Source organism: Lepisma saccharinum, chromosome 1 (genome assembly GCF_977018435.1).
Source record: "Lepisma saccharinum chromosome 1, izLepSacc3.1, whole genome shotgun sequence".
Taxonomy (NCBI): Eukaryota; Metazoa; Arthropoda; class Insecta; order Zygentoma; family Lepismatidae; genus Lepisma; species Lepisma saccharinum.
In genome coordinates, this window is record NC_139229.1 from 37,725,028 (window position 1) to 37,968,820 (window position 243,793).

General features: G+C 38.1%; 7 protein-coding genes across 8 annotated transcripts in view; 2 read left to right on the forward strand and 5 right to left on the reverse strand.

Annotated features, from left to right (window-relative positions):
- LOC145994646 (TOX high mobility group box family member 4-like) overlaps positions 1 to 70,806 on the reverse strand; it is an 855,605-nt gene extending 784,799 nt beyond the window's left edge. For both annotated transcript variants that reach the window (XM_083130798.1, XM_083130789.1), the window contains exon 1: positions 70,660 to 70,806. The gene's annotated coding sequence lies outside the window, so the exon portion shown is untranslated. The remainder of the gene's footprint in view (positions 1 to 70,659) is intronic.
- A 37,419-nt stretch (positions 70,807 to 108,225) lies between these two features.
- Positions 108,226 to 111,378, reverse strand: LOC145990093 (adenylate kinase 7-like). Its single transcript, XM_083125772.1, has one exon. It carries the CDS (start codon positions 111,328 to 111,330, stop codon positions 108,601 to 108,603), a length of 2,730 nt encoding a protein of 909 aa, XP_082981898.1. The 5' UTR covers positions 111,331 to 111,378; the 3' UTR covers positions 108,226 to 108,600.
- Positions 111,379 to 115,145: 3,767 nt separating this feature from the next.
- Positions 115,146 to 115,454, reverse strand: LOC146004485 (uncharacterized). Its single transcript, XM_083143384.1, has one exon. The coding sequence runs from the start codon at positions 115,452 to 115,454 to the stop codon at positions 115,146 to 115,148; it is 309 nt and encodes a 102-aa protein (XP_082999510.1).
- Positions 115,455 to 115,512: 58 nt separating this feature from the next.
- On the reverse strand, positions 115,513 to 118,446 carry LOC146004576 (uncharacterized). The gene has a single exon (XM_083143473.1). The coding sequence runs from the start codon at positions 118,444 to 118,446 to the stop codon at positions 115,513 to 115,515; it is 2,934 nt and encodes a 977-aa protein (XP_082999599.1).
- A 3,243-nt stretch (positions 118,447 to 121,689) lies between these two features.
- LOC146004643 (centrosomal protein of 76 kDa-like) lies at positions 121,690 to 177,185 on the reverse strand. Its single transcript, XM_083143584.1, has 11 exons — positions 177,023 to 177,185; positions 173,732 to 174,026; positions 153,031 to 153,255; positions 150,521 to 150,703; positions 148,629 to 148,875; positions 146,228 to 146,399; positions 140,738 to 140,888; positions 135,272 to 135,405; positions 132,115 to 132,318; positions 125,307 to 125,524; positions 121,690 to 121,828 (listed from the first exon to the last, which is right to left on the reverse strand). The coding sequence occupies exons 1-11, from the start codon at positions 177,083 to 177,085 to the stop codon at positions 121,690 to 121,692; spliced, it is 2,031 nt and encodes a 676-aa protein (XP_082999710.1). The 5' UTR covers positions 177,086 to 177,185.
- Positions 177,186 to 178,903: 1,718 nt separating this feature from the next.
- On the forward strand, positions 178,904 to 243,566 carry LOC146004716 (uncharacterized). The gene is made up of 12 exons (XM_083143711.1): positions 178,904 to 179,023; positions 180,362 to 180,524; positions 182,522 to 182,710; positions 183,388 to 183,538; positions 187,649 to 187,867; positions 189,220 to 189,606; positions 201,440 to 201,623; positions 213,255 to 213,439; positions 214,776 to 214,929; positions 215,796 to 215,941; positions 220,781 to 221,090; positions 243,276 to 243,566. The coding sequence occupies exons 1-12, from the start codon at positions 178,904 to 178,906 to the stop codon at positions 243,564 to 243,566; spliced, it is 2,499 nt and encodes an 832-aa protein (XP_082999837.1).
- On the forward strand, positions 231,656 to 235,802 carry LOC145979410 (uncharacterized). The gene is made up of 2 exons (XM_083112295.1): positions 231,656 to 231,927; positions 234,061 to 235,802. Exons 1-2 carry the CDS (start codon positions 231,795 to 231,797, stop codon positions 235,800 to 235,802), a joined length of 1,875 nt encoding a protein of 624 aa, XP_082968421.1. The 5' UTR covers positions 231,656 to 231,794.
- Positions 243,567 to 243,793: the final 227 nt, after the last annotated feature.

The window sequence follows — 243,793 nt, forward strand, 5'->3', positions numbered from 1 at the left end:
CCCCAGACGCACACGAGACAGAGGATAGGGCTCCACATATTCTCGGCCATTGCCACAGTGGACATTTTTGCTCCATAGAATTTATTATTTATTTTAATTTAATCTTACCATATTTTCACAATTGTATTTAATATGCTTCCACCGTTTTAGTGCAACAACAACATGACATCCATTTCAAACTAGCTATTTTTTTACTTCATTTGGGAGGAACTGCATAGCCTATCCATTAGGTGGACCGAAAGGTTACTGTAATGAATGCGAACGATAGACGGGAGGGGAGGGAAGGGTGTCTGAATACATTTTTCCATGGGAGTGAAACGTGGCAATCAGACATATTAGCCGATCTATTTTGATTTCCAGGGAGTTCAAGGCAGATAATACATAACAGCATACTCCGGTTAAGGTTCGCCATCATTATTATTGTACGTGCACGAACAAATAAATAAATAACGGTATTCTTTGTTTCAACAATAATAGGGCAAGTAATGCATATTAAGTTGATATGAGTCAGAAACATTTGTATTGTGAGAGCAGCGAGCAAAGCGACAACAATATTAATGTATTGCTGTACTAATACTTTCAAAGTAATAGGAGGCTCCCTTACAAAGGTTTGTATTGCGAGAGGAGTAAGCACAAGCAAATTTGCTGAATTTAAAGTACATTACTGATCTGCTATCATATCTACATTAAATACCGAGCTTCCAATCTATAGTAGCAATTACATCCACGGTTTTCTTAAAGTTACTTTCATCTACGCTGCGAGTTTTGAGTCAGGAAAAGTATGTGTGGGGGTGGGGAGAGGAGGTAGACGTGTGTCTGGCGGTTTGTGGCCAACCCTGGCCACCCCTTGGCGTTGTCACTGATATGAACACTACGCCACCCCTCCCAAATACACTTATCGCTCACCGAGAATACACATACTTAACATGCTATCATTACGCATCGTTCATGCACCAGCAAAGTAGCAAATACAGTTAAGAAGTGAAATTTTACATCACAAATTGCACAAGGAACGTTTCTCCAAAAGTAAATAAAATACCAGAGCATTTCATCCAAAATTATCCATCACTGGTTCGGAAGAAACAAGATAAAATAAAGGGACTTCGGTCCCGAGGTAACACCATTTGCGATGAGCGTCGTACCAGGCTGCACAGCATAATTCTCAGCAACACATTAGGCACATTACTCTTCACGCTGAAACTTTTCTTCCACACTTTAGTACTAGACCTTTCTCGACCTTAGTTGACTGATTGATTGGGTTGGTCTTTTAAGTCCACTTTATACACAGTAAGGTTAATCGGGACTGGACCTACAGTTTAAAGTAGGATCCGAACCACTATGTGCCTCCAGTGGGTATCGAACCCGGGACGTCTTGATTATAAGGCTACTTGGATTGGATTGATTTGGTGTTTTAAGTCCACTTTTTGCACAGTAAGGCAAATCTGGACTGGACCTACAGTTTAAAGTGGGATCCAAACCACTATGTGCCTCCACCGGATATCTAACCCGGGACCCCTTGATTACAAGGCGAGGACGCTACCACTGTGCCATTGTGAGGCCCTCTCGTCCTTAGTGATAGACAAAAATTCTTGACTACAAGAATAATTTCTTCTGGACTTTCTTGACCTACTTGTTGATTTCTTTACTTTTTCTTGATTTTCTTGACATTGTTGACTGGTAGACACCCTGTAAATACTCGGGAAAAGCCAGAGTGGTAAATGCAAGCCCCATAAAATGACCCCCAGTTGCCATTCTTTATAACATTGGGTTCTAAGTTAAGAAAATATCTCAAATTCTCCTTTCCATGTATTATGATATTAATGCATCATACTCGCTATTTTCAATCTGTTATTTACTGATTTCAATACGCAAATACATAATAACAAATATAATAGTAATAACACGACAAATTATCCCTACAAGTTTGAGCCACTGAAAGCATCCAGTTATTAATTTCCAGCCCCTCCCGAAAAAAAATCCTGCGTACGCCAGTGCTTACAGTACATTTAAACCATTCGTTGTTACAACATGGGGGTTTACCTCTCTCCCCTTCTAAACTACGCATTTTCGTCTCAAAGTTTGTTACTAATTTATATTCCAAGCAACATGCTAAACTTCGAATAAGAAAAAGTACTGTAGTTCCATTGCTTCACAAACGTCTGAAGTCCGTGTGTGTTTTTTTTTTAAATAATTTGCATTGTTTCTAAGTGATCAAAACAATATACAACATACATTGAAAATTATAATATAACATTTGTACAGGTTGATTATTTTTCCGCCTCAGTTACGATGTCATGAGTGTAGCAGGCTTCGACGCCAGAGGTTCTCTGTTACGTTGGAATCCTGGGGGGGGTATTGGATTTGTGTCTATTTAATGATGTTTTTCATCGCTTCGTCATTCATCCTCAGCTTGAGATTATCCCAGTCCTTTTTCGCTTGAAGCGGGCGACAAAGGCAGTGGAAGGACAGACGAGGTGTCTTTCGGGGGGAATGGTTGGCAAAGGGACAAGGTTACTGATGACAGTTTTATGAGGGTCGCGTCAGCCCCAGGTTTCGATTGCCGAAATACTATATACAACACCTTTGCTGTTTCCTGCGTGCGCTTGCTGTCATGGTCATCAATCATGAACCTGATTTCCTGCATTTGCAATATATCATAATATTATATAAAGAAAAAACAATTTGAAAGCTCATTCAGTACACAATTGAATCGTTTATTTAAGAAACCGCCTATCGACCACTTTTGGCCAAAACGACATTTTTACAGTTTCATTTAGCCCTTACCAAGATGCATCATTTGATGTAGAAACCGCTCATATAACCGTATCCGTAACGAAGGTAAGTGGCCTTGAAATATCCGTTTACTGCAGAAACCCCTCAGGCGCCGCAACATAGAGGGTTTCTACAGTAAAGATGTAACTCAGTTGGTACGAGTACCAACTGATTCAATCGGACGTTCCGTACAGTTGGCAATACTACGTACATTGTATCCAAGAACAAGTGTTCTCCTGTGGAGTGGTGTGTTTAGCATTGTCGTGAATTCAGTGGCGTGCCCAAGGGGAAGGGATGGTTGGTGGAGGTCATGCCCACCCCCTTTGGCCCAGCATTCAAGAATAAAATAACATCAAAAGCAGGAAAAGATGGCAAAATGAAGGCTGGCGACTAAACAAATGTATACGTAAACCCCTCCCCCTTTAGAAAATCCTGAGCATGCCACTGCGTGAATTGTTGCCTGACAAAGTTCATCTTCAGCTAAATTCACCAAAAGCCAAAAGGAAAGGTTCCCATAATCAGGAAGAAACTGGACGATATTCGTAAGTTGCTGGATTACACACGAGAATATGACAACTTCTACGACAACATTCTGCTGTGGAAAACAACACATGCTGAATGCTTCAACTTGGTCTAGGACAGTGGCGTAGCAGCCGCCCCCGCAAAAACCCCGCAACTGGGGGGGGGGGCGAGTTATAGGGGTCCCACTATGTTATCTCTCTGTCATCCTGAAATTTTATATAATCCCAGAAATTCAGCAGTTACTGTCGCTTATTTAAAAAATGGATTTACGAAACAGAAAGTTGGTTCCCAGTAACATATCATATGACGACGTCTGCGATAATAAGCAGAGGGGCCCGGGCAACTTGACATTATGGGTCTCTTCCGAAAATCAGAATTAAGGAAGATTCTCTCATCTCATACCTTTATACCTACGTGGTTTTCGTAATAGTAGTGTAGTGTAGTGTAGTGTATTACAGTTGTGAATCGAGTAGAAGGATTCAGTTGCTCAACCGGTTGATGTCTTATTGTTACACAATACCTAAACAAGCAAACTTGATAATTTATGACATTTTTATTACCAGTAATATTACGTGATATTTAAAATGTAACTTCCCACCAACTATTTTCAAGGCCCCCAAGCCTCAGTATGAGATTGAAATAAGATAAATTTCCCACATTGTCTACACCTATTACATTTTACTTCAAAGGGGCCCATAAACTCGGGATGTTGAGCCCTGGGGCAATTTTCCCTTTGCCCTTAGGTCCAGTAGCCCCAATTCCGTCACGCAGGGTATACAACGTATACAGTGCTCGAAGTGCTCCAATCCCTCCAATAGACATTTCATTGAGTGACAAATTTTCAGTGAATAAAGTCCAGTCGCTGTTTAATTTTCTATATCTCAAGACTTGAGTCCGTCTCTATTTCTTAGCATCAGATTGCAATTGACCCGAAGATATTAGGTCACCATTGACAATGTAGAGGTCCAGTTCAATCCCCGTAACTGAAATGATAAGTTTGCTTGAGTATATAACTCACTATTAGAATTAGAAGCGTAATGTGAAGGCTCTTACGTTGAATCTTGGCCTGGCATAGCCAGAGGATGTCTTTTTGGGTTGAAGGTGCATCCACCTCTAAGTCCAAAAAAGGAGTGTTTACTATCCTTTAAACAATTTACCCAAAAAGTATTTTTTTAAATATATGTGTATTATATGTAACCTACATTAAAGAAAAAAAGCTTCGAACAAAAAATACAAAGGATCACGAACAAAATAGTTGGCTATGTGAAGCCTCCACCCTCCATAAAAAAATAATCTTGGCCTTGCCACCGCGTTGAAGTAAGAGAAAATATTTCTAATTTCTTCATCCAGTTATTTATGAGAGATTTAGACAACCCTGATTTAGTTTCGACAAATTACTAAACTGATATATAGCCTAAGTTGATGTCGAAAAATTGGAAGGAAGGGTTAATTCATTTTACAACTTTGGAGGGGAGGGGGGGTGCTAACTATTGTGCGTCTGTCCCAGGCCCGTAGCTAGAACTGACCTCCAGGGGGGGCTTACGGGTATCAGGTGGGGCTTTGTGAACCAAGTCCATTTTTCAAAAGTTCAATAGTATTAAATGAAGGTAAATTATGTGTGTTGGGGGTCATTAAGTTAAATTAAAATATAAAATTTAGAAATATCATACGAATACTACAGTTTTTTTCTATATATCTTCTAAACATCTCTTGAAGTGCTAATGACTGCCACTGACACCATCCCTTAACACACTCTCCATACTATTTTTCATGATACAAATATTTTTATCATACATGTTAAAATGTACAATATCCACTTCAATCATAGTGCCTACCGTACATTCCACCCCCGCCCAAAGCAATAAAACTTGGGATCTGTTGACATTTGACGTAGATGCGGAAGGAATATGGATAATGACATCAAAGTCACAGATTTCTGTTAAACGAGAGGCTGCAACAGGGCCAGGGAAGGTACAGATAAAGAAGGCCTCCTATGAATGAACATTCTAAAGTCTTGAGAATCTTCTAAACACTTGCCGCTGCTTAGACTTCTGCTCATAAACAAGATGAACGAACGAAGTTGTGAACAAAATAATATATTTTGTCTAAATTTTCGCTCTTCACCTCAAATTAGAATACAAAATAGTTTTACCTAATGTCAAGGGACTGGCGGCAGTGCCAAGGGGGGCTACGGGCCTGGTCTGTCCCACTCTGGCATCATCTCGATGTTTATTTTTTTCCACTGAGGGGTCCCCAATATTTTACTTGCAGGGGGGGGCAGAGAACTGCGCTACGCCAGTGGTCTAGGAGAAAGATTAGGTACGTTAGATTACTACCTATTTTGTTCTCTGAAAATGTGAATTTTTTTAACTGATTACGTAGAAGATTTTTTTCTTTTGTTCCCCTTAAGTTTAGCTCAAATAATTTGAATAGCTAATGATTATTATAAAGAAAACAATACATTTGTGTTTTCAACCTTTTTCATTTTCTTCACGCTCATCTATTTCATGAATAAAATAAAGTTTTATTGTGATTCGTTGCGATTTTCTCCCTCCATAAACAAAAAATAATAATAAATGAGCATTATAAAATCGCGCTGATAATGGCGCAAAATAAATGTACAGAAGTGGTTCACAGAAAAAAAAACCTGTGAAATTGGAAAAATAATTATTCCCCCACTACTAAATATCGGAAACATTCAAAAACCATGTAAATGTGTTTGGACAATGGGACTTAATTTTGACCAATTTGTTTTACTGCGCTCAAATATTATGTGGGACAATAGCATTTTTTTTTCTCACAAACGATATTTGTGGAAATAGGGGGTTTCTGAAATAAACTATTCAATTTCTGTCTAGGAACATAAACAAGATTTATTAGTTCCTCTTGACAGTAGTGTATTTGAAGGAAGGGTGTCGGGATGGGATTTTTAGAGATACGTTTCTAGTGCGAACTAGTAAAGAAAACTTTTATGACTTTCTTAATTAGCAAACCAACTGCAAAATTACTCGGGATGTTTTTTTTTAAAAGGGAGATAAAATACAATGAAAAGTGTAAGGGAGGGTGACCTAAGAGAATTATAGCTGAATGAAAGTGAGAATGCATAAATGCATTATCTATTGTTCTTTGATGTCTGCAATGTGTCAGTTGTCAAAGGGAAATAGGAAAGAACATAACGTTTTTTAAAATTTGTTTAAGAGCCATTATTTTGAAATTCGAACCAAAAAGTTATATTTGGATAGTTGTATTTTTTGATCTCCGTGATTTTTTTTTTATATGTTGAAGTAAGTCATGAGAAATGAATTTTGTGCAATTTTCAGACACTGGAAAAATTTTCCCTACCCTGTAGAAAATGTCAAAGTTCAAGGTCAAACCCTCCACTATTCATGAAAAGTGAAACATGAGTACGTTTGGAGTGCTGTATCTTGGAAAGCAACAACACCCCGAACTTTTGTTTTGATATATTGTTAGTATAAGACTGCCTGTATACATTTAATTGTTTTGATGGGGTATTGTTGCTTTCCATTGTTATGCGGCAACAAAGAGGGTCCAAAATGCAGTTTTTGCCTGTTTTCGGCCCTTAATATCTTGGTTAAGTAACACTAACCCAAATTTTGCTTACTGGGCATGGAAGCTCACTATTAGGGCAAGCTACCTGATATAGCACATTACTTGGATATTGACGCTGTTAGCAGATATGAACACTCAAAAATTGCGAAATCGGCAACTTTAGAATTAGACTTATCTCAAAACAGCGGAAGGGTAGCAAAAACATGGTATGCCATCTTGTAGCTGAATACATGTACTAACACATGGAAATAAAAAAATCATTGGAGCCTCATCCCATTTTCGAGGAAAAAATATTCAAAATGTTAAGAAATATCAATGTAAATTATCACGCTTCCTCTCCTATCAGAAAGTGGAACGACCATTTCTCCTCTCTTTCTTTGTTCCAAATGGAACAGTCCATGTCTTGAAAAGTTGTGGGATAGCTTTATTTCTTTGATGGATAACGTAGTGGTAATGTCACCTCCTTGCCATCAAAGGGCGGGACCCTTTGCAAGGTGGAGGTACAAGTGGTTAGGATTCCACTTTAAACTTCAAATCCCCAGTCCCGATTAGCCACCTTGTGCATAAACTGGGTTTAAAGACAAAACTCTACATACAGTGGCGTACCAAGGGCATACGAAATGGGGGCACTTATACATTTTTACAATAGTCAGCCATTATTTCGCCACCTTTTCCTGCCTTTCACATTCTTTTTACTGGGCCAAAGGGGGATAATAATCTACTCCAGCCCCCATTTTTGGCACGCCACTATATATTTTTTTGGAATTCATGCGATGAGAGTATGTTTGTAAAAGATGCTGTATCATTATACCAAAGAGAAGAGAACTTTCTTGTAAAAGTCTGTACTTGTAACACCATACTGTGTGTGAGATTCCCAAAATAAACCAATATCAATTCAGGTAGGCATAAGAGCGGACTTCCTTGCGTAGTGGTTTTCAGAGCACGCTACGACGCCAGGGGTCCTGGGTTCGGATCCCTGTCTGGTGTTGATTGTTCTTTGTGAGTGTCCCTTCATCAATTTCATAAATCATCACTCATACTCACCGTCTTGATTAGCCAAAAGTGCCAGAATAGCGACGCAAATAACCTAGTATCAAGTAATCTCAAATAGGTCTAGGAAAAGCAGGTTTAGGTTATTTCCATCATCTTAATATTGTTTCTGCAAAAAAATCAATTTATTTTTGTCATAATCATGGCCATTGTTTCAAAGGAATTTAAAAATATCAGACACAATTTATATTTTCGGGTGCTTTACCTTGCAAGCATAATGGCGTACTCCAGATGCGCTTGGTTTTCTTTGGATTGTGGTGCTGTGACCAGTTTTTTTAAAGAAAAAATAACGTGTAAGTAGGGAGGAATCCAGAATTTTTCTAGCAACATGTTAATACAACCTCAACGACAACTGTTGCCTTTGCACACGGACATTAGATTTCAATTTAGAAACCATTTGTTTTCGTAAATCCGTTTCACTTCTTTTGAGTTTTGATTGAGTTGGTGTCTCAAGTCCACTTTATTCAAAGTAAGAATAATTGGGACTAGACCTACAGTTTATAGTGGGATCCGAACCACTATGAGCCTCCATCGGGTATCGAACACGAGACCCCTTGAATACAAGGCGACGACGCTACCACTGCGCTATCTTCCAAATAAAAGGCCAAGTAATCCCCAAGCTAGACAGAAATTAAGATGTAGGAGTTGTAATGGTCGGGTTGACCATTACTGGTTTTGTATTATTGTATTAATTAATTCCTGGCCAGCTACAAGGTGTAGGGTTAAGTAATATGTTTCCATGAGTGTACTTTTATGATATTATTGCATGTAAGTGCATATGCTTATTGGATTATGCTTTGCAGGATATTAGATTCCCCTGTTTTTTTAGCTTCCCGGTTTGGCAGGAGCTAGCTGTCTTTCAAAAGGCCGTTGCAGTGAAATTTTCCACTGCTACGGGGTTCACGTTCACTGACGTTTACCCCGACTATAAAAAAGAGCCAGTTGGGCTTTAGAAAATAAAAACAGTTTTTTACTACCTTCACAACGACGAAGACCCTTCGAAAGTCTTGTCCACTCAGGGTGGCTAGACTGAATGATTGAGAAGAAAATGTAATACTTGGCAAATGAACAGCTTCGAGAGTCTTAGTCCACTTATGGTAGCTAGACTGGTGACTGAAATTAATGTATCATTTGGCTAAGGAACATACTTCGAAAGTTTAGTCCACTTATGGTGGCTAAACTAATGATGGAAAATATATGTAGCATTTGGTAAGGCCAACCCCTGTTTGATATCCCCAAGATTCCCAATTAGCAAAAGATTTGCATTTGTACGATATTGACGAATCGCATAAGAATGCCTAGCGGGCTGAATGAGGATGCTGCGTAAGGAAACACAAGACTGGTCGGAACATCAAGTAAGTCGAGGGTAGGCCACAGAGATAGTTAGGCTAACTCTGTGTTAATGAAAGTATCAATGGTTAGGCCATAGGTACGCCTTTGCTTGAATTAAGGAACTTGGTTGATTATGTAAATGCACATACGGAAACACTTTGTAAATAATAGCAACGTATAATAAATCTATATAATCCTACTAGAAATGTTATGATTTGCTGAAGTAACTCCAAGAACTACAGTACTATCCATTTTTAACCAAATATTTTTTCACTTTCTGTGCATGTGTAACGAACCAGGGACTAAAAATATAAATGTTATGTGAAACCCCCCTATAGTAATTCCGGCGAAAATATAATCTGCTCGCTTGGTACCCAGGGTGAGGTGGAAGGAGAGATTGAAAGGATAATACAAGGGAAATAATCCCGAGGGCCGGAGTTAAACCAGGGATTGGGGGCCGAACTTTCACAGAGTCTAGTGGTGGTGTTTTAGCTGTGTGTTACATTTATCAATCTCCAAATTTTGTCTCTCTGGCTGTTGTAGTTCCTGAGATACTCACTTATGAGTGTCTCAAAAGATATGGTTGACACGGAGGGACACGATGGTTCTCGATGTTAATGTAGAACCTAACATTGTGACTTTTAAATTAAGGTTTATCGTGTTCGATCCCCGATGGAGGAACATTGCACAGTGGTTCAGACCTCGCTTTTAAATACAGATCCAATTATGGCGGTATCCAGGGGGAAGGGGACATTACATTTCTTCTAAAATAAATATAATGGCTAAAGTTTTAATATTAATTCAAAACTTATCACTCCTCATTTCATTCGTTGCCTCATTGACTTTTCAAATTTCTCCCCTAACGATCGAAAAGCAAGTAAATAAAATAGATTAAAATAGTCGCCATCTCGTACTATATGTTCTGCTGCAAGTGACCCAACAAAGGCCCTTAAAATCTCATGCCAGTCACGTTCCATCTTAAAAGAAGGCCCACCAAGTGGTTCACCAAGACTTACCATCTTTGTTCGTAGAGTGCTTACTCCAAGAAGGGAAAGTGTTAGAACTAAAAGCGAAGTACAATAAATGTGAAGAGAGTGACGGTTTTCACTTTCTGAAGGGGGAGATCTCTTCACTTTCTCTTGTTGCACCCCAGCCTTCTAACTCCACACGTGCCATTATGTAACCCCGTAACCATCTGAGGGATGTTTCTCTCATTGAAGCCAATTCTTAAAGGCAGGCTCCTCTTTATTATGTTTTTGCGAGTTTATGTGCAACACCCCTGTTGTTCCCCATCCCTCTGCATGCTTTCTCTGCCGACCCTTCTCTCTTAAATGTTTAAAACTTCATCACCCCCATCACAGCCTCATCAATTTTACCAGAAGGGTTGGACATTCTGGTTCTAAAGATCGGTAATTTATGACAGCTTTCCCCATCTTTGGTGAGTTTTCGAAAAATTACGTGATTGACCCCTAACGCATTTCGTTTCAGAGTCGCACCCTATTTTCCCCTTTTAGTATCACGCTTTTCACTGAAAACAATATAAGGCTGAAAGGTCTGTCTTCAGTGTCCCTACACTGACCAATAGCATGACTCTAAACTGCCCTAGAGTTTCTAAAGTTCTTGTCTGAATTTATTGAAACTGATCAGTATTTTCTCACACATTGGAGTGTTCAGAGGACGGAAGAATCCTACGTGCTGAAGGGTGAGTATTCTCTTGAACAACCACCACTGAAAATATTCATGTTTTTATATACTCCAGTGCATATGTTATTTGTTCCAAGTTGCTTAACGTTTATTGCTATTTTTATTTAGTCTTTTTTTTTCAATTCGCACGTTCAGAATATTTCCTTCTGATGTTTTTAAAGTATCGTGAAAGAGTTTTTGCAGACCAATATGAATATGCAAACGGAAATTGTGTCTTCGGTCGTGTTTCTGGTAAAATAGATGCCAAACTCTGACAACACGCAGGCCTGTAGCTGGAGTGATCTCTTGAGGAGTCGTTCACGGGTTACTGGTGAGTGGGGGTGAGCTTGTTTCAAACATGTAAAACATAATACTTTTACTTTCAATAGTTAAACAGAAATGAAACATGAACTGCAACTAGAGATTTTTTTTCCTTGTATTCATACATATAACCAAATTCTTCTATCAGAATTGTATTACTTTTGAGAAAAGTTGTTATGGTGGTTTCAAAAGCACTTTCATTGCGAGGAGAGCAAGTGAGAAGATTTTTACTTTTCTTTCTATTTTTTAAAATGGACAACAATATTAATTTTACCGGTAAGAGGGCTCGTTTTCATAGTAATAAGTATGAAGTTGATATGACTAATATACAAATCAACGTGGTGCTAGCGTATTGAGCAAGAACAAATTACTATTTTTCTCTTTTAAAAAAATCTATATTTTAAACTGAATTATTAGTTAAAATTTTGAAATTGAAGGGAATGCATTGTTCCTTCTCACTTGCTCCTAGTAAATGTTCTCGTTTGCGATATGAGAGATGCAAATTTATTATAGATCAATAAACTTATAAATTCTTTCTGATATGCATGTGAAGAAGTAGTATGCTAGGACATTGTGAAATACGATGAAAGGGGTCTCGGTCCAAGTTAGGCTAAGCCTACCTCGTCCCTGCCTAGCTACGGGTCTGACAACACGATATTAAAAAAAAAAAATTGTGTAGAAACCCCAGTAAGTGGGTGGCGAAAGACATATACTTTCATTTGGAATGGTTCCATATTCCGTACTGCTTTTCTACTATTTGCTACCTACCCTATAATACGTCGTTTTATTTTGAGAATATCTATACCAAAGGGTCAACACCGGTATTAATTTTCCCGCTTGGTGCTATCGTGCGATTGTAATACTCAGTTTTAACTCGGCATATGCGTGTGCTAGCAGTGCAACTATTTTACCAAAGCGCTTCATTTCAATTTGGACTTGATCTTTTTTTACGCCGATTTTCTTCCAATTTTGACTAATCGCGACGATGAAGATGAATGATTATCAGATGAACTGCATGAAGAGTCTGTAGTTTACGACTTTTGAGGCGAGTTTTGTCACAAATAGGCGTCCCCAAAGAGCCAGTTTCCACTTTCTAAGCAGGGGTGAGTTTTCTCACACTAGTCTAGGCTTTGCAATTATTCCTCTAGCAAATGTATGTGGTGAATATGCTTACCCTGGCTAAGGGAGTGTATTTACACCCTTTCATCTGCATACCGTGCAAATGCACACCCTAAGCTCGGGTGAGTATAACCACAACTCATTTCGCGGGCGGATAAATGCGATTCCCAAGTTCATGAATGAAAACTCACCTTTGTTTAGAACGAGGAAACTTGCCTTTTGTGGACGTCTATTTGTTAAAAAACCACAGTCACCCCTGTAAGGTGGATTTCCAGTGTTTTTTTATCAGTGTACTCAAAGCGCTCGGCTACCGGGACGTACTTCATTTCAATTAAATATCTGATACTACATATAATGTAATAATAATAATAATAATAATAATTAGAAATTCAAAAGAACGTGTGTCGTGATTGCAGGGGTTTGGTGTAGGGTGTGGTCAGTGAAAAAAGGTTGAGCACTACTTCATGAATATACTTCGGAATCAGAATCATGTGTACATTCTGTGTCGTAATAATACAACTGGGATGGTGTTTTAAATAATACCATGAACTTTGGAGAAAAAAGACCCCTTGCCACATCCTAAATACGTCCTTTGCAATGAAACCATTACTTTTATCTATTATTATTATAAACTTGGTGCATTTCTCTACTCGAAACAGCAGGCCACCGTGGCGGAATGGTTAGCACATCACGCTACGACGCCAGGGGTCCCGGGTTCAAATCCCGGCCTGGCCATGGATGTTTGCGAGTGTCCTCTGTGAGTGTCCATTCATGAATTTCATCATATCATCACTCATCCTCATCTTCGCAAATTAGCCAAAAGTGGCACTAAAGGCGAAGTAAAATAAAGCAAATCAATCAATCAATTAATCAATCAATCCACTCGAAACACCTGATGAGCTAATATCTGGCATAGATGTATTTTGTCAGATGTCAATGAAGGACAATTTTATTCATGAAATTTATGTTGTTTTATCTTTAACTTTATCGGATTTCGGTAATTTGATAAACCCTCTCATGTAACAATTTCATCATTCATCATCATCGTCGCGATTAAACAAAATAGTAGAATGGCTACGTAAAATAAGAAAAATAAATTACAAATAAATATATTTTCCTTCTGGCATGCACTACAATGTATTTTCTGATGATTGTAAAGTCTGATACACATCAGTACCAAATAAAATATTCATACAGTGCAAATGAATGGAATACAAGTAGAAAGGAAAATTTCTACTTTCGCTAATATTTCTAAGAAAGTCCCCATGTAATATTCTTGGAAAAGTCATACATATGTAGAAAGTAGGGATGGCCAAATCAGGATTTTTTTTAAAATCCGGGTAGTAAAAACGGAGAATCCGAATTCCGGATTTCGGAGGGAATCCGAATTTTGAATGGAATCCAGATTTCGAATTCGATCCATCCTGGCTCACGCTTATTTTAAATGTTTAAATAGTACGTAACTAAGTCTACTGAATATGTTTGCAGCTAATTCCAAACTGAGAATTTTTGGCTAACTGAAAAGCAATGAGATCAGTGTTGTTGCAGTAGTATTGTACAACAGTTTTTTGTTTCCGCCAAACATGCCCACATTGCTCAATGACTCCTTATCTGTCGTAGCAGTTGCACAAGGGCGATATTTTGATAGATTGCGAAAGTAATCGATGTCGTCCGTCACCTGTTGTAAAGCCTCTTAGCTATCATTCCTATCTCTCCTGTCGGATCACACTTTAAACTGTAGGTCTAGTCCCGATTGGCCTTACTGTGCATAAAGTGGACTTAAACCACCAACTCAATCAATCTATCTTTCCTGTGTGAATCTTGATATGGCCTCCCTACTTCTCTCATATATGTGCCCCTTCCCTGATGCCCTTCAATTGCTCAATTGAGGATGGATTGTGGTAAGATGAAGCAGACGATCACAAACACATATGGGCAGATCACACAACCACAAAAAAGCTCCATGTAGGATTGTACTGGCTGTGAGTCCAGACGCCATAGTCTCGTTAGTCTGCTAAATGCAGTCCAGGGTGAACTACGTGGAAGACATTCTGACATTGGATTGGTAGATTAGAGTATATTGTTAAATTCATGAGACAATTATTGAAAATATGGGTCGAAATCAGTTTCCCTCCAAAATTTGCTTTCTCTCTGTAATCCTTTATCCTTCCACAACCTGTCTTGCCTCCGGTATTCTTCTCGCTCTGATATCCGGATTCCCTTCGAAATCCGGATATTATATTTTCCAAATCCGGATTTCAAATTTTCCGGAATCCGGATTTTTTGGCCATCCCTAGAGAAAGGTGGCTGCTTGCAAGTACGATTAAAAGAGAGATACAATTTATTACATAAGATGAATTATATTAAATTAGATTATAATTAGAAACAGTATCATGTTATACATTCTGAGAAGGTTCAGTGAAACTACCTGGACAATTTTTTTTCTTGGATCAGAAATTCCATTTCTGGCATTGTTTCTAAAATGGAACCCAGACCCTCAGGAGTCTTTTAAAGTTGTAAGTTTGCTAACCGCAACACGGTTTACTTCAAAGAAGAAAACATGTGGTCTTCATTTAGAACAGATCCCTTCGCGATAGCCACATCCCTCCTTATCCGACCCTCTCCCTCCCCCCTGCGGTGCACCAGCTGCGGCAACATACATACACTCAGGTCCTCATATCGTTTGTTCCAGAATCTGCAGTTCGAGGACATCAATGTCCTCGCATCGTTGATAGAATTATGTGCGATGCGAGGACCTGTGCACACAAAACACAGGTGTACATTTGGTTATACAGATGACCTACAGTTAGAGGACCGTCCTCGTAATGTCTGTTACATGCCTGTAAGGAGAAAAGTTGTCATATCTTCGTTATGCTCATGTCCTCGCATGGTAGGGTAGACAAATCTCTGTGTGTGTGTGTGTGTGTGTGTGTGTGTGTGTGTGTGTGTGTGTGTGTGTGTGTGTGTGTGTGTGTGTGTGTGTGTGTGTGTGTGTGTACTATATTATATACATTCTGTCAAAAAAGTACCGGGAATCTGTAATTTAAAAGGCCCGCGCAAATGATTTTTTTTTAAAAAAAATCCGTAAGTTGGTAGCTCTGTACTTAATTACTATGCCAAACATGAGCGCGATCTGTCAACCAATTTGTTTACAGCAGCAGGTTGAATCAGTCCACTTCAAAAACACGGGATTACAATTGGTACAAAGTGTTCAAGTATGGCCGATAGATCGTCGAAGACATGCCTCGTTCTGGACGACCTTCGACCTCTTCAACCGATGAAAACATCGAAAAAGTTAAGGAAATTTGCTCGATAATCGCCATTCCAGCTTAAGAGAGATAGCTACTGACCTTAACATCTCTCACGAGTCTGTTCGTTCGATTTTGGTGGATATTTTGGGCATGAGACGCGTCGCCGCACGGCTTGTTCCAAAAGAGCTGAATTTTCTTCAAAAACAGTACCGTGAACAGGTCTCTTTAGACATGCTGGATCGCGCCAATTCTGATCCAACATTCATGGAACGCATCATAACTGGTGACGAGACATGGGTCTACGAGTTTGACATGCAAACAAGTCAACAGTCATCAGAATGGAGGACAAAAGACGAGCCGAAACCGAAAAAACCACGTCAAAGTCGCTCAAAAGTCAAGGTGATGCTCATTGTTTTCTTCGATATTCGTGGTTTGGTGCATCATGAATTCGTTCCAGAGGGACAGACGGTCAATAAAGAATACTATTTGGCCGTATTGAAGCGTTTGCGTGAGCAGATCCGTCAGAAACGGCCAGAATTGTGGAAGATCAATTCGTGGATTTTACATGATGATAATGCGCCATCGCATAGAGCGACAGTTGTGACCGAATTTAAGGCCAAAAACACAATAAATACCATCGAACAACCACCGTATTCACCAGATCTGGCCTCGTGTGGCTTCTTTATGTTTCCAAAACTAACATTGCCGCTCCAGGGTACCCCCGTTTTGACTCGATTGAAGCCATAAAGCAAAATTCGTGTAAGGAGCTGAAGGCCATACCGGAAAGCGCCTATAAAAAGTGTTTCAAAGACTGGAAAAAAGTAGGCAAATGGTGCCTACTTTGAAGGCGACAAAATAAATAGTGATGAATAAATGAAAATTGTGCGTTTTATTTAACAATTCCCGGTACTTTTTTGACAGAATATATATATATATATATGTATATTAGCAGGTAACAATATGTTATAAAAACATTCTTACTTTCCAAAGAAGCGCTCATGTGGGATGGCCAAACGGATCCGAAAAATCCGTCCGGATCCGAAAAATTTTAGGGTCCGGATCCCAAGGATCCGGAACCAACCGGATCCGGATTGCGGATCCGCCAGGATCCGGATCTGGCCATTCCTAAACAGTCCAGCTCCAACTAGGGCATTCCTACTGGGAATCCAGTCAATGTGATTCAGCCATTAGCAGGAGAGACTACTTAGCCTGCTAGGAACCCACCAGTTAGAACCCACTTTCATCATTTAGTTAAGACAATGGTAATTTACATTTACATTATTTTTGCTTTTTGTAGAAAAAAAGGATACAAAATGGCAATGTTTCTCCTAGGGTGGCTTTTTTTTAGTTGGTTTCAACCATATGAAATCAACAAGGTCCTCAACCTTTCATATTTTGATTCATTTGAAATTTGGCATTCTGGAAGGTTCAACTGAGATAGGAAAACATGCAAAGTTACAGATCCATATCTTTGGTATTTTCGACATTACAGTGTTGCAAGCTATGCGAGGTTGCTATTTTTTTCCAACATTTTGTTAGCTTTAAATTGCAATATGAGACGAACTAACTGTGGAGGGTTTATCCAATACTCTACAGCGCGATAAGGAACCCCTACCTGTTTCCCCAAACTTGCCCCTTAACTTCCAACTAAATACCGAACCGACAAACCCGTCCCTATTCGCCTCGCCAGTAGCATAGGTAGCTATGACAAGTGAGCCACCGCTGAATATTTTCCAAAATTTAAAGTATTAATTGCGAAATTTACACAACCTGCCAATCCCACCGAACCTTAACTTTTATCTATCATTACTATCTGGACACCCTATATATATATCTCACACGTGTGCAATTCCTTAAATATTCTTTAATTAACTTGTCAATACCAACGATTTTTTTGCAAATCACTCTAAAATTGATATTCTATGAAGATATCTGTATATTTCTAAAGAGGATAATTAATTATGATCAGTGTGAACCTGAATTCCCCCCCTCCTGGAAGAGAAGACAGTTATTAGCACACAAATTATTAAATCTCTTTACACTGATAAATTATTTAGGTGAATGTGTAACACCACGGTTTCGAAATGCACATTTATTAACAAAGCAAGTAATAAAAATAAAGATCACTTTCAGACATGATTTCCTTTGCAATAGGAAAATTAAACAAAATAAAAAAAAAATGGATAGCTTTCAAGTTTAACTAATTTATGAAAACATGTCTTCAAACAGCTTGTTTAACACATTAAAGCTGATAACAGCGGTGATAGATTCCACACTTCAACTATAGGTTACTCATGTTTTAGAAAAGGTCACATGACCTGGAGTGACAATCATAACAATTCACTTTTACAATTAACAAATATGAAATGTTAATTTTATTCTCATTGTAGGTCCATATTCATATCCCTTGCAAATATTATCGTTCAGCAAATTCCCGTAATCAAATTATTTTCAATATGACGAAGCCACATCCTTTGTTATTTTCCTAGGTTCGTGACTCAAGAAGTTCACATATAATGGCCATAACACAATGCATGCATGCTTCAATCACTGAAACGTTATGTTTCAAAGCTTCTTCAACAACCACGCAGTTGTCACTTCAATACTAGAAGAATTTTGTACTTACATTATTGTTCCGAATACAAACCATGTGACTCTGACAGCCGGCAGTGAATTTCACTTATCCTGCAATCTGATAATCCTTCGTCACGTTACATGATCATGTCCGTATTTCCCGAACTCTTGCGCTTAGGACTTGATATCAATAATAGCTTGTACTATCTTTACAAATCCGATATCCTTTGATTTTTCACCGCTCGTATTTACTTGCTACTTTCTCGTTCTCCATCTTTTTTTCGAGATCCTTCCCCCGCGTTCAAAAGTTCCAGTTCCGGTCAACACTTTCTTCTTCTTCTTTTATTTCTGAGAGATTTTATGCACACTTAATCTCTTTGAAGTCTATGACCATATTTCAATTTAAGCACCCATTAAAGACATAATCTTTCAATTAGTTACATAATTATCACTTTGCTGTACCAGTTATCGCGATGACCAAATATAAATAAAAAACAAATGAAGTAATCCGCCTTATTTTTACATACCAATACCCATCATCTATGCATCGAGAAACCGCAAAGCCCATCTATTGAGCAAAAAATCAAACTATTTGCGACAGCACTGCAGGCTACTGCCACCTAGTGAGTAAAAACTGTACTCATTCAAACAACACGTAAACTATTCACATCGAGTCATATGAAAATTACCTACACTTTTGACATGAATTATAAAATATTAAATACAGTCTGCATTTTAAATAGTGTTTATAACAATATTCGTTATAAATGGCGCCCAACAAGGGCAGAACCCATACAAAACACCTCACACAATATAAATGAACAGAGCACTCTAATTTAGAACAACGGCATATACGAAACATAATGATTAAGTTACCTAATATACACCAACATTACTCATTCTGCACAGTCTATTCATTTGAGATTTTCCCAGAGAGTGGGAATTCTCAGTTCACACTGGTCACTTCATCCATGCATACTCTGTGCATACTGACTCAGGAGTAGGACATCCATTTACAAGCTAGCCCGCTGTAAGGTTGCACCCACTTGACAAAGAGCCCGCCGCTGGTTTAACTATACTTGGCCCAAGTAACGGATATAAGTTCCTTTACTCCTAATCATTATCCTCTAGCATCCTTTTATTTATAATCTTCAGATTGGCACAAAGCCAATAAATTAGGCATAATCCTTCAACAATTGTCAAACCCAATTCAATAACCTATGCATTTCATCCACTAACTTATCAATACCCTTATTTCCATGAAAGGAACAATTTGTGTTCACTCCCGTACTCCCACAATTAGCAATCCAAGCACCCCTATTTGGAATAGTTTACCACCACATGTCGGCCCGCCGCAAAGTCAAACCTACTTGACAAATCGGTCCGCCGCTGGTTTAACTTCACTTGGCCATCTAACCAACAGGTCTAGTCTACAAAGGACACCTTATTACCTAGTGATCACCATTCCCAGAATTTCCTTGCTTGCACAGCTGTAAGAGACTAGACTCAATATCAGCAATTTCCTTTATACCCATATCCAAGACTTTATTTACCCAAAATTCTAATTTATCCTTAGTACAATTCCAAAGTTTGCAATTCTGTACAGAGTGATTATCTAATTTTTCCCCCGTCATGCAGTCAAGTAAGGTAACCGTGGAGTTACGCTTATTTTCAATGCATATATATGGACCCAAATAGAGATTACAATATTTCTTGATAACTTTATCCCCGAGGTTGCCAGGTGCAAAATTCTTAATGAAAACCAAACTTCCTTCTCTTATTTCCGGTCTATCGTTCCCTTTCTCGTTTGCTCGATTAAGCTTATTTCGTCTTCGAGACGAACTCAGCAGTTCCGCCATTAATAGTTTCGAATCCCAAGAGCAATTTCTCGAACGATCCATTAAAGATTGGAAGTCTATCAATGTGCTCGATACGTTCAGTCTTAATTCCGAAGGAGCAAAGCCCGTTTGACAGGACACAGAGTTATTCAACAAAAACAAAGCATGTTCAATACTTCGAGGCCATTTTGCATGATCGGATGAGCATAACACGCGCATGAGTCTGTTCAATTCGCTATGATAGCGCTCCACCAAGTTGGAAGAGGGGTGGTAGGTCGGCGTGTAAGTCACATGAACCCCCCACAATTTCATAGCATTTTGAAAATTCTTGGATTTAAACTGAGGTCCATTGTCAGTGACTACTTTTTTAGGAACCCCAAGATGGACAAAATAACACTTGATCATTTTATTCACAATTGTGTTGGCCGTGCTATTGACGATTGGATAAGCCACCAAATAACGTGAAGCCGCGTCTAATACAGTAAACAAGAACCTTTCCTTTTTTGGACCAGAAGCAAAAGGTCCTTGAAGGTCCAAAAACAAAGTATGTCCTGGTCTATCAATATGATGCGATTTCGCAACAAACTTGGACGGGTGCTTGTTAGGCTTGGTTCGTTCACACACTTCACAATTTTTAACATAATCTTTAACATTGCCCTTCATGTTCTTCCAGTAAAATATATTGTATATTAAAACTAGAGTTTTAGCGGCCCCAAAGTGACCTGAATTGTCATGGCAATGGATTAAGATTTTACCAATCAAACTCACTGGGATACAGATCCTCAATTTATCTTGATCGTGGAAATCCCGTATGTATAAAATTTCTTCCTCCAAAACGTAAATTCGATCCCACGATCTTGAACGAGGAGACTTAGACTGCAATTCACCAGACAAATGCGAAATAATCTCATTTAAACACAAGTCCTCCCTTTGAGATATTACCAGTTCCTCCTTTGAAACTATAGGCATTCCCATGACCAAGGCAGAAGAATGATTCACTCGAAACCGAGAATAGGAAACACATGGAAAACTACGGCTCAAGGTATCTGCTAGAATATTATCAGAACCTTTACAGTACTCTACTACGAATGAATATTCTTGAATCTGGATGAACCATCGAGTTAATCTCGCGTTCCAAGTGTGGGCTGTTTCAAGCCATGTAAGAGACTTGTGGTCAGTTACCACCACGAACTGCCTTCCCTTAAGAAATGACGAAAATTTTGAAATGGTGTATATAATAGCCAATACTTCTACTTCAGTAGAGGTATAAGATTTTTCATACTGCTTTAGTACTCTACTGACAAATCCTAAGGGTCTGACTACTCCTTCTTCCAATTGATAGCAATAACCCCCTATGCCTATTAACGAGGCGTCTGTTTGTATGTAAAACCTTTTCTCAAAATTAGGATAGTATATCGTTACTTCCCTTTTGACTATCTCCTTCAATTTTTCAAATGCCCTACTGGCTTGATCAATCCAAGTCCATTTCGACTTCTGCTTCAAAAGTTCATACAATGGATGGGCTATCAACGAATAATTTTGAATAAATTTACTAAGCCAATTAAAGCACCCAAGTACCCTTTGCAGTTGCTTTAAATTGTCAGGCTTAGGCAACTGTAGAATGCTTTCTACATAAGAAGAATCTTTGTGATATCCTTCGGTTGTAATAATGTGTCCCAAAAATTTCAACTCCTGTACTACAAATCTGCACTTATCAATTTTTAAAGTAAAACCTGCCTCCCTCAACCTTGTCAAGACCAATCTCACGTGATCGAGATGGGAATCAAAGTCCCGTGATTTAATAATAATATCATCCACATATATCACTGTAAAGTCTCTAAAAGAACCTAGAACCCTGTTCATTACATCGACAAAAACTGAGGTTCCGTTTACCGAACCAAAAACCACGCGTTTAAACTGGTAGAGGACCCCTTCAAACGAGAAAGCTGTGTACTTCCTACTGTCTGGATGCAAAGGCACTTGCCAGTATGCATTTCCAAGGTCGAGCGAAGTGAAATACTTACACCCTTGAAATGAGGACAACAACTCATTAATTTTTAATGGAGCAAGTTGCTTTAATTGGACATGTTGGTTGATCTTCTTTAAATCAACACACAGGCGGATAGCACCATTTGGCTTGGGCACGACTAGCAAGGGCGAATGGTATACCGAATCAGATAGTTCGATAACGTCCCATTCTAGCATCTGCAACAGCTGTTCCCTCACCTTCTCACGATAAGCATACGGAATGGGGTAATTTTTGCGAACCACTGGTTCGTCCGTATTCAACTCCATTCTATGTACGTACTCCTTACATAAGCCCGGTACTTCAGTAAACATACCCTCAAAATCCTGCAACATGTCGACAAACAATGAGCTGTTCACCTCGTTCAACGTTAGAGATTCTCTGACCGAGTCTCGAAATTCCACCACGTGTACCTCTGACTCGTGAGTCAAGCGAGTCACCCTACAAGTATTGAGTTCCTGAACATTATCAGTCGAATGTTCAAGAGGAGTAAATTTCAAGAATATCTTGCCATTAGGCGTGCTATAAAAGAACGCATTGGCATCAAAGTTCATTTCTCCCTGAATTTTATAAATTACATCTAGACCCAATAAAACTGGTACACTTAAATTTTTTACAACTACAAGCTGCACAAAAATCTCATACCCTCCTAAATTTAGCATCAATTTAGTTATACCCTCAACTGATTTGGATTTGCAGCCTGAATAATCCACTAACTTAATATTTGATCCTGACTCCAGTCGAGGTCTTGACACAATGGTAGACAACTCTTTCCAAGTATTGTACCCTAACAGACTTATTTCCGCGCCACTATCACACAAAGCCAACAATTCTTTGTTTAATATCTTAACTTTAATCAAAGCAGAACCCTTATGGTTATAGTCAACGTTAATCGGTACTAGAGAATTTTTGGAGTCTACGGATTCACTATCGCTAGAACTATTATACATATTTACAAAGTGAATAGCAGGTACTAACATCTCACTCTTCCCCCCTGCGCGCTGAGAAGAGATCCGTTGAGGTTTTCCGAATCCCTATACCCGATAGAACCTCCAGGCAGTTCTCCCTCTGCCTGAACTTCAACAGTTTTACAATGGGAAGAATCATTGAACTCTGCTTGAGCCAAATTATTCAACGCACCTATTTGCCTGAGGAAATCCATAACCAGAAGCATTCCATTGCGGTTCCAGTGTACCTTATCAACTCTTCTCTGAGAAGGATTACCGAGATATTCCTCAAACAACTCTCCACGTATTTGTCCTCCCTCTGTGAAGAACAAATGAGATATGTCAAAGACCTGAACCCTGTCACCTTCCTTAAGTGAAAGAATGAACTTATTTAGTTCGCTCCACCTCTTCCAAACATTGGAATCTCCAGTTCTCATTACCTTTGGAATGGGTGGTAGAGTGAGGAAAGTAATATGTTTGGTTCGATCCCTCAATAACCTTACAATCTCACGCAAATTACCTTTTATATCTTCTAACTGTTTAAATTTCAGAATATCATTGGTCCCAATCATTATTATTACAGAATCTGCTATACTATTACAACCCTTCAATCTTTCTTTCAACTGTTCACTCGTCTGTCCACTAATACACAAACCTACGTGTCTATTCCCCTCTTCATCAAAACAGATTCGATAACCCCCAAATTTTTGTGCTAGGCGAACAAACATACTATCACCGATGAACTGCTTGTTATCTAAGATAGGTTCCGCAGGTTGACCACCAGATTGCGCACCCCTGTTCACCTGAGAATTATCTACAATCACTCTGTTTATAGGAGGATTATCCATGCACGTACCCACATCACCCCCTACGACGTGAGTCCTGTCCCGTTTCCCTGAAAGGAAGATTCAGTGTTATCCATGGAACTAAAGGGACGTCTTTTAAATTTAGGACTCGTACGATCCTTTCTACCATTTACCTCCTGTGAATTCTTTTTGATCTGAGTATCTCCCTTAATTAAAGTATCTGATTCCTGAGAAACTGTTGAAACTTTGTTGATACCTACTTTATTTATTTTTGACTTTTGATAAGGTAACTGTTCCCTTTTAGGAGCTGTTTCTTTCAAAGATTCATAATTTTCGATGGCATGAATGGCATCCGTAAATGAAGATATGTCCGACATAACAAAATGCTCCTTGAGCTTATATGGTAACAAAGAACTCAATTGAGCTACAATATGTGTCTCCTCGGCATTTGGCTGTATGGATCTTAACAATCTAAAATTCTTTGAAAAGAACTGCAGGACGCCTACTTCGGATGACTTTACATAAGGTGAGTTTAGAATCTTTGACAGGCAAGAACTCCTCCACCTTGAACTTTCATAATGGGCAATGAACTCATCTCTAAAACTCTGATAGGATAAGAACACGGATTTCCTTTCTTTGTACCAAATCTTGGCACTGTCAACTAAAAGTTTAGGGACATACATGAGGTAACTATCTTTGCTTACATTATATAATTCTAACATCTCCTCAACACGCTCTAAGAACTCTGTAGGAGTAACGTCAGTAATAAGCCCATTGAACTTGGGGAATTTCAACAGATCTTGCGGTTTTACACTTGGATGAGTATCTCGGAAGGAGCCAGGATTATGCCTAACTTCGTAATTACCATTCTTCTCCTTCAGTTCCAACCCACCGTTTACACCCAATGCCCTCTCCTTACTGGACTTAATTTTCCTATGTCGGGACTTAAAAAAACTTTTCTTACGAGAACGGTCACTATTGGTGGAATCTGTGCTCATTCCTTCTTCCACATTGCACGAACTCAACCTGGGTTTGACTGTAAAGACCTCTATGTCTGAGTCCTCTGTGGACGTAGCTTTATGAGCCACAGCCTTTTCCTGAATTGACCCCATGACCCTATGAGAACCCCCGTCACCCTTAGAAACATATGCTTGGTGAAACGAATATTTATCATCCAACTTTGCCACTGTGACATTTAATTTGTCCAACGAATTCTCCAAAGCCCTAAGTGTGGAACTCACTTCTTTAGGTAAAGTGGAAATGGGAGGAGCAGACACACCATCAGGCGTGCCCTCCTTTGAATTCAAAGACTGGTCTTGACCCGGCCAAGAGAAAGGAGAAGTCTCTAATTTAATTGATTTCAACTTATCATTTCGAGTTTCTACTCCTTCTCGCGACAACAAATCAATCTCTACCAATTCCCGTTTCCTCTCATCTAAGCATTCCTTTATCCTTTCATCTATGTGATCCTTCAGATCTTCAATCTGTTCTAACCTTTTATTAACACCCTCCATTTCACTCTCTAATCTCGTGGAAAGCAACTCATACTTCCGTTCAACTGTTTCAGCCCTGCTCATGCATTCGACTCGATATTGCGATATGCAGAGACGCAGATCCTCAGTTTCAAACCTAAGGCTCGCGATGCCCTCTGTTGTTTCCTTTCTCATATCGGCAAGATCGGTACACGACTGTACCTGTGCTAAGCTAAGAGCTTCAAGTTTCTCATTTGATTCCTGTTTACTTTGCACCATGAGAGCAAAAAGTGTATCTAAGGTCACTGGTTCTTGTTCGGTACCCATTTTTACGCACTACTAAAAAATTCAGTTTTTTTTTTTTTTTTTTTTTTTTTTTTTTTTTTTTTTGAAAAGTTACAACTGTAGCCACTTAGCCACTAAGTCTCATAATCTTAATGAGACGAACTAACTGTGGAGGGTTTATCCAATACTCTACAGCGCGATAAGGAACCCCTACCTGTTTCCCCAAACTTGCCCCTTAACTTCCAACTAAATACCGAACCGACAAACCCGTCCCTATTCGCCTCGCCAGTAGCATAGGTAGCTATGACAAGTGAGCCACCGCTGAATATTTTCCAAAATTTAAAGTATTAATTGCGAAATTTACACAACCTGCCAATCCCACCGAACCTTAACTTTTATCTATCATTACTATCTGGACACCCTATATATATATCTCACACGTGTGCAATTCCTTAAATATTCTTTAATTAACTTGTCAATACCAACGATTTTTTTGCAAATCACTCTAAAATTGATATTCTATGAAGATATCTGTATATTTCTAAAGAGGATAATTAATTATGATCAGTGTGAACCTGAATTCCCCCCCTCCTGGAAGAGAAGACAGTTATTAGCACACAAATTATTAAATCTCTTTACACTGATAAATTATTTAGGTGAATGTGTAACACCACGGTTTCGAAATGCACATTTATTAACAAAGCAAGTAATAAAAATAAAGATCACTTTCAGACATGATTTCCTTTGCAATAGGAAAATTAAACAAAATAAAAAAAAAATGGATAGCTTTCAAGTTTAACTAATTTATGAAAACATGTCTTCAAACAGCTTGTTTAACACATTAAAGCTGATAACAGCGGTGATAGATTCCACACTTCAACTATAGGTTACTCATGTTTTAGAAAAGGTCACATGACCTGGAGTGACAATCATAACAATTCACTTTTACAATTAACAAATATGAAATGTTAATTTTATTCTCATTGTAGGTCCATATTCATATCCCTTGCAAATATTATCGTTCAGCAAATTCCCGTAATCAAATTATTTTCAATATGACGAAGCCACATCCTTTGTTATTTTCCTAGGTTCGTGACTCAAGAAGTTCACATATAATGGCCATAACACAATGCATGCATGCTTCAATCACTGAAACGTTATGTTTCAAAGCTTCTTCAACAACCACGCAGTTGTCACTTCAATACTAGAAGAATTTTGTACTTACATTATTGTTCCGAATACAAACCATGTGACTCTGACAGCCGGCAGTGAATTTCACTTATCCTGCAATCTGATAATCCTTCGTCACGTTACATGATCATGTCCGTATTTCCCGAACTCTTGCGCTTAGGACTTGATATCAATAATAGCTTGTACTATCTTTACAAATCCGATATCCTTTGATTCTTCACCGCTCGTATTTACTTGCTACTTTCTCGTTCTCCATCTTTTTTTCGAGATCCTTCCCCCGCGTTCAAAAGTTCCAGTTCCGGTCAACACTTTCTTCTTCTTCTTTTATTTCTGAGAGATTTTATGCACACTTAATCTCTTTGAAGTCTATGACCATATTTCAATTTAAGCACCCATTAAAGACATAATCTTTCAATTAGTTACATAATTATCACTTTGCTGTACCAGTTATCGCGATGACCAAATATAAATAAAAAACAAATGAAGTAATCCGCCTTATTTTTACATACCAATACCCATCATCTATGCATCGAGAAACCGCAAAGCCCATCTATTGAGCAAAAAATCAAACTATTTGCGACAGCACTGCAGGCTACTGCCACCTAGTGAGTAAAAACTGTACTCATTCAAACAACACGTAAACTATTCACATCGAGTCATATGAAAATTACCTACACTTTTGACATGAATTATAAAATATTAAATACAGTCTGCATTTTAAATAGTGTTTATAACAATATTCGTTATAAATATTTCGGCAATCAGGGAACCTATAGAAGTGATTCGGACGGCGTTGGAAAGGTTATGTCAGGGTAAAAAATACAATTGAAGGTGGTGTAAAGAAAACTTTGGTAACCATTTTCTCAAAAACGGATCTTTTCATATTTTTTTCAAAAAAATATATCAATGTCATACATACATTATTACTAAATAACTGTACAAAATTTTAAAATGGGACGTCAATGGGATCCGGAGTTATGTTAGATTTATGGTAGGGCAGAGTAGGTTAGGTAATACATGATAACATAATTTCATAGAAAATTCCTACTATTCAAAAGTAAAAGTCTAACAGAAATTAAATACAATATTGTTTGAATTAACGTACATGAATCTAATGTTATTCGCAGTTATTAAAAATACAGGGTGATTCAAAAGTCCGGTCCAATAGGTAACCCCGTTATTAGTGCATATAGCGAAAAATGGAGAGAGGGGAAAGTTGTTGGAAATAGGTGAGTTTCAATCTAAAATGCCTGAATTTTCAACGTATCGTGAACCGTTTAGGTTGTACACTGGTATGAACCTCATTGGTAGCCGAAAATGGCACATGCTTGGCCCTGAATACTGCATGGCATCGCAATACCATACAGTAGCCTACAGGATGAATTAAGAATTGATGACGATAATTACAGGCAAAATAAGCAAGTATTAAAAACGAGGACATGTGACGTTCCCTCCTTTCCCCACACCTCTAGAAACCGTTAAAAACTCACAAATAATAATCAGCAGTGGCAGCGAGGGGGTCAGTTGCCCCCCTTTTTGCCACTTTTGCTCCCGCACTATGCTAAACCTTACCTACCAAGGGAAATATACTGTTCTTGCCCCCCCCCCCCAAGTTTGGAACCCAATCGCCGCCACTGATAATCAGGCTCCAATACATAAGTACTTTACACTTTGCCACTGCGCGTGTCACACATTCACATTTTTAATACTTCAGTATAAACATTTGTTTAATTTACCTGTAATTATCGCAGGCGCGGTTGGCTGTATAGCGCAAATGTGCAGTGAACCCCCAGTAATATACAAAATAAACAATAACTGAGATGTTCATAAGCGTAGAGTGCCAAATTCTCTTAGTGAGAAGGAGAAACCGCGGGCCAGAGCCACTCAGCTCCCCTCTAGTTCCGTTTCGTGCAAAGAATCCGCTGAACCTCCGCAAGGAAACCCCTACCATGCATGCTAAAAGCATAGGACGGCTAGCAGAAGCTCGACGCGTACATATGGCGAAAATACAAGCGAAAATACATGCAGTCTGATACTGGAGGAAGGTCGTCTCGTCAAAACGGACATGCGCAGTTCGTAGGATCACCAGCGAGCTGGAGTGAACCGTGCTCTTCTCTCTTCCAGTGTTGCCCTGTGTGTTTCAATTTGAATTCATTTGGCATTCTCATTGTATTATTTATATTTTACAAGACTTATTAGATTAGTGAAGAGGGTGTAATATAAATGTAGAGGTGACCCCAAACGAAAGCTAGAAGTAAAGATTATGGGATAAATATAATAGAAAACAACTTGCCTACACATTCAGTTTTCTTCTTTAAGATGGAAACACTTCAGGTGGAAGGAGCCGAAAAGTCAGAAATAGCGCGAGGGCGAGGGGTCGCTTATCGGACAAGACAAACAACCTTTTGGTCTTCTTACATCAGACTAAATGCTATTGTTGACATGTTAGGCTTTTTAGGTTTAGTTGTCTTAGAATATATACACTGCAATTTTCGGGGCTTTGCCGTGCTTGACCAAAAATGTAGTATTTACACTTTATTCAAGCATAACCTAACAATTAAGGCATTTCGCACTTACGTCAGAAGACGATCAAAAAGTTGTTTGGGTTTTGTGCGATCAGTTATACGAGGGTCACTATTTATATTTTGAGCCTTGGCAACACTGATTGAAGTTAGGCGCGATTTGACGTTTGCACAGAATCGTCTGGCATTATTGACCATAACGTATTTCAAATGTTTTGTCACTAGCTTCATTTGTGTTGTTTATGTTGCCTTGTTACTATAATAAACAAGTCAGTGCAAATGATGGCATACGCAGATGATGTGGTTATAATAGCTAGAACAACAAGAGCACTGCGTGAAGCTGTAGCTAATCTCCTTACAGCAGCACAAAAAATGGGGCTTGCAGTAAATACTGCTAAAACAAAATACATGGAAATAACCAAGGTGCATACTAGTACTACACATTTTGAAGTTAACGGGCTCTCCTTTGAGAGAGTACAGGAATTTAAATATCTTGGAGTGTATATAACAGAAAAAGGAGATTCCCTGACAGAGATTCAACACAGAATAAGTATGGCAAATAGAAGTTACTTTGGACTTGGAAAACATATGAAGTCCCGGTATATCAGAAGGAAAACAAAAGTTAAGTTATATAAAACGTTAATAAGACCTATTTTAATGTATGGATGTGAATCATGGATTATAACTAAGAATGCTGAGACAATGATCGGAAGTTTTGAAAGGAAGATCCTGCGCAGGATCTATGGTCCTATATGTGAAAACGGATTTTGGAGAAGAAGATACAATAATGAACTATATCAACTCTACCAAGATATAGATATTGTGAAGGAAATTAAACTAATACGGTTAAGGTGGCTAGGACATATATACCGAATGCCAGATAACTCGATGTGCAAAAAGATAACGTTTATGCATATGGAGGGCAGGAGAAAAGTAGGAAGACCACCTTTAAGGTGGGTTGATTCGGTAGAAGAGGACCTAAGTATGCTGGGAGTTAGGAGTTGGAGAAGGAAGGCGCTGGATAGAGATGAATGGCGGAAGATTCTGAAGGAGGCCAAGGCCTGTGATGGGCTGTAGTGCCAGAAAAGAAGAAGAAGAATGTTGCCTTGGAGATTGCGCGACAAAAATAAAATGGAATTAAGTCGTGAACATTTACGTGCGATGATTTTTTACGATTTTCGACGTGGATTATCAAGACAAGAGTGCATCGATCAACTTACTTCCACATTTGGCGATGAAGCCCCATCCTTTGCCACTGTGAAACGCTGGTATAACGAATTTAATCGTGGCCGCCATTCGCTCACCGACGAGATTCGCGAAGGTCGTCCAAAATCAGTTGTTGTTCAAGAAAACAAAGATGCTGTGCAAAACCTAATACTGCAAGATCGGCATGTGACATACTGTGAGATTGAGGCAACCATAGGCATTAGTTCCACCAGCATATATAAAATATTACATGATCATTTAGCTGTGAGAAAGGTATGTTCTCGTTGGATCCCACACAATTTGACAAAAACTCAAAAAGACGCTCGCTCGCGTCAATTGGTGCAAACAAATGCTCAATAAATACAATCGTGGTGCTTCAAAAGACGTATATAAGATTGTAACAGGTGACGAATCATGGATATATGCATATGAGCCGGAACGTAAACAGCAGTCGACTGTATGGGTGTTTCAAGATGAACCCAATCCAACAAAAGTTGTTCGCGCTCGAAGCACATCGAAACAAATGGTCGCCTGTTTTTTCGGGAAAACTGGTCATGTGGCAACTGTGCCTTTAGAGGAACGTAGAACGGTCAACTCTTAATGGTACACAACAATTTGTTTGCCAGAGGTCTTCGGTCAAATACGGAAAACAAACAAACCCCGACGGATCATTCTTCATCAAGACAATGCCAGCTGTCACACATCTCGTCTAACAACAACAGTCAAAAAATCGAATTGATGGGTCATCCGCCGTACAGTCCTGATTTGGCACCCAATGACTTCTTCTTGTTCCCGAATGTCAAGAATAAATTGCGTGGACAACGATTTTCGTCGGCGGAAGACGCCGTTGATGCGTTCAAAAACCATATTATGGAGGTGTCTCAAGAAGATTGGAAAAACTGCTTTGACAAATGGTTCGAACGAATGCAAAAGTGTATTGACCATAAAGGAGAATACTTCGAAAAACAATAAAGCAGTTTTCAATGCCAAATTCCTGTTTTTTTTTTTCATTGTTAGGCTCAAAATATAAATAGTGACCCTCGTACTCTAGCGCGAGATGGTGTTCGAGGGGACGCGCGCGATTGACTTTGTTACGTGTCATTGTCTCCATACTTGTTAGTTCGTTTTGTGCGTGGCTGGTGATTGAAATGTACTTGGCGTGGTGATACGTTGAGTGGAGTGAGGTGGATTGTGTATTGGAAGGAGTGTAGTTGTTGCTGTGTGAGAAGTTAACATATTGCCTAGAATAGAATCGAATCGCTTTGATTTAGCGATATACTTTCGAATAGTTATATAAGAATTATCTTGTAATCAAGGGGTCTTGGGTTCATTTTAGCAGGCAGAGATTTGTATTTTTAACTGTAGGTTCAGGATCCAGTTCCAATAATATAGTCTATTTGACAGTGGTGGGACCAGAAAAGAGTTGGCAAAAGTGGAAGAGGCAAAAGTGAGGCGAGAAATTTTCTGAATTCTGAGATACCCCTAAATATAATACCATGCGAAAATCTTAAATTAAAATGATCGCCCCCCCCCCCTACACACACACTCCTTGGTGCTGTCACGGTTATCTGAACATAAAGACAATTAACTTTGTCAGTAATCTACCGGCCAAAATTTGATAATTTTCCCAGTACTATCTCTACGAACCAAAGCGTGTAGTGTCTCAAAAGGTTTAGATAAGTCCACTTTGCATAATTTTGGCGAACCCCCAAGAAAATTATGCACGAGCCGCGCTTGAATTATCGTCATCAATTCTTAATTTACCGGGACCCCTTGATGTCAACAAATGTTGGTAACCAGAACACTAGTTTGACTTTATTTTTGTTAATAACTTTAGTAAACATTTTTGGCTGCATGACTTGCTTGCTGCAAGATGCCGACTGTGGAGGAAATTGTACTCTGTGGCAGCATGCGTCATTTTGGCGCAACAGGGAAGACCAAGAAGATTCTGGGTTAGACTGCGGGCAAGAGCTAATTATACCGGTTGGTTTTTGTTCATAAATTGTGGATAAGTTTGGTCCCAAAGGACAGGCTTCTCACGGAACAATTCAACTAAATTCAGCAGTTGATCCTTTGACCACTCCATCTCACTCCATCTCACTCAAAAGATTTTCCATAATAAATAAATTACAAAACAAAACACACCTCGCACTCGCTGGCTGGCTGTCACTGGCGTGATGGTGGCGGGAGAGGAAGCGGGGGAAAATGTTGCTAACATCGAAAAGGTTCTGTTAACATGTGTTGGTAACGAATGTTGCTAACATTCTTTGATCTTTACCGACTTCTTGTAGATAACAAAATCTCTGTTCCCAACACGGGAAATCTGTTGCTAACATGAGATGTTGATAACAAATTCACAAGCGTTTTACGAAATGTTACTAACATTTGTTGGTAACATGTGTTAGCAACCCCGGTGTAAACGCTTTCTTTATAGTTCTAAACGTAGCAAAATTTGAGCTTCGTTGGCACCTAGCACTCTGTGTTTGGCATAATTAATGGTAAAATCCTCCATCATCTCAAAAACGGACGTCCCTACGAAACAGAGGAATTAAATTCTAATGAAGATATTTTGAGCAAATACAGGGTGTCTCAAAAGTAATTGCTCAAACTGACACATTTGAAAGTACACGATAATACAAGCCCGCTTTCGAGATAATCGCGAATGTATGATTGATTACAAGCCGTCACTGACTTCTGTGTTTGTAAACGTCGTCCTAGTTGGTAAAATACCAATAACACAGTATGAACAATCAGAAGATCTCATTGCTCTTATTGAACATTCTACTTACTTTAACAAGGAATACAACACTACTTTACTAGTACGTATGTTCTACGTTACAATTACTGTACACTCGGACTTGTTAAAGGAGGTGTTCAAAGTGTCGTCCTTCCATCTGGATGCAATACTCCTATGCGATTCCGCATTGAGTTTCGAATTCTTTCGAACACCCCCAGTTTTTCGGAATGGGTCACAAGCATGTACAATTCTCTATACTGATTGTATCCATCCTGTTTGATTACAACGCCACCTCTCGGAAATGTTCTGTTTGATTACAATGCCACCTCTCCGAAATGTTCTATTTTGTAAACAAAGAGCAAACCTCTGACCGCGCAAGGAGTAAAGCTCTCGGTGTTTACAAAATGCAATCAATGACGGCTTGTTACCACACATTCGCACACATTATTAGCATTTTACCTACTAGGACGACGTTTACAAACAATGAAGTCAGTGGCGCCTTGTAATCACACATTCGCGATTACCTCGAAAACTGCTCCTTTGGAAACCCATGTTTACTGAGACTTTTTTGCTTCTATTTTCGTGTACTTTCACCTGTATACACCCTGTATATATAAAAGGTAAAAAGGTAAAGTGCTCCCCTGTGCTTAGCACCACGCCATGAAGGCGTATAGGGGGTGTGGGAGTAACGCCCCACACTTTCTTGATCCGGTCGTGAGTGGGGGATATTTAAAATCTCCAGATCTTGATTGTACTTATCCAGCGAACTTGTTTCAAACAAAAGCAAGTATGCCGACCAAGGGACAAGCTTTTACAGGCCATGGTCCATCCTCTTGTTTTAATCTATTTGTTATCCTCCCCGATTTAACAAGTGAGGAACATTTTATAAAAGGAAATCGGTAGTAAGTTAGGGGTCACAAATAAAACAAACGAACGCAGTTACCAGTCGTCGAATTTTCTTCAACCTCTTTCAAGCACTTTACTGAACCCATTTTATTGAATGGTCGAAATTCCTAATGTTGCTTAACTATAATAAATAATCAATAACGCAATTCACAGCTCCAAAATAGCTACATAAATTGAACTTAAAACTACTACAGTCATCAGAAAATGATAATGATAAATTAATAATAATTGTATAATAATAATAATAATAATAGACCATATCATAATTTTATCGAATTTAGCGTAATCTAAGAGTTGAAACCACTATTTCTTATCAGGAAGTTGGTATTGGCAAAGGTGTTCTCAATCCACACATTGATTGATTTAGTGTTTTAAGTCCACTTTATGCACAGTAAGGCTAATTCGGACTGGACCTACAGTTTAAAGTGGGATCCGAACCACTATGTGCCTCCATCGGGTATCGAACCCGGGACCCCTTGATTACAAGGCAACGACCCTACCACTACTCCATCGGAGAGGTCCCTCAATCCACACATGACAGGCAGGAAGGGCCTGCTGCTAACATTACAAATGCAATGGCTAGTACGTACAAGGTACAAGCGATACGTGTGACTACGTAATTGAACGCATTTTCGAAAACTTTCCTTGGTCTGTTTAACGTACCTTCTTACATCCAAGAAAATCCATGAGTCGCTACTGAGGTACATACATACTCAGTGAGGGCCCTTAGGCTCCTGAAGACCAGGAACGAACGCATCAGCGTTAACCGTTGGATTGCAGACACTCATTATGCACCTCGGTTGTTCTGATTCGGTTTGTAATAGATCTACTGTATACTTTTCCCCCTCTTGTTTCATGTAAAAACCCTTCGCATTTGCTTTCAAAAAAAGAGTTTTCCTTTCTGCCTCATTTCCTGATATATCCCATTTCCTTCAATCTCTATATCACATTACATTCTGTAAATATCAAATTATGCAACATTTTTTTAGTACTGTACATTAAATCTGGAAATTCACATTAGTAATTAAAACTTCCCTTCTTTTCATATTTCAATAATTATGTACAGTAATTGATAGATTGGTAATTCAATATTCCTACAAGTTGCAAATGATTGAAAATAGTTTATGTTCCTCCGAGTAGCAACGTCAACGTCAGGGTCAAGGTCAGGGTCAAGGTCAGGGTCAATATGTGTGTGTGTGTGGGGGGGGGTGTGGGTGTGTGTTAATACGTTTGGCCTAGTTTTAAGTGTATCCAAAAAAATATCAAGAGAGGCATATTTTTGACAGGATTATGGACAACAATCTCACAGAAGTGCCTTTTATAAGTGTAGGCAAATCAATCTGAGGGGGGTCATACTTTCACGGGAAATTCCCGAGGGCATTTTTACAAAAATCTTGGATTAGACAGGGTTCCACACTTGAGCAAAAAGCTCATATGGGCATGTTGAGCTAGTTTTAAGTGTGGCCAAATCTGCCTGAGGGGGGTTCATACTTTCTCGAAATGGTTATATCATCAATTACACTACTGCAATTCGTCACTTTTTGATACTTTCACCAGTCAATATCAAGCGTACACTCCACACAGTAATAAGATTAAAAAGTTGTGTAGTCACGGACACTTTTGGGTTGGGTTGGGTTGGGTTGACTCTCCAATGGAATCGTTACAACACAGAGGTGTCCGTGACTGTAGTCCAGAACACAGTTTTTAGTGTGCTTTTACTAGCCGTGTGAATGTCAGTCTTTAAATATTACCGAATAACTTGTTATTTTTACACTATTTTTTTTACTGGTACTTCTGTTAAATTCGGCTCAAATACCAACGTCCACCTGTAGTATCCAAAAAGGTTATTTCACTTTTAACAATTTCTTGGAAATAAAATTTGCCCTATTTATAGAACCCCTGTTAGAACATTATGTTTGAGTTTTTAAGTCAGATTTACGCGCAGTGACGCTAATCGGGACTAGACTTAAGGTTTAAAATAGAATCAGAGCCACTGTGTGCCCACATAGGGTATCGAATCCCTTGATTACAAGGAGACACATTACCACTTAGCCATCGGGGAGGCCACGTGAACACGCTACAGACCTTATAATTTGGCATACACAGGCGATGTACAAGTAGTGGTACCAAATTATAGGGTAATCCCAGGCACCATCGATGTCATTAGTGCTGCAGAGGCAAAAGCTAAGAACAGAGCAAGCGAAGATCTGGGCAAGATATGGATATTTGCGTCTATCTGCATTGTTACAGACTAACAGGGTTGTGACGTCTGGACACAAAGCCAGTATATTCCTCTGTGGCGCCTGTGTTGTGTCCTGTACATGTGTGTTTCCGAGTGTCCTCTCAAAGTTCATATTACACTGATGAACAAATTCAAACTTTTTTTTGCTCCTTTGAACGAAAATAGGTGATTATTTATAATTCGACCCCGCTGAATCCAAATCTGAAAGTAGAAATGCTGTATCACCTATAGTTTTCCCTGGATTTTCATTTTTTGTTTTTAATAAAAATTTAATTCCCTTTGTAATAATACATCGAAATTTGAAATTATTTTTGTTTGTTTGCTCATGAAATAAGATTTAAATATTGAAGTGAATAACTATGAAATATAAAAAAATTAAAAAATATATATAGGACTGATTTTGACTGTTCAATGAAGAAATTTCATGCAAAAAAGAGGAAAAAACCATATCTTTACTCGCATTTTCAAAATTTCTTTCTTGAACTCTGCCGTTTGTAACTGCCACCAGAAACCTCTTCCTTGAGGTTCCAACTATAGTCTGCTAACATGTTCTGTACTGATTTTCCTTCATATCGTTTCTCCATGACAGAAATATCCTGGTGAAATCTCTCGCCGAATTCGTCACTAACCGCGCCCAAGTTAGGGGGGTAAGAGTCCAAATGCGAATGTAAAAAGTTGGATTTTCAAGGACATATTGCACCCCATGCTCTGATAACACTTCAACAAGTTCTTAACAAGTTCCTTGTAGTTGTCAGTTTTCACATTTCCAAGAAAATTACAGCATACTTGTCTGAAGGCTAACCATGCGCATTTCTCTTCTTCTGTTAGCAATTCCACAAAGTTGTCATCATGAATGATCTCACAGATTTGCGGCCCTATGCCTAACAGTATACCAATCATTTTGAGGTCTCCGCATATCTGCCAACCATATTTTTCATAATTTATCACTTTTAATATTGTATCCATACTTTCATATGTTTCCTTCATGGTGGAAGAATAGGCAAGGGGTACTGATGGGTATATATTCCCATTATGCAACAATACTACTTTTAAACTATTCTTAGATGAATCTTGTTTGGGTTGTGACTCCTTCCAAGATTTTGTGGAAGGCCTTCTACATCATTGCAGTAAGTTAACTCAGTACTAACAGAAAAAAAATGTGTCCGTGATTGTTGGCGTTTCCGATATGACACCTTAACACCATCTTGTAATAAATTCCACCCTCTGAGACGAGAACCTAATAATTCCGCTTGAATTTTAGAAAGGTTGAGGTCTCTGACTAGATCATTTAGTTCGGATTGGGAAATAAAGTGAGGTATATTTGGATCAGGAAAATTTGGATCGGTGTTTGAATATGAGGATCCAGGTTCGTCATCTGGAGAAGCACTGCTTGGTTCGGTTTCATCCACTGTCCATTCGTTAGGAGGCTTAGGAAGTGGTATAAAATCATGACACATAGGTTTCTTGGCTGAAGGAACATCAGGATAAAATATAGATTAAAAATTATAAATTTGATTTAGAACTATATCCTACTATGTTTGTTAAACAGAAGTAACAATCCGTAGTATGATCTTTCTGTTCTGTCCATATTACATGGTTTCCGAAGGGCATTGATTTGTGAGTGCCATTAAGCCAACCACGTAAAGTTCGCGAACAATTACAACAAATTTTACCTGGTGTCCCAGCTTTCTCCCTCCTCTACTTTACTTCCAAAATACAACTCATATGCTTTTTTCACTATAGGAGTGATAGTATTTCTCTGTGACTTCGGAGTAAATTCCCCGCAAACATAACAAAACAAGTTCGGGTTATTCACACATTTGCGTGACATGGAGAACTCATTGATTGACTTATAATATATTTCTTTAAAAAAAACAATTGTGAATGCTCTTATCGTTTTGTTAAAATACAACTTACACTTCACTTCACTATATAATATTACATTCACAATTTCACGAACATACACAAACATGAAATACGGCTACTTGCGAAGGCTACTCGCGAAGTTGTCGGAAAGGAAGTTAAGACTCGACTAACCCACAAAAGAACAAATTTTAACAGAGAAACAGGAAATTTCTCTACTGCTAGATGTTTCCTCCACTATATATTAAGTGCCAGTCATAAACACAAGGTCGCTGAAAAGTTCTTATCCATTTGCTAAGAACCAAACGTTAAGCCGTATGCGGAGCACGGTGCGGAGACCTGAAACCATAAAACTATAAAATATGGGTGTTCTGCAAAAAATTTAGGTGATACAGGAAAACGGATGCGATATTCGTTATCAGCACATCTGAATACATAAAGATCACTTAGTTTTATTTAAAGGAGTATTTCATTGTTTATCAGTGTTATCACCATTCATCCTCCTTAAAATAAATCATTCATTCCTTGTTTGAATTTTGTTATTTACCGTCGCTTGTGCCACTTTAGGCTAATCGCGACGGTGAGAATGAGTAATGACATGACGAAAATGGTGAAGGGACACTCGCAAAGAACACCCATGTCCAGGTCGGGATTCGAACCAGGGACCCCTGTATTCATTGTTTGTCTGTCCTGAATGAAAAAAGAAATGAAATTGGTATTAGGAAGTAAGTAAGCGAATGTCAGGAAAACTATCGTTGGTTTTTTGTTGTTTTTTTAAAAAAAAAAAAAGTTGATAAGAGCAAAGGCACGGTATGCCAGAGATCCGAGTTTGAGATCTAGTCGAGCCTGCACTTACCGCTTAAGAACTCCTCCATACTACGGAGACGGGCAAGTGGAGAAGTGGATATTTATTAAGTCTAGCGATTTCGATTCCCCGCAGATACAGACGGCTCTTCTTGCACATTCTTAACAAACATAACTCCAGGAACCACTCAACCTCTCAGATAAGGAGCCCCGTTAAACATGCACAGAATGTACCTAGGTAGTAAAATTTATCAGATTGCATCCAACAAGATAAAAGAGACATGCAACTCAGGAACACGAACAGAAGTCTTTATTTACAAGAGAAGTCGACTTTGGCATCATCAAAACCAAAGATTTCGTTACCGCAACAAACGCATTTCTTAGTTTCATGGCTTTAAAATGTTAGATCATCTTTCTATCATTTCTTTGGCCTGGCCAAGGCTCGTGTTCCAAATGGTTTAAATTTTCCAAACCACCTTAGCGAAATTATATTTTCATTCCGTATTATTTTATTGAGTTCTTCATTAGTTCGTATCCTCAGAGTACCATTACCTTTTTTCAAAGGTCCAGTCCATATATTCATCCCAAGGTTTTCCTTTCAAATATTAGTAGTTTTTGAGTGGCCAACGTGTACGAGTACGAATAGAGGCCTTATTATGGTATGTTAAAGTCTCGATCTATCTTATTTTGACGAATTTGATTTCGAATAAAGCTAAATTAGCGAAAAATGATATATTGCCCAAAATAATTCTCTCTGTTATACGTTTTTTATGGCCCCACCGACAGAAATAACAAAACTCTAACTAAATAAACTAACTACAAAAAAAATTCTGATTCGACTGGCTCCATTTCACCTACTTCTGCGGGCTGGACACAGGAAAATACTGAATGTGCTTTTTACTTGTGCCGAAATTAGTGAACAACACTGTGTGATACACCATTCAGTAAAGGATCAAGTACCACGTGCATTCAGCACGTAAAAAAGATGAGCAAAACCAAAGTCGAAAAAAGACTTCAAAGTCTATACTGGAATTCATATCCACTTCATAATCACAAACACAGATCTCAATTTCATCGTAAAAGATTCTTGAGCTCCTGCAACGAACATCTGTTCCGAAGTTGCGAACTGAACAGGTCCTGCCATCTGTTGGCAGCCGGGTGAACTATAACGATATGCACTTCCGAGGAGTAGGTCGGACGTATTCTGTCGATTTGTTTTAAGAATTCGTTCCATGTGCAAGAAGAAATCCCTCCACTCTCAATGTTTTAATAAATGCTAACATTTATCCATTAAATCCAGTATTCTTTATATTTTACGACATTTTCCCGCCTGTATGGCTAATCGCGACTAGATGAAATGACACAAAGACTGTTCAGGCCAGGAAACAGACCAGCGAATTTAGATGGCGAGATTAAAAATGGACCACTCAACCGGCTCGGCCACCAAGCCGGGCAAACCCATTAAATCGCGGGATAATGCTTTCCTAAATAAATTCGAATTTCCTACTTGAGACTTTCAAGCAGAGAAAAACATGGAGACGTTTCCGTACGTTCTTCGAGTAGTGATTCACAATTCGTTCTGTAATAAATGTCATTGCAGTAAGTTGAGAAGCGAACAAAATAAGTTTGGGTTTGCTGTCATATTTATTTTATTTCAAATGCAAATTTCTACAGCGTTGTTCGATACGTTCCAGTTTTTGTTATTGTCCATTGTGAATATATAGTGAGTGCATCAGTAGGCCTACTGGTATTATTCGTGTGAGTTTAGTTACGTCATGCGAAGACCTTTCGTTCTGAATAATATGCATGTGAATATACACACACATGCACGCACATTGTTCAGTTAAAAGCTGCTCAGACATTCAACTCTTCTTCCAAGAGGCTACAAAAACTGTTTGAGAAAAAGTTGTCATCACATTTACAATTACGCAGCTAAAGAACTTGGTACAAAATAATGTCTAAAATATAATGGAATTTTTTAAAGATGATAATTAGAGGTGGTTTATTTTCAAAACATCCTTAATCAAATTATACGCTCAGGTTTCAGTCCGAGTGTTGCTGTTAACCACCTGATCAAATTGTTTGATTTTACTTCGCTTTTCTGCCAATTTTGGCTAATCGTGAGAATGAGGATGAGTGATGATATGAAATTGATGAAGGCACACTCACAAAGAACACCCATGCCTGGATTCGAACCCGACACACCTGGCGTCGTAGCGCGCTATGCTAACCACTCCGTCACAGAGACCGGCAGCCTCTGAACGACGAGAAGGAAGAACAAACACAAAGACGGAACTCAAAGAAGAACATTCTGCAGTGAGATCGAACACTAAACATTATCGGCCACCGAAGCGGCCATAGTCCACTCGAAATGCCGTCTGACCCACTCGGGGGACCCGATTTCGATTATATATATATAAATATATTTATTCTCTATCTACTTGACATTAATTTCCTTGCCAGGCCAGTTGTTTTTCATACGAATTTTGGCCATATTAACTATACATAACTATAAGTTAGATAATCAATACGACTTTTTTACCTATAAATGTAATAATAATACAATTTAATTAATTACATATTTTAATTTAGTCCTCCTTCGTGACCGTGCGGCCTAAGTTGCTGTGCTTTGAATTCCGACTGCGGGACGGCATGGCTTCGAGTCCGCCTGGGTTCAGTCTCCGGGTTCTTGGCCTGTGTATAGGACCGGTGGCAACCCACCATCGTGAGGGAATTGGGGAGCTACGAGTGAGAAGCGTAACCTGGTCTGGGAAATCTCCTGTAAGGGCTGAGGGTTCGACGTGCTGACCCCACGTCACCCCATTACCGGTTGCAGATCTCCACACCTCTAGGTAGGTGTGTGGGAGGGAGAATGGCAGTCGGGAGATAGGCCAAGGTCCTTCCAGGGCTGTAGAGCCACGGGTTATTATTTATTTATTTTAATGTAAACACTTGGGGCATTTCAGCGTTACGTGTGTGACATTTCACACATGTAAGGTTCTAGACATGATATATTCATAATGTACTGATGTCGTAGAAACAATGTTCCCAATACAGTGCCGTCATTTGACGGTGAATGTCTCACGCACTAGGGTCTTCCGCCACCAGGAAACGCATGACTGCTCGGTACTCTTCCTTACTGGCCTTCATGATATGCCGGACGGCAAGTCCCTGCACGTCTGCACTTCACAAGGCTCACACTCGCACTGCTTCACACAAGCCTGCGACGCGACTCCCATCTACCGGGCGACAACGGAACCCCCTTCCAGTGGCAGGAGTTTCGTGGAGCGGCGGTATCTACACGTCGATATATGAGGTGGCCTGTTTTCCACTGACTGAACCTTTTATATTATTATTTCTTGTTCGGAGCCTCTTCCCACGGAAATATATTTTTCGATCCGTGCCTGCATACAAATACTGCTTATTAGTGCCCATGGAGCATATCGTTGCTCAAAATTGTTTGTTTCGAACCCCACCCGACTAGAAACTCACAGAGAAACGACATGACCCTGCAGTCCCTTCAGCACACACCGCAGGCAAGCAAACCGATCATCACTGAGAAGCACGTGAACCAGCTCGTAGGAGGAGGTTTTCTTCAAAAACGTTTCCAAAACAGAACTTGCTTTTACATCTGGTAATGAATTTAATTATTTTTCTCGCTTCGTAGATGGCAGCACTTCGCTCTGGGCCTTTGATCTATTGCAACGTAATCACAAAATCGATTACCGGCAAATGAATTTACCAACTGAAAATAAATTCAGTGTAGGAAAAACGTCTTTCCTTCAAGGGAAGAAAAACAAAAAAGCTTCGCGACTCTCGTCGAACAAAGGACTGATGGAACGCACGTCTTGATTACGTTTAATTTCATTATAAATCTTGCTAATTACTTTCCAAGAAAAGTGAACCAATCGAAAAGCTTAATTAACAAGCCAATTTATTTTAACAGGAAAGTTGTTATGTCAAAGCTTTTGTTGTGGCAGCGTTCACTTCAATTTTAGTTATACTGCCATTTCCATTGAAGTTGTGGAGGCATTTATACAGAAAACTTTTAAGAAAAGTCAAACAGGTGACTAAAAAGTTCCAACAATCTTGATAGACCAATACTTCACATAAGACAGTTGAAGTTAGGATCGCTGTTTGAATTTAGACAAACAGTCAATGATGCTGGTATAAGAAAATTAAAGGAAATTTAAAAACATCGTTAATTTGCGGAATACAGTAAACATCGTTCATTTTCAGAATACAATAATATTCGAATACTTCCGAGTAGTGTTGCCCACGGGACGAGACGGGACAGGCTTTTAAAAATTCGAGACGAGACGAGATTGATCATGTGTCCCGAGACAAACGAATATTTTCGAGACGAGACAGCATTTCACAGCATTTCCACGAGACGAGACAGGCCAAAGTCTCGTCTCGTGGGCAACACTACTTCCGAGAATTGATTGTAAAAAATAAGCACCAAGCTGTGCGCTCTATGGCAGCCCTTATCTCTAAGCTTGCGTATTTATGATAGTCGGGTCGGGAGGGGTCTATCGGTGAGTTGAATTTTTTTCTGTTACTTCCGATCATAATATATATTGCAACTCTACAGTTGTACGTCTAGCTTGCTTGCTTGCTTGATTTAGGTTATTTTACGTCGCTTCTATTCAAATTTTAGCTAATCGCAACGATGAGGATGAGTGATGATATAAAATTGGTTAACGTACACTCACAAAGAATACCTATACCCATACGGGGATTCGAATCCGGTACACCTGATGTCGTAGTTTCCTATACTAACCACTCCACCACGAGGTCGGCTGTACGTAGATCTAGCTGCAATACTAGGATAGCGTTTCTAGTCGGACAGCATTTCGGATCTTATTTTTTTAGAAATTTTCTGACCTGCCCCCCCCCCCCCCCCACACACACACACATACTGAAAAAATCTGAGTACGAGCCTGGTTGATTGTCAGTTGTTGTTGTTGTTTTTTTTTCAGATGAAGTTGTTTATTAATAGTTGGATTTGTGATTGATTGACTTTAATTTACTTCGATATTCTGCCACTTTTGGCTAATCGCGAACATGAGGATGACAGTGAGCGGACTGGGATTTGAACCTTGGACCCCTGGCGTTGTAGTATGGTGTGGTAACCACTCGGCCACGGAGGCCGGCTATTGGATTTGTAAGTTGACACTTTTAACAATATTTTGTGTCTAGATCTATGGTGGAAATTCATGTTCTGTTTTGGTAAGAAGATAACCTTGTGTTTATGTGAGGAACACAATGTAAACTGTGTTGCCACTTCAGAACAAAGTAATTGTGGACCATGAATTGATCGATTGGATATTTCAAACCTATGTTTGAAAAGAATATATTGGTACCAGGCAGGGACTTATTTCAATGATACACTCTTTAGAAGTTAGAGATCTAGATGTCGTCACTAACATACCAAATATCTCACAAACAGGAAAGCAAGTGATGTTCAAAATATGGTACTATTTGCTGTGGCACAATGAAGCCACAAATGTGTGTCTTGAGTGAAAACTGCAATTGAAACAAGTAGCATTAATTGTTCCTTCCTCTTATGCAGTGTATTTGCAAGTGTGCAAATAATGAAAACAAAACAGATGTCCACTGTGTTTAACACATGTAGTCACTGGCGTAAGCAGACGGGCGCTGATGGGGCTGCAGCCCCTCCCGAAATTTTGAAAAAAAAAATTCAAATGGAAACAATAAAGAACTCTTTAACAAATATTGTAATTCCATACTCCCCTTAAAATGACTTCAGATTACAATTCTTTGCCTTTTCACAACTTTTAAAACTAAGATTTAAAACGGCTCTTATGAAACGCAGCTATGGACTATTCACTTTTACCATTCCAGGCCCCTCCGAAACAAAATCCTAGTAGTAAAATATCCACAGACCTAGGTAAATACAGTTGTCACAAAAAATAGCACCCCTGCGTTTGTACTCTGCTGTGAATCATGTGAACTTTCGACCAGGAACGTATCCAACGGGGGTGGCTCAGGGGGCTCGAGTCAGCCCCCGAAAGTTTTCGGTTTACACTATATAAAATCAGTTCTTTTTTGTTTCTTGTGTGAGAAATAAAATAATGTGACGAAAATTTAAGGAGAGAAATCATTATCTAGGAAAGACAGATTGTTCTATAACCCCGTTATTGATAATAGCACGTATCCAAGGTGGGGATCAGGGGGTCGAGCCCCCCCCCCCCAGGAAATGTTTCAGTTTAGATAAATTAGGTTTTTGGCTTCTTCAATAATGTGACGATAATTTGAAGAGAGAAATCATTATCTAGGCAAGACAGAAAATGTTTTGTAACAATGTTCTTGCTAATAGCACGAATCCTAGGTGGGGATCAAGTGGGTCGAGGCTCCCACCCCCCCCCCTTCCCAGGTAAATGTTTCAGTTTACACTAGATAAATTAGGTTTTTGGCTTCTTGACAATAAGGCAAGAAATAATTATCGAGGCAAGGCGGAAAATATTCTATAACCCTCTTATTGATAATAGACCGTATCCAAGGTGGGAATCAGAGGGGTCGAGCCCCTCACAGAAATCTTCCAGTTTACACTAGAAAAAATTGTTGTTGTTTTTTTTTTGTTGTTTTTTTGCTTCTTGAATACTATGACGATGGAGAGAAATAATTATCGAGGCAAGCTGGAGAACGTTCCATAACCCTGTTATTGATAATAGCACGTATCCAAGGTGGGGATCAGGGGGTCGAGTCCCACACAGAAAATCTTTCAGTTTACACTAGATAAATTAGTTTTTTGGCTTCTTGAAAAATGTGACGATAATTTAAGGAGAGTAATTATCTACGCAAGACGGAGAATGTTCTACAACCTTTTTATTAATAATAGATATTGCACGTAAACTTTTCTTGCGCTTTCGTTGCTGTCGCAGCGAGCACGATCATTGTGTAAATATTTGTCATCATTTGGGAGCTGCACAACACAGCTAGTGCTAGTAGGACGATTCGTTGTTTTATTTATTCTCTGGAAAGCTCTAGAGGGAATGTTCTTGAATAGGATGTGGAGTTGAACTACTGGTAATATTAACGAAATGTATTATCTGCGGAACATTCTAGAATATAATGTAGATATAAATAACCGGCTTCAATTTCCTGGTTGATCAGTACAACAGAATCGGTTAGTAATTCGAAAATGAAGAGAACTAGTGACAGTGGCAAAGCGTGACATTTTTACGTAGTCATCGCAAGACTTGCAATACGGCAGGGTCAATCTTTCAGCCCTCCCCCCCCCCCCCTACATTGATAATGATGATAACAGTGTTCGTACATGACGTGTGAAGTAGAGATGGCTAAATCTATTCTTAAAAAAAAAAAAAAATTAAAAAAATGAAAAACTGTTAAACTTCTCTCCGAAATTCGGATTGCTTCCGAAATCCGGGTAGTAGAATTTTTGATTGGAGATTTTTAGATTTTCCGGAATCCTGATATTTTTGGCCATCCCTGGTGTGAAAGTAAGATATGTTAGGGAAAAGGTTATGTTTGAGTAAGTATGTCTATCACCTCGAGAACAAAAATCTTGATCAATCTTGTCATTTGTAAGCATAGTAAACACAAAATAGCAGGAAGTAATTCGTGTTTTGTAAACCAAGAACATATTTTCCCCCAAAAAATCGATATTTGAACCGCAGGATAAAAAAAAGTTAAAAGAAGAAATACTATGAAGAAAATAGAATGGATCCAGAACTGGTTTTTTTTTCAGTTCTTTCTAGCACTAACCGTGGGGAAATTTATGCTTTTGCTTACTTTTTTCTATGCACCATTACTTCCATCATGTATTCTGTGTAAGTTGCGTTGCGATGCTCTTCACTATGTTTTTTTTTCCTCTTAAAAAACAAGAGCGTTGCATGGTTTACAGTGCTGGACATTCTGAGAAGTTTCATCTTGATGTCACAGAAACCCTGCCGTGTTTGTAAACAAGGAGGCAGAAAAAAAAGGTATCTCATGACCAGACCTTCAAAAGCTGGGGAAAAGCGGTCGAAGGACCTTGCATTCGCAGACCTGCTGCGATGATGGCCCGCCTGATACCATTGCAGTCAACGGAAACGCAGCGGGGGGGGGGGGGGGTGTAGAACTGGGCTCTCCTTTCGATGCGCTAAACTTAGCGAATCTCTTGCGTATTTCTAGCTGTTTAATGGTGTTACTTGACTAATTTCGCTCAAATATGCGAATATTCTGATTTATTTTTCTTCTTCCCTAAAATATTTAAAAAGCAATATTATTATTATTTTGCTTTGTCATCGCCGCATCTCCCGATGACCGGACGCCTTGCCTCTGACTAGTGACACAATTTCCCATAAAGTACAGAAGTCTACTTCTGGTTCATAGTTGAAGACATTGGCGACTGTTGAACTCTCGGGAGCCTCAGTGTAGTGTTAGTTCGGGGCATGAGCCGAAGAGATCGAAGGTCTCTCTAAGTCAATATTTCAGCAGTACCGGATATTGGAACGGTTTATTAAAAAAAAAAAATAAGCTGCACAGATCAACTGTAAATCAAAGTTTTGAGTGATGATTTATTTGTGCCCGGGCAAAATTTGTGTATGCAGTCCGAGACTTCCATGGGATAAAAGGGACTTTTATTTAAGCCAACTGGGTTCGACAACACTCGAATACTTAACTACCACAAAGGGACAGCCGAAACTTTTATGAATGTCGAGAAGAGAAAGCAAGATGATGTTGCATATGTAGACATTTTAGGCGGAATTGTAGGATCTACCAGGACCCGAACCAGGGCTCTGGCATACCGTGCCATTGCTCTACTGGCATACCCAGGATTCTCGAAAGCAGAGGGGTTGTACGTATACTTTTTTCGGTAGTCAGTCCTCATATTGCCATCTTTTTCTGCCTTTGGCGTTTCTTTTTTTATGAATACTAGGCCAAAGGGGGTTATGAGACCCACCAACACTCCCTTGGGCACGCCACTGGAGATAAATGAGTAAGCATTTTATTATATAGGGAGACGAAACTTTAGATATGATGTGAACGGAAGGGTTTTCACTGTCCACTAATTATCTCGCGATCCAGCTGTGTTCGAGAAGACTTCCTTTGTTTTGGGCCGATATGTGAGAAGACTGCTGAAGCTGTGACAGAGACAATTTTGAAGACTTGCGAGTGCTTAGGCCGGAATATGAACAATTTGGTGGGTTTCGGCTTTGATAAGAGCTGCAGACATGGGAGGACAAGACACAGCAGTGTTCAGGCTCGAATCAGAGAGAAAAACTCAGAGAGCTGTCTGCGTCCACTTCGCAGCCCACAGTTTGAATCTCGCGCTGTCAAGTGGATTGTCCATCCATTGACCTAACGTAGTAAGACGTGCGTGTGTAATAGCTTCATAAAAACACTCAAAGACACCATAAATGTCTTTAAGTCTGATGAGAAGAAACGGAAAAATGCGTTCTAATAAAAATGGCAGCCTTAAACGGTGGCTACGATTTAGGGGACAGTTGCTCCCCATTTTTGTGCCTCCGCACTATGTGGTAGAAAGAAAGTGCTCATACACAGCGACCGCTGAAGAGTGTCACGTCTTGTGTCAAGGAACCATTTTGCAACGAGGCAACAATTGCTACAACTCGTCAATGGTGAGCCACATGCCTCAATTTCAGAACGTACACTGCAAAGGGAACTCCACACCATGGACATCTGGAGTAGAGTGCTCAGGAAGAGACCACTAATCGCAACCACACACAAAAAAATGCCTTCAATGTGTTAACACCGCAAAACCTGGACAGTAGATGACTGGAAACGGTTCATCTAGTCTGACGATTCCAGTTTCTGCCCAACATAGAATGCACCGCTGACTGTGTAAAAATAATAACATAAGAACTGTGTACAATGTGTGGTACTTGCAGGTGGTGGGTCAGTGATGTTCTGGGAGTGCTTCACATGCACAGAATTTCGTCCTTTGGTTGAAGTCACTATTCACTGAAAGCAGCACGGCTACATTCGACTTCTGGATGATCAGGTGTTGCCGTTTGTCCAACATCTCACCGATAATCCGACTGTGAACACACCATTTTTCCAGGATGACAACTGTTGTGGGCATAGGGCCAAAACTGTCAATGCATGATACGACGAGCACGCGGAGGAGATCTCCCATCTTCCCTGGCCAGCAAAGTCCCCAGATCTCAATCCTATTGAGAATCTGTGGGACCACTTGGAACAATTGGTCAAACAGAGAATACACATCCACAGGACCTCGCCGAACTAACTACATGACCAGTCGATGACTGAGTGGCTTGCACTTAATGTGACCCACATTCACAGACTTGTAGAGTCCATGCGATGTTGAATTTCTGCTGTCATTCGCTCCAAGGGAGGGTCAATCAAATATTAGCTACGATTTGCTTTCTGGGTCTAAATTTCTTGTCAGGTGTGCTTGTATCAATATTCTATTTGAAAGTTCACCTGTGCACCCACTGTTGTATTACAAAATAATACAATACACGTTACTTTTATTCATGTAGCGACGTTTAGTTCTGGCTCTTTAGAACTTTTTTAAGTGTACAGTGATTAGCCCTGCAAAAGAAAAATGAGTGTGTGAGAGAGAGAGAGAGTAAAAACAAATCTTGATGGTACAAGCTTGACAAAGTTCTGGGAAACAGAATGAAACATCACTCTAAGAATAAATCAAAACACTTAAGAAAAACAATTATTGTATTATTTTCCAACAGGAGTACATTGTGGAATGTCAATTCCTGAAGTTGTACCCACAAAAATATTCAGATTTCCAATGTCACCAGATGTTTAACTTTTTGCAATCCTTATGTGAATGTTCTGCTTGGATCATGATACTTCAATATCACATTACTGATAAGAAACGAAAGAGAGCCTATGGGAGCAGCTAGAAAAGAATGGGTATGAAAAGGAAGACAGTCTTGAAGTAAACAGAAGAAGGGAGATAAAGAAACAGGAGAGGGGAAAGAGAAAGAAAAAGAGAGGTGGTTTGGCATAAAGAGTATGGGGAAAGCCACAGAGAGGATAAGCAAAGTATTTAGAAAAGCGAGCATAAGGACATACAGAAAGGGAGGCCGCAGCATTTTAAGGATAGCGAACAAGAAGATGGAAGGAAACAGAGAAGAGGAAAGGAAGGGATTATCTATGAGGTTCTGTGCAAGGAATGTGATAGTGTGTACATAGGGAAAACAAAAAAGAGACTGAAAGACAGGTTGAAGCAACATAAGGATGATGTAAGACTAAAGAGAGAGAAAAATGCTATGTTCAAGCATACAAAAGAAACGGGGTACAACATAGAATGGGAGAAGGCTAGGAAGATAGGGAGGGAGAAGAGAGGAATAGTGAGGAAGTGGAAAGACCAAGGTAATAGAGAAAAAAGGAGAAGACATTATGAACTGGAATGGGGGACTGAAGATAAACAAAGAATGGAAAGGAGTGGAAAAGCTGAGAGAAAGGAAGGAGGAAAGAGGACAGAAAAATAAGGAAGAAAGAAAAGAGAAGAAGTTAAGAAGATAAGGAATTTGTCCAGAACCAGATGTGGAGGAATTGATAAGGCATAGACTCTCACCAGGTACCTGTCAATCACCAGTCAGGTAGTGTATTACCTGTCAGGAGACTCCACACTCAGGAATTCCTGACAGGAAATGTCTGAGATAAGGACTGGCAGCTTTAAGTTGTTTTGTGTATGGACACTGTACTGAAATTGTATATACAGGGTGGTGCAAAATTCCTTTTACAACGCGGAGGAGGTGAATGAAAATGTAAATGGAATTTTGTCGAATGACGCACCGTGTCAGAGCTAGAGGATGCCGAAATCGTGTGAAAATGGACTTCACACCTCCATATGCTGACAAATAGTACTCATAAAGAAGATGCGGCATGATATCCCCAAACAAAACACACCTGGGCTAGCGAATGATGCACAAATCGCGTGTCGAAAATGAATGCGGCAGGGATTCCCCACAAGAAGTGAGGGATTCCCGGGAATATGTCCGACATGGAACGCAGATATCGAATGGGGGTACAAAGGAAAATGACGGAGGTCACAGCACATGAAGAACATTTTGCCAGGAAGTGTCCGAAAAGCAGGCTGCAGAAGTGGATTCCCCAGAGAAGAGGCGAAATGTTCTTCATGTGCTGTGACCTCCGTCATTTCCCTTTGTACCCCCATTCGATACCTGCGTTCCATGTCGGACATATTCCCGGGAATCCCTCTTCTTGTGGGGAATCCCTGCCGCATTCATTTTCGACACGCGATTTGTGCATCATTCGCTAGCCCAGGTGTGTTTTCTTTGGGGATATCGTGCCGCATCTTCTCTATGAGTACTATTTGTCGGCATATGGAGGTGTGAAGTCCACTTTCACACGATTTCGGCATCCTCTAGCTCTGACACGGTGCGTCATTCGACAAAATTCCATTTACATTTTCGTCTTCATTTCACTTGGCGATTCACCTCCTCCGCGTTGTAAACGGAATTTTGCACCACCCTGTATAAGTATAAGATGATGGTTGTAGTAGCGTTGTCACCTTGTAATCAAGGGGTCCCGGGTTCGATACCCGCTGGAGGCACATAGTGGTTCGGACCCCACTTTAAACTGTAGGTCCAGACCTGATTAGCCTTACTGTGCATAAAGTAGACTTAAAACACCAACTCAAACCAATGATGGTTGTATGTTTACATCAATTTAGTGTGAATCCTTGTCTGAAGAAGACCCTGTGAGAGGGTGAAAACGTTACGTTTTTAGTGTATATTTTGTATACAATAAATTTTGCCTTGGTCAGCATTTGAATGTTTTAATAAGATGAGTGTACTGTATTTCTAAAATTCGTAGGCTACACACCACAAATTCATAAACTATTTCTCTCGGATATTCTCATGCTGTAAATCAATAATGGGTGTGTTTGGTAGCAACATTGTAATGTAGATTTATTTCAACCCCTGGAGACAATAAGCACTGTTTTCCAGCATTTGGGGATCCAAATCAGTGGCAACAATAACATGTATGCAGAACATATCTGTAAATAATCCCAAAACAAACTTTTTTTCTTTTTTTAAGGAAAAGGCATGCATGTACAGGCAGTGCTCGCACTAAGGTAATAAAATTTGGAATCATTTGACTCCCACAATGTAATATTTGTATGTTTAATTTTTAGGACTCAAAATTCCTGTAGCATGTAATCAAACAAAAAGATAGGGAAATTCAAATACATCATGTACTCATCATTAAAGCCCGGATTTCTATGTAATTGCATATTTTTTCCTTTATATGTACAAGCGTGGAATTAAAATATATTGACGAATTACGTCAGTAGAGATGTCACAGTGAAGTTTTATAGTACATATTTTTACATATTTTACCAAATGTTACATATTCCTAAGATATGAAATATTTTTTACATAAAACAGTCCTTAAGAGGAAAATCCAATGAACTTTTGGCTTACTAGTTAAAAAAGTATCTTCTCACTTCCCCTCCCCATTTCCAGGTCTAAAAAAATATAGTAACTTAAAAGTGCGATTTGCCTTCGTTGTACGTACATAGCAGTTCGTTGATTCGCCGCATCGTAACAATTACATCAAGATTCGACAGTGTTTCAGTTTCCAGTTTGTAACGTGGAGCGGCAAGCAACACACAGCGAACGAAGAGAACCAACAATGGAAGGCGGCAAGTACAACGCTGAGAGGCACTTACCTTTCATCCGTACATTGTTGTGATCGTTTTGATTTTTGCAGCCGGCGGCGACAAATCTTGAATGAAGTATTGTTAACTCAACCGTAGGATTTCGTATATATATATTTCGTCGCCTTTTCATTTTAACCATTCGAGTTTTAAAAAGGAGCTTGCCTCAGTATTTAAACAGTGTTTTAGCTGTAGAAAGCTGGAATGGCTCCGCCTACCTCCTCGTTATCTCAAAAGTTGCGATCTTGGATAGCAGTCGATGATGCATTTACTACGGATGGTAAAGTTATTTTTTGTCGAGTGTGCGATAAAAAAGTTGGGTGCACTATTAAGTCTCAATTAGATCAACATGTTCGCACTTCACTTCATGTGAAAAACAAACAACTACGGAGTGAAAAGAAGCAAGTTTTACTAACCCAGATGCAAGAGGATTCTTCATTCAGTGTGTTTTACAAGGAAATGTGCGAAGCAATGATTGCAGCAAACATCCCTTGGTATAAAATTCAAGTACCGAAGTTCCGGGATTTTCTGGAAAAATATTGTGGCCGTAAACTTCCTGACGAGTCAACCCTTCGAAAGCGATATCTTCCACATTCCTACAAAGAAACTTTAGAATCAATTAGGGCAGAAGTAGGCAGTTCCTATGTGTGGATTTCCATCGACGAAACAACTGATGCTTTGGGACGGTATGTAAGTAATTTCATTGTTGGAACGCTAATTGCTGATTCTCCATCTACACCACATCTCATTGCATGCAAAGTTCTAGAGTGTACTAATCATTCCACCATAGCACGATTTGTGAATGACAGTCTTAAATTGTTGTATCCGGATGGCGTACAAGAAGAGAGAGTTCTTCTCATGTTCACAGACAGTGCGTCATACATGTTAAAAGCTGCTACGGCACTTAAAGTGTTTTATCCTAACTTGATCCACTTTACTTGCTTGGCACATGCTCTCCAACGCATTGCTGAGGAGGTGAGAGGCAATTTCCCGGAAGTCAACCAACTTATTTCTTCCACGAAAAAGGTGTTTCTGAAGGCACCACAACGTGTGCATGTTTACAAGGAACAATTGCCAGGTGTACCACTTCCTCCGGAACCTATTCTTACTAGATGGGGCACTTGGATCCGGGCAAGTAAGTTTTACAACGAACATTTTGAAGAAGTGAAATCTGTGCTTGACTCATTTTCGGCGGACTCAGCTGTATCGGTACGCACTGCTCAAAATCTCTTCAAGGACACCAAACTTGCTTGCGATATGGCATACATAAACAGCAATTTTGGTTGGATTAATACAAGCATAAAAAAACTTGAAACTGTTGGGCTTCCTCTCCTGGAAGCCATGGATATATATATGAGGATGCAAGAAAGAAACTGTCTGCTGTTGGAGGAGATGTTGGAGAGAAAGCTCGAAGAAAATTTGACGCAGTGACTGAAAGAAACCCAGGTTACGTCAGCTTATTTACAGTGATCCGCATTCTCAATGGTGAAACAGTTAACCCTCCCAATGATATTTCTCCCGACCACATTCACCTCCTGAAGTACGCTCCGGTTACTTCTTGTGACGTGGAGAGAAGTTTCTCTGCGTACAAGAACATATTATCTGATCGGCGACAAACATTTACTTCTGAACATTTGGAAATGTACCTCGTAACATATTGTAAGTTAAATAATTAAATACAGTGCCTGCCCCAAGATCAAAGGTAACCTGAATTTTTGTAAGTGCTTTTTGAGTGAAAAATTTGGGCAACGAAAATTTACTACTGAACATTTTGAATGGTACCTGGTGACATTGTATATTAAATATTGAATATATTCAAATTGTGGTTAATATTTTTGCTCTATAAGAACATAAAAAAATACTTAATGTAAGCATTGTAATATTGTAACTTCAATTTTTGTAAGTCTTTTTGAAATAAACATATCCCTTTGTGAGGAAAAAATGTAACAAAAATAGGAAGTAACGTTTGGAATAAATATTTATAGTACATATTTCATTATGAATTTACATATTTCAGACATTTTATTACATATTTTAGGGGTTGATATTACATAAAAATCCGGGCTTTACTCATCATTACCTTCCTTTCATATCTTTATTTTTTTAATTTTTTTATGCACACTAAAAAGTAGGAAAATATTTTGTAGGCGTTTATTTTATTTGTTTCTATGCCTATTCTAGTTAGTACTATGAGCAATCAGCACATGATAGTCATGTTTCACTAAAAGTACACTAACAACACCATTCTTAAAGAGACTCTTCTTCGGATACTTATCTTTGGTACTGAATATTATGGTGATCAAAGCTGTAATCCTCATGCTCTGAATAGTCAGTTAATTAATATTTACATTATGTATGTTTACACAACCGACAAAAGAAGAAGCCAATGTCCAGTACCCCGCTGCAAGAAGGAAAGTAATTCTACCGAACTGACAATACAAAAATGGACACAGATTTAAGGCTGTCATTGCAACAGTACTTAAGCCCAACAGCTGAAACCATGGTACAGTTCTTCACAAGAGTAAAAAAAAAAAGAGATTGTGATATGAATTCCAGAGGAAGCTTCTTGTGTGTCCAATTCCAAAAAATGGGGTGTACATGGCGCTCTGTTTAGAGGTAGACAAATATAGGTTGCCCGGTCACCATGGTGACTGAAAATTTTCAAATTCAGTTAAAAAAAAATAATATTTTTTTGCAATATTTCGAGTTCTGGTAATTCCATACAAAAAGGGAAAAAATAAACAATATTTGAAAATACATCTAGTGAAATGTTATCGGTATGGGTAAATAGTATACTTTCTATAGTTGTTTAGCAACAGTGTAAAATTACCCAGCATTCCCTACTATCCAGATGGCAGCTATGATACAGGGTGACAATTAATGAACTATATGAAATAAAACGTAAATTAGTGACAAACCACGTAGTACACAAACTGTATTGCACATGTAAACGGCACTACAGACATTCGGATTTAGGTTATGACATGTTCGATATGTCTGCCATCTCTGGCGATGATGTGGGGCAGACAAACAGCAAAATTCTGCATAACCCGCTGAAGTGTCGAAACATCGATGCTGTTAATGACCTCCTGAATGGCAGGTTTCAGCTCGGCAATGGTTTTGGGGTTATTTCTGTACACCTTGTCCTTAACATAGCCCCACAAAAATGAGTCACATGTGTTCAGATCCAGGGAATATGGCGGCCAAGCGAGTCCCCTTCCAGTGGCCTCTGGGTACCCCAGAGCCAGAATGCGGTCCCCAAAATACTCCTGACCATGACATTTTCACTTGCAAATGGCCGACATCAACACGTTGCATGCGCATACGCATACGAATTCCCATCATGCCCTGTGACCAGCCACGCAGTTTGGACGTCATCACGCGAACCGTTCAGAAATTATGACGGTTTTATTTCATATAGTTCATCAATTGTCACCCTGTAAGTTCCCTGTAAAGTGAGTGCTGGTGTCCAAGAGAATTTCTTTATCAGGTAATGTTTTCTTCATTTAAATACATAATGATATTTAGTATTTAGGCTTTACCAAGTTAATTGATAGCTAACTTGCTTCAAAATTTAGTCATGTGCTAAATATAATATTTACTGGAAGTTATCTAATTTAGCAGGTCTTTGTACATAGACTAGCTTGTAACGTAAGTGACCAAAAAAGAGATAGTTTTTGTCCTGATAATAGCAATGAAAATATTTAGCTAAAAATTTATTATCTCTTAGTAGGCTGTGAGTGAGTGCTGAAAACAAATTAGCAGCTTACTGCAAGCAACTAATATCTAGTAACAGTAAGCAGAACTTGTGTAATGTAAGTGACCAGTACTTTTGCAACTTTAGTGACTTGTTTTACAAATTAATTGCTGTTTAAAATGATATAATGAGCCATCTACATTAATGTAATTAATATTACAAAAAATAAGGTCACAATTTACTTTAGTAGATTATCATGAAATTGTCTTGATAGAAGGTTCCTTTTATAAACATGAATGGGCCTCTGGAGTTGAATAAAGTAATGCTGTTGCCTCTGCTTCTGCTTCAGTATTAGTGCCGGTGTTTTTCAACCACTAAGGCTGTAAAAGGTCCATTGCACCAAGGGGTTGACGACTAATTTAAATGTAATTTTATATTTGACAGCAAGTCTATACATAATTGAACAATGATTATGCCATAGTTTATATATTAATATTTATTAAGAATGCATATTAATTTCCATATAAACTTTAAAGATCAGAAATGTATTTATGAGTGAAATTTTTGGGTTCAGGGCATCATCTTGTAAGAAATAAATTTACTGGGCTCTGGTCTCACAAACATTGAGAACCACTGCAACAAGCAGCCAAAATACACCACTAGTTGCTCTGTGACTAGGTTTAGCAGCCATTTATCCTAATTATACATGATGTCCTACAAAAACCTGCTAAATTAGATAACTTCCAATAAATATTATATTTAGCACATCACTAAATTTTGAAGCAAATTAGCTATCAATTAACTTTGTAAAGTCGAAATACTAAATAAATATCATTATGTATTCAAATGAAAAAACATTACCTGATAAAGAAATTCTCTTGAAAACCAGCAGTCACTTTACAGGCAACTTATCATAGCTGTCATCTGGAAAGTAGGGAATGCTGGGTAATTTTACACTGTTGCCACACAACTATAGAAAGTATACTATTTACCCATACAGATAACATTTCAATAGATGCATTTTCAAAAATTGTTTATTTTGTCTCTTTTTGTATGGAATTACCCTGGGGTAATTCCACAGTCACTTATGTTTGAGTTTTTTATTACTCACACACTAATACCCTCTTCCTAATTCGGCCTGATAACGTAAGTGACCATTTACTTTACTATAATGTAAGTGACTATTATTTTATTTTTTCTCTCTTTACACATGATTATTTTTAATACCTCAAAATGGTTTTCAGTTCCAAGACACTATATCTACGTTGACACAAATTGTAAAAACCGAACAGGAATAAAATTGCAAGTTTACTTTTTACATAAAGGGTGACTTGTGGGAAACGGACGGTTTGCGAGTGACTACTGGAAGGGAGGGAGCGCGGGGAGGGGCCATTTGGTTCGGTACAGCCTGCCCTTTCAGTTCCAATGGAACAGTGGACGATACAGAATCGCTTTATGGCAGTTTTGAGGAACATGTTCCCCGAATGCCTCATTTCTCACTTCAGTGACGTGCCGTGGCCCCCCAGGTCTGCGGACCTGTCCGGCTGTGACTTTTTCCTAAAGAGGTGCTTTAAAGAACGTGTCTATTGCCACACACGGGAGTTGCAAGCTGCCATTACCCACAAGGTTCTATTTGATTGACCACGAGCTGTTGGCCCACATCATGGCAGACTTCTGGCGAAGAATGGAACTTTGCATTCACGAAGATGGCCACCACCTGCGGGACATCATTTTCCATACATGACTATGTAATCTCAAATGGTAATTGTTGCCCTTACGTTTCTTACAAATAAACTCATTTTCTCTTGCGCAGCAACTGCATCCTCTTCATTTGATACACGTTCATTTCCTACAAGTCACCCTTTATTACTGTCACATTTTGTGTAACCTAAGTGACCATTTTATTTCATTTTTTTTTTCATTATACAATGAATAACATTGATCAAATTTGAGTGAGAAAGTTGAATTATAATTTGAATTAAGCTAACTTTTAACTGTGGTAAAAGTAGTAAATTATTGTGAAATCACATTTCAAATAATTTCTTCTCTGAATGAATCATAAGTGACCGTGGAATTACCCTTATGAAAATTTTCATTTCATCTTCATAAAAAAAAAAATGCTTGTACAGTATATGTTTCTGACGTGTATCATTAAATCAGAATAACAAACATGCCAGTATACATTCTTGCAGAGTTGCTAAATTTTGAAAACTGCGGCAATATGGTGGAGTCAGTCATATATTAAAGTGTATTGCACAGTTATTCATACAGTAGCCAGTAGACCAATGTACATAGGATTCTTTAGGAAAGTCACTCTGGCTCAAGAATGTTTACTAAGTCCAATCCTGTATTAATTATAATTAATAAATTAGGCATTTCAAGTTCACATTTCAAAATGGGTAGCTTTACCTTAGATGAATTCATGGCTTTCTTAATCCACATTAAAAAAAAATGCTCCTAAATTATTTTGTTTTGCCTACCCTTGTACATATAAAATAGTGGCAACTTTAATCTTTGCTTGTTTACATTGTGAAATGTAAAGTCTTTAAAACATTACCACATTCAAGAACTCACAAGGTTAGTGTCTTTTTTGTGCAGGATAAGCAAATTTGAATCCTAGGTCACAAGATTTTCTCCAGTTATGTTGTTCATCTTTTTTCAGCCGGACCCTGTGGCCGAGTGGTTAGCACATTGCGCTGCAACGCCAAGGGTCCCGGGTTTGAATCCCACTCGGGCTTGGTTGTTTGTGAATGTCCATTCATCAGTTTCATCATTTCATCACTCATCCCCATCTTCGCAAATTAGCCAAGAGGCAAAAAACGCGAAGTAAAATAAACTAAATCAATCAATCATCTTTTTTCAGGTATTCATGAATAGCTTAATCAAGATCTGAATAAAAATGCTGTATCGTTTTTAACATATGTGAGGAAATATAAAGCAATACACAATAATCATTAGCTAATTTGCCACAAAACTGTGACCTTCACAAATAAATCATCACAGCTGCACAAAAGGAAAGAGGGGCCTGGGACAACCTGGAAAATGAATGTCTGTTTGAAATTATATAGCTGTTTCACACAATAATTTGTTTTAATCATCACAAGGTACAAGGTGGCTGTTGAAACAGGATCGTTTTTTGATGCACATGGCATGGTTTTAGGGGGAAAATGACTTTCTTGCAGCAGGGTAGGCATTTTGCCCAGGTGGGTTTTTCAGGTTATGTTTATAAATATATATATTTTAAAAATGAAATACATTTTTCCCTGATAGTAATATATTGGAACATTCAATTTATATTGTTTTAGTTCACTGCATCAAAACTATTTAATATTTTCTGTTAACATAGTTAAGAATTGAATTAACATAACCCACACCGCAGCAGACCATTGAGGGCCCAGGCCTACCAACCAACTGCTGGCCGCACTCCCACCTGATCCTACTCTGAGGTGGGAGATCACCCAACCAGTTACAGGGTGACGTGTGGTCAGCACAACAAACCCCCAGTCGTCGTTGTAGGTTTTCATGACCGAGTTACGCTACTCATTCGTAGCTCCCCAATGGGCCTGGTTAAAGCAACCTGTTATAGGTGGCAGTAGCCCTGTTGTGTCCCCATGCTTTTGAGGGGCATTTGTTCTCCCATGTAAATAGTACATGGGGAATTTGATGCTGAACGTGCTGTTATTACCTTAAATTGCAAGTTTAATTTCATCTTAACCTCAGAAACTATGTCGGAACATGATAGATAAATAATCAGTGCTGTGAAACTAAGAATTTTAATAAGATGATTGTCAACAACATTAAAGATATCGGAACTCAAAAAAGCCTTAAAAACAGTACTTGTTAACGTCATTTGCAATTTTCACAATTTAAGTGCTTTATTGTTGTGAATGCGGTAAAGAATACAGTATAAAGTGGGAACTGAACCACTATGTGCCTCCACCAGTATGAAACTTACAGTTCCCATGGACAAAACATCAGTGGCCCCTATTTGGATCCCAACATACATATTGCTGTGTGGTTTTTACACACATGGAAATACATATGTAAAAATGGAAGGCCTACGTTCCCTTTTGCTCGGTAGCCCGGGAAGCCAACAGTTGTTTTCCCTCAACGACCTTCCTAGTTTGAAAAGTAAGAATAGGGCCTTGCCCCGGTTGTTGGGAGCGGGCCAGTTTGTCGGAGGTGTATATAATATACCGTGTCCCAACTTGTTGCAGGCTCTCAGATGCTCAGATTCAGTTACAGACAGTTGCTGGCTTTCAGAGACTCAGACGCAGGGCCAGATGGATTGGCATAGTTTGTTTTTTATAGTTACTCAGCGCCAGATGGATCCATAGAGATACACAGAGTGTGAGCGCCGTATGTATAGGGACCTCTGTGTGATAATATGCGGGGGTGGGTTAGTGCTATGCTAAATAGTGCGCTCGTATAGTGAAGTCCTGTTAAGTGCATTTCTCTGTTTTGTGTCAAAAAGCAACCGGGAGCAGTTGTTAATGGATTGGAAGGTAAATATGCATATACAGAGTAGGGAAGGTATGTAAAATAAATTGTGTACATAACAGAGATCCACCTGAGACGTTATTCTCTACAACAATATGCACTATATTGTTAAAAAATATATTTTACAAAGCATAAGAAATGCCCTAAAATATTTAAGTCTCTTTTCTTAACGTCCAAAAATGTAGGTTAGGCAGATATTTGAAAGTGGCATCCAAATTTATAGCTACCTCAGTATATGAAAAATCAATTTTTCATCTATCATCTTGGAATGCTTTCAACAAATGCAAATGCAAAATAAAATCATTCCCTGGGTGTACCTATTTGATAAATGAATATCAGCTTAAAAACTCTAAATTTCCTACAGATATCGTGGTCTCAAAATTAGTCACTTTCCCCCATCCTTCCTAAACCACACAGAATATTAGAGAGTCTTTATTAAAAACTTCAAGCTCAAGTAATGTCCTAACGTAGCTGAGAATTGGTTTTCTTATCTATGGAAATCTAACCTCAAATATTTGCATAACTTAAAGTTCTCGCAAGGCATGTTAAATCAGTCTGTCGTCCACCATCTTCAAACATGGTGACAATTTTTTCTCAAATACAATATGATACCAATCCCTTAAGTTATCTTGTAACGCTAAGAATTGCAACTCAAAAGCTTTACATTTATGGCAAAATGTATATTTGCGATTTTACCACCAGTCCTCTCCTAAACAATAATATATAATTTTAAAAATTTTACTGCAAAATTGCAGACCGACGAATTATCTACAGTGACTGAGTTTAGTTGCTTATACTCCAAAAATGCATTGTAGACAGCTTTGGGAAAAAAGAGAGCATGGTATAGAGCGTGCGTAAAACATGAGGAAAATCAGTTTTTCATTCACCATCTTGAAACACATTGTTCCATTTCAATCACATGTAATACAATTGCAGTCTGTCAAGTTTTTAAGGCTGCAGAAACATGTTATCATGGTCACTAAATAGATGACTTGTCTTTCTTTGTCCATCCACCCTACCCATGCTCCTGCTAAATTGTGCATTATGTTTCGATAATTTTATTGTGAATTTACAGTGCAGGTAATGTCACAATTCTCCTGAAAGTTTTATGCACAAAGCTCAAATTTGTAGTCTCTAAAAAGGTTTGAAAATGTCAAAATACGAAAGTATACATATGCATTGTATTTACTTGAGTACCTCACACCCCCTATTTTTAAGAAGAAAAAAAAAGAAATTGTGGTAGATTATGAGAGTGCTCAACTTCTTGGGTATCTGTAGTTCCGTTTCTAGGATCTTACAGATACGACGACGCATATATTAACAATAACAACTATTTATTACTGCCAAAACGGTAAGATACAAAATTGTACAAATTTCTATGACGTCTTCACCTCGAGACCGCCATTCTACCGGATACCCACAGACTATTCAATCCCGCGTAAAGTGAGCATAGTTGCCAGTCCGCAACATTCCCCCCTTTGCGAACATTACGCGCTAACAATAGTATTTCTACTTTTACACGTACACTAGCTAACACTAAATTATTTTACATGAATATGCCCTTACATATTTTCTCCATTTTTGATTTAGTCACATTTTTAGTTAGTATATCAGCTTCTAGATTTTCTGAATTTACATGTTGAAGATACACATTCCCATTTGCTACATCCAGTTTTACAAAATTGTATTTTCTATTTATATGTTTAGTTCTTGCCTTTACATTGTTACTTGAGATCCAATCAATTGCTGATTTGCTATCAGTTTTAACAATCACTGGTCTATTTACAAAATTTCCAACATCTAATTCTGATATTAAACTTATGACCCATTTTATATCACACAAACCTTCACATAATGCAATCAGTTCTGCCTCACAAGTAGACAAAGCAACCAAATTCTGTAATTTGCTTTTCCAGCTGATGACTGACTTTCCAACCTTGACAAGATAGCCAGTACGAGATTTTGCTTCTACTGTTGTACTCCAACTTGCATCCGTGCATAATTCAAGCTTACTACCTTCACTTGAAAAATTTAATGCATAATTGCACGTACCTTTCAAATATCTATATACTCTTTTTACTGCTGCTAGATGTATTTCCCTTGGATCTTTACTATACCTTGACAATTGACTCACACAAAAAGCTATATCTGGTCTTGACCCTACAGATAAATACATAAGTGAGCCTAACATTTGTAAGTACTTTGTTTTATCAACTGGTTTTGACTCTTCAAAATTATGCAAATCTTGGTTCAAATCACCTGGTGTTTTCACTGGATTACAATCATGAAGTTCATACTTCTTTAATATTTTTGAAATATAACCCTTTTGTGACAACTGATAAACTTCTTCAGTTACAATTATATCCATACCCAAAAATGAACTTAAGCTATTATTCTCTTGAATTACAAAATATTTCTGAATTATTTGCATTATCTTATCTATGCTTTCATTATTTGGACCTACTACCAAAAAATCATCAACATATACTCCTATGTACAAAAGTTCTTGTCCTGTCAGTTTATAGATACAAGGATCACTTTCCAATCTTTTGAAACCTATTTTGGTGAGAACTTCGTTCAGTTTCTCATTCCAACAAAGACCTGATTGTGGTAACCCATACAAACTTCTTTGTAATTTACAAACTTTGTTTTTATGCCTATCTTCCATGAACCCTTCTGGTTGTTCCATGTATATTTCCTCCCTTAAATTACCATATAAATATGCAGTTTTTACATCATAGAGTTTTACTTTCATTTTGTAATGTGCTCCCACAGTTAACAATACACGTACTGATTCCATTCTTATTACTGGTGAAAACGAACTCTCATAATCAAGGCCTTCTCTCTGTCCGCAACCAACTGCCACCAATCTTGCTTTTCTTTTGTATATTGTCCCATCCATGTTCTCCTTTGTACTAAATACCCATTTGCTTCTTACAACCTTCATGTACTCCTCTCTGGGAACTAATGTCCAAACATTATGTGATTCCAATGCTTGCATCTCTTCGTTCATTGCAATCTTCCAATTTTCACTGTACGCTGAACTCATAGCTTCATCGAAGGTTTGTGGTACGATATCTTGTGCAAAATTTGTTTGTTCTCTTGCTTTTATCCTCTCAGATCTTTTCACACCTAGACTTTTAAGTTGATCTTCATTTCTTTTCAAATTTTCTTTGTGTCTTGTTTTTAACACTTCGTTTGTTTCTCCTTTCTTCCGTCCACTTCTTTTGGTTCCACTGTCTTCTATGGTTAACTCATCTGTTTGTATTTCTTCTGGTAGATCTTCAGGTGTTAAGTCAAGAAATATGTCCGGTCCTCTTTCTTCTACCTTCGATTCATGCAAATGGACATTGCTGTTGTCATATTGCTTACTTTCCCTGTCTTCATCATGTTTATACTTCAAGTTGTTGAATTCTAGTTGCTCTTCCAAATTACAATTCATCAGTAAGCCTCCACACTTTCTTTCATCGAACACAACGCTTCTAGCTTCATGTATTTGTTTTGTTTTGGGGTTGTACAGCCTGTATGCTTTCCTTTTTCTGGAATACCCAACAAATATTTCCTTTTCTCCCTTTGGTTGAAATTTGCTTCTACACTTCTTCGGAATGTATCTGTATGCCACACATCCATATACTTTCATATGTTTTACTGTAGGCTTCCTTCCCGTCCATCTTTCCATTGTAGTTATTGTGCCACCATCCTTGGTAGGTATACAATTTTTGATGTACGCTGCCGTTGCAACCGCTTCAGCCCAAAATTCTATGGGTAACCTTGCATCAATTAACATTGTTCTTCCCATATCTAGTAGTGACCTGTTTGCCCTCTCTGCAATACCATTACTTTGTGGACTGTATGGAACAGTTAACTGGTGATCAATACCTTCTTTGTTAAACAACTCTTGAAATTTACTGTTAACAAACTCAGTACCATTGTCTGACCTTACACTTTTTATACAATTGTTAGCTTCCTTTTCATATTGGCTTTTAAATTTTACAAAGTAATCAAAAGCTTCATCTTTAGTTTTGAGAAAGTATACAAACACCCTTCTACTGTAAGTATCTACAATAACATACATGTATTTAGCACCCCCCAATGACTCTTTTTCTACAGGTCCACATAAATCCATGTGTATCAAATCTAGTGGTTTCTCACATACAACATTGCTTTGTTTAAAAGGAAGTTGTACAATTTTTCCTTTTGTACATGCATCACACAATTCTAATTTTTCTGAAGTTTGCTTAAAATCTAAATCTCTTACCATATCACTGTCCTTCATTTTATTTAAATATTTTTCATTCAAGTGACCTAATCTTCTGTGCCACATGTATTTTTCATTGTTTACATTAGTTTCCATACTTAAGCATGCATCCTTACAATGACTTACATCTGATCTTACATAAGTTTGTAACGTGTACATACGATTCTTTTCCTGTGCTTCTGCCACTAACATGCCATTTTTGTCAATTATCCTTGCACTATTTTTGGAAAACAACACTTCATTATCATGATTCACCAAACCTCTAACTGACAATAAATTCAAACGCAAATCAGGTACATATAATACATCATAAATACACACATCATGAAGTTTGCCATCATTTGTGACTGTTGATACCTTAATGTCACCTTGTACTTTGGCCTCCATCGATTTTCCTTCCTCCGCAAGTTGCACTTCACTTTGCACTTCTCTTCTATTTATCAGCCAGTCTTCTTTATTTGTCATGTGAGATGTACAACCAGAATCTATACACCATACCTGCACTTCTCTTCTGTCTTCCTGCATGTCGTATACACTGTAAGCAGCTTCCATGTTGTCTTCGCATGTGAATCCCGTCTGTTTCATTTTTTCCCTTCGCTGTTTTAGATGTAGATGCAGAGGTAGACGTAGAAGGTCTCCTAACCTGAGCTTTCCCACCTTCTTTATTGTGCCAACATTCTTTCGAAAAATGTCCTACTTTTCCACACGTCCAGCATCTTCGCACAGCTTCTTTATTCTTCCAATACTTCTTATCCCTTGCCTTGTATGCCTGTTCGGATTTTTCATTGTAGTCCATTTTATGCAACCTAACCTCTTCTTCTTTTAAGGTATCTTGCACTTCTTCAATTGTAGCACCCCTTTGTGCTCGTAATACTGCTGCGACGTTTTCATACTTTTGATGAACACCCCGTACAATATGATACACTACTTCTCGTGTCGTAATTGGTTGACCCAATGCAGCACTTTTTGACATTATGTTTCGTGCTCTCAAAACATATTCGTCAACACTTTCCTTCTCACCCATTTTTATATTCTTCATTTCCACACCTATATCTATTATTTTGTCCTGTGTGTTTCCCGTGTGAATGCGTTTAAGTTCATCCCACACTGTTTTTGCACATGTCTCGTTAATGAACAGTCCAGCCTGGTCGGGGGATAAAGTAACGACTATGACAAAAAAAGCTTCGTCATTTTTCTTTTCCCAAACAATTCTAGCTTTTTCTTCTGTTGGTTCATCATTCAATATTGCGTCCTTGTACAATCCCTTACTTCGCAGCACTGCACTTACCTTTAGTGCCCAGACATGATAGTTGCCATTGTTCAGTAATTCTATCTTACTCACGTCTGCCATTCTGCTAACCACGAGGCTGCTACCACTGTAGTTCCTTTTCTAGGATCTTACAGATACAACGACGCATATATTAACAATAACAACTATTTATTACTGCCAAAACGGTAAGATACAAAATTGTACAAATTTCTATGACGTCTTCACCTCGAGACCGCCATTCTACCGGATACCCACAGACTATTCAATCCCGCGTAAAGTGAGCATAGTTGCCAGTCCGCAACAGTATCGAGTTCCTAACCACAAATAACATTTATTCTACATGGGCAAGCAACCCATTATGTTCAATCAATGCACTGAACTGGAGGGAGGGAGAGATCACTGTCTCAGTGCAAGGCATTGGAAAGAAAACAGAACATTTGCACACATACTAAATTTTGAGAAATGATCATTTTAAAAGTGTTTGGTTTAATTATACCACAGTTAACTTTTTTCTACTTTCACGACATTTCAATAAAATGTACTCAAATCTCCTTTGTAATGATTTATACATGGAAAAATGTATTGTAAAAGTTGATCGTCATAGGTGAAACTATGTGGTTTGCCCACATACGGAAGTGACTGATATCTAAAGTGCTCCCACGTTTCAAAATTATAAGCTTTGTTCGTTCAATGTTTTATCTAAATATTTCAGACCTTCTTGATTTTTTTTGTTTTTTGGATATATGTTCGTATTATTTCTGTTAAAAGTCTATTTCTACCATGATTTGAGAAAGATAACCTGAAAAACCCACTGTGACTGTACCACTTTAATTATTTTGAGTATTATAAACTTGGCTAAGCCTTTATTTTGCAAGTTTTCTCAAACTGTTGACAATTCTAGAACCTGAAAATTATTTAAAGCAATAATTTACAACATTTTCTGAAAAAAAAACACTCTTTCAAGATGCGTGAGGAAAACTGGGCTGGGTCCACCCTGCTACAACATGCTCCATCGAGATATCTTTCACCACAATGCAATGCAATGCAATGCAATGCATGGTGACATGGTTAAGATCAAGTATGTCACATGATCGACTTTCATGATTCTGTATGGTAAGTGCTCACTGACTAAAAGTGCATAGTGATCCAAATTCATTCTAGAAGTGATTGACTTATTTGGTAGAGCCGACTCACCATTTTTTTTTATTTTGGGAATGTGTTGAGTCGCCTTCTACAAGTAAAGAAAGTGGTATGTGTTCATATATTTAGATTTGTGTTTAGTGTTTTATAAATGAAACGTACCTGCTTTTCCCAGAGTGTGCCTCCTCATGCCAAAATTCTGGCAGCTCCGATGTATGTGAATGCATATAATATGCATATATGACCCCCAAAAATATATATTATATTACTATATCTGTAGTCTAGGCCTATATGCTTCCCAGACAAATTTCACTACATTTTCAAATCTTACACAAGTAACACATTAAACATTTTCATGCATTCAGGCTGTCATACTACTCAAGGATTTTTTTCCCCATTCATTCCATACAGACACCACGAAGTACTTCATAATTCTATGAAATCAATTCATTGAGTGTTTTTATCCAATCTCTTGTCTAGAACCTTACATTTGAAATGTCACACACATAATGCTAGGATGCCCCCCCCCCCCCTCAACCGAATTGTACATCAATTCCATTAAGGAAGGCATACACAAGAATGTTTGCATGTGACAGCTGAATTGTTTAAGTTGGTACTTGGGGAAAAACCAGTATGGGATACACAAAAAGATAACACAAGTAATGTCACTGTTTGGACTCGAAAATAAGTTATTTATGTTGAAAAAAACAACTTGAAAATTACCTTACGCACTTCGCATGGACAAGATATTCTCCGTCGACAACCGACAGTAAATATCGTAGAAGCGTGAGAATGAATGTAGAAGTAAATCAGAACCTTAGTAGAATGCATTTAGGGACTATTGTAATGCTAAGGGAACCAAACCTAACCTAACCACGATAGCATATATTGAACAAAATATTAAGTGATCGCTAAAACTCCGCAGTATGTGTTAACAGACATAAATCGAAATCGAACCATGTCAAAATTGCATTCGTAGCATGATGAAATCGCAATAAAACAAAAGGGCCTTTGCTTCTGTATCAAAAAAATAGCCACCAATCCGCAATATTAAACAGCAATTGTGAGCACAGTTACGTTGTTTTTCAATAAAATTTCTGTCAAAATACAGTAGGTCACTGCTTTATCATGTTCCAGTAGAATTTTCTCTCTCCAACCCAAACAATACAATGACGACGATTAAGAGGCCAGTATAGTAGAAGCAAAAGTACAAGAAGACCAATTAACATGCTGGAAATTGTAGCCCATTGCTACTCTTCATGTGAAAAGTTCACAAATTAAAAATAAAAAATAAAGAATAGACACAAATTATAGTATTGAAGTACCACGATGCAAAGAAAGCAAAATCAACGGAAATATATCTTTCTACGTTCCAAATTATACATCCTATCACAGTATACAAGTACATTAAACATAAAATTCATTTTAATGCAGTACCCTTGACCCTCTGTAGCCCCTGGAGAATGTGAAATATTTTGCATGGTTTATGAAGATTTTGTTGTTCATGAAAGTTTTCAGTTGATTTTAGCTCTCAGAAATGTGTTCTTGTGAAGTAAAGTACGTCTGTTACCTTAGCGTGTTACTTTACCGTGTAGCAGAACAGCCCGAAGGCTTTGCGCAAGTGAATAGCACCCAAAACGACTTTCCACAACAGCAGCTATAATTTTACGTAGTTAGGTTAGGATGTTATGTTTGGTACTGATAGTTATTTTCGACGTGTTCTCTTGCTATTTTCGTGTGCATACAAACAGTTTTTACGGCATAATTGAAGATGACGGGAGTGTTCCCCGATTTGTTTGAAATTTTGTATACTTTCTACAGGCCTCCTGAAGACGAATCTGACATTACAATTTCCCGGTCACGTCTGTAACTTGAAAATTTCACGTGTTAGGTTAGGTTACGTTTGGCAAACATACTTCAAATAACACACGGAATATCCAAATTTCAAACAGTGACCAGGGCATCAGAACCTCTGATACTTTATCCGGAAAACTTATTTGGTTAGTACATTCTCTAGTAAATAAATCGGAGAACACTCCCATCACCTTCAATTGCTCCATTTGGTAACACTTTACTATACCGGAGATCGATTCCTTCAAATTTACAGGAGAAAGTACTTACGCAAATCATTTTCTGTAGCGTTGTTGGTGTTCGGGAATGTAGTTTTGATCCATTTTAATGGGAATGCATCTGGTTTTCTACGAAAATCTATTTCCGACGTGCTATTGCTGCTGCTGCCATTTGCTTTCTGCACGAGAGCACAATACGCTCTCGTATTGTCTGTGTATGTTAAATTGAACGAAATGAGTGCTAATGGAACCTAACCTAACAGGTCTACCCTAACCTAGTAGGCATACCTCGTCCCCGTGATGGTTCGTGGGGTTATCATGAATTTTTGGGCTAACGTCAATGGTTTTTGGGGCTACCCGTGGATGGTTTGTGGGAAATAAGAAACAACAGTAAGTACTCGTTAATATAAGAAATAGACATTATTTTCGTTAGAAATTCATTATTTCACCTAATGAAATGTTCCGCAATGCAGAATGGTAAGTTAGCAATGTAAAAAATTGCGAAATAAATCATTGATAGGCGTCTCCGGTATAGTAAAGTAGTACCCTCCGTTTTTACCAACAAAAAGCGGCGAAAAAACTCTGAAATTGCAGGTTGTAACTTACGTGGGCCATTTTTTGGCACCAAATATCTCAGTTATTTGTGCATTCCTAAAGCTGGAACCACCTTTACATTACGTAAAACATTGAAATCTGTCGATTAAAAGAAAATTCGACGTAATTCTCGAGGGGGTACAGTGGGTAAACGGTCCCTTTAATGCTTGCAAATAATAAAATTTAGTTAGCTTTCCACTCTGTAATAACGTGAAACTTTACTCAAAATAAATTCGAATATATGCTCTACTATATGCATAAAACGAAAGACACATATTTGGTGTCAAACAAGAAAAACGCAACATAAACGTTTTCACCTGCACTAACTTGTTCAGAATATTGTACGTACTGTACAACTGATTGTACCTTGCACTAAGTTATTGTTACCGGCTTCGTGCGTCTGCTAAATTACAATATCCAACTTACCTTGAAAACAGCGCAATAATGATCGTTAAATCAGTCTTTTAGTTAGTCTCTTGCTTCAAAGATTAAAGTCTCTCAAAATAACACTTCTTTATAACTTTGAAAACAATTGTCTTAACTATAACGCCACTTTGTGTATATTATTTCCCTCCTCGCAGTTATCCTGACCTCTAGTGGTAACATTTTGAATTAATGAACTGACATGCAAAATCCGCAAAAAGAGCGTAAGATGAACAGTATATCCAAATTTGTTTGAATTTAGTTATTTTACGTTATTTTTCTCGACAATTCAATGGAACTTATTAAATAACGAAAACAATGTTTGATATTTATCATATTCTCAAGTCCGAACAGAGGCGGATCCAGAAATTACTGTTGGGAGGGGCGAATTTCAGAGTCAGTTACCTCACCGAACCTACAACGATATCTGGAAACAATTAGCAATTAGATCGTCCCAACATGGAAGAAAATAGAAATGAACTTAACTCAGCAAATGCTATGTTGACTTTGGCTGACGTAGCGGAAAACCAGAATGACTGGGCAGATAGAAATGATCGAGAAGAAGTTGACATGATGGATCACAAAAGCAAACGTGTTCCCAAAAGGCAAAGAGAGAAAAATAATGAAGTAGGCCAGGAAAAAGTAGTTAAATCACCCACATCTGCTATACCTAACTTTACTTATTCTAGGGATCATTCGGGTCCATATATTGTTTTATTGGAAGGAGTGGATAAGAATATTGTCAAACTTAATGGGGGAAGTTTGGGAAATTTCTTTCGTAAAAACGAAATCCCAGTCGATCTAGTAGAGCAATGTGGACGAAACCGTGTGAGACTCACATTTTCTAGTGCACAAGCAGCCAACACTTTCGTTAAAGACCGAACATTACACACACAACTGGCCGTACTGGCCCGCGTATTCCAATCGCTAGTTCAAAGAGAGGGTTTAATTTTTGGCGTGGCCCTAGACTTAACAGAAACAGATATTCTGGAAGGAATTGATGCTGGCCCCATACAGGCAATAAGTGCCAAACGACAACAAAATAAAATTTGGAATTCTGATGCGAATTTCACACTCAGAGATTCCACTGTAGTGTGTGTCACTTTTCGCGGAAACAGACTTCCAGAAAAGATTACGAAATCAATGACTTACAGCATCGTATTAGACCTGTCTTGCAGTGAAAATGCTGTTACAGACTGTTTCATGGTGCAAATCAGTGCAAATCGAAAGCAAATTGCCCACAATGTGGATCCCCAAAGCATGGGGAATCTTGCAACAAACCACCCCAATGCATAAATTGCAAAGAACAGCACAATGCTCTAGATAAGAATTGTCCAGCTAGGAGGGAAGCTAATGCCATACATACTTGTATGGCAATAGAAAATATTTCTTACTTTGAGGCTAGCCACAAAATACGGGGTACATATGTAGCACCTCTCACAAAGGCGGGCGTATTACGATCACGACACGATCCACATACATACCCAACCTTACCTACCCTGGCAGCAGGTACCTCTTTTGGGGGACCACCGGCCTCTACAAGAAGAAACACTTATACAAACAATAAAGCTAACTCTGCCCAGGACTGTACACCTCTGGTGTACACCTTCACATGGAAGAAGACGTAAGAAGAAAAACAATAAGAAAACGTCTGACACCTCGGACTCTTCTACCAGTGCCTCAGATGATGATATTTCCCATCCCTCGCCCCCAATAGGATCCCGAGCCTTTCCTCCGCCTCGTAACACAGGAGCTGGTGCACTTGGGAGAATCCCACCCAAGAGTACACCAGAAAGTATCACGATTCGTACGGACGAGAAGGTTCAAGGTCAACAAGGCCTAACAGAGACTCGTTCCGATAACATTTTACCCCCTATGCGGACACATGGTGCCAGAGACACATTATCTCCCGAACAGCGATTAATATATCGTTCTATGGGCATCTGTAGTTAATACGAACAGGAAAAAATAATTAGAAGAATACAAGAACTTACGTCCCACCTCTTGTCTATTATATCGGGTCGTTAATACGCCCCGATATCTTTCACATTTATCCCTATCACCTCCCCTCCCCTATCCTAAAAACATGTCCTTGCCTGTTACTCTACAATGGAACGTGCGCAGCCTATCGGCACGTAAATCAACGGGGAGTTGCTGTATATGTCCATGAAAAAATACCCCATTGCATAATTAACATTCCCTCCCAATAATAAAAAAATACCAAGGTGAAAAAGCTGCCGCCCGAATTAAATATGCTCATTATTTATTGACGCTTATATCTATGTACCTTCCACCACACCCTCTTTCTCAGAATATCCCACTCTCAGCTTTGAACGAACTTTTTACAATCATTCCGGGCCCATATTTGATAACAGGAGATTTTAATGCACATAATCACATATGGGGTAACTCTCGGACGGATAGGCTGGGAACCACAATAGAAAATTGGGTCACCTTATTATTCTGAATGATGGTTCCCCAACACATTATCATGATAACGGATCCAGCCCGACGACTATAGACCTCACTTTAGTATCACCACATATATTCAATAACATCAATTGGTTTAATGACATAGATTTAAGAGGGAGTGATCATACCCCAATTTTCCTATCTTTACCGGCTAATTTATCGACTACAAGCACAACTGTACCTCCGGTTCGTCGCTGGAAACGCGATTCCATAAACTGGGAAAATTTCCTCACTTCTTTCCTCCGTTTATATTATAGTGATGATTCGGCTTCAGTACGGACCATTACATATACCCAATTCTTGCAAATGCTAACAATCGCACTCGATGACAGCGGAACGAGACAAAAGTTTTACTCTTTTGACCGTTTTCCAAAACTCTATTGGTGGAACCAAACCTGTGCCGCAATCAAAAAAAGAAAGAAAATATTACCAAAATTATACGCCAGATATCCTATGCCGGATACCTGGCGAGAACTAAAGAACGCCCAGGCGATAGCGGAAAAACATATATCAAAGCTAAACGTCAGGCATGGAAATCATATTGTCAGTCCCTTGACCTTAAAGTGCCAATTAGTATAATTTGGCGGAAATTCAATTCTCTCCGACATCCCCATCTTTCCCATCCACGTCCAATTGATTCTTCCTGCGAATCATATTTTATGGATCTTCTCCCCCCCCCCCCCCCATTCGTTCCTATGCCTTCCCCCTTTCATGACCGTGAACATACCGAACTTACTGATGACTTCCCAGCTATTTCAGTTAGGGCCGGTTTTTCAATGTTCAGTTAAGGTTCATGTTAGCCCGTAACTGGAAGTTAGTGAAAATTTCGGTTTTTCAATGTACAATTAGATCGTAACTGGAACTCTGACGGCGATTATCTTTACTGGTACTTCTTCTTGCAGTTACCAGCCTAACTGGAAGTTACGAAGCAACATGGATGTCTCGTGCAGTTATCGAAGTTCCACACTCGCAACTTCACTGCCAGATTAAACAAGATATGATTCATAAAACTTTTAAATTCGTACAGAAAAATACTTATTTTGTTTGGCAGAGCTTACCAACGTCAATGCAAATATGGAAATTAAGCAGCGTAGTTGCTAGAATTCGCTTGGCAAGGTTGTGTTAGAGAATTTGTGACCACGATATCCGGTCTACCAGGCGGGACAATCTCCAAACAGTAATGTGGTGTAGTGGTTAGCGGCACCACCTTTCGGAGCATGTTGTGTTTTGTAATACGAGTTCGAGTCCTGGTCGCGGGTATTTTTTTCTTGTCAATTATTTATTACGTGTGTTGCCTTCAATTCACGCTTTATTGTTGAATGATCTTCTCGGATAAATATTAGAGTATATTTTAAAATTATTTTTACTCGTACCTTCATATTTTTAGAAGTTTAGAAAGCTTGCTTACTATTAACATGTTGTTTTTTCGCTCAACAAACATGCATAGAGAGGTACAAAGCATGCAGTCAAATGTACAATATTTACATGTTAATAATAATAATAGTGTTTATATCAACAAACAGGTATTATTAATGTCTCGACTTTCAAGTTCTTCACTCTTCTTCAACAAGAAAGTATCTGCGCTTGCGCCTCATAACATCATTTCCCCCACGTGTAATTGGCCTTTATTAGAAGAAAACCAAATTTGTAGTGCTGTCTTTCGTTAACTTATTTCGTAAGCATACAAAATGGATACGCAGCCATTGTTCCTATCGTTTCACATGCAATAACGTGCTTTCGAGCGCGGCGTGCTTGTAGTTCTATATTTAAACGCCAGGCTGTGTGCCAGTCGACGCGGTTTGAATCTATACTAATGGATGGCGCGCAGATCGATTTCCTGTAATTTCCGTGCTTCAGAATTGCCAACACACTGTTTCGGAGAAGGCACCATGGTTTAGTTAACTGGCAGTTACTTTCACATTGAAAAACCCGGTGCTGGTTAAGACTGGCTGTTATCTCCAACTGGCAGTTAGTTAACAGAGAGATTAACAGGACATTGAAAAACTGGCCCTTAAAGAACTAAAAAATATCCTTGATAAAATCAAATCCACGGCACCTGGCTACGATGGTATTACCTATGAAATTCTAAAGCACTTACTAATTCAAGGGTTGAAAATTCTTGCTGCGATTTATAATTATGTATATCGCAGAGGAAAAATACCACGTGGCTGGACCCAACATATTAAGATACCTATTTTAAAACCAAACAAACCAATCATGCAAGCCTCTTCATATCGACCTATTCGCGATTAAAATTAACCGATATGCCATCTGCCGGGATTTTCAGGATGTACTCTAGGGCCAGTTTTTCAATGTCCTGTTAATCTTTCTGTTAACTAACTGCCAGTTGGAGATAACAGCCAGTCTTAACCAGCACCGGGTTTTTCAAAGTGAAAGTAACTGCCAGTTAACTAAACCATGGTGCCTTCTCCGAAACAGTGTGTTGGCAATTCGGAAGCATGGAAGTAGTGGGTCTTGTGCTATAACCAGGACAAGAAAGGAAGAGCTCCTCTCAAGCAGATTTACCTACACTTAAACCTAGCTCAACATGCCCATATGAGCTTTTTGCTCTAGTGTGGAACCCCCTCTAATCTAAGATTTTTGTAAAAATGCCCTCGGGAATTTCTCAGAAAGGAAGAGCTCTCCCCCAGCAGATTTGTTTACACTTAAACCTAGCTCAACATGAGCATTGCTCTAGTGTGGAACCCCCTCTAATCCAAGAATTTTGCTCAGAAAGGAAGAGCCTCTTGCCCATACTTACAAAAGTTGTATTAGCCAGATTTTTGTCTATAAACTTGTCAACACCAGAAATTAAGCCAATACATACACACCCATATACACACGTATTTACTTCCAATTTAAGTTCAATTGGACCTCAGCCTCAATCCAATATTAAAACAATGTAATATGCAGAGAACCTCTAGAATTGCTCCGTAACTCTCTCATTTCTTACATCATAAACATATGATTTTTCTCCTATGAGAATAACACTACATATGGTGTCATCAGGTAAAGCCTCATGGAATTCACAGATAATTTTAATATTTGTTCTGTCATTCACAACAACCTGTTTTCTTTTTGAAGTGTTAATTACAAACATGGGTCTCTGTACCTTGAATTCATCTGGTGTGTAATACATGTCAGTATTGCCAATTGTAGAAAACAGTAAACAAAATTTGCTTGTTTTAGAGATATTCCAAAAATATATAAGCAACAACAACAGGGGCCATCTATGAGCAAATGTCTAAACTCGGTGAACACTTGGGAACAAGCCAACCTTTTTCAATACTACATCATTTTTAACTCTCTCTGTTAGTAATAGGGAATGGTAGTAAGTATTAGACAAAGTACTTTGGAGCCGAATATGCCTTTCTTAAGACGTCGTATATTACTAAAATATCTTTAATTCACATATTTCTCATACCGCCGTATCTTGTTCTATTAGGTCTCTTCAAGAAAATTGCCAATTAGTGAAAATTAATTGAGCACAACAGGTGCTAATAGGGCAAGCATACAATGATATGGGGATATGTGAATTGTTGGTTTCTTCGATTCAGATAAATGGATCGAATTGAAACTGGGATATTTTGCATTTTCTTATACAAAATCTATTACATCTAGCTTATTTGTTGTAATCCACTCTTATTTAGGGTCGGGCCTATACCCGTCACAGCTTGTTATACAAAAATCAATACATAACACTCAGTGCTGGGTCAGTGCCTTCTGGGACATGCATGTTCGTGCAGCCATTTGTGCTAGGTCAGTGCCTCTGAAGGCCGCTGATTTCTTCTCAAGACCCGGTTCTCAACCGGCCTGGGAATCAATATATTGATTTGTTCTTTTGTATTCAGCAATTCCATTAGTAGTTTTATTGCCAATTGGAGGAGCAGTTCCTCAAATTCCCGCATGGCGCTGTGAGCATCGGATTGCTGTGAGCATTGGATCAATATATTAGTACCTCGGATTCCCGAGGTGTGGGTGTGTAGGGGTGGAGGCAGCCTTGATGGATTAGTTCCTGCGAGCGCCATGCCCTGGCGCTGCGGTATGGATTGCATGTACACCTAGCAGAAAAATAGGAGGCACGCACAGGAGAAAATACTCCAGCCATGCAGAGTCACCCACAAGTGGGGGATAGAACCTGAACAGGCTCCACCAAAGTATAGGAGACTTGAAGCATATAATTTGGCGGAATAACCCAAGTAAGGTCATAGAGACAATATACACTAATACAATAAAAGCCAAATTTTTGGCAGGGGGGCCAAAGTGGTTCCTAAATACAAAATAATTAATATCTCAAGAACTAATTGACATAGAGCTATGCAGTTTTTTTGTCTGCACTGAACCCAACTGATCCAGTATAGAGATTAGATTTAAAACCCAGGAAATTTTATATAAATACCAAAGCGAGAAATATTAACACACACACACACACACACACACACACACACACACACACACATACAGCACAGTGTTGAACCCAACTGATCCAGTATAAAGTTTTGAATTGAAACCCGGGAAATTGTATATAATAAACAACGGCAAAAATGCCAAAACAAAAATATTGCAATCAGTGCAATAAAAATATATTTAGCTCTAATTGGGCTAGACACCAAAAGATTTGTAACCCAGACAAATGCAGAGCTCCCACAAAAATTTGCCCCAAATGCCATAGAAAATATAACATGCAATACTTCACATATATACATAAAAATACTTGTTCTGCACAGTCATCAATATTGCCCCCACAACCATCCACATCTGGTCTGAAGAGGAAGCATGAAGCACCTGTTAATGCCAGAGCAGCAAAGCAGCCACGCTATGAACCTATCCATAGCAGTTTTAATGCTCAACTTAGGGATTACCGGTTTGTATCAGAGCCAAGATGTGGCATTGAGAATTTCTTGAACAGTGTAAATCCTGATCTGCAGGCAATTCTAAATGCACAAAATGGCTCTTATAAACTGTCCCTCAAATTGTATACACAATATAAGAAGCCAAACGGCACAAAATTTACACAGCCCCACATGACAGAAACTGTACCGGTATATTCAAATGCAAATTCAGACACAATAATAAGCAGTTTGATAGATCAATTGAACATTAAACACTCTGAATTTGCTGGAAAAGAGTCTGGATGGAGCCTATGTGGCTCTCCACACAGGTTATATGTTAATATTTCTGAATTCAGCCCATTACAAGGTTCTACATATTTGCCATTACCTATCAATATTAAAAACAGAAGAGCCGTGGTTAATATAGAAAATAATGATAATAAATGCTTTTTGTGGTGTATATTAGCTGCTTTGTTTCCAGTTTCAAGGAATCCTCAGAGAATAAGTTATTATAAACAACATGAACATGATTTTGACGATGCAATGGAGGGTTTAGAATATCCAATAACTGTTCAGAATATTGATAAATTTGAAAAAAAGGCCCGGGATATCAATGGCAAACAATTATCTATTAATGTATATATTTGTTCCACTGGCAATTGCTCCATAGATCCTCTCAGAATCAGTGATGATGATTCTGCTGTTCCGATTAAGCTGCTCTTAATTGAAGGGGATGGCACATATCATTACACTCTGATACATAATCTTGAAGCTTTAGTCAGAACACAACTAGATAAATCCAATAGAATATTCAGAATATGCGGAAGATGTTTAACTGTACCTGATGGTAGAAAAACAGTGAATGGGGTTTGTAAAGTGAGTGCAGAAATTGCCAAAAACAAATTAATTGAGCATCTGAAATACTGTGGCAATCATAAACCTGTTCATATGGTGATGCCAATGCCAAGTGAGAATTGCAAATTTAAAAAGTTTGAGGCCTTGTTGGAACACCCAGCATATATTGTCTGTGATTTTGAATCAAACCTCAAATCTCTTGCATTTTGTAGCCCAGATCCTGAAGAATCTTCAGTTACACCATATCAGCTACATGAACCTTCCAGCTTTTGTTATGTGGTTGTACAGGATGGTGTTGTTACCAAAGAATATTCATACATGGGGCCAGATGCCATCAAAATATTTGCACATAAAATAGAAAATGAGTGCCGTGACATAGCATCTAATATTTTATTAAAATCAAAACCCATGTTGCCTTTAACAGAGGATCAGATTGAAGATTTCAACAATGCAGAAAAATGCCCGGTATGTGATTCTGAATTTTCAGATACAAATATCAAGGTGAAACACCATTCTCATACAGATGGTCGATATAAACAGGTCCTGTGTAATAGCTGTAATATTAAGATCAAGAGACCAAGATTTGTCCCCATATTTTGCCATGGAGCATCCAATTATGATTTCCATCATCTAATCAGGTACGAGGGGTTTGAGAAGCAGAATTTAAATATTTTAGCTGAAAATGATGAGAAATATATATCTATTAGCAAAATAATTAAAGTTAATGGATTTTCTATTCAAATAAGATTTCTTGATTCTTACAGATTTTTACCTGATAGCCTGGATACACTGGCCACTCAATTACCTGATGATCAATTCAAAATCACACGTGCAGTGTTTCCAAATCAGGACCCGAAATTAATTAGGCGGAAGGGTGTATATCCATATGATTATGTTACAGATTTTTCTAAATTTGATGAGTGCTCCCTGCCACCACAAGAAGAGTTTTACAGCAAAATCAGAGGATCTGGAATCACTGATAAGGATTATCACCATGCCCAATTGACGTGGAACAATTTAAAATGCAAGAGATTTGGTGATTATCACATGGCATATTTGAAACTTGATGTGACCATCTCAGCAGATATAATACAGACATTCAGAAAATCTTGTATGCAAAATTATGGACTGGACCCAGTGTATTTTTTCAGTGCCCCGGGCCTAGCATGGGCTGCAATGTTTTTAAACACTAAAAAGCAATTGGATCTTATCCAAGATCAAGATATGTATCTGTTTATGGAGCAAGGTATAAGAGGGGGGATGGTGCAATGTTCTCAGAGATATGCCAGAGCAAATAACAAATATATTCCTGGTCATGATCCAGCACGGCCATCAAATTATATAGTGTATGTGGATGCAAACAGCCTCTATGGTCATGCCATGATGCAAAAACTGCCATATGCAGGGCTTGAGTGGGTCGAAGATTTCAATATTGAGGATCTTGAGGACTTTGATGACAGTGACTATGGCCTCTTCTTAGAGGTTGATCAGACAATTCCAGATGATTTACATAACAAATTTTCTGATCTGCCCCCAATTCCCGAGGTTCAGTGCTCACCTGGCTCTAAACAAAAGAACAAAGAATATGATTCTCCATTTACACCAGGAGGCAAAATATATATGCTGTCCCCTGCACAATTTTATTACCAGTTTTTTGTTGGGGGCACATTGAGACCAATCAAGATCAAATATTGGCTTCAACCACAGGCACACCACTACCCCACCTTATCAATAACAAATGCTAACAACAAAGTGAAAATCACCAGTGTAGAATTGGAGGATTTTACAGACCCCAATACATTGGAAACAGCCTATACTGAAGATGATGGCACTCTGGAATTTAAAATACAGATAGGGGACAAATTATATTTAGAAAATCCTGCAGTATCAGCTGCTGAACACCCTATAGTTGCAATATTCTTGTTTACATATTATGTCTAGACAAATTATTGTTGATGAATTACACAGACAAGCCAGACATAATTATAAGAGACTCCCAGTAGTCACAAAGGGCATAGATGATTTATGGCAAAGCGACTTGATTGAAATGGCAAGTGGGCAGTTGAAAAACTTAGACAAAATCAACAAGGGCTACAAGTATCTACTCACTGTAATAGACACATTTTCAAAATTTGCCTGGGCTGTGCCACTCAAATCCAAGACTGGAAAATGTGTTACAGAAGCCCTCAGGACAATCATCAATCAGAGTGGAAGATCCCCGCGCTATTTGCAAACGGATAATGGCAAAGAATTTTATAATTCAGTGTTTCAACAATTTATTAAAAGCCAGGCAATAAAACATTATTCGAGTTACAGTGACCTTAAAGCCTCAATTGTAGAGAGATTCAACAGAACCTTAAAAAATCTTATGTATAAACAATTTACCCTCCAAGGTAATTATAAATGGATTAATATTCTTCCAGAACTTCTACATAAATATAACAACTCGGTCCATTCCACAATCAACATGAAACCCTCTGAAGTAATGAGCTCATCTGATGAGCAAAAATTGATCAGCACTGTATATTATCCTAGATACCGGCCAACAACAAGAAAGGCCAGATACAAGATTGGGGATCAAGTAAGAATAAGCAAATATAAGCACTTATTCAAGAGAGGCTTTACAAGAAACTGGAGTACTGAATTATTTACAGTGGTTCAAGTTAAACCCGGGACCCTTAACACATATATAATAAAGGATCACCGAGGAGAAATTCTCAAAGGCAGGTTCTATGAACAAGAGCTCAGCAAAACTAAACAGCCTGACACATATCTCATAGAAAAAATCATCCGCAGAAAAGGCAACAAGTTACTTGTCAAATGGCTGGGTCATCCGGAAAACAGCTGGATCGATGCAAACAAAATAATAATATGAGTACTTGGGATGTTATAAAAAGGCTCCCAGAACCTGAACAACAAAATAAGAGAAATGGCAAATTGCTACCTGATAATATTAGGTGTCTTATTGTTGGGCCATCTGCTTGTGGTAAAACTACACTAATGGTTGATAATTTTTTATTGGCACCCAACTGGTTAGACTGGAAAAACAGGCACTTGTATGTTTTTTCTAAGAGCTTGGAACAATTAAAATATCAGCAGCTGATGAAGGTTTATGATGGATTGGATATTGCCACTTTTGAACCAGATGTTAAGCCACTTGATGAGTGTCTCGATAATTCTGTTGTTGTGTTTGATGACATTATATTGGATAATCAAAACAAGGTTAGAAATTTTTTTACACAGGGCTGGCACAAAAACATTGATTGCTTCTACCTGGCACAGACTTTTTCAAAAATACCGAAGCAACTGATCCGAGACAACAGCAATTTTATATGTGTATTTCATCAGGATCATACCAACCTCAAACACATACATGATGAATATGTAGGTGGGGACTTGAGCTACAATGATTTTTCCAAGTTTTGCAGCAAGTGCTGGAACCAGGACAGTTATGGGTTTGTCACAATTGATATGACAAGAACACCTAATAGTGGCAAATATAGAAATAAAATTAACAATTTTCTAGACGTAGAGACGTATATAAATAAACATGAAAAGGCCAATCATTGATGATCTTAAGTTAAGAGATTATCTTGTAAAAAGATTTAAGGGATGGAAATCAGAGAACCGAGGAATTTATGAAAAACACAAACAAACAGAACAGCCTGTAATTGATGCTATTAATAATTTAGGTAAAAATATCAAAACTGTTACAGAGCAAAATCAAAATTTGCTCACAGAGCTTGTACCTGTAGCTGCTAGGAACATATTAGATTATCCATTCACCCCACTTTCCAGTATTCATACACCTAGTCCTCCTCGAAGAATTGAGGCTAGTCAGGATCCTATTGAATTGGGTCTTCTTGCTCAAAAATATTTAACAACACCTAAAGACAATAAAGATGAGGTGTTTGGTTTATATGCTGACACAGAGCTTGATGGCAGCATCATTCATAGAATTGGCAATTTCAGAGTAACATTTATGGGAGATGATATAATTGTATATTCAGAATCTCGTCTCGGAGAAAAAGGTGCTTTTGTTAAGTACTCCGGCACACCTGGATTATGGGAACTGATGACGAGGAAAAGGCCTGGCAGCTATACAGATCAAGATTATGAGGATTACAAAGAAATATTAATAAAATCAGATGCTCTATACCAGAACAATGATCCCACACAAAAAAGAGTCAAGTCTAGCAGTGGGGCAAAATACAACAATTTAATCAAGCCCATATGGTCACAGATCAAGACTGGCAGTGGAATCAAACAATACAACAACCTGCCTAAAGAATTTGTGTGGGTTGATGATGTCAGGAAACTTGTAGATAGGCTATTGGTAATAGCTGGGGAGGAAAATGCTGGGAACAACAATTTTTACAATGAAAAGGTTGGAATTATGGACATGATAAGCACAAAATTGTCTAATTTTATAGTGAATGACCCTAAGGGGATTGGATATCTTATAAAAATTATTAATACTCTACCACCTAAATTTTGGAATATTTCTGAGGGTCGGGGCTTGGTTAATGACATTATAAACAAGCTGCCATTTGAACTACATATTCCAGGCTATCAATATTGTGGTCCCGGTACAAAATTGGATCATAGATTAAACAGAGGAGATCCTGGTGTTAATCCTTTAGATGCTGCTTGTAGAGACCATGACATAGCATACAACACACATTCTGATCTTGACAAGAGACATGTTGCAGACAAGAAATTAGAAGAGGCTGCATTTGGCAGATTTGTAAGCAAAGATGCTTCTTTGAGTGAAAAAATAGCAGCATTGGGAACCACCATAGCTATGAGCACCAAACAAAAACTGGGGTGGGGGTTGTAAAAATGTATATAATAAACCTACAATGAAGGCCAAGGGTGTTATGTATCAAGTACCTTATGCAGGTCTCAAATCTCTTAAAACTATTGACAGTCTTTTGACCAAAAAGCAGCGCAAGAAAAAAAATTCTTGTATTGCAAAGGGTCATGGTATGAAATTGTTGCTTAGCACCCCCCAATTAAAAAAATTACAGCAATCAAGAAAAAAATCACATGTGGGGGGATTCATATTTACCATCCCTGCCATCTTAGCTGCTCTCGGGGCTGTTGGGAGCTTGGCCGGGGGATCAGCTGCAATAGCAAAAACAGTAATAGATGCCAAGAAAAATAGGGCAGAATTAGATGAGCAGAAGCGCCATAACCTGGCAATGGAGAAACAAGGCAAAGGTATTAAAAGAGCCATGAATAAGTTTAAAAAAAACAAGAGCCGCTTACAAACCAAGATATTGAAGCTTTAATCAAGCCACTGGGTATCAAACATTTTAGAGGTGTGTACATGTCTGATTCTTTACCAGAACAACCACTCAACAAAGAGTGTGGCATTGTTAATTTGGATAAGTACAAAAATCAGGGCACTCACTGGATCTGTTATCTTAAATATTTAAACAATGAGGCATTTGTGTTTGATTCATTTGGAGGTGTTCCACCTGAAAATTTAATAAAATATCTAAAATCAGCTAATCTTTATTACAATAATGCCCGTGTTCAAAACTTCAAAGATGTTAATTGCGGACATTTGTGTTTATCTGTTCTTAGATATATGTCTCAAATAAATAAACCATCAATTGAAGATTTTCAAAAAGCCTTGTGGTATCTGAAACATCATGGGGGTATTCATCTCACCAGCCAAAATTCAATATTGAAACTCAAATTACATGATGACATTGTATATCCACAACAACTGCTATCATAGAGATTAACATTTAAATAAAAATACATACAATGGAAAATATTGAGAGTTATGAGCTACAATCATTCCCTCCAAACAGGAGGACATTTGCAAATTTAAATCAACCCAACACAGAAATTGAGGTTGATCTTGATGTAGGGGATGGCTTTATACACCCCCACAGAGCAGATCTATACATCAAATTTGATGTTGTAAAGCTCGATGGAACAGCTTATCCGGCAAATTCAAATATAAGACTTGTAGACAATTTTGTGCCGCATCTATTCTCTGAAATTGAGATCAGAAAGCATGGTGTTGTTATAAACAGAGTAGATTATCCGGGTATTACCTCCACAGCTTTGGCCACATTGAAATTATCCAAAACCGAGGCTTCATACTACAAAATAGGAGGATTTGAAGCTGGTGATAAGATATTATCTAAGAACCACACAGTGCTGTTCCCCATGCGCCTGTTGCCAGGATTCTTCTCGGATTACAAAGAAATTATGTGGAAGGGTGGGTTAAGAATCACATTTAGAAGAGCTGCAAATGATAATAATGCTTTGATGAGGTACAGTACAATAAACCCCACAGGAGAAGCTCTGCCCGATACCCTGCCAGATGCAGGCAAATGCATTATTCAGACTATGGAGCTAAGAATCCCTGTTGTTGAGTATGAAGCCAGTTATGGTCTTAAATACAAAGCTGATATAATAAAAAATCCGCAAATTCCTCTGCAATTTTATACATATCAATGTGTACAGAAGCCCGCATCTGGTACATATTATGAATTTGATGCTACAAATTCATTCTCCAGTATTCAATATGACATGCCTGATTTTGTGGTAGTACTATTTCAGACTGGGAGACACAATAATCAGGAAAAAAATTCAAGTAAATTTGATAACTGCAACATCAAGAACATATATCTTAAAAATGGCAGAAATGAGGTCTTTCCTAGAGAAAATTACAATTTAGACATGTCCAAGGATGACTTCCTCAAATTATATGAAGCTTTTTCGGCTTTCAAGAGGGTCACCACAGGCAATACTGACATGTACTACACACCAGATGAATTCAAGGCACAGAGACCCATGTTTGTAATCAATGCTTCAAAAAGAAAACAGGTTGTGGTGAATGACAGAACAAATATTAAAATTATCTGTGAATTCCATGAAGCATTACCTGATAACACCATATGTAGTGTTATTCTCATAGGAGAAAAATCATATGTTTATGATGTAAGAAATGAGAGAGTCACGGAGCAATTCTAGAGGGTCTCTGCATATTACATTGTTTTAATATTAGATTGAGGCTGGGGTCCAATTAAACTTAAATTGGAAGTAAATATGTGTGTATATGGGTGTGGGTGGGTGTGTTGTGGCCTAGTTTTAAGTGTGGCCAAAAAAAAATATCAAGAGGAGCATATTTTTAACAAGTTTATGGACAACAATCTCACAGAAGTGCCTTTTTGTAAGTATAGGCACATCAATCTGAGGGGGCTCTTCCTTTCTCATGGAATCCATGAGGGCTTTTTTACAAAAATCTTGGATTAGAGGGGGTTCCACACTAGAGCAAAAAGCTCATATGGGCATGTTGAGCTAGGTTTAAGTGTAGGTAAATCTGCTTGAGAGGAGCTCTTCCTTTCTTGAGTTTATAATAGCACAAGTACTACTACTCATGGAAATTACAGGAAATCGATCTGCGCGCCATCTGTTAGTATAGTTTCAAACCGCGTCGACTGGCACACAGCCTGGCGTTTGAATATAGAACTACAAGCACGCCGCGCTCGAAAGCACGTTATTGCATTGTGATACGATAGGAACAATAGCTGCGCATCCATTTTGTATGCTTACGAAATAAATGAACGAAAGACAGCACTACAAATTTGGTTTTCTTCTAATAAAGGCCAATTCCACGTGGGGGAAATGATGTTATGAGGCGCAAGCGCAGATACTTTCTTGTAGAAGAAGCGTGAAGAACTCGAAAGACGAGACATTAATAATAACGGTTTGTTGATATAAACACTATTATTATTATTATTAATATGTAAATATTGTACATCTGAGTGCATGCTTTGCACCTCTTTATGCATGTTGTTGAGCGAAAAAACATGATGTTAATAGTAAGCATGCTTTCTAAACTTTTAAAAATATGAAGGTACGAGTAAAAATAATTTTAAAATTTACTCTAATATTTATCCGAGAAGATCATTCAACAATAAAGCGTGAATTAAATGCAACACACGTAATAAATAATTGACAAAAAAAAACAACCTTTGACCAGGACTCGAACTCGTATTACAAAACACAACACGCTCCGAAAGGTGGTGCCGCTAACACGAGACTCTCACGGCAGCCTGGGCTCCCCCACCTCCTGCGCTAGCTTGCGGTGACGCATGCGCACGAAGGTTTTTTGTAGTGGACGGGCGAAGTTGAGCGTCGTTGTTTTTTGATTTGATTTGATTTAGTTTATTTTACTTCGCGTTTTGTGCCTCTTGGCTAATTTGCGAAGATGGGGATGAATTATGAAATGATGAAATTGATGAATTGACATTAACAAACAACCAAGCCCGACCGGGATTCGAACCCGGGACCCATCGCAGCGCGATGTGCTAACCACTCGTCCACAGGGTCGGGCTTGAGCGTCGTTGTGAACGTGGAACAAAACATATAACATTTTCATTCGCACGAAGGATTTTTGTTTTGGGGGTGGGCGGAGTAAGCGTCGTTTTGAACGTGGAACAAAGAATATAACGTTTCCACTTTACTTATCGGGAAAATATGCCCACTGTTGATGAAATCATGCACATAAAATCACACTTCATATTCTTACATTGTAATAACAAATTAAAACACGTACCTGTGAATGGTGCCGTATCATTCAATGTGGGGTCCAACTGTTCATAAGTAAACTTTCAAGTGAACCACTGCTTCCAACATACGGTTAAGTTGAAGTTGAAAGGTTTGTGATATTATCCTCACGATTTAAGAAAAATCTATATACACAAGTTCACTGTTTTCACTCTCGTATCTAGACAATTTTATAATTATTATTCGATGAAGATTTTTTTCGGAAAATGTGACCTGACCAGGATTCGAACCTCGGACCTTCGGTATTCCGTGCCGAATTATGTACAATGTCCCGGTATTTTATGATTAAAAATATATAGAGTATAAAACAGATGTCTATACAAGTTTACTAATTTTCATACTCGTATCTATAAAATGTTATTATAATCATGTACAATGTCCAGGTATTTTATGATAAAAAACATATAGAGAGTATAACACATTATTTACAATTTCACACACGTCTAGGCAGACGGTTTTTCTTTCAAAAAGATATGTTTCAGTGTTCTGTGCATACATTCCAGATTCATGTTTGTGTTGATTCCAGCATTTATTCTGTAACAGTAAGCCCAAATATTGCAGCACTTTGTGTAGTTTTGTTCGAAATAAAATGAAAAAACTTTCGTGGCTTCGTCCTCGGTAAGTTGTTGCACAAAAGTATCTAACATAAGCTCTCCAATTTTTGCTGGTAGTTGTATTAAGAAAATAACAAGTAATGTCGCTAGTCAAACTCTGTTAAGTTTGATTAACAATGTCCCCTTAGTAATGGATGAAAATCCTCTTAATCTGTTTGATTTTATATGGCATATAAACAGCATAATTGAAAAGGATATTTTTCCAGCAAGAGAAATACTTCTCTCTGCTTTACATAAGTTGCCATGTAAAATAAGTGACGTAATTTGGAAACTCATAGGTAGTGATCTATCTTGGTCTGCAATTGTTCAAAAAGTAATGGATAAATTCGTAACAACTTTAGGAAAAGAACTCATTGTTAATAAGTTCATATTTCGTATCCAAGACAAAAATGAAGATGTAGTAGAATTTTTTGAAAATCGATGGAGGGCTGCAGTTTTAGTAGATTTGGGGTGGCCTGAAGAAGAGCTTATTCAGTGCTTAATTGAAAGAATGCTCCCTAACTATTCTGAACATTTTATTTTGAATGGTGTCCCTTCGTGTGTGTGTGATCTAAAAGCTAGATTACAATTATTGCAGAAACATCAGAGAATCGTTAAAGATTTCAGATCAGTTACTTCAAGTGACAAATTACGTAACACAGTGGAAAGTAAACCAATTATTTGCAGACAATGTTATAAGGTAGGACATGTAATGAAAAGTTGCCCCTATAGACAGAATAGAACCTTCATGCCAGCATTTGCAAATTCTTCGAAAGAAAGTGATACCGTTGTTGCAGTGTTTGTCCCTATTGTTCTAGAAAATCAAACATTAAATGCTTGCATAGACACTGGCTGTACAGATTCAATTATCAGGAGAGATGTGATTCATAAACTAAATCTTAAGAGACAATTGAAGATCAATGAGTGCAATGATAAATTAAAAGTGGGGAACGGAACATACATATATTTTCACCAAAAAGTAACATTAAATGTGAAGTGCGATTATTTATCGTGGCCACAAACTTTTTATGTAAGTGACAATTTGCCTGTTGACTGTATACTGGGTGTGAAATTTCAAATAAAATCGAAAATGGCCATAAATATGCCGAAACAAGAAGTTAGTTTCAACAACGGCGGAGTGGTTTTGCCAATTAAATGGAACTGTTCAAGTTTTAATATTCAAGATGTATCTTTCCAGGAGAACTTTATTAATGCACCTGTGTCTTTACCCCCTGTTAACAATGGTAATCTACAACAAAGAAGATACAACCAGCATCAGCCAAAAACAAGTGGATTTTCAAGGAATGCTTCTCAATTCAATCAGGCAAGACGTGGTCAACAGCGTGCTCCACAGCAAACAAGAAGTGGACAAGTTCCAGGAAACCAATTCAGGAAACCCTTTACGTCAACTTCCAGTACTTCTGTTCCGGATGGATTTTGTGGAGTTATGAACGAGCTTTCGCAGGATTTTGAAGAAAAACTAGGTGAGCTTAAAAATCAATTTTCTGACGTTATTAGTGATTCTATTGGACACATTAAAGGTTTCGAATACCGTATTCAATTAACAGACAATATTCCAGTGAGAATGATGCCATATAATTTGGGTCCAAAGAAAGAAAAGGAAATGGAAGAAATTATTGATAATTTGTTAAAGCAAGGTGTTATTGAACCTACTAATTGAGCATATGCTTCTCCAGCATTTATTGTGTATGGAAAAAATGGATCTAAAAGAATGGTCATTGATTATAATAAGGTAAATGATCATATTTTATGGGATGGTTTTCCTCCAAATAACTTAGAAGACACCTTAAGTTTTTTGAGCAAGGGAAAAATTTATTCCGTTGTTGATATTAAATCTAGTTATCACCATATCTTACTTGCAGAAGAATCTCGAGACGTGACTAGTTTTGTAACAAAAACAGGCCATTTTAGGTATAAATTTCTGCCATTTGGTTTACGTGTAGGAAGTGCATGTCTAGCAAGAGCTATGGACATGGTCTTAGGAGATTTAAGGGGCACATTTCTTTCTTACTATTGTGATGACATTTTAATTGTATCAGATGATGAAGAATCTCATATAAATCATCTGAAGATATTGTTTGAAAGATTCAGAAATTATGGAATAACAATATCACCTCAAAAAATGCAATTGGGCCAGACAAAAATAAAATTCTTAGAGTTTGAGGTGAGTAATGGAAATCTATGTATGGATCCTTCGCGGATCGAAGCAATTAGAAATTTGCCAGCTCCCAAATCCTTGAGAGGATTAAATAAATTGTTAGGGTTTATAAATTATTTTTCAAGATTTATTCCTGACTTTCAGAAAATAATTTCACCATTAAATGATGTAAAATCTGTGAAACAAAAATTTTATTGGGGTTCTTTACAGCAAAATGCGCTCGATACAATTAAGTTAGCATTTGAAGAAAATGTAATATTGAAATTACCAGATATGGACAAGCCATTTATAGTTCAGGCGGATGGGTCTTTATCAGGCTATGGTTCTATTTTATTGCAAGAAGATGAGGATAGGAATTTAAGACCTGTGTTCTTCTATTCTAAGCGAATGAAAGAAGCTGATAAAAATAAAACCATATATCAGGTAGAATTGGAGTCTTTAATGTTAGCTTTAGATAGATTTGATCCTTATTTGAGATGCCAACCATTTCTATTGCAAATAGACAATGAGTGTTGCATGGATGATAAAAAGAGCATCCAAATACCCAAAATGTGCTAGATATTTAGAAAAACTATCTATGTACAAGTTTCAGATAGAGCATATACCTACCACAAGTAATAAGTTAGCAGATACTTTATCTAGAATGTTTGATGGTAAGGAGTTTAATACTGAAGAACTAGATGTAAGTGAATTAGATGGTATTAACTTGAGCATGTGGGCTCATCCCTTATTGTCAGTATCCATATCTGATGAACAACTAAAAGATAAAAAGCTAAAAGAAATCATTGATAAATTGAGAGCGAATGAAATAGTACAGCATTACAAATTAGTAAAGAATGTCTTGTTCTATAGAACTAAATCAAATACTATGCCATATAGAATTGTTGTTCCTGAACACTTGCGTAGATCTGTAATTACTTATTTTCATAGTAATGTTATACAAGGTGCTCACATGGGTTGGTTGAAGACACTAAAGAAAATACAAAAACATCTAACTTGGGTAAGGATGGCTAAAGATGTTAAAGATATGGTACAAGCCTGTGATGTTTGTCAACAAAGTAGAAGTAGAAATGTTGCAGTGGTAAATACATTGTCATCTGAAATTATTTCTGCTCCATGCCAAAAATATCATATTGATTGTGTCGGTCCACTGGTGCCATCAAAAGGATTTAAATTTATATTAGTTGTAGTCTGTGCATTTTCAAAATTTGTTATCTACGAACCATTAAAGATGTTGTCATCAAAAGTCATTGTACAGAAATTATATAATATATTCTTAATGTATGGATTTCCGAGTGAGATCACTTCTGATAATTCCTCATATTTTGTTTCGCAATTCTTTGAATCATTCTTGTTTAATTTGGGCATTAAACATACAACGATAAGTCCTTACAATAGTCAGGCAAATATGGCTGAAAAATATATATCTCACTTAAAGTATAGCTTGAGAGCATTGTTTGCTAAAGATCAAACCAAATGGGTAAATGCATTAAAAGAAATACAATATTCACATAATTCATGTATCAGTTATGCTACAAAATTTACACCTGCCCAACTTTTTCTTGGTAGAGATTTAAGCGATATGTTATGCATTAGATGGCAATTAAAAGATGAAAATGAAGTTATTTCTGACGATGAACAAAAAGGGAGGTTGTACCAGGCATTTCAAAACTTAAAGAAAGCTTGGAAAAAGAGGGAGGAACTTTATAAGAGGAAATTTAGTCCTGTAAATTTTGCTGTAGGTGACAAAGTAATGGTGCAAAACCAAGTTATATCAAAAAAAGTTGAGAATATAACACGTAAATTATCTTATAAATATACAGGGCCATATGAAATTGTGAAATTTTTAACTAATGTGTCCGTCTTAGTAAAACATTGCTCAGATCAAAATAAGTTTAAGAGAGTGCAGGTCTCGAAGATAAAGAAGTTTTATGAAATGCCTGTTACTCTTCCATCCAGTAATAATAGCAATAGCAATTCATTACCAGAGTAAGAGACCTAGAAAAATCAATTTGATTTCTTTTTTGTTTGTTTTCATGTCTGTTACAATGGGTACCCTGTGTTGTTTTTGTTACGTATATCAAAAAAATATATATTCTAATGTTGTTGAAATTGGAATTTTAAATGTTATGTACGTACGTATGAAGGTATTGTTTCTTGGTATTTTTGTATATTACAGGTTTCGTTTGGAATGAAAAAGATCGATCAAATGTCAACTATTAATTAATAAATGAACCTGAGGACCGAAAGTACCAGGACACAAATGATTTGTGGATTTGAATGTATGGTGTTTGTAAGTACCATATGTTTCTTTGCGGGCGATGAAATGCTTTTTATGTATATTTAAAGGGGGAGAGGGAATTTTGTAACTCTATTCCTCGCTCGCAAAGGAACATAAATTAGATTGTGTGCAATTCGATATTCATTTGTTTCCCTTGTTCGAAGAAGTAATACGTCACCAATCATGTGACTATGGAAAGGGAGGGCTCTCGCGTGGCTTGCGGAGCTCTCTCTCTCTCTCTCTCTTACTCTGGCAGCGGTAGGGGTTACCTGTCGTAGCTCTTACCTTGGACTGGTGGAATCGGTTAGCTGAGATTGTCATCTGTGTAATGGTGGTATAATTAATATATATATTTGTTTATTTTAAGAATTATAATACTTCATTTAGTTAATTAGTTTCATTTGTGCACTATTTAGTTATTCCATGTCTAATACTACCATTGCGCAGATGGTCATTTCAGATTGGCCGATACTTACTAGTCTTGTTCATTTGGTATCTAATTAGATTTAAGATTTCTCCATCCAAAATTGCTGACTAATATATTATATACGGAACAATAATATCGAATATTGAACACAATCTAAGTCCGGTACATCTATTTGGCCTTGTATGAAATGGGTTGGTTGTATCATTAATTTAAATTAATGTAAATCGGACATGTGTATATTATACTAAATTTTGTTGTTGAAAGATTTCTATTATTGACGTTACCGCTGTTATATATGACCAATTTCTAGTAGATATTTCATCAATAAATTGTTAAATTTACCTTTTAATTTTTGTACTTCCCACAAAGGCCTCTGAATTGGGCGAATAGTTCAACAATCAAGGTAGTCAAATTGTCAGCCATTAGTATATATAATTGTAGAGGGCTAATGACAGAATCCCAAATCTAAATTATATGTGAAAATACTAGGGTGGTGACATACTGAACTTAACAACTTAACAAATGCACATTAATTGCTAAATGAGGCATTTTCCTTGTGTTGCAGAGCAGGTTCAGCTTTTGCAGTATTGCAATGTTTTACACAGTTCGTTCAAAGCATTTTGAGAATATTGATGTTTTGTCAGAGGGACCACCCCCGAATAAATATCTGTGGATGTTTTACAGGTTTCATCGTATTTAAGAAGGTAATTTTTCCGGTGCAACTTTTCTCTGTACAACATGTCTTTTGCCACTCAAGCTGAAGAGCCGATTCATAGATGCAACGACCTTGGCAGAAAGAAACTCTGATTGGCACCATGTTGACAAAAGACTCAAGAAGTCCCGCAACCGACAGAGCTCGAAGCGCTCGGATCCCATGGTGACATACACTTTGGTTGAACACAAACGGATGCATTGGTAGGAAATGCAGTGATATTATGGGCCGTCCCTTTCTGGGAAGTCAGGGACCTTTTGAAAACTCACTTTCCCTTCATGCACACCAGGGGGCCTAAGCCAGGTCACCCCCTCCCACAAAATCTTCTCTTCGTCTGGCTCTGGTTATCGGCCGCGCCGAAACGCACTGCAGGTAGCTAGGACTTTCTGGGTTAATTACTTTATGGTTCAGCATGGACATAGGCTTTTCAAATTGCAAGAGAAAGAAATCTACTGTTTGTCACTTTTCTGGCGGGAGATGAATGACAAAGATGTTGCGGTTCCTTCAGGTTCCCACACTCAACCCTTGTGCTCATAAACCTGCAATGAAGGGAAAGGCCATAATAAGCCTTTGTAATGTATCCAGTTTATATCCTTCCTTGGTAACTTTCCACTCATTTTCAAGAAACATCTGCTTCTTTTTGCCCTACTGTGTTGATTGGTCGACAATTGATGACTGCCAACTAGTTCGAAGAACAGTTTGATCCTAGAAGTAGTTTCATAGTTAGCTTCTGTAAACGTGAGATTCCGGTAGGATCACGGAGTGCTTGAGATCTCATTTTCATGCATTGCGAGTGAAATTTCGATTGATTTGGGTCATTTTACTTTGCTCTTCTGCTACATTTGGCTAATTGCGAAGATGGGGATGAGTGATGATATGATTAAATTGATCAATGGACACAACAAACACCCATGCTCAGTCCGGAATTCGAACCCGGCACACCTGGCATCGTAGCACGATGTGATAACCACTCCACCAGGGGGTAGGCGAAGTGAAATTTCGAGTGTGAAGCTGCCAGCTCGTTTTCCTCTCGAAAAAATTAAGTAGGATCGATTGATCGACCAAATGTCCAACACATTGACTTTCTAAATTGGTGTCAGACTACCACACAGGCGACCGCGTTTGACTCCCAGGGCGGTTGATCTCACATGTGATGAAGAATAAGCCACATTTCAATTAAGGAAGGAAAGGAGGTATGTAGTCAACTTTATATAGTAGTGTACATGCTCTAGAAATAATACGTTTCAAAATTCTGCATATTTTGTGATTTTTCTTCATTTAGCTTCTACCAGGGTTGTCAAAGGTCCATCTACCCATAACTTCTATGGGTTTTATTGGGTTCCGTTGCAGGACCGGAACCTTTCTTCTCGCACAATTTAAATTCGGTCCTAGTAGTGTATTGTTCCATTAAAAAAAGGATACTGGTTCATATTTAAATTGATCCGGAAAATATTCCTGCGCCAAATTTTAATTGATCCTGGAAAAAAGGTTCTTGGACAGTGTTTAAATTCAGCCGCAAAACAAGGTTCCTGGACCGTATTTAAATTTTACCAAAAAAAGAGTTCCTGCACCGTATTTAAATTCATACGGAAAAAAGGTTCCTGAACCGAATTGAGGCCTAGAACCTATTTACACTTGCTGATTTTCTCTCCCGGATGTGAAATGAATTTATTTACAATACCTGGACCATTAACAACCCTGGGATTGTTAAGATTAGGGAACGCATACATTTGTTCTATAGGATTCCGTTATAGGACCGGAACCTTTTCTCTCGCACGATCTAAATACGTACCAAGTTGCGAATTGTTTCATTTCAATACGGAACTTTGACCCTATTTAAACTGATCCGGAAAAAAATGTTCCTTGACCGTATTTAAATTCTTCAGGAAATAAGGATCCTGGACCGAAATTAAATTCATCTAGAAAATAATTCATGGACCAAATTGAAAACGTTATAGATGAAGAGGTTCCTTATGGTCCAGAACCCATTTACGCTTGCTGATTTTCTCTCCTGGATGGGAATTGAATTTATTTAAAATTCCTGGACCTTTAGCAACTCTGGCCTCCACCCGCAAATGCAGGCGCTGTGGCTGCTGCTTAGTGCTTAGGCGGGAAAGTTGACTAGACATACAAATAAAATTAATCCAAAGTTATATAGCGAATAATAGTTACTTACATAATAATAGCATGAAATATGGAGAGCCAAATTACTTATCAAGCATTTTCTGTTATTTGCCTATCCTAGTGGGAACGAAAATCTTTTGCCCTTGCTGGTGAATTCTGTTCCTGCAAATTCAAGACGGTATTTCTAATTTTCATTTCTATTAGGGTCGACAACTCCGTGGTGGAGTGGTTAGCAGGTTACGCTACGAAGCAGAATGTCCCGTGTTCGAATCCCAGCCTGAGAATGTGTCTTCTTCGTGATGGTCCTTTCATCAAGTTAATCTTAACTCATTCTCATCTTCACGATTAGCCAGAAAGTGTCAGAAAAGTGAAGTAAAATAAACCAAGTCAATCAATCATTTCTATTTTGTTATTTTACGCCACTTTTCTACCTCTTGGGTTGAATGCGACGATGAGATTGAATGATGATCCGAAGGAATAGCGATGCGAGACATGATGCAACCACACCTCCTGTCCAAGGTCCGAACCTTGGACCTCTGGTTTCGTAGTGTGTCATGCTCATGCTTCTGGAGTGGAATCCTTTGAATGAAAAACTATAAAAGTAGGGTGAAAGAAAACAACATTGTACTGTGCAAAAAAGCCATGTTTAGGTCCTCTAATGAAAACTACAGTTATTCAGTAAAATTAATTTTGAAGGACAAAGCCTCGAAGTGTTTTTCCATTCGGTGACGAGTGGTCATCACATCGAGTCCCATCTAGTTTTGAGAGTGGAATTCGCTTACATATTGATTTCAACTAGCTTCTCAATTGTCCTCACGATGTTAGGCCATCACAGAAATTTTGGAGTTTCTACCAGTGATCGAACTTTGAAAGACTAGGGCGCAATAATTTGAGCGCACGAGAATTTTGGTTCTATTGCCATCACATATTCAGTTTTGCACGCGCAAAGAAGATTACTTTTAAGAAACTAGATGTGTGCATAAAATTTCATTTATATCATCATCATTCTCCAATGTGTACAGTACGACGCCACAAAAGACTCGTGCATGTCCCATAGAATAGTGGTTAAGGGTGTCGCCTTGCACTAAAGGCCGCCGGATTCGATTCTGGTATAAACAATATACATGGGATGCCTATCTTGAACTCATTACACAAACATTTCATTTTTGCAACGTTGTCATACTTGTACGTACACCTAATACCAGCACCCTTTTATATCTAAACCCACGGAAGAGGGTTTTCTCTACTTCTCAATTTTCTTCGAGCAAATTTACAAATCTAAGGAGTAAGGACTAATGACATTGTTCTTGGTGTCTCAAAAATCTGACATAAGATAAAATACATGGATTTTTAAAGACTGTCTAGATGCCATTAAGTTAATAAGTTCATTCTGCATTTAGATTCCTGATTCCTGAATAATGGCCATGGATTTCGCGAGTCTATATCCGTAATTTTGGGGGGCTAAGGAGAAAATAGTTCTCTTCCAACAACATTTTATATATATACTTATACTGTACATATACTTATGTAGGCCTATATGGTATATTAATAGTTTGTTAGTTTTTAATGGTTTGATAGAAAAAAATAAGTTTTGGGCCCCCCGAACTGATCAACCTAGCTACGTCCCTGCTGCAGAGCCAAGGCTGGATTGAACTACAACTGAGACCAGTTATAGTTCCTTGGTGTGATTCGTGATTTGGACAAACCTTGCTCCAAAGTACTAAGTTGGCAACAGTAGTACGTACAGCTGGGCTTCACTTCCACAGAGGAGCGGAGTTCTGTCGTCTGCTCAGCGTTCACCACACAAACGTCAAACTGACCCGAGAAAAGTGTGGATCTTCTTTTTCCCCTTCGCACCTCATTGCAAAGAAACGGAGACAGATGAAGAATTGACAATGGTCTACCACTATTCATTGGATTTTCGTGGTAACTGTCTCATGAGTGGTAGTTCTTTCTAGGAGTGTTTGTGGCTAAATCACTGGGCTGATTGCAAAACAAGAACGAAATGAACAAATATCTAGCTCGAAGACATGTTTTCTTTACCACCGAAAGGGGGGGGGGTGATAACGTCTAGCAGGCGTAATTGTCGTACTGATAGCCGGTAACACTGTTGAAAAAGTCACGCCACGCCACTGCTCGTGGGTCATTTTTAAAACACGTGGCTATGTTTTTTTACAGGTGGTTAACATATTTTTAAAAATGAATACTACATGGATGAAACCGTTTTGTTCCTCACTTAACACACTGCCAAATGTGCACATTGTTAATGTCAATATTTAGTTGGAATCACGATCAAATGTCTTATTAAAAAAATAATAGAAAATCATTATTCTTAGAAAATAAGTCTTCTTGGCATTATGCTTTAAACGTTTTATTTGTTTAAAACATGTTTTTTTCGGTTCTTGTATAAAACACTGTTTAAAACATTAAAAACATGTTTAAAACAAAAAAAAACTGATTTGTTTCTTTTTAAAAAACACAAATTTTGCCAACCATACTTATAGCCTTGCGCCGGATATATCGACTTGATATATCGCTTTCAAATACACTGATATAAATGTCGATAGCATCTGTGTATAACAAGATCTCGCTTTCATGTCCTAGGCCGTGTCCCAAAGGTGCAAGACCGTACTTGAAGCGAGCATCCTCCGAGTATGGTCTTGGAGTGCGGTCTTGAAGTCGTGGACTGGAAGTGAGTCTTTCGAATTGCACTTCGACTGCAGCACCAAATACGATCAGTAGATAAAGCTGAGTACTCGTTGTTTTCCCCACGTTATATACACTTGTTTTTCACCATAGAAATCACGTTGCAATTTCAAATGTTCGTACACATACATTTCCACACATTAGAAGCACTTGAACCAACAACTTGCTGACCCATAACGTATATTTAACCTATGTTGCTGGCTTTCTATCTCCGAGATTTTAAACAAACGAACAACGAGTGTGGAAATCACGTGACCGAGTCAGCTTCTATCTGCACTGCGAGATATGCACTTGCGTATTCCTGTACTTGGCGCTTTCGAACTGTACTAGGTGACGTCACTTCCGCCAAAACCATGCTTCAAGTAGAATTAGAATTAGAATTCTTTATTCATGGGCGAAGTTCAGCCTGTGGCTGCTCTACCACTTAACCCGCAAAATCTACTACAATAAAACAGACAAAATACAATTACTACTATAACATACGAATTCCATTACATTTTCACTTCTAAATATTTCAGTAATTAACACACTAAAAAGATAAAAACATTTTTTCTCATTCACACACATCAAAATGTTCATCTTGGGTTCGAATCTGCTCATTTTTTTGTTTTGATTTCAACGTAAGCATGCTGAATCTAGTCATGTGTACTGATGATTTGTCCTTGCTCATGTAGAAGTACTTTTGTTACTGCCCTTTTAAAGCTGTTATATGTCGCACACGAGGTAACATCTGGTGGCAGCGCATTCCAACAATATGCAGAAGCAGCTTTGAAGGATGACAGGAATATGGATTTTGAGAATCTGTCCAGATTAAGTTTCTTAGAGTGTCGAGTCGTGTAGTTGTGTATGTCGTGTCTAAATTGGAGTCTGTCGTATAAGTATGTGGGTGTTTTTGTTTGCAGAATTTTGAATATTGTGCAGGCCAGATGTAGTTTTCTGCGTCGTGTCATATTCAGCCAATTAACGTCATTTAAGTAAGGCAGTATGTGATCCCTTCGTTTCAAGCTAAATGCAAAACGTATACAAGATTCTGTACTTTTTGTGCAATTTTAGCATTCTTTTTTGTTAAATTAACACCGTAAACAACGTCACAGTAATCGAAAATTGGAAGAACTAGAGCTTGCATAAGGCGCAATTTAACATCAGTCGAAAGTAAGTGCGATGATTTATAGAGTGATCTAAGTATACCATAATCTTTTGAACTCTGAGACGTTACGTGGTTTTGCCAGTCAAGTTTCTCATTAAATATCACACCTAAGTTCTTAACAGTTGTGCAGTGCGGGACCCTCTCATCATTAATATTAATTGATAACCCATTTATTTGAATTTTATTTAAGGCAGCGCTAGAACCAATTAATGTAAAGCAGCATTTAGAGGGGTTGATTACAAGACCATTACGTTTACACCATTTATAAATAGCATGAAGGTCACGGTTCAGGAGACCAATTGCTGGTTTTGAATTTTTGGGGTCTACTGGCATCATCAGCTGCGTGTCATCTGCATAACCTTTCGGACAGAGCCCTAGTGTCAGAAGACGAGGCCCAACATAATATATGTTCATTTTGGGTCATTGTAGGCCAGAAAAAGGTGGCCATTTGTCCATTTTTGCCTTTTTCGGCGATTTTTGGCATATTGGTCCTTTTTTAGCCCTTTTTAAGGTCTTAAAGGCTTTTTTTTGCAACTTCACCTTCTTTCGACTACGTTTTTGCTGGCCATTCTCAATTCGAATCATCATTAGTTCATCACCTCTTAAACATCCTTTCCAGTAAAGTAATAAAAAAAAGAAAGAAAGAAATATATTTGAACCATCCCTGAAACGAGAGAAAAATATTTTTGGACGACTGAAGCAGGTACGGTACAAGGTCCTTTAACCGTAACTTGTCTGGAAGATCGCGCTGTAAGTGGCAAATTTCTCTTGTTTTGAAGCTTTAGGCACGGTGTATACGACCTGACAGCACGCGCCTGCAAAGATCTCAAGTCAGATAAGGATAACTGAAGTTATTAATTAATTTGGATCACATTTATACGTCCTTTTTCCATTTTTAGGTCCTTTTTTATATTTTTAGGTCTTTTTATAGGTCCTTTTTTTGGCAATTTATAGGTCTTCAACTTCTGAGCCGTGTTATCACTCAACCTAACCTACAAGCTTAAGGGATTACTTCGCAGAGACCCAAAAGGAAGAACCGTTAGTGGTCTTACATTACATACCTATAGGGGTGTGCGGGACAGATTTTTTTGGTCGGGACGGGATCGGGACGTGAATTTTCTTTAATCCCGACATTCGGGACGGGAAATGTTCGAAATTTCCCGAAGCTCTATAAATCTCGAATTCTACACGTAATTTTCAACTTAAGTGATTGTGTTTGCATTTATTGACTAAAAACAAACAATTTGCGATAAGTTCCAGACACTTGCAATGCAGAAAACGTCGAGAATTAACGACTTTTTAAAATGACCATTCGGTATTTCCCGATTGCTCTGGATCCCGAAAAGTCAGGATCCGTACGGGAAATTATTTTCCCGAACCCGGTCCCGACTTTTCGGGATCCCGCACACCCCTGCATACCTACTACGTATATCCTATGCATACCTACACACTGACTATAAATACTTACATCATTACACACCTACATTTCCTGAAGTGACATGAAAAAATCTCAGGGATTACTGTAATTGTACTGTGGCAAGTTGGTCAAGTACACCCCAGCATAACAACAGTGGATGCTGAGCAAACGTAGGACCTTTCCGACCCAGCAATATTCCAGAGCTGACAAACTCGTACAGATCGGAAAACGTCATGTACTATCACACCTAGTATAGGGCCACCAACGCAGAGGTTGTCCTATTGTCCTAGGTGGAACTTCCACGACGTCTCCTACCAAACGGTAGGGAAAAACCTTATCGGGAGAGATCCTACAGTTTTTCTTGCCATCCGAATAAATAGAATCCATGAAATATAGGGTGGAAACGTAACGTGTAAAGTGCTTTTAATTTTAAAGAAATAATAATAAAAAATGAAACAAAACAAATGCCTTGGTTAGCAACTATATGGAAACAAGGCATAATCGTGTTACCGCAAGAATCCAAGTTACTTCAGGAAAATCCTGTGTGTTATATTTTGTTAGCACATAATATAACACACAGGATATAACTGCAAATGAAGAGAATAACTAGCATTCATTCTGCAATCTAATCTATCAAGCTATATACAGCAGAGGTGATGGGATTCTATAAGTTCACTAGGAACCATCTAACTGAAATCTGGTTTGCAGGCTTTGGCACTTTAAGACATGTTGGCCACAGGGTTTATCTATTTTACAGAAAAACACCCTTGAACATACAATAGCATTAATAAGGGTCCCGGGTTCGAATGCCGGCCTGGGAATGGGTATTCTTTATGACTGTCCCATCATCTTCATCTTCGCGAGTAGACAAAAGTGTCAGAGAAGCGAAGGAAAATAAGCCTAATCAATGCAGCATTAATAACATAAACACGCCGGTTCGGTGATAGAGTGTGTTAAGTGGCCGACTTTCTACCTTGCCACCGAAGTTCCGGGGTTCTAATCTCGATCGGGGCATGGGTGCCTTGTAAGTGTCCTTTTTAAATTTAATCACATCATCACTCATTCGTATCGTCGCTATTAGCCAGAAATTACAGGAAAGCGACTGAAAACAATAAAATTCAAAAACTTACGTACTATCCTGCAGCTGACAGCATCTCTCCATTTTTGAATGGAAATACGATGTTGAAGAAGTAGAAAAGAATTCTCATGTGCTGGGCCGTCAGTTTTTGGATGCAGTTTCATAGCTACTGTAACGAGCTTCAACAATGAACAATATCTGTTGCATATTAAACATTGTTGTGCTGTTTTAGGTTAGGTCACGTTCACTCACAAAATAATCTATGTAAAGTAAGTTTGGAACTTAAAAAAAAGTAAAAATTGAAACTAAACGTGAAGTTAGTAAATCTCTGGACTTAGCTAATTTTCCTTTAATATAACCATTTTGACATCGTTGCTCTTTACCTGTATCAGTTAATTTTGAATTTCAGAACGTGGATAATTATTGTGAATCTCATTTCATTGTGTAGCCTAAGTCTGAATGTTCTTGTGGTAATTGGTCATATTTCGAAAGAAATTTCACCAAATACGCGAAGTTTCCTTAATTTTCTGTTGTTTCTGCTGTGTATAATGTTTCTCGGTGTTCTCGAACCTCTAAAGTTATGAGTAGTCAAAAATTGTATTTATGCTTGCTTGTCAACTTTTGTAAGAGAACGTTTCATTGTTATTGTTTGGCTTCCTCAATATTTTAAAATCAGACGGCTACCACCCGGTTTATTTAAAATACTAAAGAAGTGACGTACTGTACTCATTCAAATTGTAATGTTTCACTAGAATTTATAACCTGTTGAAAACATAATGTTGTTGTTTTAATTCAAGAAAACTTAGCTCCTTCCATATATTTTTCTCACCTCTATTTATTACATTTTTCTTTTTTTAAATAATAATAATATGGGATGCGAGGCCCCTTCGTCCACCCTTTGCTACGCCCTTGTTGTTATCATAATTCCTCCCATTGTCTCAGTAAACTGAAGGTCAGATATGAGGAGTAAAAAGAATAAACAAAGAAATAAAAACGCATTCTCTGCAGTGGTCTCAGGTCCGATTCCCTCTTAAGGCACCTTGTAGACTCCTTCTGATCCAAATTTAAACTGTAGGCCCAGTTCCGATTAGCCTATCGTGAGCGTACAGTGGACTTCTCGAGCCTGTTAAACGTGGTGATAAAAATACATAACAAATGAGTCTTGATTATTAGGCATAATAATACAGAGCATTCCCTGACATTCGCTACGAGACTCGGCGGAAAGCGGCCCGGCGTCAGAGCTTGTCTTTCCCGGTGAACGGGGTCCATTCAGGTAACCAGTATAACGCCAACTAGGGCATTCCTATTGGATATCCAGTTCCGTGTGATATATGGCAAGGTCTGTCACACTGGCCAGTCGGGAACTGCACCAGGATAAACTTTTTCATGTGTATAGTTCCATTACAAAACAAAATTATTACAGTTTTTAATTATTAAATAATACTTTCGCCGAGCTATAGAAATCTGTAGCTACGGTTCTGCTTCAAATATTTTCCTTGCATAATCCTGAATATGTATTGCTCTATTCTCGAATGTATAATAATTTATAATAATAAAATCGTCTTTATTAGAGTGGGTGTGTATCGGCCTCGAGGGCCGCTCTAATAACAGACAACAGACCCTTGTTGATTAATACAAAGTAAAGTAAAAGTAAAGTACAAATGAAATTTATGAACATACCCTGATTACATGCAAGCTGGTGAACACTGGATATAAAAATACAAATTGAATAAAAAGAAAAGAAAGATTATATGTATAAACTAATGGACATACATATCTAATGTTCATCTTTAGTACATATACATGTATGAAGTTAGCTGGAACAATGAATGAAACAGCAATAGCAATAATAATAATAATAATAATAATAAATTGAAAAGACAAAGGAAAATTATGAAATTTATAACAAGGTACATGAACAGAGTTGCCAACATGGGCGTCTAAGGGGGGCCGTGCACCCCCCTGGAAAATGAAAGTCAACCAAAAATTATATATTTTTCACTTATAATTTAATTTCAGCTGCAATAATGTGTGTTAATTATTGCATGAATATGATACATTCAAATTTAAGCAATGTTTTTAGAGGGAACAACACTATTATTGGAGAAAATGTGCCTTGTTTGCCCCCTGAAGAAAAAATACCGTCCTTGCCCCTCCCTGGAAAAAATCCTGTGGACGTCCATGGTTGCCAAGTATTACAATGGATTGCTAGTGATTATATGCTTAGCTGCCTTGCTAGTAGATGATTTTTTAGTTCTTTTTAAACTGCTTATGACACTGGATGGATGTTAAAGAGAGGTTGGAAGGGAATTCCATTCTTTGGTGGCAGATACGGTGTACGATCTTCCGTCATATCAACTGTAATTTCAGTTTATAGTGTTATACTATGCTTAATTTGCAGCATCTGTGAAGAGCACACATGGGGAAAATCTATTCCTTCTGCCATCTTGAAATGCTCGGTTTGTTTTCCTTACCTCTGCCAAGTGTAAATTTCTCCATATTCTTTATTTAAAGGAAAAACAACAACTTTGAATGACATCATAGGCTTCAGCCCACCTCGCTACGTGCCTGTACAAAACTGCACCACTCCCTCAAGGTATTCAGCTCAGTTTCTTCACTTCAAATACATGCAGTTTAGTTTAGCCTGGTCAGAAAATTAATGTGTTGTCATCATGACACCGCTCTCCTCCTGAACCATGCAAGTTATTTTAAAGGCTTTATTGTAAGCCAAGTTATAACATAAAACATCTGTGGTTTTAGTTCCCTAAGTTTTAAAAATGTGGCCAAAATTCAAAAATGGACAAAAGGTGAAAATAAAGTAACTATATTTAATGAGGATATTTCAAGTAGCTTAAACAGCTCCCCCACCCCTCCCTCGAACATCACATCACTTGCTGTGATTATATACTTTGAAATTAAACACCAGGTGAGGAACCACCTTTCAAAGTTGTGACAAACGCTGTGGTGAGAGCCATAGGCATGCGGGGGGGGGGGGGGGGCAAATGCCCCACCCCTAAACACTGAAATTCTCAGATCTCTTTTCACGAAGGGACAAGCAAGGTATTTTTGCATGGAGCACATTACTCTGATAATAGCGTGGCCTCCTCAAAAACCACCATTTGAATTTCAAATTATCGGATTCCTGCGTCCCCATTAGATAATAATTAATGTACATTACTATGACTGAAATCAAATTATACATGTGAAATATATACTTTTAGGTTAACATTATTTTTATAAGAGAGAGGTGTGGCCATCCTTGCCCCCCCCCCCCCTTCCAGACAAAGAAATTATATTGAAGTATTATATGCAAACACATGTTTTTATTTAAAAGGGACACATGTTTTCGATATAAAGTAAAAAATATATATCCCTGGTAAAATGTACAATTACACAATAATTATCAGTCTTCATCCTCACTCACAACATTAAAAGACCAACTTTTAATCCCAAGGACATTCCTCAGATATGAAGAGATCATGAGAATATGCCTCTCTTACACACACTTGTTGCATACTTGTCACATGCACATGCAGCCTCAATTTCTGAGTCTGTATCATGGACACTATGTTCACTTTTGTTGTCACTTTCCTCCATGTTCACATTTGCAAAAGTTACTGCTTCAGATTCAATGCCACTCTAGCCACTGTCTGAGTGTTGTGGAAAAGTCAAAATATCTCTGTCAGTTAAGAACCCTAACATTTTTTTTTACAGAAATCAACACACTGATCACAAAATAAAAAGGCTACACAAATACTATTGTAGGGTCAAGTATGACCCCATCCTTACTGTTATTTCACCACAACAGTTGGCACTATATGCATGAGTTGTCTAGGCTCTGCAAGCACACGGCCTGCGATGAGAATAGAAGATTGCATGTTACGAACAGAAACACAACCTGGTGGCAAACAAAGATAATAATTTGGGTGGGATCAGCTGTGACCCCATCATAGTAGTTGAGGGTTAACCTCCTGGGACCTGACGAGAAAAGTAATAAAGCGTAATATTTGTGATTTTGCACATGCCAGTTATTTAGCAAATAATCCTGGATGCTATTTTTATGCAATGAAAAATTTTTCAAATCTGCCCCCAAAGTTTAGCTGCAAGTTTGATTCTGACACCCTAAAAATTAGGCCCCAAGTTATTTCTCCAGTTGGATATTCTGTTACTCAGTGGCGTAGCGTTATAGTATGCCCGGCGTTCCCAGATTTAAAATTTCAAAAATGCTGTGAATATAAAGTAAAATGTGACTAATTTCATATATGTTTGACCTTAATGCATTATAATATATAGCTATTTTTCACGATCTGCTTGCAACGCTCCACTCTCCAACACTCGTTCTAGCATCTCTTTTCAATGCCTTTCCCGGCCGGACACCGAGCAGATTCGGCATACAGGACTCTATATTCCTTGCTGCCTTTCTGGAGGGAAAGCTACGATTTATACAGAACGTGCGTAAATGCTCTCTCGTACGCCAGCGTACGGAGCAGAGAGGTCTACCATGATTGGTTCACGTGACCCTTCCTGCCTTCTGAAGCAGACGACAGCGGTAGAATTCCAACCCGGTTCTTCGCTCTTCGCGCTCATGCAACTCGTGCTATGTGATGCTACAATACGCAATATTGACTGACATAACTTTACCAATCTCAAATATACTGCTTCTTAATGGCCACTGCATTGTATAATTTTTCGCACGAACTGTGATGTGCATTAGAAACTAAAAGATCAACACAGTTTTTGTCAAGTAAGTTGGTGAAGTCCTCGTGGTAGAAATTCAGCCTGTGGTTGGCTGTTCTACCACTTAACCCGCAAAACTATTATTTTTTATGTTTCGTTATTATCTAACTACTTAATATTGTGTCAATGAAAATGTTTAGCATTCATTTGAAAACTCTTAACATCGAATGGTCTCTGGACAAAATTATTTTAAAATGTTTATCAGCATTCTCAAGATGTAATAAACAGTGGTCTGAATTGTTACGTCAGTAGAGTGTACGATATTTGGATCATCCACTCTGCTTTGCACAGTGAGCCAAGATGACAAGAGGTCCCTGGTTCGAATCCCGGCGTGAACACGGGTGTTCTTTGTCAGTGTCCCTTTATCAATATCATCAGTCATATTCATATTTGCAATTAACCAAAAGTGGTAGAAAAGCGAAATAAAATAAACCAAATCAATCAGTAGTTGGATCATCCACAACAATGACATCTACTGTTGTGCAGAGGTGCTTATGATTCAGGTAGGCTTTTAATGACTTGTGTCATGCAGAAAGGTATGAAAAAGGTATAAAACACCAGAGTTCAAAACGTTTGTGGCATAGTGAGGCATCTAATTTTCTAGCTAAAACATGCATGGATGATGTTTTATTGAAAACCCAGCTGACTTCAGGCAAATAAACAATACCTGTGGCGACTAATACCATAAGTAAATTATTAAGCAAGAAAGGGCCGACCCTTCCTTCGGACTTGGCGTTCCCACCCGAAATGTCCATGCTACGCCACTGCTGTTACTATTCCTATCTACCTACCCCATCTTCAACTGACAAGAACAACTCTTTAAATAAACTTTTACCTCAGATACTTGCATTACATGCAAAATGTACAGTATATTTCAGTATAAATTAATCGATCTTCACAAAGTAGTTCCACCATCTCTTCCCTATATTTGCATATCCATTCCTCTGAGTTCTTACTTGTATCACTTGTACGCAAAGGACACTAATGTGGAGATCAAGAAAAAATCACTCAACATAACAGGAACCATCAACAAAAGGATTATCTGAAAATGGCAATGTTCCATACATGTCCTGTTATCCAGCAAGACACATTTATCCCTCATCTCCCCCCATAGAGTAAGAATGACTCAAATGATCATAATTTCATACGCATGGTGGTTCATTACTTACATGTTATGCAAAATTTGAAACACAAATGTTGTTCAGTTTACTTACCTTTTTGTCAAAATGCCTAAAATAACAATTATACAATTATTTTAAAATATGTTTTTTAAATAAAAACATGTGCTTGCATATAAATGGCCTGTCTATTTATTACACACAATTATTCCATTCTAGTTGCAGCTATCATAATAAGAACAGTTATACTATTTACGAGAAGTATATACTTTATTGCTGTCTTTTAGTAAAACTTGATAATATATGAAAACTATGTAGACATAGTAAAAAATATGAATCAATGCTGGGAGTCATCCACAATGTATGTTGCTTATATTGTTAGTTTCTGTGCAATCAATTCTGGCTTGCTTAATAAATTATTTTAATTCAATACACTGTTATTGGACTTTATAAAGGTAACTCAACCTTTCATTATTTTTAGTTAGTGTGACTGACACCAAAATGCATCGGGAACCCTTATCCATAGAATTGGTTAAAAAGAACTACCAGGTTAAATATGATAGTGCATTCAAATCCCACAAGTTGCTGTGTTTTTGCTCGGTATTATGACACAGTTAAAGTGACAACTAGCACAATGCACTTTCAGGTCTTCTATGCAGTCTTCAAAGCTATTGGGTTTCATCAGTGTAGCCTTTAGATTCAACTGTTTCCTCGCCAGTCTCTTCAGCAAATGTATCATCTTCTGCAGTTGAAACTTCATCATCTATTGATGCACCAGCAGGCTGGGTGCTGACTTCAATTGTGCCGTCGGTGGCATCAACCTTGTCATTTGTATCAAAAGTAGCATTTACAGTACTAGTAGTAGCTTCAATATCAGCAGAAGTAAATTTAACATTTATCAGATCCCTTTGCCATGGAGTAATTCTATCTTCAAACAACTGTTCAAACTCGTGAAGATCTTTCACAGTAGAATTATCTCTCATATCTTCAAAGTCTTCTACGTCCTGATATGCTAAATGTTTTTCTAGCATCTTTCCCTCGGGATTGTGTTTGAATATATACTCAGCCAAATAGTCGACAGGATCTGATGGTCGATATTCTGCAACTTCGAGCAAACCTGCTGTGACTGTGGGTAATATGTACTTCATTAAATAGTTCCTTGATGGTATGCTGTTAATAGCTAGGACTTCCTCTTCTTCCTCTTTGACCATTGCCAAAAGGGCTGCAAATTTTTCTGCTCTTTGTCTTTGAAGTGGTTTCAGTTTTTCTTCCAATTCTCGAGCTCTTTCCATCTCTTCCTGCTCATCCCGTAAACATCTTTCTTCTTCCAATCTAATAATTTCTTCCATTTCCTCGTCTGTAGGGCCATAATTTCTACAAGGTCCGATTATATCAGTAACAATTCTGTAAGTTCCATCCATGTCAGATCTTGTCTCGTCTTTGACACTGAGGACGATTGGGTGCACTTCAAGCTCATCATAAAAATTTAGAACTGTTGATTCTTCCGAATTTATGGATCTAAACTCAGATAATCGTCGACTCATCTCTTCCACAGTGTGGTGAGTTCCCTCGACTTCTTCCTGTGGAAGACCGATGACTCTTTCCATTAACGTGTTGTCAGGTGCATCCAAACTGAACACAAATTCCGGCATTATCTTCCTGTTGAATTCTAATTCACCCTCCTCACCTTCTTCCTCCATCTCCTCTTCTTCACCCGTTGGTTCAAATAAGCGCATTGCTTGATCTATTGTCTTTGGATAGCCATCTAATACAAAACCTTGGTTTAGACAAGGATTTGAATTCAATTTATCTTTCAAGAGTTTGATTACGTAAAAGTCGTCAAGCCTTCCGTCATTTTCTTGCATATTCTTCTCTATCTCCTCCAGCCGCTCCCAGGCATCTGCAAAGAGTTCTCTGTCCTCCTCCTCCTCCTCGTTGCCAGCATCGTCTTGTTCTTCATCGCCTTTTTGTGCTTGCTTTGCTTGTGTATCTTTCTTTGATGTTATTTGCTTGAGGTTCTGCAACGTCTCACTTATAAGATCTTTGACACAAACATAATGTAATTTGTAATCTTTGCACAATCGTTTTGCGATTACTGTCTTCCCAACTGCTGGTGCACCATGAATAATTATTCTTATTGGTTTCAAGTGCAGGGCATCCTTATACTCTGTCACCATGTTGTTGATATTGTCGACAATTCCAACATCTGAGTGCCACCTGATATCGATTTCATCCGTAACATACTCGGGGGCAACATTTATGTTACTCACAAGTATATCATAATAGGGTTGAATTATATCAGTATAAACAAGTGCATCTTCCTTCGTGATTTTCTTTATTTTGCCTGTCGATAGAGCAGAACTGATAGCCTTTACGATTTCCCTCAGGGTAGATACTACTGGCTCAACAGCTAGAATGTATTTGATCTTTTTTGGAGGTTTTTCGATCACGCTAAGCAATATACCACACAAATCTTTTATATGTATAGTTGGAATGTGTTGATGCCCAGGCAAGAAGAATGGCAAAAGTGGCTCATTATGCCAAGCTGCACGGAACAAAAAGTGAAACACGCCTTCTTCACCACCATATGTAGCACCGCAACCAAGAATTAAGGGCCTAAATCTGTGTTTATACTTTTTGCTTAGTGCAAAGATTCGTTTCTCCAAATCAAGATGTTTTTTGTAGTTTGGATGAGGCACTCGTTTTCTGTAATCTGCTTCAGTAAACGGTACATCAGGTTCATCAGGATCGATAGGTTTCGTAAGAGCCCAAGTCGTAATGGGTGAGACAACTGCAAATACTTTGAAATCTTTCGATCTTTTAAATTCCTTTATGTCCTTATCCATGTGGGCTTGGTATGCTTTATCGAACATTTCTAGTGCCCATTCCACTTCTTCAATTAGAAATGGACACAGTGTAATGTCATAAATGATGTTCCCACAGCTCCAGAGCTTTGGCCAAAATACTTCCCTCACATCACTGCAATAAAGTTCGGAAATTTCTTCTGGAGGTTTAAAACTCTCCAAATCAATAGCAGTACCCACAATTTCATAGAAATGCTGTTCTGTCTTGTTCTCAATCTTCTCATTTTGTTCCTCTTCGTCCTCTGCTTCAGCATCCTCTGTTTCTTGCAAACCTTTGGTTGCATCAACAATTTGCTCTGAGAAAAACAGAGAGAAAACTCGTCCATGATAAGTGTCTAAATGATTTATAAATATTCTGTGAGGTTTTATCGCAGAAAAGGGTGGGGGTTCTACCTGAAGCTTATCTTCAGCTTCATTCTCCTGTTCCTTAGATTCGTCTTTTGCATTATTAGGAAGCACTGCACTTGGCTCTTTGCTTTCTCCCTTTGTGGGTTCAAGAAAGCTCCTTTTTGAATTACTTTTACTCCTTTTCATTATTAACAGTTGCACTAAAACACAATAGCAATGACTTTCGAAATCATTCTTTGATCTCGTACATAAATACTGGACTTATGGTTTCACATATGGCTGTTTTAGCCCAACACAAACTGTTTACATAAACTTCCAAGATTGAATACATACAAGAAGGTCTATCAGGGATAGTGAATGGTCATTGGTTTGTCGCAAATAATGTAATGAAGTGCACATAAATGTAGATATTTTGCACAAAAGTAAAAACACTACTACATGCTCAAGGCTCTTTCTAAAAAAGAAGCAACAAATTAGCAATGAACAGTCAATGCCAGTTTTGCAATGAAAGGAGGCTGATATTTTAGTGAAATGGAAAGTGTCTTCAGGGGTGGGAGGTCTATTGGTAAAGGTAAAGTGCTCCCCTGTGCTTAGCACCATGCCATGAAGGCGTATAGGGGGTGTGGGGGTAATGCCCCACACTTTCTTGATCCGGTCATGAGTGGGGGTGATGTGATCAGCATCATGTCCCTGACTGCCTTTACCACCCAGGGTTTCCCCCAGGTACCCATGTCATTCGACGCTGGGTGTCTATTGGGATATATATAATTACTTTAAGAAAAACATTAAATCAAAAGTTTCTTATAACATAGTGTGTTCTCTTCCAGCAGTATTTTCATATCATATTTTGTAATATTTCAGAATAAAACGATCGTTTCAAACACAATTAATATCACCAAACACCACACAACTCACCTTTTCTAAAGTGACCAGTGGACATCCTTTACAATCATTTTGCCATGTCTACACAAAGTTATGGGAGTTTGCTTAGGTTGGGAACTTTAGGTATAATAATAATAATAATACGAGGGTTATTTTTTACGTAAGGTCCGTTTTGCAATAAAAATGAAGTAAGTAAATGTTTTTCAAAAAAACATTTATTTTCTGAATTTATACACACTTCTCTATTTTTCTACATAATTTCCTTTCCGGTTTAAACATTTATCACAACGAACTACGTGTTTTTGGATACCCTCCTCATAGAACTCTGCCGCCTGTGATGATAGCCAGTTACTCACGGTCGTTTTCGCTTCTTCATCAGTGTCAAAATGCTTTCCGCCCAGGAAGGTCTTCAGATGGCGGAAGAGGTGGTGCTGATGTATAGGAAGGTATCAATTGGAATTTATTTACCGATACCAGCTCATACTTATCTGGTGTTTTGCTCTCTCATGGGGTTTACAAAAATGGCACTAAACTTTCACTGAATCCAATTATTGTGGCAATTATGGAACATTCAAATTCCTATGCAGAAAATGGATTTTCCGATTACATAACATATACTTTAATATTCCGATGTAAAGTAAAGTTTGAGTTTCTGTTTTAAGTCCACTTTATGCACAGTAAGGCTAATCGGGACTGGACCTACAGTTTAAAGTGGGATCCGAACCACTTGTGCCTCCACCAGGTATCGAACCCGGGACCCCTTGATTACAAGGCAAAGACGCAACCACTGCACCATGGGGGAGGCCCGATGTAAAGTAAAGATAAAGTTCCCCATGCACTTATTTTGCCTCATATATAGGGGGATGTTGTGGTAGGATCCCACACATTCTTCAATGTTGGATATTTTGGAGGCGACATGATCACACCATGCTCCAGCCACCTTTACCCCTGAGAGTTGCCCCAGGTACCCATTTATTTGAGGTTGGGTGAGCCCCAGAGCCATTATATGTGGGGACAATGCCGGAAAAATACCGAGCTTGGATCACTCACCCTGGGAATCAAACCAGGCAGTTCAGCGTGGCAGTCTGATGCCTTACCAACTAGACAACCATGGCTCCTAATATTCTGATGTAATTCCTGAATTTTTTTAAGCAAAACTCTTGGTAAATTTAGGCATATACTGTATTTGCTGATGGAAAAAAAAAGATGGGAGCTCATTTTTCGTACACATTTTTGAGGAAAAAGCGTTATCACTGAATTTATAATTAATTTACAGTATTTCAAATATAAAGTAATATGTCGGTCTACTTTCAACAAACAACATACGTAATCTAACTAGGAAAGAATACATTTTAATCCTCTTCGTTACACACCGCAAGAAACCAAGAAAGAAATCGTCCAAAACAGAGAACATTTCCAGAAATGAAGATAATCAAAAACTGACTATCAGCGTATAAGATGCACCCGGTTTCAGAACTATTTTTAAAGGGAAAAGTGCATCTTATACCCCAGCAAATGCTGTAATTAGAGTGGAACATTTACACACTAATATTAAACAATATTTCGAACTACTTTTGATTCATACACTTTTCAAACACTGGTATTGATGGTAATCGATAAGAGTATCATGGGTATCGGCTCAACTCTAATTATTTTTCAATGCTCAAAACGCAGATTCCTTTCTTTTATGTTTGTCTTTGCATATTGAAGCGGCGTTACACCATTAAAACACCTGGCGTAACTTTCCCAAGTCCTGGAGTGTGTTGATTTCGTGTTGGGTTAAAGAATGAAGCCTCTCATAGTTCATGAACACAACTATATTATAATAACGGATATTATATACACAAAGACACAGGTTATACGACGACGAAATACCACCACTTGTGGTCGCGTCGCGCTTGCTCACACACACACACACACGAAGACAAAGACACTCGAGTTCAGTCAGTCCTATTGCGTCATGCATATGACACGTACTTCACGTGGCAGACCTCCCTGCCATCTAGCGAGCAACTCTAACATCATTTTTAAATTTTAATTATATTACAGTACTGAACATCCTCCCCCCCTTGAAATATACATTTCAACATATTTTTAACCTTTAACACTGATTATAAAATTGAAATTACAATGTAGACTAACATATATAACCACTTCAAACATAACTTCTGATATTGAATATTTGACATTAACATATAGATTTTTCAAGTTTACTTCTCTACTTCAAATGGTAGCAATGATAATTTCACGATTGGTCTCTTACACAGTCCATTTACAGTCTTTACTGTTGCTGATCGCACTCTTCCATCTCGTCCGGCATGAACCTCTACCACTCTCCCCAGTTTCCATTCTTGTGGAGGGATGTTATCTTCTCGTACAATGACCATGTCGCCCTCTCCGAAGTCTCAATGTTTCGAGAACCATTTGGGACGCTGCTGAAGTCTGGACAGATATTCCTTTGACCACCTCTGCCAAAAATGTTGCGTAAGCTTCTGCATTAGCTGCCACCTTGATAGTCGATTAAGAGGAGTCTTGTTGAAGTCCCTTTCTGGTGTCGCCACTAAAGAATCTCCAATGAGGAAATGACCTGGAGTTAAGGCTTGCAAGTCATTTGGATCCTCTGACATTGGGGATATTGGTCGTGAGTTGAGGCACGCCTCAATCTGCGTGAGAACAGTGTACATTTCTTCGAATGTGAGAATTGTGTTTCCAACTACTCTCCTCAAATGGTGCTTTACAGACTTTACACCTGCTTCCCAAAGTCCACCCATATGAGGAGCTCCTGGTGGATTAAAATGCCACTCGATCCCACTGGAAGCAATGAAATGCGATGTGGTTTCATCTCGTTCTGCTCGTTTTGTCACTTCATCAGTATCACATGTGTAAGACTGCTCCACTGGCAACACTGAATTTCTTAAGAATGGGGGGCCAGTCCACCATAAGGGATGATTAAGTAAAGCCAAAGTCGAGATTCCACGGCTCGCACAGTCTGCTGGATTTTCCTTGCTAGCAACGTATGCCCACTGTATTTCTCCTTCTTCCTGTATCTTCGCCACACGGTTTCCCACGAAAGTTTTCCATCTGCTAGGACAAGCACTAATCCAAGACAAAACAATTTTCTAGTCAGAATACGCTGTCATGGTTTTCAAGTTGACAGACAATGCTTTCCGCACTAAAGAAAGGAGGCGAAGTAACAGCACAGCTGCACAGAGTTCCAACCTGGGAAGGGTTATAGTTTTAAGGGAGGCCACCTTTGTTTTGGATGCAATCATCTTCACTTGCACATGCCCATTAGCACATATACATCTCACGTAGACCACTGCTGCATAAGCCGCTTCTGACGCGTCGCAGAATCCAACCAAATGAATCTCCACGGTGTCTCTAGGAATAATGCATCGCTCCACTCGGATATCTTTCAATTGTGGCATATCCTGGCAGTATGCAACCCACTCTGCAGCCAAATTGCTTGGAAGCTCGTCGTTCCAATTAAGATCCAACTTCCAAAGCGTTTGCATAAACAATTTTGCCTTCACGGTCACAGGAGACAAAACCTAAGGGATCAAACAGCTTCGATATCTCGGAAAGAACCAGTCTTTTAGTTATAATCGCTCGTTTGCTCGGATTCACCACATCAAAACACAAGTAATCCATAGAAGGGCTCCACTGTATGCCTAAAGTTTTCTTCGCGTCTTCTCCATTAAATTCGAACTGCAGATTTGTCTCCAACAAGTCACAGGGAATAATGTCCAGCACTCTCGGATCGTTTGACCACCACTTGCGAAGCTCAAAGCCGCCCTTGCTTAGTAACTGTGTCAATTGATGATACAACTCGATTGCTTCTTCAGTAGAATTGGCTCCTGTTAGAAAGTCATCCATGTACACATGACTAAGTAAGCTCTTTGTGGCGAGAGGATAATTCTCTCCTTCGTCATTCGCTAACTGTCGAAGCACTCTTGTGGCGAGAAAACCTGCAGGCTTAGTACCATAAGTAAGAGTATTTAAACGGAATTCCTTGATTGGTTGTTCAGGGGTCTCTCTCCACAAAATCAACTGAAAATCTCTATCTTCATACGCGACCTCTACTTGTCTATACATCATCCGAACATCAGAAATTAAAGCAACTGGATGGCAACGGAATCGAATCAAAATAGGAAATAAGTCTGGTTGTTGCTTTTCACCATTCATAAGTACATCATTCAGGGAAAGTCCACTACTTGTCTTACAAGAAGCATGAAAAACTACTCTCAGTTTAGTCGAACTGCTGCTTTCATTTGTTACACAATGATGTGGAATGTAATAAGATGTGGGGGGTACCTTGGGGGCCTCATCCTCCGCCACTGGTGTCATGTGTTGCAAGGTGAGATATTCTTGCATAAATGCTTGGTATTGTTGTTGTTTTACTGGATCTTTCTGTAATCTTTGCTCTTGTGATAACAAACACTTTCTTGCTCTCTCTTTAGAGTACCCCAATTCTTCCCAATTGCTCTGAAATGGCAAATTTACGACGTAACGTCCATCTGTTTTGCGACGATGTGTAGTTTCAAAATGCTCTTCACATAAGCGCTCTTCTTCTGTTACGAACTCTCTCTGCGGCAATTCTTCAATCTCAAAGAATTTTCTTAATGACTGGTTTACATTATTTTCTTCAACTGACACATGAAGAGAGGTGAATGAATGTTTTGAAGTTTGTTGCTTTACTCCTCCGCAAATAACCCAACCTAAGCGAGTTTGAATGGCAATCGGTTCTCCTTCCTTGCCTTCTCGTTTTCCTCTCATTAGCAGCGACGCATATATATCACACCCGAAAAGGAGGTCAATATTTCCCCTTGTATGAAATGTGGGATCAGCAAGGTCAAGTCCGCGTATGTGACTCCAGCTCCCGGTGTTTTGAATAGTCACATGTGGAAGCGGTGACGTAATCCTTTTCACCACCAACGCAGAGGTTGTGTAGGAATGTTTACCGTCTCGGGACTCAATCGTGATATCAACAGCTGAATGTGACTTCCCAACGTTAACAGAAGAAATGCCTGTTACTGACACAAACACGCTCTTTCTTTTCAGACCTAACATTTGAACTGCATTGGCACTAATAAACGAAACCTCACTACAACTATCCAATAATGCACGGAAGGGCTGACACTGGTTATCTTTATTCTTTATGTTTGAAATTGCTGTCGGAAGTAACACTTCAGTGCTCGATTTCCCGTGATCGGCCGCTAAATGTGACGTCACAATCTGATGCGAAGTTGCCAAACTTCCTTGGGGGGAGGGGGTCACTTCACGATGAAGGGATGTATGGTGTTTCTTATTGCAAGTACGGCACAAACTAGCGCTGCATTTACTCACCTTATGAAAAGAACTAAGGCAATTATAACACAAGCCACTACTTTTCACAAATGCCTCTCTCTCAGGCTCTGATAGGCTATTATATTGATTACACTTATACAGCGGGTGGGACTCCTGGTGACATTTAGGGCAACACACTGACACATGAAAAGAACTCGCATTTCTTTTGGCACTGGAATCACTAAAGGGTTGTTTCACTGAGTATCCTTGTTGTTTGGGGGGTCTAGAAGATGCTGACAACGCTCTCGCATCGAGGAAGGCTCGTAGCTGCTCAAACATCGGAAGTTGATCGGCTGACACACTAAGCTCCCACTGCTGTCGTGACACACTGTCGAGCTTCTCCACGGTATGGAAAAGCAAAATTGCATCCCAATGTTGAACTGGAACTTCTAGAACTCTGAGTACACGAACACACTCGGTTGTTACGTCCGCGAGTTTTCGCAAGGCAACCGCTGATTCTGTCTGAATGCAAGGTTGTGACACGAGTCGCTTGATCGTGTCATTCACAAGAACGTGCCTTTGCTGATATCTATTGTTCAAAATTTCCCACGCTTCTTTGTAATTTGTGTCTGTAATCGGAATAGATTGCAGCAACAATGCAGGTTCACCACGTATACTAGACTTCAAATATTGAAGTTTCTGTGCAGGGGACAAAGAGTTATTATTATGCACAGACGCAACAAACAAATCACGAAACGACAGCCACTGCTGTAAGTTTCCCGCGACCACAGGCAAGTCCAATTTAGGTAGTCTTACGTCACTACTGGCTTTAACCGACGATGCACTGGCAGCCATTGCCACGCCCTGCTGCTTTTGAGCACGATACAATGTCACCAACATCTGCTCTAATCGGTCTTGAATCGAGCTGATTTCTGCATCAAACTCTGCAAACTGATCATCACTGCACTCGGAAGACAGCTCACGTAAGAGCTTCTGAGTGTCCTCTGTTAATTGCACAGTTTTGTTGATGTACACGGTGACGCTCTCTTGTGAGAGGTCGTCTGACGCAATCTTGTTTTCAACACGCGTAACTTCGCGTTTCAGAACACGTTTGCACGAAAGTATCTGCTCCATAGTTCACAACACTAACACTAGTCCAGACACAAAAGTCAGAACACACCCGGCATGGGAGATAATGCACAAAAAGCTGCTGGTTAAGTCAATTCACTACACGTGGCACGTACTGTGCAAATCCGGGTTTGGAAGACCATGAAGCGGCGTTACACCATTAAAACACCTGGCGTAACTTTCCCAAGTCCTGGAGTGTGTTGATTTCGTGTTGGGTTAAAGAATGAAGCCTCTCATAGTTCATGAACACAACTATATTATAATAACGGATATTATATACACAAAGACACAGGTTATACGACGACGAAATACCACCACTTGTGGTCGCGTCGCGCTTGCTCACACACACACACACACACACACACACGAAGACAAAGACACTCGAGTTCAGTCAGTCCTATTGCGTCATGCATATGACACGTACTTCACGTGGCAGACCTCCCTGCCATCTAGCGAGCAACTCTAACATCATTTTTAAATTTTAATTATATTACAGTACTGAACACATATGTTTGTCACGGTAAAACTCAACTTACCTTGTAGCCCAAAAATTAGAACACATGGTAGGAAAAAAATTAAAAACCCAGTTCAAAGCTTTTGACTTCCGTCATCTGCATCCTCATAGTAGCACACTATCAAAACCAACATTATTTACTGGAAAACAGGCGAAATATGTATGAACGCAAACATGTCCATTTCGAAAATTTGTATTAGCTATTAAAGGAAATAAACTAAAAAAAAAATGATAGAAAGTGTCTCATAGAATTACAAGCTTGCTTAGACTCTTGAAGCAAATGCACCAAAATATTATTCTAAAAATAATTAAAACTTTGCCATATAATGAAGGGGGTCCCGGATTCGATACCCGGTGGAGGCACATAGTGGTTCGGATCCCACTTTAAACTGTAGGCCCAGTCCCGATTAGCCTTACTGTGCATAAAGTGGACTTAAAACACCAAATCAACCAACCATATAATGAAGGAACCATTCTCAAAATTTTCAACGTATTTTTCAAAACTAATTCAAATCGTACAACTTATATGGACTTAGAAAGGAACTATTTGTCCCAAAATTCTCAGTTAAAATCTTACTGACTCGCAGAAAAAACAATCAAATGAATAAAACACAACTCGAAGAAACTTACAAAATATTTTTAAAATGTTCAAATCTCAATATGTTTCTACTACTTTTACGAGATATACATTACCGACAAAAAGTTTAAGACCACCATGAAAAATGGCCAAAAAATCAGTATGGAACCAACGTTTCCTGTCCAAAAAAGACGTGACGATGATACACATGGAAAATACAATGCAGTCTAGTTTGAACCTCGCAAGACGCGAAACCAATTTTTTCCCGAATGTGTAGCATGTGGTTGGCAAAATGGAAAGTGACAAAAACGTTGCTGAAGCTGGCAACACTGCAGCTGTGTGCGTGAAACCGGTCAGTACGGTAGCCAGACTCATGCGCATCCTTATCAGTGGCTCAGGGTCAGTTGCTGTTCATGCAGGCGACATTGCGAGCCCATTATTGTGTGTGAGGTAAGTGGAGCTGTATGAAATGGTCCGTCATCGTGAGGAACAGGCGATTTCGGTTGAAAAGCGTGCTGTGATATGTGCACTGAAAGATAAAGGTTATTCGGAACGCAAGATAGCAAGAAAACTGAATATTTCCAAGACTGTTGTTCATTGTGCATTGGACAGATACCGTAAAACCAACAGTCATGCTGACCGTGCACGTAGTGGAAGAGCTCGTGTAACGTCTGCAGCTGACGATAGATATATTACAGTAACTAGCAAACGGAACAGGTGCCTAACAGCACCAGTCATCGCTGCTTCCCTGAATAACAGCAGAGTGACGCCTGTGTCTGTGTCAACAGTGAAGAATAGGTTGCATGAAGAAGGGCTGCATGGCAGAGTAGCTGCTAGAAAGCCATTGTTACAACATGTGAACAAGACGAAACGATTGGCCTGGGCTAAAACACACCAAGGTTGGACTGTGGATAACTGGAAACGGGTACTCTGGACCGACGAATCCAAATATGAATTATTTGGCAGCAATAGGCGAACCTTTGTGCGTCGAAAGGTCGGCGAGAGAATGAAAGAAGAGTGTCTTGTTCCTACAGTGAAACATGGGGGTGGAAGTGTAATGGTGTTTGGGATGTTTTGCCGGAAACCAGATGGGGGACCTTCATAAAATTCAGGGAACATGGGTAGAAGAAGGGTATCATCAGATATTGGTGCACTATGCCATCCCCTCTGGTCGTCGTCTTGTTGGTAATGGGTTTATTTTTCAACAACATAATGATCCCAAACATACATCCAAATAGTGCACGCGATATTTGGAACGCAAGGTAACAGCAGGGGCATTAGCTCTCATGACGTGATGACGTGGCCACCACAGTCTGCTGATCTTTCACCAATTGAACTGCTATGGGACCAAATCGATAGGGACATCAAGAAGAAGGTACCCAGCAACACTCAACAGCTATCGGAATTCATCAACGATGCCTGGCGTAACATTCAACCATCCTATCTAGACAAACTATTGGAGTATTTGCGCTGCTGTCATTAAGGCCCATAGCGGACATATTGATGAAAGCAAAATATGAGATGACATTAGTATGTATAGTGTATGTGCCTACGGTATGTTTGTACTGTACATTGCCAAGCAGTTTCTTACATCTGTTTCTTGTACATTAATTACAAAATACATTCATTTCTACTGATTTTGGCACTTTTTCCTGGTGGTCTTAAACTTATTGTTGGTAGTGTACGTAAAAAAAGACATACTTACTCAAATAAAAGAAACTGAATGTTGTCACTTTTCAATATCGATATTTTGACAACTCTGACATTTCGTGTGGGTACTGCAATGGTTTCTGCATGCAAATAATTTGCATTCCGAACAACGTACCGTCGTCTTATACTTCTTATTTCCACCAAATTCAGGGCTGGTGTGTTAGTGTTTAAGGTAGGAAACGTTCCCACGTGCGGTACTGAGTGCCGCCAAAGGAGGACCGGTCACCTTAGAGGCGTGTAAGCAACTGAAAGAATGCCAGAAAAAAGGCATGAACGCCTCTATGTTTCCGTGAGAATATTGTAGATAAGTTACCTAGTGCTTTCCCGACCATTATTGCACTGGTAAGGAAAATAATTCAAAATTTTTAAAAAGGCGGCACTCAGTGCTGCCACACGTTTTACAGAGGGTTCATCCTTAATGTATAGGTGAAATAATATCAAGAGAGTTTCAGCTGTTACTTCTATATTTACAAGCTATAAGCAACCAGACAGACATGACATTCTCTGGATATACATAGATGTGAACTCTCAATGCCAGCTTGTGGTCATCACCTTGACTGCTCAGAATATCATGACACACAGCTTGCCTGAAAAGGAAGGGAAAAATTATACACACACACAATGCTTTAAAAATTAATCAAGATGTTAAGATCATAATGCCATACACATTACAAAATATGGATAACTTTCTTGAAACATCTGTCTAAGGTGAGGGTTCGCAATCATTTTGCCAAAACAAATTTTGACTTCTCATCCATGTAGCTGCAAAGTTGAGCCAAACGAGATCCTTGTATCCTGACCTATGGCCAGTATAATCCCCTGTAAAACTGTGCTTGTCTTCGTGTGTGTGGGGTGCTCCTTACAGCCTGAGCTTTTAACATGGGAAGGTGATTTAAGTTATTATGGTAAGGGGCTGGGCACCCTGTATAATGTCACAGGAACAAATAGGCAAAGCTCTGATGCACCGAACATTTTCAATTTAATCAATCAATTAAAAATAATCTGTAACAGGGTGGCTACTCTAGGACCATGATAAAATTCAAGTATAATTCCTGGTTTTCAAGGCAAACTTTGAAAAAAATCCAATGGTACTGATAGACACATGACAAGAAGAAGAATAATAATTTGTATTTATAGCATGTTATTTATTAGTTGTCATGGTAACCATGTGTAAGATGTATGTGAATGGCTTTCAGACATTAAAGTTATGTCGTACCTACGTATTTTGTGTGTCTTGTGCAAGTATAGATACAAATTACACACAAGGCTTACAGGTACAAGCAGATGTTTTCTCTATTCCAACCTTACATATTATGTATTACCCCCCCCCCCCCCACACACACACAGATGCACTCAAATATATTAACAATATAAAGGGTCTCTGATTCCAACGTGTCCAAACATTCTAATTAAATTAATTTAAACAGTATATATACTCGAATATTTATAATATTTAATTTAAGGTGCACGGTTTACATTTGATATTTTCACATACTCAGACTTTAAATACATCCACAAACCCAAGTCACAATTGTTACGGGATATGCTAATCTACGAATAATTGTTCATTGTATAATAATTTAAAACTCAAATTTACCTAACCAACTTCAAGATAGATTGTTCTGTAAAGGACACTAATAAAGTAAATGGATCGAGGGAATTCTGTCTTATTTTCAATGCAGCTTTATTATCCTTCCTCGATAAAAATAAACACTATGCTTGCCTTAGTGCATTTATAAATATGTATAAATTCAATGGGATTTGGATTAATATAAGTTGCAATTTTTCATGTCTACGGAGAAAAATTCACACATAATTCCCGGACTTCAAGGAATTATTCAATATTTCAAATTTAATATTTCCCGACTTTACAAGTTTTTCAGGTTGCTGTCTTTCTCTTCTGTAATTTTGCGTTCCTTTTCTGCCAGGAACTCAAATGTTGGAACTTTGATAGTGAGATCGGAAGTCTACAAATCAGCACAGTCAAGTACTGGGCCCAGTTTCAAGTCAGTGGAAATGATGTGTTGGTACTAGCACAGAGAAAGGCATTACTATTATTATTATACTGCATGTGCTGTCATACAGCGATGTCCGTTGGAACCGTGGAAACTGCATGTTGTCACTGCGTGTAGTGTCGCAACGTTCAACACACATATTTACTCCGTTGAATAAAAAATCTGCATAAAATCGGTTTGGCAATGTGAATTAACAATGGCAGTAAATGAAAGAACCATAATTGCCATGCTAGCAGAAATGTATACCCACTGTGAACAGTTCGGGGTGAAAATAAATGTGAATAAATCGAAAGCAACGGTGATCGGAAGAAAGCAGAGGAAGGCAAATGTGAGTATCAGAGGTAAGGGAATTGATCAAGTGGCTTTAAATATCTTGGATGCAACATTAGCAATGATATGAAATGCAGCCAAGAAATAAAAGTAAGAATAGCAATGGTGCATGAAGCCTTCAATAGAAACACAAATATTTTCTGTGGATCTATGAACAAAGGAGTGAGAAAAAGCAACTGGAAACCTGGAAATGTGGTTATGGAGATGAATGGATCGGGTGAAATGGACAGAAAAAGTGTGAAACGAAACAGTGCTAGAAAGAATTGGGGAAAAAGAGATCAATGCTCGACATAATCATGAAGAGAAAAATAAATTGGTTGGGCCATTGGATGAGAAGACACTCTATCCTAAGGGATGCATGCTATTGAAGGAATGGTTGAGGGAAAGAAAATCTGGGGAAGATGATGATTCCGAATGATTGACGACATCAAAATAAATGGGTCCTACGCTGCTACAAAGTGAAGAGCTGAAGATCGAACAGCATGGAGGTTGCAAGGAAAGACATGCCCCTGGGCAGAAAACAATGAATAAATGAATATGTAAAAATTACATCTGGTTGGAAAAACTTTAATTGCACATTTAACTTCTGAAATGGTAATTTTGCAACAGTGAAAACGTGTTTTGTTTTCTTTGACTTACCAATCGCAGGTCTACTTCTACATGCTATCAAGCTAAAATACGCCAAATACCAACAAAAATGATTTGTAGTAGTTTCCTTCTATATCAGCAGCACAGTTTTGTTTCGAATCAAACCTGTTACAGCTACTGAATACTGCACTGTAAAGTGCAACCAAAGAATATTCAGAACGATGTGTGCGGTCTGTCCTGCACAGTCTAAGGCACAAGCTTTGGGCTCCAGCCACGAGAATGCATGTAGGTTTGAGTCTCCTGGGGAAGCATAACAACTTTTCTCTTGAGATCTTGGCCAGTGTATGGGACTGGTGGCCACCCACCATTGTGAGGAAATTGGGGAGCTACGAATGAGTAGCGTAACCTGATCATAGAAAACCTACACCGTTGGTGGGAGTGAAGCTGGCAGTTGGTAGGTAGGCCCTGGGCCTCATTGACTGTTGCGCCATGGATTATTATCTGTACGGTCTGACTAAAAAGGTTTCTGGACACAACAAAATTAGAATGTATCACCATGTTGACAAATTCAATAATGACAAAGGGGTTCAAAAAAATGTGTTAATAATAGCTGCAGTTCATATAAAATTATACACCATGTTACAAATTCACCACAGATAAATTATGCAACTGATAGTGATAATTCTGATCCCAATAGACTGATAAACTCTCCGAGCTTTTGTTGGAAGCCACACGAGCACATAGCAACCATTGCTTGCCACTAGGAGCCTGTAGTAGCAAGTACCTTATCCGTTGTGACTGTGCAGTGACTATTTTGTGCAAAATTTCAGGAGCCCACACTTTGCACAAATCTCCAGGAACTTATCACCATGGCTATGGCACAGATCGACCATGATATGCTAACACATGCATAGAGCGAAATGCAGTATCGATTAGATATCTGCCAAATCACCAAAGGTGGACACATAGAGCATTTGTAAGGTGTGTACAATAAACTTGGAGAGTTTTGTCGTTCTATCAGCATCAGAAGTACTAGTCAGTTGTACCATTTATCTTCAGTAAATTTCTAAAATATTTCACAGACTTATGAATCACCCTGCATAATTCTGACCAGGCAAGAATGTACACGTACTGTAAGCAAATCGAGAGAATTCTTCGAGCATCAGAAGTTGGTACACGTATTGGAAAGCCCTTGAAACAGAATCCTTCAGATATATTTCTCTGAATCATTTCATGGAATTCCTCGTTCCCAGACAGAACTCCTGTTTTATGCTCCAGTTCATATGCTGTTAAAGCTGGACCAAGTAAGTGGCTAAGATGATTATCCCAGTTTGTATTCAGACCTACATCCTGGAAAAAAGACAGATTTTTTTTTATGATCATACAATACATTTCATTGACATGTTGAGAAGAATTCCATTTTTCTCGAAAAAAAGGAACTTTTTAATGTAGTGTTAAAATATATGAAACATAAAAATCACACACATATATACATGCAGTGAAACCTCGTTCCCAGATTTTACATTTTCTGCATTATACATTGAATCATAGATGGCAGTGAAGCCTCCCTGATGAACATCATGACTCAAGACAAAATCTGATACTTCTTTTTCAATTATTATAGTGGGAGCATAGACTTAACAGCAGTGTCAACAGTTCACACATCTTTGATAAACAGTAAAACTTAAGACAATGTCTTCTCTGTGTAGTTATGTTTCAATTATTCTTTTTACTCCTGGAGTCTTCCCGGGAAGGACGAGCATTGCACTGCCAAAGCACAAATAAGGAGGCCAAAGTCTGTGCTCTCAAAAAATTGGGGTGAGAGCTTGTAAAGCCTATGTATGGATAGGCTGGGTCGATTTACAGTATGTTCCTGTGGTTTCTTACATGCAAATGATAAATATTCGTACTCAAGTTCTTAGGAGTTATCTTTTTATTACAATTTTGTAAAAATAAAATATAAATTATTTTATAGTTTTCCTTAAAGTTTGGTAGAAATTCTCGATTACATTGTTGACGATTCGAATTTTACTGTGAAGAAATTTGAATTCAAGGGATATATTTTAGCATAGGTATATCGTACCATCTGTTGAGACTTTTTAAAATGATTCTCTTTTATATTTTAAGGTTATCAATAATGCACTTCACTATAATAATGCACAGGCTATTATTACATGTACTTCAGCTGTTTCCTCTTCCCTTGGGTAGTATTCAGAAGTCTTTCATGGTGAAATTTACGCTGTGAAGATATTTTAATTAAACCTTCATGGATTGGTCTAGGTTGGATGAATTAGAAAACCAAAATAAACCAGCCCACTTTCAAGGGAGAGGATGCATCAGAACAGTTGGTTCTCCGATGCAAGGCTGTATGGTGCAAGCAGCCTTGTGTCCAACTCAAAAGAAAAGAGGCTCCCCACAGACGGTAGAGACTTTGACGCAGTTGTGGGGCTCCTCTACCTGCACCCAAGCAACGATCTCTGTAGCCAGGAAGAGAGAAACTGCCTAGAGTCCTTTGGAAATCTTGAAAAGTGAGTATGAAAGGATTTTTTCCTCAAGGATAGTAAGAAAGTAGAGAAGTATACATTCAAATTTTATATGAGCCATTAGGAAGTGTACCAGTGGGGTTAGCAGGTTGGATCAAATTAGCAAGTGTCTCCCTGTGTGCGACGTTCAGCAAAATGCATTAGGCCCACTTTAGACTAAAGCCTTTTCCTTAACATTTACACCATGACCAAAATGCTCCCATGTAAAGTGAAAATTCTTATGGCATTTCAGATGCCATGGCATATTTCATGGCATTTCTCAAGGATAAAACCGGCTCTATTTCCTTAGCATTTTTCATACCATAACCAATCAAGTGACCTTTAGGTCACGAGTACATATGTAATGGCAGCCGCGAGAGATGTGAACAATGTATCACGATAACTATTCAACCAAGAGGAATATTGTTTCCTATTAAACGGTTTTAGGTACAAATCAATGGCACTGTTTAAATACATGCTTTATAGCCTTTACTGTACATGTATGGAAGAGCATTTTACTTGTTTTAATTCTAAACAACGTGAACTCACCATAGATGCATGCACGTGCACTCCAGTACAGCAAGGCCAGCAGTGCTGGCCCACAGCATTATGGTTACAGAATTACTTACTTAACTTTTAGTTGTTCATTATTTCTTCCCTGTTACGTCAACAGAATCAACCCGCTGTAGGCCTGCAATGTTCATCCTTCTCCGATATGGGACCATCCACACCCTCTTGTGGTATGTTGACAAAACATTTGCCATGCGACACATCAACCTGGCCTGCTTGGAGTCAGCGCCAGCAAGAATCCCCAAGAGAAATAGGCGACCTTGAACCAGCCAATGGGAGACTGTTTTATGTGGCGGGAAACTTTGTATTTCAATCGGTAAGGGATGAAAGATAGTCGGGTGCCATCGGTGAAGTCCACTGATGTCCTCAGTGTTGCAAACTGCACAATTAAGGCTCGGCTGGACCTTTGGCATGCAAATGGGCGAATTTTTTCAAATTTTTCTCTCCATTCGAAAAACGTCTTGGATATTTCAAAATATGAAACATTACATCAGATTAGAATTCCTTCTAGAGCATTGACGTGAAATTTCGTGTAGTTTTCTTTCACTGTTGGCTAGATATTATCAATAGTTATGTGATTACGTAAGTCTATTAAACTATTGATACTATCTAGACAACAATGAAAGAAAACTACATGAAAATTCACGTCAATGCTCTAGAAGGAATTCTAATCTGATGTAATGTTTCATATTTTGAAATATCCAAGACGTTTTTCGAATGGAGAGAAAAATTTGAAAAAATTCGCCCATTTGCATGCCAAAGGTCCAGCTGAGCCTTAAGTGTCCACTCTAGCGTTGTAACATATCAACCTAGCAAGTTACAATTTTAATATTTTTAAATAAACCACAAAGTTTTAAAGCACACAAGAAACACAAAAATATGATTGCTGACATGTGTATGACAATTTCTATGTCAATATGAACGTTTCAGAGCGTTAGGTCTATTAAGATATCACGGTCCATAGACACATCCGCCAACACTAGCTGGCCACAGTCACGTTTTTTTCCCAAGTGCTTTGCGAAATTAAGAGTTTCTCGGGCATGTGAATTTCTATTTGTTTTGTTTGTTTTTGTGGGAAGTTCGACTGGTTGTGTTGAAACAGAAAGCTTCAAAATCTCTAGCACTGTCATTGCTTACTATTTTCTATGGAAGGAAGTACGTGGTGCCAAAGTGGATTTGCGAATATTGCAATATGTGAAAACCGTGAAAACTGTTTCAATCATGTGCGTTTGTCTGTTGCATTAAGTACATTTGACAACACACCAAATGAGATTCGAATAAATTAACAACTGCGCAAGGACATTCACCCTTCCCTTTCAAATACTCGGTGATTGAAGACAGTCTTGAAGTACCAGAGACGTTAAGGACACAGTATCAGGTAGAGTTTTCATATTTCAGTATAACGTACCATGTAGAAGCAAGAATTCTTGGTTTTCTTAATTTTTTGGGATCTGCTTCCCCAATGAAAAATGTCACCGCACACCACTGCATAGATGGTGTAACTCAACATGCCTTTCATGCTGCATATATTATACATTGTAATCGTAAAAGCTCACCGAAATTTTACATGAAATGCTTTTGTTTAAAGTACTATCTGCTATAAGATTTTTGGAAGCATTTACATAGCATTTACGCTAGCAAAAATGTTAGAGGGAATGCTTCCGTCTAAAGTGGGCCTTACAGTAGACATTTGCTGATCTTGCCTTTTCTCTGCCGGCAGGCTTTCCTTTGAAAAGTGGACTCATTCTCCTTTCAAAGCGGGGCTCATGGACTGGCATCACGTGCGCCATGGAAGAAGTCAAGCCGCGGAGGAGAACTGTTATTCGTAGAGAGTTAGTGCTGTGCAAGCACACCGGCCACACGTAAAAGATTTCATAGTGACATTCTTCAGCATGTCATAGTGTGAATTTGATATTAAGTACCTTGTCTTGCCCCACGTTTCCCTACCACGGCAAAAAAATAAACTGCAACAAAAACAATGTAAAAAACACGGGTCAAGATGGGTTTCGATGTCTCACAGATGACTGTTGTGTCCGAATAATTTAAGAATGCCGATTCCAAAAATTAAATCCATTTTTACCCATCATATCTAGTTTTTCCAGAACACAGCAGTATATATAACTGCTTTAATTTCCGATAAAATGTATAGTTCCATTATTTCCACAATAGACGGCTCTGTGTAGATGGTAGTCAAATATTTATTTTCTACAATACAAATCCTCCAATTTTGAAACATAAATGCATGTTACATTGCATACATTTAAACCACCTTCACAGGACACATTGGCATGAAAATGGTATGGACTTTAATTACGTACTTTTATTTATGAAATCCCTCATGGAAATTTCTTTCACAAAATGTCCAATACTCAACGTTATAATATGGTGGGTTGATTAAACTTAGTGACGTGCAGAAAAATCCTGATGTGATGGTTAGAAATTGATGCTATTTCCGTGATCAGAATTCAAAATACTTCCAGAATCACCTATTGGTTTGTAAACAACCATAATTTCCCTCGTATAAATTTCTTTTGTTGCATTCTGTAATAGGTGTAATGGAATGGTGAATATGAGAATTTTGATTGTGAAATTATGAAAAATTCTGACATGATGCAAAAAATGAATATCATGTGTGTGATCAGCATTGAAAATACTTTCATAATCACCTATTGATTTGTAAACAACAGAAATTTTTCGTGTATAACTTTCATTTGTTGCATTCTGTAATAGGTGTAATGGAATGGCGAATACAAGAATTTTGATTGTGAAATTGTGAAAAATCCTGAAGTGATGGAAAAAAATGGATGGCATTTCTGTGATCAGCATTCAAAATACTTCCAGAATCACCTATTGGTTTGTAACCAACCGAAATTTCCCTTTTATAAATTTATTTTGTTGTGTTGTGTAATAAGTGTGATGTAATGTCGAATATAAGAATTTTGATTGTGAAATTGTAAAAAATACTATCATGATGGGAAAAAATTTATGTTATTTCCGTGATCAGCATTCAAAATACTTCCAGAAACACCTACTGATTAAAAAAAACAACATCCAAACTTTTTTCTCAAAATGTCGACCATTGAAATCACAAGACGGCAATGACATGAGTTGACAATGGTTGGTTTCATTAATGCTGATCACTTGTGCCCCTGGGTTAACCGTGGCTGGCATGTGACAGGATGAAGCATAAATTTCATTCCTCAATTTTCCAGTTCACACTCTCCCGAATTCCAGCTGATCCACCTCTCTCCTCCCTTTTCTTCCCTTGTGATTCTGCCATTCGCAAATAGCACTGCTTTTGCGATTTTTTTCTTCGCTTCCTTCCTCAGAGCATATTTAAGAAAATCCCTACTTATCAGCTTATTGTGCAACTCTGCTTCTATTTCCAAGAGTTTAACCACGAAAAGTGCTGGCAAACGGAACAATGTTGTAGTGGTTGGAAGGAGTCCAACATTACTAAAAATTGCAATTTTTCACGGCTACGGAGAAAAAAAATTCACGCAGGTTTCATGCATAATTCCCAAACCAATAATTCGTGCATAATTCCTGGAATTCCCGGTGAGTAGCCACCCTGTGGCATCACCGCACACTGACCTAACCACTCTGCCATGGAGGTCGGCAAACAAAAAGTGTTACCCAAGACAAGTTTTCTTATTTTTGCAATCTCAATATTTAATGACAATCGTGTCACTTCTGTAGGAAGGAACTTTTTAGGGTGGTAAGAATAACATTTACCTTGATCTCACCTTCTCCCTCCCAATGAAAATGGAGCCTGTTCCTTTCTAAAGAAGCAACATGATTGTCATGATACACAGAGATAACCCATGGAGTAAAATATAACAGTATTTTCAATTGTCTCTGTGTGACGATGAACAACAAATATGCATTTGTAGCTCACAAGAAAACTGCTTACCTGAAGTAATGAAACATTGATAAAATTAAAAAAGTATAACACAGAAAGCAAATGGCAGATTTATATTTCAATGTTCATAAAAGTAAGGTTAGTTGTAGTTCTACCGAGGTCAGTATTTCAATTAAGTTAACAGAATTTCCACCTGTCCACACCTTCAATGCTGTGGGCACACCAATATAAGTGCTTCACGAAACAAATTATAAATTTAAATTAACTTACAGTAGCCAACAGACGATATGGGATGGAAGAGAGTTTCATGAATGAAGGAACATTGATATCTGATGAGTTTGAAGTAGTCTTACTTCAGGACTACTCATACCCTTCACATGAAAATGAGAGAAGAGTGCTCTCTCCAAATGGAGTATTAGAATATGTATAGATAAAAGCACTAGACAATGGATAATGTCCAATTAAAATTGTATGCTGATATTCTTACCAATTCCTGCTGATACCGATGCTTGAAAATTGTAACGATTAAAAGTTGTGCAAAATAATGATTAATATTAGTGCAAAAGTATTCCACTCCAATTAAATTTATCACTATACCAAGAGCTTAGCTTTTAAATATTCAAAAATGATATCAGAAGATTACATTTTATGGTATTGTATCTAATTTGAATTTCGTTCCTCATTTGTTTTCCAAAATTTCTTTATAAAATTCCATTTAATCTATTATGTTTTATTAAATTTTTCTTAATATATTTTTGGTGTTCGAACTGTGAAATATGGTTTCCAAATTATACACATTTTAATAAATAAAATTTTCAAGCATTGCTATTGGTGGGAATTTGTAAGAGTACCAGCTTCAGTATTGGCATTGATTGAAAGTGGTATCCGCTCAGCCCTAATATTAATTACTCTGTCGCATCCCTGGTAAATAACAATAAACCTTGAACCACTAAACTTCATCAATTGATGAGAATAATTATTTGTACCTTTCTACTCTCAGCAATGAGAACTCTCAACTGCAGTTCCAAATCACTACTCGCTTGACGATGGTTTGACCAGCCAGGAGCAAGAGGAGCTGGATACAGTTTAATCGCTTCAACTGTCACAGACTTTATGCAGCTTTCAGACATTGGTTTCCACTTTGAACGATCCTCAAGATCAAAGCTGCAGTATTCAACTGAATCACTTACCTGAAAAAGAATGAGAAAGTGATTTTCCTAACAGTGATGTTACACAAATTTAAACAAAGATATAATATATAATATATATGATAATATTATCGAAAGTTATGTGAGAATTGTGGTTCAACCAGGAATTGAATTCCATGCTGATGATATATGACTGAGCTACCAACCAAACCTCTGGCCTACTCACAACTTAGATTTCACAAGCAGAAAGAGAGAACACATTTATTAAATAATGATGATCAATACGGCATGGAATTTTATGTAATTACATATTCTTTTCCTTTGTATGTAGCCAAGCAAAAGTTAGAAATGTTGGTGAATTATGATGTTATGAACCATATATATGAATTTCACGTTATATATTTTGAGATTTATTACATATTCCCCATTTACATTACATATTTTTATATAACAAATAGTATTTGGGCAACCTTTCTGGTTTTTCATTGAGTAAAAAGCTATAATTGTGGAACAAACATTCAAACTTTGATATATCTAAAAATAAAAATAAAGAAAAAAGTCTCTCAAAATGTATTGTTCATTTTACTTTCTTTTAGAAATAATATGTTGTTGCATTAAATGTACATTTTATTTCTTGCCTGACAAACATTATATTCATTCAATAAGATTGTTCTTCAACATGTAGAAAGTTGAATGCATCTCTTGTGGTGAAAAATATCTACCTCAAAACTGTCATCATTCACGTTATTAGTTTATCAGATAACTAATTTTCTAATGTATCTAATTTAGCACATTACAATTTTATCATTTTAAGAAAAGTTATTGAAATATAATATTATTGAGAAATAATATAGTATAATTACATTTTTTTACTGAGAGGAACCTACAAAATATTGAATACTGAAATATGTATAAGTATATTACACATTTTAATAAACTTACATATGTTTACATATTTCAACATTTTTTCTACATATTTATGTATATGCTTCACATGTTTTGCCTACATAAAAATCCAGGCCTTAGTGATCAGCCATCTACAATGGTGACTTACTGTTTTTTGTTTTTAGATTATTGTTGGAATAGGAAATACAATCATAGGTAAGGTAATGTTTCCCGTGACATGAAGGCATATTTAGGAAATGTGGGGGTAGGACCCAACACATTCATAATCTCGGTCATTTTGGAGGTGACGTGATCAGTACTACAATTTGACCGCCATTACACTGCAGGGTTGACCCCACACACCAATTTATTTGAATTACAATTATATTCAAATTAATATGGCTTCCTTAGTGCAATACTGATTGATTCCATGTTATTAACGTTCACCACCTGGTGGGAAAAAGAGGGGAGCAGGAATCTCATGCCTGAACAATGCTAGACTCTTTCCTCAAGAGGGAAGTCATTTTCTTAATCTATGCCAATCAAAGACATCGTGCACATCAAATGTAGTGTTGCAGAGAGTGTACCTCTTCTATGACAAGCAAGAGTAAAATGTGTCACACCATAACTACATTTAAAACATGTATAAAAGGTGTTCTTGAGTTTACAGTCAGCATGTATTTGTTTCAAGCGCATACATGGAATGGTGAGAATAAAACTTACTTAACTTAACCTATGGTGCAATAAGTACCAAGCCTACCTACCAACCTCATTCCCACATGCCTAAGGAGAGGTGGGCAATCATCCAACAAGTTACGGGGTGACCTGTGGTCAGAACAACGAACCCCCAGTTGTTGTAGGTTTTCATGACCGGGTTAAGCTACTCATTCGTAGCTCCCCAATTTTCTCAGGATGGTGGGTGGGCACCGGTCCCATACACAGGCCGAAATCCCAGGAGGAAAGTTAATACACTTTCCCTAGTAGACTCGAAGCTGCGCACATCCCGTAGCCAGAGCCCAAAGCCTTGGACTGTCATGGTGCGGGACAGGTGAGCACTAAATTTATATCGTATCTAAAGATATCTGTTTGGGGGTTTCGTGGAGATAAGTAATTTACCATAAAAAGTTCAAGTTTAATTTTTCCACGATTCACGACGAAGCCACCTGACAGGTGGCAAAATCGATCGCGAACAGAAACATGAACTTTTTAGAGTAAATTACTAAATTTATACCTAAATGTTTTGGTTACTGAGACACAAGAGAAAAAGAAGCCATAGCTATTGCCTGAAAAGACATGAAACTCAACAGGGACGTATGATTTCAGCTCAGTCACCCCTGGAATCCACTTCTGTATAAAATCATGGCACCCAACAATGAATGCTACACCAGGATCCAGAGAGAACCAATCACAAGATGCAGTCTAAGTTCTGCCCCTCAGACTCACATTTTTAGACTCACTTGGTCTCCACTCAACATGCCCTGATGGTCAGAGCAATGTATATGCTTGAAATGGAAATAAATTCCAAATTAACCTGGGTGGCAGCCTGAAAACACCTGTTTGAATTGTAATGGTCACAATTGTTTTTTAAATGTTGATGACCTAGGTGTGAAATGCCTCGAGAGTGGAACCTTGAATTTATATTTACCTGCATTACACTTTTTACCTTTCTGGTGTCAATAAAGCAATATGTAGAGGTATGCATATTTAACTTTTGACGGGAACACAAAATGTGAAATAGCACAATATAATGTTCATGTTTTTTAAACATACCTAACATGTTTTGTCACAAAATGATGCAAAATGAACCACAAAATGCAAAATAAGAAACACAAAATTTAGAGTTTATTTACCCATGTGACACTTTCTGAAGTCTGAATTATCCTATGAAATCACGTTAAATTAATTCTGCTGTAAATATTTTCAAAAATGAACTATTTTACACAGGAATAAAAATAATACTCTATGTGCTATTAGAAGGGAAATTTTTATTTTGTGTAATTTGTGACTGTCCCTTCATCCACCTCATCTATCGTGATTAGCCAGAAGAGGTACGAGGGTTGTATCACATTGCATATGATAAAAAAAATATACATAAGGCATCTAAACTTACCTGAACATTTGCATAAAATAATTTATGATTGAAGACACATCCAACACTTCTATACGAGTGTTCACAAGGTTTCCTTTGACTTTTCCTGTGCCTGGAGTTGCAACTCTCAGATTGATGGTGGTCGTATCTTGCACCTGCAACATATTTAACCATAAACTTTTGACAGTAAATCAAACGTGCATTAATGATCCCATGTGATTTACAATTAAATCAACAATCGGACATGGATTATTTTTAAATATGGAATCATTACTTTCAAGTTATTACAATAAATTTTATTTACTGGAATTATGTAGCAACTCCATTCTTTAACTACATAACAATTTTGTGACATATAAACTTCAAATTTATCTAATGATGCAAACAGCTTTCTTCTCTGTTAAGTACAAGCATGTCATGCTCCTTTATGCTATACATTATGATACTTTGATTTGCTGATATGATGGTGCAGCTTGCTTATTTATATTTATAATTTTTACATAATTTATTTTAGTCAATTTTCTTTGAATTCTTTGTAATATATGACATGTGCATTTGCATCCCAGTCATTTAATTTTTTAAAAAAGTAAATGTCCTGATCCCAACCTTTCTACAGTCGCCGCAATGGAAATCTTTACATTTGAACGCAATTGAAATCTTTACATGGTTATCGCGCGTGTCAACTGTGCCATTGTTATACTCCGAAATAAAAAATGGGGGAGGGGTCTATAATCTTGTGATTGTTCAGTGAACAACAGCCGACAGTGTTGTGGTTATGCTTTGGCTAACAGTCTTTTACAAGGGAACGAGAGAAAAAGGAGTCCCGGTTGTGGTATCCAGTGGAAACAATTCTGCGTAACTGTATATAACCTGTCTTGAAACTTGCAAATCAGCTGCAACACGAATCACAGACATACCTTGTTGAAGCAAAGTCAAGGCACGAGTCTTCTCTTCCATTGTCAACTTCTTCCTCCCCATTGTCTTATTAGGCAGAAACAACTAAATGACGAAACTGCACACTTTTGTAACACAGAGAAATTGTTTGCACTGGATACCACAACCGGAACTCCTTTTTCTCTGGTTCCCTTGTAAAGACTGTCTGCTGTTGTTCACTGAAAAATCACAAGATTATAGACCTCTCCCACTTCGTTTATTTCGGAGTATAACAATAGTACAGTGGGCACACACGATAACCATGTAAAGATTTCAACTGCACTCAAATGTAAAGATTTCCATTGCAGCGACTGTATTTTTTAAACTTTATACGTTAATTAATATCAGTGGGGATTTCTCTGGGTGTGTAAGTCGTGTGTCAACGGCCAAAGAAAAATGAAATAAAGAAGAAAGTATCTGTACTTTTATAAATTACGATTTTGAGCGTTTTTCTTTAATTGTCAGTCTCGAGCACCCGGTAGTTTTCGAACGCGGCGCAGCTCGCAGTGGTTGTCAGGCAGGCAGATCGGTCCCGGACTGCCAGGGCGTTGAGAGGAAATACAACGTCTTACCACTGCCGAAACATAGGATGACCGCGCATGCGCACCCTGCCACCCACCACCATGGTTAGCTTCTCAAGGCGTTGTATCTGTTCGCAACGGTTTGACTTTCATTCACCCCGCGTTCCGCGTTGTTTTGCTCGTGATTGTTGCCTATTATTTTTTAAACGTGTGGTATGAAGTGATGTGATTATTTTAAGATGGAGAATAGTGAAAGTGTTGTGCAAAAATATTTAAATAATTCCTTTTCTTCGCTTTCGTATTCAGAGAAGAAACAAGTGATTGACAATGGTCGACCATGTCCGAATCTCACGATGTCAACATATGTTAAAGGCAAAAGTGGTGCTGGAAAAGGTCTTGAGATACATTTTCGAAAAGAACTCTATGAAATATCAGACTGGCTTTGCGAGTGTGATGTGGTGAATAAATTTTACTGTTGAACATGTTTATTATTCTTAAGGGAGTGCGGGATCCCGAAAAGTCGGGACCAGGAGCGGGAAAAAAATTTCCCGTCCCGATCCTGACTTTTTCGGGATCCCGAGCAATCGGGAAATACCGAATGGTCATTTTAAAAAGTTGTTAATTCTCGATGTTTTCGGCAGTGCAAATGTCTGAAACTTATCGGAAATTCTTAGTTTTTGCATCAGAAATGCAAAAACAATCACTTAAGGTGAAAATGACGTGTATAATTCGATTTTTCAAGAGCTTCGGAAAATTTCGAACATTTTCCGTCCCGAAAATTTCCCGACAAAGTCGGGAAATTGAGAATTTTTCCCGTCCGGAATGTCGGGATTTAAAAAGTATCATGTCCCGACTTCGACTTAAAAAGGTGTTTGGAATTATCAAGGGTATGCGGATTTGAATCATCTCAACACTGCAGTGAAAAACACAGTGAGTCTGAATTTCATCTTTCTAGTTTCTTTAAAGTTAGTAGTTTTGTTGCCACCCCTACAAGAATTGACGTTCTTTTGGATACTCAACGAAAATCTGAAACAGAGCTACACAATGAAAAAGTAAAAAAGAACAGGGAAATATTAAAGAGGTCGATTAACGCCGTCTACTATTTAACAAAGCAAGAACTGCCATTCCGAGGCCATGAGGAAAATGCAGCATCTCTAAATAAGGGCAATTACATGGAATTCCTTACTGCAAGTGCCGAGTTTGATTCCTCATTAAAAGAACATTTATTAAATTCTACAGTTTTTCGCGGCACTTCGGCAGGCATTCAAAATGATTTAATAAATTCAGTTTCGATTTTCTGAGAGATGAAATCTACAATGAAATTCAAAACACAAGCTTTGTGGCTATCATTGCCGATGAAACATCAGACATTAGCAATAAATCTCAGGTGTCAACCGTGTTACTTTTTTTTTCGGCCTCACAGAAAAAAGTAATTGAAAGATTTCTTGGGTTTCATGACATGAGCGCCGATAAAACTGCAGGAGCTCTTTTTAGTCACATGACTGAAATAATGGATAAATATAAGTGTGGGGATAAATTAATTGCCCAGACATACAATCGGTCTTCTGTAATGAGAGGTCAGTTGAATGGCCTTCAAAGTAAAGTTTTGGAAAAGTATCCGAAAGCTTTCTTTACGCATTGTTATGCTCATGTCACTTTCACTAACATGTTCAAAAAACGTAAGTGGAGACTTCGGTCATTTGACTGCAATGACTCCAAGAGAATTTTCTAGCTTCCTGAAGGATTTCGAAAATATATTTTTAATAAAGGCTTTATCCAACTTGCTTGCTTTTTAAGACGTATTATTCAGTATATTGCAGTCTAAAAATGTTGATATTTTGTATTGCATTTTGTAATGCAGTAATACAATAACTGAATTTCAACAACAGCTGCAAAAGGAAATTGAGAATTTCGAAACACTATGGAATTCTATAACTGGTGCAGTAGAAGAGGAAGAGGTTGTTGAAATGAAAAGGAGGCGACGGAACAACGAATCACAGAAAGACCACTGCCGGAGGCTTTACTTTGAAATCAATGATAATATCAGCAACCAGATAACAATTAGATTCGCATCATTTGAAGAATTGCAATATTTTGATTTACTAAATCCCACAAAACGGGGCTACTACAATAAAAGAGAAAATTTTCTCACCATCTCGTACATAAATTGCAGGAAATTTATGGCAGTCTGTTTAATTTAACCAAACTGCAGAATGAACTTTACGTTTGGTATGCTTCCACTGAAGGATCAGAGAAAACACCAATTGAGATTGTAAATTAGCTTCTGGACACGAATCTAGTGGGTGGGTTTACGGAAAAATATAAATTAGCAGTGTTGATGGCAACAATTCCTTCCACGACGTCATCTGTCGAGAGATCGTTCTCGTCACTGAAGTGGATCCACACATTCTGCCGCTCTACTCAAACTCAGAACCGGATGACGAATTTAAGTCTTATCTCCATCGAGAAAGAATTACATTCTAAGCTGCGAGAAGGGGATAAATCTAAATTTTATGAGACGGTGATCAGCGCATTTCTCTCTAAAGAAAGAAGAATAGAGCTGGAATTCAAGTAACTGTAAGTAATGAGCAGTTAATTTTTCAAAATTTACTTTTTGGAAGGATAAATGAAGGGGAAAAAAACCGAGAATGCATTTTAGCGATTTTTCAATGAACGGGTTATTCTTATGTCCACGGTGTTTTTTTTAGGGGTGATGGGAGTTCCACCAACCCCTCTGGTTGCAAACTCGTGCTTTAAAAATTAATTGTATGGCGAAGTATTGAACATTAATTTTCGTTTAAACAGACATTGCTTGTCCTTACCCTTCAAAAATATTAATATTTTAAATGAAGTATTTACTTCATTTAAAATAATTTATGTAACGTATTGTTTTTCTAAATATTTCTAAATTTACACCAAAAATGTTCGGAGAAAATTAGTAATATTGGGTCACAGAAATGAGAGGGGGAGGGGTTAACATTCCTTCTTTGCCAACGCCTTAAGTTCAGAGTCAGGAGACGCCACTGATTAATATGTGCCCTTGAATTAAATATTAATTAATAAATTATAGCATAATCATAAAGAGTATACTAAATAAATATATACTAATGAATCAGTACTACATTTTCAACTTTATGTTAATCAGATGAATCAACTTTATTCAACACTAGCTGATTACCCGGTATTGCCCGGGTATTTATTTATTCCAATCTTCTATTAGCCAGGAAAATAATGAATTCTAACTATAGTGTGAAATGTAACTAATTTTGTTTCATCGTGAATGTCACCAATTAGCTTAGAGACTCCGAAAACTATGGATTTGACACTAATCTAGGTAATTTGTGGCATTTCATACCCCCCCTCTCACACCCATGCCGATAGGTGATGAACTTGGAGTTGAACCTCATTGGGAGTGTCACGAAAACTATGGATTCCATTCGCAACACAGCCTGAATGTTAGACAACCCGAGAAACACTATCGTTGTGCTGATTGTATAGAGTCTGTTTGTGCGGAATTTAATATCGGTTGATCTCGATTATTATTATGTCACCCTTCCCACCCCAACCCTAGGGGTGCCAGAGGTGTTTTACCCCAAAAATATTCTTTCCAGATTGCAAGTGATACGTGTACCAGGTTTGGTTGAAATGTTCCAGGCGTTCGAGAGTTATGCAAGAACAAACACCCACACATATACATCCATTTTTATCCATATAGAAGATTGATGACAATGAATTACAAAAAATATAATGAAGGAATATTTTTTATGTGAAATATTCCCAAGACAAGAAACCAAGAAGTTGTCATTTCTTTTAGTTTCCACTTCTTGCAAGCAAAGAAAAAAAAAACATTTAATTTCCCAGATTTTTAGTTCAGTGGGAACCTGGATATTGAAACTGAAACTTTGATAAATTAGTGCACGCCATTACTTAATAACCTTTAAACATGAAGAGATGCATGTCACATAACAATTGGCAACTGAACCAGTACCTGAATTTTCATAGCTTCTATTCCACAATAATACTTAGAACAAACCTGTTGTACTTTCCCAAAAGGTCACAACTTCCCCACGTGTAAGCACCCAGGACCAGGGTTGGTTATCCTGCTTTGTTCCAATGCAAACGTAAGCATCTAAGCCAAACCCCAGCAATAGACTGCACAAGAGTAGAGCGTGGTTTTCAACACCCTAATGTAAAATAAAGAGGAATAAATAAATCAAATGTCACATGAAATTTACAGAACTTCAACTCTCATTTTTACAAGGCATAACTTCCACCACATGCCATCATTTCACTAAGTAGTCACATCATGTGGCTTCTTCAGAATGGTCAAAGTTTAAACATTGAATGGTCAGTTGGGTTAACAAGGTTAATGATAGAAGGTAAAAGACAGTGCACTTACACTCATGTCCAGAAGTTAAGGGATTTGCGAGAACCACTAGAAAACATTTGGTCACTGCGATAATTGATGCAATAAAATATGCCCTGGCAACACTGAAACCGTTGACACAGTAATGCTGATACAGGGTATACAGGAAAAGTGGAAAATGACAGTGGGCAGCACTTACGTTGTGTGGGTGGTCTCTCTCCACCGGTGGCATATATTTTGTGGTGGGCAGTGCCAGAACCATTCAATAAGGGGTGTTGTGACCCCGAATACTGTTCCCCATACTGTGAATCAGGCCATGTAGCATGTCTTGCGGTAACGCATTTTATTGCTGCACAAGCGTTCTTTGGAGATCTACATTGGTCTGTGGGCACGGATTAAGGGTTGCAATCCTGCAGCCTACAATGCCCCATGCATGTTCAATCAGATTGAGGTCCGGCGAGTGAGCGGGCCACTCCAGACATGTGATGTCCTCATGGTGAAGATACTACTCCACCAGGCACACTTTGTGTGGTCTGGCATTATCATCCACCAGATGGAACCGAGGTCCATATGCACCATGGAAAAGTCTCACATACTGTTGCAGGATGTCATCCCTATAGAACACAGCAGTCACAGTACCCTGCATAAACACATGCAGCGGCATACGTGCCCCTAACATAATGCCCACCCTCCCCTCCCAGACGAGAACACTAGCACTACCATATTTTTTCCTTTCCACAATATCGGCAGGGTTGTAACGTGTCCCAGGGGCGTGCCAGATGAACAGGCACCGAGAATCACTCTCCAGGCTAAACGGAGACTCATCTGTGAACAGCACACTACCACACTGTTCCTGGGTCCAATTGCAGTGGGTAATGCATGTTCGACGATCCACGCAGTGTCTTTGTGTGAGGGGAATGGACCACTTTGCATGCAGAGCAACCTCTCGAAGCTGATGATACAAAGTCTGATGGGAGATGTGTCCCAGAGGCTGCTACGAGGTCTTTAGCCAGTGCAGGTTCTGTGCTGGTTGGGCATCTTTGGGCATTTAAAGTAAGATAATGATCCTGGCACTGGGTTGTAGCACGTTGTTGACCTTGCCAATATTGCCGTAGAATGTTTCCGTCTGCCTCGAATAGTCTCCACAGACGAGAAATGATGCTACTAGGGACCCACCTCTCGTTGACTTTCGTTGGCCTCTAATCTGCCTATGATCTGACCACGTGTAATGTCATACAAATGTGTTTGCTGTGCCATCCTGCTTCCTTATGAGTCGATTACTGTGAGCCAAATGCACACAGCAAGCAGTCAGACACACTTTACTAAACACCTCTTCCCCTATTCTCATACAGAGCGGGCATGGTGCTGACCTGTCTGGCACATACGTCAAGTGTTTCAGTGATACTAGGGTATGTTTTATTGTTACAATTATCGCCATGGCCCAATGTTTTCTAGTGGATCTCGCAAATATCTTAACTTATGGACATGAGAGTATTAACCTTTTTAACCCAAGTGACCTTCCCATGTTTTAAACTTTGACCATTCTTGTCTTTAACTCCTGCAGGAACCACTTGATGTGGCAAAAGCTTTAGTAATTGAAGAAGTACATGACTAAACTGGACTTCAGCTTCTTATATCTAAGTTTCATGTAATTAAGTAAAGACAGCCAGAGTGTACTGCTGATCACATCATCTCTAGTAAGACCAAGATTGCAAATATGTGTGATGCCACATCCACATCCCACCATGAACCATCATTGCAAGGTGCAATGCCCAGAGGACAACTTTACATCATTTTATGGAACATCCTCCCACAAGCTTACTGCTCGCCATTAAAAATGCAACACCCAGAAGGAGTAATCGGAATCGGACGAAATGTGCACAGTGTGTAGAGGAGAGGTGCAGAAGATTAGGTATTCAAGGCCGTCATGTGCGCCTGCCACGCCATCTGGTAAGTGGTACCTGTAGCAGGTCAGATAGGTGCAGAAGAGCAGTGAAAGTGCATGGTCGTGAGTGTAGTGTGTTAATATCGGTCAACAATGCCACGTCGTCGAATACGGCAGCGATTCCAGCAGGTTTCCCAGTTCGATCGCGGCCGAATTGTTGCATACCATGAATGCGGATTATCCTACCGTGAGATCGGTGCCCGTGTAGGACGGAATGCATCCACAGTGATCTGTGTATGGAACCAGTGGGTCCAGGAAGGCACTGTAGAGCGACATAGAGGTTCACAACGTCCACGTCGGACGTCTGATACGCATGGCCCTTACAGACAGAACGGTCACGTCAACGAGGATTGCGCATGAAGTACGGGATGTTTTACAACGTCCAGTGTCCCCACGAACCGTGCTTTATCGTTTGGCGAACCAGGGAATTTTTTCCCGGCGCCCACTATTGCGGATTCCTCTGACGCTAGAGCATAGGCGTTTGCGTCTGAGATGGTGCCAAGACCGTCGTGCATGGATGGCGGAGTGGAATGCTGTAGTGTTCTCTGATGAATCCCGCTTCTGTATACAACATCATGATGGACGTACACGCGTGTGGCGGCACCGTGGCACTAGGCTTCATGACGCCTGCATCATGCATCATCACACAGGGCCTTCATTGGGTATCATGGTATGGGATGCCATCGCCATAGGTTCTCGTACGCATTCAAGGGACACTGAACAGCCAACGGTACATCACACAGGTTCTCACCACTGTTGCTGTCCCATTAATCCATGCACTGCATAATGCCACTTTTCAACAGGATAACGTGCGCCCCCATGTTGCAAGGAATGTCCTCGCATTTATGGAAGCTAACCACGTGCCCCTGCTTCCTTGGCCAGCACGTTCGCCGGATATGTTGCCAATTGAACATGTCTGGTCCATGGTGGGTCGCCGGCTGGCCCAACTCAGGTTTCCGGCACGTATTGTTGAAGACCTCTGGCACCGTGTGGAAGCCGCTTGGGATGCCATACCGCAAGCAGACATCGATAGACTCATTCTGTCCATGCCTTGCCGTGTTGCAGCAGTTATTGCCGCCCGTGGAGGCTGTACACGCTACTAGCTCCTTGGGGTTATGCAACCATGTTCTATGTGTCACATGTCACACCACCGAGCTCTAACTGTAATCATTTTCTTATCTTATTATGAACTACATATTTGCCAAGTTTCGTGTTTCTCTCTCATTACCTTCTGGGTGTTGCAATTTTAATGGCGAGAAGTGTAGAAAACTTAGTACTACTTATTTTTTCTCTACCCCTTGTGATTTACAGTATAAGGAATTAATCACCTGAACAGCGGAGAAGGTGGAAGATGCAGCCCTCTCTCTTGGGAGACAATGAAGAGAGAGCCACTGCCTTGTGGCGAAGAGGGATCTTCAAAGGCTGCCATGGCTGAGTGGTTAGCACAGCATGCCACAACACCAGGGGACCCAGGTTCAAATTGCAGCCTGGGCATGCATGTTCTTTGTATTTCATCATATCACTGATCCTCATCGTTGTGATTAGCCAAAAGTAGCAGAAAACCAACACTAAGTAACAAAACTGAAATCAAATCAACTTAAAAATACAGCAATGGTTCTAGAGCTATGATTTTTTGATCACTAGACACCCTGCCACTAGCCTATTAACTGATTCACAGGGATGGAAGGAAAAAGAAAACATGCAAACACACTAGTTAAAAAAATCCCTATCATCCCCTTATGATGGAAATATCACTGTTGACTAATACCAGTATCAATTTCTATCGATACTTGTGAAATTTGTTGTAATTTAAATTTATTCAGAATAGGAATAAATACAGTGTGTCCGTAAAGTCAAGGTGGGGTTTCAGACTCCTACAGTATCTGAACAAAACATAATTAAACCATGAGATTTACACTACATTGAAGAATATCTCTAAGAGTTTTAGAAGTTTGGAGAAGAGTAGGGATGTATGCTCAGGTAGCCACATGATATGACAGTGACGAAAACGACACCACTGGATATGATACTTCCATAGCATTGAAGGGGTGGATGGATAGGAAGGCTTGGCCACCACGATCACCAGATCTCACGCCTTTAGACTTTTGCTTCTGGGGCTACATCAAGCAAAATGTGTAGTGTTCGTGTCAACCATTTCAGCACTTGCATGAATGAGAGTAGCTCTTCAATCTGTCGCAGCTGATGTTAGTTGTGTGTTTCAGGAAGTGGAGTGTGGGGCAGAAAACAGAGGCTGCGTCAAACTGCATTTAACATGTAAGAAAAAACTCTACGAGTTGGTCTTTCATTTCGCTTGTATTTGAAATGTTTACTGTTCACGGTTCTTGCAATAACTAGTTTTGAAACTCCACAATGATTTTACAGACACATTGTACAAAACGCACACCATCTAATAAGAATTACAATTCTCCTACACATTACTGACAAACACACAAGTACACATATACAGCAGCACTTTGGATAATTCCCAGAACTCATAAACCTTTGGTCCATACTGATTCAAGTACTGCATTGGACCACTATAGCTCGCACCAACTTGTTCAAATGTCCCACGCTCAAGCGTGCTACGCTCGAACGTACCGCACAAATGGAAACACATGTTGACAGACCTGCCTAAACAATTACAAATATCGTATCACAGTGCAAGAAGTATGTGTACATCATTTTTCACTTACCGGAAAGGATAATAATATTCTGCGAAATAATAAAATGCAGTTATAACATTCAATCGAACATCATTTCAATGTGACAATAATCGCGGAAACATAAAATGTCAGTGTAGGTAGTTTCAGCCCATAATCATCTATTTTATTTTCACATGTCTCGGTACGATACAAAAAACTGCATTTTAACGTGGATATGATTATTATTTTTCAATTTCACTTCGTATATTACTTTACAATCTATATTTGAGATCCCACTACCGTAGACAAATTATGGAAATACATCTACTAATAGGGTTCGAGTGTATTTCGCTCTAGCAGAACTATCAATTCTGTATGCCATCTAGCGTTGCCCTTCGAACTATTTGCCACTCAAGCTAAAGATGCTCATTGCAGCACTCTAATACTGACACGCTGATATCAGTTTCAGCTATACTTAAACAAATCAAATGATTATATTGCAACATGTCTTACTTCTATAAAAATTGCATATACATAAAGAAATTTAGGCATACACAGCTAATTACTCACGCCTTTCCTTGTAGCAAGAAATGTATGTTGATGCCACCATTGATCTGTAGTCGGTACAGAACCCAAATAGGCTGGAACCTGAAATGGTATCAAGGAGACAAACCACGCTGCTTCTCTAGGAGTCTCCAGCAACCTTTCAGTGTTCAGGGGATGGACGAAGTTAAACACGGGCCTAATAAGGAAAGGAAAGAACAACAATGTATATTCCTTTTCTATTCTCAAAACTAAAACAATGCACAGTGGAATCTCTATCTTATGTTCTTCCACATTATACAGGGTGATTCAAAAGTCACAACACTAGCATACAAAGAAGTTTTGTGGTTACACAACATTTTCAATATGACCCCCTTTGTTGTGAATGCACATGTCAATGCATTTGACCCACTCAGCTTACACTGCATGCAGTGTCTTGACAGAGATCTTAGAACATGCATCAAGAATCCGGCATTGCAAGTGGGGCAACGTCTCTAATCTTCTCCTGATACAAGATCACCTTCAAGTGACCCCACAGAAAAAAATCCAGCATTCCGGAACTCTACATCCAGCCACTGGCGTATGCACATGCCATAGTGGGGAAGGGTGGGGGGCAGCACAGTTTTGTTGAAAGAAGATGGGAAATTCTCTCTGCGTTGATGTCAATGATTGTTCTATGTATGTACGGTGACTTTTGAATCAGCCTGAGCATTTAAGATCATAGTTGCAAGTTTGTTAATCTTTATCCCCCGAAAACCATACAATCAAGGTTCCATTGTAATAGATTTTCCCATACTTGTACAATACATCGTCCTTAGTTGTGCAAGTGGCTTGTTACACTGCAACACATGTAATTTTGCAACATCCTCCGCTTAGGATGGCCTCCACTCCACCGTCGTCGACATAGACACGCATCAGCACGGCGAGCGCGTTGCGAAGAACGACAACATTTCGTAAGTAGCATAAATTTACCCATAATGCTAACTGTCTCTTCAGCGGAGAGATGAGACTCCATAGTTCTCAGGGATCGGGTGTTAAAAGAGCTTCTCCAAAGATTTCAGATGAAATGGGACCAATAGCTTTTACCTCAACAGAACAGGTGATGAAAGTTTATATTCCAGTTTATTTTCTTAACAAAATAATAATATATATACACGTTTTAAAAACAAAACTACCCAGGGTTAACAATAATAAGTACCTTGAGAAGCTTCCTCATTAATCTTACTAAAATTATCCTATACATATATACAAGTAGGGAAATGGAAAAACACATTTCTTACTTCAACCAGTTTTTCACAAAGCAACCGAGATACTTTCCCATTATTAGGTGGGATTAAGCCGAAACTAAATATTATAAGGGCCTTTTATGTCTTTCACCAGAAGGTGGAGTTTAACTTCTCTATGGTGTTTGGACTCTCGCCCGAAGACGGAGCAGAACTTCTCCTCGGTGCTTGGACTCTCGCATAAGCGGAGGGCACCTTCTCTCCTTTAGCTGTTTAATCTCTCACAGTAGCGGAGCACACCTTCTCTCGCCCAAGGGCGGAGTAGAACTAACTTGCCAGCCAAGCTTTCGCCGTTATATACAGTTGGCGATGCTAGCGTAAGCGAGCGGGAATATATTGAACTACCCATATTAACATTAAATAGTTACAAAAGTTGCTTATACATTTATCATAGAAGCTAATAAACTTAGAGGTGGATCCGTCTTTACTTATGACGATCTGGGTTCGTTACAAGGGAAAATCTTGAACTACCAATATTAACATTAAACAGTTACAAAAGTTGATTATACATTTATCATAGAAGCCAATAAACTTAGAGATGGATCCATCTTTACTTGTGACGATCCAGGTTCGTTACAATTTATGCTACTAATTGAAGCATTCTTTTAGTTCTTCAAATGAAATTTAATGCAATACACTCATAACAACATTTTGTTTCACATAAATAACATCTTACATTACACGTTAAGTTACATAACATAGGTACAGAGGTTTTCATGTAAACACACATCATGTTTAAAAACAAGAAAATTCAGTTAAAAACTTTCTGAGACTCAAACCTACATGTTATTTTTATGTTTTAGGTGTGTCAGAGGCATCGAATGAAAACATATTGATAAAATATATATTGTTACATTTGCAATTAATTTATTCTTTTTTATCTGCATATCTCTGCAGTTATCAAAAAGTTCAGACATTGGTGTACAATTGCAAGATGCAAATGCATCGTAATAAGGTAGATTCAGTTGTGATTGTAAAATAAATTTTACATACTAATCAAGCAAGAACTATGAACAGAATAAATAATGTAAGCAAATGTCAAAACACGATCATGGGATTCTTCTATTAATGACAACATATACAATATTTATATTCATATATTTTTTTGGTTTACATCATTGCATTACTTACCATGTCTTACACACCTGATTGTTAAGTTTTCATCTTGAGCAAATATTTTGACAGTTCTCGATGCATGCTCTGGCCTTATCTCGAGATATTCTCTCCACCAATTCTTGGAGTAGAGGAGAAAAATCCTTTCAAGTTCCGCTATCCTATTTCTTTCCAGATTTATTTGTGCTCCGATTACTTTGGGAGACAAGGGCTGAGCAGCTTTCGGAATCAACTGAAGTTTTAATTCCAACATGCCAATCGGAACACCAGACTCTGCACCTGTAAGGATGAGTCGTTAGAACTTTCGCATTCCAAGTGTTTTTGCAGAAGGGTCTCATCATCGTTTCTTTTATTGTACTTTCAACTAAACTTAATGAATTTGTTATTATTTGAACTTGACAAGATTACACCAAACTTATAGAGATCATATTATACCTGCACAATTTGTTACATAACAAACAGGGTGGCTATTCTAAGACCTTGATAAAATTCAAGTATAATTCCCGGTTTTTAAGGTGAACTTTCCACAAATTCAAGAGTACAAGCAGATGTTTTCTCTATTTAAACATTATATATTACTTCCTCCCACCACCCACATATACAAACACACACACAAATATATTAACAATATAAAGGGTCTGGGCGATTCCAATTTATCCAAAAATTCTTATTTAATTATTTATTTAATTATTCTAATTTAATATTTAAAATATTTAATTTGAGGTGAAGAGTTTACATTTGCCATTTCACATACTCAAAATCGAAATATATCTGCAAACACAAGTCACAAATGTTACGGGATATATTAATCTGCGACAAATTGTTAATTGTTAAGAATTTCGAACTCAAATTTACCTAATCGACTTCAAGATATCTCATCTTGCAATAATTTTCCATTCTTCAGATAGATTGTCCTGCAAGGGGAACTAACAAAGTAAACAGACTGAGAGAATTGTTTTATTTTCGATGCAGCTTTATTTTCTCTTCCTTCCTCGATAAAAATAAAGCCTCAATGCCTCAGGGCATTAATAAATATGTATAAATTCAATGGGATTTGGTTGGATTAATAAAAGTTACAATATTTCACGTCTAAGGAGAAAATTTCACACGTAATTCCCGGAGCCAATAATTCACGCAGAATTCCCGGTGAGTAGCCACTGTGACAAATATATTAAAAACACTTACAGTTTCGTAACATATTTCAAACTGCTTTTTGTAGTCAATGTATTCCTAGCTATTTTCTTGAATTGCAAATATGACATTGCAAAGTCTTTTTCTATGGCATTGTAGAGCACACTCATTCTCCAAATAGGTGATCTTTTCACGGTATTTGTTCGTGCTCAGCACACAAAGAAGGTTCCACATTTAGGTTGGGTTTCAACATTTGCGATTCGTATTGTGAATTGTGAAAGACACAGAGAAGATCGGAGTTTGACATTAATTTCCCACAGTTGCATAAGGTCTAGGGAAGTCCTCCTGTGGCCAAGTCTGTGCATATGGAACTGTTCTATTATGTTAGTATATTGTTTGAATCCAGAGTATTCACCTTCGAGCTTACATTTCATGTATCACAATAATTTTAAGTGTGCTCATTCTAAATTTGTGTTATGTTTTTGAGCTTCTTTGTTCAATATGACAGAACCAAACTCGAGTTTTGTATGCACTAGGGAAAAGTACCATATTAGTGTTTGTATGCTTCTGAAGGACCTGCCCATGCAAATAAACCCAACAAACTTGTAGCCTTCACTTATTATTTTGCCTAAATGATATGCAAACATTTTTTTTAGAATCAAAAATCAAATTATAGTTTATACTGTATACATAAAAACAATAACAAAAGTGGCAAAATTAGATGTTATATCTACAGGAGCACAAATTAATCTATCTTGTTCCTACTGTATATCAAGTATTTAAATATACCTACCTACACCATAAAGCTCAACAAACAGGCTCTTTCTGCTGTCATCTGCACTAAGAACTTGTCTCCATTCCATGAAGTATGATGACAAGAGGTGCCGCTCCCCTGACTGGTCTAACTTTACCAACACGACGTGTAAAGGATCCGACAGAGTCAACAGTTCACTCAGATCTGCCATTCTATTGAAATCTATCGAATTACAGAAAAATGTCATATACTTTCATACTTAATTAAAATAACAATAACATTACAAATAAGGGCTAAGCCGACACGTATTCAGAAATATCAGTTGGAATATACAGTCCATCACAAAAAAATAGCACCACTGCATTTGTGCTCTGCTATGAATTATGTGATCTTTTGGCAACTGGACGATATACAAAACATTTTTTTTGTTCTGAGCCTGTGAACCTGACAACAGCAAGGGTGGATAAAAATTATGATTATTATTAAATCGTCCTCCCCCCGTGGCAGTGCTTTGGACTCTGACTGCAGGACAGCATGGGTTCAGTCTCTAGGTTTTCGTCCTGTGTATATGACCAGTGGCAATCCAACATCGTGCGGAAATTGGGAAACTACAAGAGAGTAGCATAACCTGCTCTCAGATATATCCTATAATGTCTGAGGGTTCTACGTGTTGACCCCACGGCACCCCATTACCGGTTGAAGATTATCCACCTCTAAGTAGGATTGTGAGAGGGATACTGGCAGTCGGGAGACAGGCCAAGGGCCTCCAAGGGCTGTCGAGCAAGGGTTATTGTTATTAATATATCACGCTAAACATGCAATTTTTAAGTGTGGTGCTATATTTTTTGTGATGGAGTGTATTTATCGATACTTTTCCGAAATGTTGGTCTTTTGTGGAGCCTCCCAAAATGCCACATAACACAAAAAAATGCACAATTATCCTGGAATCTGTGCAAAATCTGAAGTTTCTTTTAATTTTGCACCAATTTCATGCAAAAAAAAAATCTTGATTTTGTAATTACATAACACATATTTTAACATACTGACTTAAATCTTCAATATTTTAAAGCATATAATTAGAGTGGAATACTTACAAACTGTGGTGATTGTATATTATCACATATTTTAACAATATCCCCAGAGCCCACCCGTTGAGTGGCCTTGCAGGAAGGCTGAGTGTGCCCAAGTGTGGGCATTTGAAACATCGCATCGGGTTAGGGATGTACGGCCGGACTTTCAGTCTCAAATATCCAGCCCATACCCTATCTGGGAGAGTGGTCGTTTGGAACGTCACTATAATTGAAGCAGTTGGTACAAGTTCTCCAGACTTTCGCGTCTTTATTCGCTGCACTGCGGTTCTGAGAGTGCTTCAAGAATCTCTTCCTCCCCAGCATTTAGCATATCCCAGTGGTGAATCACACCTTTACTACTGTTAAGTTGACGATGGGGTTCAACATTAACAGGGAAGTCCCCCAAATATCTTAGCTTTAAAAGATTGTTTGTCTGGCGATCTGTGCTGGTCTGGATAAGTAGACTCCCGTTTCTCAGCTTTTTTATTTCTGGTACATCTGAACCAGCGGCGTAGTCTAGCTGTTTCTTGATAAGAAGTGGTGACAAGTCCTTCAATGTACCAGCTCCATGTTTCTTTGTTGTTGCAGAATCATCGTTACTATAGGTCTTCTGAACAATACTGATAACAAGGTAACGTGGCACGTTACTTGTCTTTTCCACCAAATGAAGCGGGCTCAAAGGCCGCGCTCGTTTTGGGGGTTTTTCCCCGTTTGAGTTGTTTTTTGTACCCATATACAAAATTTTATTATTGTGGAGGGTCCATAAATTGTCGCCTCGACATGCCCTCTATGCCGAGGAAGGCCTACCCCCAAAATTGAAGGCTACTCGAGGACCAAACCGAAATCCCCGAGGCCACGTTCGCGACTGCACCTACCCCTGCAGCCAACACTGTCCCATCGGCACGTGCAACTAACACCTCGGGATAGGTTTTTTTTTATCGAGGTTGTCTCCTCTAGCAGGACCCTTAGTTATAGGGAGGTCAACGGAATGGAGATGAATGATGAGATGGAATTGTGAAAATGTGAGAGATGGACATGAAGTATGGATGAAATGATACAATGATAATGGCCTCCCTACTAAGCCCCCTCGCCCCGTCAAGGCAGTCCTACATGTAGAGGGAACTGTAGTTTTCTGTTACTGAATGTCCTTGACCCAACTAGGGTGATAGGGGTTACTCTGACACAAAGAACAATAAAATGGAAAAGGCCCACTTGAAATAAATGATTGTGCTTAATTTCAACCAATATATGGAAAATAATATGCACTTTAAGCTCAAACAGGCACTAACGCCTCAAATATGCATTTATAAGCACTATAAAACTTTGCCAGAATGTTTGCAAACAAGTGAAATGAATTAATCTGTTGAACTATATGAATTTTCTCAAAGGGAAAAAACATGTAAATATGCAAAAATCCACCTCCTAGTTATAACATACTAATTAAAAAGAATATTTTATTCTTATCATATCTAACAATACCTGTTTTCCTTCTGTGAAGTTCAAACAAAAACCCTTCCTTAAATTCTGGTTCACAGGAGCATGGCGTCGGCTTTGTCCAATACCTCTGTCCTCGGAAGTGAAGCAAAAACAAGAAGCGGGAATTCATTTCTCCAGGAAGAGAAGGTTCATCCAGCAAATGGTCAACGAAAGCTTTGCCACGAACTATCTGAAGGTATAAGTGTCGTTGATTTGGGTTTATTTTCACTGTAAGAATGAACAGAAAAAATTATGTCACAAACCAATCCTATACAAACATGCAAATTGACCAAGATAAGATTTTACCCTGTGGTGCTGTAGTCAAGTTTTCAACTGTAAGCAAGTGGATGGAGCATGGGCAATGCAATCAGGTGCTGGCATTGTTCTCATGTTCCTTTGTTGACAAATTGTGCAGCACTGTCAAAAGGCACGAGAGAGAATGGGGAAGCAAGAAAAGAAAACAAATGACTGTGCACTTCAGTTTGCAAATTTGCTGGGGACATTCTTATTTTGGTTATGCTGTATTTAGGATGTGATTGTCTTAAATTTATTACAGGATATGTCAAGGTTGTTTGATTTAGACCAGATTGATTTAAACTGTGACTGTAATCATTCAGTGATTTTTATTAGGCCCTTAGATACTCAAACATTTTCAAAGAAAAAACATGGAAAGAAAATGTATGCACTGAAATGTTAAGCTTAAAGCTCACAGAACAACATATGTAATATGTAAACTAAAATGTGCAAACACTAAATTTATGTTGCTTCACAAAACAATTATCTTTTCGTGGACAAAAATAGCAAATATTTAATGTAGAAATATGTGTACATATACAGGGTAATTCAAAATGAATGGTGCAACTTTACACAGTTATTATGACATTTCTATTTATCATAGAAAATCACACAAGGCATCAAAATAAAGGTCGTTTGGACCTTTTCCACATTACACGTGGTTCCCATGTTGAATCTTTATAATCTGAGTTATGCGAGTAAAACTAACGAAATTCTTCTTTATATTGATGCCTTGTCTGATTTTCTATCATAAATAGTAACGTCATAATAACTGTGTAAAGTTGTATCATTCATTTTGAATTACCCTGTATATTGGGTTGATGCATAAGTTCGTAGCGTTTGTGTTTGGTATGGGAACACTGTGGTGTTAGGAGTTTATTTATCATTTAATGTTCATCAATTGGAGTGGCATTGTTGTGCTTGTGAATATGCATTGAATTTTACAGATTCGAAAAAAGTCTGTTATGTATGGGCTAAAGAACAGTAAGTCTCCAGTGGGGGAAAAAAAATCTGCCATATTCTTCTGTCTGAGTTTAACATAGGGACAGAGGCAGCTCGAAACATTTGTCCCATGTATGGGGAGAATGCCAATCGGGAAAGCAAGGCAACAAAATGGTTTTGTCATTACAAAGAGGGCACTTTTGACTTAGGTGCTTCTTCACGTTCAGGAAGACCATCGGGCTTTAATGAAGACCATTTAAATGCTTTAATCCACGAAGATCCACTCGAGAATTAGCAAATGTGATGAACTGTGACCATTCAACCATTGTGCGACATTTGCATTCCCTGGGTAAGGTTCAAGATACCGCACATTTTAAATGAAAACAACCAAATCAGCGAGCAGGCCAGGAAGGCAGCATTAAGTGCTGCAACACGATAATACACACCCACACTTCTCTAACATGACAAAAGCTGCTATCCAGGAGCTTGGTTGAGTAGTTATTCCACATCCTCCTTACTCCCCTGATCTTTCACCCTTGGATTTTCAGCTCTCAATCCACCAATTTTCAAGGAAGCTCTTTTTGTGATGAAAATGCTCTTCAAACTTGGCTTAACAACGCATTTAACCCCGAAACAGCTGATTTCTTCAGGCATTGAATTGAAAAACTGGCCCAGCGTTGGTAAACAGTCATAGACAATGAAGGAAAATGTATTACTGATTAATTTATGTCTTTTGTTCATCTCAAATTAGTATAAAATGAAAATACTTTGCCACGGTGAAAAAAATGCTACGAACTTATGCATCAACCCAATACATATACATATGGAAAATACAGACTATATTAATAAACTATCATTAAAAAAAATAACAAAATTCAGCAACAGACTAAAAAATATTTGTTGAGAGCATTAAAAAACTAATTCTCTTTTATTTTAAGCTACAGTTATGGAGACAGTTTCCTGCCACAGTTATCTTTTAAAATACCGGAAAATGAAATCCGTGATCTTAGTTTGGTACCATTGACCCTCTGTACCTCCTCAAGAAAGTGGAATATTTTGCATGGTTTATGAACTTTTTCTGTTGTTCTTAGCTCGCAGAGATGTATTGTGAAGTAAAGTACATCTGTTACCTTAGCATGAAGCAGAACCGACAGAAAGCTTTGTGCAAGTGAATACAACAAGCACCCAACCAGGGTGGATAAAAATCATGATTTTTATTTAAAAAATCATTTTTGTTGATTTTTTATTATGAATAGATTATTTTTTAGAAAACACACTTAAAATTGCTTGTATAGTTTTTGGTACCATACATAAATATATATGTTTTTTTATGGAAAGACTTTTACTAGTAAAAGTCTGTAAAATATTTGAACAGTTTGATTAAAGCAAATAAAAAATTACATGTAAATACACATTTTTCTGTTTCTGATATGGTACCTACTGTGGAAATGTTTGTTGAGCGTATTAATGAAACTATAATAATTTAAGCAACTTTCCTTCAAGTGAAAATAAAACATTCTGAATATACTCTAAAATTGTAACTTAAAATATTAACTTTAAAATTTTAATAATCTTTGTAACTGAATTTTGGAGATTTTTTTAATGGTAGTTTGAAAAATACTAGCTGCCACGTTTATTTACAGTTTAATGATAATGACACTATTTATGGTTTAACATGATCAGTATTCTGTAAATTTTTCTACACAAAATGTTTTGTATTTCTGCCTATAAGAATTAATCAATTTTAAATCAAGAGTAATGTGTGTTTCCATTTCCCTTTGTATGAGCTTCACACCATCAGTATATGTATCTTATTTCTCTATCTCCCTTTTTTAGAGCTTAATAAACAGCATTAAATGATCATGAGATTAATGTATTTTCACCAAAAGTGATTCTGGTATCTACAAAATCCTTATGTTCATTACTGTATAAATTATTTATTTCAAGTGTTTTAAATTTAAAAAATCACCTGATTAAAATCAATCCACCATGCATCCAACACAACATTTCTCAACAGCAGCAGACGAGACATTGCCTACAGTTTCATACGTACCATAAAATAAAGTAAATCAGACACAAAGGACTGAAAACTTATGAAACCAAAATAGAAGTAAAATTATCGTTAGGAGTGTTAGGTTTATTGATATTTATAATTTTACGTCATTACCCAGTCAACACACTAACGTTGCCACAACGTTGTATGAATGTTGTATTTATGATGAATGTTGTATGTAGGGGAACAACGTTGTGATAACGTTGCCACAACGTTGTATTTATGATGAATGTTGTATGTAGGGGAACAACGTTGTGATAACGTTGCATCAACGTTGCAAAAAAACATTCCACTGAATACGCTTTAGTTTGGATGATCACCACCATGAGCGCCACAAGTGTCAGATCGGAGTGTTTTATTTAATCTGAATTTGTGTGCTGTGACCACCAAACCTTATATTTCCTACAGCGTACACTAGATGGCAGTGCGACTCAAATGCCAAACAAACATAACTTTTAGTAACACAAATAAGGAATCTTTCGATTGTAATTAGTGAAAAAATGTGTTTTATTATCCTTCGAAAGATGTGTGAATATGAAGTTGTAAGGAAGATCAGAAAATGAAGTGTGTTGAATACAAGTGAAACTCCCATGATAAATATTTTTATTCCAGACTATATAGTCAGGAGCTAAGTACTGCAAAAAGGAACTGATTACCAGGTGAAGTTAGAGATTTGTTAATTCATCACAATCTCTAGACTAACAATTGCCTATTTTGGTGGAGCAGGAAAAGTTTTTATAATATGTAAAGACAAACTGTGACGTTACAAACATGAGGTTTTCGTGTTACGCATATATATTATATACAAAAATGGCTTACCATGTGAAATAACCATATTTTAAATATGCATTGTTATATTCATAAATTACACAGGCAGCAAGGTAATGGTGCAAAAAAGTTGTGGCAACGTTAACCCCTGACATACCTAACATTGCTACATAATGTTCAGTATATGTTGTGACAACGTTGTCAACCAACGTTGCAGCAACGTTGAAAAAAATGACCCTTAAACGTTGACACAACGTTTTCACAACGTTGTATCAACATACATTCAACGTTGTAACAACGTTAGGTATGTTAGGGGCTAACGTTGCCACAACGTTGTGGCAACATTACCTTGTTGACTGGGTAGGTTAGGAGTGTTGGGTTTGGGGCTGAAAGCAATTTTCGAGATTTTTGTTCATTTAGGAGTGTCAAGTTTGATGATGTCCTTTCACTATATGAGTATCCATACAACCGGTTTTTACTAATAAAAAGTGGAAAAAGTACTCCAAGATGGCATGTTTTTAATTACGTGGGCCATTCTTTGGGATCAAATATCTCCGTTATATGTGTTTTCCAGGTGCTGAAACCAATTTTTTATTATGTAAAACATTGAAAGATGTTGATTAAAAAAGCAACGCAATTTTCAAGGGGGTACAGTGGTTCAACGGTCCCCTTAGTTTCATTAGTAAAAATACAAAATAATACATGCTGTACTCCAAATTAAGTACAAACAACACATTAGTAAAAAAAATACACTTACACTGTATTTTCATGTGAAAATTTTACATGGAAAGTTTTCTGATATGCAGCATAACACACTATGTATAAACTATAGAAAGGAAAGGTATAATCACAAAACACATTAAAACATAGAAAACAAATGTGAATATTTATATGCACTCTGCCAAAAAAAACAGAAGCAACTTCATGTCCATTTTCTTTTACAAAACCATGAACTGTGATCTAAATAAAATAAATTAACACTTTTTAAGTAAAAATAATGATTTTCATCCTGTCTCATATACCTAGGGTGTTCAGGAAAAGGCACATAAGTCACAAATTATAATTTCCTGAGTTCCACTGAATCAGTTAAAGAAAAATTATAAGTACAATTTTATATTGGGCATGTGTAAAGATTCTGAACAGTTATGATCCAAAATGTATATAATGTCTGTTATGTTTGCTATTAAAAGAATAAACATAAATAACTGTATTATGTAAAATTGCATTTTTTGTCTTAAGTGTTTTTCCCGAACAGCCTAGACCAGTGCCAGTCCGGGACTCACCTTGCAGGATATTACACTTCATGGGACCCATAAGCATGGGCGCCGACATAATTACTTGTAGGGGTGTGCACTCAGTTCATAATCATATTTTTGTTAACATCGAGTACTTTAAGAAACCCTCTTTTATGCTTGCTTAAACAAATTACACACATACATCATTCATCATTATTGAAAAGTAAATATGTAATTTGTAAAGTGCCCCCAAGTGGCATGTAGGTGTGTAGGGGATGTGGAGTTAGGGCCCCACACTTTCACTGCCGAAGATGGGTGTGATGTGATCATCACCACGCCCATAGCTGCCTTTAGGTTCGACGCCCACTGAGACGCAGCGAAACACTGATATATCTGGCAACTGTTTCTAAAAAAAAAAAAAAAAAAAAAAAAAAAAAAAAAAAAAAAAAAAAAGGCCGGTCATAGTAGTGCGTGAAGAAGAGCTCCTGGAAAAAATCGTTAACTAAAAGGTAAAAGGCTGTAAAGAAGCTGTTCGTAAGTGCCCAGACATTGCGAAAGCTACAAGACAACTGTATTTGCTCGGAAAATAGGTAAAGTAAGTGAAAAGTCACAAAAAAAGTTGTGAGTGCGACAGAATTAAACGAGAGATAGAAAGACTGTATCTCGAGCTCTCATCCAAGAATGAAATCATTAAGGTTCTTGAAGCGGACAAACTAGAACTATTGAACGAGAAAAGAGGACTAAATGTTGTGAAAAACTCAAACATGTGGTCGGAGGTTGTAAATCGCAACGTAAATAAGAAATCTGTGATAAATTCAAGTACCAACACAAATGGACAAAATCAAAATGCACGATACAAATTTATACACCATAATCGATTCGAGGTGCTAAACAGTGAAGAAGTTAGCCCCATGGCAACAAGGCTTGACTGCTCAACTGGGAGAAATGCGGGAAATTGTGCGAATAGTGACAGTAAAAAGAGGGTTATTAATAAGACAAAAAATCGCCCATACATGAAGAACCAAGACGATAACGCTGTAAAAAACAAAGGGCGCAAAGGGAAGATTTTGATCTTGGGGGATAGCCATAGTCGTGGCATTGCGACGAGAGTAACAGAGAGACATGCGGACTATGACGTAACTGGATTTACCAAACCCGGGGCACCATTAAGTGAGGTAGTTAATTCAGTGGCTTTCAAGTGCAAGGACTATGGAAGCGACGACTTCGTCATCGTAATGGGTGGATCTAATGATGTAGCAAGGAACGATACAAAATCAGCAATTATAGCCCTCAAAACTTGCCTTGAAACAGTAAAAAACACAAACGTTATTGTTAGTACCATCCCACTACGATACGACCTAATGCAATCATCATGTGTAAATGTGGAAGTAAACAAGGCAAACTCCAAATTCTCCAAAGTTTGCAAAGTTTTCCCAAAAGTGCAAATGTTAAGTGCAAATGGAATCGGAAGAGATGGTCATACCACCCACGGCCAACACTTAAACAGTAGAGGGAAAGATTTGCTGTGTGACGAACTCTCCCTATTGGTAAACAGTACACTTCCCCCCCAAAACGGAAAAAATGCCATAGTTCTTCCGGCTCCAAATCCTACTGAGAAGACTGAGAATTTACCCTTGGCACAACCCTTACTTCAAGATATCACAGAAGTAAATCAGGAAATAGTAAATAGTGGTAACCACATCAAGCAAAATGCTAAAAACAATCAAGATGATAGTGAATCAAAGGAAAGTTTGACTAGTGAAAGTGCAAATAGAAGTATTGAAGATACCCGTCGGAAATCTACAAGGGAAAGGAAAGTCCCGTTAATGCATGACAGTAATTTTTTATGGGGAATGTAATTGGATCAGTGGGCTATATGGATACTATGGTAAGTTATAGGAAGTCAGAAACCTTAAATAATTCTCACCAAAACCTTCAAGTTGTAAATTCAAATGTAGATAAGAAAATAATGTGTACGAGGAATCTTAAGAGAAACTGTAATTCGGCAAGAAATGGTGGAGGATCAATATCTCTGAATATATTCCATCAAAACATCCAAGGACTAAACACCGAAAAGAAACTAATGGTAGAAACACTCCTAGCTGATAAGTTAGCAGATAAAAACATCATCTGTTTCACTGAGCATTGGCTGAAACATGATGAAATATGTTGTGTAAATTTTCCAAACTTCATTTTAACTTCAAACTTTTCAAGAAGTAAATTCAGGAGAGGTGGTGCATGCATATATAGTAAAATTGATATCGCAGTAGAGGAATGCAAAAAGTTTGCTCACCTCAACATTGAAAAACATTTTGAATCATGCATTATAGAATTACCAGAACTAAAATATATAATCATATGTGTATACAGAACGCCAGATAGTGATTTGAATATATTTGTCAGTAACATGGAAGTTATTCTAAATCACTTTCAGCAGTCCAACAAAAAGGTAGCAGTGATAGGTGATCTAAATGTTGATTTTCTAAAAAAGAATGTAAATCATGAATTAAACATGCTTCTTAACATTTTCAACCTAGAAGCAATGGTTAAAGTACCTACCAGAGTAACAAAAAATACAAAAAGTGCTCTGGACCAAATTCTATTGAACACACTAGTCGACCAATGCACAGTAGAGGTTTTTGACACTGGATTTTCAGATCACTTTGCACAGTCTTTCTCACTTTCAACACCATTTTCACAAAGCAATAACAATGTTAAACAAATAAATGATTATACCACCAAAAGAGTTTTTAATGATGAAAATACAACTTACTTCAATCACTTACTCAGCAATGAAGATTGGAAACATATTGTAGAGATATGGAGGCCATTAGACCGAGAAAACCTCGTCATGTTAATATTCACACTTGTTTATTTCCTGAACTTGTCCGACCAGCGAGTGATCCCAAGAATGCGCTAGCTTGTAACTTCCGTAAAAACCAGGAACTGGAAAGGCAAACGCGTGGATCTAAACAGGATCTACCGCGTTTGAAAGGTTTAACAACCTTTCCACGCCTAGAATGATAAAAGCAAGCTCCTACCCGGAGCTAGCTCTCTTTTGATTCTGACACTCATCGACGCTACATGGATAACTAGTCCGATTACTCTACAACACGTTTTACACTGCTAACTACGACGATGGAACACGGAGTTACCGCTGCCTAGCATGCTACAAGGCACAAGGGATCGCTTGGCTTGGTGAACTGAGGATCGCTGGATAGAACCTTGGAACTGTCACGATTCGGTCTGCGAGAAGCATTAGGACAAGACAACACACACATCTACCAGGTATGAACAAGCGTGAATAACCTTTTTCACCAACTTTCCATATCTCTACCCTCCTACGGAGCAGGTTCAGCCATCAAACATTATTAAGCTCTACCTAAATGTTTAAATGAAACTTCCCTGTGACCTCAGAGCCCAGGTAAAACGGGCTTACAACATGGTGGAGATGCTTCAGGCCCTTTTTGCAATTAAGTACCCTCCTGTACGAATTGCTTTACATTAAATTATTCCCTCCCCCCCCTCCCTCCCACTTTGGGAGCATTTTTAAAGTAAATTTTTAGTAATTCCAATTCATATTCCCACAGTACGCTTAAGATGCGTCAGACCCAGTGACAATTTTGTGTATTACCTTATGGAAAACAACCCCTCTTTTTCTTTCATGCCGAGCCCCCCCCTTTTTCAACAAAAATCTAGTTCTTCTGCATAACATGTATTCAAGCATCATTCACACAGGAATGAGAACACTTGCTTATACTTATTTGACCAGCGATATATTAATGACATAAATAACTGTATAACCATACTTTCCTTTGTTCTTTGGTCAGCACGACGAACCTTCGTTTATGAATACGTCACAGATAGCGTTGCACGAACACCTAGATTCCTCCCTCGACCAAATCATAGAGTTAGCAACTGCAATCACGGCAAATCCAATAAATTCACGACCTTTAACCCCAATTCCCTCCCCTCCACTAACACGGTTAAGGTCTGCTAATAGAAATTACCCTCAATTTGTCCTTGGACTACAAACACCCAACAAAAACCAACCCCAGCCCTTAGCAAGTACCCCAGGTGAAGTTCCTACTCCCTCTAAAGGTACTAATAACTCTGATCACTTAACTGTAGAAATTCCCACGACTAACATGGCCACCTCAATTCCAACTGCGTTATACCCGGCACCATTTAGCGGAAATGACCCTAAGCACATTGACTCATTTTTCCTCAAGTTCCAAAATGTAGCACACGCCGCAGGATGGTCGGAAGCTAAGCGTAAAGAGATGTTACCTTTATTTTTGACGGACACCGCTTTAACTTATTTTCATGACATACAGAAACGACCCAATTTTGTAGACTTGACATACACCCATATCAAAGACGAGCTAAGTACGCTATTTAAGGGATCATACTTGTCAGCAGATCCTGTACAGATACTACTCCAAAGAAAACAGGTGGTAACCGAGCCCATTCACACCTACGTTATTGCTAAAAAGGCATTAGTCCAGCAATACTTCCCGAACGCCACTGAAGAACAAACTCTCTCTTACATCATCACGGGACTGCGAGCCAAATACATTGGCTGTTTAACCAACAAGCATTTTGCCAGAACAGAAGAATTAATTGCCCACCTACAGAATTTCGAACGCCAGCAGTCATTAATTAATTCCCGTATGTTGGAAGAGAAATTGGAAATTGATCAGGCCATCGCTCAGGCAAGCTTACCCCAGACATTCACCCCGTCACCACTTCACAGCTGTTCGCATGCACAGGTCTATTCCCCCCTCCCCAGTAGTGCACACAACCCAGCTCAGCACTTTGTACCATACAACCAGTGTTCATCTCCTTCTCTCCCACCATTGACACTTCAAGTCCAAAGTCTACAGTCCAATCCGGCTCTCGTAAATAGTTCGCACACAGTGTATCAAGGAATGTATCATATACCGAGTTCTGATAGTGCCCGCTGCGCGGCGACACCAGCCGTACCCAGAGTAGAACACGCTCCAAATGCCGCCTCTGGTGACGAAATAAACAAACTCTCGTCACAAATATCGAGCATGTCTCTCTTTTCGAACGAAGAGATGAATGCGAGTTCTCTCTTCAATCTTTGCTCAAATGTGCTGGAATTTGCGAAGACGGCTAATCAAAACGCACATAACAGAGGTTTCAACAAGGGGAATACTAACTCTTCCTACAGAAATAATAATAATTCTAGAGCTAATCACAGAGGTAACTTTCGATCGAACTCAAGAGGCCAGTTCAGAAGTAATGGTAACAAGAGGTTTCAACGTCGAGATCAGGCTAATCGCGACGATGCAAATACCTCAGCCTGCAAGTTTTGTGGTCGTTATAATCACGAGAGCGACAACTGCTTTTACAAGCCACAACGAGACAGTGTTTTAAACTAAAATCGTCTTCGACTTGCAGGAACGAAATCGAAGATAATAGCAGATTAGATAAAGTTCCTATAATTGAGAGAAATGGCCTATACTTTATTAATAGTAGCATACAAGGAAAACAGGTAGATTTACTTATTGACGTGGGTTCCCAAATCTCAATTTATCCTTCCCATCTTCTCCCTACTGAAAGAAAAACATACAAGGTACAATCCACAATCCAAGGTGTGTCCGGATCGAAACTGAGTGTGTCTGAAATTGTCGTTCTTCCTATCATAATTGGAAAGCGTAAATATTCGCACCCATTTAGAATAGTAGATTCAATTAACGTCCCTCCCCTTTTAGGAAATGACTTTTTACGAACGCAGAGGTGCGAAATGTCGTTGAAAGACAACACAATAACTCTTTGTCATTTAGGACGTACTCCTAATTATAGTATTTTAAGATCAAAGTACAAGACTCACCAGGTGTCGCATGACATATTTACTCAAATTGAGAATGTAAATGTGTATGAGGGAAAAGCTACCCTTTCAAACACAGTTCAGTTAAGTCCACGATCCAAGACTTATATCAATTTGAACATTACCACTACAACACCTAATACCCATAAGCCTGTACTTTTTACACCATCTGCTTCCTTTATGAGCCAACATCCAGTAGTCCTTCCCAATGCTGCAGTAAACCCGCAGTCACCTGTCATTCACATACACAACCCTACGGAAACCACAATCACTTTGGAAAGTGACACAATATTAGGCGAAATATCGACATGTGAAATTTTAACTGACGTTACTTCCGTTTGGGAACATAAAAGTGAAGATGTTGCATTTTCATACTCTTGTAATGAAAATACTACAGTAAAGCAACAACTTAGTGAAAGTCAAAAGAAATTTGACCCCTCCCTCCTCACAGTTAACCCTGATATTCCCCGAGAAGAAAGAGAAAAAATCCTAAAGCTCGCATACACGTATGCAGATATTTTTCTCTGGCCAGGGGATAAATTGACTAAAACTAATGTTTTGGAGTATGATATTAAACTGACAGATGACACCCCAGTGTATGCCAAAACCTACCCTATTCCTTTTCATTACCGAGAACCCATGAAACAGGAAGTTCAGAAATTACTAGACCAAGGTGTTATAGAGCGCTGTGAAGGGAGTCCCTATCGACACCCAGTCCTATTAGTTAAGAAACCCAATGGGACTTACCGTTTTATTTCTGATTTGCGCGCGCTTAATGACATAATAGCTCCGATTTCCTTGCAATTCCCAGACATAAAAACCATCATGACAGAGATGGCTGGAAAGAAATATTACTCAATTTTAGATATGTCCAGTGCATTTTTTCAGGTTGGATTAACAGAACGTTCTAAAGACATTACCGCCTTTTCTATTAACAATCTTGGCAGTTTTAGATATGCTAGGTTATGCCAGGGATTGAAAACATCCCCCGGTGTAATGAATCGCGTAAGTGAACTTGCCCTTAGCGGAATAGACAGTTCAGAACTTTCTGTTTACACTGATGATATTATTATTTACAGTTCAAATCTCCCACACATGCTTAACATACTGGACAGAGTGTTTCAAAAGTTACGAACAGCATCCCTTAAATTATCACCCTCTAAGTGTAGGCTAGCTTTTACCGAAGTAAAAGTCCTTGGTAACTTGGTATCTCAAAAGGGAGTTAAGATTTCAGAACACATTCTTAAAGCTATTTTGGAATATCCCACCCCTACCACCAAACGCAAGCTTCGTAGTTTTCTAGGACTTGTCAATTTCATTCGACGATTTGTGCAAGGTTTTGCAGGATCAACAGAATGTTTATTTAAGCTTCTTAAAAAGAATGTTAAGTTTCAATGGACTGATGAACACCAGAAAAGCTTCGAAACACTGAAAGAAATGATCACGTCCGCCCCTATCCTCCGCCCTTATGACCCTAAACGCCCCTCATATGTATACATTGACGCGAGCGGAATTGGCATCGGAGGATCGCTGTTACAGCCTGATGACGAAGGAAATTTACATCCATGTGCCTATTGTTCACGAGCCTTAACAGACACAGAGAAAAGAGCTGACACATTTTCACTTGAAATTGCAGGTGCATATTATGTATTGAAAACTTTCAAATTTTTTCTTATGAATCAACATTTTGTGGTTCTCACAGACAACAAAGCCTTATCCTATCTTCGTTCAACTAAACATCATAGTTCTATTTTAGGAAGAAGAGCTCTTTATTTTCAGAATTTTGATTTCGAAATAAGGCATGTCAGCGCTAGTAAAAATGAACTTGCGGATGCACTCTCCCGTGCAAGTTTACCGCTTGACAAGACTAATCATGACAAGAAAGATGATGATGATGATGATGACTTATTTTTTCACCAAGTATTTCATGCACAAGCAGCAGATTTTGATATTAGTTCAGAACAACGTAAAGACCCCTATTTCAGAGACATTATTGACGTATTAGAAAACAAAGATAAAGCTAGTGACCCTAAACTAGAAAAGCTTTCGTATTCTTATGTACTCAAAAATGGAGTCTTATACAGGACTAATAAAATCAAAACTGGTAATAGGGATAGACTTTGTATTCCTCATGCATTAAGAAATCAAGTTTTCGATCTTATTCATGCACACAAAATGAATGGAAGTCACCAAGGTGCTCAAAAGACATATAATTTAATGCTTATGCGTTACTTTTTCCCTAATATGAAGAAATTTGTGTACGATAAGGTTAGACATTGCATCCCTTGTCAGATTTCAAAGAAACCACAAGGTTCTAAACCGCATACGCTGCAAACATTTCAACCAGCCCAAAATCCTTTCCAACGAATTCATATTGACGTATGTGGTCCTTTAGTCTCTTCAAAAACGCACAAATACAAATATTTCCTATCGGTAGTTGATAGTTGTACAAGGTATGTAATTACAGCTCCTTTGGCTAATCACGATGCACAAAACATAGCAACAGCCCTAGTCGAGAAAGTCTTTTTAGTCCATGGCATCCCAGAGACGATCTATTTAGATCGTTCAACACCCAATTCAAGTTTACTCTTACGAGAGTTAGCTAATATTACAGGTGTACAACTAAAATATGTAGATACTTGTGCCCATTTCACGAATGGATTAGTTGAGAGTTCATTTAGTTACTTAAAGAAAGCTATGAGAGTCTTTGTGTTAGAAAAGAAAGCTTCGTGGTGTGATTATTTAGCTAGCGCAGCGTTTAGCCACAACGTTACAATCCATTCTGGATCCCTCCAGAGCCCGTATTTTACTTTGTTTGGCTACAACCCAAGGATCTTAGCTGACGCTGTCCTTCCTTCGAACCCCGACAATGTTTCCCAGACGAACGCACAGAGACTTGAACTCCTGACCTCCATACGTAAGACCGCACATGACAACTTGAACAAGCGTTACGAACAGCAGAAAAAGTACGTAGACCGCACTTCTAGGAAAATGCAGTACTCACCAGGACAACATGTATGGATTCTAGATGCCACTCCAACTCCAGGCGTGTCAAAAGCCTTTGCGTCCTCTTATAAGTACAAAGGAACTATTCTTCGCAAAGTTAATGAGAATTCCTACGAAGTAACTTACATCGCCGGCAGGAATAAGCAAAAGACTGACACTATTACTATTTCTAGACTTAAAGCCCGCTACGATTAGTGCCATGATAACACCACTAACATTCATTAACACGCCATTCCGTTGTCACTCGCTTTAGCCTCCTCGCTCCTCGTTGCGTACATTGCACATGCTAGCATGATCCAGCATTTTCTCACGCTCATCCACCTCCCCCCCCCCCCTCTTTCCACTTCCCGTCCTCGCACTTCATTTCTGCGTTAGAACGAACTCATTTTATTTTTAATACAACATGGTTATTTTTATTTTTAACAAGATCAGGATTACAGAATGCTATCTCAATCGTCGGAACATTTATAATACATCTCTTGCCTAATAATTAATTTTTTTTACAGATATTTTAATGTTATTTTATATTTTGCATTTAAACGCATAGTAATAGTCAGAACATATCACTTAGCTGATTTGACTAATAAGTACTTAGTGTGTTTATGATTCTAACTAGCAAATATTTTTTTTTCCCCATTTGCTGGTACATATACACTCAAATGAAGAAAAAAGTACAAAGAAATAAAGAACGAATAAACTAAGATAGAACAAGATCAATGATTTAAAGAACAAATGAACTGCGTAGAACTTGCTTGAACTTTTGGCTTTTTGGCCATAGCAATTTTTTTTTATTTACGCTCAGGTGTACCGCGAACTGCTTCTTTGAAAGCTGCAATGCACTAAATATGTTAATAAAGCATATAATACGTATAGGCAAATGTTCCCACTCTCTCCTTTAATTTTATAGTTCAAATATTGATAGCATACAACATGGTATAGCTCATATCCCATGAAATTAAAAACTTACTCTATTTTTCAATGAACTTTTACACAAATATATTACTTACTCTTTTTCACTTCTTTTTCAATTTTTTTTATTAGCAGCGAATCGAAGGCGCTTAAACCTTTGTCCACAAGACACGTAAAATTCTTGCAATTGTTTTTATAAACGACATTTACACATATTACAGAAGGAAATGTCTTGTAATCACTTAGTTTGTTCTATTATCGCTGAATTCTCCTTTCTTTTCTCATTTCATTCCCGGCTAAGCCGACTATTCAAATTCCCCCCCCCCAATTCCCCCCCGGCGAACTTTCCTTACAACATGGAATTATTCCACCCACTCTCCCCCCCGTTGCCCCGGCGAACTTTTCTTCAGGTAAACCTGTTAATCAAAAACAGGTCCCCTTAAAAACTCTACACCATACAAATAATAACGCCCCTTCGCCGTCATTCAAATCAGATATTACCTCCCCTCCCCCCCAAAATAATTCACCAGTTTTAACTGAAAGTCCCTTTTCAATCGATTTTATAACCCGTCATCACTTATTGTAAAATCTGCTCCACTACCTTTTGCTTTTTCCTAATTTTTCCCTTTTTTGCGCTTATTTCATTCTCATCGCCACGGATGTTACTGGACCCATGACGAGACCTGCTTGTACCATCGAGCGACAGACCTAGGCTCATCGCAGAGACCAACAACGATCTTGTGGAGTTCCAGCACCAACAAGGACCCGTTCCCGTCTGGACCCATGGCTGATTTTTCCATCTTCCACGCCGCGACCCAGATGTGGAGCATTTTACCCAGGACGTTTCTTGCCCCGAAGCGCCATCGCAACTTTGACTTCCAGACTCAACTTCGCTGACGTCACGGCGATCTTCATCGACAGGCCCCGCCCACTCCGTGCATCCTGCCCGTGTTTACTGACGACACATGATAATTATTGTTATCTTACATCGGCTCCAAGTGTTCCGGTGCTCAGCTACTTCAAGTACCGTAAGGCACACGCAATTAATACAAACATATGTCATTTACAGTGCCAAAGTTAGTGCCCATGGGTGCTACCCATATAGGATTAGAGATACGTCTCTTTCTTTTGTGTTTTTTTTTATCGTCAGCTGCACAGCACGTCCAGCCTATGGCGGCATGCAGTTTACAGAGTTGCCATAGGTAACATACCTCAAGGCTCCGCCCAGCATCATGTATGTTCCGCCGAGTGTACTTTGAACTCAGCAAACAGTAAATACAACCGCTTGCGGTTCCCGGCGTTTCTTCACACTGTGCTGACATGTGTTTTTTTTTTTATTATTGTGCTGTCATCACTCAATCAAAACTAGTTCAGTGTTACACTTAAGCAATTATTTTATCCATGCCTCAAGACTTAGTTGTTGTGCTCGTACTTTTTGCGTTTATACGAGGCTATGACCTACAATTTAATTTTTTTTTATTATTCTACGTGTTTTTATATTTTTTTTCTCAACGGTGTTTGGTGCCACGATATGATATGACTCTTCTGGTGATTTCAATTTTTTTTACGGTGATGTGATTCTTCTACTGATTGGTTTGCTGTATTGGTTTTCTCTGAGTTTTGATATGTTAATAAATCATAATTTTTAAATATAACCTACTCCGGCCGAGGTAGTCGACCATCACAGAGTGGTTCGATTATTTCAACAAGGGGAATGTAGAGATATGGAGGCCATTAGACCGAGAAAACCTCGTCATGTTAATATTCACACTTGTTTATTTCCTGAACTTGTCCGACCAGCGAGTGATCCCAAGAATGCGCTAGCTTGTAACTTCCGTAAAAACCAGGAACTGGAAAGGCAAACGCGTGGATCTAAACAGGATCTACCGCGTTTGAAAGGTTTAACAACCTTTCCACGCCTAGAATGATAAAAGCAAGCTCCTACCCGGAGCTAGCTCTCTTTTGATTCTGACACTCATCGACGCTACATGGATAACTAGTCCGATTACTCTACAACACGTTTTACACTGCTAACTACGACGATGGAACACGGAGTTACCGCTGCCTAGCATGCTACAAGGCGCAAGGGATCGCTTGGCTTGGTGAACTGAGGATCGCTGGATAGAACCTTGGAACTGTCACGATTCGGTCTGCGAGAAGCATTAGGACAAGACAACACACACATCTACCAGGTATGAACAAGCGTGAATAACCTTTTTCACCAACTTTCCATATCTCTACCCTCCTACGGAGCAGGTTCAGCCATCAAACATTATTAAGCTCTACCTAAATGTTTAAATGAAACTTCCCTGTGACCTCAGAGCCCAGGTAAAACGGGCTTACAACAATATATATGAGTGTAGCACAGTAAATGATGCTTTCGACAAATTTCATTGCATATTTTCTTACTATTTTGATGTAGCCTTCCCAAAGAAGGAAGTTAAAGGGGTAACACAGAAAGAGAAACCTTGGATCACAAAAGGAATAAAGATAGCTAGTGATAGAATGAGATTCTTAAACAGGGCTAGGAAAAGCACAGCTGTAACAATTGATTTTGAAGAATACTTCAAGAAATACAAGTCAACATATAAACGTGTGTTACAAGCTGCAAAGAAAGGGCATAATGGGAAACTAATTTCAGACTCTTGAAATAAATCCAAAGCAATGTGGAGCATAATAAAAAAAGAACTGCAGGGAAATTGCAAAAAACTAGAAAACATCACACTTTATCAAAATGACACAAATGTAAGTGATCCTTTGGTAGTGGCAAACTTTTTTAATAATTACCTAATCAATGTAAATAAGGATAAAGTCAAAACCAATCAAAACTCTGGTAAGGTTAAAATGAATACACATAGTGCATCAATGTTTCTACGCCCAGTCTCTGTTGAGGAACTGACAGACATCATCTTAAAAATGAAGAGCAAATGGTCAACTGGCTTGGATGAAATTCCATCCTCAATTATAAAGAAATGTCACACCCATATCCTACACCCACTATGTTATCTAGTGAACCTATCCTTTGTTACTGGTGTGTTCCCAGATAAACTAAAACAAGCAAAAATCAAACCTGTGTATAAAAAAGGGGATAAGCGTAGTGTAGATAATTACAGACCCATAGCTCTGCTTTCACCCTTCTCAAAAATCATGGAAATTGCAATGAATATACAAATTACAACTTTCTTAAATAAAAACAACATAATATCTAAATCACAACATGGTTTCCGTAAAGGTAAATCAACAACTACAGCAATATTTGAATACGTCGAACATGTCAGACAACTCCTGGACAATAGGGAACAGTGTGTAGGTCTCTTTCTTGATTTATCAAAAGCTTTCGACACAGTACCGCATGACCAACTTCTGAAAAAATTAAATCACTATGGAATAAGGGGTATAGTAAACACCTGGTTTAGATCTTACCTGCAAAATCGCAGTCAAGCTGTAGAGATCTTACATGTAGAAGGGACAAATACCAATGCATCTTCCCATATCTCTAGGCTAGAAGAAGTGACATGTGGTGTTCCGCAAGGCTCTATTCTAGGGCCAGTACTATTTACCATATACATAAATGACCTGCCTTCAAACTTACCCTCAGTTAAAACTACCTTATATGCAGATGACACGAGCATTGTGATAACTGGCAAAAATGAACAAATTCTAAATTCAAATATAAAAAACATCTCAAACAAACTCTGCAAATGGTTTCCCACAAATAAGTTGACGATAAATAAAAACAAAACTTTAGCAATAAAATTCCATCATTCAAGAAATAAGAACAATGAAGAACCAGTAATAAAAATAGAAAATGAACACGTCAAATATACAAATTCCATAAAATTCCTGGGTATTTGGATACAGGAAAATCTCAACTGGGACATACATATAGAGCACCTAGCAGGGAAATTAAGCAAAACCATATATGGTATACGAACCTTAAGAACCATAATAAATAGGGAGACAATAAGAATAACATATTTCAGTCTTTTCCAGTCACAACTAACATATGGAATTGTATTTTGGGGGAATGCTAGAAACAGTGCAAAAATTTTTATTTTGCAGAAGAGAGTAGTACGAATTATGGCAGGAAAGAGAATAAATGAACCATGTAGGAAAATTTTCAGGGATCTTGGCATTCTACCATTACCTTGCCTATATATATTACATTTACTGTGCTATGTAAAACAAGATATGTCTAGTTTCTCCAAACGTATCAAGGAAGTACACCAATACAACACAAGAAAAAATCACAATCTGGTTTTACAAACTCATAATACCACTCTCCTTGAAAAAGGTCCTAAATTCGTAGGTATCCACCTGTATAATAAATTACCTGATCACATGAAAACAATGGAATCAACTACCCAATTTAAGAGGGAATTAACAAAATTCTTATTACGACATTGTTTTTATTCAATAAATGAATTTCTAAATTTGTAAATATTAAATTACATAAATTGTCAACAAAGAGGGTTCGGTTGTACAGAAAATGGAATTATACTATTTATATTATCATGTATGAAGTATTCACTATATGCTATTATTGTGCCTAAATGATCATTAATCGGTTCTGTATATATATATATATTGCATTCTTCCATGTTGTATAAGTCACATAGTTACTTTTACATCTTATTTTTACACTAAAAAAAAAAAAAAAATCTTTCCTTATTATTGTGCTGGCCTTAAATATTGTATGTAATTTCACTCCAATAGTGTATTCTTCCTCTATTTAGATTTCCTTCATGCAGAAGTTTTTCAAATCATTGCTGTAATTCTTGTCTATAATTGTATTAATATTTTATTAGTGTATTTGGTTTTCCTTCATGTAGTAGTTCTTAAAATCATTACTGTAATCCTTGTCTAAAATTGTATTAATATTTTATTACTGTATGAATTGTTATATGACGATTTCCATACCTATGGACATAGGTCAACGGAAATAAAGAATATGAATATGAATATGAAGGTAATGCCCACTACAGGGAAAAGCACGGAATGGAACCTGAAATTTCCATGCAGATGTCTACAGGTTATCTTGAGGGTTATAGCCCACTGTGATGCCGGAAGCGGATCTGTTGAATTCTGTTGCCGCAATTCCAGCATCTTAGTGGGCATCAAGCTTCACTCCCCAGAGTTTCCTCCAGGTACCCACTTTCTACGGTGCTGTGAGGGTGCCAGAGCAGCTTGAAGAGGTGGAAAAAATCCCAGTTCTACCCTGTTGGGGATTGAACCTGGGTCTCTCACATGGTTTCCTATCGACTGAGCTACTGCGGCTCATAAATATATAATTTAAAAGCCTAATTTACTTTAACCTAACTAAACACACATGTTGGAATTGAAAACATTTTTTCTCTACCAACATTCTAATTACTTATTGAATCAATAGTAAAATGCATGCATATTCCGATTTTAGAAGAGTTCACATATTGATTAGAATTCAGTAATATTACTTTCTGTCACACACACACACACACACAGAGCATCTACATGCATTATGATAAGAAAGAATAGACAAAAAAACAAATACAGTAATAGTACATCAGCATGGAAAAGTAGAGAATAATGGTTTAAAAAATGAACATGAGATCAAAATTCTGGTAGGAGTAATAAAAAAAAAAGTTATGAATAAATAGCTACCTTTCTGTACACCAATTTCATCTGATGTTATTCTCTTCTCAAACATGCTATTGGCTTGAATGCTCTTATCAGCTTTTTGTTCATGTTCTTGAATACCAACACTTTCTGGAACTTCTTGACTTGAAACTTTGGGTCGAATCGTCAACTGATCAAAATTCAGTCTTTGTATTATCTCTTCCAGCACTCCCTTTTCCTTCAGACGATTTAGGACTACCTCTTCCGTAGGCTGACTCTCAGTTCCACCATCCTTCATTGATTCCAAAATTAATTTTCTTACCTGAGAATGAATGCCAGCCTGAAATAGAAAACACTTAAGGAATTCAACCGATATTGCAGCATATCTTCCCCAGCATACTGTTACCCTGTAAGTATCGGGGAAAGGGTAAATAGGGCATTCAATCATTACCTTTGTGACTAGCGATTGGATTAAAACATTCATAATGAACTGATGTAATGAAATTATAAAGTACTTTATGGTGTCTGCTAACAAATGAAAAAGTGTTACGTGTGACACTTTAAAACTGTAGCAAAGTTTGACCTCATTTGTCTGTGATGTATATTGGCTACATACGTTAGTAATTTCTTTGTTGGTGAAATATGCAAATTATATGCATTCAGAAATATTTAAACATTCATACAATTATAATTTTCAGCTTAATTCATTTTGTTATTTACATGGAGTAGGACCACGTTTCAGAATGCCCACATACAATAATACATCAACATCACATGTACAACTTTCTCTGGACTTTTGCAGAGGGCAGCACCCATCCCACTGCTTGTCAACTGTGTTCCCAGCTAAATTTGCCCTGTGCATAACACTTTACAGATAAATATTTACATGGGAAATTATATACCATCTTACTTGCCCTTGTACTGTCAAAATATTTGATGACTGGGGATAATGTGTACTATTAATAGATATTACATACATGGAACTTTTCAGCATGACAACAATTCCCTCCAGTGCAAACACTAAACCTACATATGTCTGCATCATCGTACAGCCATGTAGAGAAAAACACTGGATGGTAATCTTGTTCCTATGTACAAGTCGGAGAGTGTTTGCATTCTAATCATGCTCCAAATACTGTGATCATAATCTCTGCATCTATATTCTTACGTAGTAGTAAATGGAGCTTTTGACTTCACAACCATGTCTTGAAATACGTGATTATGTTGTAAATTCAAGTTACAAATTACAATTTTTAGTAGGCTATGATTGTAAGAGTGCTTGTGTAACATACTTTTAAGGTAGTGGTTCAAATTGTTTTATGATATCAAATTTTCCTAGCAGAAAGACTAAGTGATATCAAATTTTCCTAGCAGAAAGATTAAGTGTCGTAGAATTTTGGCAATCATTATCACACAAAACTTAAACCTTCTTTAATGAGCACTGTTTGGATTTTGGAAAAAAAAAGAGTTATTTATTTTGGTAAAAAAAACGTGAGCATGCACGTCCCTATGGACAAGGTATTCTCCATGATAGAAGGAACAGCAAGTATCGTAGAACAGTGGGAATGAATGTAGAAGTAATTTGGAATCTTCCTGAAACTAATCAGCACAGTTTTGATTTCGAAAAAGTCCAATTATGGGTAAAATAAGATGTTACAGGTACCTTGTGCAAAACTCCCCATTTTGCATGCTTGATGCATTACACAGACTACCACCTAGCCTAACTACGAAAGCAATTAGGGATACTTTTTAATGCTAAGAGAACTGAACCTGACCCACCTAACCTAACCATGAAAGCATTTAGGCATATTATTCAATTTCTAAGGGAACTAAACCTGACCCTCCTAACCTAACTACGAAAGCAATTTATTGAATAAAATCTTAGAACATTTTGGCGGTAAGAATTAGATGGAAGTGAAAAACCAGTGTCAAGGAAACATGCAGGAACGGATCGATAAAATTCTGCAGTAAATCGACATCGAATGTACCATGTAAGAAATGCATACGTAACATGATGAAATCGCGATAAAACAAAAAGAACTTGGGCCCAAACTTATTTCCAGTAATCTAAATGACTTCTTACTCCTCCTACAAACTCTTAAAAGCAAGAGATAGAGCTGAACTTCGCCCATGCATGAATAAATCATTTCGGTAACAGTATGGTATAGTGAAAACACATTTCTTCAAATTTACAGGAGAAACTACTTATGGAACTGAGTTTCTGTAGACTTTTGGAAGCTCGTGGAAGTGTTCTCTCCCTTCGTTCAACTTATTTGGCCGGTAAATCATGTATTTTTCGACATTCATGTATCTCCGATGCACGATAGCTCTTGCCACCATTACCGTCGACTAAGTGAATCAAATGTTCCGTGTGTTCAATTGTGTAACCACCTGTTAGTGTAGCAACCACGCGGTAGTTTTACAAGATGACGTGAGGGGCTTTTTTTCCCCCCATTTAATTTTCTATGTTTGCCTAACCTAACCTTCCAAGAATGGTTTGTGGATCAATTTTTGCTCAAAAACCTTCTGTGAATAGTTTGTGTGGCATTTTTCGGTTAATAAGTGTTAGTGTAGCAACCATACGGTAGTTTTAGAAGATGATGTGTGAGCGGGTGTTTTTTTTCCAATTTAATTTTCTATGTTTGCCTAACCTAACTGAACCTAACTCCATGCTGCTGCCGCCATTTGCTTTCTACACGAGAGCACAATACGAGCTATTGCTGCTGCTACAACATGATGTGTCGAGGATGCGTCTTGAAGTTGTTTCTGGGTGTGGAAGATGACGTGGAATTTGTAAATCCGATGTTGTCCATATATGCTAAATTGAACGAAAGGAGTGCTAATCGAACCTAACCTAACAGGCCTAACCTAACCTAGTAGGCATACCTCGTCCCCGTGATGGTTCGTGGGGCTATCGTATGTAAGAAATAGACATTATTTTCATTAGAAATCCATTATTTCACCTAAAGAAATGTTCTGCAACGCAGAATAGTACGTTATCAATGTAAAAAATTGCAAAATGAATCATTGATAGGTGTCTCCGGTATAGTAAAGTAGTACCTCAGATTTTTACCAAAACTACACTAGCCAAGTGATAGAATAAGAAAGCATATATATGACTGTTCTGTTATAGTTGAATAAAAGTGCAACGAAAAGAAATGAGAGTGGATCAATTCGAATTAAGAGCTCCATGTAATTTGCGGGGTTGGGGAACTACACAGATTACATTTTCGAAATAAATTAATTACGTGTTAATTCAAAACTTGGGCTGAAATATATAAATAACGGTACCACAGATTCTTAGACATGACTAACGAAATTGTAATCATTGTTTACCTGCTTCAGATGGTTTTGAATTGTAAGTTTTACTTGAGACATTTTTTCTGGCAACAATGACATCGTTAGGCTCAACTTGCAACTACACAGCTGAGCCTTACAGGTACATTATAAATTTTCCTGACAAGAAGTAACCCCTTAGTTTTTCACAAGGTTCTTTCCATTTTTCAAACTCCATTTCGTTTCCTTCCTGCCGCCATCATTATACACACAATGGTGCTAACTCGACTGGCTTGAAATATCTCGGGTGCTAATGCGAAGTTTTTCCTAAAACTGTCGGCGAAGAACTAACTAAACATCACAATAGAAAAGTTATGACATCACGTCATCTATTTGTCTGTGTCTGTACCAAAGAGCTCTTTGGTCTGTATTGAGCGACCACAAGGAAAAAAAAACCTTTGACGAAAAGTCCTCGCGCAGCTTTCCCTTCTTCCTTTCAGCTTTGGGCCAAGAAAGCATGGTCCACTCTCCCCTTCCCCTCCAAGCGGGAGTACCACCATAATAGTACGTACCACAGATTAGGAGTACACTGCACAGGAGTCGAGGGTCTGCGCAGGTTTTTTTCTTGTGGTTCCACTATACGTACAGTGGGATCCATGAGTTTTAGCGTGAAAATTGTCCATGACTATTTTCATTAATTTTTTTCATATCCCGTGTGTGTTTTTAAGAGATGGATTTTATGTATTCTGGTGCAGAAGTTGTCAACAGCTTATTTTGAGTTCATGATGAACATGATGATGGACAATTTGCACGGTAATACTCATGGATCCCACTGAACGTACCATCGATAAACTACTAGAGGCATGTATGCAGACGTGGGGAAATAAGAGGGAAGTCTAACACCATTTGATAAGAAACATTTAGTACTAGTTTACTATCCTTCGGACACATTTATTTATTTTTACAGAAGAAACTACTTACCATAATAAGTTTCTGTAGCATTGTCGAACATCGGGAAGGTGTTTTGTGTGATGTGGGAATGTTTCATAGCTGAAATTCATGTTGTTTGTTGAAAATTAATTCTCCGACGGGGAATAGCTAGCCCCACGAACCGTTGGCGCATGGATATGTTAGTTCTGTTAGGTTAGGATACATAGTTAAAATTTGGTGTCGTGTTAGTATCAGGATCTAGAAATTGGAAATAATTGTGAACCATTGACGCTAGCCCCACAAACCATTGGCGCTAGCCCCACGAACCATTGGTGCTAGCCCCATGAACCATTGGCGCTAGCCCCACGAACCATTGATGCTAGCCCCACGAACCATTGACGCTAGCCCCATAAACCATTGACGCTAGCGCCACGAACCATTGACGCATAGCCCCACAGGTGTCCGAAGGATAGTAAACATTTACCGAAACATTTATCATGCATATTAACTAGGGGTATGTGTGGTCTCGACTTCGGGAAATGAGTTTCCGACTTTTCGGAAGTATGAAAATTCAACGACGGTGTTCGAGATTTTTCACTGTCTGGAAATTTCAAACATTTTCCTGCCCCGAACGTAGAAAATCTCGTCCAATATTATCATAGAGTCAGGGTGGCATTTGTAGAGGGTGATTGTGAACTTCCCCTATTGCATGTATCCTGGATGTTACTAGCCCTTGAGATTGAGAAGAGGGGCAATGACTTAACCAGAATTTTCTAAGCACGGTTATGTCTAGTAGTCAGTTCTATATTTTCCCTGTACTTGATCTTTATATTTATTGATACCCATTCATGAGATTACAACAGTGGCTGTGATTATGGAGGGGGGGGGGGTTGTTGCTTCCCATTTTTGCCCCCTAACGCTAAGCCTTGTCTATCAAGAGAAGTAAGCTGTCCTCCCCCTTTCAGTTTTGCCACATAATCGCGCCGCTACTGGATCACAATGTTGTACACTATGGAGCGACCACAAGCAAAAGAACCTTCGGCGAGACGTCAACGTGCAGCTTCCCTTCCATCAGTTCAACTCAGCCCACAAGAAAGCTTGCTTCACTCCGCCCCTGCCCTCCACTCTGGAGTAAGGTGCACAGAAGTCATGGGTCTGCACAGGCTCTTTTGCCTGTGGTCCACTATAGAAGGAGTTGCAGGGTTCATAGCATCCCCCTTTAGCCCAGCATTCCTACATTTAAAAAATTACAGATCACTAAATGCGTTAGGGGAAGTTTGGGCCATGCTTGGAGTTCGCTGAAAGGATGCTCCTATGGTTTGACGTGGTGACAATGAGACAGCTGAGGAGGTGCCACCCCGCTCGCACCCCTTTAACTTTGAACATTGATAACGGTAGAAATATGAAAGTATTGAATAAAATATTTCAGTCTAGCATTCTCTTCATGACTGAGTAACAGTAATTTATCCACACACCCCTGACACCCCTTAAAATTGACCACTATTGCCCAATATATGGTAATTTTGGTTCTAAATTTAACCTTCCACCCCACTCCCTAAAACATGGACTTACACTGACCAGGTGGAAATTTCTGGTTGAACCTCTGCTGAGTAACCATAATGGCCTGGGATCTGTGAGTGTTTCTTAGACACAGTGATTTATTTTATTTTTGCTTATTTTATTTTTCAAGTATATTGTCACCCAATATTTAATAGTGCGTACTGATCTGACCTGATATTGTGTTTGTATTTGAGTTATTTTATGTCACTTTTCTGTCACTTTGGGTAGTGGTTCTTAGATGAAATGGATGAAGGGACAATCACACACGTACATGGGAAGACAGAACATGCAGTGCTTCAGATTTGATGTAAAAAATGTAGGCTTAATCCAATTTAGCCCAACTAGATACTGCATAAAGTATATGTAAAATATTTTTACAAAGAACCTTTATTCATCAGACATTTTATTTGCTTTGAAATTTAAAATTTGGAGCCTAATCTCATTCATTTTTAAAAGTTATTAAGGCATGTACTGTACTGCAATCACTACATATGTGAATAATTGATTTGAATGAAGCAAAAGGGGAAAAATATAAATAATACCAACAGTTGTAAACTGATAAAGTTATTGGTTTGATTGATTGATTGAGTTGGTGTTTTAAGTCCACTTTATGGACAGTAAGGCTAATTGGGACTGGACCTACAGTTAAAAGTGGGATCCAAACCACTATGTGCCTCCACCATGTATCAAACAAGGAACCCCTTGATTACAAGGCAACAACACTACCACTGCGCCATCGAGGAGGCCTGATAAATTTATTGGTGTTGTGGGATTATTAAAGCCATAAATCTAACAACCATAACTTGGTTTATGCCTATAACTTAGAAATAGCACCTATAAGAAGTAACATTTCACTCTGCCTTATTTGTCTTAAGCAAAATACACTTTAACATAATTCTCATTTTTCAGATTAAAATGGACAAAGGAGTGAATCCTCCCCCAAATGACTCGGGTATACAGGCACCACAAGAAGTGGTCACTTCATCTGCTTTACAGAAATGTTTATTTAGGATTCAGGAACAGTTGCATCAACTTCAAAAGTCTGTCAACCAGAATGTCCAAGAATATCCAGGTAAATTGTAAATTCTTGTGATGAATGAATATAATTTATTTGATGTTACCTGTTTTGAAAGTGTTTCACATAACAAAGATAGGCAATCTTCACAGTACATCAATACAAAATCATCCCCAAATATAAACTTGGCTATTTCCTGATGCCTTAACTCAGATAAAAGTATTTTTACACGGTGGAGGATAGTGGCTGGCTTGGTAGTCAAGCATGTTGAGTGCCTGACTCATAAGCTTGCTACCAAAGGTTCATGGTATGATTCCTGTCTAGAACGTGGATGTTGTATTGTGTTTGCCCTTTCATCTGTTTCATACAGTTATCATTTATCCTTATTGCAGTAGCAGATCCAGTAGTTAACAGTTGGGAGGTAGTCAGTCAGGTCATCTCACTGAGAATCAATTCTAACCTACACTTGCACTGTTTTATATAAACAATATATAGTACTGTAAACAGAAACAAAGTTGTTCAATATTAGAGATCCAGGGCTGGAATAGATGGTTATTATTGTACGACGTTATCATAATATAGTTACCATTTCCATGCTAAACTAAACTATAAGATTAGGAGTAAAGCGAATAAACAAAAAGGCAAAAACCTATTATCTCAAATGGTCTCGGATTGGATCCTCTTTTACAGTGGTTCATCTCCAAATTTAAGCTGTAGGTCCAATTCCAATCAGCCTATCATGAGCACCTAAATTGGTCTTTAATCACACATTTTAAAAATATTCTCGAGCCCTTTAAACTTGATGATAAAAGACAGAATATTTGAGCATTCAAAAATATTTGGCATAATAACATGTCCAAATTGTGGCAGTTGGGAGGAGCAATTGCACCTATCATTCTCCCTGTAGATCCATGCCTGTCCCATTGTCATTATTAACTTAATGAAGTAGAAAATACCAACAAACAATTGGTATACTGTAAGCAGCCCCTCCATTTAGGAAGTGAAGAACTTCCTACAGTTCATTTGTACTTATTTCCAGTTCTCTACTTTTTAGGAGTTTAATGCGTGTTATAAAATTATAAGTGCAATGTACGTACAATTGCCTAGGTTAGCTATTGTCAAGAGTTGACTGCTCTCGCTCACTCCAGCAGCAGCCAAAAGATGAGAGATACAGGCTTGCTGCACTTGCTGAGGAATATTGTACAGACAGATGGGTGAGGCATGGAAGGGAGGGGGGAAGGTTGCGAAGATCGATGAGAGCCGAGGAACTAGCGGCAAACCTTTTTACAACCATCCCCTAACTTTTCTTCATCCTGCCCAATTTAGTTCATCAGGAAATTCTATGGTAAGAAATCAGTAGAAAGTTGGGGATAAACAATTTTCTCAAACCTTTTTAAGTTCTATGTTGAACCCATGTAATTTGTTGCACCATTTTAAACAATTTTGGGGGAAATTTACACTATTACATAACTGTTAATAATAAGTAATGCAAGTTCAAAATTCTAGAACAATAGATGCAGAATTACAATTATCAAAATTAATAGTAAATCCTAGCACAATTTAGAAGCATTTAGCATAATTTCAAAGTTTAAGCAGCACTTTTTATTATCGTCAATCCACACGATGACAGGGAGGAGGAAGAAAATCGAAATTCTTGCAAAATCTGAAATATTGTCAATGTTATTTTCGTCGGTTTTTATAGGTTCACATTTAAATATTTCACAGTTCAAAGTAAGGAGCAAGGGCCACCTGCCATACCTTGAGCATGGGCCTGCAGCTAAGATTCTAAATTCAATTAATAGTACAAGCAATATGTGTGACAGTAATTTGATGCATTTTTCAAACCTTCCTCGGTTTACAATAAGCCACGAGTCGCCACTGATTGTAAGCATACCCTGATCCCCCTCCCTCCTTCTCCAAAGTCTTTCTCTTGCTTCCAACGTAGCGGCATTTTTTTTTGCCCAATTTTTGTGTGTTCAATGAACATGGAAAAAGCAGAAAATGTGCAAAGCTACTATAAGTATTGTTAATTATATTGTTTTCTTTCATTGCAGACTGGCTTTCTGCTGTTTCTAAAATCATCAGCAATCTCTATAGAAGTTATGAAGATTTTGGTAATCAAATCAAGGTTGCAGGTACCCGATATTCCATACAGAAGAAGGCATTTTCAAGAAAGAAGGAGGAAATTGCTGAATTAGAAGCAGAAGACCTTGAAAAAAAGATTGTGCAAGTTGAACAAGATGGTTAGTATAAAAAATGTGATAAAATATATTGGATTTTACTACTTTGTATTTTATTCATTTATTTACAGCTGTTGTTCTTTATGCTTTCAATGAATTACACAAACAACATGTTTGAAGCCGAAGCATCATGATAGAAATTTACCTTATATTGATACAGGTAGCACTCTCTTGTAGCTGAATAACTAGTACTCTTCCAACCTTAAAGACACAATATGTTCAAAGCTGTTATATGCATTATGAAAGAGATTTAGCTTACATTCATACATGTAGCACTCGCACGATACCTTTTTGTGAAAACTGCCCTTGGTTCAATCATCAATTGAACTCCAAAATTTTAGTGTCAAACCAGTATTGACAGAACAATTGGGGAATCTAGTTGGAAAGAAGAAGTAGATTCCATTCTAAAATAATTGGAAACTTTTGCCATGGGACTACATCCTATCCAGCTAAAAACCGCTTGGCAGGCGTTAACCACACAGAACTGTTGTGTTGCAGAGTTTTACACATTTTCAGCAAGAAACAATAGCGATTACTGCATTTATAATACCTAACATACTTTTTTATTTGAAATTTTGTAGTTGATTTATTACTGTGTGTGTTTTTAAATTTCTATCAGTTTCAACAAACATGTTTTTATTAATTTTCTATGTTACCAAGCTTTGCAATTTCTTTTCCAGAAAACGATAAATATTGTCGGCTTATAGCCTGTCTAGAAACTTCTAAGAAGGAGAAGGAACTTCAGAAGAAAGAGGAATTGAAGAATATTCATAGTTTGAAGGAAAAACTAAGAAAAATTACTGAAGAAACAAAACAAACAGTAGATAAGTTGTTAGTAAATATTTTAATGCAATAGTTGATTAGTTTCTTCTTTATATATAAACCACAATGCACAACAGATAAACAGCAGGATAAAAATACATTAACAATCTGTCCAAGCTTTCGACTCCATCTCAGAGTCATTTTCAAAGCTGGTCAATAGACAGAGAGAGAGGGAAGAAGCAGCAACTGCAATAGAGTTGAACACTTGGACAGATTGGTAATGCATTTTTCTTATTATGCTGTTTATTTGTCTTGTATTGTGGGTCACTAATATGTCTTTGTCAGCATGTGACTTAAGCAGTTTTTTTTTTTTATTGTCATATTGATAGGGTTATCGACATCAGTTTTCAGTTTGGTTACCTTGGATACAGAGCTTATCTTTAACTGACAGCCTCCTAACCAATACTCTATGTGACCAGGTTTCTTGAGATTATTATTATTATTATTATTATTCTTTGGCTTTTAGTAGTTGGTTTTGTAACATCATATTGTATATTATGAAATTAATTCTATAAATATGTATCGCATAAAGGGAGGGAGGGGTGCATGTCCGGAGTCAAACTGGTCAGTCAACTGATGCTGGTTGCTATCTCATTCACTTACTTGTAAAGGTGTCTGAATTATTTGACACGGGGGAATATTTTTCTTTACATGCTTTGTATGTAATGTTAATAACTTCTTTCCTTTCTGGTTGAATTCTTATTTGTTTATGACAAAAGTCTTATTAACAGAACGGTTTGTAACTTTCCATCATGGAGTATGAATGCAGCCATGCACTCCAGTACAGCAAGGCCAGCAGTGGTGGCACACAGCATAACTGTTTCAAATTAATTCTTTAACTTTTGGTTTCTCATTATTTCTTCCGGGTTGTCTCAACAGAATATCAACATGCAAGCCTCCAAGGTTCGTCCTTTTCTGATATGGGGCCATCAACACCCTCTCGTGGCATGTTGACGATACATCTGGATAGTATCACCCTGGCAATGCCACCAGGAGCCTGAAAAATACCCCAGCGACCTTGAGGGATACAATGGGAGGGAACACCTTCTATCGATTTTTCTCTGACTGCCCTTCCAAAGGCAGAAACACCAATGGTTGTATACCAGCAATGGTTTTTAGAACTTCTTGCGAAGCACCCCAATATTAGTGTGTTTTATACGGATGGGTCCAAGACAGTCAAATCAGTTGGTTGCACTTTCGTCCTAGACTCTCAAAGTTCCAGTTACTCGCTACATCCTGCCTGTTTGCCTGTTCCATCTATACGGCAGAGTTGTATGCTATTCTAAAGGCACTGGACTTTGCAGACGTCAATGGTCTGAGGAAAGTCCTTGTGTGCAGTGATTCGACCAGTGTGTTGCAGACTCTGGATTCACTGTATTCCCGGCATCAGGTAGCGCAACGCATATTTAGACAGCTTGTGTCATTATCTGCCAGTGCCGATGTCCACTTCTGTTGGGTTCCTAGCCACGTGGGCATTCAGGGGAACGAAGCAGCTGATGCTGCCGCCAAGTCTGCTGATGCAGTTGGCGACGTTCTCGTCCACCTTTTGCCAGCTAGCAACCTGCAGAATCTGTTCCATTGTTCTGTTCTTGACACTTGGCAGGCCGACTGGGATAGGAAAACAGGTAACAAGCTTGGCATTCCTCGTCTCGTCCTTCTTGGCGAGAAGAAGTTATTCTTACCCGCCTGCGTATAGGACACAGCCGTCTAACGCATGGTCACTTGCTACAAGGACTGGACCCTCCGTTGTGCCGTAGTTGTGACATTGTTTTAAGTGTTCGACACATTCTTCTTGAATGTGCCAATTTTAACAACCTCAGACAGAGTTTTAACATTCCAAAGGACTTGTCATCCATGTTGGGTGACAATGTCAGTGTTTTAAACAATGTTTTTAGGTTTTTGAGAAGAGCAGGTCTCTTCCACTGTTTGTGAGGTAGTTTTAAGCTTTCCTTACCTTTTTAATGTGTTGTGTTTGTCCAATGCAGGTCTGTTAACAACCTGCATTTTTATCCTTTTTGAGGGGCTTTTAAACCCCTTTTTTATCTTTTTAATTTTAGGTAAGGGTTTTAGATAAGGGGATCTTCTTCGCATTCATTGAAGGGTGCAAAATGGCCTGATGTGCCGACGCAGCCAATACTTTTAATTCAATCAATGGGAGGAAACATTGTGTGGAGACAAAGTTTGTTTTCCAACCCGTAAGGGCTGGAAGAAAGCCGAGAGTGCCATCGCTTCAGTCTGTTGATGTCCTCAGTGTTGCGAACTGCACGATTAAGTGTCCAAGTGTACTGTATATTGTCAGCGATGTAGCATATCCACCAAGCTAGTTAAAATTTATATTCATAAATAAACTATAAAGTTTCAAAACACAGGAGAAACACAAACATATGATTGCTGACATACAGATGACATATTCTATGTGAAGATAAACGTTTCCGAGCGTTCGATCTATTAAGACAGCTAACATGTTCATGGACACATCCGCCAAATAGAGTTGGTAAAACTCGCTGGCAGCGGTCACACTTTTTCAAGCACTTTGCGAGGTGAAAAGTTGTGGTTTTTCAGGCAGGTGAATTTCTACGTATTTGTTTGCTTCAAAAACTTTAGTGTTGACATTGTTTACTATTTACTACAGAAAGAACTATGTGGTGCCAAATTGGATTTGTGAATATTTCAAAATTCAGTGCATAGTTTTCCTTGTAATTTCTGTGTTATGCATAATAATTTAATTAATGTTTATACCATGAGTTTATTATCTATGAAAAAGGGGCAACGAATAAGACTTCATTAAAGGTACCATCCCAACATTAACCTGGAGATTCTGAGGAAAATCTCACGTCAGAATGACCATATTTCTTTAAAATATGAAAATATGAGCCACATGCAGTGGCACCTGATTAATAAGAGCTACTGTGCTATCGCACATTACTCAATTTGCTAAAATGAAAAGAAAGAAAAGGACAAATTTCATAGATTTAAGAAGTTGAATAAAACACTAAAGTAAAATTAAACTTCTCACTTTAAGAGGCTCAAAATTTTGCAGCACGCTATGTATTTTTCACACGTTGTCAACCTATAACAAATACTGGGCTATTGGCTTCATAGCGCCTTTTCACCTCGCGTTGTGTATGAATACACCCCCGTCACGCACCTCGGTTTTTACGGGGGAGGTAGGATCTCACCTCGGGAAGATTGTCTGCTAGCATGCTAAACACATCCATGGCACGGTAAGTGTTGTCATCTCTGTATAAGAAGAAAGTTTGCGTCAACCACCTCGTCTGTCAGAATAACATCTTATAATATCGTTCCCATGCTTTCTGAAGGTTATAACCTAATAATTATTAGATTAGTGTACATTTGTGTAATGTTTGCAACGTGTAATATATATTAGCACCAGCTGAAAGAGTTGGAACACAAATTGAAAGTATTGCTCAGTCTTTAATCTATTTTGGTGGTAAGTTGTACAGATTGCATATAGTTTTAAAACTAAGGTTAAAAGCAGTGATTGCAAAATATTTTATAGTTTATTCCACCTCTACCTAGAAAGAAACTATGTGATACAGACTTTTACAATTCCAGAAATTCTAGCTCTCTCCAAAAAGAAAAATTCCTCCGTATGCTAGCGGTTTCAAATGAAAGTGTTTGAGTCTGTGTAAGTAGGGGGAGGGTTCTCTCTCTGTTCCTTAGTGAAGGTTTCTTGGGGGCTGTCTTTTTGCACATAAGTTTCTAATGTTCAATAAGTCATGCAAGATTTCTCTTACCTTATCTTTACCAATATTGGCCATCTCAAATGTTGAAATATATAACATTATCCTCACATTTCAATGTCAAAAGATGTTCTGATGTTTGACCTTCCACAAACTGTTTCTGCCATTTTCTATATATATTACCAATATATTATACTACCACTATATAGCTTTATCATGTGCTTAGGCCTTCCCGATGGCATAGTGGTAATGGTGTAGTCTGGCTTTAATACCCAGTGGAGGCACATAGTGTTTCAGATCCAACTTTAAACTGTAGGTCTAGTCCTGATTGGCCTTTCTGTGCTTAGAGTGGACTTAAAAGCAAGCTCAAAATTTATCATGTACTCAGTTATAAGAAATTGAAACTATTTTGCAGACCAAAGCTTGAAGAAAAGTTGAAAAAAGAGAAAAAAGTTATTAACGACCTAGATGCACAAAAGCAAGGAGCAACAAAGAACCTAAAAGATGCCATGACTGTCAAAGCAAAAAGCAAAGCAGAATGGCAAGAAGCATACCAGAATGTAATGTCAAACGAGGAAGAAAAGAAATCGAAGACAACTTTAGAACAAGAAAAGACGCAAGTACATGAAGTAGAGTAAGTGTAATGGAATTAGTTTCTTTAGACTTTTACAATTTTAAATTATATTTGTGAGATAAAACTTTGATTGTTGTTTGTAGGTGATCAGTGACTGTTGATTCATACTGAATACAACTATGTATTTAGTGGGGGCCTAACAACCCCCCAGAAAAGTTGTCTAGTATTAATATTTGTGTACCATTTGTTGTACACTGTGAAGTTTATTTATTTCTGCAAAACATACTGCATGAAGATAAGGATTTGATTGGAATGCCTACAAAAATTAGTGTATAATTTATGTATGAATATACCCAAATAATTCTCTGAACATTAGTGACAATGGTCCAATCCTAGTTGGACATTAGTTATTAGTTAATTGGACATTAGTACCAGAGCTAGACAATATATTATGTCCAATTAATATTGCATGCTATGTATGTATATAACAACAACCCCACCACATGTGGGGTGCAAGGGATGACCCTTTCCAAAGACACAAAAATGCCAACCTCATTTCCACATAGTATGTACACCATGGACTGCATTTTGCAGACTAGTGAGGCTCTGGCGTCTGGACTCACAGCCAGTGTAATCCTCTGTAAGGCTCGTGTTTTGTTGTTCCTATATGTTTGTGATGTCATTCATCCATCTCTTCTTATCATCATTCATCTTCACCATCCTCTCATTCTTCTTCATAATTAGCCAAAACTGGCAGAAAAGTGAAGTAAAATAAACTAAATCAGTCAATCAACAACCACACACTTAAAATTCATAATCAGACTTTACTTTTTAGCTAACAATCATTTTGTTATCAAGTTGCCCCCTCCCACCAGATTTTTAATTCTTGCCCCTGCACTATGGCCTCTTAATACTAAGCTTTGTCTACCAAGAAAAGTAAACTTTCCTTGACCCCCCCCTCAAAGTTTTGGCACCCAATCCCACCACTGCATGAAACACTTGTGAGGACCTCTCCTAAACATATATGTAGACATATGCCTAACTGAATGAGATTGGATTTCTAATCCGTGTTATTTTTAACCCACTATTTCAGAAATTTAACTACCTCCATTTTTAGGGAATTAAATCTGTATTTGCATAATCATATTTAAGGGCTGACCTCTGCGCCAGAGTGGTTAGCACAGCAGGCTAGGACAACAAGGGTCCCAGGTTCGAATCCCAGTCTAGACATGGGTGTTCTTTGTGAGTGTCCCTTCATTAATTTCATATCATCACTCATCCTCGTCTTTGCAATTAGCCAAAAGTGTCAGAAAGACACAGTAAAATATCCCAAATCAATCAATCATTAGAGGCATGATCATGTGTCCTGTGGATTCTTAATTAAAATTCTCTTTTTTTTTTTTTCAATCTAGAAAGGACTTGATGCCGTTAATTGATCAAAACAAGAAACTAAGAGCAGAAATAGATTTTCTATCAAATACGAAATGCCAGTTGAGTAAGAGACTTGCATACCTCACTGAGCAGAAGCAAAACTTGGAGGTTGCATTGAAAGAGAAGAAAGAACATTTATTATCACTGCAGAAAGTTAACAGTCAGCAAAGAGGGAAATCTCAACTATTATCAGATACTACAATTTACATCATAACAGAACTGACAACTAGGGAAGATGACTTTGACGAGTTGATACGTCATCTAGAACATTCAATAAAGACCAAGATTGAAGAAGCAAATAAACTTCAGTGCATTGTTGACGATCTTGATGTTGAAAAGAAGGCTTTGTGTGTTCAGCTTATGGAAAGGTGAGTATTTATATCTTAACTACATTTTAATATATTATAGTTACATAGTATATAACAATATATAATATAAAAAAAACAGTTATGGGTTTCAAATTGTATAGGCTTCTACACTAGTTTGCCTGCTTTCTCAGTATATTTGGCCTCCCTGAAAAACTCATGCATTTTATGGACTGATATGGCAAATCAAGCCCAACATTTTCCCACATATTTTAGTATTTATGCTTAATATAAAGGTCAGGGTGTAAAATCAATGAAGACTGGTGGGGAGGGAGAAAGATGTTAATCTACACAAGCTGGTGCTGAAACCGGGGGGCCAGGGGCTCACCGCTTCCCCCAGTTCTCATTTTGCCCCCCCCCCCCCCATGATGGGCCCAATGTATAACTTTCAACATAATTTCATTTTGTAACAAAATATTATTTGTGTGATGGAAATTCCATTCTGTGGTAAGTTACGCAGGATTCTACTCTGAAATGATCATTTTACTCTATCTCATTCGTTTTACTCTATCTCATTATGTCTTTTTCTAAATACACAATTAGTAATGAAAATGCATGGTGATGGTATATTATGATTATGTGCGACAATAGAGGAAGAAGTGTTGTTGAAATACTGTAGTCCTCGTGTTCTTGAGTGAATCAGTCCATCGAAAATTAGGTAGGTGACTTTATTTTCTGCACGAATGTAAGCTACCTTTAACTTCCATTGTCGGCGCCTATTGATGGATGATGTAGCGGTTACCCAGTGGCGTAACCACAAGGGAGGCAGGGGGCATTCCCTACAACCTTGGACAGAAATAAATTCTACTGGGGCAAACATTGAAGTAAAAAAAAAGCAAGGCTAGCAGAATCTATGAGTAGTAGGACAAAAGGATACTCAGGATGGTATTAGTTGTCATGTATTTCTTGCATTTTTCTTCCAGACGGCCAAGGGCACCTGCAGGGGGGGGGGGGGGCAATGGCATCCTTCATGTCAATTTTTTTAAAAATAAAAAAATACATTTCATAAAATTTTCTTGCTCGCTTTGCTTGCAATCCACACTTCTCTTATTATTTTCTTAGTTTCATCAAATACAGAGTTGTAGCTAGCGGGCGGCGGGAGTTGGCTCTGAATGCCGAACAATCTAAATGAAAAAAGTGGTGAAAGAGATAATGCCATGGCACCCTATTAAATCAGTATTGTTTTTAGTTTGAAATAATTTGAATCTAAAAGTTTTCTTGCTCACTTCGCTCGCAATGCCATTGTTTTCTGTAATGCATTGTAAATTACCAGAGGGAAAAGGAAGACCAAATATGTACTTCAGATTGTTGCTGTTAAACAGTTTTGTCTTAAACGCATAAACAGTTGTTTGGGAGGAAAGGGAGCCTGCACATTTAAGATACAATTTACATCATTTTTGCTGTTGGTTTGTTATGAGGTGGGTGAATTGGTTATGTAGAATGCCATAGATATGTGTATTAAAGAAACTTTGAATACATACACAATTCAGTGTTAACATGTTGCATTTGTATTTTCTTATTTTACTTCGATCTATGTTGCATATGTGAAAAACATATGTTGAACATGAAAATTATACATGTCATATGTACAAAAATAATCATATTCGGAATGCATTTCTCATGTATTTTCTGTCTTTTAAAAGCACAGTTTGAGTACTTGTATTCCATTATAGCTAATGTGAAATTGAAAATATTGAAAAAATATTTAAAATAATTTGTTCCAACACAAATGCTTTAGCACCTACTTCTACCATGCCAATAACAGATGGTGGTACTCAATCAAGTAGTTCTGCTTGCATTCTTTTCCGTAGAAAGATGAATGCAGGAGGAATGAAACTTCCTGACGCACTCATACGACATACAGCAGTGATGGTTTGTCCATGTTCTCAAATGATTTAGCACCTACTTCTACCTCTCTTTGCGTCATTTGCGAGGATAATAACGTCTTTACTACTACTACTACTACTAATAATAATAATAGTAATAATAATATTGGCATGTTAATCCTGGTACTTTGTGTCGCCCCTGTCAACACATGCCTTTTAAACACTAAACTATTCACTCTATGTTATAAAAATCTATGTTGTTAAGAATTAGTGTTGAATCTTTTCTCTAAAGGTTGTTACATTTCTTTTCATAAAAATGTTATTGTTAATGTTACAATAGGTAATGAATTGTTTAACTTAAATCAGAAAAAATTGCTGAAACTATGGAAATATAAAACAACTATGTAGTAACCATGGTAAATTGTAAACAAAATTATGATATAAAAGAGCTAGACTTTTGTAAGCCTACGGAACATTCTCCTGGTCATCGAAAGGCTGATGGTTCAGGGGACATTGGGTTATATCTTGCTTCAATCTTCGGATTGGCTGGTGTACTTGTGCTCCATTTGACAGATATTCCACAAACCCAACTCTGAATAAGGTGTTCTCCTGCATCATCAAAAAGACCAGGGTTTTAAACTTCGGTACAACTAATTGTACAACTACAAGTTGTATCGGGTGAATTGTCTGTATATCATCGGAAGTTTAAATACATCTTCTAGTAAGAGATCTGGATGATCTTTTATTCCTAACCAATATAACCATGTAACCGGTGTTACCGCAGGTAACAGCAAAATATAAAGAAATTAAAACTTTTTAAAGTTTTTTTCTCAATAAAATAACAACATTGTTAAATAAGTTAACCGACAGCGTTGCAGTTGAGTGTATATTGCAGAGGGCATTTTTTCTGCAGCCGACCAAAGCGAAGAGACAGGCCGTTCCGCTACCCTCAAGAGGCAAGAAGAGGAAAGGGCGCTTGCCAATGCAGGGGAACAGTGGGGAAAGACTTGGAGGCAAGTGTGCTAGGGGGTTATTCATATGCCTGTTTAGGGGCCCTGTTGCCGCTGCAGCATACCGGATCAGCAAGTGTTGTCACATTGGATTTCCAGAAAAGAGCTAAATCCCGCCTAAAATGGGGATACTATTTCTCTGAAGCAACAAGAGCTAGACTGCAAAGCCAAAGCTGGATTTAACTACAACTGAGACCGTTTAGTACCGTGCATCCATTTCGATCTGCAGCCGAGAGATCGGGAGAAGCGTGGCGGGCAGCGCTGGCGGAGATGCCGACATTTGCGGCCTGTAATGCTCGCTTATTTTTACGGACATATCCAGACATTTATATAAATATTGCAAAACGAGCACTAACCTGGGTTATAATTCATCATCTGTAATTCATCCAAGTTCTGCAATTATATACACAAAAAAATACGCTTTAGAAGTGACGATAAGAGTCACAGATAATAAAACATTTTAATCATAGTTTTGACCAGCAACGTCCTGCTTAACTTTATATCCTTGAAAGAGTTTCGTGTCGATGGGGATCGTTTGGAGGTTTCGAATGTGCAACACTTTATCAAGATTACGCTGCCGACGAAACCATTAAAAGTCAATGGTTTTCGTGAGCTTCCTCGATGAAATTGGGGCAGCGTTAGAAAGTTATCCAAACAAACCTCTACGCCGTGTTTCACAGGAGATGGGAGTGTCAAAATCATCAGCACATACAGCCACTAAGCTACTAAAATTAAAACCATACTCTTATAACACAGGTTAGTGCTCGTTTTGCAATATTTATATAAATGTCTGCATATGTCCATAAAAATAAGCGGGCATTTCAGGCCGCAAATGTCGGCATCTCCGCCAGCGCCGCCCGCCACGCTTCTCCCGATCTCTCGGCTGCAGATCGAAATTGATGCACGGTAATAGACGAAAAGATAAGTACATGATGCGATTCGTGAATTGGACAAACCTTGCTCCAAAAAACTAAGTTGGCAACAGTAGTACGTACATCCGGACTTCCTCCCACTGCTGGAGGAGGGGAGTTCTGTCGTCTCTTCAACGCAGAAATATCAAACTGACCCGAATGAGTGGTTCTTCTTCCCCTTTCCATCTCTTTGCAAAGAAACAGAGATGGTTGACAAAGCTGGACTGCTATTTACTGAATTTTCGCGGTAACTCTCTCATGAGTGGTAGTTCTTTCTAGGAGTGATTCTGGCTAAATATATCATTGAGTGGATTTTTTTTTAAAAAAAATATCCAGATCAAAGGCATTTGGGGGGGGGGGGGGTAAGGTTGGAAATAATAACGTCTGATGGCTGGTAACACTTTTGAAAAAGTCACGGCACGCCACTGCAATATAGGATAATTAAAAAATAAATCCTGCACCACAGACCGCGCAAGGGCTTGATCCTACTAACCCTAAGAAGCCTTGGAGAAGTCCGATAAAAGGGTTTGTAACCACACTAACATAAAGCCCTACAAGCAGAAGGTGCATGTCAACTTGGCACTGTTTTATTTAATCAGGATTAGTATTTTTCTTACTTACATGCAAACATATGTGTGCTACTTCTTACTGCATTAACCCATTAGGTACCAGCGTCCTATAAATAGGACAGTTTATTTCTTAATTTTTATTAAATGTAAAGCTAAGTTTATGAACAAGCAATTGTTTTATTATTCAATCAAGCATATTAATAACTATGTTCATAATAAAGATAACAATTTGGGTTGAGAACAGCCAGTGGCGCAGGAACGGGGGGGTACAGGGGTACATTGTACCCCCGCAAATTTTTGAAGGGGGGTACTGTACCCCCTAAATGCGTAAATCGAGTTGTACCCCCTGTACCCCCCCCCCCTTTTGGTAATTTGACAGCAGACGGAAGGTGCTACTGTTAAAATTACCTATTATCAATTCGCCCAATAAAAAATGTATTATTGTTTATAAATTTTAAGCATTATAGTCCTTACCACAGAAATTCAAAACAGTTAATTGTAAACTTATTATACTACATTGTGCTTGCTACTAGTTAGTTCATTGACCTAAGTTCTTGGAAACCTCTTTAACGAGATGAAAATTGTTTAAAATGTGTGTGGAACGATGGAATTAGATTGACTCTCAGACAATTACGCTGCAGACGATTGCTGCTTTGCGTAAGGGGGGGTAAACATTTCTAAAGCAGTGGTCGCGTCGATTCGAAGATAAGATACAAATCTTCATCAGAAGAGTATATGACTGACCCGATTTTCTTTTGAATATTTATAATGGTATTTTCCGAAACGGAACACTTACACGAACGAGACGAGACACGACAGACCAACTTGGGGGAGGGGGGTTACAATGCACTCCTGTACCTCACCCATATTTTTCATAAATTTGTAAGAGGGTGTTGGGAAAACTATACTTAAACCTATGTATTAAGATATATATATTTTTTAAAAAAATAGAGTGCCGATTAGCCTATCTGAGAATGAGGTGAATTGGAATAAGTTTTCATAACTTCAGAGTGGAAACCGAAAGAAAAATAAGCACAAACAAGAACCAAGAACGAGAAGGACCTCACCACACAGGAGACGAGATGAGGCTGTGACAATTCTCGACTCATCGCATCACGATATCATTCCTAGGTGAAATGAAATCTTTCCTAGACATTTAAACAGGGTGCAATTTGCGATTTTATCAGAGGGGGGACTATTTTTTGCCTATGTATTAGCTATACTTATAATTGGACATAAATTGCTTAAAATCTTATTGTGATATCGAATGCAACGCAAACACAACGCCATTTTATGTTAAACTCTAAAGTCAAATTGTAAGAAAATTACATTAGTCAGATGAATGCACGAGATAAATGAGACTCACTGCAGGTTCTATTGGTAGATTTTGTATTGGATTGACAAAGTCTCTGGGAGTAAGATGGGAATATTTGATTGATTGATTTGGTTTATTTTACTTCGCATTTCTGCCACTTTTGGCTAATCGCGAAGATGAGGATGAGTGATGATGATATGATGAAATTGATGGACACTCTAAAATGGCAGGCCAGGATTCGAACCTGGGACCTCAGGCGTCATAGTGCGCTATGCTAACCTCTTCGCCACGGAGTCCGGCGAGGTGGGAATGTGTTTTGGATTTTCTTCGTAAATCTTTAACTGTGACGCCCATATGCTTCTGCTTACATTAAAGTTTACCTTTTCACATAAACGAGAAATTGACATGTCATCCTAAAACACACGCATGTATCTGCATTTAATACCACTACATACGAAAATAAACCTTGGCCGGATCTTCACATTGTCCACCAAAAATTGAAAAGAAAGAATAAACTTTTGAGCGTATGGCTTTCCTTGCTACTTATGAGAGCTGAAGAATTTCGGTTTTGTAAATGTACCGAATGATATTACTTTCAGTACTCGAAGAGCGTCATTAGGTACAGCTAATTATACGAGGCGTATTTTTAAAGTAAGTACCGCCGCTGCTGCGCTGCGGTCGGTGTCCCGTGCATGCACTGTGTACCTACATCTGTTTGCAAGCCACAGACGACATTGCGGCAACAATCGATCGTGTATACATTTGGTTTTGCGTATTTAAAATGCCTCCGCCAATTGAGAATCCCGCCGACTGTGAAATATGCGCTGTTATTCGTTTTCTTAGTGCTAAAGGCGTGAAAGCAGTTGAAATTCACCGTCAGATTTGTGAAGTGTACGGACAAAACATTATGAGTGATGGAATGGTACGCAAATGGGTAAGAGCTTTCAAAGATGGCCGAACGAATGTTCATGACGAGGAACGGAGTGATCACTGTCGATTTGGTGCAGAAAGTCGACGAAAAAGTGAAAGAGAACAGACGCTTCACGATTTCTTCGTTATCAGAGGAGTTCCCTGAAGTTTCAAAAAGTGTTATCTACGAAATTGTTACCGAACGCTTAAACTATCGAAAATTGTGCTGACGATGGGTACCAACAATGTTAACTGAGGCGCACAAAAGCAAACGTTTAGGTAGCGCCTTGACTTTTCTTGTCAAGATCTCATCGCATCATTTGGCTGGGAACAATTTGATCATCCTCCATACAGCCCCGATCTAGCGCCCAGTGACTACCTCGTGTTTCTGCAACTGAAGAAGCATCTCGGAGGTCAGCGCCACGATGACGACGATAGCCTCAAAACGGCCGTGTTGCAGTGGCTGTGAACTCAGGCGACAAACTCCTATGACGACGGAATACAAAAGCTTGTTGTTCGATATGATAAGTGTCTTAATATTGGTGGCAATTATATGGAAAAGTAGATAAAAGTGTGGTCTTTCATGTAACAATAAAATTGTTACAAAAAGTTGACTTGTTTTTTGTACATATCAAAACGGTACTTACTTAAAAAAATACGACTCGTATTACAAATAAATGATTTGTCAAATTTTTCACAAATATTTCAAAGTTAGACTTCTTACGAGTTGATTGGGAACCATCTGAACTCATTTTTTTCTTTTTTAATACAACACCCTATAGATGTCTGAGAAAATACGAAATACATGGCTTCTAAAAGGCATTGGATGTGGTACACATCTGCCATAAATTGTTTAAAGATATTTTTATGTGTAGCTATGGGACTTTTAAAATTAGAATGAACGGAACTGAAGTGGAACTCTACATAATGTAGTTTCTATATCCAGTGTGTGGGAGATGATTATTATTGGTTGTGGTGGCTCAAGATCCCCCTCACTCCTCATTTTCCGTTCCGTGAAATCCAAATAAGTCCAGAATGAGGTCTAGAGCTTAGCCTTATATGTTTCAGAATTGTTATCTGATTTTAAAATCTTTTTTTTTTAAACTTAAATTCTAACAAAAACAATGAAAAATATTTATGCATATTTTGCATTAAATAACAGGACATTCGTGTGTGCTGTTCTAAAAGAGAATATTTCTCGTGGCTTCATATTATACCTAGGTATCAAGGACGTTTTTGTGGGGTCCAGGGGGTCTGGACCCCTTCCCCCCGAAAGACTTACCAAGTAGTAAAAGTAATTTATCAAAATATAATTGTTTAGCATTTGTTATACTCAATTTCCATCAGTGCCAATACCATGCTTGAACAGCGTAACAATTAAAAGTTAGGGTGCGGCAGAAATATCTCCCGGATTTCATTTGTGAATAACAAAGCAACGATAGATGTTATGCAAAACTTTATTGCACAGTTGGAAAGAACAAGGTTTACCATTTTCTTGCACATTTGCAAAGAACAAAATGTTCCAATTATTTTTTGTTAAAATTGCTACAAGTCACCATTTTGTGTGACATAGGCTAGTTGACTTTCTTTTAAAATGATATCGTCCAAATGCCGATCTGCACAGTGTACGCATTTCTGAAGTCTCGCCCTGAAGTTCTGCATTACCCTCCTAGTCATGTCTGGTCGGTATTGCCGCTCTTTCCTGTCTGATACCATCTTTCAGATCATTGGCTGTCCTCGGCCTTCCTTGGTAAACTTTAGCCTTCAAGTACTCCCACAGAAAGAAGTCGCAGGGTGCGAGCTCGGGGGAACGAGTTGGCCATGGAAGGTGACTTCGAAGTGAGATCAGACGCCCTGGAAACATTTCACGTAGCACGTTCATCGATACGCGTGCTGTGGCACCATCCTGTTGGAACCACGCAGCCAAATTGCCACGTTCGTTCGATTGCGGCTGCAGGAAGTTGCGTAACATCCATACATAACGGTCAAACGTTACATTTACTGCGTGCCGTCTTCCTCAAAAAAGTAGGGGCGTTCATGGAGTTGTCTCGGTACATATGGGAAACAAAATGGTAATCATTATTCTTTCCAACTGTGAAATAAAATTTTGCATAACATCTATCGTTGCTTTGTTATTCCCGAATAAAATCCGGGAGTTATTTCTGCTGCACCCTGTATACTCGATGGTTTTCTCCGCTGGACTTATTGGAAGGCAAGTAATTTGGCTCATACGGCTTTGAAGGATTCCAAAGATTTATGCACACTACTAATGATAATATCCATAAAATATTAATCAGGAACTTTACTTTTCGTTAATTGGATCTAACTCTTTTTTTTGTTATTCAATAAATATTCAATTATTTTTCTATATTTTACCAATTCATGTAATAATAACAATACAATATTAATTAATGTACATATTTAATTAATTAATATATTAATTTAATTAAATATAATTATCCTAATTATTATTATTGCGACACTTGATTGGACATACATACATACATACATATATATATATATATATATATATATATATATATATATATATATATATATATATATATATATATATGGGAGGCTGAATTTTGTACCCCCCCAAATGAAAAACGTTCCTGCGCCACTGAGAACAGCAAAAGTAAAAGTACAATTAATTAAAGCAATATTTAGTACTATGTCATGCTATCAGTTTCATTCATCTAGTTTGCAAACAATATGCAGTGGGCGTGTAAGAATGATATATATAACTTTGAAAGGGTCTCCATACTATTTATATGAAGAATATCTAAAACTGACGAGGTTTTTGTCTTTGTGGAATAGTAATGAAGTTTGCTGTCCTATTTATAGGACACTGGAACTTAAAGGTATCAATACCATCCTTTTCCTCACAGATATCTCTAGCTTCGTTGCAACAGAAGACAAACGACTAGCTGCTTTTGCAAAGCCATTGTGATTTTTGGGTGTCAGGAGGTAGCAGCTTGCATGTTACAGTGCCTGTTATAAATCATCTTACCTTTGTCGACATGTATAGGAAGGGGCTTACAGCAAGTGAAATAAAGTATATTCTCCTTGATCCAGTCGTAGCTGACAACTCTGCAGAACTGAGTATGGTGTTTCTGTCTCCCGATATTGACATTATCAGCGATGAAGATATTTTTGAAGATGATCAAATAAATGATGTGGAGGTTGCAGATGTTCCTGGTGAGTTACTTTTGCAAATTGTATCACATGAAGAAAACACGGAGTCTTCTTCTTTGAATGTGGAAGAACCTGAAGAAATCCCTACACCTGGTTGCAGCAAAAGTAGAAAGTTACATGGGGGAGTGAAGAAGAGACAGCTATCAACATGTGATGTAAATTGGAGGAAATATGACCCAGTGTACACCAAATTGCAAGTTGAAGGTCTTTGTGCAGAATTACAGACAGCCGATATGAAAATTACATTGGCAAGTAAATCTCCGCTGAACTCATATGAAGGATTGTGCGAAAAAGTACAGAATATAATAATCAAATTTTCAATATAAAATTATGTATAAATTATTATGTTACATAATGACAATACAATGAGTTTTTGTCCAGCTCATCAAGTTCGATGTACCTTGATATGCAGAGTAAGATGGGACAAGACTGCGCAGTTTCTGTTCATTATGTTTTACTGAAGTTATGAATCTATAGTAGTAACATACGGAAAAAGTAACACAGAATGTGCTATCCTTTGCCAACATTTCCGAAAGCTCAGTAAACAATATTTCAGCAGAAAACAAGCGAAAAGCATGACCATGCAAACGTGCAGCCTTACCCGCAGCACGGGGTAAGACTGTGATCACGTTCGGGTAAGAATGCGCATCATACTAACATTTTCTAAACACATTCGTATGAAGGTTCTATAAAAAGGAACACAAATCACTAAAGAAAGTTCCTCTTCCATATGAGAAGCATTTGTCATGCCATCCAAACATGTGGCACAGTAAATCAAGTCCTCGACTGGGAAATCGCTGTACTTCTCATCGCAACCAGGGCAAATGTACTCTTTCTTTTGACGTTGCCAGTTTGATATGTTTTCTTCAGCAAGGATGTTCGTTATCATCATCATGCCAATAGGAGATGGCGGTACCCCATCAAGTAGTTCTGCTTGCATTCTCTTCCGTGGGACTGCAGGAGGAATGAAACTTACTGAAGTGCTCATACAACATACAGCAGTGATGGTTTGTCCATGTTCTCAACTAACAACTTTCTTAACCTATCCTTTCCCCTTCACACTTATCACTTTTGGAGGTTTCAAAGGAACTTTACTGACACCAGATTCATCCATATTAAATACATAGCATGGTTGAAATTTATATATATTCAATAATTACTGCAGATTTCTACCTGAAATTTATTGCGCTGTCTTACCCTGTGCTGCAATCGGAAACAAAGCACGAACTCGACGAACTCGGCATTAACACAGCTGTCTCTATGAATTGACATCATGATATTATCTACATTTACAGTGAAGAAGGCCTAAGAAAACTTGGAATCAAAATAAATAGTAAACACCTTAAAATTCTTCTTGCTTTCATCTCTCAACACAATGAACTACCAACATGTCTTCACTAGCATCCACGGCTAGCTTCTATCTTGAGCGAAGAGATGGTGGAGCAGTGGTGCCAATTATGTATGATTTTCATCTCAAAAAAATGGTTCGCAGTCTTATTCGACGTGCAGTCTTACCCTTCTCTACTCTATATTTTTGTTGTCAGAGCTAGTAATTGTAATTACAATTTTTCAAAGGTTAACTTAAGTGCATATACTCTTAGGTCTCTACTATTGATTAAAAATAAACCTTTCTCCCCCCTTTTGCAAACGAAGAGAGAGAGGTTTTTATGCTTTGCTTAGCTTTGCCCTCCCCAAATATCTATAGAAATCGGCGCCTGCCTATATATATATATATGTGTGGGGGGGGGGTGAGAGAGAGAGAGAGAGAGAGAGAGAGAGAGAGATAGGCACATTTAGAGGAATTAAAAAGCACGGAAACAGAATGAGGAAAGGAGCCAAAGGACGAATAAACAAAAATATGTGAAGTACGAGACTTTTTGGAAATTTTTGGTGGACAAGATTGTTGGTGGGGAGAAATCCCCCCCCCCTGTCCCCTCCAGGATTTCACCCTGGTGAGTGTGTTTTTTCATCTTTAGATGTATTTTATTGAATCATCTGCCTTACTTCTTTGAGAGTTGCACAACAGATTTATTTTATGTAATTTACTTTACTGCCTGAATATCAAGAAATTAGTATTTTTTCAAACCATGTTTCACAGCAAACTGAGCTTCAAGGATAGTTCTGCAGAATTGAAAACTATGGAAGACCTGAGTTCCAAGCTTCATTCTAAGTTGCTTTCAGTCATTGATATAAAATCTTCACGCATGAAGCAGTATACATCTCTAGAATATGAGTTGATTTCATTGCAGAAAGCTTCAGAGAAGGAGGAAAATGCATTACAGGTGAGTACAAATATGCTATTAAAGTCAACTATTGCATATTAACACACACATGTTGATTGATTGTTGTGTTATGGGCATTTCAGCATGGAGACTATTTTGGCCCGTCGCACAATACGAGAGTAAGCCACTTATCTAAAACAAAATTGAGGACAAACTCCTAACAAAAAAATAGAATGTCTGTTAAAAACTTCCTGACTCAAGTTTTAAATTAATTAATTTATTCAATACTAAACAAGAACTAAAACTTTACTATATGTGATGACAAGAATTAAAACTATATTGTCTGCGAGAACCAAAATCTTACGCTAGGCTAAAAGCTGAGGCTGTAAAGTAGCACTCAGCACACAGATGGACAAAGACAGGACAACACAGGCCTACAGAAGAATATACTGGCCGTAGGTCTAGACGCAAGAGCCTCGTTGCCAGCAAGAAGCAGTTACCGGACGACACATACATTTGCATGTTCTTAATAAACAATTGGGGTGTAAGGTTGAACCTTGAGGACGACACCCAAATGTCAGCCTTCCTTTCACGTAGTACACCCTGGACTGCATTTTCCAGACTAGCGAGGCTATGGCGTCTGTACTCACAGCTAGTATAATCCTCTGTGGGACTTGTGTTGTGTCCGTCCATATGTGTTTGTGATTGTCCCTTCATCCATTTCAACTTATCTCCATTCATCCTCATCTTCACAATTAGCCAAAAGTGCAAGAAAAAATGAGAAGTACATTAAATCAATTATTCATTCATTCATTAATAGACTATACTAGCTAAAAATATTATTAACTACGAAGAAACCTGCTTCGAGTTTCCCAAACGGGCTCATCTGAGATTAGCAAGTGGGTTTATTATTAAACTGCAAGAAGGTGGGAAAGAAAACTGAGGAGTAGTGATACGTTCTAAATGCACAATTACTTCACGCGTCGTATTATTATACTATTAATATTAACTTAATAATACTCAGCGGTGAACGATGAGACTCGGTGAAGTACACAGACTCCTCTCAGGTACAGGGATAGTGTTAGGCAAAGACAATATTCACAGCACAGAGAAATAAAACCACATTACTGCCGTATGTATAAACTGAAAAGTTTTATTCTTTATTTATTGCAATTATAATGCAACTATACTTGAGACGAAGGCGAAGATTTCGCTTTGTCGATGAATTGACTCAATTAAAACGCATAAAACTCAATGCGTGGCTATCGGCAAACCTATGATCACATAGACCTAGCTTGCGCCAAGAACTACCACACCAAGAGATATGCAATGATAACTGAGCCAATATTTGCTCTTTAGCCTTTTATTTCCAAATTAATCTTTAGGCTAACTTTATTATTTGACGTAGAATGGTTGCAGTATTGTGCATATCATCAATGCATGGCTATCGGCGTACCTATGTTCACATAGGCCTAGCTTGCACCCCGAACTACCATACCAAGATGTACGCACAACACCGAGGAGTTCTTTTTAAGTTTAAAAGCTTCGTCGATCCGTGGCGAAAAAGTGTGATGATTCTTACGCGATATCCTCGCTTTTATACTATTTTTGAGAACACAGATTAAAGTACAGATGAATCACTCACTATCTACAAAAGGATACTACAACAAAACTGACATCTATACATGTTTAGAAATACAAATTCGTATAGTGCACTCTTGCAAACATGAAGATACATTAAACTACTCATAACAGAGCATAAAATACAATAAACATTATACAAAAGATATATATTACAAACAGGGTGCAATATTACATATAATAACAAGGAAATTACGCTTTCTTTCACAAAATAAATATATTAGTGACATATTTTCTACTGGTGAAGTCACATAAAAATATGGATCATATCATCTGCCCCTTCCTTTCGGAAACTAAGTTTCTGGAAGGAAGTTATCTACCTGGAGGAAACTTAGTTTTAAAGTACAAACTCTTTCTTTTTATCCTCCGAAAAATGCACCAGTTTTAGGTTATCCAAGTTAACCTTATCATATAATTCTTTAGTCCTTGGAATTAGCAATGTCACAACATTATTTTCCACTTTGTCCACTAGATAAGGTCCTATCCACAACATAAATAATTTTTGAATGGTCCTATCTAGTGACGAGCTTAAGGAATGGTTTTTAACCATCACGAAGTCTCCAACTGTCACTGTCTTGGCGTTTCCCTTCTGTTTTAAATCCTTCGACAGCTTCTTCTTCTCCCTGACTTGGGCTAAGAATAATTTGGACTTCCAATCCGGTTGGGCTTCTTCCCGTTCAGGCCAATTGAAATGGGTTAGGATCTCTCTGGGTATGGGATGGTTGAAGAATAGTTCAGCAGGTGAATATCCAGTAGTCTCAGAAATGGAATAATTAATCAGCAAGACGACTGCAGGCGTATGTTACCATCAGGCTTACCAACAATTAAGGTGCTCATACAAGATGAATATCAAGGCACAGTAACATCTCATCGTCTCCACTTTTTCAGTTGTTCTTTCAGGAGCTTTCTTTAGGCTGTAGGTATGGGATATGGAGATCGATACACAGGTTCTGTGGTGGTGAGTTTAATCTCACACTGGAAGTTTTTAATAGTACCTGGTCTCTCGGAAAATACATCTCTATGCTTCAATAAGACTTCTTTCAATTGGCTTCTACCCCTTTTGCATAAAATCTCATTTGCATTGACCTTCTGCAGAATGTCGTCAGGACTAGCCGTCCACTGATCGACATGGGAATCTTCACGGACATTTCTTACATACGTCCCTTTCGAAGATCCATTATTCACGAGGTCCTGCTCTACCGGAACTCCGTCTATGGTGAGGGATAACTTCTCGCGCTGTAGGTCAATTCCTGCTTCATATTTCCTGAGGAATGGGTAGCCCAAAATAAAGTCAGCTTCGAGACCCTTCAAGACAAACATGTCCTCCAATAAATTTCTTCCAGCAATCTCCAGATATACTTGTCTACATCCTACAACTCTAGTTTTGTTTCTCCCAGTGAAATCAGTCAGCCTAACATCTGGACATGTTTGTAACTGCAATGATGGCAGCTTCTCTTTAATCTTCTTCCAAATGGCGTAGCTCATGAGATTACATTCGCTGCCAGTGTCCAGAACACAAATAAAATCGACGCCGGTTACAGTTGCTTTAATTAACGGAGCCCTGGGTAAATTTTCCTTTCTAACTGCCTGTTGTGGTGCTCTATTTAAACTTTGTTCTCCCTCATTGAGAGTCAGCACAACAAAAAGATGATTATCTTCACTATTTATATCGCTGTCATCGGTTCCCAGAGAAGTCCAAGATTTTAGCCCAACCATGATCGGGAACGAAGAATTCACGTTGGGCGACTGGCTAAATCCGACTGCATACCACTCGGATTAGCACTAGTCGATGGTGCCCAACAAAAGTCTCTGGTTATGTCGACGCTTTGACGTTGCTCGTTCGTCAAACGTGAAGCAGAAGGTTCAAACGGAAGCGCCGTCGCTCTGAAATTACTGGGTTCAGAGGCATTACGTGAAGTCACGGGAATGGTCTTCTGGATCAGATCTGGAACGACGCGGCCCACGTGCGTAGTTGTTCCTGCCATCCCTTCTAGAAGGATTACGTCGTCTGTTGTAATTGGAATATCCATTCCTCTGGTTCTGCATAACTTGTCTGACTCTGGGTTGTTGGTTTCCAATTCTATTTTGTCTGGGAGCATTTCCCTGGCCTGCACCTTCCCTATTCCACACAGGCTTCCAACTGTCCTGCTCTTCAAGCACCTCGAACCTTTTCAGAAAGTCGGCTAGCTGCCGTACAGTTTGAGGAGAATTAGCTAGACTCAGACTGCGAGCTCTATATGGAAGCTGGGAGATGATTAAATTCACAATCTCAGGTTCTATGTAATGGGCAGACAGATTGCGGTAGGCTGAGTAAATAGACCAGGCATATTCCTCCATGCTCATACCGGACTGCTTTAAGTATCGGCGAGATCTCACTGCTGTCAGCTGCCTCTCTTTGGCCTCTTCTGAAGCATATTGTTTGCGAAAACGACGGCAGAAATCAGAATAGGACTTGAACTCTAACTGGTTTGCTCGAAACCAATGCTCAGCCTGGCCCTTGAAAAGCCGAGAAATAATTTCCAATCGGTATTCGTATGGAATCTGCATTAAATCAAAATTGATATTAAGTTCTTTTAAGTATTGCTCAGCATTCTGGGCTTCCAGGTCTCCCTTGAACTTCGACAAGAAATTAAGGTCTGCCATCCTTGGAGTTCCAGTCATTGCTGATCGCTGAGTTGTTGGCGGCGACTCATCTGGCCCGCTCCTTGAATTTCCATGCCTTCGTGTTCGCTTCCTGATTTTTGCTTGATACTGAGAGTCAGAGCTGGTGCTGGAAGAGGAGGAACTGCGATCTTTCTTCCTTTCTAGACGTTTCCTCTTTGTCCTTTCTTCATAAAGACTGTGCCGGGCCCTGCGAGATTCACGCTCTCTGTAACCTCTGTCATCGCCCGAAAGACTAAAGGTAGGTGGAACAGCAGACGCCACTTCATTAGCTCTTGAATCAGCAGTAACTCGTGGGCGACAGACTTGTTTGTCTTCTCTAGTTCTCTCTCCACCGGCTCTGTCCATCGCTTCATTTAGTTCAATGTTCATGGTTGGCAACGCTGCACTCTCAGCAACTGCAGACGGATGACCAGCTGTTCGAGATCCAGTTTCTGTTTCCGTTTGGCGGGTAACGTGCATGGTCTCTAACTGATTCGTAAGTTGTTCTACTTGAGTTTTTATTTCCTCAACGTCCTTGCTTCTTTGAGACACAATTACTGAAATCTGACTAATATTTTCTTGGACCTCAGCCCGGAACTGTATTTTGTCAGTCTCGGCCTCGGCCAATATCTGTTCCATCGTCAGCTGTTTTTCAATAATCTTATTACACTCCTCAGTGAATCTCGAATTAATATCCTCTACATCGATGCGAACACTTTCCGTGGCTTTATTAACATCGGCTGCCAAGCTACGCCGGAACTCATCAAAGTCCATCTCTCTAGCCTGCCGAATTTCTTCAGAGAATCAGTCCCTAGTATTCTCGTTCTCAGACTTTAGTTGTTGTATTTCACAGGCCATCTCGCCTATTTCAGCTCTTAAAGCTTTCATAGATTCATCGTGCTGCTTACCGATATCATCCTTTAGCAACGCACATTCTCTGAGGATATCTTCCTTCAATATGTCAGATTGTCTACAGATATCAGCCTTCAGTGTTTCAGACTGTTTGCAGATATCAGCTTTCAAGCTGGTAATGGAATCAGCTTGCTGTTTAATATCAGCCTGCAGTGTTTCAGACTGTTTGCTAATATCAGCCTGTAATGTTTCCATACTTTCAACTTGCTGCTTGCTAATTCCTTCAATCATGGTTTTTAAAGCTTCAAACATATTTAATGGATCAGATGTAATAGTTGTAGACAATGATTCACATTCTTTACAAACGAAATCGGTAGCTTCGTGGCTTTCAGATCGAACATCTAAGCCACAACATTCATAATGTAGAAGCTTTGTACATTTCTTGCACACAAATGTGGTTTTATCTTTATCAATGTTCCGACAACAATCGGGAACATTAAGCTCTGAATTTGAAGCAAGATTTTTATTTGCGCTACGCAAATGTTTTCTTTCCATTTCGAACGAAGTAGTTCTGTGCTTTTCTACAAATATAAAAGTTTAGTGCTCTTGCACAATGAATCTCAACTTTAAACAATTGTCTTGCCCTTGTACACTACAAAATCGAACCAACACGTTGAGCTGCCACTTGATACGTTCTAAATGCACAATTACTTCACGCGTCGTATTATTATACTATTAATATTAACTTAATAATACTCAGCGGTGAACGATGAGACTCGGTGAAGTACAGTAGAAGAGGTTAGACAAGAAACTCTCCCACCGAAGTGCTGGGTCGGAAACGCGGCTAGCGCATGCGCGAACTTCCCTTATCGTGCACACAGGCAGGGTTGCCGAACGTCATAAATGTTGTGCGAGCACCGAAAAACAACGCGATCGACTTGCCTGTCTTCATTTAAAGTGTGTGTTTGTTTTGTACGCAGTGTACTTGCTAGCATGGAAGCTTGCAGTTCAGAGAAAGCAAGTAAACTCGGTGCACGGAAAGTAATCCACAGCCAAGGGCGAGAAATTGTATATAATGTCAATGCATTTATGAAAGATGAGGTGGGAGTTCGTATGTCCGAAAACCAGTTGCAAAGGAGGGTGGCTCGCGCATGTGGTGTTTCATTCAGCAGTGTGAGAAGAATTGTACTAATAGAAAGTAAAGCATGCACTACGTTGAAGAAACCCTTTCATACGCCCCATAAAACACGACCTTGCCGAAAAATAAAAAGTCATATAGACGAGTTCGATAAGTGTGTTGTTAGGCGTGTTGTGCACGAATTTCACCTTACGGACAGGGAAGGTATCCGAGGGGTTTTGAAACAAAGAATAGACTTCCAAGGCAGTGTCTGGTGTGTGCGCAAGATAATACGTGACGTAAGTTTAAGTGGGAAAAAGCAGAAAATAATAGACAATTGCTTATAGAAAAGGACGAAATAAGAAGTTTACGTTCATCGTACCTCAAAGCCATAAAAATCTTTCGTCGACAAGGACGACCCATTGTTTACATTGACGGACTTATTTTCACAGCTCGACAACAAAGAAAGAAGCTTGGGTGGATGGAACCGCGGCTGCCATCAAAGCACCGGTGTCTAAAGGGCAATGTGTAATTGTTGTACATGCTGGCGGTTAATGTTCAAATCTGGAAAATCTCTTGGTGATTACCACCATGATATGAAGGCCCAAAATTTTGATTTTTTTTTATTTGATATATTTTATTTTACTTCGCGTTTTGTGCCTCTTGGCTAATTTGCGAAGATGGGGATGAGTGATGAAATGATGAAATTGATGAATGGACATTTACAAATAACCATGACCGAGCGGGATTCGAACCCAGGACCCTTAGCGCGATGTGCTAACCACTCAGCCACAGGGTCCGGGGAGATGTTGATCCCAAATTTGACACGAAACAGTGTGGTTGTTGTTGATAACGCCTCATGCCATAACATACAAATAAATCCTGCGCCTTCTTCCTCCTCCCGAAAAGACACTATGATTCAGTGGCTTGTTCAAAACAACACCCCCTTTGACGCACACATGTTCAAACCAGAATTGTATTCATTGGTGAAAATTAACAAACCCCGTTTGAAGATGTTCAAAATTGATTCCATCTTAGCAGAACACGGTCATTCCGTTGTATGTTTACCGCCATACCACCCAGATCTTCTTTGCTTAGTTTTCTTGTGTTCTCGTTCTGCGCAGACATTTGAACCGTATGCACTGCCAACCCTGCTTCTGTGCGTCCTTCCTCTACGTATGGCTTGGGCGTGAGGCCGCGAGGAGTTTCTTGTCTTACCTATTCTACTGTACACAGACTCCTCTCAGGTACAGGGATAGTGTTAGGCAAAGACAATATTCACAGCACAGAGAAATAAAACCACATTACTGCCGTATGTATAAACTGAAAAGTTTTATTCTTTATTTATTGCAATTATAATGCAACTATACTTGAGACGAAGGCGAAGATTTCGCTTTGTCGATGAATTGACTCAATTAAAACGCATAAAACTCAATGCGTGGCTATCGGCAAGCCTATGATCACATAGACCTAGCTTGCGCCAAGAACTACCACACCAAGAGATATGCAATGATAACTGAGCCAATATTTGCTCTTTAGCCTTTTATTTCCAAATTAATCTTTAGGCTAACTTTATTATTTGACGTAGAATGGTTGCAGTATTGTGCATATCATCAATGCATGGCTATCGGCGTACCTATGTTCACATAGGCCTAGCTTGCGCCCCGAACTACCATACCAAGATGTATGCACAACACCGAGGAGTTCTTTTTAAGTTTAAAAGCTTCGTCGATCCGTGGCGAAAAAGTGTGATGATTCTTACGCGATATCCTCGCTTTTATACTATTTTTGAGAACACAGATTAAAGTACAGATGAATCACTCACTATCTACAAAAGGATACTACAACAAAACTGACATCTATACATGTTTAGAAATACAAATTCATATAGTGCACTCTTGCAAACATGAAGATACATTAAACTACTCATAACAGAGCATAAAATACAATAAACATTATACAAAAGATATATATTACAAACAGGGTGCAATATTACATATAATAACAAGGAAATTACGCTTTCTTTCACAAAATAAATATATTAGTGACATATTTTCTACTGGTGACGTCACATAAAAATATGGATCATATCAGTAGTATGATGAACTATTCACTAGTGTGATGAACTATTCACACATACAGATATTGACCATTACCTGCAGCTCAAAATAAAATTACCCACTTACTCACTTTACTGTTAATGTGAAACAAAATTGTTCTTAAGTCTATTTACTGAATCACAAAACAATTCATATGAAAATGATTATACATGCATATTTCCTATGTACTAGGGCAGATCAAAAAGTAAGTTACACCCCCCTGTATAAAACAAACAAAACACAAAGAAAATAATTATTGGACAAAAATGTATGAACATTTAACTTTTTTCGACGTAGTCACCAAGGTATTCCAAACACTTTTTGAATCGTGTGACCAGTTTTTTTATTTCTTGTGTCTAAAAATTCCGTCCAATTTCAATTGAGTTGACTTTTGTGCTCATTGGTTAACAATCGTGGCACCAAGTGAGAGCACAGTTTACTATACACCCAACAGGTCATTACTCAGCATAGACACACTATCGTATGATATGCTCAGTTCACTTGCAATCTCTTTTAATTTTCACGTTGCGGTTGGCAAGGATGATTGCATTAACATGCTCAGTTTTGTTGGTGTTCACAGTTGCAGACTGCCCAACACACTGTTTGACATTCACGTTTGTTCTTTCCTCTTCGAACACCTGGCACCATTTCCTGATCATGGGGTGTGACATTGCATTCTCACCATACACCTCGACAATTTGGCGATGGATTTCACTCAGCTTATGCCTTTGTGTCCACAAAAATCGAACAACTGAGCGCAACTCAAATGTTGGATGCCACCTCAGTATGATGCACCATACTGACACAGTGACTACTCTCATATTAAAGCAGCTGCAGTATGGCTGCTTCGGGTATGGGAAGAATACATTCTGGACAGTGCTGCCACCAAGCATGATTATTTTCTCTTTTTTAGTACAGGAACACGGCTCAGGTGTAACTTCCTTTTTGATTTGCCCAAGGATATGAAGATTTCAACATTTTTCTACAATCACATGCACTTTGTAAGTTATGTGCTTTCTTATAACCTGTCCCAGCTATCTGTGGAGCAGACGAACAAGTGTCTGCACAAGTAGTGATGTGAGACGGCTCCACCAATGTACAGTGATAGGAACTGGATTGCATAATGGAGGGGGCTGGAGTTACCCACTGTCCCTGCTTAGTTCTGGCTTTGCCCACTCGATCTCCCTCTTCCTCCTCTGCTGATATGCATGGCCCTGCTCCACAGTTAGCTGGAACAGGGTATAGAAATTATGATTGGAAATAAAATGTACAGAATACTTTTTACATTTACATGTGATCTTCATTGTAAAATTGATGTTACATACTGGATAAAGGATCCCATGTAAAAGTAAAACATCAAGTAAGAGCAGTTAGCTTGTACGTCAGGAGTAATGTGATGCCTGTCCGGTGGTATAGTGATAACATTGTTGCCTTGTAATCAAGAGGTTCCAGGTTCGATACCTGGTGGAAGCACAGTGGTTCAGATTCCACTTTAAACTGCAAGTCCAGTTCTAATTAGCCTTTCTGTGCATAAAATGGACTAAAAGAACAAACTCAAACCCAGGAGTAGTGTAGATGACACTGTATGCAAGTTTCAATACAGGTTCAACCATATTTTTTTACTTAGTTTTGTAAGTATGTGGCAAAGCTTTAAATTTTAAATAATTAGCAAGATACAAGTTGTGTTATCTCACCACTTCAATAAAATGTGCTACCAGTTTGTTTATAAATTATACTTAGGCCAGTGACGTATACTGGGTTAAGAAGCTTAGCTATCGCACCATATCATAGTGTTCGAATGGACAAAAAATTGCTGGTAGGGGTGGTTTTGTTTTTTTAACTCATTTGGGGTGGCAGGTGGAAGTGATGTGACTCTGTGATTAAAAATATATACCTCATAAATAAAACATGGAAATGCACACTGCTAGTAAAGAAAGAATTTCATTCTTATTTGCATAAATAAGAGGCCCATATTGTGAAATATTATCTAGGCCTATATACGAGAATAAAAATAAAATTTCAAACTACCTATTTTCATGATTTTAAGTTTAGGTACTCCTTGTTGGCACAGTGGTAACGTCGTTGCCTTGAAACTAAGGGGTCCCAGGTTTGATACATGGTGATTTAGATACCACTTTAACTGTAGGTCCGATCCCCATTAGCTTATCGGTTCATAAAGTGGCCATACAAGAAAAATCCACAACGATTTGGAGCTTATCGTCATTCGTAAGCCGAATAGACAGCTTGTTACTTATGTCCCTCATTTCAGTTCACTACACAACACGACACATATCATTCACAAAAATACAATCCACTCACTACTGTATTCACGCGCTGCTTCTAAATAAATTCCACGCACCAAGACCACTTGACGTGATCTAGACAGGAACTGGTCCTTGTCATTTCGGTAATCTTTAGATGCACTCATGAACCATTCCCGCTCAGCCAACAATTTTCTACTCCCCACTGTATCTCTAGTTGTTTGAAGGTCAACGACCTCTTTTTCAACTTCTCTACAAGCGTTCAATGATGTTCTTGTCCCTGTCATATGGCACACTTCCCCTTGCCTGTGATAATTTGGCTTTAAAATTCCCCATTCCTGGGAAAATTACATGCTGGGAAAAATTGGCTTGCAACATTGACCCAGATTGTTGAGGAAGTTCAGAGGGTTTTTTCCCCCGCCATATACAACCCTGTTCTCTCTCCTGTAACAGTTTGGCTCCACAATTCCCCGATCCTGGGGAAATTACATGCTGGGAAAAATTGGTTTGCAACATTGATCGGGTGATCTTTGTGGTAGCCCTGTCAAGATGGCCTGTCACCCCCGTGGAGTTGCTTGCAGGCGCTGGGCCATCCGTCTCGCGAATTTAAAGAAAGCGGGCAATGTTTCCAACTCCTCTAAGAAATCAGGTTCATCTTCTTATTGAAATGAACAATTTTATGCACATTTTCTGATAGATATTTTTTTTCTGTATTTTATTCATCGAGTCTGGGCTTCACAGATTGCCCCAAATATATGCCTCTGAGTTAGGCGACAGTCTGAATTGACAATTTAAACACAAAACTTGATCTTCTTCCTTTGTCATATTTATTGTTGTTGAGTTGGTGTTTTAAGTCCACTTTATGCACAATAAGGCTAATCGGGACTGGACCTACAGTTTAAAGTGGGATCTGAAAAACTACATGCCTCCACCAGGTATCAAACACGGGACTCCCTGATTACAAGGTGACAATGCTACCACTGCACCATCGGAGAGGTCATTTTGTCATATTTATGATTGACATTTTAAATACAAATTTTCATTACATTTCCTTTGATCTATAAATGTATCTTTGTAGGGTAGACTTGAAAGTTTACGGCATGAACATAACAAGAAGAAGGAGATGAGAAGAAGCTTCCAAAGTGAGTTTCAGAAGAAGCAGACACTCTTGAAAGATATTTTGAAGGAATTAGATGCAGAGCAACATAAAAGTCAAACAAGATTTCATTCCATCAAAGAAGAAATTCAGGATAGCATTAAAAGGTTGTGGACAGATTCATGTGTTCACTTGGAAAATTAATATGAATTAATTGACTTGCATTTCACAATTTAATTTTTTAAGAATTTCATCACAGTAATTACAGAAATTACACTGAGTGCTGTTTAGTATCCAGTATATATATTACTAACATGAGCTCCGCGTTGATGTCCTCCTTGACCTCCTAGAAATTAGCATCCTTCATTTCAAATTAGAAATAAGAGTACAAAGTGTATTATTTTGATAGTTGGTAAGAGAAATAAAGTTCAGTCAATTTACATTCCCACAGAACAAAAGAAAGGAAAATATAAAATTGGTCGAAAAAATGAGTGTAAAAACTTCATATTTCTAAGTATCTACCACTTAATCCAAAGTTCAGTGAGTTTTAAAAAGTCAAAAAATTAGATTTTTAAGTGATTTTTAGGTAAACTTTATGACTAAAATAATAATATTGTGTTATTATTGTTACTAATTTATAATTAGGAGAATTCCACGGAAAGTGGTTCTTCTCTATGTAGATAACAAAATGAATTAATATGGAAATTATTAAAGTAAAAAAAAAAGTAAAGTGCTCCCGTGCTTTGCACCACACCATGAAGGCGTATAGGGGGAGTTAGGGCCCCACACTTTGTTGTTCATGCAGCCAAAGGTGGGGGTGATGTGATCAGCACCACACCCGTGGCCACCTTTACCCCCCCCCCCCCCCCACAGTTTCCACTTTATATGGTGCTGGGTGGGTGCAGGAGCCCCTTGAAAAAATCCCAGTTCTCCCCTGCCGAATATGGGTGAATATAATTTGCATATTTCACCAATAAAAGTTACTAGCATCTGAAACCTATATACTTCGCAGACAAGAGAAGTCAAAATTTGGTACCTTTTTAAAGCATCTCACACGTAATGCACTTTTGTTAATGCTTATCATACATTCAGGCTACGCCATCATACTCAAGTTTTTTTAAAAATTTATTAGCAGACACCACAAAGTACTTAAATTCTAGGAAATCAGATCTTCATGAATATTTTAATCCAATCTCATGTTTAGAACCTCAAATTTTGTGTGTAAAATGCCACACACGTAACGATGGAATGCCCCATTATTGTTATATTCACACTATTCAATATTATATCAATGACCTGACTGCACCTAAAAAAATTACTGGCAATGTTCATGATTACTAATCCTCATCCCCTAAATGTTTGCGAAGAGGAATTTAGAAGAAGTAGGACTGGAAATGAGCATTTAATTAACATAATATAGAATTCAAAATACAAACTCTTTGAAACAAAATACAGCAGTAGTTTAGAAATAATAGAAACAATATTCCTTTTACTTCAATACAGGGAGGAAGAATTGTTATACCGCAAACAAATGAATGAAGAGACTGTTATTAAGTTGAAGGCTAAGTTAAATGCAGTAAAAGCAATACTCAGTGAAAATCAGAAATACTTAGATGAATCTTACAACACGTTACTGCAAAACAGAATAGCAATGCAGGTAAGTTTATGATTACTGAACTACATGGTAGTGCTATAGATCTATTTTTTTTTAAATTTGTATAACATTTTTTTCACATTCATTTTTACATGAGGCAAGATGTCCAAGTTAGGTTGCAGGGTTTGTTTAACATTTCTATATTTGGGCACTTTGGAAGGCCGGTAGGTCATTGCTCTGAAAGGGCTGTCATGCTAGTTATGGGTTGTATCCAGTAAGCTACAAGTACTTAGGTAAATCAAAAAGTAAGTTACACCCCTCTGTATAAAACAAACAAAAACACATTAAAAAGAAAAAAAATATTGGATAAAACAATACGACGTTCCATACTCGCACGGTGACTATTGGCATACTAAACCAGCTGCAGCATGGCTGCTTCGGGTGTGTAGAGAAAACATTCCGGACAGTGTTGCTACCAAGCGTGATTATTTTATCTCTTTTAGTTCAGGAAAACGGATTGGGTGTAACTTACTTTTTGATTTGTCCATGGAACGTACAGGGTGTTGAGGTATAACACAAACAAACTTTCACAGTGAGTAAAAAACATCAGGATGGAAGAACTTTTCTCAGCAATACATTGCTTGTCAAAGTCATGCTTTGACATGGTTTTCCGAGAGCAAAAATACATGCATGTGGCTGCATGCATACTGGATGACAAATGCAATTTTTCAGCAGTTCATAGAGTTGACCAAGATGTCACCAAGAAAAGTTATTCATCTTGAAGTCCTCTACACACTGCAACTACTGTGTACAGTCATGAACATTTCTGGGTTGTAATGACTCCACTGACTTTCAATTGAGTTGTTATAACCTAGAAGTGTCCGCAACTGTACATGGAAATTTTTCATTATTCATTTCTAATCTTCCAGGAGCAGTGCAACAACTTGCAAATTAATGTGCACAATGATGAACGGGAATCTGATGAGCTGTTGGAATATATGCAATCATTTGAGGAGGCAGCAACAGAAAATTATGCTAAATTCACAATGCTGAAGAAGAACTTAGAAATGTTAAGGTTAGGTTCAACATGTGACTGTCTTCCATGATTCACAGTTGTTATGCTTTATAATTTTCCCATAACCCTACACTGATGCATATATAAAGCTAGTACCAGATGGTCAAGTGCTTAGTGTAATACTATCCTGCAGCAAGTGCAGGGTGTCTCATTTATTGTGAGGGTAAAACAAGTCAAAAAACTGCTTGTGATATTAGAAGATATTTCATTCTAAGAGGGGGAATCCATGGCAGGTAGGGTGTCTGACTGCTACGCGGGAGACCCAGGTTTGATTCCTGAGGTGGGGGATCTAAGGTAGGAATTTTTCCAACCTTGTCCCCACAAGTGACTCTGTGGCTCACCAAGCCTCAAATCAGTGTGTACCTGGGGGCAACCGTGGGGGTTAAAAGTGACTGGAGAGTGGTGCTGATCACATCACCTCCAAAATGGTTGAGAATATGCGGGAGCCCTACTCCCACATCCTCTCAATTCAATTCAATGGTCTTTATTCTTGGGCAAGGTTCAGCAGATGACAGAAGTAAGTGAAAACGTTCTGGGCTTTAAGGATAGGAGGAAAAAATATTGGATGTCTCTGCAGACCTGGGAAAAAAATTAATGAGCGAAAAATAATTAAGGAGGCAATGAACTCAAGCAGGACAAGGGCAAGGAAGGCAGAATTGCAAACAAAGTATACAGAGAAGGATCGAGAAGTAAAGAGTAGTGTTCGTAGGGATCAAAAAAATTGGGTAGACAATCTGTCCCAACAGGCAGGGGAAGCAGCAAAAAAGAGAAATCTTAAAGAACTATACATCACAAAAGTTCTGTCAAGGAAACAGACCCAGATAAATCGACCAGTGAGAAGTAAAGATGGCACCCTCCTTACGAATATTGAGGACCAACTGAAACGGAAGGAGCAGGGTGCGAAATCCTGGGGGGATGGGGAGATTTCCCCCCACCAACAATCTTGGCCTCAAAAATCCCCCACACCAAAAATTTCCAGAGGGGGAGAGTTTTTGTTACAACAAACAAAAGATAAGCAATTACTTTTAATTTCAAATGTACTTTACTAAGAAAAATATCGAAAACGTACACAATTTAGTGTGGTTGCGAGTGTTGAGTGCTTTCTCTCTCTCAAGAGATCATTAACAAATCTACATCAAAATTCACAAAAAAGTAAAACAAGAATGCAAGACAAAAATAACTATGAAATCTGATTTATATTAACATAAAGCAAAACTAAATAAAAACTTACACATAACAATAACACTTGAACTATTTCATAAGTTATTAACATCTTTATCCAGTTAGTAAAGGAAATAGTTTGCTACATTATAATATCTGATATACAGAAAAGTAACAAATTTATTTCTTTGTGTGTAATTAATAATAATACTATTTTAATTACTAATTTATTTTTACTTTTAATAACATTATAAATATGTATATGGTATAATTTATATGTATGTTTGTGGGGGGTTGTAGATTAAGATCTTTCTCCCCCCCCCCCACCAGTCTTAAATGATTTCGCACCTTGGGAAGGAGCACTTCTCTGCAACCCTTAATCGCTCTGTGGATGCTCAGATAGACCAGGGGGAAGAGGAATATGATAATGATGGTGATGTTGGCCCCAGTGTAAGAATTAGGACGGATGTTCCAACAGTAGGAGAGATTAAACAGGCTCTGAAAGAGGTACGTAATTGTAAAGCAGCTGGTGTCGACAACATACCACCGGAAGTGATGAAAAGTGACATAAACACCATGGCAAATATGCTGCAGACCTTATTTGAGAAGATATGGATAGAGGGAGTGATGCCTAAGGACTGGAGGAGTAGCCTGTTAATGAAGCTACTGAAAAAGGGGGATACATCAAAGTATGACAACTGGAGAGGTATAGCACTTCTCTCCATTCCGAGTAAGATCTTCACTAGAGTTATCCTAAACAGAATTAAGGAGCATGTTAACTTGAGACTCAGAAGAGAACAGGCAGGGTTTCGACCAAATCGCTCTTGTATTGATCAAATTAACACCTTGCAGATAATTTTGGAGCAATGTATAGAATGGTCATCTCATCTCTATACAGTTTTCGTTGACTTCGAGAAAGCATTTGACTCTGTCAACAGAAATGCAATGTGGAAGGAAGTGAAACGATATGGAGTACCCACAAAAATTCTTGATCTTATCCGAGAAACTTATCGTGATTATACATGTAGGCGGCTGTGTATCTGAGCCAATAGATGTGCAATCTGGAGTGAGGCAAGGTTGTATATTATCACCTACAATGTTCCTGATTGTGATCGATGCAGTGATGCGAAATGTAATAGGAGTGAAAAGACGTGGTATCCAATGGGGATTGAATAACAGATTAGAAGACCTTGATTTTGCAGACGATTTGTGCTTCTTGTCTGAAGCACATGGTGATATGCAAACAAAACTAGCAGATCTGATAGAAAGTGCAAAAAAGTAGGACTTGTGATTAACTCCAAGAAGACCAAGGCAATGAGGATTAACTCCACAAAAACAGACCCATTTAGTATTGAAGAGATTATTGAAAATGTGGATAGCTTTACTTACCTGGGCAGTCTGGTGGCAAAAGACTGAGGGACTGCACAGGATGTTCCTTAACGTATCCAAAAAGCAAACGGTGCCTTTGTGAAGCTCTATCCAGTAAGGAAAAACAAGAAGATATCTATGAAGACCAAACTTCATATTTTTCGAAGTAATGTTAAGTCTGTACTGTTATATGGGTCTGAGACATGGAAGGTAACTAAAACAATTACCTCTAAACTACAGACCTTCATCAATTGCTGCCTGAGAAAAATTTTGAATATCTTTTGGCCAGAAGTGATTCAAAACCAAGAACTTTGGACAAATTCTGGAGAAACCGAGGTGTCCATACAAATAAAGCAGCAAAAATGGAATTGGATAGGACATACGTTGAGGAAGGAAAATGAGGCTGTAGAAAGAGAGGCACTAGACTAAAACCTGCAGGGAAGAAGGAAAAGAGGGAGGCCTAGACAGACGTGGCGAAGATCTGTTCATGCTGAGGCCTTGGAGGAAGGAAAGAGCTGGAATGTAGTGAAGAGAATTGCCGTCAGTAGGACCAGGTGGAGATGCCCTATGTTCCACAGGGAACAACAGGAATTAAGTCAAGTCTACTCCCACATCCCCTAAATGTGCCAGGCCTCCAAGATGGCACAGTAGTAGCATCATCGCCTTGTAATCAAGGGGTCCCGGGTTCGATACCTAGTGGAGGCACATAGTGGTTCGGATCCCACTTTAAACTGTAGGTCCAGTCCCAATTAGCGTTACTGTGCACCAACTCAATCAATCAACCTAAATATGCCTTCATGGCATGGAGAACTTTACCATTTCATGTGATGTTCTGGAAATACATGCTGCAGTGAAATTGAGTAAATTTGCCACTTATGTTGAAAAACAATAAAATTTATTCTAGTTAGAGCATGTCCATATACCCTATGAAGATTTTACTATAATTGAAACATGGATCAGATAATGGCCATCTGTCACCCACTATGGAATCAAGGTTTCTGTTATTTGATGTTGCTTCTCTTCTTCTTTGGGCTAACAATAGCAATCAACAATTATTAGTTGAAATGGATGGACACTTTCAAAAGAATGCCCATGTTCAGGCTGGGACTAGAACCCAGAACCTTCAGTGGCCAGATAGGAAGTCTCCCACTCAAAGTGTTATTTAGGGCCTCCCCGATGGTGCAGTGGTAGCATCGTTGCCTTGTAATCAAGGGGTCCCAGGTTCAATACCTGGTGGAGGCACATAGTGGTTCGGATCCCACTTTGAACTGTAGGTCCAGTCCCGATTAGCCTTTCTGTGCATAAAGTGGACTTAAAACAATAATTCAATCAATCAATCAAAGTGTTGTTTGGGCATTATTATGTATTTAGCATGAAATCATGCATTAACAATTTGGTGAATTATCTGTAGTATAGGCAGTTGTACTGCCAGTGGTACAACTGTGCATATTCCCTGAAAGATGGTTGAACCACTGATTGTCAAGTATTGCTTATATTCAAATGTAACATATTTACACACAGTTTGTCCAGAGGAAACAATACTCTTACTCTGGGCTGGTGAGAATAAAAGTTTGACTTTTATTGTGCAATATTTTATTATTAACATTATTTTACTCTTATTACTACTTTTCCAGGATAATGATGATCTACATGAAAGAAAAGGTGTTTTGTGGGTTAACAAATTGTATTTCAGTTCCATGTTTTTGTTAATTAATATACATTATTTCATGACACTCAAATAACTAAGCAATACTGTTATTTTTAGCATTTTCTTTAAATGTCCTTTATTAGTTATTTTTTTTTAAAAAAAAGGTCTGCAATGTTATTTAAATCTGGCTCTGGCATCAGATGTATAGACACAAATTCCTTGCTATTTGCAGGCAACCATGACAAAAGACCACTCTTTGATGACGTCTCGCATCCTCATTTGGGCAGGGTGGGAAAAAACTGGAAAAAAGCATTTTTGGGGAAAAGGGCAAAAACTTTCAGAAAATTTCTAAAATTGGGTATATCCCACCTGGCCCCCTAATTGCCATTAATCATTTTATATAGAATATCTCCCTCAGAAATCTGCTTCAAGCATATTTTCATTCCTAAATCCTGTCAAGCACAAGAAACACTCATGTTTCCCTGACTTTTTTCACTCATAGGTTGATTTCTCCAAATTTTCCAATCATTGCCCACTATTGCAGTTCAACTTTTTCAAAATTGCCATTTCCATGCTGTAAAAATATGGTAGCCTTAAGCATGTTTTTAGTGCTGTTAATTTTTCATTCATGGTAAAAAAATAATAAAATATACAATTTACAGAACACTGAAGGATGAAGAGGAAAGCCACTGTACCGGAATGAGTGAGCAGTTGGCTACGGTTGACACTTACATCTTGGAACACGAGAATAACAATGAGCAATATTTAGAAAACTGCGATGATTATGTGTCAAACCACAACAGTACCATACAAAACTTAAACTGTTCCATTGAAGAATCATTGAGATTAAATTCAGAACTGGCCTTAAAACATAGAAAGCTATCTTATGCTGTGTTGCATTTGAAGAACCAGCTGCCGGTCATCCTTTCCTCAAAACTGTTGCAAGAAGAGTCGATTGCCAGGCTGAAGGAGGTTAGTAGTGGTATTTTTGTTTGTGTGTGGATATAATGAAATGGTTGGCAAGCACATCCACATGTGTTTGGGAGGGTGGAGGGGGAATTTTTGATTTCTTGGGCTTTTGGAAGCATGAAAAACAAAATATGCTGACCAAGGCAGTAATTTATTTTTTTATAAAACAAACTAAACTTAAATGTACTTGTACTTGGTACAGAGTCTGAAGAAGACCTTGGTAGAAGGTTGAAACGTTACGTACTTGTACTTGGTACAGAGTCTGAAGAAGACCTTGCTAGAAGGTTAAAACATTACGTTTAGTTTATGTTTTATAATAAAATAAATTACTGCCTTGGTCAGCATATTTAGTTTTTCATATCATGGAAACAAGGCTTAATGGTGTTATACATGAAAAACAGTGTTAAAGGGAGCTTCCAGACCAAAGCGACAAGTGTCACTTGGACTGGACCATTTTCTCAATAGTCTGTAAGTCGCACATGTACAGTGAGTGCATTTTTATTTATATATTGAGAAAATTCCAGATACAGCACAGATGGTCATTTTATTTATTGTCAACAATGAAAATAACACAAAATTGGATAACGAATTAACAAAGAATAGGTAAAAGATGACACTGATATTATTTTCAAACATTTCTTCTGATAGGCATATTCCGAGGAAAATATATCAATACTTGATGGGAGGTCATTATATTGTGTGGGAAGTCTGTAGAAGAGAGATCTTTTCTGAATTTCTAATCTGTTTTCTTGTGTAAAATAAGCTTGTGTTGTGTCTTATGCGCATAGATACTCGAAAGTAGAATTCCTCAAGGAGTGTGTGCCATTGACAATTTTGTATAAATAATTAGAGCCATTCTGCAAACGGGTGCAGTCTAAGTTTAGAAAAAAAAAAAAGAGATACGGAGATGAAAAATTGCATAATGAGGGAACCCTGTAATGAATTATAGCTAGAAAAAAGTGAAAAATAATTGATTCTAGATAGCCGACTGGGTCATGCCATGGACCAGATGGGAAATGAATGACTTTAAAGTATAAGGTGAGAACAGAGATATCACTAGAGTTTGGATTTGTATGTAATTACATATTCTATTCCTTTATAGACAGGGTGGCGACAGACCTGGAAAAGTCAGGGAATTTGAGGTGTCAAAAAAAGTCAGGGAAATGTCAGGGAATTTCGTCTTCATTGACTTTTTTTTTATTATTATTATTTATTTATTTATTTAAATATATCGTTATGGAACTCTGCACGGGAACAGGAAATCTCGTTCGTAAGTTTCGGCCTCAACTTTTAGTTCCCTTTTATGCGCAACACAACCACGGCGCCAGAAACCAGTGATGGCAGGAAGAGAGAGAGAGAGAAATTTCTCTCGGCGGGAATTTTAAATTCGAATACTCTTTGGAGGAAAATTGTTATTACTCGGGCACTATGGGAGCAATCTACTTCGGATAACTTTTGTTTTGCAGCTAAAACATCAGCGCATGCAACCGTGTACAATTCAGAACGCCGGACCGAGGAAGGGGGGGTTTGGGGGCACAACCCCGGATTTCAATGGAAGAAACAAAAATTTTGAGTTTGCCCCATCTTCTCCTACTATTTTGGGGAGAAGGTGCGAACTTCAGTATTCTTTTCAACGAATGGACATTTCTGAAGAGAATGAAACATGTTTCATGTTGTTGGGTGCCATACAAGTTGAATAATAAGCCAATATGTGAATTTTTATTTACGAAAAATAGGTAATTTGCATTTTTGGAGGAAAATTGTTATAACTCTGGCACTATGGTAGCAATCTACTTCGGATAAGTTTTGTTTCGCAGAAAAAAAATATCAGAGCATGCAACCGTGTACAATTCAGAAAGCCGAACTGAGGAAGGGGGTTTGAGGGGCGTGGCACCCGAATTTCAATGAAAAAAAACATAAAAATTTGGAGTTTGTCCCCCTCTTCTCCCACTATTTTGGAGAGAAGCCGCACTTTAATATTCTTTTCAAAGAGTGGATATTTCTCAAGAGAATGAATCATGTTTCATGTTCTTGGGTGCTATGCAAGTTGAATAATAAGCCAAAATGTGATATTTTTTTACGAAAAATAGGTATTTTTCATTTTTGGAGGTAAATTGTTATAACTCTGGCACTATGGTAGCAATCTACTTCGGATAAGTTTTGTTTTGCAGCTAGAACATCAGCGCATGGAACTGTGTACAATTTAGAACGCCGGACCGAAGAAGGGGGGTTTGGGGGCACAACCCCCGAATTTCAATGGAAAAAACAAAAATCTGGAGTTTGCCCCATCTTCCTCTGCTATTTTCAGGAGAGGGCGCGAGCTTTAGTATTCCTTTCAAAGAATGGACATTTCTCAAGAGAATGAAACATGTTTCATGTTCTTGAGTGCCATACAAGGTGAATAATAAGCCAAAATGTGATTTTTTTTTTTTTTTACGAAAAATAGGTAATTTGCATATTTGGAGGAAAATTTTTATAACTCTGGCACTATGTGAGCAATCTACTTCGGATAAGTTTTGTTTTACAGATAGAACATCAGATCATGCAACCGTGTACAATTCAGAATGCCTAACCGAGAAAGGGGGGTTTGAGGGGTGCGACCATCGAATTTCAATGAAATAAAAAAAAAAAAAAAAAAAAAAAAAAAAAATCTGGAGCTTGCCCCCTCTTATCCTGCTATTTTGGGGACAAGGTGCAAACCTTAGTATTCTCTTCAAAGAATGGACGTTTCCAAAGAGATTGAAAATGTTCCTGAGTGCCATACAAGTTGAATAATGAGCAAAAATGTGAAACTCTGTTCGGGAATGTGGCATGGATATGTTGTGGAGAGGGGGGAGGTTGGTCATCAACATTAATTTCCCAGGCTTGCTCCAGACCTGTGTCAGAGTTTCCACCCAAACATAAGAGTATGAAGATCCAAGAAGCACATTCATTTCGTAATCAACATACCATATGGTATCATCGGAGGAGTAAAGGTTAAGCCTCTTAATATTAAGTGGAAAATGCATTGAATTATCATTTTCTCTTGTCCGTATAGGAGTAGAAAGGGGACTTCTCAACAGATGGAGGGGATAAGAGCGGGTGGCGCCGTTCGATAGTTGTCTGACGTCGTAGTAAGGCATTTTGTTGGACAAACTGAAGGAACATGGAAACAAATAGGTTCCATTGATACATACGATTTTTGTCGAATATTGCCACCCGACAAAGTATCTCACTACAACATGAGACAGAAATTGCATGAACTGCAACATCCAACAAAAATCGCATGCATAAACAAGAAGAGCTTTAGACTGCAAATATGCTGCAGGAATTGTATTACTCTTCTGGCTCACTTCACCTTATTTAATGTAGCAATGCTTACGAAGGTTTTCTTTCATCATCCTGACGTATTACTGGTTTCGCACAAGTTAACATACGTTTACAATGATATTGCACTATTCTTAGATATCAAGAAGAATCCAACCAAATGGGATATATATTGAATACTATCACGAAAAAGTGAAACATAAATCTGCATTGGTAAACGTTATAAAAATTGGCAAGTGCATTCTCCCAAACTCAAATTTACTGCAACACTAGTATTGCAATGAAATTAACGCCAGTCTCTGTCCTGTCTGTTTAAACTCGTGAGAGATGGTCATTAATCTATCACTGAGTGAAGTTAATGCCCAATATTATGAAATAAAATACTAATAATAAATACGTAAATATTTTAATATCATATTTACCCGAATCATTCAATCATAAAAGCAAATTACTTTCTTCAAGAATTGACTTTTCTCTGCCAGCCCTGCTAAATTTTCACTTTCCATCTACTGATTTATACGAGGGGTGGCCAGAAATTAATTTCCAATTAGTAGGTACATTGATTTTTCGCTTGATTTTTCGCAAACGCCAAAACCGTGAAAAATGGTAATTGCTGCGAAGTTATGTTTAGGAATGTGCAGTGATGTCTGGACACATTTTTCGCCCGTTCGAAATATCGAAATAATGCGAATTTGTCATAAAATGCGAATTGTTGGCGTTTTTAGTGTGTTTTTTTAAATAAATGTCCTAAAACAACGAAAAATTCCATGAAATCCAACATTATTGTCTTTTCTAGGCCATGTTTGTGTACATAGAACATTCAAGTTTTCCAACATTTTACTCAAGAGTAAACTATAGAGTTATACGTGAATGGAATAATTCCGACAGCCACATTAAATCATGTATTTCCCACTAGTTTTTCAACTTCTATCAAACCCATTTGCATCACAGAGCAAAGTGGCAGGGTTTTAACAGGAGATCGAGTGCGTATCTACCGTCACACGGGAGCCACATCTTCGTATTTGTCGCACGAGATATATTTTGAATTACCAAGCTAAGTGCGCACCATCGGCATTTGTCGAGCGAGTAATAATGGAGCTCAGTCGTTAAGGCGTCTGACTACTATGCGAGACACCCGGTGTCGATCCCCTGCGGGGGAGAACCGGGATGTTTTCCACCTATTCAAACTGCTCTGGCACCCACCCAGCATCATGGTAGCCAGGAGCGTGGTGCTGATCACATCACCTTTACCTTCATCCGTGATCAGGAAAGTGTGGGGCTCTAACTCCACACCCCTACTATACACCTTCATGGAAAAGTGCAGGGGAGCACTTTACTTTTACTTCCTCAAAAATCTGTTCCAACATATCAAACTGTCACGAAAATACGTAGACCATGTGACCTACAATTTAAAATAATAATTTAAAAGCAGAATGGAGTATTACGTTTCGGTATATTTGGCAGATAAATGTTCTAAAACAAAAACACGAATTTTGGGAAACGTAACAGTAACAAGTCAAAAAAAAAATAATGCCAATTTTCGGTGCCATAATATATCGGTATCTGTCACGTGAGATTGATTGATTTAAATTTTTTGGGTGTGTCGCCACTTATGGTCATTATGCATCCTTCAGTAGCCTATATACAGGGAAAATTCCTTTATCTAAAGTCCTTACCTTAAAATTAAAAAAGGGTTATTGAAAATAACTTTCAATATATCGAATTCTCACGAAGAGGCGTAAGCCATGTGACTTACAATTTGAGACAGTAGTTTAGAAACACCATGAAGGTAAAATTTCAGACATTGGCCAGAAAATGCGCTAAAATGAAAATGTGAATTTTTGGAAAAATAATATCCTTTTGATACTAAACAAAGAGATGAAAGTCGGTACATTCAAGGCCAGGGCTGTACAGGGAGTGGTCCAAGATCTCTCACCTGAAGTGATGCAAAGGGCCCGTGTGTACTCAGCTGTATGGGGTTGTGCACATTCGATTGGCCTTCCGTGAATTGTCTGCACCATCGTGTGACCATACTATCACACACGACGTCCGGTCTGCACACCTCACACGATTGCTGGTGGCTCTGTGCCAAATTCTGAGCGTGCAATGTAGACTACATCACAGTCAGTGGGAGACTGTATGATAGCTGCAATCTTTAACCTAGAACTGTCCTAAAACGGCTGCATTGCAACTGTACCAGATTACAGCTACATGCCACTTCTTTCCTTGCCTGCGTGTGTATGTGTCGCTCTCCAACCACTAGTGCTGCGTATAGGCACCATTAAAGCTTTTTTCAGGATGCCCCTCGTATATGAACTTTCAGAAGCTTTTATTATTAGTTTTCCTGTTTTAATGTGTGGTTAGCTAAATCAGGTACCTATACAATAAAATTCTATAAATTTCTTGCGTTAAATTTCTAATACCTACATACCGTTTTCGTCAGCATTAATGGTATAACTGCATGTTGTCAGTTTCACAGCACTTCACTTGGTTATACTGTACAGAAGCAGAAATCCCATTGATAATGTAAGGAAATATGACACTTTATTTTGTTGGATTCAATTGTTTCACTTATATGCAAGAGTTAAGTTGTTTGCTTTACAGAGAAGAGAGAAGTAGCTTTATGCATTGAAAAATGAGTCCGCACTCATGGTTCTTGCAAGCAGAGGGTTCCAAACCTCAGTGGAAATATCAACATATAATACCGAGAATGTATAAGGAGACTGATAAATTACAAATTGTATTTTTTAATCAATCACTCTTCACTCTTATCTCATTTAGTCGTAACTTTAAAAATAATCAAGAATTTTATTTTGAACTTGCTGCGTATGACAAAATTCCATAATCCTTCCCTAGCTTGTGAATTGTAATAATTTTTAAGATTCACTATTTTGCAGTTTGAATTCAAATCATAGAAAATAGAGAAATTAAGTCAATTTTATTGAAGATAATATTGGTACTCAGCGAAACCATACGTGGATCTGTATGATTTTATTATTTCCATTTGCAAACACATCGATTTAATTTATTTTGTAATTGTCAGGGAAAAATGTAAATTTTTGTCCTGGAAAACCTGGAAAAGTCAGGGAATTTCATTTCTGCTTGTTCGTAGCCACCCTGATAGAGCTCAGATTTGTATGTAATTATATATTTGTTTCCTTTCTAGATACGTACTTTGAAAATGAAAATGTCAACAATTATATAACTGACATCATTTTGCATTAAGTTTTATGTTACATATTTGCTAATTTACTTTACATAAAACAACATATTTTGGTATTTTTTTCCTATTTTGATCCTTTTTCCTACATATTTTCGATCCCTGAAACATGAAGAAAATTTGTAGCTCATGTGATGTCATATTTTCTAATCAGTGAGATGCTTAGTGCTTCCAGTCACCTAAAATTGACTGCAAAGTAAGACAGGCTTAAGGGCCCCCAAACATACATATACTGGAACTGCTATTTATCGGAAAGATTCTAGTTGCTCCCCCCCCTTTTTTTTTCTAGTTACATATTTTCATTTCGCTTTTAGGTTTAGGCAAAACACCTAGAAACTTGGCATCCATGGACAAGAAAGCTACTTTACTGCAAGTAGCAAGTTACACAATATGTTCCCTTGGACAAAAAGTACAAAAGTAGCTATGTATTTTCATTCGATTGTTCTTTCTGTAGACGCTCTCTTTTTTCAATTTGTTTCAAAAGTTACAAAGAGCTCTCTTACTTATTTACATATTCTACAATAATTTGCGATGTGAAAAGTAAATAATAGTTGACAAAATTGGTCTTAAATATGTGCATGTTGCAGTTTTTTGAGTTTATAAATTTGATACAAATTTTAAATTGAACAACTTATGTCCTTAACATTTTATTATTTATATTACATATCCTATGATACTACATATTTAGCTACATATCCTTTTGATACTACATATTTAGCTACATATCCTTTTGATACTACATATTTAGGTACATATTTTATCAATTATTGTTACATATTTTGTACTTTGATATTACATAAAAGTCCAGGGTCTAGATATCACTAATTTCAGTGAAATGATAGTGTAAACCTAAGGGTACCTATAACATATTCCTCAAATGTAACCTTTTGGTCAACAAGATGTCTCTCAGTATTCACTTAAACCAACAAGTCTACACTCAGCTTCTCAATGAACTAGTTTTATATTTTGTCCAACATCTCAATGATAATTCAACTGTGGATACACCAATTTTTCAGGACAACTGTAGAGTGCATTGCACCAATACTGGCAGTTAGTTATCCCTACAATGAGCAGGACGAGGAGCTTTCCCTCTTTCCTTGGACAGCAAAGTCCCCAGATCTGAATGCTATTGGAAATCAGTTGAACCATTTGGAAGAATGGGTCAAGCGGAGAGTGACATTCACAAAACCTCGCTTAATTTCAGGAACAGTTGATGATGGAGTGGCTTGAAATCAACATATCCAACATGAAAAAATATAAATATGCTGACCAAGGCAGTAATTTATTTTATTAAAAACATAAACTAAACGTAACGTTTCAACCTTCTAGCAAGGTCTTCATCAGACTCTGTATCAAGTACAAAAGTAACAAGATACCAAAAACAGGGCATTATATACACAAAACATTACTCCCTCCAGACTAATAGAAAGTTGTTTTGGAACTTTCTCGCAGGTGGCTTTCACTATACTTTCACCTAAAAGGCGAAAAATATATACTTTCATATAGAATGTGGATTGGGTTTTATATATCACGCTCTTTTTCCTTCATTTTCTTCCTTCTCCTCTCCTCTTTCTCTCTTGTCCTTTCCACTCTTTCTAACACTTTCTTCCATTGTTTGTTTAATTTCAGTCCCCCATTCCAGTTCATTGTGTCTTCTTCACCTTTCTTCTCTATTTCCTTGGCTTCCTTCCATTTTCTCACTAGCATTCTCTTCTCCCTTCCTATCTGCTTAGCCTCATCCCACTCTATGTCATGTCCTGTTTCTCTCGTGTGTTTAAATATCGCATTTCTCTCTCTCTTAAGTCGTACATCATCCCTATGTTGTTTCAACCTATCTTTCAGTCTCTTTTTCGTTTCTCCTATGTACACACTCTGACATTCTTTACATTTTACTTCGTAGATAATCCCTTCCTCTTCCTCTTCTCTGTTTTCCTTTTTCTTGTTTGCATTCTTCGCTATTCCTAAGATGCTTCTCCCTCCCTTCCTGTAAGTTTTAATGCCCGCTTTCCTAAGCACTTTGCATATCTTTTCTGTGGTCTCCCCCATACTCCTTATTCCAAACCACCTCTCTTTTTCTTTCTCTTCATCTTTTTCTTTCTCTTCATCTTTTTCTTTCTCTTCCAATTCTCCCCTTCCTCTTTTCTTCCTTCTTCTGTTTATGTCCAGTCTATCCTGCTTCTCATAGCCATTCTTTTCCAGCTGTTTCCATAGGCTATTTATTTTGCCTTCTTTTTCACATTCCTTCGTGCATATTTTCGTTATTCTGTCCTCCATATTCTTTATGAAATTTCTTTTTGTCACCTCACTTACATCACTTCTTTTGTAGCAGAATACCCCTGCTGCACACTTCTTCTGATGCCAAGCGGTTTCAATTTCTTCTCCTCTCTTCCTTTTCATCAATATATCAAGGTAGCTTAACTTGCCTTCTTCTTCTATTTCAAGTTCCAATAAAATCCCTCTTTCTTCATCTTGTATTTCTTTGGCAAAAATGTCAAGCTGTCTCTTTGTTCCCTTCCATATGCCAAAACAATCGTCCACATATCTGCAAAACAAAATTATTTTGTCACCTCCTTTTTCTATCACTTTCTTTTCCCATTCATTCATGGTGACTATTGAAGATGGTCTCACCATTTTTACGAGAGAATATACATTTTACGAAATGAAAAGCTGGAAGGAGAAATTTAGAGAGAAAATACAAATAAAGTTGAAAAAGAAGGGAGAGGGACTAGGATGGAAAGAAGAAAGTGGAGAAGAGGAAGAAGAAGAGGATACCAGAAGAAGAGTTGTGGTAATAGGGAACGTTGACCTATCAAAAGAAGAGGAAGCTTTTTTAAAACTAGGAAGAGGTTTCAAAGTTAAAGAAAGGAATGTAGATTATGAGGAAGTTATATATGACATTGAAGAAGCAGTACTCCATATAAAAGAAGAACCAGCTAGAGACAAGATTAGAAGAAGAACAGCAGCCATACTGAAGAAAGAAATGGGAAAACAAAGAAAAGTAGATAATTTGAGTCAGAAAGAAAGGGAAGGGATAAAGAAAATCAAGAAAAGAAATGATGTGGTGATAGAGCAGGCAGATAAAGGAGGAGCAATTGTGGTGATGGAAAGAGAATGGTACGAGAGGAAGTTTGAAGACCTAAAAGAAAATGGATATGAGGAGATTTGTGGAACAGAAGAAGAACAAACTATAAAAGAAAGGGTCATACAAGACTGTAGGAGGAGTGGATTCAAGAAATGCATAAAGGAGACAGGAAGACTACCAAGTTTGAAGGGCTTTCCAAAGATACACAAAGAGGAGATAAAGTTAAGACCAGTAATGAATTGCAGAAACAATATTTTGGAACCCTTGGAAAAGAAATTAAAGAAAGTTATTGAAGTGTTAGTAACACAGCAAGAAAGCAGAGCAGTTAAGAACAGTGAGCAAGTAGTAGACCTCATAAAAGGACTTAAGTTAAATGAGATGAAGACGACAATGTTTAGCTTAGATGTAAAAAGTATGTTCCCAAGCATCAAAAGGGAACACGTTTTGGACATTATTAAAAAGAGAATGGGAAAGGAAATTATAGGAGAATGGGATAGTGAAAGGGTAGTGAAGGCGCTGGAAACCATTTGGAATAACGGTTACAGTATAATGGGAGATAAAATAATGTTAATGAGTGAAGGACTGAATATAGGTAGGGTGACCAGACGTCCTCTTTTATCCGGACATGTCCTCCTTTTTCGGTGTCTGTCCGGCGTCCGGGCGGATTTCTGAAAAATCGGAAAATGTCCTCCTTTTTGGACCATTGTCAATATACTGCTCATGAAATTGTTCCACGCATAACGATCACCACTTGTTATTTTACGTCCAAAAACCTCACTTGGCGTGTTAAGTATTCGAGCAATGCTCACTGATCATCATCTGCGATCCGAACCACGAACACTTTACACGAATCAGTCATCAGATTCCAACTCCTCGTTGCTTTGCCAGCTGAACGCGTAGATACTGGATGCGTCCCAGATGCAAGCGGAAACGTATATAGCCTATTTCTAATCTGTGCGCATATAGCGTGTGTGCATTTAGTCTGTGCATTAACCTTGTTTACGAGTGCAGTTTTTCATTCGCCGCAAGTTTTATCTGTGATACACGTGGGTCATACGAGCGATACAGAAAAATGTGGTGAGAATTTTCTTTTCATGAAATGCCGAAGCGAAAGTGTAAATTCACTAACGATCTCGGAAGAAAATATCCTGCTTTTAAGGAAGGAAGAAACAAATATGAAGCTGAATGTAAGATATGCACTGCTGGAACTTACGTCTCAGTAGCAAACAAAGGTAGGTACATGTAATAATTCAAGTAGATAAATACGTAGTAAGAACACATGTTTGCATATGGAAAGTAATAGTCATGTTTCCAACATTGCAACCATTCATTACATAAAAATGTATTATCAAATAAAGCAAATTAAACACGACGTACTGAAAACGAAACCAAAATTTAAAGTTATCGTTACAAGGGCTAGATTTAGTAGTGTTTACAATTTTAGATTGTTTGAGATTTAGTAGTGTTTATAATTGTAGATTGTTGGGTTTGGAGTGTTAGGTGTGATAAATCATTTGCAAGGTTTTTTTTTGGGTTTTTTTTCTATAGTGTGTGCATACAGCCAAATTTTAAGAATAAATGGTGGAAGTACTTTAGGATGAAATAGCCTATATCTGTTGTTTGTTGTTTTCATACACTGAGACACATTTCATATTGCAAAAAGCATCGAAATCGATCGAATGCCACTTTTAATGCTAAAAAAATAGTGATGGAACGAAATTGCAATTATTATTAATCATAACACTATTCATTACATAGTACTTCATTGAGTAGCTATCATAAATAGGGTCAGGGAATTGACAAATCATCTTTTTCTGGGCGTTGAAGAGAATACTAAACATGAAACTAGTCTGTTTCACTTCAGTCAGACTCCAGAAAATATTGTTTTTATTTTGCATTTTCTGCCCTTTTGGTTTTTAGTCCATTTTTGCAGTATTATTCCTGTTTTTGTTGCATTTTTAGTATCATTTTTTTCTCCCAGTTGTTTCAAGAATTTTAAATGCATTTGCTAGCATACCTTACATAAATTACCGGTAACAGTTAGATATAGCGAAAATACATTTCTTGAAATTTACAGGAGAAAAGACGGGAAAGTACTTATGGAATTGAGTTCCTGTGCACTTTTGGAAGCTGGGAATAGTGTTTTTTCCATTCCTGCAATTTATTCGGCCGGTAAATAATGTAATTTTCGACATTCATGTATCTCCGTTGCACGATAGCTTGTGCCACCATTACCGTGGAATACGTGAATCAAATGTTCCGTGCCTTCGATTATGTAACCCCCTGTCAGTGTAGCAACCACGCGGTAGTTTTACAAGATGACGTGTGAGCGTTTTTTTTTTTTTCAATTTAATTTTCTGTTTGCCTAACCTAACTGAACCTAACCTAACCTTCCGTGAATGGTTTGTGGATCAATTTTAGCCTAAAAACCATCATTTTTCAGTTAATAAGTGTTAGTGTAGCAACCACACAGTAGTTTTACAAGATAACGTGCGAGGTTTTTTTTTTTTTTTTTTCAATTCAATTTTCTATGTTTGCCTAACCTAACCTTCCGTGAATGGTTTGTGGATCAATTTTCGCTTAAAAAACCTTTGTGAATAGTTTGTGCGGCAATTATCGGTTCATAAGTTTGGTTACACTGCATATCAGCTGACGATAGACAGCGTGAATCAAGATTTGAAAAAAGAAGTAATCCCAAGTTGAAAAATGTTTCACTATGCATATGAGGTAAGTACAAATGAAATTAATTTGAAAATAAACGAGTTAAATGTGATTTCGCTATATCTAACTAGAACCAAATTACCACACATGGTCATCTTATTAGCAAGTATGCCATTAATCATAAATATGGTCAATTCAAGAGGGCACTATTATTTTTAGGCCATGATTGTGAAGCGATTTTACAATACCGGGAGTTTCTCCAATTTGTTTCAAATTCGACATACTCACTACTTTTGCTCTCCTAATCACGAATCTGCAGTTAAAATTTGGCGGTCACGCGTACAAATTGCAAAATAACCTAAATTAAGTGGTCTGTGATCAGCACAATTGCTCACGAAGCAAAACTGTATTTTCAGGTTCTGACTGACTACTGTCATGCAAGGCCCATTCTGAATGGAGGTGAATGACTTGTGGAGTATTTAAAATAACCTTGAAGTAAAATTATAGAAAATTACATTAGCACTTAACTGCTTTTTTTCCCTTTGCTTTCATAGTTTAAACCATGAAACTGATTTTATCAAATTATTCAACTACTCTTGTAATTTGTGAAAAATCAAGCTTTCATTGTTAAGGGGTGGTCTTTTTTTTTTACATTTTTTAGGTCATCAACTTCCGAGCCCTAATATTAAAATATTTTGTTACAGGTAGTCAAGATTTGGAACATCATATTGCATCCCATAAACACAAGAAAAGCCTTCAGTGTTCCAGTTCATCAACTCCACTGGAAAAGATATTTCTTCAACAAGAGTCTACTTCAGCGCTAGCTCATCGTGTACTTGCAGCCGAGGGAGGTCTAGCATTTCATACAGTTAGGCACCATTTTAGCTACAGATCTATGGATTGTACACCAAAATTAAATCAAGTTATATACAGTGATTCAGATATTGCAAAGAAAGTATCGACAGGAAGAACAAAAACTCAGTGTATTATAAATAATGTTATTGCTCCACATTCCTTAGATGTAACTATTCAGTGTTTGAAGGGAATTTCTTGTTTTGGAGTATCAACTGATGGAAGTAACCATGGGTGTATGAAAATGTTTCCTATTCTAATACAGTACTACAATTACAAAGTGGGTGGCATCAAAACAAAAGTAATTGAACTAAAGACAACTCCAAATGAGAAAGCTGAAACCATAACAAGTTATGTTAAGGAAACATTAGAAAATCTAGGTTTGTCAGATAAGTGTGTAGCTTTTGCAGGGGACAATACAAATACTAATTTTGGAGGAGTCAATCGAAGAGAAGGGAAGAATATTTACAGCAACCTAAAGAAATCACTAAATGAGAATCTATTAGGTGTGGGTTGTCCAGCTCATATTTTACACAATGCTGTACAGCATGGAGCTGATAATTTATCAATAGACATAGAGTGTATAATCTTGAAAATGTACAATTATTTTTCAATTTATACTGTTAGAACAGAGGAGCTAAAGTCTTTCTGCGAGTTTGTTGATATTAATTACAAGCAATTGCTGTCCCATTCCAAAACAAGGTGGTTGTCACTTTTCCCTGCCATTGAAAGAGTGCTGGAAATGTTCACGGCATTAAAATCGTATTTCTTGTCACAACCTAAGCCACCTAAAATTTTAATTCAGTTCTTTGAAAACAGGTTAAGTAAAGCTTATTTGTTGCATTTACATTCAATTATGGGCATATTCCATTCTAAAATCCAAGAATTGGAAAAAGAGCAAAATTCTGTGCTTGAGATTATAGACATTCTTAGTTATGTTTGTCAGGTGTTGACGAATAGATTAGAAGGTAGCTTTCTTTGTTTAAAGGTAAGAGAAATTATTGAAACTGCTGAAAAAGATGGGTTTGTTAAAGAGGTAGAACAATTCATGAAGGATGCTATGTTGCTGTATGAGTCTTGTGTTGAATACATACAAAAGTGGTCACAATGTTTTGATGAGTTTAAGTGTTTTAAGTGGATGAATTTAACAAATCTGAAGTACAGTGATGTTGAAGAATGTATGAAATACTTAGGGTCCAAAGCAATTCACATTGACGATGTTAAATGTTTTGACCAATTTTGTAACTTGAAGCAGTTTGTTAGTGGTAATCCTGAATTACAAAATATGAGCTGTAATGAGAAATGGACCACATATTTCCAATCAAGCAAGTCTTCTGACTGCCATTCTGAACTTCTAAAGATAGCAGAATATTTCTTTTCGATACCTGGACATAATGCAAATGTGGAGAGAATTTTCTCACTAATATCAACACAATGGACAGATGAAAGGAACAGGTTGAGTGTAGATTCTGTAAAGGGGCTTATCATGATTCAATACAATTTCAAAGAATATTCTTGTATTGACTTCTACGATTATCTTTTAAAAACTCCAAAGTTGTTGGAAAAAATCAGATCATCTGATAAGTATGTGTAAGCAAACTGTAGGTAAGAATTTTATAGTGATTAAATTAAGATAAATGACAAATATCTTTGCATTTTTTGTGGTGTCCTCTTTTTTTGTGATTTGTCCTCCTTTTTCACCATGTCTGTCCTCTTTTTTTAATGTATGCATCTGGTCACCCTAAATATAGGTTCTAGCCTAAGCCCAGCATTGGCTGAATTGGTTATGAATGAATGGGAAAAGAAAGTGATAGAAAAAGGAGGTGACAAAATAATTTTGTTTTGCAGATATGTGGACGATTGTTTTGGCATATGGAAGGGAACAAAGAGACAGCTTGACATTTTTGCCAAAGAAATACAAGATGAAGAAAGAGGGATTTTATTGGAACTTGAAATAGAAGAAGAAGGCAAGTTAAGCTACCTTGATATATTGATGAAAAGGAAGAGAGGAGAAGAAATTGAAACCGCTTGGCATCAGAAGAAGTGTGCAGCAGGGGTATTCTGCCACAAAAGAAGTGATGTAAGTGAGGTGACAAAAAGAAATTTCATAAAGAATATGGAGGACAGAATAACGAAAATATGCACGAAGGAATGTGAAAAAGAAGGCAAAATAAATAGCCTATGGAAACAGCTGGAAAAGAATGACTATGAGAAGCAGGATAGACTGGACATAAACAGAAGAAGGAAGAAAAGAGGAAGGGGAGAATTGGAAGAGAAAGAAAAAGATGAAGAGAAAGAAAAAGAGAGGTGGTTTGGAATAAGGAGTATGGGGGAGACCACAGAAAAGATATGCAAAGTGCTTAGGAAAGCGGGCATTAAAACTTACAGGAAGGGAGGGAGAAGCATCTTAGGAATAGCGAAGAATGCAAACAAGAAAAAGGAAAACAGAGAAGAGGAAGAGGAAGGGATTATCTACGAAGTAAAATGTAAAGAATGTCAGAGTGTGTACATAGGAGAAACGAAAAAGAGACTGAAAGATAGGTTGAAACAACATAGGGATGATGTACGACTTAAGAGAGAGAGAAATGCGATATTTAAACACACGAGAGAAACAGGACATGACATAGAGTGGGATGAGGCTAAGCAGATAGGAAGGGAGAAGAGAATGCTAGTGAGAAAATGGAAGGAAGCCAAGGAAATAGAGAAGAAAGGTGAAGAAGACACAATGAACTGGAATGGGGGACTGAAATTAAACAAACAATGGAAGAAAGTGTTAGAAAGAGTGGAAAGGACAAGAGAGAAAGAGGAGAGGAGAAGGAAGAAAATGAAGGAAAAAGAGCGTGATATATAAAACCCAATCCACATTCTATATGAAAGTATATATTTTTCGCCTTTTAGGTGAAAGTATAGTGAAAGCCACCTGCGAGAAAGTTCCAAAACAACTTTCTATTAGTCTGGAGGGAGTAATGTTTTGTGTATATAATGCCCTGTTTTTGGTATCTTGTTACTTTTGTACTTGATACAGAGTCTGATGAAGACCTTGCTAGAAGGTTGAAACGTTACGTTTAGTTTATGTTTTTAATAAAATAAATTACTGCCTTGGTCAGCATATTTATATTTTTTCATAATAATGGAAACAAGGCTTAATGGTGTTATAATTGGACATTTTCCAAGGCTGATGAGGAAAATTAACAACTGGAAGGACTTGAAGAGGAAAGAAATACACAAAGACGAACAAGAGAAGTTTCTGAGAAAATGTTTGGAGAGAGGCACAGCGCCTAAAGGATTAAAAATAAGTAAGAAGGGAGTGGTTTGCAATACCAGGAGATGGAAGATATTGGTTCAGAAAATGGAAAAAGAACTGATATGGAATGAAATAAGGGCAAGAAGAAAGGAGATAAAAATTATAAAGGAGAACGTTAAAAGAATTGAAAAAGCTATTGAAGATGGTCTCACCATTTTTACGAGAGAATATACATTTTACGAAATGAAAAGCTGGAAGGAGAAATTTAGAGAGAAAATACAAATAAAGTTGAAAAAGAAGGGAGAGGGACTAGGATGGAAAGAAGAAAGTGGAGAAGAGGAAGAAGAAGAGGATACCAGAAGAAGAGTTGTGGTAATAGGGAACGTTGACCTATCAAAAGAAGAGGAAGCTTTTTTAAAACTAGGAAGAGGTTTCAAAGTTAAAGAAAGGAATGTAGATTATGAGGAAGTTATATATGACATTGAAGAAGCAGTACTCCATATAAAAGAAGAACCAGCTAGAGACAAGATTAGAAGAAGAACAGCAGCCATACTGAAGAAAGAAATGGGAAAACAAAGAAAAGTAGATAATTTGAGTCAGAAAGAAAGGGAAGGGATAAAGAAAATCAAGAAAAGAAATGATGTGGTGATAGAGCAGGCAGATAAAGGAGGAGCAATTGTGGTGATGGAAAGAGAATGGTACGAGAGGAAGTTTGAAGACCTAAAAGAAAATGGATATGAGGAGATTTGTGGAACAGAAGAAGAACAAACTATAAAAGAAAGGGTCATACAAGACTGTAGGAGGAGTGGATTCAAGAAATGCATAAAGGAGACAGGAAGACTACCAAGTTTGAAGGGCTTTCCAAAGATACACAAAGAGGAGATAAAGTTAAGACCAGTAATGAATTGCAGAAACAATATTTTGGAACCCTTGGAAAAGAAATTAAAGAAAGTTATTGAAGTGTTAGTAACACAGCAAGAAAGCAGAGCAGTTAAGAACAGTGAGCAAGTAGTAGACCTCATAAAAGGACTTAAGTTAAATGAGATGAAGACGACAATGTTTAGCTTAGATGTAAAAAGTATGTTCCCAAGCATCAAAAGGGAACACGTTTTGGACATTATTAAAAAGAGAATGGGAAAGGAAATTATAGGAGAATGGGATAGTGAAAGGGTAGTGAAGGCGCTGGAAACCATTTGGAATAACGGTTACAGTATAATGGGAGATAAAATAATGTTAATGAGTGAAGGACTGAATATAGGTTCTAGCCTAAGCCCAGCATTGGCTGAATTGGTTATGAATGAATGGGAAAAGAAAGTGATAGAAAAAGGAGGTGACAAAATAATTTTGTTTTGCAGATATGTGGACGATTGTTTTGGCATATGGAAGGGAACAAAGAGACAGCTTGACATTTTTGCCAAAGAAATACAAGATGAAGAAAGAGGGATTTTATTGGAACTTGAAATAGAAGAAGAAGGCAAGTTAAGCTACCTTGATATATTGATGAAAAGGAAGAGAGGAGAAGAAATTGAAACCGCTTGGCATCAGAAGAAGTGTGCAGCAGGGGTATTCTGCCACAAAAGAAGTGATGTAAGTGAGGTGACAAAAAGAAATTTCATAAAGAATATGGAGGACAGAATAACGAAAATATGCACGAAGGAATGTGAAAAAGAAGGCAAAATAAATAGCCTATGGAAACAGCTGGAAAAGAATGGCTATGAGAAGCAGGATAGACTGGACATAAACAGAAGAAGGAAGAAAAGAGGAAGGGGAGAATTGGAAGAGAAAGAAAAAGATGAAGAGAAAGAAAAAGATGAAGAGAAAGAAAAAGAGAGGTGGTTTGGAATAAGGAGTATGGGGGAGACCACAGAAAAGATATGCAAAGTGCTTAGGAAAGCGGGCATTAAAACTTACAGGAAGGGAGGGAGAAGCATCTTAGGAATAGCGAAGAATGCAAACAAGAAAAAGGAAAACAGAGAAGAGGAAGAGGAAGGGATTATCTACGAAGTAAAATGTAAAGAATGTCAGAGTGTGTACATAGGAGAAACGAAAAAGAGACTGAAAGATAGGTTGAAACAACATAGGGATGATGTACGACTTAAGAGAGAGAGAAATGCGATATTTAAACACACGAGAGAAACAGGACATGACATAGAGTGGGATGAGGCTAAGCAGATAGGAAGGGAGAAGAGAATGCTAGTGAGAAAATGGAAGGAAGCCAAGGAAATAGAGAGGAAAGGTGAAGAAGACACAATGAACTGGAATGGGGGACTGAAATTAAACAAAGAATGGAAGAAAGCGTTAGAAAGAGTGGAAAGGACAAGAGAGAAAGAGGAGAGGAGAAGGAAGAAAATGAAGGAAAAAGAGCGTGATATATAAAACCCAATCCACATTCTATATGAAAGTATATATTTTTCGCCTTTTAGGTGAAAGTATAGTGAAAGCCACCTGCGAGAAAGTTCCAAAACAACTTTCTATTAGTCTGGAGGGAGTAATGTTTTGTGTATATAATGCCCTGTTTTTGGTATCTTGTTACTTTTGTACTTGATACAGAGTCTGATGAAGACCTTGCTAGAAGGTTGAAACGTTACGTTTAGTTTATGTTTTTAATAAAATAAATTACTGCCTTGGTCAGCATATTTATATTTTTTCATAATAATGGAAACAAGGCTTAATGGTGTTATAATATCCAACATGCACAGACTTGTAGAGTCCATGGCAAATTGCTTCTGTCACTTGCCCCAGCAAACTATCATTAATCCGTAGGAATGCTTAGAGGGGTGTACTTTTTGTCTGGTGAGTGGGTCATTGCACTGAGAAATGGTTTTGTGAATAACATGAGGATAGGATACACTTACCAACGATGACTTTTGCCAGGCTCTGTTGTCAATAGTTAGTATTGTATGCAGAATGGGAATCCTGAAAAATGAAATAACCTCCACGAGCTACCTGCCAGCCTCCGTGGTGGAATTGTTAGCACATATAGCGCTATGATGCCAGGGGTCCCGAACAATCCCAGCCTGGGCATGGGTGTTATTTGGGAGTGTAAAGTAAAAAAGGTAAAGTGTTCACCTGTGCTTAACACCACACCATGAAGGCGTATAGGGGGTGTGGGGGTAATGCCCCACACTTTCTTGATCCGGTCGTGAGTGGGGGTGATGTGATCAGCACCATGCCCCTGACCGCCTTTACCCCCCAGGGTTTCCCCCAGGTACCCATGTTATTCGATGCTGGGTGGGCACCGGGGCCGCTTCCAACGTTAGAAAAGTTCCCGGATTTGAACCGGCCGGGGATCGAACCTGGCACCTTTAGCATGGTAGTCCGACGCGTTACCGACTGAGCCACTGCGGCCCCCTTCATCAATTTCATCATTCCAATCTTCGCAATTAGCCAAAATTGGCAGAAAAGTGTAGTAAGATAAGTGTCATTCCATGCCAAATCAACACAGATATGTGCAATTTCCAACCTGACCATCTCCGATTTTCATGAAATTTGGGGAGTTGCATGGAACTTAGTAACTATGAAAATTTTTGGTTTAGTTTGTCTTGTAATTGTTAAATTATTCAAGGTCAAAGTTAACAGAAATTCCACTTTTTGAGCCCGCTTAGCCATACTAAATGTGCTGTAACTCCACCCCTATTTCGCCTAGGAAGCTCAAATAAAGCTTATTGTACAGGAAATTGAACACGCTTTCCAGTGATAATTAACAAGCCTACCTTTGGATAAAAATATAATTTTGTCACGTGACCTTGACATTTGACCTTAAATATCTCAAAACATGTCATCACCAAAAATCGTGAAAAAAATATATTTGGTCCCTCATGCCATACTATAAAACATATCACAAAATCATTCTGGGACTGCAATGGGATCAGACGATACAAAATAATATGTGTAACTATGTGACTGATAAAAGCCTCATTACATGAACTATGACAAGTCAAAAGTCCTTTAACACCCCCTACAAAATGTAAAGGAGTTATCCTGGTCATGAAAGAAATAAGTTAGGCACAGGGAGATATCTAGCTGTGTGTGTCAAGCGCAGGTCTGGCATAGTGTTGACCGCCATATTGAATTCAATGCAAAAATTTCAAAGGAAAGGGGGTGATGTGATATATCAAATCAGGCTAGAATTTCACGAGAAATGAAGCAGCGAAGGTTTTTTTTTCAACTTATCTTTAGCCAGCAAAAAGTTATACGCATATCTTTCACTTAAGATATATGCACATTATAGTGTTGTCAATATTCCTGTGAGCACACTCGTTGACGTCTCTCACACACACATAGAACATTTGGCAATGTAGCAGGTGCAACATCGTCGCAAGCAGCAACTATGCCTTCTCTCAGATGGTCAATAACAGGGACTTTTAGTCATGCACCATTCTCTTCAAATGTTTCTGAAGGTAAAAGTCCTCCTAAGATGTTAGATCTGGGGAAGGTGCAGGCCTTTTAATAGATCCCCGTCTGCTCATCAATCTACCTATAAATTTACCATGATGAAATTGCCAAAATGTTCACATAGTGTGGTCCACACTGTCCTGTTTCAAAACTCTGGAAAAGTGCCATATCCCATAAGCAAGGATGAAAAACCTGTTCACTTAACACATCCAAGAAGCCCTCACCATTTAAGGTTCCGTTCTTGAATATGGACCAACCATTCCCGTTCTCCATACACTATACCACATCATTAGCTTACCAGCAACAACCATTCGGCTGGGATCTGTCTACTGTAGATTATCAAATCACATGTATTGCATATAATTTTTATTAACTTTACCGTGAACATAAAAATTAGCCTTGTCACTAAAGAATTTTTCATTCCAAAGGAAGTGTCACGTAATTGTTTGATATACTTTTTCCAATATTCTTCAATATTCAACTACTTGGTGAATGTCGCTGATTAAAATCATATGCAATGGTGCATATACTTCTTTCTTTCCCGAGATGTCAGCGTGATCTCGACGAGTTCCTAACATGTTAGGAGCATTCTAATGCTTTGTTTTTAACACCTCGAAAAGGAGAAAATGGTTATAAGCTAGCAGTAATAACTTTGGCTGAAATTCTAGCCTGATTTGATATATCACATCACCCCCTTCCCTTTGAAATTTTTGCGTTGAATTCAATATGGCTGTCAACACTATGCGCTTGACACACACAGCTAGGGATCTACCTGTGTCTAACCTATTTCTTTCATGACCAGGATAACTCCTTTACATTTTGTAGGGGGTGTTAAAGGACTTTTGACTCGTCATAGTTCATGTAATGAGACTTTTATCAGTCACATAGTTACACATATTATTTTGTATCTTCTGATCCCATTGCAGTCCCAGAATGATTTTTTGATATGTTTTATAGTATGGCATGAGGGACCAAATATTTTTTTTCCACGATTTTTGGTGATGACATGTTTTGATATATTTAAGGTCAAAGGTCAAGGTCACGTGACAAAATTATATTTTTATCCAAAGGTAGGCTTGTTATATATCACTGGAAAGCTTGTTCAATTTCCTGTACAATAAGCTTTATTTGAGCTTCCTAGGCGAAATAGGGGCGGAGTTACAGCACATTTAGTATAGCTAGGCGGGCTCAAAAAGTGCAATTTCTGTTAACTTTGATCTTGAATAATTTAACAATTACAAGACAAATGAAACCAAAAAATTTTCATAGTTACTAAGTTCCATGCATAGTTTCAACTCCCCAAATTTCATGAAAATCGGAGATGGTCAGGTTGGGGGCTGTGTTGATTTCGCATGGAATAACTCATAAACTAAATCAACCAATCAATCCATGAACTATCAAATACTTTATCAATATCTCTTATTTCAGCTTCAAATGATTGAGGCAATAATGAAATTAAAAACAACAAATTACAAAACTGGAAGGAAGCATTATGGAGAAAGGCAGATAGCGCTGCTGCATCACTTCGCCACTGATCAGGCGCACAGGATGGATGCACTGCAAGCGGTATTTTGCAATGACATCAGTAAAGTAAGTTGTGCATACCAATCTTTCCTCGCAGAGTATAATGAAGAAGTTGCTAGAGCACGTGGATTCTTGCCTGCAATCAACACTCGGGCAGCACACAAATCCAAACCCTTCAGTAAGAAGTACACTTAATGTTTTATTATTGTAAAATACTAGGTTCACATAGAGATCAATTGTTATTATCAATGATACAATGATAAATTTATTGTGGAAGTAAAATGATAAAATAATCCAGCTTATGGGTCTTGTATACTTTTCTTCCCCTAAATATCCAGTTTCCCTAGACCTGTTAATACAAGTGCCGCCAAGTCTCTACCATTAAAGGACTATACCAGGTATGTACAGCTGGCCTGGCTCTT

Excerpts from the sequence above, each read along its gene's own strand:
- LOC146004485 (XM_083143384.1), bottom strand. The coding sequence starts at position 115,454 with ATGCCACAATTGAAAGATATCCGAGTGGAGCGATGCATTATTCCTAGA.
- LOC146004643 (XM_083143584.1), bottom strand. The coding sequence starts at position 177,085 with ATGTCATTGTTGCCAGAAAAAATGTCTCAAGTAAAACTTACAATTCAA. Across the intron at positions 174,027-177,022 it reads TTCAAAACCATCTGAAGCAG|GCTGGCATTCATTCTCAGGT; the intron begins GTAAACAATGAT and ends TTTCTATTTCAG. Across the intron at positions 153,256-173,731 it reads TGAAATTGGTGTACAGAAAG|TGAAAATAAACCCAAATCAA; the intron begins GTAGCTATTTAT and ends TCATTCTTACAG.
- LOC146004716 (XM_083143711.1), top strand. The coding sequence starts at position 178,904 with ATGGAGCGACCACAAGCAAAAGAACCTTCGGCGAGACGTCAACGTGCA. Across the intron at positions 180,525-182,521 it reads GAATGTCCAAGAATATCCAG|ACTGGCTTTCTGCTGTTTCT; the intron begins GTAAATTGTAAA and ends CTTTCATTGCAG. Across the intron at positions 187,868-189,219 it reads ACGCAAGTACATGAAGTAGA|AAAGGACTTGATGCCGTTAA; the intron begins GTAAGTGTAATG and ends TTTTCAATCTAG.
- LOC145990093 (XM_083125772.1), bottom strand. The coding sequence starts at position 111,330 with ATGAAAAGGAGTAAAAGTAATTCAAAAAGGAGCTTTCTTGAACCCACA.
- LOC145979410 (XM_083112295.1), top strand. The coding sequence starts at position 231,795 with ATGCCGAAGCGAAAGTGTAAATTCACTAACGATCTCGGAAGAAAATAT. Across the intron at positions 231,928-234,060 it reads CGTCTCAGTAGCAAACAAAG|GTAGTCAAGATTTGGAACAT; the intron begins GTAGGTACATGT and ends ATTTTGTTACAG.
- LOC146004576 (XM_083143473.1), bottom strand. The coding sequence starts at position 118,446 with ATGGAGCAGATACTTTCGTGCAAACGTGTTCTGAAACGCGAAGTTACG.